Source organism: Zonotrichia leucophrys, chromosome 29 (genome assembly GCF_028769735.1).
Source record: "Zonotrichia leucophrys gambelii isolate GWCS_2022_RI chromosome 29, RI_Zleu_2.0, whole genome shotgun sequence".
Taxonomy (NCBI): domain Eukaryota; kingdom Metazoa; phylum Chordata; class Aves; order Passeriformes; family Passerellidae; genus Zonotrichia; species Zonotrichia leucophrys.
This window is the reverse complement of record NC_088198.1, coordinates 781,014-1,040,702: the sequence shown is the minus strand read 5'-3', so window position 1 is coordinate 1,040,702 and position 259,689 is coordinate 781,014. Positions and strand designations below refer to the sequence as shown.

The window sequence follows — 259,689 nt, the reverse complement described above, 5'->3', positions numbered from 1 at the left end:
GTGTTTTTTTTTTTTGTTTTTTTTTGTTTGTTTTTTTTTTGGGGTTTTTTTTTTGGTTTGGTTTGGTTTGGTTTTTTTTTTTTTTTTTTTTTGTGGTTTTTTTTGTTTTGTTTTATTTTATTTTTTGTTTTTTGGGGTTATTTTGTTTTTTTTAGCGGGTTTTTCCCCTCATCAAAAACATCCCCAAATCCCCATCCCCACTTTGGCCCCATCCACCCTCACCCAATCCCGACCCCTCCTTTCCTCCCCAGGCGCCTCCGAGGGCGACAAAAAAGCCGAGAAAAGCCCGGCGGACGAGAAGGTACCCAAAAACCCCCCCTGCACCCCAGAAACCCCAAAAACCCCAAATCCAAACCTCCCCCTGCACCCCAAAAACTCCAAATCCACCTTTGGGGTGCCCCTGAGACCCTCAGGTACCCCAAAAACCCCAAAAACCCCAAATCCACCCTTTGGGGTCCCCTGGACCCTCAGGGCTCCCCAAACCCCCCCTGCACCCCAAAAACCCCAAATCCACCCTGGAGACCCTCAGGTACCCCAAAATCCCCCTGCACCCCAAAAACCCCAAATCCAAACCCCTCCCTGCACCCCAAAAACCCCAAAAACCCCAAATTCACCTTTGGGGTCCCCCTTCAGGTACCCCCAAACCCCCCCTGCACCCCAAAACCCCAAATCCACCCTTGGGGTGCCCCTGGAGACCCTCAGGGCTCCCCAAAACCCCTCTGCACCCCAAAAAACCCCAAATTCAACCTTTGGGGCGCCCCTGGAGGCCCTCAGGTACCCCCAAACCCAAATCCACCTTTGGGGTCCCCTGAGACCCTCAGGTACCCCAAACCTCCCCTGCACCCCAAAAACCCCAAACCCACCCTGGAGACCCTCAGGTACCCCCAAACCCCAAATCCACCCTGGAGACCTCTCAGGTACCCCAAACCTCCCCTGCACCCAAAAACCCAAATCCAAACTTTGGGGTGCCCCTGAGACCCTCAGGGCTCCCCAAACCCCCCCTGCACCCCAAAAACCCCAAAAACCCCAAATCCACCTTTGGGGTCCCCCTGAGACCCTCAGGTACCCCCAAACCTCCCCTGCACCCAAAAACCCCAAATCCACCCTTTGGGGTGCCCCTGAGACCCTCAGGGCTCCCCAAAACCCCCAGAGCAAGAAGCCGCAGCCGGGGGGGTTCCTGCAATCCATTATTTCGTGGCCTTTATCGATTCAAAGCCCTGGAGAAGGACGACCTGGACTTCCCGTGAGTGCCCCCTTGGTTTGGGGTTTTTTGTTTTGGAGTTTTGGGTTTTATGGGGTTTTGGGGGGGTTTTGGGGTTTTTATGGGGTTTTTTTTTGGTTTTTTGGGGTTTTTTTTTGGGGTTTTTTGGGGTTTTTTGGGGTTTTTTGGGGGTTTTTTGGGGGTTTTTTGGTGTTTTTTGTGGGATTTTGGGGGGTTTGGTGGTTTTATTTGGGGTCTTTCTTGGGGTTTTTTTGGGGGTTTTGGGGGTTTTTTTGGGGGGGGGGTTTAGGGTTTTTATGGGGTTTTTGTAGGTTTTATGGGTTTTTTTGGGGGTTTTTTTTGGGTTTTTTTGTGGGTTTTTTTGTGGTGTTTTGGGGGTTTTGGTGGTTTTATTTGGGGTCTTTCTTGGGTTTTTTTGGGGGGGGTTTAGGGTTTTTATGGGGTTTTTGTGGGTTTTTTGGGTTTTTTTTGGGGTTTTTTTTGGGGTTTTTTTTGGTTTTTTGGGGGATTTTGTGGGGTTTGGTTGGTTTTATTTTGGGGTCTTTTTGGGGTTTTTTGAGGGGGGTTGGGGTTTTTTTTGGGGGGGTTTTTTGGGGTTTTTTTGGGGGGGTTTTAGGGTTTTTATGGGGTTTTTGTAGGTTTTATGGGGTTTTTTTGGGGGTTTTTTTGGGGTTTTTTTTGTGGGTTTTTTTGTGGGATTTTGGGGGGTTTGGTGGTTTTATTTGGGGTCTTTCTTGGGGGTTTTTTGGGGGGGTTTTGGGGTTTTTTTTTTGGAGTTTTGGGGTTTTATTGTTTTTTTGGGGGGTTTAGGGTTTTTATGGGGTTTTTATGGGGTTTTTTTGGGGTTTTTTGGGTTTTTTTTGGGTTTTTTTGTGGGGTTTTGGGGGGTTTGGTGGTTTTATTTGGGGTCTTTCTTGGGGTTTTTTTTGGGGGGTTTTGGGGTTTTGGGGTTTTTTTTGGGGGGGGTTTGGAGGTTTTTTAGGGGTTTTTTTGGGGGTTTTGCGGTTTTTGGGGGGTACCTGGGGTTTTGGGGGTGGGGTTGGGGGGTGTTTTGGGTTTTTTGGGGGATTTTATGGGTTTTGGGGTTTTATGGGTTTTTTTGGGGGGTTTTAGGTTTTTTATAGGGTTTTTGTGGGGTTGTTTTTGGGGGTTTTTTTGGGGTTTTTTGGGGTTTTTTTGGGGGGTTTTTTTGGGTTTTTTTTGTGGGTTTTTGGGGGGTTTGGTGGTTTTATTTGGGGTCTTTCTTGGGGTTTTTTTGGGGGGGGTTGGGGTTTTTTGGGGGGTTTTAGGGTTTTTATGGGGTTTTTTTTGGGGTTTTTTTTGGGGTTTTTTTTGGTGTTTTTTTTTTGTGGGATTTTGGGGGGTTTGGTGGTTTTATTTGGGGTCTTTCTTGGGGTTTTTTTGGGGGTTTTGGGGTTTTTTTTGGGGGGGGGTTGGGGTTTTTTGGGGGACTTTTAGGGTTTTTATGGGGTTTTTGTAGTTTTATGGGGGGTTTTTTTGGTTTTTTTGGGTTTTTTGTGGGATTTTGGGGGGTTTGGTGGTTTTATTTGGGGTCTTTCTTGGGGTTTTTTTTTGGGGGGGGTTCTTGGTTTTTTTGGGGCGGTTGGGTTTTTGGGGGTTTTTTGGGGGGTTTTGGGGTTTTTTTTGGGGGGGGTTTCTTGGTTTTTTTGGGTGGTTGGGGTTTTGGGGGAGTTTTTGGGGGGTTTTGAAGGTTTTTTTAGGGTTTTTTGGGGGGTTTTGGCGGTTTTTGGGGATTTCATGGGGTTTATGGGGAGTGGGGTTGGGGGGTGTTTTGGGTTTTTTGGGGGTTTTTTTTGGGGTTTTGGGGTTTTATGGGTTTTTTGGGGGGGCTTTTAGGGTTTTTATGGGGTTTTTGTAGGTTTTATGGGGTTTTTTTGGGGGTTTTTGGGATTTTTTTGTGGGTTTTTTTGTGGGATTTTGGGGGGTTTTGGTGGTTTTATTTGGGGTCTTTCTTGGGGTTTTTTTGGGGGGTTTTGGGGTTTTTTTGGGGGGGTTTTTGGGGGGTTTGGTGGTTTTATTTGGGGTCTTTCTTGGGGTTGTTTTGGGGTTTTTGGGGGGACTTTTAGGGTTTTTATGGGGTTTTTTTTGGGGGGGTTGGGGTTTTTTGGGGGCTTTTGGGTTTTTATGGGTTTTTGTAGGTTTTTTTTGGGTTTTTTTTGTGGGATTTTGGGGGTTTGATGGTTTTATTGGGGTCTTTCTTGGGGTTTTTTTGGGGGTTTTGGGGTTTTTTTTGAGGGGGTTTTGGGTTTTTTTGGGGGGACTTTTAGGGTTTTTATGGGGTTTTTGTAGGTTTTATGGGTTTTTTGGGGTTTTTTTGTGGGATTTTGGGGGTTTTGGTGGTTTTATTTGGGGTCTTTCTTGGGGGTTTTTTTTGGGGGGTTGGGGTTTTCTTGGGGGGTTCTTGGTTTTTTTGGGGCGGTTGGGGTTTTTGGGGGTTTTTTTTTGGGGTTTTTGGAGGTTTTTTGGGGGTTTTTTTGGGGGGTTTTGGGGGGTTCCTGGGGTTTTGGGGGGTGGGTTGGGGGTGTTTTGGGGTTTTGGGGTTTTATGGTTTTTTTGGGGGCTTTTAGGGTTTTTATGGGGTTTTTGTAGGTTTTATGGGGTTTTTTGGGGTTTTTTTGGGTTTTTTTGGGGTTTTGGGGTTTGGTGGTTTTTTTTGGGGTCTTTCTTGGGGTTTTTTGGGGGTTTTGGGTTTTTTGGGGGTTTTTTTGGGGGGTTTTTGGAGGTTTTTTAGGGGTTTTTTGGGGGGTTTTGGGGAGTTCCTGGCGTTTTGGGGGGTGGGGTTGGGGGGGTGTTTTGGGTTTTTTGGGGGGTTTTATGGGGTTTTGGGGTTTTATGGGTTTTTTTGGGGGGGGTTTTAGGGTTTTTATGGGGTTTTTGTGGTTTTTTGGGGTTTTTTTGGGGTTTTTTTGTGGTTTTGGGGGGTTTGGTGGTTTTATTTGGGGTCTTTCTTGGGGTTTTTGGGGTTTTTTTGGGGGGGGGTTTTAGGGTTTTTATGGGGTTTTTGTAGGTTTTATGGGGGTTTTTTGGGGTTTTTTTTGGGTTTTTTTTGTGGGTTTTTTGTGGGATTTTGGGGGGTTTGGTGGTTTTATTTGGGGTCTTTCTTGGGGTTTTTTTGGGGGGTTTTATGGGTTTTTTGGGGGACTTTTAGGGTTTTATGGGGTTTTTGTAGGTTTTATGGGGTTTTTTGGGTTTTTTTGGGGTTTTTTTTGTTTTTTGTGTGGGATTTTGGGGGGTTTGGTGGTTTTATTTGGGGTCTTTTTGGGGTTTTTTTGGGGGGGGTTTTGGGGTTTTTTTGGGGGGGTTTTGGGGTTTTTTGGGGGGGGTTTAGGGTTTTTATGGGGTTTTTGTAGGGTTTTTTGGGGTTTTTTTGGGGTTTTTTGGGTTTTTTTGGTTTTTTTAGTGGGATTTTGGGGGTTTTGGTGCTTTATTTGGGGTCTTTCTTGGGGTTTTTTGGGGGTTTTGGAGGTTTTTTAGGGTTTTTTGGGGGTTTTGGCGGTTTTTGGGAGTTCCTGGGGTTTTTGGGGTGGGGTTGGGGGGTTTTTGGGGTTTTGGGTTTTATGGGTTTTTTGGGGGACTTTTAGGGTTTTTATGGGGTTTTTGTAGGTTTTATGGGGTTTTTTGGTGTTTTTTTGTGGATTTTGGGGGGTTTGGTGGTTTTTTTGGGGTCTTTCTTGGGGTTTTTGGGGGGTTTTGGGGTTTTTTTTGGGGGGTTTTTAGGGTTTTTATGGGGTTTTTTTGGGGTTTTTTGGGGTTTTTTTTGGTTTTTTGTGGGATTTTGGGGTTTTGGTGGTTTTATTTGGGGTCTTTCTTGGGGTTTTTTGGGGGGGGTTTAGGGTTTTTATGGGGTTTTTGTAGGTTTTTTTGGGGTTTATTTGGGGTTTTTTTGTGGGATTGTGGGGGTTTTGGTGGTTTTATTTGGGGTCTTTCTTGGGGTTTTTTTGGGGGTTTTGGGGTTTTTTGGGGGGTTTTGGGTTTTTATGGGGTTTTTGTAGGTTTTATGGGGGTTTTTTGGGTTTTTTGGGGGTTTTTTTGGGTTTTTTTGTGGGATTTTGGGGGGTTTGGTGGTTTTATTTGGGGTCTTTCTTGGGGTTTTTTGGGGGGTTTTGGGGTTTTTTTTGGGGGGGTTTTGGGGTTTTTTGGGGACTTTTAGGTTTTTATGGGTTTTTGTAGGTTTTTTTGGGTTTTTTTTGTTTTTTTGTGGGATTTTGGGGGTTTGGTGGTTTTATTTGGGGTCTTTCTTGGGGTTTTTTGGGGGTTTTGGGGGTTTTTTTTGGGGTCTTTTTTGGGTTTTTTTGGGGTTTTGGGGTTTTTTGGGGGTTTTTGGGGGGTTTTGGAGTTTTTTAGTGGTTTTTTGGGGGGTTTTGGCGGTTTTTGGAGGGTTCCTAGGGTTTTGGGGGGTGGGGTTGGGGGGGTGTTTTGGGTTTTTTGGGGGGTTTTATGGGTTTTGGGTTTTTTTGGAGGGTTTTTTTTAGGTTTTGGGGGGTTTTGGGGGTGGTTTTTTTTGGTGGTTTTTGTGGGATTTTGGTGGTTTTTTTTTTGTTTTTTGGGGGGTTTTTTTGGGGGGGATTTTCTGAGGGGTTGGGTTTTTTTTTGTTTTTGGGGGTTTTTTGGTTTTTTTTGGGGGGGTTGGGTTTTTTGTGGTTTTTGAGGTTTTTTTTGGAGGATTTATTGGTGGTTTTGGGGGGTTTGGGGGTTTTTTTGGCGTTTTTTTTGGGGGTTTTCGGGGTTTGGCTCCACGTGGTTCTGTGGATTTCCCAACTTTGTACTGAGCTCATTCCTGAGGTGTTTTGGGGTTTTTTGGTGTTTGGCTTCACGTGCTCCTGTAGATTTTCCAGCCTTTCCTTGGGCTCTTTCCTGAGGCTTTTTGGGGTTTGGCTCCACGTGGTTCTCTGGATTTCCCAGCTTTGTACTGAGCTCTTTCCTGTGGTTTTTTGGGGGTTTTTTTGTGTGTGTGTGTGTGTGGTTTTGGGGTTTTTTTTGAGGTTTTTTAGGGATTTTTGGGGTTTGGCTCCACGTGGTTCCGTGATTTCCCAAAGCTGAGCTGCTCTGTGCCATGCCAAACTCGGGGCTGGAGGAGCTGATTCTGAAGGAAAATGAGATTTTTCCTGACTGGTTTTCCCAGCTGCTTTTCCTGACTGATTTCCCTGACATTTTTCCTGCCTGCTTTCCCCCATTGGTTTCCCTGACGATTCTGAAGGAAAATGAGATTTTTCTTGGGTGGAAAACCCACCCAATAATGGGCTGGGAGTCCTTCCCTCCCTCAGAGATCCCCTCCTTCCCTTCCAGGCCGGGGGAGAAGATCACGGTGGTTGACGACTCCAACGAGGAGTGGTGGCGGGTGAGGATGGGGAAACGCTTTGGGGGGACCCCCAAACCTGCTGTGACCCCTTATCCTGATGGGGAGGGGAGTTTGGGACCCCCAAATCCTCCTCAAATCCTCCTTTGCAGCCTCGTCCCGCCCGGTCACTGGCGGGAAAACGAGGGACGAACAACTCAGGAACAAACCATTATGAGGGGACAACATGGGGGGGACCGAGGGTCAAACCATAATCTTAATTTATACAGGTTTTGTTGTAAAGTTGGTTATTTTTTACAAAACACACAATGCCTATCCTGGCACTACCTATCCTGGCAGGAAAGGGGAGTTTGGGACCCCCAAATCGGCCTCAACCTCCCCCCTTGCAGTCTGGTCCCGCCCGGCCACTGGCGGGAAAACGAGGGACAAACAACTCAGGAACAAACCATTATGAGGGGAGACCATGGGGGAACGGAGGGTCAAACCATAAACTTAATTTATATAAAATAATAAATTTTACAACAAAACCTGTATAAAACACACAATGCCTATTCTGACACTCCCTATCCTGGCGGGAAGGGGGTTCGGGACCCCCAAATCGGCCTCAACCTCCCCCCTTGCAGTCTGGTCCCGCCCGGTCACTGGCGGGAAAACGAAGGGCAAACAACTCAGGAACAAACCATTATGAGGGGACAACATGGGGGGGAACCGAGGGTCAAACCATAATCTTAATTTATATAAAATAATCAACTTTACAACAAAACCTGTATAAAACACACAATGCTACACTCCTTGAACTCCTTGCAGGGCAAAATCGGGGAGAAAGTTGGGTTTTTCCCTCCTAATTTCATCATCCGGGTGCGGGCGGGCGAGCGGGTGCACAAAGTGACGCGTTCCTTCGTTGGAAACCGGGAAATCGGGCAAATCACGCTGAAAAAGGATCAGGTGAGATGAAACCCCCTCCCCAAAATTACCCGGGGACCCCCCGCCCTGGCCCTCTTCAAGCCCCCCAAAAACAGCTGGAACCCCATGAACTGCATCATCATCATCGTCATCCTTATCCCAGTGGATATTTGCTCTGTGCCGACCCCTCCTCATTTGCTCTGGGGGGTTCCTGGGGGTCTCTCTCTCTCCTGTCCTGGGGGGTCCCGGGGGGTCTCCCCTGCTCTGAGGGGTTCCTGGGGGTCCCTCCTGTCCTGAGGGGGGTCTCGGGGGTCTCCCCTGATGTGAGGGGTTCCTGGGGGTCCTCCCTGTCCTGGGGGGGGTCTCGGGGGTCTCCCCTGTCTTGGGGGGATCCTGGGGATCCCCTTGCTCTGGGGGGGTCCTGGGGGGTCCCCCTGATCTGGGGGTTTCATGGGGGTCTCCCCTGTCTTGGGGGGATCCCTCCTGTCCTGGGGGGTCTCCCCTGATCTGGGGGTGGGGGGTCCCTGGGGGGGGTCTTCCCTGTCCTGGGGGGGGTCCTGGGGGTCTCCCCTGTCGTGGGGGGATCCCTCCTTTTCTGGGGAGTTCCTGGGGGTCTCCCCTGATTTGGGGGAGTCTCCCATGTACTGGGCGGGGGGGTCTCGGGGGTCCCCCTTGTCCTGGGGGGGTTCTCTCCTGATCTGGAGGGTTTCTGGGGGCCCCCTTTGCTCTGGGGGAGTTCCTGGGGGTCTCCCCTGCTCTGAGGGGGTCTCGGGGGTCTCACCCCCCCCCTGTCCCCCCCCAGATCGTGGTGCAGAAGGGGGAGGAGGTGAACGGATACGTCAAAGTGTTCACGGGCCGCAAAGTGGGGCTGTTCCCCGTGGACTTCCTGGAGGAAATCTGAGGAGGGGGCTACGACCTCCGGCACTGGGGGGCGGGGCTGAGATCCCCGAGATTGAGGGCAGAGACCCCCCCCGGGATAGGGGTGCAGGGCAGGGATGGGATTGGGGCACCCTGGGGATGGGAAATGGGGAAAAAACCCCAAAAACACCCCAAAAAAACCCTGAGATTGAGGGGGCTGAGAGCCCCGAGATTGGGGCACTCTGGGGATGGGAAATGGGGAAAAAAACCCCGGGATTGGGATTGGGATTGGGATGGGGGGGCCCTGGCTGCGGGACAGGTTTGGGGTCGGGGGGGGGCACCCCCATTTCTGCTGGTGCCTGGGGGGGTCTCTGGGGGGGTCTCTGGGTGTCCTTGGGGGTCCCTGAGGGTTCCTGGGGGTCCTTGGGGTCCCTCGGGGTTCCTTGGAGGTCCCTGGGGGTCTCTAGGGGTTCCTGAGGGTCCCTGGGGGTCCCTCGGGGTTCCTTGGGGGTCCCTGGGGGTCTGTGGGGGGCTCCTGGGGGTTCCTGAGGGTCCCAGGGGGTTTCCTTGGGGTCTCTGAGGGTCCTTGGGGGTCTCTGGGGGTCGGGGGGGGTCGTGCCCCGCTGCTCCTGGTGCCCCCCGGTGTTGGCAATACACGGCTGTGCCCACCCCCCGCTCTCGGTGTGGATTTAATGGGGAGGGGGCGCGGGGGGGGGGGGCAGTGACGCCTTGGGGGGTGGCACTGCTGGGGTGGCAGTGGCACACTGGGGAGGGGTCACTGGTCACTCTGGAGGTCACTCACTGGTCACTTTTGGGGCTGCTGCTGTCCCCCAGTGAAAGGGTCACTCACTGGTCACTGTGGGGGTGGCCATGGCCCCAGTGAAGGGGTCGGTGGTCACCATGGGGGTCATTCACCGGTCACTCTGGGGTGCCACTGTCCCCAATGGAGGGGTCATTCTGGGGGTCACTCTGGAGTCACTCATGGTCACTTTTGGGGCTGCTGCTGTCCCCCAATGAAAGGGTCACTCACTGGTCACTCTGGGGGTCACTGTGGGGGTCACTCACTGGTCACTGTAGGGTGCTGCTGTCCCCAGTGAAGGGGTCACGAGTCACTCTGGGGGTGGCTCAGTGGTCACTGTGGGCATCACTGTGAGGGTCACTCACAGTCATTCACTGGTCACTCTGCGGGTCACCCCCGGTCACTCTGGGGTGACGCTATCCCCCAATGAAAGGGTCACTCACTGGTCACTTCAGGGGTCGCTGGTCGCTCTGGGAGTGCCGCTGTCCCCAGTGGAGGGGTCACTGGTTACTGGTCACTCTGGAGGTCACCGGTCACTCTGGGAGTGGGTCAGTGTGTCTCTGGGGGTCACTGGTCACTCCAGGGGTCACTGGTCACTCTGGAGGTGCCGCTGTCCCCAGCGGAGTGGTCACTCACTGGTCACTGTGGGGGTGGCAGTGGCCCCAGTGAAGGAGTCAGTGGTCACTGTGGGAGTGCCTCACTGGTCACTCTGGGGGTGCCAATGTCCCCAATGGAGGGGTCACTCTGGGGGTCACTCTAGAATCACTCATGGTCACTCTGGGGGTGCTGGTGTTCCCAATGAAGGGGTCACTCACTGATCACTCTGGGGGTCACTCACGGTCACTCTGGGGGTCACTCACGGTCACTCTGGGGGTCACTCACGGTCACTCTGGGGGTCACTCATGGTCACTCTGGGGGTCACTCATGGTCACTCTGGGGTCACTCACGGTGACTCTGGGGGTGCCGCTGTCCCCCCGCAGGTTCCCCCGGCCCCAGGCCCGCTCTGAGGGTCAGGGTCAGTCCTGGCCCTCCCCCCCCTTGCGGTGAAGGGTGACGGTGATGGTGTCAGTGACAGGTGACAGTGATAAGTGATGGGTGACGGTGATAGTGACATGTGTGACAGTGACAGGTGTGACAGTGATAAGTGATGGGTGACAGTGACAGGTGATGGGTGACAGTGACGGTGACAGGTGTGACAGTGACAGGTGACAGTGATAATGACATGTGTGACGGTGACAGGTGATGGGTGGCAATGACAGGTAGCAGTGACAGGTGTGACAGTGACAGGTGACAGTGACAGGTGTGACAGTGATAAGTGATGGGTGACAGTGATAGTGACATGTGTGACAGTGACAGGTGACAATGACAGGTGATGGGTGACAGTGACAGGTGTGACAGTGACAGGGGATGGGTGACAGTGACAGGTGTGACAGTGATAAGTGATGGGTGACAGTGACGGGATGGGTGACAGTGACAGGCGTGACAGTGACAGGTGACAGTGACAGGTGTGACAGTAACGGGGGATGGGTGACAGTGACAGGTGATGGTGACAGGTGACAGGTGTGACAGTGACAGGTGTGACAGATGACAGGTGTGACAGGTGACAGTGACAGGGGATGGGTGACAGTGACAGGTGACAGTGACAGGTGTGACAGTGACAGGTGTGACAGTGCCTGGTGCCGGTGCCGGGGACACGGCGGGGCCTTGGCAGCTGCCCGCGGACGCCCGTGACGTCATCGGTAACCAGGGCAGCGGGGCGGGGCTTGGCGGGGTGGGCGTGGCCGCGCTTTGCCCGGTTCCGCCGCCAGGGGGCGCTGTGGGCACGCGGCTCGGCAGAGCCGTATGCAAAAATATGCAAATGAGGCTGGGAGGCAGCGGCGCCTCCTGGTGAGATGTGGGACCCCCACACTGGGGTCTCCCCCTTTCCCAGCAGCCCAATTAGAGGAGGGGTCCCCGTGTTCCCCCTCCCTCCATGGGGCTGGGGCCCCTGGGGGGTTCCAGGGGGTACAGAGATCCCCTGGGGAGGGGGAAGGAGGTGCCCCTCTAATTGGGGTGTCCCCAATTCCCAACACCCCAATTAGAGGTGCTGGGAATGGGGGACAACCCAGTGTGGGGTGACACCTTCCAGCTCCTCACAGATCCCCCAATTCCCCCCAGCTCCTCAGAGCCCCCAAAACCTCTGCTGTGTGTCCTGTCCCGTTGTGTGTCTCCTCCTTTCCTTTCCTTTCCTTTCCTTTCCTTTCCTTTCCTTTCCTTTCCTTTCCTTTCCTTTCCTTTCCTTTCCTTTCCTTTCCTTTCCTTTCTTCCTTTCCTTTTTTCCTTTCCTTCCTCCTTCCTTCCCTTTCCCTTTTCCTTTCCTTTCCTTCCTTCCTCCTTCCCTTTCCTTCCTTCCCTTTCCTTCCTTCCCTTCCCTTCCCTTCCCTTCCTTCTTCCTTCCCTTCCTTCCCTTCCCTTCCTTCCTTCTCTTCTTCTCTTCTCAGTTATTTTAACTTTCTTTTCTCACCTATTCAAACTTTTTCATATGTTTTCCATCTGTCTATAAAATAAAGGATTTTCCTATTAATGTTTCTCCTGCAAACCTTCGAGGGAATTTCTGGCTCGAGGGTGGCACAGGGGTCAGTGGGGGATTTCTCTTACAGAGCCCTGGCTGTATTTTGGGATTCCAACGAGGGCACAGCTCTTTAACCCTTTAATTCGGGGCTCTGCCCGCCCCCCGTACCCCCAGGTTTGCCCTCAGGGCTGTGGGTGCTGCATGAGGAGCCGGAATTGGGGTGGGGGCTCGGGGAGCGGCCAAAGGGCTGAGGGTGCTCCTGGGGGCTGGACAGAGAGCAGGACACACACAGGGCAGGACACACTGTGGGACACAGAGCAGGACACACAGGGCAGGACAGACGCAGAGCAGGACACACAGGGCAGGACAGAGGGCAGGACACACACAGGGCAGGACACACAGGGGGGGACACACTGTGGGACACAGAGCAGGACACACAGGGCAGGACAGAGGGCAGGACAGAGGGGACAATACACAGAGGGCAGGACACAGGGCAGGACATACAGGGTAGGACAGAAGGCAGGACACACACAGAGCAGGACACACACAGGGCAGGACAGAGAGCAGGACACGGGAGGACACACTGTGGGACACAGAGCAGGACACAGTAGGACACACAGGGCAGGTCAGAGGGCAGGACACGACACACTGTGGGACACAGGGGAGGACACAGCGTGGGACACAGGGGAGGACACAGCGTGGGACACAGGGGAGGACACAGCGTGGGACACACCACAGGGCAGGACAAAGGGCAGGACAGAGGGGACAACACACAGAGGGCAGGACACAGAGAGAGCAGGATATGGCACAGGACAGAGGGCAGGACACAGGGTAGGACACACACAGGGCAGGACAAGGGGACAACACAGAGTAGGACAGAGAGCAGGACACGCAGAGGGCAGGACACAGGGCTGGACATGGATCAGGGCACAGGGCAGGGCACACCGTGGGACACAGAGCAGGGCACAAGGTAGGACACATGGGGCAGGACACACACAGGGCAGGACACGGGGCAGGACACACATGGGACAGGACAGAGGGGACGACACAGGGCAGGACACGGGGCAGGACAGAGGGCAGGACACACATAGGGCAGGACAGAGGGCAGGACACACAGAGGGTAGGACACGGCACGGGACAAAGGGCAGGACACAGGGCAGGGCACACCGTGGGACACAGAGCAGGACGTGGGTAGGACACACAGGGCAGGACAGACGGCAGGACACAGAGTAGGACACAGGGCAGGACAGAGGGCGGGACACGGGACACACACAGGGCACACACAGGGCACACACACAGGGCACACACAGGGCACACACAGGGCACACACACAGGGCACACACAGGGCACACACACAGGGCACACACACAGGACACACACAGGGCACACACAGGGTACACACACAGGGCACACACAGTAGGGCACACATAGGGCACACACAGGGCACACACACAGGACACACAGGGCACACACACAGGGCACACACACAGTAGGACACACACAGGGCACACACAGGGCACACACAGGGCACACACACAGGACACACACAGGGCACACACAGGGCACACACACAGGGCACACACAGGGCAGGACACACAGTAGGACACACACAGGGCACACACAGGGCACACACAGGGCACACACACAGGACACAGGGCAGGACATCGCCTTTGGGGCTGCTGCCGCTGCCCCTGCCCCGCTCCGGTCCCCGGCACCCCCGGGCACCATCCCCGGTACGGCCCCGCCAGCCCCGGCCCCTCCGCGCTGCTCTCCCCTTCTCCCTTCCCGTCTCTCTGCGCTCCTGCCCTTCCTCAGCCCGCGCTCTCCCTCCCGGGGCTCGGCGGGAGCGCTCCGGTGATGCCGCGGCCCCCATCTCCCCAGCCCGGTGCCGCCGCTCCGCCGAGCCCGACAAGGCACCAAGGAGCCCGTTTGGCCACCGGGCGAGCGAATGCGAGCGAATGCGAGCGAATGCGAGCGAATGCGAGCGAATGCCCGTCCCGGGAGCCGCCCGCGAGCCCCCCGCCCCAAACGGCGGCGCCCCCCGCGCGCCCCGGGTTCCGCCGCGCCCCCGGTTCCGCCGGGCCAGCGGCCGCTGCTGCCCTCGGGCCGCTCCTCTCCCTCCCTCCCCGCCTCTCTCCTGGCCCCAAACACAGCCCGGATTGGCAGCCCGGAGCCCGAACCAGCGCCGCATCCCCGGAGCTCCCCGCAGGCTGAAGGTGCCGCCGGGCTTGGGGTCCCTCCCTGCCGCGGGTTGGTTTTGGGGAGCGGGGAAGGGAGAGATGGCAAAGAAACGGCATCAAAGGGGGGAAATCGGTGGCAGGGACGGGATAGGAGGATGGAGGAGTTTTTAGGGTCTTTAGGGTGGAGGTGTTGGACTCTCCTGCGACCCATGAGGAACAGCCTCGCTCGGCGGGATGCAGGACTGAATTTGTGTTGATGAAGGGCAGGGAGGGGGTGCTGATTTTATCCTGCCAAAACCTCTCTGGGCAGTGCCAGCCCGGCGGGTTTCGAGGGAATTTCCCGAGGTTCAGGGCTGTAAAACCCTCCAGGGCAGGCAGGGGGCTCCGCGTCACCCACAGGTGTCACTCAGAGGTGTCACCCACAGGTGTCACCCACAGGTGTCACCCAGGCAGCTCCAGGGGTTCCGGCAACGCCTGTTGGGTGCCAGGCAGCGGCTGCGCCTCGCAGAACCTCAACCCTCTTAAAGTGATATACAGAATAAATAGAGTCCGCTGATTTATTGAAAATATGGATATTGATCTAGTACCGATATCCAAAAACTCTCTAACAGGTTAAAGTTAGCAAGTGGATCCTTACTGTGGGATAATTCCCAAATACACACTGCAGTTCACAGGTGATTACAGAGCCCTTTTATCTGTACAAACATTGAATATCTAAAATGCTAATGCATATTCATGACTTTGGTGCATCCCATTCCCAATATGGATATTGATCTGGTACCAATATCCAAAAACTCTCTAACAGTTCAAAGTTAGAAAGTGGATGTTTATTGTGGGATAACTCCCAAATGCACACTGCAATTTACAGGTGATTACAAATCTATATCTATATAATATATAATCGATATCTTTTATTTATACAAGTATATCTTTTATCTATACAAGTATTGAATACCCAAAATACAAGCACATATTGATAACTTTGGTGCTTCCCATTCCCAACATGGATATTGATTTATGGATTTTGATATCCATAGATATCAATTCAACACAAGTATTGAATACCCAAAATACAAATACATATTGATGACTTTGGTACATCCCATTCCCAACATGGATATTGATTTATGGATTTTGATATCCATAGATATCAATTCAACACAAGTATTGAATACCCAAATTACAAATACATATTGATGACTTTGGTACATCTCATTCCCAATATGGATATTGATCTGGTACCAATATCCAAAAACTCTCTAACAGTTTAGAGTTAGCAAGTGGATCCTTATTGTGGGATAATTCCCAAATACACACTGCAATTCACAGGTGATTACAAATCTATATCTATATAATATATAATCTATATCTTTTATTTATACAAGTATATCTTTTATCTATACAAGTATTGAATACCCAAAATTCAAACACATATTGATAACTTTGGTACATCTCATTCCCAGTATGGATATTGCTTTACGGATTTTGATATTCATAGATATCAATTCAACACAAGTAGTGAATACCCAAAATACAAAATACATATTGATGACTTTGGTACATCCCATTCCCAATATGGATATTGATCTGGTACCAATATCCAAAAACTCTCTAACAGTTCAAAGTTAGAAAGTGGATGTTTATTACAGGATAACTCCCAAATACACACTGCAATTTACAGGTGATTACAAATCTATATCTATATAATACACAATCTATATATTTTATCTATACAAGTGTATTTTTTATCTATACAAGTATTGAATACCCAAAATACAAAATATATATTGATAACTTTGGTGCTTCCCATTCCCAACATGGATATTGATTTATGGATTTTGATATCCATAGATATCAATTGAATACAAGTATTGAATACCCAAATTACAAATACATATTGATGACTTTGGTACATCCCATTCCCAATATGGATATTGATCTGGTACCAATATCCAAAAACTCTCTAACAGTTCAAAGTTAGAAAGTGGATGTTTATTACAGGATAATTCCCAAATACACACTGCAATTTATGGTGATTACAAATCTATATTTATATAATATATAATCTATATCTTTTATCTATAGGAGTATTGAATACCCAAAATGCAAACATATATTGATAACTTTCGTATATCTAATTCCCAACATGGATATTGATCTATGGATTTTGATATCCATAGATATCAATTCAACACAAGTATTGAATACCCAAAATACAATACATATTGATGACTTTGGTACATCCCATTCCCAATACGGATATTGATCTGGTACCAATATCCAAAACCTCTCTAACAGTTCAAAGTTAGAAAGTGGATGTTTATTGTGGGATAACTCCCAAACACACACTGCAATTTACAGGTGATTCCAGGGTCCTTTTATCCATACAAGTACTGAATACCCAAAATGCAAATCCATATTCATAAATCCTAAAGAAAGAATTTTTTCACAAAAGATGTCTGGGACAAAAAATCTCTTATTTCACGGTGCCCTTTGCCTCCTGCAGCCTCCCCTGACCATGGTGTGCTCCAGCCCCGTGCCCCGATCGCCGGGCTCCGGCCAGGGCAGTGCCCAGCCCGACCTGCTGTGGCTGGCCGAGCTGACGGGCGCCCACCTGGGCTTGGCCCCCATCTCGCAGGACCCCGAGGATCGCTGCAGCATCTGGGAGAACCTGGTGAGCCTGGTGGACTTCCAGAGCCCCGGATTCCCCCTGACCTCCGAGGAGCTCGGCCACTACATGGACATCCCGCGCTCGGCCGCGTCCTCGCCGGGCACCGCCAGCGTGGGCCGGGCTGTGACCCCGCCGGGACACCCGGGGGACATCGACTACAGGACAAACGGCCACGTCAAACCGCCCTACTCGTATGCCACGCTGATCTGCATGGCCATGGAGGCCAGCCAGCAGCCCAAGCTCACCCTGGCTGCCATCTGCAAGTGGATCAGCGACAATTTCTGCTATTTCCGCCGTGCCCACCCCAGCTGGCAGGTAGGGGAGGGTGTGTGGGTTTGGGAAGTGGCTGCTGAGGAAGGGCAGGAGCCTCCCATGAAATGGAGAATTTAAATCCCCTCCCTCCAAATATAAATTTTATATTAAGGGCTCTCAGTCAAAAAATATGGGAGCAGAAAATAACAGTTTGTCTCGGGTTGGAAGGACAGGTGTGTGCTAAGGAAGGCAGGAACTTCCCCTGAAATGGAGAATATAAACCCCCTCCCTCCAAATTGGTATAAATTTTATATTAAGGGCTCTCAGGCAAAAAATATGGGAGCAGGAAATAACAGTTTGTCTTGGTTTGGAAAGCCAGGTGTGTGCTAAGGAAAGCAGGAGCTTATCCTGAAATGGAAAATGCAAACCCTCCCCTCATCAGAATTGCTATAAATTTTTTATTAAAAATATGAGAGCAGGAATAACAGTTTGGCTTGGTTTGGAAAGACAGGAGTCTGCTAAGGAAGGCAGGAGCCACCCCTGAAATGGAAAATGTAAACCCTCCCCACCTCTCCGAATTGCTAGGAATTTTAAATTAAGGGGCTCTGAGGCAAAAATATGGGAGCAGGAATAAGAGTTTGTTTTGGTTTGGAAAGCCAGGTGTGTGCTAAGGAAGGCAGGAGCTTATCCTGAAATGGAAAATGCAAACCCTCCCCTCATCAGAATTGCTATAAATTTTTTATTAAAAATATGAGAGCAGGAATAACAGATTGTCTCAATAGGTTGGAAGGACAGGTGTGTGCTAAGGAAGGCAGGACCCACCCCTGAAATGGAGAATATAAATTGGTATAAATTTTATATTAAGGGCTCTCAGGCAAAAAATATGGGAGCAGGAATAACAGTTCTTTAATAGGGAAGAAAATAAAAGGATAAAATAAACAATGCAATGAACTAAAACCAACACTGACAGAGTCAGAACCCAACCTGGCACCCTGTGGGTCGGGGTGTTGGCAGCAGTGCCATTGGAATTGTGGCTCAGCCCTCCTGCAGTGTCAGGGGTGGTTCTGCTGGAGCAGGGATCCTGTAGAGAAGGATTTATTCTTCCTCTGAAGATCCAGTGGGAGAGGCAGCTGCTGCTCCTCTGGGGAATCCAGTGGAGAAGCCGTGCTGGTGTCTCAAAACCTCTGGATTATATCTGGGTAGCAATGTTTGAAACCTCAGATTGTATCCAGGTAGGAATGTTTGAAATCTCAGATTATATCCAGGTAGGAATGTTTGAAATCTCAGATTATATCCGGGTAGGAATGTTTGAAATCCCAGATCATATCCAGGCAGGAATGTTTGAAATCCCAGATTATATCCAGGCAGGAATGTTTGAAATCTCAATTGTATCCAGGTAGGAATGTTTGAAATCTCAGATTATATCCAGGTAGGAATGTTTGAAATCTCAGATTGTATCCAGGTAGGAATGTTTGAAATCTCAGATTGTATCCAGGCAGGAATGTTTGAAATCTCAGATTGTATCCAGGCAGGAATGTTTGAAATCTCAGATTGTATCCAGGTAGGAATGTTTGAAATCTCAGATTGTATCCAGGCAGGAATGTTTCAAATGAATATTATGTTATGTTAGAAAGTTGTGTTGTATTAATTTCCTTAAGTATTGTGTTAAATATTTAAGCACGTTTTATGATTGGCTTTTTGCAAATATTCAACTTATTATTATATGTGTTATGTTAGAAATTTGTGCTGCAATAATTTTCTTAAATAGTGTGTTAAATATTGTTCTAGGCTATAACAAAATGTTAAAATAGAAACTATGCTATGTAAGATGCATTTTTTGGGAGGATTCACGGCAATATAGAAGCCACAGGACACCTGAATCTTTCAAAAAAAAAGATAATTTATTGCTTTTTTATGGAGTTCTTCCCACCTTGGCCATCAGGATTAAGAGGAAGAAGCCGACAGTGCCCAGACAGAATCCTGTGTTTGGATGGAATTTATGCATCATGCATGAGGTGTATGAATATGCAACAGGCTGTTGCTTTTAAGGGTTAATCCTCTGTTATGTGGGTCCTTTTTCAGATTTATTTTGCCCAGAAAACGGTACCTGGACTGTCTGTTTGATTGTCTCATATTGTCCTAAATCCTAATTGTCCAAATTTTTGTTACTCTAATTATATTGCTATTTTTATAACTATTTTATTACTATTAAGGTCTTCAAATTTTAAAAAGAAATGATTGGCATTTTTCACATTCCCACCTTGCTCAGGACTGAAGAGCCATCAGAATTCAGAGGAAGAAGTTGACGCAGAATCCTGTGTTTGAGTGGAATTATGAATCATTCATGAGGTGTATGAATATGCAACAGGCTGTTGCTTTTGAGGGTTAATCCTCTGTTTTCTGGGCTTATTTTGCCCAGAAAAAGGCACCAAAACCATCCACAACTCTTTGTTTTTATTGTCTCATATTGTCCTAAATCCTAATTGTCCAAATTTTTATTACTCTAATTATATTGCTATTCTTACAACCATTAATTTAACGGCTGTAATTTAATTTTATTACTCTTAAACCTTTAAAATTTTAAAAGCTTGTTTTCTTTTCTGCCGGCAGAGCTCCATCAGGCACAACCTGTGCGTCATTTTATTACTATTAAACTTTGAAAAATTTTAAAAATTTATTCTTTTTTTCCTTTGCCTGCAGAGCTCCATCAGGCACAACCCGTGCATCATTTTATTACTATTAAACTTTGAAAAATTTAAAATTTTTTTTTCTTTGCCTGCAGAGCTCCATCAGGCACAACCTGTGCATCGTTTTATTACTATTAAACTTTGAAAAAATTTAAAAATTTCTCCTTTTTTCCTTTGCCTGCAGACTCCATCAGGCACAACCTGTGCAATATTTTATTACTACTAAACTTTGAAAAATTTTTAAAAAATATTCTTTTTTTTCTTTGCCTGCAGAGCTCCATCAGGCACAACCTGTGCGTCATTTTATTACTATTAAACTTTGAAAAATTTTAACAATTTATTCTTTTTTTTTCTTTGCCTGCAGAGCTCCATCAGGCACAACCTGTGTGTCATTTTATTACTATTAAACTTTGAAAAATTTAAAAAAAATATTCTTTTTTTCCTTTGCCTGCAGAGCTCCATCAGGCACAACCCGTGCATCATTTTATTACTATTAAACTTTGAAAAATTTTAAAAATTTATTTTTTCTTTGCCTGCAGAGCTCCATCAGGCACAACCCGTGCGTCGTTTTATTACTACTAAACTTTCATAAATTTTAACAATTTATTCTTTTTTTTCTTTGCCTGCAGAGCTCCATCAGGCACAACCTGTGCGTCGTTTTATTGCTATTAAATTTTGCAAAATTTAAATTTTTTTTTCCTTTGCCTGCAGAGCTCCATCAGGCACAACCTGTGCGATATTTTATTACTATTAAACTTTGAAAAATTTTAAAAATTTCTTCTTTTTTCCTTTGCCTGCAGAGCTCCATCAGGCACAACCTGTGCGATATTTTATTACTAATAAACTTTGAAAAATTTTAAAAAATTATTCTTTTTTTTCCTTTGCCTGCAGAGCTCCATCAGGCACAACCCGTGCATCATTTTATTACTATTTAACTTTGCAAAATTTAAATTTTTTTTTCCTTTGCCTGCAGAGCTCCATCAGGCACAACCTGTGCATCAACAAGCGCTTTGTGAAGGTGCCCCGCGAGAAGGGGGAGCCGGGCAGAGGAGCCTTCTGGAAGCTTCACCCCCAGTACGCCCAATGGCTCAGGAGCAGCACCCTCAAGGGACACAGGTGATCCTCAGGAAAACCCAAATCCACTGAGATACGGCTCTCCTCGAGCCAGATTTTATAAGATTTTGGTGATTTTTGTCATGTTTGGGATAGCTGAGCTATTTCAGATGGATAAAATCAGCAGGATGGGTTCTGTGGGAGTGTTGGAAACAGAAAAGTTTTAATAAAAGACAAAATAACAAAATTCTATAGAGTACACCAAACTAGGTGCAAGAGGGAAAAAACCCCAAAATTCCACTGTTACAAGGGTCTCTTTGAGCTAGATTTTATAATATTTTGGTGATTTTTGTCATGTTTGGGATAGCTGAGCTATTTGGTTAAAATCAGCAGGATGGCTTTTGTGGGAGTGTTGGAAACAAAAATTTTAATAAAAGACAAAATAACAAAATTCTATAGACTACACCAAACTAGGTGCAAGAGGTATAAAACCAAATCCACTGCTCTAAGGGTCTCCTCAAGCTTGGTCTTATAATATTTTGGTGATTTATATCATGTTTGAAATAGCTGAGCTACTTCAGATGGTTAAAATCAGCAGGATGGGTTCTGTGGCAGTGTCAGAAACAGGAAAGTTTTAATAAAAAGTTTTGATAAAAAGTAAAATAACAAAACTTTATAGAGTAAATCGAGCTAGGTTCAAGAGGGCAAAAAACCAAACTCCACTGATATAAGGGTGTCTTTGAGCCAGATTTTATAATATTTTGGTGATTTTTGTCATGTTTGGGATAGCTGAGTTATTTCAGATGGATAAAATCAGCAGGACGGGTTCTGTGGGAGTGTTGGAAACAGAAACGTTTTAATAAAAGACAAAATAACAAAACATCATAGAGTACACCAAACTAGGTGCAAGAGGGAAAAAAACCAAAATTCTGCTGTTACAAGGGTGTCTTTGAGCTAGATTTTATAAGATTTTGGTGATTTTTGTCATGTTTGGGATAGCTGAGCTATTTCAGATGGATAAAATCAGCAGGATGGGTTCTGTGGGAGTGTTAGAAACAGAAAAGTTTTAATAAAAGACAAAATAACAAAATTCTATAGACTACACCAAACTAGGTACAAGAGGGAAAAAACCCCAAAATTCCACTGTTACAAGGGTCTCTTTGAGCTAGATTTTATAAGATTTTGGTGATTTTTGTCATTTTTTTGGTGATTTTTGTTTGGGATAGCTGAGCTATTTCAGATGGATAAAATCAGCAGGATGCCTTTTGTGGGAGTGTTGGAAACAGAAAAGTTTTAATAAAAGACAAAATAACAAAACATCATAGAGTACACCAAACTAAGTGCAAGAGGGAAAAAAACCCAAAACTCCACTGATATAAGGGTGTCTTTGAGCTAGATTTTATAAGATTTTGGTGATTTTTGTCATGTTTGGGATAGCTGAGCTATTTGGTTAAAATCAGCAGGATGGCTTTTGTGGGAGTGTTAGAAACAGAAAAGTTTTAATAAAAAAAACAAAATAAAACTCTATAGACTACACCAAACTAGGTGCAAGAGGGAAAAAAAACCAAATCCACTGCTATAAGGGTCTCCTCAAGCTTGGTCTTATATTATTTTGGTGATTTATATCATGTTTGAAATAGCTGAGCTACTTCAGATGGAAAAAATCAGCAGGATGGGTGCTGAGGGAGTGTTGGAAACAGGAAAGTTTTAATAAAAAGTTTTGATTAAAAATAAAATAACAAAACATTATAGAGTAAATCGAGCTAGGTTCAAGAGGGAAAAAAACCAAACTCCACTGATATAAGGGTGTCTTTGAGCGAGATTTTAAAATATTTTGGTGATTTTTGTCATGTTTGGGATAGCTGAGTTATTTCAGATGGATAAAATCAGCAGGATGGGTTCTGTGGTAGTGTTAGAAACAGAAAAGTTTAAATAAAAGACAAAATAACAAAATTCTATAGACTACACCAAACTAGATGCAAGAGGTATAAAACCAAATCCACTGCTATAAGGGTCTCCTCAAGCTTGGTCTTATATTATTTTGGTGATTTATATCATGTTTGAAATAGCTGAGCTACTTCAGATGGATAAAATCAGCAGGATGGGTTCTGTGGCAGTGTCAGAAACAGGAAAGTTTTAATAAAAAACAAAATAAAACATCATAGAGTACACCAAACTAAGTGCAAGAGGGAAAAAAACCCAAAATTCCACTGTTATAAGGGTGTCTTTGAGCTAGATTTTATAAGATTTTGGTGATTTTTGTCATGTTTGGGATAGCTGAGTTATTTCAGATGGATAAAATCAGCAGGATGGGTTCTGTGGTAGTGTTAGAAACAGAAAAGTTTTAATAAAAGACAAAATAACAAAATTCTATAGCGTACACCAAACTAGGTGCAAGAGGGGAAAAAAACCAAACTCCACTGATATAAGGGTGTCTTTGAGCTAGATTTTATAATATTTTGGTGATTTTTGTCATGTTTGGGATAGCTGAGCTATTTCAGATGGATAAAATCAGCAGGACAGGTTCTGTGGGAGTGTTGGAAACAGAAACGTTTTAATAAAAGACAAAATAACAAAACATCATAGAGTACACCAAACTAGGTGCAAGAGGGAAAAAAACCAAAATTCTGCTGTTACAAGGGTGTCTTTGAGCTAGATTTTATAATATTTTGGTGATTTTTGTCATTTTTTGGTGATTTTTGTTTGGGATAGCTGAGCTGTTTCAGATGGATAAAATCAGCAGGATGGGTTCTGTGGCAGTGTTGGAAACAAGTTTTAATAAAAGACAAAATAACAAAACTCTATAGAGTACACCAAACTAGGTGCAAGAGGGAAAAAACCCCAAAATTCCACTGTTACAAGGGTCTCTTGTAACAGTGTTGGAAACAGGAAAGTTTTAATAAAAAGTTTTGATTAAAAGTAAAATAACAAATCTTTATAGAGTAAATCGAGCTAGGTTCAAGAGGGCAAAAAACCAAACTCCACTGATATAAGGGTGACTTTGAGCTAGATTTTATAAGATTTTGGTGATTTTTGTCATGTTTGGGATAGCTGAGCTATTTCAGATGGATAAAATCAGCAGGATGGGTGCTGAGGGAGTGTTGGAAACAGGAAAGTTTTAATAAAAAGCAAAATAACAAAACTCTTTACAGAGAAAAATTTAGTTAGGGCAAGAGGTCCTTGCTCCTGGTAAAACACCCCCCAGTGGGGCTCTGGGGCTGAGGCAAGGAAAGAAAAAAGTCATTATTAGGAAAGAAATCATTTATTAGGAAAGAAATCATTATTAGGTGTGGTATTTTCTGGGGTTCCCCATGGCAGGAAGGAATGAATCTGACTTTAGAAGGCTGATATATTATATTATATTATATTATATTATATTATATTATATTATATTATATTATATTATATTATATTATATTATATTATATTATATTATATTATATTATATTATATTATATTATATTAATATAATTATATTGTATTTATATTTCTATAATATAAATAAAATATATATTTAAATATATATTTATATATAAAATATATAAAATTTATATATTTAAATAATATATTTGTTTATTATATAAAATTATAATTATATATTATAAATATATATAATTATATTACATTACATTATATAACATTACATTATATTATATTATTATTTACTATAATATAATATAATATAATATAATATAATATAATATAATATAATATAATATAATATAATAATATATAATAATAAATAAAAATATATAATACTATATATATTATATATATATATATATAGTGTGTATTTTTTTTTTTAAAGAATGCTATACTAAACTATACTAAAGAATAAAGAAAGGATACAGACAGAAGGCTTAACAAGATAATAATGAATCTTGTGACTCCTTCCAGAGCCTTGACACATCTTGGCCCTAATTGGCCATTAATTCATTAATTCCAAACAATTCACAGCAGAAACCAATGAAACAATTACCGGGGTTAACAATGTCCAACCACACAGGAGAAGCAAATGACAAAGGAATTGTTTTCATTTTCCCCTGAGCGTTCTCAGCTCCCCATGAGAAGCGCCCTGGGCCAGGATGATTTTTCAGAGCCCACCACAATGGTGACCCCTCTCTGTCCCCCAGGGCCCTGGCAGAGCCCGTGCCACCCTCCAGGCGTGCCCAGCAGTGTCCCCGCCGTGCCCCCAGCCCGGCTGGCACCGCCACCCGCGGGGGGCTCGAGGTGGGCGCGGAGCTGCAGCGGCTGCTGCGCGAGTTCGAGGAGTTTGAGAGCAGCCAGCGGTGGAGCCCCGCGGAGCAGCGCGGGGCCCAGCAGAGCCAGCAGCCCTGGGCAGAGGCGCCCTGGGTGCCCGGCTGTGCCCAGGCGTGCCAGGAGGCGCCGGGCGAGCTGACGGAGCTGAAGGGCAGCACGGAGTGGGAGGCGCTGCTGGATGCGGAGCCGGGCGAGCTCTGTGCTCTGGGCCAGCCCGGAGCCTTCCCCCTGCCCCCCGGCCGGGCCCGCGGCTGCCCCCAGGCCCTGCCCGAGCCCGGCCCTGCCAAGCCGGGCCTGGATGAAACCCTGATGGCCACGGCCTTCCTGGAGGCCGCGTGGCACGACGAGATGAGGGGCAGCGTGCCAGGCTGCGTGCCCGGGGAACAGGGCGCTGCCAACCTCCAGGGCACCAGGGAGATCATGGACTGGGACTCGCTGGCACATTTAAGGCTCTATTAGACATGGGAGATTAGATTAGATTAGATTAGATTAGATTAGATTAGATTAGATTAGATTAGATAGATTAATTAGACTAGAAACAATGTAGATTAGATTGTTTAGATTAATTAGACTAGACTATAGTAGATTAGATTATACTATGTTAGATTAGATTAGATTATAGATTAGATTCCATTCCATTCATTAGATTCGATTAGATTATAGATTAGATTAGGTTAAAATTAGATTAGATTAGATTAGATTGGATTAGATTACATTAGATTCAATTCAATTCAATCCAATTCAATTAATCCAATGAAATCCAATGAAATCCAATCCAATCCAATTCAATTAATCCAATCCAATTCCAATCCAATCCAATTAATCCAATCCATTTAATCTAATCCAATCCAATCCAATCCGATCCAATCCAATCCCATCCAATCCAATTAATCCAATCCAATCCAATCCAATCCAATCCAATTAATCCAATCCAATCCAATCCAATCCAATCCAATCCAATCCAATCCAATTAATCCAATTAATCCAATCCAATCCAATCCAATTAAATTAAATTTTATTGATTTAGGAGAGGTTTAGGGATGGGTGTAGGTGGTTTTGTGGATGAGGGATTTTTTTTTTCCTTTCTGTTCTTTCTGCTGCTTTCGGTTCTGTTTTTTGCTTGGGGGATGGTGCTGAAGATATTTGGGGATATTGAATTTTTTAATTGAATTGGGGATATTTGAATTTTTAACGTTTTATTGGCAGTTTTTAAGAGATAGAATAAAGAGAGCAAAGCAAAGAAAGAAAAGAATTCCTGTTTTACTTTCTGGTTTCCCTCCAGCGCCTTTGGCTCTGCCCTGGATGCCAAGGACTGTCCCTGTGCCACCCATTGGGGCTGGCACTGTCCCTGTGCCATCACCCAGGCCTGGCACTGTCCCTGTGCCACCCTCAAGGGCTGGCACTGTCCGTGTCACTGCCCAGGGCTGGCACTGTCCCTGCGCCACTCAAGGGCTGGCACTGTCCCTTTGTCACTGCCCAGGAGTGACACAGGGGTGAGGGGTGACAAAGAGCTGGGAGGTGCCGTGGGGCTCAGAGGTGACAGAACTGAGAGCTGACACGGGGGTGACACAGGGGTGACACGGGGGTGACACAGGGGTGACACAGGAGTGACACAAGGCTGGGAGGTGACAAAGGACTGACACAGGGCTGGGAGGTGACAGAACTGATGGGTGACACAGGACTGAGGGGTCCCACGGGGCACAGAGGTGACACAGGGGTGAGAATGACCCAGAGGTGACACAGAACTTACAGGTGACACGGCTGGGAGGGGACACAGGACTGAGGGGTGACAGAACTGAGGGGTGACAGGGTGACACAGAACTCAGAAGTGACAGAGCTGAGAGGTCACACAGGACTGAGAGGTGACAAATGGGTGACACAGGGCTCAGAGGTGACACGGGGCTGAGGGGTGACAAAGAGCTCAGAGAGGTGACACAGGAGTGACACAGGGCTCAGAAGTGACACGGGGCTGAGGGGTGACAGGGTTGGGAGGTGACAAACGGGTGACACAGGACTGAGGGTGACAACCCCAATTTTCCCGAATTTTTGATCCCCACGGATCCCCTGCTCCCCCCCCTGTCCTGGGGGTGACCCCAGATGTGTCCCCAGCTGTGACCCCAAATCTGACCCCAAATCTGACCCCAGATGTGTCCCCAGATGTGTCCCCAGATGTGTCCCCAGATGTGTCCCCCCAGCATTCATTCCCTTTTACCAGATTTCACTCATTTCAAGGACATTTTTCCATTTTTAAATAATTTTTATTTGACTTAATCCACCGGATCCTCTCCTTGGGTCCCCCCTGCCCCCCAAAATCCAGAGGTCCCCTCAAATTCCTCCAACCCCCATTCATTTTTCATTTTTCATTTTTCATTTTTCATTTTTCGCTTTTTTCACTTTTCATTTTTATTTTTCCAAATTCTGTGAATACAAAGCTTCTCTTCAATATTTTACAATTTATTTTTTTCCCAACCATATCCACAAATAATGGGCAATTTAACAATGGGCTCCTTTTTCCTGAAAAATGCTGAATTTAAGGGGAATATTTAAGTGGAAAAACATTTTAAAAAGGTAAAATTAGATGTGAATTGTGGCTGAAAAGTGAATTTATCAAGGGGGGGGGCTCTGAAATTCACAAAAATTCTGTATTTAAGGGAAATATCTAAGTGGAAAAATGAAAAGAATGGTTAAATTAGATTGAATTTTGGCTGAAAATGGTGAATTCAAGGGGGGCTCTGAAATTCATAAAAATGTGGAATTCAAGGGGAATATTTAAGTGGAAAAACTAAAAAATTGGTAAAATTAGACGTGAATTGTGGCTGAAATGTGAATTCGTTAAAGGGGGTTCTGAAATTCACAAAAATGTGGAATTTAAGGAGAATATTTAAGTGGAAAAACAAAAAAAAAAAAAAAGGTTAAATGAAATTGAATTGTGGCGAAAAATTGTGAATTTCTCAAGGTGGGGGTGCGAAATTCCCAAAAATGATGAATTTAAGGGGAATATTTAGGTGGAAAACCAAAAGGACCTCAAGAAACCCCAAGAAGTTCTCAGGAGATCCCAAAAGGCCCTCAGGAAACCCAAAAAGTTCTCAGGAGACCCCAAAAAGTTCTCCGGAAACCCAAAAAGTTCTTAGGAGACCCCAAAAGTTTCTCAGGAAATCCCAAAAGGTTCTCAGGAAATCCCAAAAGGCCCCCAGGAAATCCCAAAAAGATCTCAGGAGACCCCAAAAGGATCTCAGGAAACCCCAAAAGGCCTCCAGGAAATCCCAAAAGTTTCTCAGGAAACCCCAAAAAGTTCTCAGGAAACCCCACAAGGATCTTAAGGAACCCCAAAAAGTTCTCAGGAGACCCCAAAAAGTTCTCAGGAAACCCCAAAAGGATCTCAGGGAACCCCAAAAGCATCTCAGAAAACACCAAATTCTCTCAGGGAACCCCAAAAGGCTCCCAGGAGATGCCACAAGGTCGGTGGGAATCCCAGGGCGCTGCTGAGGGAGGGCTGGGACAGCTGAGCCTGCTCAGAGGAGAAAAGCAACAGGAGAAGTGTCCAGGAGGGAGCCAGGGCCACCAGATCCCAGGGGAACATCCTGAGATCCCACAGGAACATCCAGCAGATCCCACAGGAACCTCCAGCAGATCCCACAGGAACCTCCAGCAGATCCAACAAGAACATCCAGGAGATCCCATGGGAAGCATCCACCAAATTCCATGGAAAGCTCCAGAAGATCCCACAGGAACATCCGATAGAGCCCAGGGGAAGCATCCAGCAGATCTCAGAGGAGTCTCCAACAGATCCCATAGGAACACCCGCCAGATCCCACACGGACCTCCAGCAGATCCCATGGGAACCTCCACCAAATTCCATGGAAAGCTCCAGAAGATCTCACAGGAACACCTACCAGATCCCACAGGAACCTCCAGCAGATCCCATGGGAATCCACCAAATTCCACGTAAACATCCAGAATATCCCACAGGAACATCCAAAAGATCTCACGGGAGCATCCCGAAGATCCCATGGGAAGCATCCACCAAATCCCATGGAAAGCTCCAGAAGATCTCACAGGAACAACCAACAGATCCCACAGGAACCTCCAGCAGATCCCATGGAAAGCATCCACCAAATCCCAGGGGAATGTCCAGAAGAACCCATGACAACACCCAGCAGGTCCCATGGGAATATCCAGAAGATCCCACAGGAACAACCAACAGATTCCATGGGAACCTCTACCAAATTCCATGGAAAGCTCCAGAAGATCTCACAGGAACACCTACCAGATCCCACAGGAACCTCCAGCAGATCCCACAGGAAGCCCCAGCAGATCCCACAGGAACACCATCAGGTCCCAGAGGAAGCCCCAGCTCCGGGAGCCGCTCTCTCTCCCCACAATTAACGAGACACAGTTAATTACTGACCAGCACAGCCACCGCCTGTGCCAGCTGTGCCAGCTGTGCCAGGGGGGGCACAGCCTGGGCTAGGGGGGGGACACACAGGTGCCACCTGTCACCCCCAGGTCATACGGGGCTCTGTCACAGCACCAGCTGGGGGGGGACACACAGAGGTGCCACCTGTCACCACTCAGGTCACCATGGCAGTACCAGCTGGGGGGGGGACACGCAGGTGCCACCCAGTCACTCCTGGGTCACTGGCACTGCACCAGCCGTGGGGGGGACAGGCAGGTGCCACCTGTCAGCCCCGGGGCACCGGGGGCACCGTGGGGCACAGTCTGGGGGGGGGACAGGCAGGTGCCACCCGTCACCCTCCGGTCACGCAGGGCGGTCCCTCGGGGGCTGGCACGGCTCCAGGGCCAGCAGCACCATGCTGTGTGCCAGCAGAGAGGCCTCCGAGGCTGCGGGGGCACAGGGGCACCGTGAGGGACTGGCATGGGGGCGCACTGGGGGGGGCATGGGATGGGGTGGGAGTGGCACTGGGGGCACTGGGAGAGACTGGCATGGGCACTGGGAGCACTGGGAGAGACTGGCACGGGCACTGGGGGCACTGGGAGAGACTGGCATGGGCACTGGGGGCACTGGGAGAGACTGGCATGGGCACTGGGGGCACTGGGAGAGCTGGGGCTGGCACTGGGGGCACTGGGAGAGACTGGCATGGGCACTGGGGGCACGGGGAGAGACTGGCACGGGCACTGGGAGCACTGGGAGAGTGGCATGGGCACTGGGGGCACTGGGAGAGCTGGGGCTGGCACTGGGGGCACTGGGAGAGACTGGCACGGGCACTGGGAGCACTGGGAGAGCTGGGGCTGGGGCAGGAGTGGCACTGGGGGACATTGGGGGGTCTGGGGTGGGCACAGGATGGAGGCACTGGGGGCACTGGGGGGGCTGGGACTGGTATGGGAGTGGCACTGGGGGACACTGGGGGTGCTGGAGTGGCATGGAGGGGGTTCTGAGTGGTCTGGGCAGCACTGGGGGGGCACTGGGAGAGCTGGGGCTGGCACTGGGGGCACTGGAGGGGCTGGGACTGGGGTGGGAATGGTGCTGGGAGAGCGGGGACTGGCATGGGAGTGGCGCTGGGGGGCACTGGGCAGACTGAGAGAGCTGGGTCTGGGGTGGGAGTGGCACTGGGGGCACTGGGAGATCTGGGGCTGGCACTGGGAGCACCATGAGAGACTGGCATGGACACCAGGGGCACTGGGAGAGCTGGGGCTGGCACTGGGGGCACCATGAGAGACTGGCATGGACACCGGGGGCACTGGGAGAGACTGGCACGGGCACTGGGAGCACGGGAGAGCTGGGGCTGGGGCAGGAGTGGCACTGGGGGACATTGGGGGGTCGGGGGTAGGCACAGGATGGAGGCACTGGGAGAGCTGGGGCTGGCACTGGGGGCACTGTCAGAGACTGGCACGAGCACTGGGGGGGCTGGGACTGGTATGGGAGTGGCACTGGGGGACATTGGGGGGCCTGGGGTGGGCACTGGGGGGGTTCAGGGTGGTCTGGGCAGCACTGAGATAGGAACCTGGCAGACTGGGAGCACTGGGATGGGCACAGGGGGCCACTGGGATGGGCACAGAGATGGGCATTGGGGAGCACTGGGATGGGCACTTGGGGCACTGGGCTGGGCATGGAAGGAGCAATGGGATGGGCATGGCCAGCACTGGGATGGGCACAGGGGGCCACTGGGATGGGCATGGGGAGCACTGGGATGGGCACAGGGATGGGCATTGGGGAGCACTGGGGGCAATGAGATGGGCATTGGGGAGCACTGGGGCTGGCACTGGGATGGGCACTGGGGAGCACTGGGCTGGGCATGGGGGGAGCACTGGGATAGAAATGCAGGAGCACTGGGATTGGCACTGGGATGGGCACTGGGATGGGCATGGGGGAGAACTGGGATTGGCACTGGGATGAGTATAGGGAGGCACTGGGGAGCACTGGGATGGGCACTGGGATGGGCACTGGGATGGGCACAGGGGTGGGCACGGGCACAGTCTCTGCACAGGTGACAGGGCTGAGCCCCGATGGTGACAGTGCCACCCCCGCAGTGCCACCCCCGTGCCCAGGGAAGGCTTTGGGTACCTTGGAGCTGGCAGGAGAGCCTGAGCCACTGCTCCAGCCACGCCTGGCACTGCGCCCGGCCCAGGTGGGTGGAGTTCAGCCCACGCAGGTAACAGGCCTGGGGACAGACGGACACCGTCAGGACGGACACACGGACATGGTGAGGGATGGACACACGGACACATCAGGGATGGACACACGGACACATCAGGGATGGACACACGGACACCGTCAGGGATGGACACACGGACACATCAGGGATGGACACACGGACATGGTCAGGGATGGACACACGGACACGGACAGGGATGGACACACGGACACGGTCAGGGATGGACACACGGACACGGTCAGGGATGGACACACAGACACATCAGGGATGGACACACGGACACGGTCAGGGATGGACACACGGACACGGGCAGGGACGGACACACAGACACCCAGCACCCACCAGGACCCCCTCAAGGACAGGGAGATGTGGAAACAGCCCTGCAGGTGCCACCCGCGGTGCCCCATGAAGTGCCCCAGGCTGGCACAGCCACGCTCACCACCCGCAGCTCCTCCTTGGACAGCTGCCCCAGCCCCAGGTGCCCCAATGCCCCGCAGGTGCCCCCCCAGGTGCCCCAGGCTGGCACAGGTGTGCTGGGCCGTGCTCACCGCCCGCAGCTCCTCCTCGGAGAGCTGCCCCAGCCCCAGGCGCAGCAGGGCATGGTCCAGGTGCCCTGTGAGGTGCCCCAATGCCCCGTAGGTGCCCCCAGGTGCCCCCCCAGGTGCCCCCTGTAGGTGCCCCCTGAGGTGCCCCATGAGGTGCCCCAGGCTGGCACAGCCGCGCTCACCGCCCGCAGCTCCTCCTCGGAGAGCTGCCCCAGCCCCAGGTGCCCCAATGCCCCGCAGGTGCCCCCAGGTGCCCCATGAGGTGCCCCAGGCTGGCACAGCCATGCTCACCGCCCGCAGCTCCTCCTCAGACAGCTGCCCCAGCCCCAGGTGCCCCAATGCCCCCCAGGTGCCCCCCAGGTGCCCCAGGCTGGCACAGCCGCGCTCACCGCCCGCAGCTCCTCCTCGGAGAGCTGCCCCAGCCCCAGGCGCAGCAGGGCCCCGTCCAGCTGCCGGATCTCCAGGACGTGGCTGCGCAGGCGGCGCCGCAGGACGAAGGCCGGCAGGTGAGGGGTCAGGAACAGCACCCGGCTCAGGGCTCTCTGCGGGCGAGGGGGCACCTTGGGGGGCTGCAGCTCCCCCTGCCCACCCTCCCACCCCGGAACCTTCGGCTCCTCCCCCTGGGCACAGCACCTCCCAGCGGGATGAGGTTTCAAACATTTCAAACATTCCTGCCTGGATACAATCTGGGATTTCAAACATTCCTACCTGGATACAATCTGAGATTTCAAACATTCCTACCTGGATATAATCTGAGATTTCAAACATTCCTACCGAGATACAATCTGAGCTTTTGGGACACCATTTTGAGTTCATTTTTTGAACCATTTTAGCTCATCTTGGGTTCATTTTGTGACCCTTTTGGGTACATTTGGTGACCATTTTGGTTTATCTCAGGTTCATTTTGTGACCATTTGGGATCATCTTGGGCTCATTTTGTGACCATTTTGGGTTAATTTTTGACTATTTTATCTCATCTTGGGTTCAATTTGTGACCATTTTGGTTCATTTGGGTTCATTTTGTGACCCTTTTGGGTCCATTTTGTCACCATTTTGGGTCTATCTCAGGTTCATTTTTTGACCATTTTGGTTCATCTTGTGACCATTTTGGTTCATTTCAGTTTCATTTTTTGACCCTTTTGGGTCTATTTTGTGACCATTTTGGTTCATTTCAGGTTCATTTTTTGACCATTTTGGGTTCATTTTTTGACCATTTTGGGTACATTTTGTGACCATTTTGGGTCTATCTCAGGTTCATTTTTTGACCATTTTAGCTCCTCTCAGGTTCATTTTGTGACCATTTTGGTTCATCTTGTGACCATTTTGGTTCATTTCAGTTTCATTTTTTGACCATTTTGGGTTCATCTCGAGTTCATTTTTTGACCATTTTGGGTCATCTTGGGTTAATTTTTTGACCATTTTTTGACCGTGCTGCTCTATTGTTCGATGGAAGCTTCTGGAAGCTGACTGACCACCTGAAGCCCACTCGGACAATCCCCCTGAATTCCCATTCAGCCACTTCCACCCGCCCACCTGGCCCCAACCCATCCCAGAACACCTCCATGGATGGGGAAATCCCTCCCAGTTCCTCCCCACCTCCACAGGGAGGAAATTCCATCCCCAAATCCCCTCTGGATTCATTCCCAGCAGCTCCACATCCTCCTAACGCTGGTGGGACCCCCCCAGTGCAGGTGGGGTCTCACCTGAGCCCCCCACACTGCAGCCACAGTGCCCAGGACCCCAAAGACCCCCAGGGATGGAGATCTCAACCCAGGGATGGGGATCCCAAACCAGAGATGGGGATCCCAACCCAGGGATGGGGATCCCAAACCAGGGATGGGGATCCCAAACCAGGGATGGGGATCCCAAACCAGGGATGGGGATCCCAAACCAGGGATGGGGATCCCAAACCAGGGATGGGGATCCCAAATCAGGGATGGGGATCCCAACCCAGAGATGGAGATCCCAACCCAGGGATGGGATCCCAACCTGGGGATGGGGATTCCAAACCAGAGATGGGGATCCCAACCAGGGATGAGGATCCCACACAGAGATCGGGATCCCAAACCAGAGATAAAGATCCCAACCCGGGGATGGGGATCTCAAACCAGGAATGGAGATCTCAAACCAGGGATGGGGATCCCAAATCCCAACCAGGGATGGGGATCCCAACCCAGAGATGGGGATCCCAACCCAGGGATGGGGATCCCAATCTGGGGATGGGGATCCCAAACCAGGGATGGAGATCTCAAACCAGGGTTGGGGATCTCAAATCCCAACCCAGGGATGGAGATTTCAAACCAGGGATGGGGATCCCAAACCAGGGATGGGGATCCCAAACCAGGGATGGGGATCCCAAAACAGGAATGGGGATCCCAGCCCAGGGATGGGGATCCCAACCAGAGATGGGGATCCCAACCAGGGATGGGGATCCCAAACCAGGGATGGGGATCCCAACCAGGGATGGGGATCCCAACCCAGGGATGGGGATCCCAACCAGGAATGGGGATCCCAAACCAGGGATGGGGATCCCAAACCAGGGATGGGGATCCCAACCCAGGGATGGGGATCCCAACCAGGAATGAGGATCCCAAACCAGGGATGGGGATCCCAAACCAGGGATGGGGATCCCAACCCAGGGATGGGGATCTCAAACCAGGAATGGGGATCCCAACCAGGGATGGGGATCCCAAACCAGAGATGGAGATCTCAACCCAGGGATGGGGATCTCAAATCCCAACCAGGGATGGGGATCCCAAACCAGGGATGGGGATCCCAAACCAGGGATGGGGATCCCAAACCAGAGATGGGGATCCCAACCAGGGATGGGGATCCCAAACCAGGAATGGGGATCCCAGCCCAGAGATGGAGATCTCAAACCAGGAATGGGGATCTCAAATCCCAAATCAGGAATGGGGATCCCACCCAGGGATGGGGATCCCAAACCAGAGATGGAGATCCCAAACCAGAGATGAGGATCCCAAACCAAGGATGGAGATCCCAATTCAGGGATGAGGATCCCAACCTGGGGATGGGGATCCCAACCCAGGGATGGGGATCCCAACCCAGGGATGGGGATCCCAACCCAGGGATGGGGATCCCAAACCAGGGATGGAGATCCCAAACCAGGGCTGGGGATCCCAACCCAGAAATGGAGATCTGAAACCAGGGCTGGGGATCCCAAAACAGGAATGGGGATCCTGACCAGGAATGGGGATCCCAAACCAGGGATGGGGATCCCAACCCAGACCCCCAGGGATGGAGATCCCAAACCAGGGATGGGATCCCGACCAGGGATGGGAATCCCAAACGAGGAACGGGGATCCCAACCCAGGAATGGGGATCCCAACCCAGAAATGGAGATCCCAATCAGGGATGGGGATCCCAACCAGGAATGAGGATCCCAAACCAGGGATGGGATCCCAACCTGGGGATGGGGATTCCAAACCAGAGATGGGGATCCCAACCAGGGATGAGGATCCCACACAGAGATCAGGATCCCAAATCAGGAATGGGGATCCCACCCAGGGATGGGGATCCCCCCCTGCCCAGCCCAGGCCACCTCTGCAGCTTTCCCTGGGCTGTTTTGGGGCACCCCTGGGCAGGTGAACCCCTGAACTCACCACGTGATCCACCTGGAGCCTGTTGAGGAGCAGCAGAGAGCCCGAGAACAAACTCCTGAGAGCCAGGAGCTGCGCCAGCTGGGGCCGGGCCCCTCCCTGCACCTGCAAGAGCCCAGCAGAGCACAGGTGACACCTCAGACACGACAAAGCCTCGGGTTTGAGGCGTTTTTCACATTTTGTGTTGCTTTAGTGGGTGTGGGTTTCATCTTATGGGATGGGGAGCTCTGTTCGTAGTAGGGAGACAAAACAATTCCTGCTCTAGCTGGGGACCAAGGAGAAATAATCCAAATTTCAGGCCCAAGAGCATAAATAATGGTGAATTGAGGAGAGAAAAACAAGAATGGGAATTCATAACCTAAAGCTGCAATTGGATAATTAACTCCAACATGCAAATGGAACAGAACTTATAAAAGTGAGAGACCCCGTGAGAGGTCGGGCATTTTGTGACCATTTGGGTTCATCTTGGGTTCGTTTTGTGACCATCTTTGTTCATCTCAGGTTCATTTTTTGACCATATTGGGTTCATTTTGTGACCATTTTGGGTTCATTTTGGTTCATCTTAGGATCATTTTGTGAACCTTTGGGTTCATTTTTTTAACATTTTGGGCTCATCATGGTTCAGTTTTTTTACCATATTGGGTTCATTTTGTGACCATTTTGGGTTCATTTTGTGACCATTTTGGGTTCATCTTGGGTGTAACTAACTCTATCAGTAGTTTTTCTTATGTGACTAATTTTGGGTTTCATTTTGTGACCATTTTGGGATCACCTTGGGTTCATTTTGTGACCATTTTGGATTCATTTTGTGACCATTTTTGTTCATCTCAGGTTCATTTTTTGACCATATTGGGTTCATTTTGTGACATTTTGGGTTTATTTTGTGACCATTTTGGGTTCATTTTGTGACCATTTTGGGTTCATTTTGTGACCATTTTGGGTTCATCTCGGGTTCATTTTTGGCCATTTTGGTTCATCTTGGGTGTAACTAACTCTGTCAGTAGTTTTTCTTTTGTGACCATTTTGGGTTCATCTCAGGTTCATTTTTTGACCATATTGGGTTCATTTTGTGACCATTTTGGGTTCATTTTTTGACCATTTTGGGCTCATCATGGTTCAGTTTTTTACCATATTGGGTTCATTTTGTGACCATTTTGGTTCATCTTGGGTGTAATTAACCCTGTCAGTAGTTTTTCTTTTGTGACCTTTTTGGGCTCATTTTTTGACCATTTTGGGTCCATCTTGTGACCATTTTGATTAATCTCGTGACAATTTTGGGTTCATCTTGGGCGTAACTAACTCTGTCAGTAGTTTTTCTTTTGTGACTATTTTGGCTTTCATCTTGGGTTCATTTTGTGACCATTTTGGTTCATCTCAGGTTCATTTTTTGACCATATTGGCATCATTTTGTGTTCATTTTGTGACCATTTTGGGATCACCTTGGGTTCATTTTGTGACCATTTTGTGTTCATTTTGTGACCATTTTGGGTTCATCTTGGGCGTAACTAACTCTATCAGTAGTTTTTCTTTTGTGACCATTTTGGGTTTCATCTTGGGTTCATTTTGTGACCATTTTGGATTCATTTTCTGACCATTTTGGTTCATCTCAGGTTCATTTTTTGACCATATTGGCATCATTTTGTGTTCATTTTGTGACCATTTTGGGTTCATTTTGTGAACATTGCGTTCATCTTGGGCTCATTTTGCAACCATTTTGGTTCATCTCAGGTTCATTTTTTGACCATATTGGCATCGTTTTGTGTTCATTTTGTGACCATTTTGGGTTCATCTTGGGTGTAACTAACTCTATCAGTAGTTTTTCTTTTGTGACTATTTTTGGGTTTCATTTTGTGTTCATTTTGTGACCATTTTGAGTTCATTTTGTGAACATTGGGTTCATCTTGGGTTCATTTTGTGACCATTTTGGTTCATCTCAGGTTCATTTTTTGACCATATTGGCATCATTTTGTGTTCATTTTGTGACCATTTTGGGATCATCTTGGGTTCATTTTGTGACCATTTTGGGTTCATCTTGGGTGTAACTAACTCTATCAGTAGTTTTTCTTTTGTGACTATTTTTGGGTTTCATTTTGTGTTCATTTTGTGACCATTTTGGGATCACCTTGGGTTCATTTTGTGACCATTTTGGTTCATCTTGGGCGTAACTAACTCTATCACTAGTTTTTCTTTTGTGACTATTTTGGGTTTCATCTTGGGTTCATTTTGTGACCATTTTGGATTCATTTTGCAACCATTTTGGTTCATCTCAGGTTCATTTTTTGACCATATTGGCATCCTTCTGGGATCACCTTGGGTTCATTTTGTGACCATTTTGGGTTCACCTTGGGCATAACTAACTCTGTCAGTGGCTCTTCTTTTCCATTATCGCACACATTTTGATTTTTTTCCCCTTTCCTAATAAACCCTATTTCTGACTCGCAGCCTCCCAGTGATTTTCCCTTCAAACCAGACCACAGAGTGACCCAGAGTGGCAGTGGTGGGCACAGACCTGCTGGCAGAGCTGCAGCAGGAGCTGCCGGGGCCGCGCCTCGGGCAGGGAGCGCGCTGCCCGCGCCAGCGCCCGCAGCACGGCCGCGTGCGAGGCCCTGCGCCGGCGGTCGTACGCGTCCAGGAACTCCAGCCGCTGCCTGGGCGTCCAGAAGTGCCGGATCAGGAGCTGCCGGGGGAAGAAATACCTGGGGAGAGGCAGGAGAGGGGGTTCAGGGAGGGAAATGCAGAGCAGGGGGTTCCCTGTTTCTTTTTTTGGAGCTATTTGAACATTCACTGCCCTCCCAGAATCTGCATTAATCCAGGAGAAGTTTTCCTCATGACATGAGGCTGGATGTGAGCTGGGAGTGGCAGCGACTGGAGCTGCCACAGGAATTAGAGTGAAATTATTTCCTTGGAGTTCTCAGACTCTCCTAAATCTCCTCCTCAGGCATCCAGAAGTGCCTGATCAGGAGCTGCTGAGGGAAGAAATACCTGGGGAAAGGCAGGAGAGGGGGTTCAGGGAGGGAAGAGCAGAGCAGGGGGTTCCCTGTTTCTTTTTTTGGAGGTATTTGAATATTCACTGCCCTCCCAGAATCTGTATTAATCGCGGAGAAGTTTTCCTCATGAAAAGAGGCTGGATGTGGGCTGGGAGTGGCACTGAGTGGAGCTGCCACAGGAATTAGAGTGAAATTATTTCCTTGGAGTTTTCAGACTCTCCTGAATCTCCTCCTCAGGCATCCAGAAGTGCCTGATCAGGAGCTGCTGAGGGAAGAAATACCTGGGGAGAGGCAGGAGAGGGGGTTCAGGGAGGGAAGAGCAGAGCAGGGGGTTCCAGGGGGCTCCAGGGGGTTCCCTCTTTCTTTTTTGGAGATATTTCTGCCCTTCTTGAATCTGCATTAATCCAGAAATTTTCCTCATGAAATGAGGCTGGATGTGGGCTGGGAGTGCCACAGGTATTACAGTGTCCTTTATTTCCTTGAAGTTCTCAGACTCTCCTAAATCTCCTTCTCAGGCATCCAGAAGTGCCTGATCAGGAGCTGCCGGGGGAAGAAATACCTGGGGAGAGGCAGGGAGAAGAAATACCAAGGAGAGGGGGTTCCCAAGAAATACCTGGAGAGGGGGTTCAGGGAGGGAAATGCAGAGCAGGGGGTTCCAGGGGGCTCCCTGTTTCTACTTGGAAGATATTGGAATATTCAGTGCCCTCCCTGAACCTGCAGGAGAAGTTTCCCTCATGAGATGAGGCTGGATGTGGGCTGGGAGTGGCACTGAGTGGAGCTGCCACAGGAATTAGAGTGCCCTTGATTTCCTTGGAGTTCTCAGACCCTCCTGAATCTCCTCCTCAGGCATCCAGAAGTGCCTGATCAGGAGCGGCCAAGGGAAGAAATACCTGGGAGAGGCAGGAGAGGGGGTTCAGTGAGGGAAATGCAGAGCAGGGGGTTCCAGGGAGTTCCCTCTTTCTTTTTTGGAGATATTTCTGCCCTTCTTGAATCTGCATTAATCCAGAAATTTTCCTCATGAGATGAGGCTGGATGTGGGCTGGGAGTGCCACAGGAATTAGAGTGTCCTTTATTTCCTTGGAGTTCTCAGACCCTCCTGAATCTCCTTCTCAGGCATCCAGAAGCTCCACCTGGGCATCCAGAAGTGCCTGATCAGGAGCTGCTGTGGGAAGAAATACCTGGGAAAGGCAGGAGAGGGGGTTCAGGGAGGGATGGGCAGAGCAGGGGGTTCCAGGAGTTTCCCTGTTTCTTTTTCAGATGTATTTGAATATTCACTGCCCTCCCAGAATCTGCATTAATCCAGGAGAAGTTTTTCTCATGAAATGAGGCTGGATGTGGGCTGGGAGTGCCACAGGTATTACAGTGTCCTCGATTTAATTGGAGTTCTTAGACCTTCCTGAATCTCCTTCTCAGGCATCCAGGAACTTCACCTGGGCATCCAGAAGTGCCTGATCAGGAGCTGCTGAGGGAAGAAATACCTGGGGAGAGGCAGGAGAGGGGGTTCAGGGAGGGATGGGCAGAGCAGGGGGTTCCAGGGGGCTCCCTGTTTCTACTTGGAAGATATTGGAATATTCAGTGCTCTCCCTGAACCTGCAGGAGAAGTTTCCCTCATGAAATGAGGCTGGATGTGGGCTGGGAGTGGCAGCGACTGGAGCTGCCAGAGGAATTAGAGTGAAATTATTTCCTTGGAGTTCTCAGACTCTCCTGAATCTCCTTCTCAGGCATCCAGAAGCTCCACCTGGGCATCCAGAAGTGCCTGATCAGGAGCTGCTGTGGGAAGAAATACCTGGGAAAGGCAGGAGAAGAGATTCAGTGAAAGAAAGGCGGAGCAGGGGGTTCCAGGAGTTTCCCTGTTTCTTTTTCAGATGTATTTGAACATTCACTGCCCTCCCTGAATCTGCATTAATCCAGGAGAAGTTTTTCTCATGAAAAGAGGCTGGATGTGGGCTGGGAGTGCCATAGGAATTAGAGTGTCCTTGATTTTCTTGCAGTTCTCAAACCCTCCTGAATCTCCTCCTCAGGCATCCAGAAGTGCCTGATCAGGAGCTACTGTGGGAAGAAATACCTGGGAAAGGCAGGAGAGGGGATTCAGCAAGGGAAGAGCAGAGCAGGGGGCTCCAGAGGGTTCCCTCTTTCTTTTTTGGAGATATTTGAATATTCACTGCCCTCCCTGAACCTGCAGGAAAAGCTTCCTCATGAAACGAGGCTGCATGTGAGCTGGGAGTGCCACAGGAATTAGAGTGTCCTCGATTTAATTGGAGTTCTTGGACCTTCCTGAATCTCCTGCACAGGAATCCAGGAACTCCACCTGGGCATCCAGAAGTGCCTGATCAGGAGCTGCTGTGGGAAGAAATATCTGGGAAAAGGCAGGAGAGGGGTTCAGGGAGGGAAATGCAGAGCAGGGGGCTCCAGGGGGCTCCCTCTTTCTTTTTTGGAGATATTTCTGCCCTTCTTGAATCTGCATTAATCCAGAAATTTTCCTCATGAGATGAGGCTGGATGTGGGCTGGGAGTGGCAGTGACTGGAGCTGCCACAGGAATTAGAGTGTCCTTGATTTTTCTGGAGTTGTTAAACCCTCCTGAATCTCCTGCACAGGCATCCAGAAGTGCCGGATCAGGAGCTGCCGGGGGAAGAAATACCTGGGAAAGGCAGGAGAGGGGGTTCAGGGAGGGAAATGCAGAGCAGGGGGCTCCAGGGGGCTCCAGGGGGCTCCCTGTTCCTTTTCTGGAGATATTTCTGCTCTCTCTGAATCTGCATTAATCCAGGAGAAGTTTTTCTCATGAAATGAGGCTGGATGTGGGCTGGGAGTGGCAGTGACTGGAGCTGCCACAGGAATTAGAGTGAAATTATTTCCTTGGAGTTCTCAGACCCTCCTGAATCTCCTCCTCAGGCATCCAGAAGTGCCTGATCAGGAGCTGCTGTGGAAAGAAAAACCTGGGAAAAGGCAGGAGAGGGGGTTCAGGCAGGGAAGAGCAGAGCAGGGGGTTCCAGGGGGCTCCCTCTTTCTTTTTTGGAGATTTTTCTGCCCTTCTTGAATCTGCATTAATCCAGAAATTTTCCTCATGAGATGAGGCTGGATGTGGGCTGGGAGTGGCACTGAGTGGAGCTGCCACAGGAATTAGAGTGTCCTTGATTTTTCTGGAGTTGTTAAACCCTCCTGAATCTCCTCCTCAGGCATCCAGGAACTCCACCTGGGCATCCAGAAGTGCCTGATCAGGAGCTGCCGGGGGAAGAAATACCTGGGGAGAGGCAGGAGAGGGGGTTCAGCAAGGGAAGAGCAGAGCAGGGGCTCCAGGGGGTTCCCTCTTTCTTTTTTGGAGATATTTGAATATGCACTGCCCTCCCTGAACCTGCAGGAAAAGCTTCCTCATGAAACGAGGCTGCATGTGAGCTGGGAGTGCCACAGGAATTAGAGTGTCCTCGATTTAATTGGAGTTCTTGGACCTTCCTGAATCTCCTCCTCAGGCATCCAGGAGCTCCACCTGGGCATCCAGAAGTGCCTGATCAGGAGCTGCTGTGGGAAGAAATACCTGGGAAAGGCAGGAGAGGGGGTTCAGGGAGGGAAGTGCAGAGCAGGGGGCTCCAGGGGGGTCCAGGGGGTTCCAGGGGGCTCCCTGTTTCTACTTGGAAGATATTGGAATATTCAGTGCCCTCCCTGAACCTGCAGGAGAAGTTTCCCTCGTGAGATGAGGTTGGATGTGGGCTGGGAGTGGAGCTGCCACAGGAATTAGAGTGAAATTATTTCCTTGGAGTTCTCAGACTCTCCTAAATCTCCTTCTCAGGCATCCAGGAACTTCACCTGGGCATCCAGAAGTGCCTGATCAGGAGCTGCTGTGGGAAGAAATATCTGGGAAAAGGCAGGAGAGGGGGTTCAGGGAGGGAAGAGCAGAGCAGGGGGTTCCCTGTTTCTTTTTTCGGATGTATTTGAATATTCACTGCCCTCCCAGAATCTGCATTAATCCAGGAGAAGTTTTTCTCATGAAATGAGGTTGGATGTGAGCTGGGAGAGCCATAGGAATTAGAGTGTCCTTGATTTTCTTGCAGTTCTCAAACCCTCCTGAATCTCCTCCTCAGGCATGCAAAAGTGCCTGATCAGGAGCTGCTGTGGAAAGAAATATCTGGAAAAAGGCAGGAGAGGGGATTCAGGGAGGGATGGGCAGAGCAGGGGGTTCTAGGGGGCTCCAGGGGGCTCCCTGTTTCTTTTTTGGAGATATTTCTGCCCTTCTTGAATCTGCATTAATCCAGAAATTTTCCTCATGAGATGAGGCTGGATGTGGGCTGGGAGTGGCACTGAGTGGAGCTGCCACAGGAATTAGAGTGAAATTATTTCCTTGGAGTTCTCAGACCCTGCTGATTCCAGAACTCAGAACTGGCACTGCCAATCCAGCACTCAGAACTGGCATTGCCAATCCAGCACTCAGAGCTGGCACTGCCAACCCAGCACTCAGAGCTGGCATTGCCAACCCAGCACTCAGAACTGGCATTGCCAATCCAGCACTCAGAGCTGGCACTGCCAACCCAGCACTCAGAGCTGGCACTGCCAACCCAGCACTCAGAACTGGCATTGCCAACCCAGCACTCAGAGCTGGCACTGCCAACCCAGCACTCAGAGCTGGCACTGCCAATCCAGCACTCAGAGCTGGCACTGCCAACCCAGCACTCAGAACTGGCACTGCCAACCCAGCACTCAGAACTGGCACTGCCAACCCAGCACTCAGAACTGGCACTGCCAACCCAGCACTCAGAGCTGGCACTGCCAACCCAGCACTCAGAACTGGCACTGCCAACCCAGCACTCAGAACTGGCAGTGCCAACCCTGCACTCAGAACTGGCACTGCCAACCCAGCACTCAGAGCTGGCACTGCCAACCCAGCACTCAGCTCATCAAGGCCGTTGGAACATAATTTTTGCTGAATTATGAAAGAAGAGCCTGAGAAACTGAATGCCAACCTGCAAGAACTGGATAACAGAAATATTAAAATATTAAGATATTAAAATATTAAGATATTAAAATATTAAGAATATAAACTTTGATCAATTAAGAAAGAAGATGTTGAGAACCTGAATACCAAGAGCACCAGAACTGGATAACAGAGATATTAAGAACACAAATGGTTCTAAATTAAAAAGAAGAGGCTGAGAAACTGAATATCGTGACAGAAAGAACTGGATAACAGAAATATTAAAATATTAAGATTTAGGACTCAAGGTGCCCTAAATCTCACACCAGGACAGGTTTTTTGCCCCTAAAAACCCAAAATTCAGGGAATTTGAAGCTCAGGAAGGGCTGGGTACTCACAGCAGGACAATTCCTGCCCCTAAAAACCCAAACTGGAGGGAATTTAGGAATTAGGACACCCTAAATCTCACACCAGAACAATTTTTTGCCCCTAAAAGCCCAAATTTCAGAGGATTTGGGGCTCAGGGGAGCCGGGTACTCACATGAGCAGCAGCACCAGGAAGTTGGCGAAGGGGGGGATGGCGATGATCCCGATGGGAATGGCCTTGAGCACGTCCCTGCGGAACTGCCCCGGGACAGGGGGACAGCGTCAGCACCCGCCTCCAAAAAACCCCAAAAATACCCAAAATTCCCCAAATTCCCCCCTGCCCGAGCTGGCTGCAGCTGCCAGGGCCTGGGGGTGGCAGGGAAGGGGGCCCAGAGGGGCAGAGATGGGGCAAAAGGGGGAAAAAGGGGAAAAAAGGGGGAAAAAGGGGGGAAAATGGGGGGAAAAAGGGGAGAAAATGGGGGGGAAGGGAAAGGGGGGAAAAAGGGAAAAAGGGGAAAAAGGGGAAAAGAAAGGGGGGAAAAAAAAAGGGGAAAAAAGGGGAAAAAAGGGAAAAAAGGGGAAAAAAGGAAAAAAGGGAAAAAGGGAAAGAAGGGGGGAAAGGGGGGGGGAAAGGGGGAAAAGGGGAAAAACGGGGAAAAATGGGGAAAAAGGGGGAAAAGGGGGAGGGAAAAAGGGGGGAAAAGGGGGGAAAATGGGGGAAAGGGGGAAAATGGGGGAAAAGGGGGGGAGAGGGGGGGAAGAAAGGGGGAAAAAAGGAGGAGAAAAAGGGGGGAAAAAGGGGGAAAAAGGGGGAAAAAGGGGGAAAAAGGGGGAAAAAAAGGGGAAAAAGGGGAAAAAGGGGAAAAAGGGGAAAAAGGGGGAAAAAGGGGGGAAAGGGGGAAAGGGGGAAAATGGGGAAAAAGGGGGAAGAAAGGGGGGGAAAGAGGGAAAAAAGGGGGGAAAAGGGGGGAAAAGGGAGGAAAAAAGGGGGGGAAAGGGGGAAAAACAGGGCGGGAAAGGGGGGAAGAAAGGAGGAGAAAAACAGGGAAAAAAAGGGGGGAAAAGGGAGAAAAAAAGGGGGAAAAAGGGGGGGAAAAGGGGAAAAAAGGGGAAAAAAGGGGGGGGGGGGGAAAAACGGGGAAAATGGAGGGGAAAAAGGAGGGAAAATGGGGCAGAAAGGGGGAAAAAAGGGGAAAAAGGGGGAAATGGGGGGAAAAGGGGGAAAAGTGGGGGAAAAAGGGGGGCAGAGATGGGGCAGAAAGGGGGCAGAGATGGGGCAGAGATGAGGCTGAGGGCAGCCAGAAGGGAGATGAGGCTGAGATAAAGCAGAAGGAAAGCAAAAGGGGGGCAGAAGGGAGGCAGAGGAGAACCAGAGGGGGGATGAAGCAAAGATGGCACTGAGAGGAGGCTGAGGTGCCACAGACGTGAGGCAGAGGGGAGGCAGGGTGAGAAAAGGCAGAGATGGGGCAGAGATGGGGCTCAGGAGAGGCAGAGATGGGGCAGAGATGAGGCAGAAGGGAGGCAGAGGGGATATAAGGCAGAGATGGGGCAGAGATGGCACTGAGAGGAGGCTGAGGTGCCACAGGTGACACAGAGATGAGGCACAGGCAAGGATGAGGCTGAGGGGAGATGAGGCAGAGACAAGGCTGAAGTGAGGCAGAGATGAGACAGAAACGAGGCTGAGGGGAGGCAGAGGGGAGGCAGGGGTGAGGCTGAGGTGGGGCAGAGGGAAGACGAGGCTGAGGGGAGGGGAGGCAGGAGGGAGGCAGGGTGAGGCTGAGGTGGGGCAGAGGGAAGACGAGGCTGAGGGGAGGGGAGGCAGGAGGGAGGCAGGGGTGAGGCTGAGGTGGGGCAGAAATGGGGCAAAGGGAAGGCAGAGGGGAGGTGGGGCAGAAATGGGGCAGAGAGGAGGCAGAGAGGAGGCTGAAGGGAGGCACAGGTGATGCCGGGGTGAGGCAGAAAGAAGGTGAGGCAGAGATGAGGCACAGGGGAGGCAGAGATGAGGCTGAGGAGAGGGCACAGGCGGGGCAGAGGGAAGGCAGAGGGAAGGCTGAGATGAGGCTGAGATGAGGGGAGGCTGAGATGAGGCTGAGGGGAGGTGAGGCTGAGGGGAGGTGAGGCTGAGGGGAGGTGAGGCTGAGGGGAACCAGAGGGGAGATGAGGCAAAGATGCGCAGAGATGAGGCTGAGTGACACAGGTGACACAGAGGTGAGGCAGAGGGGAGGCAGCGGTGAGATAAGGCTGAGGGAGGCAGAGGGGAAGGCAGAGATGAGGCTGAGGAGAGAGCACAGGTGAGGCAGAGGGGAAGTGAGGCAGAGATGAGGCAGAATGGGGCAGGGACGAGCTGAGGGGAAGCAGAGGGGAGATGAGGCTGAGGTGATGCACAGGTGAGGCACAGGTGGCACAGGTGACACACAGGTGACACAGGTGACACACAGGTGACACACAGGTGACACACAGGTGACACAGAGGTGACACACAGGTGACACAGGTGACACAGGTGACACACAGGTGACACAGATGACACACAGGTGACACACAGGTGACACACAGGTGACACAGATGACACACAGGTGACACAGGTGACACACAGGTGACACAGAGATGACACACAGGTGACACAGGTGACACACAGGTGACACAGGTGACACAGGGAGGTAACACAGGTGATACAGATGACACACAGGTGACACACAGGTAACATAGGTAACACAGGTAACACAGGTGACAGGGGTGACACACAGGTGACACAGGTGACACACAGGTGACACAGGTGACACACAGGTGACACAGAGATGACACACAGGTGACACCCAGGTGACACAGGTGCCACAGCTCCCCGCTGACCTGCCGCAGCCGCTCCATGTCCCGGTACGGGAGCTGCTGAGGGCTCAGCCGCTGCTCGGCCATCCTGGCCCGGATCCTGCGGATCTCCTGCACCTCCAGCACCAGGGCCTGCACCCCTGCGGGAGCGGGGCGGCCTCAGGGGCACGGCCGGGCTGGCACGGCTGCTGCCCTCCAGAACGGGCCCTTCTGAGAGCTGGGGCTCTTTGGGACACAGATGTTTGGGCTCCCCCTTTTCAGCACCCACCTCTTGGGACACCCCTTTTGGGAACATCTCAGAAATAGTGGGGTTTTTTCAGATTCCCTTTTTCAGGACCCACCCCTTGGGACCCCCCATTTAGGACCCAGATATTTGGACTCCCCTTTTTCAGCACCCACCTCTTGGGACACCCATTTTTAGAACATCCCACTCTCTTCCAGACCCCCTTTTTTTGGGATACATCTGTTGGGACCCCCATTTTGGACCCACCTCTTGGGACCCCCCATTTGGGACCCCCTATTTGGGCTCCCCCATTAACACCCACCTCCTGGGACACCCCTTTTGGGAACACCTCAGAAATAGTGGGGTTTTTTTCAGACTCCCTTTTTCAGGACCCACCCCCTGGGACCCCCATTTTGGGACCCAGACATTCAGACTCCCCTAATGAGCGCCCCTTTTTCTTGGGACACCCCATCTCCTTTTCAGCCCCCCCACATTTTTGGGAACCCCCATTTGGGACCCAGATATTTGGACTCCCCTTTTTCAGCACCCACCTCTTGGGACACCCATTTTTAGAACATCCCACCCTCTTCCAGACCCCCTTTTTTTGGGACCCATCTGTTGGGACCCCCATTTGGGACCCAGAAATTCACACTCCCCCATCAGTCCCCCTTTTTCTTGGAACACCCCAAAAAATGTGGCTTTTTCAGACCCCCTGTTTTGGACCCCCCATTTGGGCTCCCCCATTAACACCCACCTCCTGGGACACCCCTTTTGGGAACACCTCAGAAATAGTGGGGTTTTTTCAGGACCCACCCCCTGGGACCCCCATTTTGGGACCCAGACATTCAGACTCCCTAATGAGCCCCCCTTTTTCTTGGGACACCCCATCTCCTTTTCAGCCCCCCACATTTTTGGGACCCAGATATTTGGACTCCCCTTTTTCAGCACCCACCTCTTGGGACACCCATTTTTAGAACATCCCACCCTCTTCCAGACCCCCTTTTTTTGGGACACATCTGTTGGGACCCCCATTTTGGACCCACCTCTTGGGACCCCCCCATTTGGGACCCTCCTTTTGGGACCCAGAAATTCACACTCCCCCATCAGTCCCCCTTTTTCTTGGAACACCCCAAAAAATGCAGGCTTTTTCAGACCCCCATTTTTAGACCCACATGCTGGGACCCCCCATTTGGGACCCACCATATTTGGCTCCCCCTTTACACACCCACCTCTTGGGACACCCATTTTTGACATCACTCTCTCAGACACTGTGGTTTTTCAGGATCTCTGTTAGGACCCCCCCATGGGACCCCATTTTGGGACCCAGAAATTCACACTCCCCCATCAGTCCCCCTTTTTCTTGGGGACACCCCTTCCTTTTCAGCACCCCACATTTTCGGACCCCCATTTTGGACCCAGATATTTGGACTCCCCTTTTTCACACCCTTTTCAGCACCATCTCTTGGGACACCCATTTTTAGAACATCCCACCCTCTTCCAGACCCCCTTTTTTTGGGACCCATCTGTTGGGACCCCCATTTGGGACCCCTTTGGGACCCAGGGTCCTAACACCCCCCTTCAGCCCCCTTTTTTGGAACACCCAAAAATAGCAGGCTTTTTCAGACCCCTTTTTAGACCACCCCTGGGACCTCCCATTTGAGACCCAGACATTCAGACTCCCTAATGAGCCCCCCCTTTTCTTGGACACCCCATCACTTTTTCAGCCCCCTCCCATTTTTGGGACCCCCATTTGGGACCCAAAATTGACTCCTCTCTTTTTCAGCACCCACCTCTTGGGCCCCATTTTTGGACCCCAACCCTACTCCTGGACCCCCTTTTTCTGGATCACATCTTTGGGACCCCCATTTTGAACCCACCTCTTGAGACCCCCTTTTTGGACCCCCCCATTTGGGCTCCCATTAACACCCCCTCAGGTCACCCCTTTTTGGAACACCCAGAAATAGTGGGTTTTTCAGACCCTTTTTCGGGACCCACCAGCTGGGACCCCCATTTGGGACCCAAATTACACACTCCCCCTTCAGTCCCCTTTTTTTGGAACACCCAAAATATGTGGTTTTCAGACCCCTTTTTCAGACCCACATGTGGACCCCCATTTGGGACCCAGACATTCAGACTCCCTAATGAGCCCCCCTTTTTCTTGGGACACCCCATCTCCTTTTCAGCCCCCCCCCACATTTTTGGGAACCCCAATTTAGGACCCAGATATTTGGACTCCCCTTTTCAGCACCCACCTCTTGGGACACAAAAACTCCCAACCATTTTTTGACCACTTGACCCCAAAACACACTCCCCATCGTCTTTCTTGAACACCCATGTTTTTTGTTTAGACCCACATGCTGGGACCCCCCATTTGGGACCCAGACATTCACACAGCTCCCCCTCCCTTTTTTGGGGCCCCTCTTTTTGTTCCCGCCATTTTCAGCCCCCCGTTTAGGCACGGACCGTTTTTGAAGGTGCTGTGCAGGAGGAAGAAGCGGGGCCAGCTCCTCTCCAGGTACCGCTCGTACCGAGCGCTCACCCGCCGGGCAGCGCCGGCCACGGCGGCCACGAGGGCGCGGGAGGCGGCGCGGGAGGAGAGCGAACGAACCGGGGACCTGCGGGGACAGCCCCGGCTCAGCTCCGGACACACCGGGAACCGAAAGCCTCGAACACACCGGGGACCGGCCGCAGCACCGAACACACCGGGAACCGGTGCCCGCAGCTCCGCACATACCGGGCACCGGTAGCCCCAACCCCGAACCCACCGGGCACCGGCAGCCCCACACACTCCGGGGACCTGCGGTGGCAGCCTCGGGTCAGCACCGGACACACCGGGAACGGGCAGCCCTGAGTCAGCTCCGGACACACCGGGGACCGGAGACCGCACCGGGGAGCTGCAGCCCCAGCGCCGCGTCGGCACCGAACCCACCGGGCACCGGCAGCCCCGAGCACACCGGGGAGCGGCGGGCACACACCGGGGAGCGGCATACCCGACTCCGAACCCACGGGGCACCGGCAGCCCTGAGTCAGCCCCGCACACACCGGGGACCGGCGGCCGCAGCTCCGAATCCACCGGGAACCGACAGCCCCGCACAACGCACCGGCAGGGACTCGCCCATGCCCAGCTCGAACCCACCGGGCAGGCACAGCGGACCACCGGCACCGCATCGCGCCCGCACACACTGGGCACCGGCAGCCCCGCATCAGTGCCGAATACACCGGGGAGCTGCAGCCCCGGCTCCGAACCCACCGGGCACCGGCAGCCCTGAGTCAGCCCCGGCCACTTTCGGTGCTCCCGGAGAGGGTGAACGGAAGCTGGGAACGCCCCGGGGAAGGGCTGGGGTGGGATTGAGGAGCTCCGGGGGATTGAGGAGCCCCGGGTGGTTCCGGAGTTCCCGTGCTGGGCTCGGCTGCGCGGCACCGGCGGTACCGGGAAGGAACAGCGGCGCGGTAACGGGGAGGGGGTGCGATAACGGGGGGCACCGAGGGCCCGGTAACAGCGCGGGGGGACACGGAGGGGACCGGAGAGGACGAGGGGGGTAAAGGAGAGCGGTGTTGGGCGGGGGATCACGACAGCGCTCGGTTTCGGTCGGTGTTTAACGGGGGTGCCGCCGGTGTTTGGGGCGCCCTGAGAGCAGCGGGTCCCGGCCGGTCCCGCGGGGGTCCCCGCTCACCTGGACACGGCCGGAGCGAGCGGCGGCGGGATCCGGCCCCGGGCGGGGCTCAGGGCGGCGGGGCCGAGGCGCCAGAGCGGGCCCCGGGCTGCGGCCATGGGCAGCGCCATCTTGGGCCGGCGGTCACGTGAGGTGCTGAGCGCTGATTGGCTGCCGCGCCGGAAGTGCTCCTTGCTGGCAGCTCCGGGCGCGCCCCGAGCCCCCATACTTCCGTTCCGCGCGGCCCAAGAGGGCCCTCCCCGGTCCAACCGGGCCCGGCCCGGTTCGGCCCGGCTCTGTCCCAGCTGCCCGGCCCGGTGAGCCGGGAGCCTCCTCCTGCTTCCCTGGCGTTTGAACCTATGAAAAACGCCAATCACTTGTTTTTTTTAGAATTTTCAAACTTTAATAGTAATAAAATGGTTATAAAAATAACAATAAAATTAAAGTAATAAAAATTTGGACAATTGAGATTTAGGACAATATAAGACAATAAGAACAAAGAGTTATGGACGGTCTCGGTACGTTTTCCTGGGTAAAATAAGCCCAAAAAGGCCCCACATTAACAGAGGATTAACCCTTAAAGCAACAGCCTGTTGCATATTCATACCACTCATCCGTGATGTATAAATTCCATCCAAACACAGGATTCTGTCTGGGCAGTGTCAGCTTCTTTCCCTGGATCCTCACAGCATCTTCAGGGCTGAGCAAGGTGGGAAAAAATTCATTTCTTCTGATAAGGGGGCAATAAATTCTCTTTCTCTGAAAGATTCAGCTGTCCTGTGGCTGCTATCTCAGTGCGAGTACCTCATTCCTCTCTTTAAAAAAACATCTTACATAGCATAGTTTCTATTTTAACATTTTGTTATAACCTAAAACAATATTTAACACACTACTTTAAAAAATTAATACAACCTATAACTTTCTAACATAGCACATATAATATTCATTTGAATATTTGCCAAAAGCCAATCATAAAATACGCATTTTCACAAAACCTAAAACTGTATTTAACACACTACTTTAAAAAATTAATACAGCACAACTTTCTAACACAACACATATAACATTCATTTGAATATTTGTGAAAAGCCAAGCATAAAATATGCATTTTTCACAGAACCTACAATTATATTTACCACACTAAAGAAAATAAACACAGCACAGCTTTCTAACAAAACACATATAATATTAATTTTAATATTTGCTAAAAGCCAATCATAAAATACACATTTTTCACAGAACCTAAAACTTTATTTAACTATACAGAACCTAAAACTATATTGAACACTACTTTATATTTACTACTATATTTAACACTACTTTAAAAATGAATACAACACAACTTTCTAACACAACACATATAATATTAATTTTAATATTTGCTAAAAGCCAAGTATAAAATACACCTTTTTAACAATATTTAACACACTACTTAAAAAAATAATACAGCACAACTGTCTCACATAACATATATAATATTAATTTTAATATTTGCCAAAAGCCAAGCATAAAATGCACATTTTTCACAATAGTTAACACACTACTTAAGAAAATTAATACAGCACAGCTTTCTAAAATAACACAGATAATATTAATAATAACTATACAGAACCTAAAACTATATTGAACACTACTTTATATTTACTACTATATTTAACACTACTTTAAAAATGAATACAGCACAACTTTCTAACACAACACATATAATATTAATTTTAATATTTGCTAAAAGCCAATTATAAAATACATATATTTCACAATATTTAACACATTACTTAAGAAAATTAATACAGCACAGCTTTCTAAAGTAACACAGATAATATTAATTTTAATATTTGCCAAAAGCCAAGCATAAAATGCACATTTTTCACAATAGTTAACACACTACTTAAGAAAATTAATACAGCATAACTTTCTAACACAACACATATAATATTAATTTGAATATTTGTGAAAAGCCAAGAATAAAATACACATATTTCACAATATTTAACACATTACTTAAGGAAATTAATACAGCACAGCTTTCTAAAATAACACAGATAATATTAATTTGAATATTTGCCAGAAGCCAAGAATAAAATGCACATTTTTCGCAGGGCATGACCCTCTGTGTGTGCGGCTCCTCCCTCCCAGCCGTGCCCTATGCGGGTCACGTTTCTTTTCCTCCTTCCAGCTGTCAAACCAAACGATTTTTCAGGGAAAGCCCCGCAGGAATTCCCGTGCCCAGGTGCCACCCCCGGTGCCATCCGGGGACCCCCGGGGCCGCTCTGGGTGCCCCGGGCCGTGCCCGGGCTCGCTCAGCCCCGTGCCCTCCTTACCTGTGCCCAGGTGTTGCTGACTCAGCGGTTCCCTTATCGCTGCCCGTTCTTTAGCGCGGCTCGGGACGGTCCGGCCCGCACGTCCCGGGGCTGCCCGAGCAGAGTCCGGCCCGGATCAGCGGAGCCGCCGGCCCGGCCCGTGAGCGGCATCAAAGCGGCTTAATGGGCTCATCAAAGCGCCTTAATGAGCAGTTAATTAATGATCGGCAGCCTTTGAGGAGCCTCGGAGCTTCCTCGGAACTCTGCTCGGGGCAGGGAGGGGACAGGGAGGGGACAGCGCTTAAATAGGGAGGGGACAGTGCCCGGACAGCCTTGGGGACAGTGCCCGGACAGTGCCAGGACAGTGCCAGGACAGGGCTTGGACAGAGCCGGGACAGTGCCGGGACAGTGCCAGGACAGTGCCAGGACAGAGCCGGGACAGTGCCCGGACAGAGCCAGGACAGTGCCAGGACAGTGCCAGGAGAGAGCCAGGACAGTGCCAGGACAGTGCCGGGACAGTGCCAGGACAGAGCCGGACAGTGCCAGGACAGTGCCAGGACAGTGCCCGGACAGTGCCGGGACAGTGCCAGGACAGTGCCAGGACAGTGCCCGGACAGTGCCAGGAGACGACAGTGCCAGGACAGTGCCAGACAGTGCCGGACAGAGCCACGGCCAGACGGCCCAGGACAGTGCCAGGACAGTGCCGGATCGGAGGGCAGCGGGACGATGGCACCAGCCAGCCTGCGAGCGGGTGAGTACCCCCCTACCTGCTCCCAGCCGGAGCAGTTGGGCACTTTGGACGTTTGGACACTTTAGGAAGTTGGGCACTTTCCTATCCCAGCACAGCTGGGCTTTGAGGACTTTGGAGCAGTTTGGGCAGTATTGCGGCAGTTGGGGAGTTACCCACCCAACCAGCTGGGTTTTCAGCAGCTGGGCAGTTTGGGAACTTTGGGCAGTTTCCAGCAAACCCAGCAGTTTGGGAGTTTGAGCATTTCCAGCTCAAACAGCGGGATTTGGAGAAATGTGACTTTGGCAGATCAGCCAGCGGATTTGGACAGTTTGGGGCATTTGGGGTATTTTGGGGCATTTTCCCATCCCAAAGCAGCCGGGATTTGGGGATTTTGGGGCAGTTTCCCAGCCCAGCCCAGCCGGGATTTGAGGATTTTGAGCGATTTCCCAGGGCAAACCACCCAGGAATTTGGCACTTTGGGGCAGTTTGGGGCCCAAACCCGCCGGAATTTGGGGGATTTGGGGCACTTTGGGGCAGATTCCCAGCCCAAACCAGGTGGAATTTGGGGATTTTGGGCGTTTCCGCAGCCCAGTCCTTGGGCATTTGGGCATTTTGGGAGCGATTTCCCAGGGCAAACCCGGGATTGGGATTTTGGGCAGTTTGGGGCCCAAACCCGCCGGAATTTGGGGGATTTGGGGCACTTTGGAGCAGTTTGGGGCAGATTCCCAGCCCAAACCAGCTGGAATTTGGGGATTTTGTGCCGTTTCCCAGCTCCAGGCTGCCTGTGGGGTCAGTCCCACTTGGTTCCAGGTGGGGAGCGAGGCCTCCAGTTGGGTAATTCCCATTTTCAGGAATATTTTTTTTGGGTTATTCCTGCCCTGTCAGGTCAGGGCTGGGGCTGGTGGAGTCTCACACCTCCTGGATTTTATCATTTTCCCAGGATTTGGCCGTTTTGGCAGCACCATTAATGATGCCAGGCTGCTGCTGCCCATTGCTGGCCCTGCACAGACACCCCAAAATCCCACCCTGAGCACCCCAAAATCCCAGCCCAGGCATCCCTGGAGCGCTGTCCAAGCACTCGTGGCAGCCTCGGGGCTGTGCCCATGCCCTGGGCAGTGCCAGCACCCTCAGGGGGCAGATCCTAAACCTCTCCTGGGTGTGGGGACCCTCCTGGGGCCTCACTGGGGCTCAAATCCCCCTTTAGGGGCTGCACTGGGGTCCGTGAGCCCTGTACTGAGGGACTGAGACCCCAAACTGGGACCTGGAGCCCCAAACTGGGAGCTGGGACATCAAACTGGGACCTGGGGGCCCTGGCTGCCATCCTGGTGCCCCAAACTGGGACCTGAGACCCCAAATTGCGACCTAGGGCCCCAAACTGGGAGCTAGGAACCCAGACTGGAACCTGAAATCCCAAACTGGGACCTGGGGGCTCTGGCTGCTATCCTGGTGCTCTAAACTGGGGCCTGAGACCCCAAACTTGGACATGGAGCCCTGGCTGCTATCCTGGTGCCCCAACCTGTGATCTGGGACCTCAGACCCTAAACTGGGACCTGGGACCCCAAATTGCGGCCTGGTGCCCCAAACTGGGACCTAGGCCCCCACATTGGGATCTAGGACCCCAAACTGGGACCTGGGATGCTGTTTGCCCTCCTGGGACCCGAAACTGGGAGCTGGGACCCCAAACTAGGAGCTGGGACCCCAAACTGGGACCTCAGACCCTAAACTGGGACCTGAGACCCCAAATTGTGGCCTGGTGCTCCAAACTGGGACCTGGGACCTGTCTGCCATCCTGGTGCCCCAAACTGGGACATGGGCCCCCAAACTGGGATCTAGGACCCCAAACTGGGACCTGGTGCCCCAAACTGGGAGCTGGGACCCAAACTGGGACCTGGGACGCTGTTTGCCATCCTGGGACCCCAAACTGGGAGCTGGGACCCAAACTGGGAGCTGGGGTGCAAAACCGGGACCTCGGACCCCAAACTGGGACCCGGCTGCCACGCTGAGGGCTCAGCCCCCAGCCCGGGACCCACAGTCGGGCTCAGGCCCCACCCCGGGATCCCGGTGCCGCCCCCGGTGCCGCCCCCCGTGACGCGCTCGCTGCGCCGGGACGCGGCCCGGGCCGGGCATGTGGCGGCGGCGGGGCCGGGGGCGGCCGGGGCCGGTGAGCGATGGGGGGGACCCTCGGTGGGCGGTACCGGGCGGGTCCCGGCGGGGTCCCGGCTGTGCTGCGGGGGGCTCCGGTACCGGGGGTACCGGGGGGCTCCGATCTCGGTGTCCGGGGGGCTCCGGTACCGGGGGTGCCGGTGGCTTTGCGGGGCGCTCCGGTCTCAAGGATCGCGGGGGCTCCGGCTCCGGAAGTACCAGGGGGCTCCGGGAGTAGTGGGAGGCTCCGGTACCGGGAGTACCGGGGGACTCCGGCCTCGAGGTCCCGGGGGTCTCCGGTACCGGGGATCCCGGTGGGTTTGCGGGGGGCTCCAGTCTCAGGGGTACCGGAGAGTTCCGGTGCCATGGGTATGGGGCGGCTCCGGTCCTGGGGGTACCGGCGGCTCCGGTCCGGGGGTCCCGGGGGATTCCGGTGCCGGGGGTGCCCGGGGGTCCCCTGGAAGTGCTGCGGGACCCCCGGGTGCGGGTCGGGAGGGGGTCCCGGAGCCGCCGCCCATCGCCCCCCGGCACTGCCCGCGGGGGTTCGGGGTCCCCCCGGTGACCTTGGGGTGTCCCGGGGTCCCCGCCGGGGGTGGCGGCACCGGGTCCGGCCCGCTGCGCTCCGCCGGGGTTTGGGGGACCCCAGGCTCGTCCCTCCCTCGGGCTGGGGGTGCCGGGGCTCTGTGCGGAGCCCCGGGGCGATCGAACTGCCCGGGACGGTGTAGCCGTGTCCCCGGTGCCAGCTCCGGTTCCGTCCCGGTACCAGCTCTGGTTTGTCCCTGGTGTGAGCTCCGGTTCCGTTGTCAGCTCCGTTCCCGTCCCGGTGTGAGCTCCGGTTCGGTCCCGGTGTCACCTCCGGTTCCATCCCCGGTGCCAGCTCCGGTTCCGTCCAGGTGCCAGCTCCGGTCTGTCCCCGGTGCCAGCTCCGGTTCGCTCCCGGTGCGGAGGACGAGCCCGGCCGGTGCCGCAGCGCGGTGTCCCCAGGCCCGGGAGTGTCGCTGTCACCGGGCAGGGCTCCGGGTTCCGCCTGGCCCCGGGCAAGGTCCACGGGCGGGCTCAGAGCGGGCTCCGGTTCCCCCGCGGCGCCGGTAACGGGAGGAGCTGCGGAGGGGGCGGTGACGGTAACGGCGCCGTGGCTGCGTGGGTTTGGTTCAGCCCCGGCGATGGAAACGCGCAGGTGCGCGGCAGCTGCCCCGTCCCACGATGGGAGGAACGGGCTGGATCCTGAACATGGGAGATGGATCCTGAGTATGGGGGCTGGTTCCTAAACCTGGGGCTGGCTCCTAAATCTGGGGCTGATCCTAAATCTGGGGCTGGATCCTGAATCTGGGGCTGATCCTGAATCTGGGCCTGGATCCTAAATCTGGGGGCTGGATCCTGAATCTGGGGTCTGGATCCTGAATCTGGGGCTGGCTTCTAAATCTGGGACCTGGATCCTAAATCTGGGGCTGGATCCTAAATCTGGGGCTGGATCCTAAATCTGGGGCTGATCCTGAATCTGGGCCTGGATCCTAAATCTGGGGCTGATCCTAAATCTGGGACTGGATCCTAAATCTGGGGCTGGATCCTGAATCTGGGCCTGGATCCTGAATCTGGGCCTGGATCCTAAATTTTGGGGCTGGATCCTGATTTTGAGGGCCGGATCCTTAATCCGGGGCTCCTAAATATCTGGGGGCTGGCTCTTAAATCTGGGGGGTGGATCCTGAATCATGTGCTGGCTCCTAAACCTGGGGCTGATCCTGAATTTGAGGGCTGGCTTCTAAATCTAGGGGCTGGATCCTGAATCTGGGCCTGGATCCTAAATCACGTGCTGGCTCCTGAACCTGGAGCTGATCCTGAATTTGAGGGCTGGTTTCTAAATCTAGGGGCTGGCTTCTAAATGTTGTGGGGCTGAGCAGGGCGGGAGCAGAGCTGCTCCTCCCTGCAGGTGTTGTTGGTTTCGGGGTGTGGAGTAACCGGGTCACCCTCGTGGTGAGAGGAGGGCACCAGGGCACCCCGGGGTCAGCAGGGCAGGCTCGGTGCCCCGTGCTCTGCTGGGGCCAGGGCAGGTCCCATCCCTGTGCCCAGGGCAGGCTCGGTGCCCCTCCTGTGCCAGGGCAGATCCCAGCTCAGTGCCCAGGACAGGCTCAGTGCCCTGCTGTGCCAGGGCAGGTCCCATACCTGTGCCCAGGGCAGGCTCAGTGCCCTGCTGTGCCCAGGACAGGCTCAGTGCCCTGCTGTGCCAGGGCAGGTCCCATACCTGTGCCCAGGGCAGGCTCAGTGCCCCTCCTGTGCCCAGAGCAGGTTCTGGCTCGGTGCCCCTGCAGAGCCCAGGGCAGGCTCAGTGCCCCTCCTGCACCCAGGACAGGCTCAGTGCCCTGCTGTGCCAGGGCAGATCCCAGCTCAGTGCCCAGGACAGGCTCGGTGCCCCTACTGTGCCCAGAGCAGGCTCAGTGCCCTGCTGAGGCCATGACAGATCCCAGCTCCGTGCCCAGGGCAGTCTCGGTGCCCCTCCTGTGCCCAGAGCAGGTTCTGGCTCGGTGCCCCTGCTGTGCCCAGAGCAGGCTCAGTGCCCTGCTGAGGCCATGACAGATCCCAGCTCAGTGCCCTGCTGTGCCCAGGACAGGCTCAGTGCCCCTCCTGTGCCCAGAGCAGGTTCTGGCTCGGTGCCCCTGCTGTGCCCAGGGCAGGCTCAGTGCCCCTCCTGTGCCCAGGACAGGCTCGGTGCCCCTCCTGTGCCCAGGACAGGCTCGGTGCCCTGCTGTGCCAGGGCAGATCCCATCCCTGTGCCCAGGACAGGCTCAGTGCCCCTCCTGTGCCCAGGACAGGCTCGGTGCCCTGCTGTGCCAGGGCAGATCCCAGCTCAGTGCCCTATGCCCTGTTCTGCCCTGCTGACCCCAGGGTGGGCCTGGTGCCCCTGCAGAGCCCAGGGTAAGCTCAGTGCCCTGTGTCCTGCTGTGCCCAGGGCAGATCCCATCCTTGTGCCCAGGGCAGGCTCAGTGCCCTGCTATGCCCAGGGCAGATCCCATCCTTGTGCCCAGGGCAGGCTCAGTGCCCTGCTATGCCCAGGGCAGATCCCAGCTCGGTGCCCAGGGTGGGCTCGGTGCCCTGCTGAGGACAAGGTGGGCTCAGTACCCTGTGCCCTGCTGTGCCCAGAGCAGGCTTGGTGCCCTTTCTATGCCTAGGGCAGGCTTGGTGCCCCATGCCCTGCTGTGCCCAGGGCAGATGCCAGCCCCAGAGCGTGGGATGGGGGCAGGACCTGACTGGTCCGACCTGCCCAGGGTGGGGGTGAGACAGGAGCAGAGCCCAGGTCAGCCCTGCCTGCATCTGATCCTGCCCTGGGCAGCAGCGGGGCAGGGAGGGAGGGAGCCCAGAGGGATGGGATCCTATAGGGCTGGATCCTACAGGGATGGAGCCCATAGGGATGGGATCCTATAGGGATGGGATCCTATAAGGATGGATCCTACAGGGATGGAGCCACCACAGGGATGGATCCCAAAGGGGTGATCCTACAGGGATGGAGCCCATAGGGATGGGATCCTATAGGGATGGATCCCAAAGGGGTGGATCCTACAGGGATGGAGCCCATAGGGATGGGATCCTATAGGGATGGATCCCAGAGGGGTGGATCCTACAGGGATGGATCCCAGAGGGGTGATCCTACAGGGATGGATCCCAAAGGGGTGATCCTACAGGGATGGAGCCCATAGGGATGGGATCCTATAGGGCTGGATCCTACAGGGATGGATCCTACAGGGATGGAGCCCATAGGGATGGGATCCTATAGGGATGGATCCCAAAGGGGTGGATCCTACAGGGATGGACCCCATAAGGATGGAATCCTATAAGGATGGATCCCAAAGGGGTGGATCCTACAGGGATGGAGCCCATAGGGATGGGATCCTACAGGGATGGATCCCAAATGGGGTGATCCTACAGGGATGGAGCCCATAAGGATGGGATCCTATAGGGATGGATCCCAGAGGGGTGGATCCTACAGGGATGGAGCCCATAGGGGTGGGATCCTATAAGGATGGATCCCAAAGGGGTGGATCCTACAGGGATGGAGCCCATAGGGATGGGATCCTATAGGGATGGATCCCAGAGGGGTGATCCTACAGGGATGGAGCCCATAGGGATGGGATCCTATAGGGATGGATCCCAAAGGGGTGGATCCTACAGGGATGGAGCCCATAGGGATGGGATTCTGCGGGGATGGAGTCCGCAGGGGTGATGCTGCAGGATGGGATCTCACAGGGATGATCCCACAAGGATGGATCCTGCAGGGATGGGATCCCACAGGGATGATTCCAAAGGGATGGGATCCCACGGAGTTGGATCCTGTATGGATGGTCCTGCAGGGATGGATCAGGCAGGGATGATCTCACAGGGATGGATCCTACAGTGGTGATCCCACAGAGATGGACCCCATAGGGATGGGATCCTATAAGGATGGATCCCAGAGGGGTGGATCCCACAGAGATGGAGCCCATAGGGATGGGATCCTATAAGGATGGATCCCAGAGGGGTGGATTCCACAGGGATGGAGCCCATAGGGATGGGATTCTGCTGGGATGGATCCCAGAGGGGTGGATCCTACAGGGATGGGATCTCCATAGGATGGAATGTCCCAGGGATGATCCCACGGGGGAGGGATCCTATAGGGATGGGTCCCACAGGGGTGATCCCACACGGGTGGGCTCCTATGGGGATGGATCCCACAGGGATAGATCCCACAGGGATGGAATCCCACAGGGATGGTCCCAAGGGCTGATCCCCCCGTGCTGTCCCAGGGTGACCCCACAGGTCCATCCATGCACAGGCCGAGGTTTGCCAGGTCCTTGACCCAGCAGAGGAGCAGGGCTGTGTGGGGTCAGCAGCTGGAATCGGTGCAGGGCTGTGTGGGGTCAGCAGCTGGAATCAGCAGGGCTGTGTGGGGTCAGCAGCTGGAATGGGGCAGGGCTGTGTGGGGTCAGCAGCTGGAATCAGAGCAGGGCTGTGTGGGGTCAGCAGCTGGAATCAGCAGGGCTGTGTGGGGTCAGCAGCTGGAATCAGCAGGGCTGTGTGGGGTCAGCAGCTGGAATGGGGCAGGGCTGTGTGGGGTCAGCAGCTGGAATCAGAGCAGTGTGGGGTCAGCAGCTGGAATCAGAGCAGTGTGGGGTCAGCAGCTGGAATCAACAGGGTGTGTGGGGTCAGCAGCTGGAATCAGAGCAGGGCTGTGTGGGGTCAGCAGCTGGAATGGGGCAGGGCTGTGTGGGGTCAGCAGCTGGAATCAGAGCAGGGCTGTGTGGGGTCAGCAGCTGGAATCAGAGCAGGGCTGTGTGGGGTCAGCAGCTGGAATCAGGGCAGGAATGTTGGGAAATCTCCCTGGGATCAGCCAGGCTGGCATTGCAGCAGCTGGCACCACCCAGCTCACCTGGGCTGAGTGCCCAGTGCCCACCTGGGCTCTGCCCATGGCTCCCAGCCAGACCTCACCTGGAAGGGCTGGCCTGAGGCTCAGAGGGCAGCTGAGGGGCTCCCAGTGCCACCAGTGCCACCAGTAAGGAGCTCCCAGTGCCACCAGTGAGGGGTTCCCAGTGCCACCAGTGAGGAGCTCCCAGTGCCACCAGTGAGGGGCTCCCAGTGCCACCAGTGAGGGGTTCCCAGTGCCACCAGTGAGGGGCTCCCAGTGCCACCAGTGAGGGGCTCCCAGTGCCACCAGTGCCACCAGTGAGGGGCTCCCAGTGCCACCAGTGAGGGGTCCCCAGTGCCACCAGTGAGGGGCTCCCAGTGCCAATAGTGTGACCAGTGAGGGGCTCCCAGTGCCACCAGTGCCACCAGTAAGGAGCTCCCAGTGCCACCAGTGAGGGGTTCCCAGTGCTCCCAGTGCCACCAGTGAGGGGTTCCCAGTGCCTCCAGTAAGGAGCTCCCAGTGCCACCAGTATCACCAGTAAGGAGCTCCCCAGCCTGCAGGGTGTCTGTGCATGGATCAAACCGAGCTGTGAGCCCCAAACCAGCCCAGGAGGATCCGTCAGGGCCCTGCGGGACCCAGCCCTGCTCAGAGCCCACATCAAAGGGCCGAGCTCAATGGCAGGAACTGCTCCCAGCACGGGGCCAGGCTGGCCCGGGAGGAGCAGGAGCAGGAGCAGGAGCAGGATGGGCCCAGGGTGAGGAGAAACAGGAGCAGGATGGGTCTGGGGTGAGGAGGAGCAGGAGCAGGATGGGTCTGGGGTGAGGAGGAACAGGAGCAGGATGGGCCCAGGGTGAGGAGAAACAGGAGCAGGATGGGTCTGGGGTGAGGAGGAACAGGAGCAGGATGGGCCCAGGGTGAGGAGAAACAGGAGCAGGATGGGCCCGGGGTGTGGAAGGAGCAGGAGCAGGATGAGCCCAGGGCTGTTGAGAGGAACAGGGTGGGCCCAGGGTGAGCAGGAGCAGGATGTGCCCAGGATGAGCCCAGGGTAGGGGGGAACAGGAGCAGGATGAGCCCGGGGCTGTTGGAAGGAACAGGATGAGCCCAGGGTTCTTGGAAGGAGCCAGATGAGCCCAGGCTGAGGAGGAACAGGAGCAGGATGAGCCCGGGGCTGTTGGAAGGAACAGGATGAGCCCAGAGTGAGCAGGAACAGGATAAGCCCAGGGTTGTTGGGAGGAGCAGGATGAGCCCAGGATGAGCTCTGGACTGTTGGAGGAACAGGAGCAGGATGAGCCCAGGGCTACAGAAGGAGCAGGGAGCAGGAACAGGATGAGCCCAGGATGAGCCCAGGACTGTGGGGAGGATCAGGATGAGCCTGGGGCTGTTGGGAGGAGCAGGATGAGCCCAGGATGAGTCCAGGGCTGTGGAAGGAGCAGGGGAGCAGGAACAGGATGAGCCCAGGACTGTGGGGAGGATCAGGATGAGCCTGGGGCTGTTGAGAGGAACAGGATGAGCCCAGGGTGAGCAGGAACAGAATGAGCCCAGGATGAGCCCGGGGTAGGGGGGAACAGGAGCAGGATGAGCCCGGGGCTGTTGAGAGGAACAGGATGAGCCCAGGACTGTGGGGAGGATCAGGATGAGCCTGGGGCTGTTGAGAGGAACAGGATGAGCCCAGGGTGAGCCCGGGGCTGTGGAAGGAACAGGATGAGCAGGAACACTTTGAGCCCAGGGTGAGCCCAAGGCTGTGGAAGATCTCGTGGCACAGCAGGGTGGGGGCAGAACAAGGAGCCCTTTGTTCACTGCTGGCTGCACACGTGGGCACAGCGGCAGCAGCCATGGCTGCAGGGGGGGCACAGGCACCCTGTGGTGCCCAGGTTTGGGTGGGCACAGGGACCCCGTGGTGCCCTGCCCAGGTTTGGGTGGGCACAGGGACCTCGTGGTGCCCAGGTTTGGGTGGGCACAGGGACCCTGTGGTGCCCAGGTTTGGGTGGGCACGGGGACCCTGTGGTGCCCTGCCCAGGTTTGGGTGGGCACAGGGACCCCGTGGTGCCCAGGTTTGGGTGGGCACAGGGACCCCGTGGTGCCCAGGTTTGGGTGGGCACAGGGACCTCGTGGTGCCCGGGTTTGGGTGGGCACAGGGACCTCGTGGTGTCTTGCCCAGGGCTGGGTGGGCACAGGGACCTCGTGGTGCCCTGCTCAGGTTTGGGTGGGCACAGGGACCCCGTGGTGCCCAGGTTTGGGTGGGCACAGGCACCCCGTGGTGCCCAGGTTTGGGTGGGCACACGGACCTCGTGATGCCCAAGTTTGGATGGGCACAGGGACCTCGTGGTGCCCAGGTTTGGGTGGGCACAGGGACCTCGTGGTGCCCAGGTTTGGGTGGGCACAGGCACCTCGTGGTGCCCGGGTTTGGGTGGGCACAGGGACCTCGTGGTGTCCTGCCCAGGGCTGGAGGGGCACAGGGAGCTCGTGGTGCCCAGGGCAGGGCTGGGTGGGCACAGGGAATGTTCCCTGTTCTGGGTGAGGTGGGCACAGGAACCTCGTAGTGCCCTGCTCAGGGCTGGGTGGGCACAGGGAGCTTGTGGTGCCCAGGTTTGGATGGGCACAGGGACCTCGTGGTGCCCAGGGCAGGGCTGGGTGGGCACAGGGAACGTTCCCTGGGCACCCTGCAGTGCCCACTGTGGTGCCAGGCTCAGCCAGGGGGCACAGCCTGAGTCCTGGGATCAGCTTTGGCTCCCCAGGGCAGGACAGGAGGATCTGGGAGAGGCTGAGGGGCCTGGGGGGGCTCAGCCTGGACAAAAGGGGGCTCAGGAGGGACCTTGTGGCTCCCCAGCACAGGAGGGGACACCGGTGGGGTCGGGCTCTGCTCCCAGGTGAGAGGATGAAACAAAAAGGCATCCAGGGCAGGTTTGGGATGGATTTTAGGGAAAATTCCTGCATGGAAAAGCTGCTCAGGTGCAGGGGTGGAGTCCCCACAAGTCCCTGACAGCCACATGGGGTCAGGCTCTGCTTCCAAATTACAGGAGGAGACAAAAACACATCCAGGGGAGGTTTAGGTTGGATTTTAAGGAGAATTCCCTGATTTCCTGCATGGAAAAGATGCTCAGGCTGAGGGTGGAGTCCCCACCACAGGAGGGGACAGCCAGGTAGGGTTTGGGCTCTGCTCCCAGGTGAGAGGAGAAGACAAAATTCTCTCTCCCAGGGCAGGTTTGGGTTGGATTTTAGGGTTGGATTTTAGGTTTAGGGTGGATTTTAGGGCAGGATTTTAGCTTTAAAATTAATTTTAGGGTTGGATTTTAGGTTGAGGTTGGATTTTAGGTTGAGGTTGGATTTTAGGGCTGGATTGTAGCTTTAGAATGAATTTTAGGGTTGGATTTTAGGTTTAGGTTGGATTTTCAGTTTAGTTTGGATTTTAGGTTTAGGTTGGATTTTAGGACTGGATTTTAGTTTGAGGCTGGATTTTAGGTTGAGGATGGATTTTAGGGCTGGATTTTAGGTTTAGGCTGGATTTCAGGCTGGATTTCAGGCTGGATTTTGGGGTGAATCCCCCTGGCCAGGGCTGCCCTGCCGTCTCTCTCTCTGTGCCTGCCCTGGGCCCTTCCCTGGGCCGGGGGCGCTCCCAGCCCGGCCCTGGGGCTGCGGGGGCCGATAAAGGGGCCCCGTCCTGCCCCTCCCAGCCTGGGGCCGATACCGGGCTGGGTGCACAACGAACATTTCCCCAACATCTCCCTCCTCATCCTCCCGGGGTGCAGCTCTGGGTCACCTTTTGGAGAAAAATTGGCTTTTTGGTAAACTTTTCTGGGGTTTTTCTTGGGTTTTTTGGGTATTTTTTTAGGTTGCTTTTTTATTATTATTTTTAATTTTTTTTTTTTTGGTGTTTTTTTTTTTTTTTTTTTTTTGTTGGTTGGGGTTTGGGGTTTTTTTAACGGAAGCTGTGAGGTTTGGTGCTTAGAAAAGAAGGAAAAGTTTGTGTGTGAGGGATCAGAGCTGGAGTTCATTTGAGTCCCTGGCTGATGATTTCCTGTTGCATCCTCCCTGCACCAATATTCCTTTGTTTTTATGGAAATCTCCCTTTCCAATCTGATGGGGTTTGACAGAGGATTTGGTGCTTTGTTGGTCCTGGGGGTTTGAGCTCCTGGATCCTTCCCAGCCCCATTCCAGGTCCTGCCTCATTCCTGTGTGGGTTTAATTTAAAGCCATACATTAAAAATGTATTTATTTTAATAAAACCCCCGGTGCTGAAGGAGTTAAAGCTGCCCTTGAGCCACTTCCCGGTGCCGGGGCTGGGAGGGTTTGGGGTGCAGGGAGGGTTCAATGGATCCCCACTCGGTTCCGCTTGTTTCACATGCCAGGTGACTCAATTCCTTCCTATCTTTCTGTCTTTCACTCGGTCCTCGCTGTCCCCTGCTCCGATTCCTTTCTTCTTTTCTTTTTCTTCTTTCCCTCTTCTCTCTTCTCTTTTTCTTCTCTTTCTTCTTCTTCTCTTTCCTTCTTTCCTTCCTTTTCTTTTCTTTCTTTCTTTCCTTCTTTCCTTCTTTCTTTCCTTCTCTTTTCTCTTCTTTCTTTTCTTTCTCTTTCTTTTCCTTTCTTTCCTTCCTTCTCTTTCTCTTTCTTTCTTTCTTTTCTTTTCTTTCTTTCTTTCTTCTTCTTTCTTTTCTTTCTTTTCTTTCTTTCTTTTCTTTCTTTTCTTTCTTTTTTCTTTTCTTTTCTTTTCTTTTCTTTTCTTTCTTCCTTTTCCTCTTCTTTCTTCCTTTCTTTTCTTTCTTTCTTTCTTTTCTTTTTCCTTCCCCTTCCTTCTTTCTTTCTTTCTTTTTTTTCTCTTTCTTTTCTTTCTTTTCTTTCTTTCTTCTTTCTTTCTTTCTTCTTCTTTCTTTTTCTTCTTTCTTTCTTTCTTTTCTTTCTTCTTTCTTTCTTTCTTTCTTTCTTTCTTTCTTTTCTCTTTCTTTCTTTCTTTCTTTCTTCCTTCTTTCTTTCTTCTTTCCTTCTTTCCTTCTTTCTTCTTTCTTTCCTTCCTTCTTTCCTTCCTTCCTTCTTTCTTTCCTTCTTTTCTTTCTTTCTCTCTTTCTCCCTTTCTTTCTTTCTCCCTTTCTTTTCCTTTCTTTGCCTTCCTTCCTCTTTTTATCTCTCTTTCTTTCTCTTCTTCCTCCTTTCCTTTCCTTTCCTTTCCTTTCCTTTCCTTTCCTTCTTTCCTTTCCTTTCCTTTCCTTTCCTTTCCTTTCCTTTCCTTTCCTTTCCTTTCCTTTCCTTTCCTTTCCTTTCCTTTCCTTTCCTTTCCTTTCCTTTCCTTTCCTTTCCTTTCCTTTCCTTTCCTTTCCTTTCCTTTCCTTTCCTTTCTTTCCTTTCCTTTCCTTTCCTTTCCTTTCCTTTCCTTTCCTTTCCTTTCCTTTCCTTTCCTTCCTTTCCTTTTTCCTTCCTTTCCTTTTTCCTTCCTTTCTTTCTCCCTTGCTTTTCCTTCCTGCTTTCTTTCCTTCCTTCCTTTGGTTAACTGTCTTTTGTTATGAGGTCTTTTAAGGTTAAATTATTTAATTAAGGAATGATACCTAAATTATTTCCTTTTTGAACTAAATACTCTAAGTCTGCACTGTGGACTTTTTTGATTAATTACAAAATACTGCTTAAACTTAGGGAGAAGAAGGAAAAGAAGAACAATTTGTTTCTGCCTTAAAACTTTTCATATTTATTACTACACTTTAAATTTCTACTTTGTGATAGTCCAGACTTTTAACTAGCTACACACTTGTGATCTTAGTGCTGTTCATTAATTTTAGAATTTCTCCACAGCCTCAGTGGGGTGTTTATTGTGAGTCTGTGCCTTTCAGCACAGAAAGTTAAAAATTCTTAACACCTTAAAATTTTTCATATTTATTACTATACTTTAAAACTCTAAACTCGTAAGTTTTCTACTTTGTGATATTCCACACTTTTACCTGACTACACACTTGTGATCTTCGTGCTGTTCATTAATTTTGGAATTTCTCCACAGCCTCAGTGGGGTGTTTATTGTGAGTCTCTGCCTTTCAGCACAGACAGTGAGGAATTTTTGCCGTGCAGGTTTCTGACCCACCCTGACAGGATTTTCCCCTTTTTTTCCCCAGCCGATGTGTCCGGAGTGAAGCAGCTGCCAGAGCAGGGCAAGGCCTCCCCCATGGGCACCTCAGACATGGAGAGGAAAACGTCCTATGGTGAGGGGGCACGGGGGGCACCCCCTTTGCTCAGGCATCCCTGGGCTTTTGGGGTGCTGGGGCTGAATTCCCTTCCCTTCCCTTCCCTTCCCTTCCCTTCCCTTCCCTTCCCTTCCCTTCCCTTCCCTTCCCTTCCCTTCCCTTCCCTTCCCTTCCCTTCCCTTCCCTTCCCTTCCCTTCCCTTCCCTTCCCTTCCCTTCCCTTCCCTTCCTTCCCTTCCCTTCCCTTCCCTTCCCTTCCCTTCCCTTCCCTTCCCTTCCCTTCCCTTCCCTTCCCTTCCCTTCCCTTCCCTTCCCTTCCTTTTGGGGTGCTGGGGCTGAGCCCTCATCCCCCCCTTCCCTTTCTTTCAGCCATCCCTGGGTTTTTTGGGGTGTTCCCTTCAGCCCCATCGCTGCTTTTTGTGCTTTTTGGGGTTCAGGGCTGAGCCCCTGCAGCACCCTGAGCTCCCCCAGCCCAGCCTGGGCAGGGATGTCCTGGGGGAGAGCTGGGACAGGAAACCCTGCACACCTGGGCAATTCCAGCACACCTGGGCAGCCCTGACAGGGATCCCTGCACACCTGGGCAGTTCCAGCACACCTGGGCAGTTCTGACAGGGTTCCCAGCACACCTGGGCAGTTCCAGCACACCTGGGCAGTTCCCTGCACACCTGGGCAGCTCTGACAGAGATCCCTGCACACCTGGGCAGTTCTAGCAGGGATCCCTGCACACCTGGGCAGTTCTGACAGGATTCCCAGCACACCTGGGCAGTTCCCTGCACATCTGGGCAGTCCTGACAGGGATCCCTGCACACCTGGGCAATTCCCTGCACACCTGGGCAGTTCCAGCACACCTGGGCAGCTCTGACAGGGTTCCCAGCACACCTGGGCAGTCTGACAGGGATCCCTGCACACCTGGGCAGTTCCAGCACACCTGGGCAGCTCTGACAGGGTTCCCAGCACACCTGGGCAGCTCTGACAGGGTTCCCAGCACACCTGGGCAGTTCCAGCACACCTGGGCAGTTCTGACAGGGTTCCCAGCACACCTGGGCAGTTCCAGCACACCTGGGCAGCCCTGACAGGGTTCCCAGCACACCTGGGCAGTTCCAGAACGGAGCTCTGAAGGTCCCTGCACCTGACACCTGACAGGAGATCAGGGTTCCAGCACACTGGGCAGTTTCCAGCACACCTGGGCAGTTCCCAGCAGGGCTCCCCTGTCCGAGGAGGCCCCGGCCGGGCGGGAGCGGGGGAGGAGGAGGAGGAGGAGCCGGGCCCCGGTGATGCAATGGCAGCTCTGCCCTGCCCGGCCCGGCCCTGCCCGGCTCAGAGCGCGGCGGCTGCGGAGGGGAGGGGATGGCACCGGGGGAGAAAGGCAGTGAGTGCGGCTCGGGGGTGTATGGGAGTGTGGGGGGCTCTGGGGGGCTGTGTGGGGTTTTATAGGATTGGGAGAGAGTGTGGGATTTGGAGAGAGTATAGGGTTGAGTATGGGATCGAGTATGGGATTGTGAGGGACTGGAGAGAATATGGGATCAAGTATGGGGTTAGGAGACAGTGTGGGATTGTGAGGGATTGGGAAAGTGTGGGATTTTGTGGGACTGGGAGGGTGTGGGATTTGGAGAGAGTATGGGATCGAGTATGGGATTGGGAGAGAATGTGGGGTTGAGTTTGGGACTGGGAGTGTGGGATTGTGTGGGATTGTGAGGGATTGGGAGAGAATGTGGGATTGTGTGGGATTGGGAGAGAATGTGGGGTTGTGTGGGATTGTGTGGGATTGTGAGGGATTGGGAGAGAATGTGGGATTGTGTGGGACTGGGAGTGAGTGTGGTGTTGTGTGGGGCTGGGAGAGAATATGGGATCAAGTATGGGATTAGGAGACAGTATGGGATTGTGTGTGATTGGGAAAGTGTGGGATTGTAAAGGATTGGGAGAGAATGTGGGATTGTGTGGGACTGGGAGAGAGTGTGGAGGTGTGTGGGACTGGGAGGGTGTGGGATTTGGAGAGAGTATGGGATTGTGAGGGATTGGGAGAGAATGTGGGATTGTGTGTGGAGAGAGTGTGGGGTTTTATAGGATTGGGAGAGAGTGTGGGATTGAGAGTGAGTGTGGGATTTTGTGGGGTTGGGGGAGAGTATGGGATTGGGAGAGAGCGTGGAATTGTGTGGGGCTGTATGGGATTGGGAGTGAGTGGAAGGTTGTGTGGGGTCGAGTATGGGATTGTGGGGGATTTGGAGAGAGTGTGGGGTTTTATGGGGTTGGGAGAGAGTGTGGGGCTGTGTGGGATTGTACAGGTTTGGGGGAGAGTGTGGGGCTGTGTGGGATTGGGAGAGAATGTGGGGTTGAGTATGGGACTGGGAGAGAGTGTGGGATTATGTGGGATTTGGGGGACAGTGTGGGATTGTAAAGGATTGGGAGTGAGTGTGGGGTTGGGAGGGTGTGTGGGATTGGTGTGGGATAGTATAGGATTGGAAGAGATTGTGGGGTTGTTTAGGATTGGAAGAGACTGGGATTATGTGGAATTGTGTGAGATTGTATAGGATTGGGAGAGAATGTGGGGTCGAGTATGGACTGGGATCAAGTGTGGGATTGTGTGGGATTTGGAGAGAGGATGGGATTGTGTGGGGAGAGAGTGTGGGGTTGTATAGGGTTGGGAGAGAGTGTGGGGTTCTGTGGGGTTGTGAGGGACTGGGAGAGAGCACAGGATGGAGATTTTGCTGCTGGTGTTGGGGCAGAAGGTGGGGATATGGGAATTGGGGATGTGGGAAATGGGGATGTGGGAATTGGGAATATGGGGATGTGGGAATTGGGGATGTGGGAAATGGGAATATGGGGATGTGGGAATATATTTTAAATTCCCTGGAATAAATAAATAAATCCCAGCCTGGAACCAGGAGGGAGAGGGGATTCTGAGAGGTGCAGGGTGGGGTATTTTAATTCAATTACCCCTTTATCACTTAATTAGTGATCAATTAATTATCAGCTGTGCTGCCTTGTGGGGCTCCTGTCAGATCTCCTGTCCCTGCAGGGCTGCTCAGTGCTCCTGTCCCTCTGTTTATGTTCAGGAACACAAAATCACAGAATGATTATTGGTTGATTGATATTGATTATTAATTATGATTGATTATTATTGATTTTGATTCTTGATTCTAATTATATAACACCAGCAGTGCTTTTATTGAGGAGCTCAGGGTGTCAGGGGTACAGACCCAAATCTGACCTGACACTTTGACCTGAACATGTTTTATATTCTATCATTACATAATTTAAATATTAATTGTTAAACTGACATTGTTCTATTGTATACATTGATTTCATCCAGGCAGGGATTTCTCATGATCCTCCTCAAACCCCTAACGTAGTTCCTCATGATTTTTTAAACAATTATATCTAATAATTACATGGTTTATCATACACTGATTACACAGGTGCAGTTTTATATTCTATCATTATATAATTCAAATATTAATTATTAAACTGACATTGTTTTGTAGACATTGATTTCATCCAAGCAGAGATTTCTCATGATCCCCTCAAACCCCTGACATAGTTTCTCATGATTCCTCTTACAGTTGAACAATAATTATATCTAACAATTACATTATTTATCATACACTGATTACACAGGTGTAGTTTTATATTCTATCATTATATAATTTACCTATTAATGATTAAACTGACATTGTTCTGTTGTAGACATTGATTTCATCCAAGCAGAGATTTCTCATGGTCCCCCTCAAACCTCAACATAGTTTCTCATTATTCTTTAAACAATAATTATGTCTAATAATATTATTTATCATATACTGATTACACAGGTGCAGATTTATATTCTATTCTATCAATCTATAATGTAAATATTAATTATTGAACTGACATTGTTCTATTGTATCCATTGATTTCATCCAAGCACGGATTTCTTGTGATCCCCCTCAAACCCCTAACATAATTTCTCATGGTTCTGGTTATGATTAAACAATAATTATATCTAATAATGATATTATTTATCATACACTGATTACACAGGTGTAGTTTTATATTCTATCATTATATAATTTACCTATTAATGATTGAACTTACATTGTTCTGTTGTATCCAATGATTTCATCCAAGCACGGATTTCTTGTGATCCCCCTCAAACCCCTGACATAGTTTCTCATGATTCTGGTTATGGTTAAACAATAATTATTTCTAATAATTATATTATTTATCATACACTGCTTACACAGGTGCAGATTTATATTCTATTCTATCAATATATAATTTAAATATTAATTATTGAACTTACATTGTTCTATTGTATCCAATGATTTCATCCAAGCACGGATTTCTCGTGATCCCCCTCAAACCCCTAACACAGTTTCTCACGATTCTTTAAACAATAATAATATTTACCAATTATTTATCACCAATATTAATTATTTATCAATAAATATTTATCATACACCGATGCAATTTCACCTGATCCAGCACGCACAAGGCCTGACATTCCCAGGGCTGACCTTTACCATTCCCCAGGCTTTGCCAAGCCTGAATTCCTTTCTAACTGCCCAGATTTCTGTGATTTTAAGCCCATTTTCTGTGTCCCTGCAGAGGATGTCTCTGGGGAGCCCGGGGGGCTCGGGGGGGTGCTCAGCACCATCTCCAGCAGCAGGAGCCCCCTGCAGCCCCCCGAGGCTGAGGATGAGGAGCCCTTCAGCACCTACTTCGACAGCAAGATCCCCATCCCCGAGGATGAGACGGTGAGTGGGGAAAAACTGCTGGAAAAATCAGCCCCAGACACCCCTGAGTCACTGCCAGGGCTCCAGTTCCCCTCCAGCCTGTACTGGGACCACTGGGAGGGGTCTGCTGTGGTTTGGGGGGTGTTAGGGATGGATCCCAGGATTGGATCTGCTTGAGCAGCAAAGACAGAAAGCTGGGCAGAGTGGGGGATCGTCATGGGATCTCCATCCCTGAGGGGACATTGGATGTCCCATCCTGTGGGACATTTGGGATCTCCATCCTGTGGGGACAATTGTTATGTCCATCCCGTGCTCATGGGGGGGTTTCAGGCTCTCCTGGTGCCCTGGTTTGGGTAGCACAAGGAAGGGCAGGGGATGTTGCATTTCCAATGTTGGCATTTCCAAGGTTGGCATTCCCAATGTTGAATTCCAGTCAGGATGAATCTGGGATTTCAGCTCCTGCCAGCTCAGCAATGATGAAAAATCACAAGGAATTGTGAGGAGACAGTTTTTAGGTCAAAACCTGGTTGAGGTTGGGTCATTTCCTACTGGAAAAATCAGCCCCAGACATCCCTGAGTCACTGCCAGGCTCCAGTTCCCCTCCAGCCTGCACTGGGAGGGGTCTGCCATGGTTTGGGGATGTTAATGATGGATCCCAGGGATTTGGATCCTGCTTGGAGCAGCCAAAGAGCAGGAAAAGGCCTGGGCAGAGTGGGGGGCTCGTCATGGGATGTCCCATCCCTGTGGGGACATTTGGGATCTCCCAGATCTGCCATCCCTGTGACTTTGGGGACATTGGGATCTCCCATCCCTGTGGGGACATGGGGGGTGTCCCATCCCTGTGGCTTTGGGGATATTTTGGATCTCCCAGATCTCCCATCCCTGTGACTTTGGGGACATTGGGATCTCCCATCCCTGTGGGGACATTTGGGATCTCCCATCCCTGTGCTCCTGGGGGGTTTCAGGCTCTCCTGGTGCCCCCCTGGTTTGGGCAGCACAAGGAGGGAGCAGGGGCATGTTGGCATTTCCCAATGTTGGCATTTCCCAAGGTTGGCATTTCCCAATGTTGGAATTTCCCAGTCAGGAATAAAATCTGGGATTTCAGCTCCTGCCAGCTCAGCAATGATGAAAAATCACAAGAAATTATGAGGAAACAGTTTTTGGGTCAAAACCTGGTTTATGTTTGGGTCATTTCCTGCTGGAAAATCGGCCTCAGAGCCCCCTGAGTCACTGCCAGGGCTCCAGTTCCCCTCCAGCCTGTACTGGGAGTGACTGGGACCACTGAGAGGGGTCTGCCGTGGTTTGGGGGGTGTTAGGGATGGATCCCGGGGATTTGGATCCTGCTTGGAGCAGCCAAAGAGCAGGAAAAGGCCTGGGCATGGCGGGGGGCTCGTCATGGGATGTCCCATCCCTGAGGGGACATTTGGGATCTCCAGATATGCATCCTGTGACTTTGGGGACATTTGGGTGTCCATCCCGTGGGGACATGGGGGGTGTCCCATCCGTGGACATGGGGGTGTCCCATCCCTGTGGCTTGGGGATATTTTGGATCTCCAGATCTGCCATCCCTGTGACTTTGGGGACATTGGATGTCCCATCCTGTGGGGACATTTGGATCTCCCAGATCTCCATCCCTGTGCTCCTGGGGGGTTTCGGGCTCTCCTGGTGCCCCCCTGGTTTGGGCAGCACAAGGAGGGAGCAGGGGGATGTTGGCATTTCCCAAGGTTGGCATTTCCCAAGGTTGGCATTTCCCAGTCAGGAATAAAATCTGGGATTTCAGCTCCTGCCAGCTCAGCAATGATGAAAAATCACAAGAAATTATGAGGAAACAGTTTTTGGGTCCAAACCTGGTTGAGGTTGGGTCATTTCCTGCTGGAAAATCGGCCTCAGAGCCCCCTGAGTCACTGTCAGGCCCCAGTTCCCTTCCAGCCTGTACTGGGAGTGACTGGGACAGGGGGAGGGGAGGGAGGGGGGAGGGCTGTGCCGTGCTTTGGGGGATTTGTGAGGCCCCAGGTGTGTTAATGATTGATCCCAGGGGATTTGGAGCAGCCAGAGGGCAGGGAAGGGCCTTGGCTGGGCTCAGGGAGGGACCCTGAGGGGCCTTTGTGTCCCTTATCAGGGAGGGGGAGCTGTGGCTGCCCTCGTGACACGGCCCCCTGTCCCCATTGTCCCCTCTGTCCCCTGGCCACCAGTGCCCCCTGCCCTTGGGGAGGGTCCTGCCTCCCCCTGGGCTCCCATGGGTGCCACCTTGGCTGGCCCAGAGCCCGGGGACAGCTCACACTGGGCCCGGCAATCCCAGCTTCGGGCTGGGCTCAGGAGCAGGCTGGGTTTGGGAGCAGGCTGGGTTTGGGGTCAGGCCGGGTTTAGGACACAGGCTTGGGTAGGTGGTTGGATCAGCTGGGTTTGGGAGATCAGGCGCTCGGGGTTTGGGATCAGGCCGGGTTTAGGAGCGGGCTGGGTTTAGGGTCAGGCTGGGTTTGGTCAGTGGGTTTCAGGCTGGGTTTGGGTCAGGCCGGGTTTGGGTCAGGCTGGGTTTGGGTCAGGCGGGTTTGGATCAGGCCGGGTTTGGGGTCAGGCTGGGTTTGGGATCAGGCTGGGTTTTGGGCGGCTGGGTTTGGGTCAGGCTGGGTTTGGGTCAGGCTGGGTTTGGGATCAGGCTGGGTTTAGGGTCAGGCCTGGGTTTGGGTCAGGCGTTGGGTTTGGGATCAGGCCGGGTTTAGGGTCAGGCCGGGTTTAGGGTCAGGCTGGGTTTGGGATCAGGCTGGGTTTGGGATCAGGCTGGGTTTAGGGTCAGGCTGGGTTTAGGGTCGGGCTGGGTTTGGGATCAGGCTGGGTTTGGGATCGGGCTGGGTTTAGGGTCAGGCCGGGTTTGGGATCAGGCTGGGTTTGGGATCAGGCTGGGTTTAGGGTCGGGCCGGGTTTAGGGTTGGATGCGGTTGGGGTCAGCTGGGTTTGGGATCGGGCCGGGTTTAGGATCAGGCCGGTTTAGGTAGGCTGGTTGAGTGGTTGGGATCAGGCCTGGTTTGCTTTCACAGCCCTGCGTTTGGGTGGTGGGTTTAGGGTCGGGCTGGGTTTAGGGTCAGGCTGGGTTTAGGGTCAGGCCGGGTTTAGGGTCAGGCCGGGTTTAGGGTGAGATCAGGGCCGGGTTTGCTTTCACAGCCCTGCAGTTTGGGGTGGGTTTAGGATCAGGCTGAGCTGGGGTGACACAGCAATGAGCCTCTTGTTGAGAGTGACCAAACTGTCCTTTGTCACTTTAAAAAGGAAATAACCCCAGAAGCAAAAACCTCTTGCCCTAACTCAGTTTTTCCTCTATAAGGAGATTTGTTATTTTGCCTTTTATTAAAACTTTTTTATTTCTAACACTACCACAAAAGCCATTGTGCTGATTTTATGCCTTCAAAGGTAGCTGAGCTATCTTGGGTGTACAAATCCCCAAGAGTTTATGAGACCTGGCTGGAGGAGACCCTTACAGCAGTGGAGTTGGGTTATTTCCATCTTGCTCTAACACAGTTTTTCTGTATAAAGAGTTTTGTTATTTTGCCTTTTATTAAAACCTTTTTGTTTCCAACACCACCACAGAAGCCACCCAGCTGATTTTATGCCATCTAAGGTAGCTGAGCTACCTTGGGTGTGAAATAGATCTCAAAAGCTTAAGAGACCAGGCTTGAAGGGATCCGTACATCAGTGGAGTTCATTTTTTCCCCTCTTGCACCTAGCTCAGGTTTTCTCTATAAGGAGATTTGTCATTTTGCCTTTATTTAATTTTTTTTTTTGTTGTTTCCAACACCACCACTGCTGATTTTATCCATCTGAAGTAGCTGAGCTGTCTTGGGTGTGATATAAATCTCCAAAGTCTTATGAGACCTGGCTGGAGGAGACCCTTACAGCAGTGGAGTTTGGGTTTTTTTCCATCTTGCCCAAACTCAGTTTTTCTCTATAAAGAGTTTTGTTATTTTGCCTTTTCTTAAAACCTTTTTGTTTCTAACATCACCACAGAAGCTACCCAGCTGATTTTATGCCTTCTTAGGTAGTTAAGCTCTCTCAAATGTGATATAAATCTCCAAAATCTTATGAGACCTGGCTCGAAGAGACCCCTATATCAGTGGAGTGGGGTTCTTTTCCGTCTTGCCCTAACTGGGTTTTTCTCTATAAAGAGTTTTGTTATTTTGCCTTTTCTTAAAACCTTTTTGTTTCTAACACCACCACAGAAGCCACCCAGCTGATTTTATGCCATCTAAGGCAGCTGAGCTACCTTGGGTGTGAAATAGATCTCAAAAGCTTAAGAGACCAGGCTTGAAGAGATCTGTACATCAGTGGAGTTCATTTTTTCCCCTCTTGCACCTAGCTCAGGTTTTCTCTATAAGGAGATTTGTCATTTTGCCTTTATTTAATTTTTTTTTTTTTGTTTCCAACACCACCACTGCTGATTTTATCCATCTGAAGTAGCTGAGCTGTCTTGGGTGTGATATAAATCTCCAAAGTCTTATGAGACCTGGCTGGAGGAGACCCTTACAGCAGTGGAGTTTGGCTTTTTTCCATCTTGCTCTAACACAGTTTTTCTGTATAAAGAGTTTTGTTATTTTGCCTTTTATTAAAACCTTTTTGTTTCTAACATCACCACAGAAGCTACCCAGCTGATTTTATGCCTTCTTAGGTAGTTAAGCTCTCTCAAATGTGATATAAATCTCCAAAATCTTATGAGACCTGGCTCGAGGAGACCCTTACATCAGTGGAGTTTGGGTTTTTTTCCATCTTGCCCAAACTCAGTTTTTCTCTATAAACAGTTTTGTTATTTTGCCTTTTATTAAAACCTTTTTGTTTCCAACACCACCACAGAAGCCATCCTGCTGATTTTGTGCAGTCTAAGGTAGCTGAGCTCTCTTGGGTGTGAAATAAATCCCCAAGATCTTATGAGACCTGGGCTCAGGGAGACCCCTGTTGGGTGTCAATGAGGGAATTAATTAATTAAGGAACGGGTTAATTGGTGTCCCTCCTGCAGCATTCCTGCTTCAGCTTCCGCAAGCTGTGGGCGTTCACGGGCCCGGGGTTCCTGATGAGCATCGCGTACCTGGACCCCGGGAACATCGAGTCCGACCTGCAGTCGGGGGCTGTGGCCGGCTTCAAGGTGGGCAGGGACCCCAAAATGTCCCCAGCAATGTCACTGGGGGGCTGGGGGCGCCCAGAGAGTGGGGGGTCATCCCTGGGGCTGGGGGGACAGTGGGGATGTCCCATTGGGGATCTCCATTCCTGTGGCTGTGGGGATATTTGGGATGTCCCATTGGGGATGTCCCTTTTCGGATGTCCCATCCCTGTGGGGACATTGGGGATGTGGCTGTGGGGACATTGGAGATGTCCCATCCCTGTGGCTGTGGGGACATTGGGGATGTCCCATTTGGGATGTCCCATCCCTGGGGCTGTGGGGACATTGGGGATGTCCCATTTGGGATGTCCCTTTTGGGATGTCCCATCCCTGTGGGGACATTGGGGATGTCCCATTGGGGATGTCCCATCCCTGTGGCTGTAGGGACATTGGGGATGTCCCTTTTGGGATGTCCCATTGGGGATGTCCCATCCCTGTGGCTGTAGGGACATTGGGGATGTCCCATTTGGGATGTCCCATCCCTGTGGGGACATTGGGGATATTTGGGATGTCCCATTGGGGATGACCCATTGGGGACGTCCCATCCCTGTGGGGACATTGGGGGTGTGGCTGTAGGGACATTGGGGATGTCCCTTTTGGAATGTCCCATCCCTGTGGGGACAGTGGGGATATTTGGGATCTCCCATTTGGGACGTCCCATCCCTGGGGCTGGGGGGACATTGGGGATGTCCCTTTTGGGATGTCCCATTTGGGATGTCCCATCCCTGTGGGGACATTGGGGATGTCCCATTTGGGATGTCCCATCCCTGGGGCTTTGGGGACAGTGGGGATGTCCCATTTGTGATGTCCCATTGGGGATGTCCCATCCCTGTGGCTGTAGGAACATTGGGGATGTCCCTTTTGGAATGTCCCATCCCTGTGGGGACAGTGGGGATATTTGGGATGTCCCATTGGGGATGTCCTATCCCTGTGGGGACATTGGGGATGTGGCTGTGGGGATATTTGGGATGTCCCATTTGGGATGTCCCATCCCTGGGGCTTTGGGGACAGTGGGGATGTCCCATTTGTGATGTCCCTTTTGGGATGTCCTATCCCTGGGGCTGTAGGGACATTTGGGATGTCCCATTTGGGATGTCCCATCCCTGTGGGGACATTGGGGATGTGGCTGTGGGGACATTTGGGATCTCCCATTTGGGATGTCCCATCCCTGTGGGGACATTGGGGGTCTCCCATCCCTATGGTTGTGGGGACATTTGGCATGTCCCATGTGCACTGGGAAGGGCTGTGGGGACATTGGGGATGTCTCATTTGGGATGCCACATTCCTGTGGTCGTGGGGACATTTGGGATGTCCCATCCCTATGCTCTGGGAAGGGCTGTGGGGAAAATGTCCCATCCCTGGGGTTGAGGGGACATTTGAGATCTCCCATTTGGGATGTCCCATCCCTGTAGGGACATTTGGGATGTCCCATGTGCACTGTGAAAGGGCTGTGGGGACATTGGGGATGTCCCATTTGGGATGTCCTGTCCCTGTGTGTGGGGACATTTGGGATGTCCCTGTGTCTGGGGACACTGGGGCTGTCCCCGAGAGGAGGGGGAGCAGGATCCTGGCCTGGTGTCCCTTTGGATCCGCCCCACTCCAGCTCTGGGGTCAGAACTGCTCAAAATCCTCAGCACTGGGGGTTTGGAGCAGCCCAGCATGGTGGGGTCTGGGGGCACTGGGGCTGCCGTGTCCCCTGTGTGTGTCCCTGTGTCCCCTCACCCACTGATGTCCCCCTGTCCCCCATGTGTGTCCCTGTGTCCCCTCACCCACTGATGTCCCCCTGTCCCCCATGTGTGTCCCTGTGTCCCCCCACCCACTGATGTCCCCTGTGTCCCCATGTGTGTCCCTGTGTCCCCCCATGCACTGGTGTCCCCTGTGTCCCCATGTGTGTCCTTGTGTCCCCCCACACTGATGTCCTCCTGTGTGTCCCCCCCACACTGATGTCCCCCTGTGTGTCCCCCCCACACTGATGTCCTCCTGTCCCCTGTGTGTCCCTGTGTTCCCCCACACTGATGTCCCCCTGTGTCCCAGTGTGTGTCCCCTGTACCCCTGTGTCCCCCCCATGCACTGATGACCCTTGTGTCCCCATGTGTGTCCTTGTGTCCCCCCACACTGATGTCCCCCTGTCCTGTGTCCCCATGTGTGTCCCCCCAGGCACTGATGTCCCCTGTGTCCTTGTGTGTGTCCCTGTGTCCCCCCACCCACTGATGTCCCCCCATGCACTGATGTCCCCTGTGTCCCCCCACACTGATGTCCCCCTGTGTGTCCCCCCCACACTGATGTCCCCCTGTCCCCCGTATGTCCCTGTGTGTCCCCCCCCACACTGATGTCCCCCTGTGTGTCCCCCCCACACTGATGTCCCCATGTGTGTCCCCCCACACTGATGTCCCCTGTGTGTCCCTGTGTCCCCCTCCCCACACTGATGTCCCCTGTGTGTCCCTGTGTCCCCCCCCACTGATGTCCCCCTGTGTCCCCCCACACTGATGTCCCCCTGTCCCCCGTGTGTGTCCCTGTGTGTCCCCCCACACTGATGTCCTCCTGTCCCCCGTGTGTCCCCCCCCACACTGATGTCCCCTGTGTGTGTCCCTGTGTCCCCCCACACTGATGTCCCCTGTGTGTGTCCCCAGCTGCTGTGGGTGCTGCTGCTGGCCACCATCATCGGGCTGCTGCTGCAGCGGCTGGCGGCCAGGCTGGGCGTGGTGACAGGGCTGCACCTGGCCGAGGTGTGCCACCGCCAGTACCACAAGGTGGGTGCCAGGGCCATGGGGAGGGGGCTGGGACACTGCCCTGGGTGCTCAGAGGGGCTGGCCTGGGTGGGTGACACTGCCCTGGGTCCTCAGGGGGCTGGGATGGGGGGGTGACACTACCCCAGGTCCTCATGGGGGTGGGTGACACTGCCCTGGGTCCTCATGGGGGTGGGTGACACTGCCCTGGGTCCTCAGGAGGGGTGGGTGACACTCCCCCAGGTCCTTGGGGGGCTAGGGTGGATGAGGGACACTCAGGGTGGGTGCATGTCACTCCCCCAGGTCCTCAGAGGGGTGGGTGAGCAATCCTCCCCCAGGTCCTTGGGGTTGGTGGGTGTCACTCCCTAGGTCCTTTGGGGTGCTGGGTAGGTTTTATGACACTCCCCCCAATCCTCAGGATGGGTGGGTGACACTTCCCAGGGTCCTTAGGGGGACTGGGATGGGGGGGTGTCACTCCCCAGGGTCCTCAGGGGGTGTGGGGTGGGTGGGTGACACTGCCCCAGTGTCTTTAGGGGGGTTTGGCTGGGTGGGTGACACTGTCTCCAATCCCCAGGAGGGGTGGGTGACACTGCCCAAGGTCCTCAGGGTGGGTGGGTGACACCACACCAGGTATTTAGGGGTGCCACAGGGGGCTGGGGTCAGTCCTGGGGGATTGGGGAGGATGGGGGTGGGGGGCAGAAGGCAGGGGACCCCCCCAGTGTCCCTGGTGGTGCCAGGGCATCCCTGAGGCCCATGGGATGGCCAATCCCTGTGTGCTGGGAAGGGCTGTGGGGACATTTGGGACATCCCAGCCCTCTGACTGTGAGGACATTTGGGATGTCCTGTTTGGGATGCCCATCCCTCTGTCTGGGGACATTGGGATGCCATCCCTGTGGCTGTGGGGACATTTGGGGGTGTCCCATCCCTGTGGCTGTGGGGACATTTGGGATCTCCCACATCTCCCATCTCCGTGGCTGTGGGGACATTTTGGATGCCATCTCTGTCTCTTTGGGGACATTGGGATGCCATCCCTGTGGCTGTGGGGACATTTGGGGGTGTCCCATTTGGGATGTCCCATCCCTATGTCCATGGGGACATTTGGGATCTCCCATCTCTGTTTCTGTGAGGACATTTGGGATGTCCCATTTGGAGTGCCATGCCTGTGTCTGGGAACCTTTGGGGTGCCATCCCTGTCTCTGTGGGGACATTTGGGTGTCCCATCCCTGTGTCTGGGGACATTTTGGATGCCATCCCTGTCTCTTAGGGGACACTGGGTGTCCCATCCCTGTGTCTCTGGGGACATTTCGGATGCCATCCCTGTGTCTGGGGACATTTTGGATGCCATCCCTGTCTCTGTGGGGACATTTGGGTGTCCCATCCCTGTGTCTGGGGACATTTCGGATGCCATCCCTGTGTCTCTGGGGACATTTTGGATGCCATCCCTGTGTCTGTGGGGACATTTGGGTGTCCCATCCCTGTGTCTCTGGGGACATTTTGGATGCCATCCCTGTCTCTGTGGGGACATTTGGGTGTCCCATCCCTGCTCCCTTGGGTGTTCCCAGCCCGGCAGTGTCCCTGCCCTGCCCTGGAATGTCTCCCCACGCTCACTCCCGGTTTCCCCACAGCTGCAGCTCCCACATTTCCCTCTGCCAGCTGGGCAGGGGCTGGGCTGGTCCCGGTGCCCTGGATCCTCCTGGCATTGCCACAGGAGCTGGGCTGGGTGCCCTGGCATTGCCACAGGAGCTGGGATGGCCCTGGATCCTCCTGGCATTGCCACAGGAGCTGGGCTGGGTGCCCTGGCAGTGCCACAGGAGCTGGGATGGCCCTGGTGCCCTGGCATTCCCACAGGAGCTGGGCTGGGTGCCCTGGATCCTCCTGGCATTGCCACAGGAGCTGGTCCCAGTGCCCTGGCATTGCCACAGGAGCTGGGATGGCCCTGGATCCTCCTGGCATTGCCACAGGAGCTGGGATGGCCCTGGATCTTCCTGGCATTGCCACAGGAGCTGGTCCCAGTGCCCTGGCATTGCCACAGGAGCTGGGATGGCCCTGGATCCTCCTGGCATTGCCACAGGAGCTGGTCCCAGTGCCCTGGCATTGCCACAGGAGCTGGGCTGGGTGCCCTGGCATTGCCACAGGAGCTGGGATGGCCCTGGATCCTCCTGGCATTGCCACAGGAGCTGGGCTGGGTGCCCTGGCATTGCCACAGGAGCTGGGCTGGGTGCCCTGGCATTGCCACAGGAGCTGGGCTGGGTGCCCTGGCATTGCCCAGGACAGGCTGGCACCTCCCAGCTGCGGTTTCAGCTCCACAGCAGCCCCGAGTGCCTCCGACCCCAGGGCAGGGCGGTGACCCCGTTCCTGCCCACGGGGTTACCACAGGCTGATGTTTGTCCCTGCTTTTCCCTGGCATTTCCCTGGTTTTTTCTGGTTTTCCCTGGTTTTAGCCCATTTTCCCCCATTTCTCCCTGGTTTTCCCTATTTTTTGCAATTTTCCCTGGTTTTTCCCCCCCCCCCCGATTTTTCCCTTCATTTTTTCCCCCCCATTTCCCCCCTTCCCCCCTTTTTTTTCTCCTTTTTCCCCATTTTTTCCTGTATTTTCCCATTTTTCCCATTTTTTTCCTATTTTTCCCATTTCCATGTCCCTGGTTTTTATCCCCTCAATTCCCTCGGATCCTGTGGCTGATGGTGGAGCTGCCCATCATCGGCTTTTCCCCATTTTTTCCCATTTTTTCCCTTGTTTTTTACCCTTGTTTTTTACCCGTTTTTTTCCCCGTTTTTTCCTGTATTTTCCCATTTTCCCCCTTTTTTTCCCATTTTTCCCCATTTCCCATTCCTGTTTTTTCCCCCCCCAGGTGCCCCGGATCATCCTGTGGCTCATCATTAGCTTTTTCTCATTTTTTCCCTTGTTTTTTACCCATTTTTTACCCGTGTTTTGGCCCGTTTTTTCCTGTATTTTCCCATTTTTCCCCCTTTTCCCCATTTTTCCCCATTTCCCCATTTTCCCATCCCTGTTTCTCCCTCCCAGGTGCCCCGGATCATCCTGTGGCTCATGGTGGAGCTGCCCATCATCGGCTTTTCCCCATTTTCTTCCCATTTTTCCCATTTTTTCCCTTGTTTTTTACCCGTTTTTTCCCCGTTTTTTTCCCCATTTTTCCCATTTTTTTCCCATTTTTCCCTGTTTTTCCCCATTTCCATGTCCCTGTTTCTCCCCCCAGGTGCCCCGGATCATCCTGTGGCTCATGGTGGAGCTGCCCATCATCGGCTTTGCCCCATTTTTTCCCGTTTTTCCCATTTTTTCCCTTGTTTTTTACCCGTTTTTTTCCCCGTTTTTTTCCTGTATTTTCCCATTTTTCCCCATTTCCCATCCCTGTTTTTTCCCCCCAGGTGCCCCGGATCATCCTGTGGCTCATGGTGGAGCTGCCCATCATCGGCTTTTCCCCATTTTCTTCCCGTTTTTTCCCATTTTTTCCCTTGTTTTTTACCCGTTTTTTTCCCGTATTTTCCCATTTTTTTCCCCCTTTTTTTTCCCATTTTTCCCCATTTCCCATCCCTGTTTTCCCCCCCAGGTGCCCCGGATCATCCTGTGGCTCATGGTGGAGCTGCCCATCATCGGCTTTTCCCCCTGTTTTTTCCCATTTTTTCCCTTGTTTTTTACCCGTTTTTTTCCCCGTTTTTTCCCGATTTTTTCCCATTTTTCCCATTTTTCCCCATTTCCCATCCCTGTTTTTTACCCCCCAGGTGCCCCGGATCATCCTGTGGCTCATGGTGGAGCTGCCCATCATTGGCTTTTCCCCATTTTCTTCGCATTTTTTCCCATTTTTTCCGTTGTTTTTTACCCGTTTCTTTCCCGTTTTTTTCCCCATTTTTTCCTGTATTTTCCCATTTTTCCCCATTTCCCATCCCTGTTTTCCCCCCAGGTGCCCCGGATCATCCTGTGGCTCATGGTGGAGTTGGCCATCATTGGCTTTTCCCCATTTTTTCCCTTGTTTTTAACCCGTTTTTTGCCCCGTTTTTTTCCCATTCCCATTTTTTTCCCATTTTCCCATTTTTCCATTTCCATCCCAGGTGCCCATCACCAGTGGCTCATGGTCACCTGTCCCTATCCATTGCTTTTTCCCATTTACCCCTTTATCCCATTTTTTCCCTTGTTTTTTACCCTTGTTTTTTACCCTTTTTTTTTCCTGTTTTTTCTTGTATTTCCCCATTTTTCCCATTTTTCCCCATTTCCCATCCCTGTTTTCCCCCCAGGTGCCCCGGATCATCCTGTGGCTGATGGTGGAGCTGCCCATCATTGGCTTTTCCCCATTTTTTCCCTTGTTTTTTACCCGTTTTTTTCCCGTTTTTTACCCGTTTTTTTCCCCGTTTTTTCCTGTATTTCCCATTTTCCCATTTTTTCCCCATTTCCCATCCCTGTTTTCCCCCAGGTGCCCCGGATCATCCTGTGGCTCATGGTGGAGCTGCCCATCATCGGCTTTTCCCATTTTTCCCATTTTTTCCCTGTTTTTTCCCCGTTTTTTTCCCCGTTTTTTCCCGTATTTTCCCATTTTTCCCATTTTTTCCCATTTCCCATCCCTGTTTTCCCCCCAGGTGCCCCGGATCATCCTGTGGCTCATGGTGGAGTTGGCCATCATTGGCTTTTCCCCATTTTCTCCCTTGTTTTTTCCCCGTTTTTTTCCCTTGTTTTTTACCCCTTTTTTCCTGGTTTTTGCCCCATTTTTTCCCATTTTTCCCCATTTCCCATCCCTGTTTTTTTCCCCCCAGGTGTCCCGGATCATCCTGTGGCTGATGGTGGAGTTGGCCATCATTGGCTTTTCTCCATATTTTTCCTTGTTTTTTACCCATTTTTTCCCCATTTTTCCCCCCATTTTTTTCCCGTTTTTTCCCATGTTTTCCCCCTTTTTTTTCCCATTTTTCCCCATTTCCCATCCCTGTTTCTCCCCAGGTGCCCCGGATCATCCTGTGGCTCATGGTGGAGCTGCCCATCATCAGCTTTTCCCCTGTTTTTTCCCATTTTTTCCCTTGTTTTTTACCCGTTTTTTGCCCTGTTTTTTGCCCCGTTTTTTCCCATATTTTACCTGTATTTTCCCCATTTCCCATCCCTGTTTTCCCCCCAGGTGCCCCGGATCATCCTGTGGCTCATGGTGGAGTTGGCCATCATCGGCTCGGACATGCAGGAGGTGATCGGCTCTGCCATCGCCATCAACCTGCTCTCGGTGGGCAAGTGAGTGTGGGCACAGACTCCCATCTGATTTTCCATTTTACCTTGCATTTCATTCGTTTTACCTTTATTTGGGCTTTTGGTTTTGATTTGGTTTCGTTTATCTTTGATTGTGTCTTTGATTTCATTTATTTTACCTTTTTTTGTACCTCTGATTTCATTTCTTTTACCTTTGTTTACACCTTTGATTGATTTGTTTTACCATTGAATTTCTGATTTGATTTCTTTTACCTTTGATCTCATTTATTTTACTTTTGTTTATACCTCTGATTTAATTTCTTTTACGTTTGATTGTATCTTTGATTTTGTTTATTTTACCTTTGTTTGTACCCCTGGTTTGATTTACCTTTGTATCCTTGATTTTATTTGTTTTATCTTTGATTTTATTTTTTTACCTTTGTTTGTACCTCTGTTTTGATTTCTTTTACCATTGTATCTTTGATTTTATTTCTTTTTCTTTTGTTTATACCTTTGATTTAATTTGTTTTACCTTTGTTTGTCCCTTTGATTTCATTTGTTTTATCTTTGTCTCTTTGATTTGATGTGATTTCTTTGACGTTTGTTTATACCTTTGATTTGATTTATTTACCTTTGATTTGATTTCCTTTATCTTTGATTGTGTCTTTGATTTTATTTCTTTACCTTGGTTTGTACCTATATTTTGATTTCTTTTATCTTTGTATCTTTGATTTCATTTGTTTTCCCTTTGTTTGTCCCTTTGATTTCATTTGTTTTACCATTGTACCTTTGATTTAATTTCTTTTACCTTTTTATCTTTGATTTCATTTGTTTTACCTTTGATAGTACCTTTGATTTGATTTGTTTTATCTTTGTATCTTTGATTTGATTTCTTTGACATTTGTTTATACCTTTGATTTCATTTGTTTTATCTTTGATTGTGTCTTTGATTTTATTTCTTTACCTTGGTTTGTACCTCTGTTTTGATTTCTTTTACCTTTGTATCTTTGATTTCATCTGTTTTACCATTGTACCTTTGATTTAATTTCTTTTACCTTTTTATATTTGATTCCATTTATTTTACCTTTGATTTCATTTGTTTTACCTTTGATTGTGTCTTTGATTTGATTTCTTTTACCTTTTTATATTTGATTCCATTTATTTTACCTTTGATTTTATTTGTTTTACCTTTGATTGTGTCTTTGATTTAATTTCTTTTACCATTGTATCTTTGATTTGATTTTTCTTTTGTTTGTACCTTTGATTTCATTTGTTTTATCTTTGTCTCTTTGATTTGATTTCTTTGACGTTTGTTTATACCTTTGATTTGATTTATTTACCTTTGATTTGATTTCCTTTATCTTTGATTGTGTCTTTGATTTTATTTCTTTACCTCGGTTTGTACCTCTTTTGATTTCTTTTACCTTTTTATATTTGATTCCATTTATTTTACCTTTGATTTAATTTGTTTTACCTTTGATAGTACCTTTAATTTCATTTGTTTTATCTTTGTCTCTTTGATTTGATTTCTTTGACGTTTGTTTATACCTTTGATTTTATTTATTTACCTTTGATTTGATTTGTTTTACCTTTTTATCTTTGATTCCATTTATTTTACCTTTGATTTCATTTGTTTTATCTTTGTATCTTTGATTTGATTTCTTTTTCTTTTGTTTATACCTTTGATTTCATTTGTTTTACCTTTGTTTGTACCTTTGATTTCATTTGTTTTACCTTTGATAATACCTTTGATTTTATTTCTTTTACCTTTTTATCTTTGATTTGGCTTAACTCTTGTTTTTCCTACCATTGATTTCATTTCTTTTTCCTTTTTTGTACCTTTTTGTCATAAAATGTGGGTGCAGCTCCCATGCAGGGCTCCAGGGAGAGCAGGAATGGGACAATGCTCTGGTGCCTTAAATTTGCTTCAATATTTTAAATTTGGTGCAATATTTTAAATTTGGTGCAATGTTTTAAATCTGGTACAATATTTTAAATTTGCTGCAATGCTTTAAATTTTCTGCAATATTTTAAATGTGCTGCGATGTTTCAAATTTGGTGCAATGCCTTAAATTTGCTGCAATGCTTTAAATTGGGTGCAATATTTTAAATTTGCTGCAATGCTTAAATTTGAGGCAATATTTTACTTTTGATGCAATATTTTAAATTTGGTGCAATATTTTAAATTTGGTGCCATGTCTTAAATTTGCTGTAATATTTTAAATGTGGTGCAGCGTTTCAAATTTGCTGCAATATTTTAAATTGGGTGAAATGCTTTAAATTTGCTGCAGTGTTTTACATTTGGTACAACGCCTTAAATTTGGTGCAATCTTTTAAATCTGGTGCAATATTTTACATTTGCAGCAATATTTTAAATTTGGTGCAATATTTTACATTTGCAGCAATATTTTAAATCTGGTGCAATATTTTAAATTTGCAGCAATATTTTCAATTTGATGCAGTATTTTAAATCTGGTGCAGTATTTTAAATCTGGTGCAATATTTTACATTTGCAGCAATATTTTAAATCTGGTGCAATATTTTACATTTGCAGCAATATTTTAAATTTGGTGCAATATTTTAAATTTGGTGCAATATTTTAAATCTGGTGCAATATTTTAAATTTGCAGCAATATTTTAAATCTGGTGCAATATTTTACATTTGCAGCAATATTTTAAATTTGGTGCAATATTTTAAATTTGCTGCAGTATTTTACATTTGCAGCAATATTTTAAATTTGGTGCAGTATTTTAAATTTGGTGCAATATTTTAAATTTGGTGCAATATTTTAAATTTGCAGCAATATTTTACATTTGCAGCAATATTTTAAATCTGGTGCAATATTTTAAATTTGCAGCAATATTTTTACATTTGCAGCAATATTTTCAATTTGATGCAGTATTTTACATTTGCAGCAATATTTTACATTTGCAGCAATATTTTAAATTTGGTGCAATATTTTAAATTTGCAGCAATATTTTTACATTTGCAGCAATATTTTAAATCTGGTGCAATATTTTAAATTTGCTGCAATATTTTTACATTTGCAGCAATATTTTTGCATTTGCAGCAATATTTTTACATTTGCAGCAATATTTTTGCATTTGCAGCAATATTTTAAATTTGGTGCAATATTTTAAATCTGGTGCAATATTTTAAATTTGCTGCAATATTTTACATTTGCAGGAATATTTTTACATTTGCAGCAATATTTTAAATTTGGTGCAATATTTTAAATTTGGTGCAATATTTTACATTTGCAGCAATATTTTAAATTTGCAGCAATATTTTAAATTTGCTGCAATATTTTAACCCCTGATGAAGAAGCAGCTCAGTAATTTGTGGCCAGCACGTGCCCAATCTCATTCTGAATATTTTGTTTTCCTGGAGCAGAGCGTTGCTCTGTCTCTTCATCACTCTCCTCCATTCTCACTCTTTTCTTTTTCTTCTTTGGGCAAAACATTTTTGGGCCAAAAATAGGAATCTCATGAATGCCAGGGTGTTTTTGTGTGGAAATTCAGCACAAATTCAGTGTTTTGGGGGGACGCCCGGGGACAGATCCCACAGGGAAGGGCTGGGGGTGGCACCAGGCCATGAGGGACCCCCAGGCCGGCAGCTGCACCCCAAAAAGGCCCCAAAGAGAATTGGGGATTGGGGGATTTGGGGATTGGGGGATTGGGGGATTTGGGGATTTGGGGATTGGGGGATTGGGGGATTTGGGGATTGGGGATTTGGGATTGGGATTGGGGATTGGGGATTTGGGGATTTGGGATTGGGGATTGGGGATTGGGGATTGGGGATTTGGGGATTTGGGGATTTGGGAATGGGGGATTGGAGATTGGGATTTGGGAATGGGGATTGGGGATTGGGGATTTGGGGATTGGGAATTGGGGATTGGGGATTGGGGGATTGGGGATTGGGGATTTGGGATTTGGGGATTGGGGATTGGGGATTGGGAATTGGGATTGGAATGGGAATGGGAATTGGGGACTGGGGATTGAGAATGGGGAATTGGGGATTTGGGATTGGGGATTATGGGATTGGGGATTGGAGGATTTGGGGATTTGGGGATTGGGGGATTGGGGATTTGGGGATTGGGGGATTGGGGATTGGGGATTGGGGTTTGGGGATTGGGGATTGGGGATTTGGGATTGGGGATTGGGGATTGGGGATTGGGGATTGGGGATTTGGGATTGGGGATTGGGGATTGGGGGTTGGGGATTGGGGGATTGGGGGATTGGGATGGGGATTGGGGATTGGGGATTTGGGATTGGGGATTGGGATTGGGGATTTGGGGATTGGGGATTTGGGGATTGGGGGATTGGGGGTTGGGGGGATTGGGGGATTTGGGGATTGGGGATTGGGGATTGGGGGGATTGGGGGATTTGGGGATTTGGGGATGGGGGATTTTGGGGATTGGGGATTTGGGGATTGGGGGATTTGGGTTGTGGATTGGGGATTGGGTGGGGATTTGGGGATTGGGGGATTTGGGTGGGATTGGGGATTTGGGGATTGGGGGATTGGGGATTGGGGGATTGGGGGATTTGGGGATTTGGGGATTTGGGGATTGGGGGATTTGGGGATTGGGGGATTGGGGGATTTGGGGATTTGGGGATTGGGGGATTTGGGGATTGGGGGATTGGGGGATTGGGGGATTTGGGGTTTGGGGATTGGGGGATTTGGGGATTGGGGGATTGGGGGATTGGGGGATTTGGGGATTGGGGGATTTGGGGATTGGGGGATTGGGGGATTGGGGGATTGGGGGATTTGGGGATTTGGGGATTGGGGGATTGGGGATTTGGGGATTTGGGGATTTGGGATTGGGGATTTGGGGATTGGGGATTTGGGGATTGGGGATTGGGGGATTGGGGATTTGGGGATTGGGGGATTGGGGGATTTGGGGTTTGGGGATTGGGGATTTGGGGATTGGGGGATTTGGGGATTGGGGGATTTGGGATTGGGGGATTGGGGATTGGGGATTTGGGGATTGGGGGATTGGGGGATTGGGGGATTGGGGATTGGGGGATTTGGGATTGGGGGATTGGGGATTGGGGATTTGGGGATTGGGGATTGGGGATTTGGGGATTGGGGGATTTGGGGATTGGGATTTGGGGATTGGGGATTGGGGGGTTTGGGGATTGGGGATTTGGGGATTGGGGGATTGGGGGATTTGGGGATTTGGGGATTGGGGATTTGGGGATTGGGGGATTGGGGATTGGGGATTGGGGGATTGGGGATTGGGGGATTGGGGGATTTGGGGATTGGGGATTGGGGGATTTGGGGATTGGGATTTGGGGATTGGGGATTTGGGGATTGGGGGATTGGGGGATTTGGGGATTGGGGGATTTGGGGATTGGGGGATTTGGGGATTGGGGGATTGGGGGATTGGGGATTGGGGATTGGGGGATTTGGGGATTGGGGATTGGGGATTGGGGATTTGGGATTGGGGATTGGGGGTTGGGGATTGGGGGATTGGGGATTGGGGATTTGGGGATTGGGGATTTGGGGATTGGGGGATTGGGGGATTGTGGGATTGGGGATTGGGGGATTTGGGATTTGGGGATTGGGGGTTGGGGATTTGGGGATTGGGGATTGGGGATTTGGGGATTTGGGGATGGGGGATTGGGGATTGGGGATGGGGGATTTGGGGATTGGGGATTGGGGGATTTGGGGATTTGGGGATGGGGATTGGGGTTGGGGATTTGGGGATTTGGGGATTTGGGGATTGGGGGATTGGGGGATTGGGGGATTGGGGGATTGGGGATTGGGGGATTGGGGGATTTGGGGATTGGGGGATTTGGGGATTGGGGGATTGGGGGATTTGGGGATTTGGGGATTGGGGGATTTGGGGATTGGGGGTTGGGGATTGGGATTGGTTTGGGGATTTGGGATTGGGATTTGGGAATTGGGATTTGGGGATTGGGGATTGGGGATTTTGGGGATTTGGGGATTTGGGGATTTGGGGATTGGGGATTTGGGGATTGGGGGATTTGGGATTGGGGATTGGGGATTGGGATTGGGGGATTGGGATTGGGATTGGGGATTGGGGGATTGGGATTGGGGGATTGGGGGATTGGGGATTGGGCGGGTATTGGGATTCGGGGGTGGGGATTGGGATTGGGTGGATTTGTTGAGATTGGCGGGATGGGGTTGGGGTTGGGGGATTGGGATTTGGGATTGGGATTGGGGGATTTGGGGATTGGGGATTGGGAATTGGGGATGGGATTGGGATGGGGGATTGGGTGGATTGGGATTGGATGGGATGGGATTTGGGATGGGGTTGGGGATTTGGTTTGATTGGAGGATTGGGATTGGGGGATTGGGATTGGGGGATTGGGGAGATTGGGTGAGGGGATTGGGTTGGGATTGATGGGATTGGGATTTGGGATTGGGATTGGGGATTGGATGGATGGGTTGGGATTGGGTTGGGGGATTTGGGATTGGATGGGATTTGGGGATTGGGATTTGGGATTGGTTGGATTGGGATTGTGGGGATTGGGGTTGGGGTTGTGGATTGGGATTGGGTGGGATTGGGTTGGGATTGGGAGATGGGGATTGGGATGGGATTGGGATTGGGGATGGGATTGGGATTGGGGATTGGGATTGGGGATTGGGTTGGTGGGATGGGATTGGGATTGGGATGGGGTTGGGATTTGGGATTGGAGATTTGGATTGGATTGGGATTGGGATTGGGATTGGGATTGGGGATTTGGGATTGGGATTGGGGATTGGGATTGGGGATTTGGGATTGGGATTGGAGGGTTGGATTGTTCGAGATTTGGGGTGGGGGTTGAGATTGGGATTGGTTGGGTTTCGATGAATGGGATGGGATGGGAGGATTGGGGATTGGGATTGGATTGGTGGGATTGGGATGGGGTGGTTTAGGATTGGTTTGGATTGGATTGGGATTGGGATGTGGATTGGGATGGTTTGGGATTGGGATGGGTGGAGTTTGGGATGGGTTGGGTTGGATTGGATTGGATTGGATGGGGGATTGGGATGGGATGGGTATTGGAGTGGGTTTGGGTTTGGGATTGGGATGGGTTTGAGATTAGGATTTGGATTGGGATTGGGGTTGGAATTGGGATGGGTTTGGAATTGGGATTGGAGTTGGGATTGGTTCGAGTTTGGGATTGGGATTGGTTTGGGATGGGATTGGGATTAGGTTTGAGGTTGGGATTGGGATGGGGTGAGTTTAGGATTGAGTTTGGGATTTGGATTGGGGTTGGGTTTGGGGTTGGGATTGGTTTGGGATTGGAATGGGATTGAGATTGGGATTGGGTTTGGTGTTGGGATTGGGGTGGGTTTGGGATGGGATTAGGATGGGTTTGAGATTAGGATTTGGATTGGGATTGGAATTGGGATGGGATTGGGGTTGGGATTGAGTTTGGGATTGAGATTGGGATGGGGTTGGGGTTGGGTTTCAGATTGAGATGGGATTGAGATTGGGATTGGGATGAGATTGGGTTTGGGGTGGGATTGGAATTGGAATTGGGATGGGTTTGGATTTAGGTTTGAGATTGAGATGGGGTTGGGGTTGGGATTGGGACGGGTTTGGGATTGAGATGGGATCAGGACGGGATTGGGGTTGGGATGGGATTGGGATTTTGTTTGGGATTGGGGTTGGGCTCTTCTCACCTTGGTGACAAAGGGACTTTTCCTTACAGGCCTGAGGAAACTCGAGGCGTTTTTTGGGCTCCTCATCACCATCATGGCCCTGACCTTTGGATATGAGGTACCCCCTCTCTGGAGCACCCCAAAACTGCCTGTTTCTGTTTCCTTGACCCCAAAACTCCTTTTTTCCCTATCCCTGACCCCAAAACTCCTTTTTTCCCTATCCCTGATCCCGAAGCTCTGTTTCTGTTTCCCTGACCCCAAAAATCCCTATTTCCATTTCCCTGACCCCAAAACTCCGTTTCTGTTTCCCCAACCCCAAAACTCCGTTACCCTGTGTCTGACCCCAAAACTCCCCATTTCCCTATCCCTGACCCCAAAACTCCCTATTTCCATTTCCCTGACCCCAAAACTGCCTGTTTCTGTTTCCCTGACCCCAAAACTCCCTGTTTCCCTGTCCCTGACCCCAAAACTCCGTTACTCTGTGTCTGACCCCAAAACTGCCTGTTTCTGTTTCCCTAACCCCAAAACTCTGTTTCCCTGTCCCTAAACCCAAAACTCTCTGCTTCTGTTTCCCTAACCCCAAAAATCCCTTTTTACTTGTGTTCAACCCCAAAACTCCCTGCTTCCCTATCCCTGACCCCAAAACTCCCTGTTACCCTGTGTCTGACCCCAAAACTGCCTGTTTCTGTTTCCCTGACCCCAAAACTCTGTGTTTCCCCATCCCTAACCCCAAAACTCCCTGTTTCTGTTTCCCTAACCCCAAAACCCTGCATTTTCCCCATCCCTAACCCCAAAACTCCCCATTTCCCTATCCCTGACCCCAAAACTGCCTGTTTCTGTTTCCCTGACCCCAAAACTCCATTACCCTGTGTCTGACCCCAAAACTCTGTATTTCCCCATCCCTAACCCCAAAACTCCCTGTTTCCCTATCCCTGACCCCAGAACTCCCTGTTACCCTGTGTCTGACCCCAAAACTGCCTGTTTCTGTTTCCCTGACCCCAAAACTCCCCATTTCCCCATACCTGACCCCAAAACTCCCTGTTTCTGTTTCCCCAACCCCAAAACCCCGCGTTTTCCCCACCCCTGACCCCAAAACTCCCCATGTTTCCCTGTGCCCAGTACATCACGGTGAAGCCCAACCAGCAGAAGCTGCTGCAGGGTCTGTTCATCCCCTACTGCCAGGACTGCGGCACCGCGCAGCTGGAGCAGGCCGTGGGCATCGTGGGCGCCGTCATCATGCCCCACAACATGTACCTGCACTCCGCCCTGGTCAAGGTGAGCGTGCCAGGGGCGCCCGCGGGCACCGGGGCACTGTGGGGCCAGGGCTTGGTGGGAAAAGGCAGGGGTGGGCTGAGGGAGCCTGCCCTGAAATGGGAAATGGAAATCCTTTCCCTCTGAATTATTATAAATCTGAAATGAAGGAGGTCTCAAGGCAAAAATATGGGAAGAGGAATAACAGATTGTCTTGGTTTGGAAAGCCAGGTGTGTGCTAAAGAAAGCAGGAGCCCCCTCTGAAATGGGAAATGGAAATCCTCTCCCTATAAATTGTTGTAAATTTGAAATTAAGGGGGTCTCAGGCAAAAATATGGGAGCAGGAAGAACAGTTTGCCTTGGTGTGAAAAGCCAGGTTTGGGCTGAGGAAGGCAGGAGCCTCCCCTGAAATGGAAAATGCAAACCCTCCCCTCATCTGAATTGCTATAAATTTTATATTAAAAGTGTGAGAGCAGGAATAACAGATTGTCTTGGTTTGGAAAGCCAGGTGTGTGCTAAAGAAGGCAGGAGCCACCCCTGAAATGGAAAATACAAACCCCTTCCCTCTGAATTACTATAAATTTTAAATTAAATTAAATTTAAATTAAGTTCTCTCAGGCAGAAATGTGGGAGCAGGAATGAGAGTTTTTATTGGTTTGGATATGAGGTACCCCCTCTCAGGTGTGTGCTGAGGAAGGCAGGAGCCATCCCTGAAATGCAGAATGTAAACCCTCCCCTCATCCAAATTGCTATAAATTTTATATTAAAAATGTGGGAGCAGGAATAACAGATTGTCTTGGTTTGGAAAGAGGTGTGTGCTAAAGAAAGCAGGAGCCCCCTCTGAAATGGAAAATGGAAATCCCTTCCCTCTGAATTATTATAAATCTGAAATGAAGGAGGTCTCAAGGCAAAAATATGGGAACAGGAAGAGCAGTTTGTCTTGGTTTGGAAAGCCAGGTGTGTGCTAAAGAAGGCAGGAGCCTGCCCTGAAATGGAGAATGTAAACCCTCCCCTCATCCAAATTGCTATAAATTTATATTAAAAATATGGGAGCAGGAATAACAGATTGTCTTGGTTTGGAAAGCCAGGTGTGTGCTAAGGAAGGCAGGAGCCACCCCTGAAATGGAAAATACAAACCCCTTCCCTCTGAATTACTGTAAATTTTAAATTAAGTTCTCTCAGGCAAAAATGTGGGAGCAGGAATGAGAGTTTGTCTTGGTTTGGAAAGCCAGGTGTGTGCTGAGGAAGGCAGGAGCCATCCCTGAAATGGAGAATGCAAACCCTCCCCTCATCCAAATTGCTATAAATTTTATATTAAAAATATGGGAGCAGGAATAACAGTTTGTCTTGGTTTGGAAAGAGGTGTGTGCTGAGGAAGGCAGGAGCCACCCCTGAAATGGAGAATGTAAACCCTCCCCTCATCCAAATTGCTATAAATTTTATATTAAAAATGTGGGAGCAGGAATAACAGATTGTCTTGGTTTGGAAAGAGGTGTGTGCTAAAGAAAGCAGGAGCCCCCTCTGAAATGGAGAATGTAACCCCCTCCCTATAAATGGTTGTAAATTTGAAATTAAGGGGGTCTCAGGCAAAAATGTGGGAGCAGGAATGAGAGTTTGTCTTGGTTTGGAAAGAGGTGTGTGCTGAGGAAGGCAGGAGCCACCCCTGAAATGCAGAATGTAAACCCTCCCCTCATCCAAATTGCTATAAATTTTATATTAAAAATGTGGGAGCAGGAAATAACAGTTTGTCTTGGTGTGAAAAGCCAGGTTTGGGCTGAGGAAGGCAGGAGCCATCCCTGAAATGGAGAATGTAAACCCCCCCCTCATCCAAATTGCTATAAATTTATATTAAAAATATGGGAGCAGGAAATAACAGTTTGGCTTGGTTTGGAAAGACAGGTGTGTGCTCAGGAGGGCAGGACCCACCCCTGAAATGGGAAATGTAAACCTTCTCCCTCTGAATTGTTGTAAATTTGAAATTAAGGAGGTCTCAAGGCAAAAATATGGGAGCAGGAAGAACAGTTTGCCTTGGTTTGGAAAGAGGTGTGTGCTGAGGAAGGCAGGAGCCACCTCTGAAATGGAGAAAGTAAACCCTCCCCTCATCCAAATTGCTATAAATTTTATATTAAAAATGTGGGAGCAGGAATAACAGTTTGCCTTGGTTTGGAAAGCCAGGTGTGTGCTGAGGAAGGCAGGAGCCACCCCTGAAATGGAAAATAAAAACCCCTTCCCTCTGAATTACTATAAATTTTAAATTAAGAGCTCTCAGGCAAAAATGTGGGAGCAGGAATGACAGTTTGCCTTGGTTTGGAAAGAGGTGTGTGCTGAGGAAGGCAGGAGCCACCTCTGAAATGGAGAATGCAAACCCTCCCCTCATCAGAATTGCTATAAATTTTATATTAAAAATGTGGGAGCAGGAATAACAGATTGTCTTGGTTTGGAAAGCCAGGTGTGTGCTAAAGAAGGCAGGAGCCATCCCTGAAATGGAAAATGCAAATCCTCCCCTCATCCAAATTGCTATAAATTTTATATTAAAAATGTGGGAGCAGGAATAACAGATTGTCTTGGTTTGGAAAGCCAGGTGTGTGCTAAAGAAAGTGGGAGCCCCCTCTGAAATGGGAAATGGAAATCCTCTCCCTCTGAATTATTATAAATCTGAAATGAAGGAGGTCTCAAGGCAAAAATATGGGAACAGGAAGAACAGTTTGTCTTGGTTTGGAAAGAGGTGTGTGCTAAGGAGGGCAGGACCCACCCCTGAAATGGGAAATGGAAATCCTTTCCCTATAAATGGTTGTAAATTTGAAATGAAGGGGGTCTCAGGCAAAAATGTGGGAGCAGGAATGAGAGTTTGTCTTGGTGTGAAAAGCCAGGTGTGTGCTGAGGAAAGCAGGAGCCTCCCCTGAAATGGAAAATGTAAACCCCCTCCTCATCTGAATTGCTATAAATTTATATTAAAAATATGGGAGCAGGAATTACAGTTTGGCTTGGTTTGGAAAGAGGTGTGTGCTAAAGAAAGCAGGAGCCCCCTCTGAAATGGGAAATGGAAATCCTCTCCCTCTGAATTATTATAAATCTGAAATGAAGGAGGTCTCAAGGCAAAAATAGGGGAGCAGGAATAACAGTTTGTCTTGGTTTGCAAAGTCAGGTGTGTGCTGAGGAAGGCAGGATCCTGCCCTGAAATGGAAAATAAAAACCCCTTCCCTCTGAATTGTTATAATTTGAAATTAAGGGGCTCTCAGGTGTGCTGGTGCTCACAGGGGTCCCAGGAGGAGGGAAGAGATGAGAATCTTGACTCCATGTTTCAGAAGGTTGATGTATTATTTTATGATATAGATTATATTTTATGATATAGATTATATTCAAAGAAAACGATCTATTAAACCATGCTAAAAGAACAAAAACAAAATTAAAAGAACCCACAAACAAACAAAAATAAAATAAACAATGCAGAGATACAACCCAACCCTGCCTTCTAAGGTGCCTGAGCTGTCTTGGGTGTGAAATGAATCTCCAAGAGTTTATAAGACCTAGCTTGAAGAGACCCTTATAGCAGTGGAATTTGGTTTTTTCCCCTCTTGCACCTAGCTATAAGGAGCTTTGGTTTTTGCCTTTTAATAAAACTTTTTTGTTTCCAACACCTCCACTGCTGATTTTCTGCCATCTAAGGTAGCTGAGCTCTTTTGGGTGTGAAATAAATCTCCAAAAGGCTGAGAGACCTGGCTTGAACCTTGTATAAGTGGAGTTCATTTTTTTCCCCTCTTGCACCTGGCTCAGATTTTCTCTATAAGGAGCTTCGTTATTTGGCATTTTCTTAAACCTTTTCTGTTTCCAACACCACCACAGAAGCCACCCAGCTGATTTTGTGCCTTTTAATGTATCTGAGCTATCTTGGGTGTGAAATAAATCTCCAAAAGCTTACAAGACGTGGTTGGAGGAGACCCTTATATCAGTGGAATTTGGTTTTTCCCCCTCTTGCACGTGGCTCAGGTTTTCTCTATAAAGAGCTTTGTTATTTTGCCTTTTATTAAAACTCTGCTGTTTCCAGCACCACCACAGAAGCCATTGTGCTGATTTTATCCATCTGAGCTATCTTGGGTGTGGAATAGATCTCCAAGAGTTTGAGACCTGGCTCAAGCAGACCCTTACAGCAGTGGAGTTTCTTTTTTCCCCTCTTGCTCTAACTCAGTTTTTCTCTATAAGGAGCTTTGTTATTTTGGCTTTTCTTAAAACTTTCCTGTTTCCAGCACTACCACAGAAGCCACCCAGCTGATTTTGTGCCTTTTAATGTATCTGAGCTATCTTGGGTGTGAAATAAATCCCCAAGAGTTTATGAGACCTGGCTGGAGGAGACCCTTACAGCAGTGGAGTTGGGTTATTTCCCCTCTTGCTCTAACACAGTTTTTCTGTATAAAGAGTTTTGTTATTTTGCCTTTTATTAAAACCTTTTTGTTTCTAACACCACCACAGAAGCCACCCAGCTGATTTTATGCCTTCTTAGGTAGTTAAGCTCTCTCAAATGTGATATAAATCTCCAAAATCTTATGAGACCTGGCTGGAGGAGACCCTTACATCAGTGGAGTTTGGGTTTTTTTCCATCTTGCCCAAACTCAGTTTTTCTCTAGAAACAGTTTTGTTATTTTGCCTTTTATTAAAACCTTTTTGTTTCCAACACCACCACAGAAGCCATCCTGCTGATTTTGTGCAGTCTAAGGTAGCTGAGCTACCTTGATCTCCAAGAGCTTGTGAGACCTGGCTGGAGAGCCAGGTGTCGCTGTCCCTGTCCCCTCCTCACGTCCCTGTCCCCTCCTCATGTCCTGTCCCTGTCCCCTCCTCACGTCCCTGTCCCCTCCTCCATCCCTGTCCCTGTCCCCTCCTCATGTCGCTGTCCCTGTCCCCTCCTCATGTCCCTGTCCCTGTCCCTGTCCCCTCCTCACATCCCTGTCCCTGTCCCCTCCTCATGTCCCTGTCCCTGTCCCCTCCTCACGTCCCTGTCCCTGTCCCCTCCTCACATCCCTGTCCCTGTCCCCTCCTCATGTCCTGTCCCTGTCCCCTCCTCATGTCCCTGTCCCCTCCTCATGTCCCTGTCCCTGTCCCCTCCTCATGTCCCTGTCCCCTCCTCATGTCCCTGTCCCTGTCCCTCCTCATGTCCCTGTCCCCTCCTCATGTCCTGTCCCTGTCCCCTCCTCATGTCCCTGTCCCCTCCTCCTGTCCCTGTCCCCTCCTCATGTCCCTGTCCCTGTCCCTTCATGTCCCTGTCCCTCCTCATGGTCACTGTCCCTGTCCCTGTCCCTGTCCCTCCTCACATCCCTGTCCCCTCCTCACGTCCCTGTCCCCTCCTCATGTCCTGTCCCTGTCCCCTCCTCACGTCCCTGTCCCCTCCTCATGTCACTGTCCCTGTCCCCTCCTCATGTCCTGTCCCTGTCCCCTCCTCATGTCCCTGTCCCCTCCTCACGTCCCTGTCCCCTCCTCATGTCCCTGTCCCCTCATGTCCTGTCCCTGTCCCCTCCTCACGTCCCTGTCCCTGTCCCTGTCCCCTCCTCACGTCCTGTCCCTGTCCCAGTCCCGGCAGGTGAACCGCGCCGACAAGAGGGAGGTCAGGGAGGCCAACAAGTATTTCTTCATCGAGTCCTGCATCGCGCTCTTCGTCTCCTTCATCATCAACATCTTCGTGGTCACCGTCTTCGCCGAGGCCTTCTTCGACAAGACCAACGCCAACGTGGTGGGTGGCACTGGGAGGGACTGGGACGGACTGGGAGGGAGTGGGAGGGACTGGGATGGATTGGGAGGGAGTGGGATGGACTGGCATGGATTGGGACAGACTGGGATGGACTGGCATGGACTGAGAGGGATGGGACAGACTGGGACGGACTGGCATGGATTGGCATGGACTGGGACAGACTGGGACGGACTGGGAGGGACTGGGATGGACTGGGATGGACTGGGATGGACTGGGAGGGACTGGGAGTGGGCTGAGATGGACTGGGACAGACTGGCATGGATTGGCATGGACTGGGAGGGACTGGGATGGACTGGGACAGACTGGGATGGACTGGGATGGATTGGGATGGACTGGGAGTGGGCTGAGATGGACTGGGACAGACTGGCATGGATTGGCATGGACTGGGAAGGACTGGGAGGGACTGGCATGAATTGGGATGGACTGGGAGGGACTGGCATGGACTGGGATGGATTGGCATGGACTGGGATGGACTGGGAGGGACTGGGATGGACTGGCATGGATTGGGATGGACTGGGAGGGACTGGCATGGACTGGGATGGATTAGCATGGACTGGGGTGGACTGGGACGGACTGGGATGGACTGGGAGCTGCTATGGGATAGACTGGCATGGATTGGGATGGATTGGCATGGATTGGGACAGACTGGCATGGACTGGCATGGATTGGCGTGGGTTTAGCAGCTGTGCGGAGGTGGCACTTGGGGACATGGTCAGTGGTGGCCTTGGCAGGGCTGAGATCGCTGCTGGCCCAGCGGTCCCAGGGGGTTTCCCGGGTTTCCATGCCAGCCCTGTCCCTCATGCCACCCCCTGTGCCCCTCAGAGCCAGGTCTGTGCCAACTCCAGCAGCCCCCACTCCTCGCTGTTCCCCAACAACACCGACGCCCTGGAGGTGGACATCTACAAAGGGGTGAGTGTCCCTGGGGACAGCCTGGGGACAGCCCTGGGACCCTGGGGACAGCCCTGGGACCCTGGGGACAGCCTGGGGACAGCCCTGGGGCCCTGGGGACAGCTTGGGGACAGCCTGGGACCCTGGGGGACAGATTGGGGACAGCCCTGGGGACAGCTTGGGGACAGCCCTGGGACCCTGGGGACAGCCCTGGGACCCTGGGGACAGCCTGGGGACAGCCCTGGGACCCTGGGGACAGCCTGGGGACAGCCCTGGGACCCTGGGGACAGCTTGGGGACAGCCCTGGGACCCTGGGGACAGCCTGGGGACAGCCCTGGGACCCTGGCTGGTGTCCCTGTGGGGCACAGTGACCCTGTACGGTGTCCCTAGGGTGGGGACAGCTTAGTGACCCTGCCTGGTGTCCCCATGGGGTGACACCATGTCCAGGACAGCCCAGTGACCCTGCCTGGTGTCCCTGGAGGGTGACACAATGGCCAGGACAGCCCTGGGACCCTGCCTGGTGTCCCCAGGGTGTCCCCAGTGACCCTGTCTGGTGTCCCCAGGGTGTCCCCAATGTCCCTGTCTGGTATCCCCAGGGTGTCCCTGTCTGGTGTCCCCAGGGTGTCCCCAGTGACCCTGCCTGGTGTCCCCAGGGTGTCCCATTCTGGTGTCCCCTGGTATCCCCAGTGACCCTGTCTGGTGTCCCCTGGTATCCCCAGTGTCCCTGCCTGGTGTCCCAGTGACCCTGCCTGGTGTCCCAGGGTGTCCCCAGTGTCCCCTTCTGGTGTCCCCAACGTCCCTGTCTGGTGTCCCAGGGTCTCCCATTCTGGTATCCCCTGGTGTCCCCAATGTCCCTGCCTGGTGTCCCCAGGGTGTCCCCAATGTCCCTGTCTGGTGTCCCCTGGTATCCCCAGTATCCCTGCCTGGTGTCCCCAGGGTGTCCCAGTGTCCCATTCTGGTGTCCCCAGGTATCCCCAGTTACCCTGTCTGATGTCCCCAGGGTGTCCCCAATGTCCCTGTCTGGTGTCCCCAACGTCCCTGCCTGGTGTCCCCAGGGTGTCCCCAATGTCCCTGTCTGGTGTCCCCCAGTGTCCCCTTCTGGTGTCCCTAGGGTGTCCCCAGTGTCCCCTTCTGGTGTCCCCAACGTCCCTGTCTGGTGTCCCAGGGTGTCCCATTCTGGTGTCCCCAGGGTGTCCCAGTGTCCCTGTCTGGTGTCCCCAGTGTCCCATTCTGGTGTCCCCTGGTGTCCCAGTGACCATGTCTGGTGTCCCTTGTGGGGCACAGTGTCCCCTTCTGGTGTCCCCAGTGTCCCTGTCTGGTGTCCCCTGGTGTCACAGTGTCCCATTCTGGTGTCCCCAGGGTGTCCCCAATGTCCCTGCCTGGTGTCCCCAGGGTGTCCCAGTGTCCCTGTCTGGTGTCCCCTGGTGTCCCAGTGACCATGTCTGGTGCCCCTTGTGGGGCACAGTGTCCCTGTCTGGTGTCCCCAGGGTGTCCCCAGTGTCCCTGTCTGGTGTCCCCAATGTCCCTGTTGGTGTCCCACTGACCCTGCCTGATGTCCCCAGGTATCCCCAGTTACCCTGTCTGATGTCCCCAGGGTGTCCCCAGTGTCCCATTCTGGTGTCCCCAGGGTGTCCCATTCTGGTGTCCCCAGGGTGTCCCAGTGTCCCTGTCTGGTGTCCCCTGGTATCCCCAGTGACCTTGTCTGGTGTCCCCAGGATGTCCCCAATGTCCCTGTCTGGTGTTCCCTAGGGGCACAGTGACCCTGTCTGGTGTCCCAGGGTGTCCCCAATGTCCCTGTCTGGTGTCCCTGGTGTCCCAGTGACCGTGTCTGGTGCCCCTTGGGGGGCACAGTGACCCTGTCTGGTGTCCCCAGGGTGTTCCCAGTGTCCCTGCCTGGTGTCCCAGTGACCCTACCTGGTGTCCCAGGGTGTCCTCAGTGTCCCCTTCTGGTGTCCCCAACGTCCCTGTCTGGTGTCTCAGGGTGTCCCATTCTGGTGTCCTCAGGATGTCCCAGTGTCCCTGTCTGGTGTCCCAAATGTCCCTGTCTGGTGTCTCAGGATGTCCCCAATGTCCCTGTCTGGTGTCCCCTGGTGTCCCCAGTGTCCCTGTCTGGTGTCCCCAGGTGTCCCCAATGTCCCATTCTGGTGTCCCCAGGGTGTCCCAGTGTCCCTGCCTGGTGTCCCCTGCAGCTCCTGCACCGGGAGCCCTGGCACCCTCACCGGGCTCCCCAAGGGCAGGGTGGGGCTGAGGAGCCCCCAGGTGTGATAAACCACACAGGGGCTCCCCGGATTTACTCCTGGGTGTAAGTGCCCCCCCCCGGGGTTCCCCGGTTTTACTCCTGGGTGTAAGTGCCCCCCCCAGGGGTTCCCTGGTTTTACTCCTGGGTGTAAGTGCCCCCCCCAGGGGTTCCCCGGTTTTACTCCTGGGTGTAAGTGCCCCCCCCGGGGTTCCCCAGTTTTACTCCTTGGTGTAAGTGCCCCCCCCAGGGGTTCCCCAGTTTTACTCCTGGGTGTAAGTGCCCCCCCCAGGGGTTCCCCGGTTTTACTCCTGCGTGTAAGTGTCCCCCCTGGGGTTCCCCGGTTTTACTCCTGGGTGTAAGTGCCCCCCCCCCGGGGTTCCCTGGTTTTACTCCTGGGTGTAAGTGCCCCCCCCAGGGGTTCCCTGGTTTTACTCCTGGGTGTAAGTGCCCCCCCCAGGGGTTCCCCGGTTTTACTCCTGGGTGTAAGTGCCCCCCCTGCCCCCCCCAGGGGTTCCCCGGTTTTACTCCTGGGTGTAAGTGCCCCCCCGGGGTTCCCTGGTTTTACTCCTGGGTGTAAGTGCCCCCCCCGGGGTTCCCTGGTTTTACTCCTGGGTGTAAGTGTCCCCCCTGGGGTTCCCCGGTTTTACTCCTGGGTGTAAGTGCCCCCCCCGGGGTTCCCCGGTTTTACTCCTGGGTGTAAGTGCCCCCCCCTGGGGTTCCCTGGTTTTACTCCTGGGTGTAAGTGCCCCCCCCAGGGGTTCCCCGGTTTTACTCCTGGGTGTAAGTGCCCCCCCCGGGCTGACAGAGCTCCCCCCCCGCAGGGCGTGGTCCTGGGCTGCTACTTCGGCCCGGCCGCGCTCTACATCTGGGCCATCGGCATCCTGGCGGCCGGGCAGAGCTCCACCATGACGGGCACCTACTCGGGCCAGTTCGTCATGGAGGTAACGCGCTACTCGCTCTTTACTCCTGCCTTACTCGCTCTGTATGCGCTCCTCGCTTCTTACTCCGTACTCACTCCTTACTCTGGGTTCCCTACTCCTTGCTCCTTGTCGTCCTTATTCGGTACTCCATAGTCCTTACTCACTCCTTACTCTGGGTTCCCTACTCCTTGCTCCTTGTCGTCCTTATTCGGTACTCCATAGTCCTTACTCACTCCTTACTCTGGGTTCCATGCTCCTTACTTCCTGTTGTCCTTATTCCTTACTCCATGCTCCCTACTCCCTCCTTAGGAGGTAACACAGCTCCTCCTCCCTCCTTACTCCCTCCTTCTCTCTGGGTCCTACTCCTTTGCCTCCCTGCACCTCTTCCTTCCCTTACCCATGCTCGTTCCTCCACTGCCATCCTTTGAAGGATCGCAGCTCCTCCTCCCTCCTTACTCACTCCTTACTCCCTCCTTGCTCCTCTGCAGGGGTTCCTGACCCTGCGCTGGTCCTGCACTACTCACACCCTACTCACTCCTTACTCCCTGGTTACTCCTCGCAGGGGCTCCTCAACCTGCGCTAGTCGCGCTTTGCGCGGGTGCTGCTCACACCTTACACCTTACTCACACCTTACTCTTTCCTTACTCCTCCCCAGGGGTTCCTGAATCTGTGCTGATCCTGCACTACTCACACCTTACTCATTCCTCACTCACACCTTGCTCACACCTTACTCCCACCTTACTCTCCCCCAGGGGTTCCTGAATCTGTGCTGGTCCTGTACTACTCACACCTTGCTCACAGTTTACTCACACCTTGCTCACTCCTTACTGACACCCTACTCACTCCTTGTTCACACTTTACTCACACCTTACTCCCTGGTTACTCTCCCCCAGGGGTTCCTGAACCTGCGCTGGTCGCGCTTTGCGCGGGTGCTGCTCACACCTTACTCTCACCTTACTCACACCTTACTCACACCTTACTCACACCTTACTCTCTCCTTACTCCTCCGCAGGGGTTCCTGAACCTGCGCTGGTCGCGCTTTGCGCGGGTGCTGCTCACGCGCTCCATCGCCATCACCCCCACGCTGTTCGTGGCCATCTTCCAGGACGTGGAGCACCTGACGGGCATGAACGACTTCCTCAACGTCCTCATGAGCCTGCAGGTGAGCAAACTTGGGGTTCAGGGGTTCCTCAACGTCCTCATGAGCCTCCAGGTGAGCAAACTTGGGGTTCAGGGGTTCTAGATGAGCAAACTTGGGGTTCCTCAATGTCCTCAGGAGCCTCCAGGTGAGCAAAGTTGGGGTTCCTGAGCCTCCAGGTGAGCGGGCTTGGGGTTCAGGAGTTCCAGGTGAGCAGGGTCAGGGCTCCTGAGCCTCCAGGTGAGCAGGGTTGGGAATCAGGAGCCTCAGGAACCTCCAGGTGAGCAGGGTCAGGGTTCAGGGTCTCCAGGTGAGCAAACTTGGGGTTCCTCAATGTCCTCAGGAGTCTCCAGGTGAGCAAAGTTGGGGTTCAGGGGTTCTAGATGAGCAAACTTGGGGTTCCTCAATGTCCTCAGGAGCCTCCAGGTGAGCGGGCTTGGGGTTCAGGAGTTCCAGGTGAGCAGGGTTGGGGTTCCTGAGCCTTCAGGTGAGCAGGGTCAGAGTTCCTCAACGTCCTCAGGAGCCTCCAGGTGAGCAGGGTCAGGGTTCAGGGGCTCCAGGTGAGCAGAGTTGGGGTTCCTGAGCCTTCAGGTGAACGGGAATTGGGGTTCATCAGCCTCAGGAGCTCCAGGTGAGCAGAGTTGGGGTTCAGGAGCTCCAGGTGAGCAGGGCCCATGGGTGGGCTGGGGTGGGTGCTGGGTTGGGTGTTGAGATGGATGTTGGGCTGGGTGTTGGGGTGTTGGGTGGGTGTCGGGGGTGTTGGGGTGTCAGGTGGGTGTCGGGTGGGTTGGGGTGTCAGGTGGGTGTTGGGTGGGTGTCGGGGTGGTTGTTGGTGTGTTGGTGGTGTTGGGTGTCGGTGGGTTCAGGTGGGTTGGTGTCAGGGCCGTTGGGTTTGGTGTCAGGTGGTGTCGGTGGTGTCGGTGGTTTGGGTGTCAGGTGGTGTCAGGTGCCGTTGGTGTTGTGGGTGTCGGGCGTTGGGTCCCCCCCCAGCCCGGCCCCAGCCGGCTCAGCTCCATCCCCTCCCTGCCCGCTCCGTTCCCAGCTCCCGTTCGCGCTGATCCCGGTGCTCACCTTCACCAGCCTGCCCAGCGTCATGCACGACTTCGCCAACGGCCTGTGAGTACCTGGGGGCTCACCTGGCACACCTGGGCACGCCTGGGCACACCTGGGCACACCTGCCACTCACCTGGGCATGCTTGGGCATTCCTGTCCCTCATCTGGGCACACCTGGGCACACCTGGGCACACCTGCCCCTCACCTGGGCACACCTGCCCCTCACCTGGGCATGCCTGGGCACACCTGCCCTTCACCTGGGCATGCTTGGGCATTCCTGTCCCTCACGCAGGCCCAGCTGGCTCACCATGGCCTCTCCCTCCCGCTCGTCCATGCCCTTCGGCTGATCCTGTCCCTATCAGCCAGCCTGCCAGCGTCTTGCACGACTTGCCAATGCCTGTCCTCCACCTGGGCACACCTGGGCATACCTGCCACTCACCTGGGCATGCTTGGGCATTCCTGTCCCTAATCTGAGCATACCTGGCACACCGCATGCTGGCCAGCGACATTCCTGGCACACCTAGGCACCCTGGGCATACCTGCCACTCCCTGCGCTGGGCATTCCTGTCCCTCACCTGGGCACTGCCTGGGCACACCTGGGCAATCTGTCCCTCACCTGGGCATACCTGCCACTCACACCTGGGCATTCCTGTCCCTCATCTGGCACACTGCCACTGGGCACACCTGGGCATGCCTTCCCTTCACCTGGGCACGCTTGGGCATTCCTGTCCCTATCTGAGCAACCCTGCACATGCTGGGACACCTGGGCACCTCCCCTTCACCTGGGCACACCCTGCTCCTTTATCTGGACACACTGGCACCCCTGCCTCTTCACTTGGGCACGCCTGGGCACACCTGCCCTTCACCTGAGCACACTTGGGCACGCCTGGGCACACCTGGACATGCCCTCCTCACACCTGGGCACACTTGGGCATGTCTCCCCCTCACCTGGGCACCCCTGGGCACCCCTGTCCTCACCTGGACACACCTGGCACACCTGGGCTCACCCTCCCCTCACCTGGACACACCTGAGCACACTTGCCCCTCACCTGGTGCATCCCTCACCTGGTCATTAGCTGCTTCCCCTCACCTGGCACCCTGGCATGCTGCCCTTCCCTTACCTGTGCCCCCCCGTGCCCCCTGCTGACCCCGGTGCCCCGTCCAGGTTCTGGCGCGTGGCCGGGGGGCTGCTGATCCTGCTCATCTGCAGCATCAACATGTACTTCGTGGTGGCGTACGTGATGGCGCTGCACAGCCTGGCGCTCTACATCGGGGCCGCCCTGCTCAGCCTCGTCTACCTGGCCTTCGTCGCCTACCTGGTGAGTCCCGGCCTGGGCACGGCCTGGGCACCCCCTGGGCACCCCCTGGGAACAACCTGGGAGCAACCTGGGCACCCCTGGGCTTCACCTGGGGACAGCTGGGAACAACCTGGGCTTCACCTGGGTGCCTTCTGGGCATTGCCTGGGCACCTCCTGGGTACCCCCTAGGCACCACCTGGGCACCACCTGGGAACAACCTGGGCACCCCTGGGCTTCACCTGGGTACCTTCTGGGGACAGCCTGGGCATGGCCTGGGCACCACCTGGGGACAGCCTGGGTACAGCTGGGTACACCTGGGCACCCCTGGGCACCACCTGGGCACATCTGGGAACAACCTGGGCACCCACTGGGCTTCATCTGGGCACCTCCTGGGTACCCCCTGGGCACCACCCAGGCACCGCCGGGGAACCACCTGGGCCCCCCCTGGGCACCACCAGGCACACCCTGGGCACCCACCTGGGGACAACCTGGGCATGGCCTGGGCACAGCTGGGTACACCTGGGCACCCCCTGGGCTTCAGCTGGGCACCCCTGGGAACCCCTGGGCACCCTCTGGGCACCTCCTGGGCACCGCCTGGGCACCACCTGTGTGTGACCCTTGGGACTGTCCCCATCTCACTCGGCTCTGTGTGTGATCCTTGGGACTGTCCCCTCATCTCCATGTCACTGTCACCTGTGTGTTACCCCTGGATTGTCCCCATCTCACTCAGCTCTGTGTGTGACACCTGGGATTGTCCCCTCATCTCCATGTCACTGTCACTTGTTTGTGACCCTTTTGAATGTCCCCTCATCTCCATGTCACTTTTGAGTGACTCCTGGGCTGTCCCCTCCTTCTCAGCTCTGTCACCTGTGTGTGACCCTTGGGACTGTCCCCTCCTCACTGACCTCTGTGTGTGACCCCTGGGACTGTCCCCTCCCTGCTCAGCTCCATGTCACTGTCACCTGTGTTACTCTTGGGACTGTCCCCTCATCTCCATGTCCCTTGTGTGTGACCCTTGGGACTGTCCCCTGCCTTCTCAGCTCTGTCATGTGTGTGTGACCCCTGGGATTGTCCCCTCCCCACTCAGTTCCATGTCACTGTCACCTGTGTGTGACACCTGGGACTGTCCCCTCATCTCCATGTCACCTTTGAGTGACTACTGGGTCTGTCCCCTCCCCTTCATCTCCATGTCACTGTCACCTGTGTGTGACCCCTGGATTGTCCCCATCTCACTCGGCTCTGTGTGTGACCCCTGGGACTGTCCCCTCATCTCCATCACCATGTCACCTCTGTGTGACCCTTTTGAATGTCCCCTCAGCTCATGTCACCTTTGAGTGACTCCTGGGTCTGTCCCCTCCCCTCTCAGCTCTGTCACCTGTGTGTGACCCTTGGGACTGTCCCCTCCCCACTCAGTTCCATGTCACTGTCACCTGTGTGTGACACCTGGGACTGTCCCCTCATCTCCATGTCACCTTTGAGTGACTACTGGTCTGGGTCTGTCCCCTCCCCACTCAGTTCCATGTCACTGTCACCTGTGTGTGACCCCTGCATTGTCCCCTCCTCACTCAGCTCTGTGTGTGACACCTGGCACTGTCCCCTTGTCTCCATGTCACCTGTGTGTGACACCTGGGATTGTCCCCTCATCTCCATGTCACTTTTGTGTGACTCCTGGGTCTGTCCCCTCCCCTCTCAGCTCTGTCACCTGTGTGTGACCCTTTGGACTGTCCCCATCTCACTCAGCTCTGTGTGTGACCCTTGGGACTGTCCCCTCATCTCCGTGTCACCTGTGTGTGACCCTTTTGAATGTCCCCTCAGCTCATGTCACCTTTGAGTGACTCCTGGGTCTGTCCCCTCCCCTCTCAGCTCTGTCACCTGTGTGTGACCTTTGGGACTGTCCCTTCCCTGCTCAGCTCTGTCACCTGTGTGTGACCCCTGGGATTGTCCCCTCCCCGCTCATCTCTATGTCACTGTCACCTGTGTGTGACCCTTGGGACTGTCCCCTCCCCACTCATCTCCATGTCACTGTCACCTGTGTGTGACCCTTTTGAATGTCCCCTCATCTCCATGTCACCTGTGTGTGACACCTGGGACTGTCCCCTCCTCACTCACCTCTGTCATGTGTGTGTGACCCTTGGGACTGTCCCCTCATCTCCATGTCACCTGTGTGTGACCCCTGGGATTGTCCCCTCCCCGCTCATCTCCATGTCACTGTCACCTGTGTGTGACCCCTGGATTGTCCCCATCTCACTCAGCTCTGTGTGTGACACCTGGCACTGTCCCCTCCTCTCCATGTCACTGTCACTTGTTTGTGACCCTTTTGAATGTCCCTCAGCTCCATGTCACTTTTGAGTGACTCCTGGGTCTGTCCCTTCCCTGCTCAGCTCTGTCACCTGTGTGTGACCCTTGGGACTGTCCCCTCATCTCCATCACCATGTCACCTCTGTGTGACCCCTGGATTGTCCCCATCTCACTCAGCTGTGTGTGTGACCCTTTTGAATGTCTCCTCATCTCCATGTCACCTCTGTGTGACACCTGGGATTGTCCCCTCAGCTCATGTCACCTTTGAGTGACTCCTGGGGCTGTCCCCTCCCCTCTTATCTCCATGTCACCTGTGTGTGACACCTGGGACTGTCCCCTCCTCACTCACCTCTGTCATGTGTGTGTGACCCTTGGGACTGTCCCCTCCCCACTCAGTTCCATGTCACTGTCACCTGTGTGTGACCTTTGGGACTGTCCCCATCTCACTCGGCTCTGTGTGTGACCCCTGGGACTGTCCCCTCATCTCCATGTCACTGTCACCTGTGTGTGACCCTTGGGACTGTCCCTTCCCTGCTCAGCTCTGTCATGTGTGTGTGACCCTTGGATTGTCCCCTCCCCACTCAGTTCCATGTCACTGTCACCTATGTGTGACACCTGGCACTGTCCCCTCCTCACTCACCTCTGTGTGTGACACCTGGCACTGTCCCCTGCCACCCTGCCCTTTGCCCTCAGCTCCTTGGGTGGCACCTCGGGGCTGATCCCTCTAATGCACCTTTTCATTTTTAATTAAACCCTCCCTTTTCATTTTGAATTCTTAGGGAATTTGGGGACTTTTCCCCATTTCTGAGAGGTTCAGACTCCCCAGAACTCCTGATCCCAAAGATTCCCCTCTAATGTATAACCCTCCCTTTTCATTTTTCATTCTTATGGAATTTAGGGGGTTTTCCCCATTTCTGAGGTGCTTGAGAGGTTCAGACTCCCCAAAATACCTGATACCAAAGATTCCCCTCTAATGTATAACCCTGCCCTTTAAATTTTAATTCTTATGGGATTTAGGGGTTTTTTTCCCATTTCTGAGGTGCTTGAGAGGTTCAGACTCCCTGATACCAAAGACTCCCCTCTAATGTACAACCCTCTCTTTAAATTTTTAATTCTTATGGAATTTGGGTTTTTTTCTTCCCCGCTGTTTCTGTCATCTCTCAATGTCTAATTTCCTTTATCAGACATTTTATTTCAACGTGAAATTTTCATTTATCAGCAAACCTAAAGTTTATTTATAAAAGCAATATATTTATATTTATTTTCCCATTCATCAATCAGTGCAATCCTTCCCATGGTTTCTTTCATCTCCCAGTTTTATCCCCCATCAGACCCAGAGCTGGTTTGGAAACACAAATCTGATATTTCTCTCAGTCCCTCCTGTGGTGGGTTCACAGGAGGAGGGAAGAGATGAGAATCTTGATTCCATGTCTCAAAAGGCTGATTTATTAATTTATGATATATATAAAAATATAAAATATTGTATTATATATAATTATTCTATATAAAAATGATATATTAAAACTATACTAAAAGAATAGAGAAAGGATTTCATCAGAAGGCATGAAAGGAAAGGAAAGGAAAGGAAAGGAAAGGAAAGGAAAGGAAAGGAAAGGAAAGGAAAGGAAAGGAAAGGAAAGGAAAGGAAAGGAAAGGAAAGGAAAGGAAAGGAAAGGAAAGGAAAGGAAAGGAAAGGAAAGGAAAGGAAAGGAAAGGAATAAAATAAAATAAAATAAAATAAAATAAAATAAAATCTTGTGACTGACCAGAGAGTCCAAGCCAGCTGACTGTGATTGGCCATTAATTAAAAACAATTAACATGAGCCAATCACAGATTCCCGTTGCATTCCACAGCAGCAGAGAATCAATGTTCGCATTTTGTTCCTGAGGCCTCTCAGGAGGAAAATCCTAAGGAAAGGAATTTTCATAAAATGTGTCTGTGACACCCCCCTGCTGTCCCCTCCTGTCCCTCCCGTCCCCTCCCGTCCCTGCTGTCCCTGACTGTCCCTCCTGTCCCTCGTGTCCCTCCTGTCTCTGACTGTCCCTGAGTGTCCCCTCCCGTCCCCTCCTGTCCCTGCTGTCCCTGCTGTCCCTGCTGTCCCTGAGTGTCCCCTCCTGTCCCTGCTGTCCCTGCTGTCCCTGCTGTCTCTGCTGTCCCTGCTGTTCCTCCTGTCCCTTCTGTCCCTGCTGTCCCTGCTGTTCCTCCTGTCCCGTCTCCTCATGTCCGTTCCTGTCCCTGCTGTCCCTCCTGTCCCCTCACTGTCCCCTCACTGTCCCCAGTGTCCCTGTTGTCCCTCACTGTCCCCTCCTGTCCCTGCTGTCCCTCCTGTCCCCTCACTGTCCCCTCCTGTCCCTGCTGTCCCCTCCTGTCCCTCCTGTCCCTGCTGTCCCTGCTGTCCCTGCTGTTCCTCCTGTCCCGTCTCCTCATGTCCCCGCTGTTCCCTCCTGCCCCCTGTCCGTTCCTGTCCGTTCCTGTCCCTGCTGTCCGTCACTGTCCCCTCGTGTCCCCTCCTGTCCCTCCCGACCCCTCCCGTCCCTCCTGTCCCTGACTGTCCCCTGCTGTCCTCTCCTGTCCCCTCACTGTCCCCAGTGTCCCTGCTGTCCCTCACTGTCCCCTCCTGTCCCTGCTGTCTCTGCTGTCCCCTCCGACCCCTCCCATCCCCTCCTGTCCCTGACTGTCCCTCACTGTCCCCTCCTGTCCCCTCCTGTCCGTTCCTGTCCCTCCTGTCCCTCCTGTCCCTGCTGTCCCTGCTGTCCCCTCCCGACCCCTCCCATCCCCTCCTGTCCCTGCTGTCCGTTCCTGTCCCTCGTGTCCCTCCTGTCTCTGACTGTCCCTGAGTGTCCCTCCTGTCCCTGCTGTCCCTGCTGTTCCTCCTGTCCCATCTCATGTCCCCGCTGTCCCCTCCTGCCCCCTGTCCGTTCCTGTCCCTGCTGTCCCTCACTGTCCCCTCGTGTCCCCTTCTGTCCCTCCCGACCCCTCCCGTCCCCTCCTGTCCGTTCCTGTCCCTGCTGTCCCCTCCTGCCCCCTCACTGTCCCCAGTGTCCCTGTTGTCCCTCACTGTCCCCTCCTGTCCCTCCTGTCCCTGCTGTCTCTGCTGTCCCCTCCCGACCCCTCCCATCCCCTCCTGTCCCCTCCTGTCCCCTCCTGTCCCTCCTGTCCCTCCTGTGCCTCGTGTCCCTCGTGTCCCTCCTGTCCCTGACTGTCCCTGAGTGTCCCTCCTGTCCCTGCTGTTCCTCCTGTCCTGTCTCCTCATGTCCCCGCTGTCCCCTCCTGCCTCCTCGTGTCCCCTCCTGTCCCCTCCTATCCCTCCTGTCCCTCCTGTCCCTGCTGTCCCCTCCTGTCCCTCACTATCCCCTTCTGTCCCTCCCGACCCCTCCCATCCCCGCTGTCCCCTCCTGCCCCCTCCTGTCCCTCCTGTCCCTCCTGTCCCCTCACTGTCCCCTCCTGTCCCTGCTATCTCTGCTGTCCCCTCCCAAGCCCTCCCATTCCCTCCTGTCCCCCCTGTCCCCTCCCGTCCCATCCCCTGCTGTCCCTGCTGTCCCCCGCTGTCCATTCCTGTCCCTCGTGTCCCTGCTGTCCCTCGTGTCCGTTCCTGTCCCTGCTGTCCGTTCCTGTCCCTGAGTGTCCCCTGGTGTCCCCGCAGAGCTGGCTGTGCCTGGTGGCCCTGGGCGCCTCCTTCCTGGCCTGTGGCAGCACGGTAAGCGTCACCCGGACCCTGCACCTGGAGCAGCCGCCCTGCCACCCCCCCAAGTAGCCAAAGCGGGGGGGCCTGGACCCCCAGAGCCACCCTGGGGACACGGACGGCGCCGCTTGGGGACATTGGGGGCATCGGGGACACGGCCGCGAGGACACGGAGCACACGGAGCCCTCGGGGCAGGGCTGGGCCTGCTGCACCCCAAAACCCACCTGGGGGGGACAGGAGCAACCTGGGTCACACCTGGGGGGACACACCTGGGTGGGGACACATCTGGGGGTGACACACCTGGGTGGGGACACATCTGGGGGTGACACACCTGGGTGGGGACACATCTGGGGGTGACACAGGAGCAACCTGAGCTACACCTGGGTGGGGACACACCTGGGGTGACACAGGGGACAGCCTGGGCCCCAGATGGGAGCCACACCTGGGGGGACACATCTGGGGGTGACAGGAGCAGCCTGGGTCACACCTGGGGGGGACACAACCAGCCTGAGCCCCCCCTGGATGGGACACAGGAGCAGCCTGAGCCCCCCCAGATGGGAGCCACACCTGGGGGGACACACCTGGGGGGGTGGGGACACACCTGGGGGGGACAGGAGCAGCCTGAGCCCCCCCTCATTGTCCCTGGACCCCCAAATTCCTCCTCGCAGAGCCCCTGACCCCCCCTGTAGCACAAACCCTGAACTCCAGGAACTCAATAAGCTAAAAAACCCCAAAATCCCCTTCTGGTGGCACTTGGGGACACTGCTGGCACTGGGCATGGGGTGGCACCACGGCTGGGCTGCCCCGGGCTGAGCAGATCTGGTACTTTCCACTGGTATTAATTATTTTATTAATTAATTCTGGTATCACTACTGGCTTTAAAACACTTCCCATTGCCATGAGGAAGGGAAAGCTGAAAACGAATTAATTAATCAATTATTTAATTAATTCTGGTATCACTACTGGCTTTTAAAACACTTCCCACTCCCATGAGGATGGGAAAACTGAGCATTAATTATTTAATTAATTAATTAATTCTGGTATCACTACTGATTCTAAAACTCTTCCCATTGCCATGAGCATGGGAAAGCTGAAAGCTAATGAATTAATTAAATAAATAATTATTTATTTAATTAATTCTGGTATCACTACTGGCTTTTAAAACACTTCCCACTCCCATGAGCATGGAAAAACTGAGCATTAATTATTTTATTTATTAATTCTGGTATCACTAGTGGCTTTAAAACGCTTCCCACTGCCATGAGCATGGGAAAACGAAAAACTAATTAATTAATTAATTGATTCTGGTATCACTGCCGCCTTTTAAAATACTTCCCATTGCCGTGAGAATGTGAAAGCTGAGCATTAATTATGTAATTAATGAATTCTGTTGTCACTACTGGCTTTTAAAACATTTCCCACTCTCATGAGGATGGGAAAAGGTGAGCATTAATTATTTTATTAATTAATTCTGTTAGCAGTGCTGACTTTAAACCACTTCCCATTGCCACGAGGAAGGGAAAACTGAGCATTAATTATTTTATTAATTCATTCTGATATCATGACTGACTTTAAAACGCTTCCCATTCCAATGAGCATGGGAGGGCTGAGCATTAATTATTTAATTAACTCTGGTATCACTCCTGACTTGCCTGGCCCCGTGTGGGATTTTGGGGCTCACAAATGGTTATTTATGATTTTGTGATCGATTCTCTGTGATCCATGGAAATGCTCTGGGAGCTCTCAGAGATAACCCAGATTGGGCTCTGAGGGTTTTTCCTTTTCCAGGTTTTTCTTTGCTGCTCCCTCCTGTCCTGGCTTTCATTCCCTCCTTTTTTGTGGCTTTGGGAAGGGGCTGGGCCAGGAGTGGGGCCAGGGCACCCCTTGGGTCCCCCAGGGCTGTTTTGGGGTCCCACCCTCCCTCTGGGGGTGCATTTGGATCTCTGAATCCTGGAAATTGGGTGGGGAAAGCTCAGATTGGGGATTCTTGAGGGGAAATTCTCTTTTCTGCCCAGCTGGGGCTGCAGCAGAGCTCAGTGGGGTCAGAGCCCAAAGGGCTTCATGGACCTGCAGGATGGGACCCCAAAACCCCTCCTGGGGCCCCAAAACCCCTCCTGGGCCCCAAAACCTCTCCTGGGGCCCCAAAACCCCTCCTGGGGCCCCAAAACCCCTCCTGGGCCCCAAAACCCCTCCTGGGGCCCCAAAACCCCTCCCGGCTCCAATCCCAAACACACCCAGCCCTTTCTCCTGGCTCCATCCCAATCCTGCTTTATTTGGGATTCCTGGCTCCACCCCAGTCCTATTTTATTTGGGATTCCTGAGTCCATCCCTGTTTTATTTGGGATTCCTGAGTCCATCCCTGGTTTATTTGGGATTCCTGAGTCCATTTCTGGTTTATTTGGGATTCCTGAGTGCATCCCTGCTTTATTTGGGATTCTTGAGTCCATTTCTGGTTTATTTGGGATTCCCAAGTCCAGTTTTGGTTTATTTGGGATTCCTGAGTCCATCCCTGCTTTATTTGGGATTCCTGGCTCCATCCCATCCCTGGTTTATTTGAGATTGCTGTCTCCATCCCAGTCCTATTTTATTTGGGATTCCTGACTCCATCCCTGGTTTATTTGGGATTCCTGAGTCCATTTTTGGTTTATTTGGGATTCCTGGCTCCATCCCAGCCCTGGTTTATTTGGGATTCCTGGCTCCATCCCTGCTTTATTTGGGATTCCTGGCTCCATCCCTGCTTTATTTGGGATAATAAAATGGATCCATCCCTCACTGCCCGCTGACATTTCCCTGTTCTCCCAGCTCCAGGCAGGGAATTCTCTCTGAAATAAAAATCCCTGCAGTGCCCAGCTCTGGGCGATGTTTGGGATCTGATTTGGGATCTGGTTTGGGATCTGGTGAGGTTTTACCCATCCCCACCAGCTCTAGGGGATGTTTAGGATCAGGTTTGGGATCTGGTTTGGGATCTCCTGGGGTTTATTCATCCCCACCCACTCTGGGGGATGTTTGGGATCTGGTTTAGGGTCTGGTGAGGTTTATCCATCCCCACCAGCCCTGGGCAATGTTTGGGATCTGGTTTGGGATCTGCTGGGGGTTTATCCATCCCCAGTCTGGTTTAGGGTCTGGTGAGGTTTTACCCATCCCCACCAGTTCTGGGGGATGTTTGGGACCTGATTTGGGATCTGCTGGGGTTTACCCATCCTCACCCACTCTGGGCAATGTTTGGGATCTGATTTGGGATCTGGTTTGGGATCTCCTGGGGTTTATCCATCCCTTATCCATCCCCACCAGCTCTGGGCAATGTTTGGGATCTGGTTTGGGATCTGGTGAGGTTTATCCACCCCCAGTCTGGTTTAGGATCTGCTGGGGTTTATCCATCCCCACCAGCTCTGGGAGATGTTTGGGATCAGGTTTAGGATCTGCTGGGGTTTATCCATCCTCACCCACTCTGGGCAATGTTTGGGATCAGGTTTAGGATCAGGTTTGGGATCTGCTGGGGTTTATCCATCCCCACCAGCTCTGGGCGATGTTTGGGATCTGATTTGGGATCTGGGGAGGTTTTATCCATCCCTTATCCATCCCCACCAGCTCCGGGGACTCTTTGGGATCAGGTTTAGGATCTGCTGGGGTTTATCCATCCCCACCAGCTCTGGGCAATGTTTGGGATCAGGTTTGGGATCTGATTTAGGATCTGCTGGGGTTTCTCCATCCCCACCAGCTCTGGGCAATGTTTGGGATCTGGTTTGGGATCTGGTGAGGTTTTACCCATCCCCACCAGCCCTGGGCAATGTTTGGGATCTGGTTTGGGATCTGGTGAGGTTTATCCATCCCCACCAGTTCTGGGTAATGTTTGGGATCTGGTTTAGGATCTGCTGGGGGTTTATCCATGCCCACCAGCTCTGGGGAATGTTTAGGATCAGGTTTAGGATCTGCTGGGGGTTTATCCATCCCCACCACCTCTGGGGACTCTTTGGGATCTGGTGAGGTTCATCCATCCCCAGTCTGGTTTAGGGTCTGGTGAGGTTTTACCCATCCCCACCAGCTCTGGGCAATGTTTGGGATCAGGTTTGGGATCTGGTTTAGGATCAGGTTTGGGATCTGCTGGGGTTTCTCCATCCCCACCAGCTCTGGGCAATGTTTGGGATCTGGTTTAGGATCAGGTTTGGGATCTGGTTCAGGATCAGATTTAGGATCAGGTTTAGGATCTGGTTTGGGATCTGGTTTGGGATCTGGTTCGGGATCAGATTTAGGATCTGGTTTAGGATCAGGTTTAGGATCTGGTTTGGGATCTGGTTTGGGATCTGGTTTGGGATCAGGTTTAGGATCAGGTTCAGGATCTGGTTCAGGATCTGGTTTAGGATCAGGTTTGGGATCTGGTTTGGGATCAGGTTTGGGATCAGGTTTGGGATCAGGTTTAGGATCAGGTTTGGGATCAGGTTTGGGATCTGGTTTAGGATCAGGTTTGGGATCTGCTGGGGTTTCTCCATCCCCGCCAGCTCTGGGTCCTTCCCCGGTGCCCAGGGGTGAAGGTGCCAACTCTCAGAGCCCGGCAGGAAAATTCCCCTTGAATGTGGGGCAGGATCAGATCCCTCCTCCCCCCTTTCCCAAACCCACAGCACTCCCTGACCATAATTCTCATTTTTCCCGCTGTTATCCCAGAACTCCAGCAGGACTTAACCCTTTAATGGACATTTGTGGGTTTTATCCCATTCCCACTCCACGAGCTCTGGGATTTGTGGCCTGGGGGGGACGAGGGGCTGGACCAGAGGTGGATTTGGGCTTTGGGATTCTGCTGTACCCAGGATTGGGAATTCTGTCTCAGCTGAGCCCTGGCTGTGAGTGGAGCCTCCCCTCTGCACTAATTTGGGATTTTTGGTTGTACAAACCCCATTAAAATGTGGAGACTTTTCCAACTCGGCTTCCTGGGTCATTTTTTTGGGGCTGGTGCTGGGACAGAGCCCCCCAAGCTCTGGAGCTCTGGGGTTGTTCCCTTTTCCCAACCTGGGAATGAAACTCGAGATCATTTTAGGTCTGACTTCAAATAAAAATGGATTTTACTTCAAATAAAAGTGGATTTTACTTCAAGGCCGTTGGGGGCAGTAATGGAAAGGTGCCCACAAAACTCCGCCCCCACAGGGGTGAGGACATTTTTATTGATTTTAGAAATGAAATAATTAATAAAAGCACAATTAGGAGGAGAGGCGGTGATGGAATTCTCTCACCTTTGGAATCCTCCCTTGGCTCCTCCAGGAGCTGATCCTGGGCCTTGGAGCTCTGGGATTTTTGTGTTTCTGCCCAGGGAAAGGCCATGGAAAAAAAACACTGGAAAATTAATTATTGATGCAGCAGGCCAATAACACAGAGCCACAAACACACCTGCAAAAAATACAGGAGGGAAAAATACAAAAAGAGGGGAAAAAAGGGAAAATTCAGAATGGATCAGGGTGAGCTGGGGCTCGTCCCTGTCCCCTGAACGGGCTCAGGGGTCCCTCACATCCCTTCCCATGGGAATTCCTTCTGTGGGATCGGGGCTCGGCTCCTTCAGCCCGCCCTGCCCAGGCCAGACCCACCAAAAAACCCCAAATTCCCCATTTTTTCCTGCTTTTGCCCCTTTTTTTCCTGCTTTTGCCCCTTTTTTCCTGCTTCTGCCGCTGCAGAGCCTCGCCTGTGGCTCAGCCCGGTTCAGCACCGTCCCGAGGGGTTCGTTGTGTCATCACTGCTAATTAAGGCTCAGCCACGCCCCGAAGTTAATTAAGCTCGCTCGGTTAATTGGGGAATGCAGAGGGCGGGGCCGTTCGGAGCCCTGGGCGGGGCTGGGCCGAGATCTGCCCCAATTAACGGCGGGATCGGCCCCAATTAGCGCCGTTCCTGCTGCTCTCTGCTAATTAATGAGCGTGGGTGAGCCTGGGGCCGCCTCGGCTCCTGCCCTGGTTTGGTTAACCAGGCCCGGGTTAACCAGGCCCGGGTTAAACTGGGCCTGGTTAACCCGGCCTGGTTAACCCGGGCCTGGTTAACCCGGCCTGGTTAAACTGGGCCTGGTTAACCCGGGCCTGGTTAAACCCGGGCTTGGTAAAACCCGGCCTGGTTAAACCGGGCCTGGTTAAACCGGGCTTGGTTAAACCGGGCCTGGTTAAACCGGGCCTGGTTAAACTGGGCCTAACTGGGGCTTCCTTAAACCGGGATCATTTAAAGCCTGCCCTGCTCAGGCTCATTAAATTGGGCTCAACATCGGCTTCATTAAACCAGGCTTAATTCAGGCTTTGTTGAACTGTCCTCAATTGGAGCTTCATTAAACCCATCTGAACTTGGGCTTTGTTAAACCAGGCTCAGTTCGGGCTTCATTAAATCGTGGCTTTGTTAAACCAGGCTCAGTTCGGGCTTTATTAAATCGTGGCTCTGTTAACCCGGCCTCCATTCTGTCTTCCTTACCTGGCCTTCACTTGGGCTTTGTTAGACCGGGCTGAGCTCAGGCTTCCTTCAACCACCTCGGGCTTCCTTCTGCTCTCTTTGGCTCTTCCTTAAGCCAGGCTCAGTTAAACCCCCGGCATTAATTGTTGCCTTCCCCAATTAAGCCCCGGCATTAATTGTTGCCCTCCCCAATTAAGCCCCGGCATTAATTGTTGCCTTCCCCCCCCAGGGCCGCCTGGGCTTTGCCGCCCGCCCCGAGCTCTTCCTCCTCGGCCACGTCGGTTCCGACCCATCCGTGCCCAGGTGACCCCGGAGCCCGCGGACCCCCGGGACCCCCAGGACCCCCGGTGTGGGGGAATGGACCCCCGGGACCCCCCCGAGCCCCGGGTGGGCAGCAGGAGCAGAGTGGGACACTGGGAGCAGGAGGACACCTGGGGACACCCGAGCCAGCTTTGGGGACACCCAGGACAGACTTGGGGACACCCGGGCCGGCTTTGGGGACACCTCAGCCAGACTTGGGGACACTCAGACCAGCTCTGGGGACATCTGAGCCAGCCTTGAGGACAACTGGGCCACTCCTGGGGACACCTGGGACAGCCCTCGGGACACCGGGCCAGCTTTGGGGACACCTGGGATGGTCTTGGGGACACCGGGCCAGCCATGGGGACATGTGGGACAGCCTTGGGGACACTCAGACCGGCCTTGGGGACACCCAGGACATCCCTGGGGACACCTGGGCCAGCTTTGGGGACAGTCAAGGCCACCCTGGGGACACCCAGTCCAGGCTTGGGGACACTTGGCCCAGCTCTGGGGACACTGGGCTGGTCTTGGGGACACCCAGGCCAGTCCTGGGGGTTTTCCCTAATTCAGGAATTTTCCATTTGGGATTTCTCAGATTTTCACTCAGGTCACTCCGGCAGGATTTTGCTCCTCGGGGTTTTTTCCCTAACTGGGGAATGTTCCAGTTGGGATTTCCCAAGAAAATGAAAGCCAGGTTTAATTCCCAAGAAAATGAAAGCCAGATTTAGTTCCCAAGAAAAGCCAGGACTTTGCTCCTTGGGTTAATTCGGGAATGTTCCATTCGGGATTTCCTGGATTTCCACTCCAGTCATTTCAGCAGGACTTTGCTCTTTGGGGTTTTCCCTAATTGGGGAATGTTCCATTTGGGATTTCCCAATAAAATTAAAGCCAGGTCTGCTGCCAGGCTCAGCTTTGGGGACAGAGCATTTCCCAGCATTTCCAGCATTTCTGGGGTTTTCCAGAACCCCAAATCCCCCCTCAGGGAGGTTTGAGGGCAGCAGCTCCCATAAAACCCAGCAGGATTCCCACCGGGAATTTCCCTCTCTGCAGCTTTCAGATTTAGAAATTAAAAATCGAGAAATAAAAATGGTTTTAGAAATAAAACTTTGGCTGCTCAGGAATTTCCCTTTTCCCAGGAATTCCATCAATTCCCGGTTCCCCATCCCCTACACACCGGGGGCGGCTCCAGGGTGGGGCCGGGTCCGTTTGGGGGGGACCCCAAAACCCCGATTTGGGAGGGGGGTCATGGGAATGGGGGCTGGGGGGTTTGGGCTCACGGTACTGGGGATTTGGGGTTGTGGCACTGGGGGTTTGGGGTCACAGCACTCAGGGAGGATTTAGGGTCACGGCACTGGGAGATTTGGGGTCACACACGGTGGGGGGGGCTCTGGGGTAGCCCCACTGGGGGGGTTTGGGGGATTTGAGGTGGTGGTCCCACTGATGTGGGGAGGCTGGGGTGGTGACACTGAGGGGTTTGGGATCGTGCCCCTAACGGGGTTTGAGGTCACAGCACTGGGAGATTTGGTGTTGTGGCACTGGGGGTGCCCCCAGTGGAGGGTTTGGGGTCACAGCACAGGCAGGGTCTGGGGTTGTGGCACTGGGGATCTGGGGTTGTGGCACTGAGGGGTTTGGGGTCGCCTCACTGGGGGGTTTGGGGTCACAGAACTGCAGGATTTGGAGCGGTGGCATGGGTGGGTTTGCCGGCACTGCGGGGTTTGGGGTCACACACTGGGGGATCTGGGGTGCCAGCACTGGGGGATTTGGGGTTGTGGCACTGGGAGGTTTAGGTGGTGCCACTGGGGGGTTTGGGGTCACGGTACTTGGGGGGCTGGGGTCATGGCGCTGGAGGATTTGGGATCATGGCACATGGGGGTCTGGGGTGGTGGCACTGGGGGGGATTTGAGGTCACAGCACCGGGGGTTTTGGGTCTGGGCCCCCCGAGCACGGACACGCTGTTCAGCCCCTGGCGCTGCCGGGATCCGCTCTGGGGGGGCCCAGGTGAGGGTGAGGGGGAATTTTGGGATCCCTGGAAGTCGCTGCACCCCCCCCACCCCATCCCCGCCTTCACCACGTCCACCTATGACGTCATGCACCAGCAGCCAATGGTGAGGCAGAGGGGGTGGGTGGGGCTGCGGCTTGAGGTGCCCGGATGTTGGTGGGGGCGGGGCCTCGTCCGACGTCAGTCCGGTCCCAGTCCGATCCCAATCCAGTCCCAGTTCAATCCCAGTCCGGTCCCAGTCCAATCCCAGTCCGGTCCCAGTCCGATCCCAATCCGGTCCCAGTCCAATCCCAGTCCGGCTCCAGTCCAGTCCTGCCCTGTCCCAGTCCGGTCCCTCTCCGCCCCCAGTCCAGTTCCAGTCCTCTCCCAGTCCAGTTTTGTCCAGTTCCAGTCCTGTCCAATCGCAGCCCAGTTCCAGTTTGATCCCAGCCCAGCACTCCCAGTCCAGTTCCAGTCCCTCCCAGTCTGCCCCAGTTTCCCGCTGGCCGCTCCCAGTCCAGTTCTGTCCAGTTTCAATCCGCCCCCAGTCCACTCCCAGTCTGATCCCAGTCCGCCCCCAGTCTGGTCCGAGTCCGCTCCCAGTCCCTCCCAGTCCGCCCCAGTTTCCCTCTGGCTGCTCCCAGTCCCTCCCAGTCCATTCCAGTCCGCCCCAGTTTCCCGCTGCCAACGCCCGGACGCCGCCGCTCCCCGCAACCAATTCCCAGTTTGTCCCAGTTTGCCCCAGTTTATCCCAGTTTATGCCAGTTTGTCCCAGTTATCTCCGGAACTGGGGCTGACGCCGCCCCAGGACCAGTTTGGTTCCGTAATGGAAAAGGAATTAAAAACACCCCAGAACTGGGCGGGGATTCCTCTTTTTTTCTACAGATTTTCCTTTAAATTAACCCCAAAACCCATTAAAAAAAAAAATTCCTATGTGGAAAAGTGAGGGAAAAAAGGAGGAATTTGGGTGAAGAAAGAGGAAATTGGGGTGAAAGATGAGGAGTTTTGAGGTGAAATAGGCGGGATTTATTTGGGGGAAAATGGGAATTTTGGGGAAACCAAAGGGATTTGGAAGTGGGTGGGATTTGAGGTGAATTAGGTGGAAATGAGGTGAAAAAAGAAGGAATTGTGGGTGGAAACGGGAGAAATTTGGGTTAGGGTTCGAAATTTGAGGTGAAATAGGTGGAAATGGGATGAAAAAGAAGAAATTTGGGGTGATTTAGGTGGAAATGTGATAAAAAATAAGGAATTTGGGTTAGAGTTAGGAAATTGAGGTGAAATAGGTGGAAACAATTAAAAAATAAGAAATTTGGGTTAGGGTTTGGAATTTGAGGTGAATCAGGTGGAAATGCGATTAAAAAAGAAGAAATTGTGGTTGCAAAGGAAGAAATTTGGGTTCGGGTTAGGAAATTGAGGTGAAATAGGTGGAAACACAAAAAGGAAGAAATTTTGGTTAGGGTTAGGAATTAAGGGTGAATTGGGTGGAAATGAGATGAAAAAGAAGGAATCTGGGTTAGGGTTAGGAATTAGGGGTGAATTAGGTGGAGCTGTGATAAAAAAGTAGGAATTTGGGGTTAGTGTTAGGAATTTAAGGTGAATTAGGTGGAAATGGAATGAAAAATAAGGAATTTGGAGTGGAAACGGGAGGAATTTGGGGTTCCTGCTCATAAATCCTGGGGGAAAAGGGATTATTTTTCTAATTTAACCAAATTAATTTCACAACATTTAGCGTGCAAAAGCGGCTGCAGAGAGCCCCGCCCACTCACAACGCATAGGCGTGGTTTGTCAAAGCCCCGCCCATTTCGGTGTAAGGGGCGTGGCTTTTCCTGTCCCTCCCCTCACGGAGCTCCGCGCGAAGTAAACACAACCGCGCCCCGCCCCTTTCCCCGCCCATCCAATCCGCGCCCTCCGTCCGTTTCAAGTCCCCCCTAGCCCCGCCCCCTCTCCGCGCCTGTCCCACAGCGCGGCCCCGGCCCCGCCCCGGGGGCGCCTGGAAACCGCCGCGGCCCCGCGCGCTCCGGTGGGCGCGCGCCCCCGCCCCCCCCGCCCCTCCCCCCCACCGGACGCGGCGGGAGCGGCAGGTACCGGGGGGGGGAGGGGCGGGGCTGACCCCGGGATGGGGGGGGATGGGGTGAGGGGGGTGGGGTCAGCCCCGTGTCCCCCCCTGTCCCCCGGTCGCTGTCACCCTCCTGTTGATGCCCCCCCCCCCCGGGACGCCTCCGCCGTTCCCGCCGCTCCCGGGGGCGCTGCCGGGGGAACGGAGCGGAGCGGGGACGGGGAGAGCGCGGCGGTGCCAGCGGGAGCGGCCGGGGACGGTGCCGGGGGGTGCGGCGGCCGCGGCCCGGTTCAAGTAATCCAGGATAGGCTGTTCCAGCCCGGCCTGTTCCCGGTTACTTGTCCCGGGAGGCGGCCGGTGACGTCACGGAGCGGGGGGACCGGAGCGGCTGCCCTCGGGGGGTGTCGGTGCTCGGCTTCGTCACCCCAACTGCTGCCACCCCCTGATCCCCCCCAGACACCTGTGCCTGTCCCCACCTGCCCCGTGTCTCACCTGTTCCTTCGTCCTCCTATCCCCGTCCCCCCACCTGTCCCCCCCCGTCCTCACCTGCCCCTTGTCCCCCACCTGTCCCCCTGTCCTTACCTGCCCCATGTCCCACCTGTCCCACCTGCTCCCTGTCCCGCCTCCACCTGTCCCTTGTCCCCCTGTCCCCTGCCCTATGTCCCCACTGGGGCGCCCCCTGTCCCCACCTGTCCCATGTCCCACCCCATCCCCCTGTCCCCAACTGCTCCCTATCCCCCTGTCCCCCCACCTGTTCCCTGTCCCCACTTGTCCCTCTCTGTTCCCCTGTCCCCACCTGTCCTCCCGTCCTCCTCCCTGTTCCCTTGTCCTCACCTGTCCCCCTTTTCCCCCACCTGCCCCCTGTCCCCCCACCCGTCCCCCTGTCCCCACCTGCTCCCGTCCCCACCTGTCCCCCTGTCCCCAGGTGCCCCCTATTCCCCCCACTTCCCACCCCCTGCCACTGCCCCCGCCAGTCCCCCCACCTGTCCCCCTGTCCCACCCATCCCCCTGTCCCCAACTGCTCCCTAGTCCCCCTGTCCCCCCATCACTGTCGCCTGTCCCCCCACCTGCCCCATGTCCCACCCCATCCCCCTGTCCCCATGTCCTGCCCCTGTCCCCCACCTGCCCCTGTCGCCACTCGTCCCTCTGTTCCCACCTGTCCCCCATTCCCCTGTCCCCATCTGCCCATGTCCTCAACCCCCTACCTGTCCCACCCATCTGTTGTCCCCAACTCCCCTGTCCATCCGCTCTGTCAACCCTCTCTTACCCCAACCCACTGGTTCAGGCAATGGGGGGTCATGGCAGGATGGGGGTGTCAGGGACACAATGGGGGTCTCAGGATGGGATGGTGGTGCCCCCCCAGCTGTGCCCCCCCCCATTGCTGCCCCCATATTGGGGTTGGGCTCTTTGGGGTCTGAGCCCCTTTTTGTGTGGATTTCCCATTCAAACCCTGCGGGGGGGGGTCCCTGGGGGAGCTCGGGGGGGCAGGAGGGGTTTGGGGGTGCAGGGGGGGGGTTGGGGAGCGGGGTCCCCCACAAAACACCCGGCCTGGATTCTGCACCTTTATTCAGCCTCACCCCACACTGGGGGGGCTCTCGCTGCCCCAGCCTGGCATGGGGGGCACAGTGGGGGTGGGGGGGGGGTCTGTGTGTGAACCCAGGGGGTTCAGCCGCCCCCCTCAGCCCGGGGGGGCTCCTGGGGGGGCTCCTCCCCGCACTGGAAGCGCAGGAAGTCGCACACCCGGAGGCCGCCCCTGTCGCGCAGGTACCGCCCCAGGGGCACGCCCGGCTCCATCAGCGCCCCCTGTGCCAGCAGCCGCGTCTCGCTGTCCCCCCCCAGCTCGTCCTCGGGGGTGCCCAGGGCGGTGGGCGCCATGCCCACCACGTGCTGCGCCACCCTGCGCCCCAATTCGCGCAGCTCGGCCGGGGGGGGCCCCGGGCCCGGCCCCCCGCACGCCACCAGCGCCCCGTAGGTGCCCATGGCCACGGCGGGCCCGGCGGGCACCCAGCCGTGGGCATAGGTGGCAACGAAACCGCCGGGGGGGGCACACAGCCAGCCGGCCCGGCGCAGTGCCAGGCGCTCGCCCAGGCGGCCTGGGGGGGACAGAGGGGGGGGGAATGTCAGCACCCCCAAAAATGGGGGGGGGGAGGGCACGGAGAGAGAGCAGAGAGCAGGACCCCCCCCCCCCAAAAAGGGTCCTGGAGCAGCCAGAGCCCAGCCCAGGGTGTGCCCTGCACAGAGAGAGGCTGGCACAGGCTGGGGGCACTGGGGAGGGCACTGGGGAAACTGGAGAGGAGCACTGGGGGCACTTGGGAGTGTCAGGTTCTGGGGGAACTGGGGGCACTGGGGAGGGGCATTGGGGACACTGGGGGGCACTGGTGAGGAGCACTGGGAGCATTGGGGGCACTGGGGAGGGCATTGGGACTGTCAGGCTCACGGGACACTGGGGACACTGGGAGTGTCAGGTTCTGGGGGAACTGGGGGCACTGCGGGGGGGCATTGGGGGCACTGGGACTGGCAGGCTCTGGGGGCACTGGGGGGGTTGTCTGGCATCACTGGGGGTTGGGGTTCAGCAGACTTGGGACATAAAAGGACAAGGAGGAAAACGGGGATTGCATAGAAAGGGCACTGGGATGTACTGGGAGGGGCACTGGGCACACTGGGATGTACTGTGATGGGCACTGGGCACACTGGGATGGGCACTGGGCACACTGGGATGTCCTGGGGGCACTGGGAGGGGCACTGGGCACACTGGGATGTACTGGGAGGGGCACTGGGCACACTGGGATGTACTGGGGGCACTGGGATGGGCACTGGGCACACTGGGATGGGCACTGGGCACACTGGGATGTACTGGGGGCACTGGGATGGGCACTGGGATGTACTGGGATGGGCACTCACCCATGGCATGTGCCAGGTGCTCGCTCAGCAGGTCCCCCCCGTTCTCTGCCCGCACCTGGGCCAGCTCCTCCTCTGGCAGCAGGAGCTGGGGAGAGGGGTCACAGAGGGCCCTGGCACCCCCAAACCCTGCCCAGCACCCCCAAAACATCCCCCAACACCCCCAAACATTGCCCCAACCCCCCTGGGACCCTCAAACCCTGCCCAGCAACCCTGGCACCCCCAAACACTGCCCAAACATCCCCAAACCCTGCCCCAAGAGCCCTGGCACCCCCAAACCGTGCCCAACATCCCCTGGCACCTCCAAACCCTGCCCAGCACCCCTAAAACCCCCAAACTCTGCCCCAACACCCCCAGCACCCCCAAACCCTTCCCAACACCCCCTGGGACCCCCAAACCCTGCCCCAACACCCCTGGTAGCCCAAACACTGCCCCAACACCCCCAAAACCTCCCCTAACCCCCCTGGCATCCCCCAAGAACCCAACACCGTCTGTGCAAGCCCAACTTCCCCAAGACCCCCGACACCCCCAAACTCCCTGGCACCCCAATGCCCCCCCTGGCACCCCAGTGCCCCCCTCACAGCCCACCTTGGTGCCCGAGGCCCCCTGGCAGTGCCCCAGGACCCCCCTGGCCGCCATCTCCACCAGCTGCTGGAAGTCGGGGGTCCGCGCCACGAAATCCGTCTCACAGTTCACCTGGGAGGGAAGGACACGGTGACCCTGGGGACACTGAGACCCCCCAGGAGGGACACAGGGACCCCCACCCCCCCCCCTCTCACTCACCTCCACCATGACGGCGGCCGAGCCCTCGCTCAGCACCCCCACGAGCCCCTGGCGGGCCCGGGCAGCCCCGGGGGCAGCGGCCCTGGCCCAGCCCCGGCGGCGCGACTCGGCCTCCAGCCAGGCCTCGGCCTGGGGGGGACACACGGGGGGACAGGGTCACCTCAGGGTCCCTGGCACTGCCAGGGTCACCCCAGCACTGACAGGGTCACCCCAATGTCCCCCAGCACTGCCAGGGTCCCCCAGTACTGCCAGGGTCACCCCAGTGTCCCCAGCACTGACAGGGTCACCTCAGCACTGATAGGGTCACCCCAGTGTCCCCAGCACTGCCCCTCAGCCTGGGGGCACACATGGGAGGGGACAGGGCCATCCCAGCACTGACAGGGTCACCCCAATGTCCCCAGCACTGACAGGGTCACCCCAATGTCCCCCAGTACTGACAGGGCCATCCCAGCACTGACAGGGTCACTCCAATGTCCCTCAGTACTGCCAGGGTCACCCCAATGTCCCCCAGCACTGACAGGGTCACCCCAATGTCCCCAGCACTGATAGGGTCACCCCAGTGTCCCCAGCACTGCCAGGGTCACCTCAGTGTCCCCAGCACTGACAGGGTCACCCCAATGTCCCCCAGCAGTGACAGGGTCACCCCAATGTCTCCCAGCAGTGATAGGGTCACCCCAGTGTCCCCAGCACTGCCAGGGTCACCCCAGCCCTGACAGGGTCACCTCAGTGTCCCCATCCCCACCCCTCAGCCTGAGGGGGACACGGGCGGGGGGGGCACAGACCAGACCCAACCCCACTGCCCTCCCACCCCCCAGGGGCTGGGCCTGCTCTGGTCCTGGTGCCCCCAAAGACCCCCTGTCCCAGGGACCCCCTGCCCCATGGACCCCCTGTCCCAAGGACCCCTCCCCCAAAGACCCCCTGTCCCAGAGCCCCCTTTCCCAAGGACCCCCCTGTCCCAAGGACTCCCTGCCCCGTGGACTCCCTTGTCCCAAAGACCCCTTGTTCCAAAGACCCCCCCCCATCCCAAAGCCCCTCTGCCCCAAATAGCCCCTGCCCAAAGCCCCCCTCCCCCAAAGACCCCTTGCCCCAGAGTTCACCTGTCCCAGAACCCCCCTGCCCCAAAGACCCCCTGTCCCAAACAGCCCCTGCCTCAAGCCTGTCCCAAAGACCCCCTCCCCCCAAAACCCCCCTGCCCCAGAGTCCCCCTTCCCAAGGACCCCCTGTCCCAAAGACCCCAGGCCTCAAAGGCCCCCTGTCCCAACGACCCCCCTTTCCCACAGTCCCCCTGCCCCAGGGACCCCCTTCCCCAAAGACCCCCAGGTCCCAAAGCCCCCCTGTCCCAAACACCCCCTGCTCCAAAGACCTTCTACCCCAAAGACCCCTTGCCCCAAGCCCCCTGTCTCAAAGACACCCTGCCCCAGGGACCCCCTTCTCAAAGCCCCCCTGCCCCAAAGACCCCCGGTCCAAACAGTCCCTGCCCCAAGCCTGTCCCAATGAACCCCTCCCTTCAAAGCCCCAAAGTCCCCCTCCTCCTAAGACCCCCTGCGACCCCCAGAGTCCCCCCCACTCATCCCCCCTCCCAGCTCCCCTGGTCCCCGTTCTCCTCCCGGTTTCTGTGTCCCCCCCGGTGCCCCCCGTTCCCCCCCGTTTCCGCACCTGCCGCAGGTCGCCCCCCGCCCGCTCCAGCGCCTCCCGGCAGCGCAGCACGGGCTGCCCGGTGCGCGCCCGCAGCTCCCGCAGCTCCCGCAGCGCCGGCGGGGCCGCGCTCAGCCAGCGGCACGGGGCGGCCTGCGGGGCACGGGGGGTCACGGACGGGCCTGGGGGGGCCCGAGGGGTGCGGGATGGGTACGGGGAGGGCTCGGTATGGGGGGCACCGGGGGTACCGGAGGGGGGGGAAAAGCGCAGAATGGGGGCGGGGGGCGCCCGAGGATAGCCGGGGGTCACGGGAATGGGGGGACCCGAGGTTGGGGGTCCCGGAGATCCCGGGGCTCGGGGGTCACGGGTGTCCCGGAGCTGGGGGTCCCAGGGTTCCCGGCAGTTCCGGTACTGGGGATCACAGGGCTGGGGGGTCCCGGTGGTCCCGGGGTTAGGGAATCACGGGGTTCCCGGTGGTCCGGGGCTGGGTGTTCCGATGGTCCCGGGGCTGGGGGTCCGGGTGATCCCGGGGCTGGGGTTCTGGGGGTCCCACGGCTGGGATTCCCGGTGGTCCCGGGGCTCGGGGGTCCCAGGGGTCTCGGAGTTGTGAGGTCACGGGGCTGGGAGGGTCCCAGGGCTGCGGGTTCCCGGCGGTCCCGGGGTTCCCAGTGCTAGGGGGTCCCAGGGCTCAGGTTCTGGGGGTCCCGGGGCTGGGGGGTCCCGGCGTTCCCGGTGGTCACGGGGCTGGGGGCCCGGGATCCCGGGGATCCAGGAGCTGAGGGTCCCGGGGCTGGGGTTCTGGGGGTCCCGGTTTCCCGGTGGTCCCGGTCTCACCCGCGCCGCCGCCCCGAGCGCGCCCAGCGCCGCGCGCTGCATCCCGGCCTGCCCGCGGCGCGCCGCGTGACGTCACGGCCCGGTGAAGGATCGGGGAGCGGAGCCGCGATTGGCTGCGCGCGCGTGTGTGTGACGTCACGCGGGCGCCACGGAGGCGCGGGATTGGCTGAGGGGGAATTGGGGGGGGAGAGGAGGGGCTCGAAACGCCCGGCCCGAACCCCCCCCCGCACCCGAGAGACCCCCGGACCTCAGAGACCCCAGACCCTCACAAACCCCCCACAGCCTCACAGACCCCTCCCTCCCGACCCTCACAGACCACAGACCCTCACAAACCCCCCACAGCCTCACAGACCACAGACCCTCAGAGACCCTCCCCGCAACCGAGAGACCCTCGGCCCTCACAAAGCTACCAGACCCTCATCGGCCCCCCTCCAGCCTCAGAGACCCCCGACCCTCACAGACCTCCCCTGACCCTCACAGACCCCCCCAGCCTCAAAAAACACTCTGACCCTCACAGATCCCCCTCCCACCCTAATAGACTCCTGACCCTCACAGAGCCCCCTGAACCCGAGAGACCCCCGACCCCCCTAGCCCTCACAGACCCCCCGGGACCCTCAAAGCTCCCTGACCCTCAGAGACCCCAGACCCTCAGAGACCCCAGACTTTCACAGATCCACCCCGCACCCAAGAGACCCCCAGCCCTCACAGAGCCCAGACCCTCACAGACCTTCCCCCCCCACCTCACAGACCCTCTCAGACCCTTTCTGGTTCTCACAGCCCCCCCCCCCCGACCCTCACAGAGCCCCCCCCACTCTCATAGAGCCCCCAGCCTCACAAAGCCCCCCGGGCCCTCACAGACCCCCGACCCTCACAGATTCCTCCCACTCTCACAGAACCCCCGATTCTCACAGACCCCCCCGACTCTCAAACCCCACCTGACCCTCACAGACCCCCTCCGGCCTGTCCCCTTCCCCAAACCCCCTCCAGCCCTCCCAAATCACACACAACACCTGAACTGCGACCCTCGGCACCATTTAATCCCCAGTAAGGGACCCCAGCCCGGGCCTGTCCCGCTCCGAGGTTCCATCCCACGGTGTGAGGGACCCCAGCCCGGGCTTTCCCTGCTCCAAGGCTCCGTCCCGCGGTGTGAGGGACCCCAGCCCGGGCCCGCTCCGCTCCAGGGCTCCGTCCCGCGGTGTGAGGGACCCCAGCCCGGGCCTGTCCCGCTCCGGGGCTCCGTCCCGCGGTGTGAGGGAGCCCAGCCCGGGGCTGTCCCGCTCCGGGGCTCCGTCCCGCGGGGTGACCGCGTAGATCTCGATGTCCCGCTCGGGCTCCCGCCGCAGCAGCCGCACCCCGAAGAAAGGCGGCAGCAGCTGCCGGAAGAAGCGGGCGGCCCCGGCCTCGCCGCCGCGCAGGCGGGCGCTGAGCAGCGCCTGGGCCGGCGGCACCAGCAGGTGCCGGAGGGTGCTCAGCAGCGGGGCGAAGGAGCGGGGGTCGTACACGATGTCGGAGCCCAGGATGAGGTGGAATTTGGGAGGGAAGCGGCGCTGGTCGCGGCCCCAGCGCAGCGCCCGCACCCGCGGCCCCGCCGCGCTCCCCGGGAAGTTGAGCCGCGCGTTCTCCCGGAGCTGCGGCAGCGCCGGCGGCCGGTCCGTGAGCGTCACCTCGGCCCCTGCGGGGCAGCGCGGCCGTCAGCGGGGCACACACCCCCGGTGACCCCTCAGAGACCAGTTAACAGTGAGTCAGCGGGTGGGTCACCCCTGGGACCCCCACCCCAAAATCACAGTAAAACCCCTGAGCCAGAGTGAGGAACACCCCCTTGGAACGCCATCCCAAAATCCCAGTAAAACCCCCTGAGCCACAGAGAGGAAAAAACCCTCGGAGCTCCCACCCCAAAACCCCCCTACATCCCAACAATCCCCGAGGCAGAGTGAGAAACACCCCCACTGGATCTCCCCAAACCCTCCCTGACCCCAACAGACCCCAAATCCAAGAGGGGGAGAGGGGTAACCACCCATGGCCCCACCAGATCCCAATAAGCCCCAGGGCTGCTCACACCAGTTTCCAGTTCTGTACTGGGGGGGAGAATGGGGATCCCACCCAGCCCAGGTGCCCCCCACAGGTGTCCCCACCCTTTCCCCAGGTGTCCCCCCACCCACGGTGCCCCCGTACCCAGCATGGCAGCGAAGATGCCCACGATGCCGGTACCGGCGCCCAGCTCCAGCACCCGCCGCCCCGCCAGCTCCAGGTTCTGCTCGCCCAGGAAGCGGCACAGGGACAGGGCCTGGGGGGCACAGAGGGGACACTGGGGGGACCCGGCCCATGGGAGAGCCCCCGAAACCCAAAGCCCCCCAAGCGCTGCTTCTTGTGCCCCCAGGGTCCTCCCGGTTCTCCCACGGCCACCCGGTGCCCCCCGGAGTGGCCACCACGGTCCGGGATGCCCAGGACCCCTCACCCCCGGTCAGGGTGCCCGTTCCCGGTGTCCCCTCCGGTGTTCCCCGTTCCCCCCATGACTCGGTAGCCCCTTCCCAATCACTCATCCCTCCCAGTGCCCACCACGATGTCACTCCCGGTACCCCCGTACTCTCGGAGTCCCTCATTGCCCATCCCTCCTGCCACCCCCGGCATGTCGCGTGTGTCCCCTCCGCCACCCCATCACTCCCGGTACGCCCGGGATGTCACCTCCCCCCTCCCGGTGTCCCCGACAGCCCCGTACCCGCGGGCTCCCCCGGCTTTCCCATCACCCGCTGTCACCCGGGATGTCACCCACAGCCCCGGGATATCCCCCGGTGCCGCTCACCGCCTCCCAGACGGCCCCGGCGAGCCCGAGCCGCGGCCCGTGGTGCTCCGCGATGTGCAGGACGCGCCCGCACAGCCGGAACCGGCGCCGCTCCGGGAAGGACTCGGCGAAGAGCTCGGGGTCCCGGGGGAACACGGCCCGCAGCGCCGCTTCTGCTTCCTCTTCTTGCTCCTCTTCCTCTTCCTCTTCCTCTTCCTCTTCCTCTTCCTCTTCCTCTTCCTCTTCCTCTTCCTCTTCCTCTTCCTCTTCCTCTTCCTCCCCCTCCCGCTCCCCCCCGGTCCCCACGTGGCACCCGGGCGCCGCCATCCTGGAAAGGGGCGGGGATGGGTCGAGCCCCCGAATCTGATTGGTCGATCCAATTAAGCCACGCCCCTCCGCGGCTGATAGGGCTCCGCCCACGGCGCGCGCTCTGTCCCGGTCCCCGCGGTCCCGGGGTGGGTTCGGTGTCCCCCGGTGCCACCGCACGGGTGTCACAGTCCTGTCCCCAGTACCATTGTGCGAGTGTCACACACCCGTCCCCGGTGCCACCGTGCGGAGTGTCACAGTTCTGTCCCTGGTGCCACCGTGCGGGTGTCACGTACCCGCCCCCGATGTCACCGCTCGGGTGTCACAGTCCCACCCCCGGTGCCACCGTGCGGAATGTCACACACCTGTCCCCAGTGCCACCGGGCGGGTCTCACAGTCCCGTCCCTGGTGCCACTGACAGGAGTGTCACAGACCCGTCCCGGTGTCACCGTGCAGGTGTCACGGACCCGTCCCCAGTGCCATCGTGCAGGTGTCACATACTCGTCCCCGGTGCCACCTGAGCCGGGCTCCCTGAGCTCTCGGTGAGCGGGGGGTGGGGGGTGTCATGTTCTGTCCTTACGAACGGAGTTCGTGATGGTTCGTGGATTGATCTGAGTGCAAAAAGAACTGACATGGTACAAGGGGGTTTGCAATGATAATCAAAACAAATGCACCTTTATTGAATGACCACAGCAAAATGCGATAGAGGGGTTAAGGGAGAGAAAAAGATAGAGAAAGAAAGAGAAAAAGAAAAAAGAGACGGGGGGGGGATATAGCTACCAAACGTAGAGACGAAGTCCTTTGGTCCAATCCAGCCGAGGATCTGCCTGTTCCCTCAGGGACATCTCAAAATCTCCACCTAACTCAGAGGTTTTTATTATGATAACTCTATTGGAAATTGTGAGGGGAGGGGAAACAGATGCAATAAGGAATAGATGTAACAGGTAGTCCATGTTCTCAACAGTAAATGAAATCCATTGTTTTTGTGGTCCAGTGGTCACAACCTGCAGGCAAACATCTCTCTTTGGTCGGCTTTGTCCCCCACACACCTCCCCGGGCTGGGGGTTTCAGTCCCAGTCCTCGGAAGGAGCAGAGGGGCCTTTTCACATGGGGGTTTCAGTCCCAGTCCTTGATGGAGAGGCTCCTTACATCCCAGTCTGTCTGTCCCGGTGGTTGTAAAACAGGTGAGGGTCTTCTGTGGGAGACCACCTGAACTCAGGAGAAGCCCAGCCATGGCGAGAGGTGGGACAGCTCCCAAGGCTGTTGTTACACACAGGGCACTGTGCCCCCTTCTTTGGGCTCAGTGTAGCACACAGCGAACAACACCTGTGGAAACAACACCTGAGCACTGCGCTCTCAGGTGTCGGGCACACGACTTTCCCCTACAGGATCATCAGATAGAGGGGGTCTTGTTTCCTCGGTGGTCTCCCCAATGCCGATCGTGAGGCAGGTGAGGGATATTTCGGACAGACTCTCACAGGGGGTGACCCCGGGGTAATGAACAACCCGCCCGACCCCTCCGTGTCCCCTCCGTGTCCCCCCGGGACCCCCCGCGCAGCCGCGTCACCGCCTGCGTCACCGGGTTAATGTGGCACGGGGGACACCGGGGGGGCGGCGCTGGGGCAGAGCGACCCGGGGGGGGCACAGGGACCGGGAGGGTCAGAGTGACCCGGGGGGGGTCACAGGGACCCGGGGGATGACAAGGACCCGGGGGGTCACAGCGACCTGGGGGGTCACAGAGACCGGGAGGGTCACAGGGACCAGGGGAGGTGACAGCGATCGGGGGGGTCACAGAGACCGGGGGGTCACAGGGACATGAGGGGTGTCACCGGGACTGGGGGGGGTCACAGGGGCTCGGGGGGGGTCACAGGGACAGGGGGAGTCACAGGGACGGGAAGGGATCACAGGGACCCGGGGGGGTCCCAGCGCTGGAGGAGGGGTCGGCCCGCCCGTCCCGCCGTGCCCCGGCCCGGGACCCCCGGCCAGAGCAGTTCCGGGCAGCCCCGGAGGGACCGGCCTGGACGGCAAGGGACGGGAGGGGAATGGACCAGACGGGAAGGGACCGGCCGGGAAGGGCCGGGCAACTCCGGCCCCACATTGCTCAACCCCCCCCCGACACCCCCGGGGGTTCCCAGAACTCGCCCCCGGTCTGGCCGCAGCCGAATTCCCCAAACGGCCCCGAGCGGGAAGAGCCCGAGGAGGGGGGGGACTGGGAGCACTGGGGGGACTGGGGGGATGCTGGGGGGCACCACGGGGCGCTGGAAGTGCTGGGACCACTGTGAGGAACTGGGAGCACTGGGGAGGGGCACTGGGGGGACGGGGGGAACTGGGGAGGGCGCTGGGAGCACTGGGGGTACTGGGGGGCAGTGGGCATACTGGGGGCACTGGGAGCACTGGGAGCGCTGGGGGGAGCAGTGTGAGCACTGGGAGCACTGGGGAGAGGCAGTGTGAGCACTGGGGGGGCACTGGGAACGCTGGTTGTACTGGGAGCACTGGGGGGGCACTGAGAGCAACGAGGGGACTGGGAGCACTGGGGGGGCAGTGTGGGCGTCTAGGGGCACTAGAAGCACTGGGAGCACTGGTTGTACTGGGAGCACTGGGAGGGCACTGGAGGGGCACTGGAAGCACTGGGGGAGCACTGGTTATACTGGTTATACTGGTTGTACTGGGCCGCCAGGGGGCGCTGTCACCTCCAGACCGGGCTCGCCCCTCAGACATGTCGCACGTGACGTCACAATCCCGCGCCGCTCCGTGACGTCACTGAAACGCGCCGCGCGCTGCCGGCATGGCGGCGGCCGAGGAGAAGGAGGAGGAGGCGGCGGTGCCGCCACAGAAACGCTTCTACCGCCAGCGCGCGCACTCGAACCCGCTGGCCGACCACACCCTGTGCTAGTGAGTGCGGGGACCCCCGGGAACCCCCCCGGAACCTCCCCCGGTAACGCCCGCACCGGGTCCCGGGACCGCCCCAGAGCCCGCGGCGGGATCCTCCAGCCCGGGACCTCCGTGATGGCCCCGCCGGTCACCTGGCCGCCCCCAGGAGCGCCGGGCTGGATCCCCCTCCTTCCACATCCCCGCCCTTGTGTCGCCTCCTGTTCCCGGGCAGTGCCAGCCCCGGTGCCCGTTCCGGTTCCCGGGCAGTCTCGGTTCCCCGGTGCCCGTTCCGGTTCCCGGGCAGTCACGGTCCCGGTTCCCGGCAGTGACGGTGCCCCGGTGCCCGCAGCCCGTCCCGCCCTCAGGACATGGACTGGGCCTCGCTGTTCCCGAGTTTTTTCCCACCCGAGGCCCCTCCCGGGACCCCCCCGGCCCGCGTGGAGTTCGCAGATGTGGGGTGCGGCTACGGGGGGCTGCTCGGTGAGACCGGGGGGCACTGGGGTGGGCACGGGGGGCATCGGGGGCTGCTCGGTGAGCCCGGGCACCGGGGGGCACTGTGGATGGGCACGAGGGACTGCGGGTGGGCAGTCTGGGGGTTTGGGGGGCTGCTGGGTGAGCGCGGGGGCTTCGGGTGGGCACGGGGATTGCGGGTGAGGGGGCACCGGGGATCAGCATGGGGGGGTCTGAGGGTGATCCCGGGAGCTGGGGGTGGGCACGGGGTGTTGCGGTTGAAGGGGCACCGGGGGTGAGCACTGGAGGTCTCAGGGTGGGCACAGGAGCAAGGGGTGAGGGGGCACCAAGGGCTGGGAGGGGCACGGGGGGACTGGGGGGGTTGTGGGTGAGGGGGCACCCACGGGAGTGGGCACGGGGGTACGGAGGGCTGGGATTGAGCATGAGGGGCTGGGGGTGAGCGTGGGGGGTTTTGAGGGTGGGCACGGGGCATGGGGGTGAGCATGGCAGCAGGGGTGGGGGGCACCAGGGGCTGGGGGTGAGCATGAGGGCACCGGGGGTGTGCACGGGGGTTGTGGGTGAGGGGGCACCCACGGGAGTGGGCACGGGGGGGCTGCTGGGTGAGGCTGGGGGCATGGGGGCCTGCTGGGTGGGCATGAGCATTGGGGGGTGGGCACGGGGCATGGGGGGCTGCGGGTGAGCACGGGGGCAGAGGGGTGAGGGGCACGGGGGGCACGGCAGGGCCGGGGGAGCTCTGCCCCGGGGCTCTCTCTCTACCCCGGCTCTTTCTCTCTCTCCCTCTCCTCGGTGTTCTCCCGGTGCTGTCTGTCTGTCTGTCTGTCTCTCTCAGGGCGCTCTCTGTCTGTCTGTCTCTCTCAGGGTGCTCTCTGTCTGTCTGTCTGTCTGTCTGTCTCAGGGTGCTGTCTGTCTGTCTGTCTGTCTGTCTGTCTGTCTGTCTGTCTCTCTCAGGGTGCTCTCTGTCTGTCTGTCTGTCTGTCTCTCTCAGGGTGCTCTCTGTCTGTCTGTCTGTCTGTCTGTCTCTCTCAGGGTGCTCTCTGTCTCTCTGTCTGTCTCTCTCACTGTGGCTCTCCCTCTCTGACCAGGTTTTTCTCTCTCCCCCTCTCTCTCCCGCCCCCAGTGGCTCTCTCGGAGCTGTTCCCGATCTCTCTCTCTCACACCGGATTTTTCTCTCTCTCTCTCCCTTTCTGACCCGGTTTCTCTCCCTCCCGGTCTCTCTCTCCCCGGGTTTTTGTCTCTCTCTTTCCCTCTCTCCCTGGTCTCTCTCTCTCTCTGACCGCGTTTCTCCCTCTCTCCCGCTCCCCGTGGCTCTCTCGGAGCTGTTCCCGATCTCTCCCTCTCTCTCTGACCGCGTTTCTCCCTCTCTGCCGCCCCCAGTGGCTCTCTCGGAGCTGTTCCCTGGTGTCTCTCTCCCTCTCTCTCCCTTTCTGACCCGGTTTCTCTCCCTCCCGGTCTCTCTCTCTCCCCGGGTTTTTGTCTCTCTCTTTCCCTCTCTCCCTGGTCTCTCTCTGACCGTGTTTCTCCCTCTCTGCGCCCCCAGTGGCTCTCTCGGAGCTCTTTCCCCGCTCCCTGGCGCTGGGGTTGGAGCTCCGGGCCAAGGTGGCCGCGTTCACCCGCGCCAGGATCCGGGCGCTGCGGGCGGCGCAGCCCGGCCGCTTCGGCAACGTGGCGTGTGTGAGGGGCAACGCCATGAAACACCTGCCCCACTTCTTCCTGCGGGGCCAGGTGGGTGCTGGGGGGCTCAGAACACACCGTGCTGGGGTTCCTGTGTGCTCTGAACCCACAGACCCAACAGTGCTGGGGTTCCTGTGTGCTCTGAACCCACAGACCCAACAGTGCTGGGGTTCCTGTGTGCTCTGAACCCACCCTGAGAGCCCCCAAACCCACAGCACCTCCAGCCGTCCCTGGGGTTCCTGTGTGCTCTGAACCCACAAACCAACAATCCTGGGGTTCCTGTGTGCTCTGAACCCACCCCAAGAGCCCCAAACCCCCAACAGTGCTGGGATTTCTGTCCTCTGAACCCACCCTGAGAGACCCCAAATCCCCTAAACAGTCCCTGGAATTTCTGTGTGCTCTGACCCACCCCAAGAGCCCACAACCCAACAATGCTGGGATTTCTGTGTGCTCTGAACCCACCTGAGAGACCCCAAACCCACAGCAACCCCAAACACTGCTGGAAATTTCTGTGTGCTCTGACCCCACCCCAAGAGCCCCAAACCCGACAGTCCTGGGAATTTCTGTCTTCTGAACCCACCCTGGGAGCCACAAACCCAAAAGTCCTTGGGATTTCTGTCCTCTGACCTGCCCTGAGAGACCCCAAACCCAACTGTCCCTGGGATTTCTGTGTCCTCTGAACCCACCCTGGGAGCCACAAACCTCCTGAACAGTCCCTGGAATTTCTGTGTGCTCTGACCCACCCTGAGACCCCCCCCCAAAACTCACAGGATGCCCCCCAAACACTGCAGGAAATTTCTGTGTCCTCTGACCCCACCCCAAGAGCCCAAACCCAAAAGTCCTTGGGATTTCTGTGCTCTGACCTGCCCTGAGAGACCCCAAACCCAACAATCCTGGGATTTCTGTGTGTTCTGAGACCCCCAAAAACCCACAGCAACCCCCAAACTCTCCCTGAATCCACCCCGAGACCCCCCCCAAAACCCACTGAGGGTTATGGGGTGGTACTGGGATTTTTTGGGGTGATACTGGGGGTTGTGGGGTGGCACTGGAGGTGGCACTGGAGGTTATAGGGTGACTCTGGGAGTTGTGGGGTGGCACTGGGGGTTTAAGGGGGCACTGGAGGTGGCACTGGGGATTATGGGGTGACACTGGAGGTTTTGGTGTGGCACTGTGGTATGGCACTGAGGGATTTGGGGTGGTGACACTGGAGGTTATAGGGTGGCACTGGGGGATTTGGGGTGGCATTGGGGGCTTTTGGGGTGACACTGGGGGGTTTGGATGGCACTGGAGGTTATAGGGTGGCACTGGGGGTTGTGGGGTGGCACTGGGGGTTTAAGGGGGCACTGGAGGTGGCACTGGGGATTATGGGGTGACACTGGAGGTTTTGGTGTGGCACTGGGGGATTTGGGGTGGCACTGGGAGTTGTGGGGTGGCACTGGGGGTTTAAGGGGGCACTGGAGTGGCACTGGGGATTATGGGGTGACACTGGAGGTTATAGGGTGGCACTGGGAGTTGTGGGGTGGCACTGGGAGTTGTGGGGTGGCACTGGGGGATTTGGGGTGGCACTGGGTGTTGTGGGTGGCACTGGGGGTTGTAGGGTGGCATGGAGTTGTGGGTGGCACTGGGGGCTTTTGGGGTGGCACTGGGGATTTGGGATGGCATTGGAGATTATAGGGTGATACTGGGTGTTGGGTAGCACTGGAGGTGGCACTGGGGATTATTGGGGTGGCACTGGAGGTTATAGGGTGGCACTGGGGGATGTGGGGTGGCACTGGGGTTGTAGGGTGGCGCTGGGGTTGTAGGGTGGCGCTGGGGGTTGTAGGGTGGCACTGGAGGTGGAACTGGGGATTATGGGGTGACACTGGAGGTTATAGGGTGGCACTGGGGATTGTAGGGTGGCACTGGGGGGTTTTGGATGGCACTGGAAGTTATAGGGTGGCACTGGGGCACAGATCCTCCACAAAACCCCCTGAGCCCCCCTTGGGACCCCCTCAGGACCCCCCCTCCCCGTTCCCCTGCGCTCACTGGGGGGTTTGGGGGTTTGGGGGGTTTGGGGGGCAGTGCCAGGGGTGCTGCCCCCCCCCTGACGCTGCCCCCCCCATTGGTGCCCCCCCAGCTCTCCAAGCTGTTTTTCCTCTTCCCTGACCCCCATTTCAAACGCACCAAGCACAAGTGGAGAATCATCAGCCCGGCCATGCTGGCAGAGTACGGCTTCGTGCTGCGCCCTGGGGTGAGCCCAAAACCCTGAGACACCCCCAAAACCCCTGGGACCCCCAAAACCCCTTAGACACCCTCTAAAACTCCTGAGACCCCCTGAAACCCCAAACCTGGCTGAGACCCCCTGAGACCCCCCTGAGACCCCCTGAGACCCCTCTAAAACCACCTGAGACCCCCAAAATCCCCTGAGACACCCTGAGACCCCAAACCTGGCTGAGACCCTCCTGAAACCCCCCTGACCCCCCACAAATCTCCTGAAACCTCCTGAGACCCTCTGAAATCCCTCAAGACCCCCTGAGACCCCCAGAACCTCCTGAAACCCCCTGAGCCCCCTGAAAACCCCAAAAACCCCTGGGCCCCTCTGAGCCCCCAACTCTGAGCCCCCCAAAACCTCCTGAGCCCCCCTGAAACCCCCAAAACCCCTGAGACCCCTCCCCAAAACCCCCTAAAAGCCCTGGGTCCCTCTGAGACCCCAACCTTGAGACCCCCCTGAACCTCCTGAAACCCTCTGACCCCCCCGAGCCCCCCAAAACCCCTGAGCCCCCTCCCAGAACCACCCCAAAACCCTCTGAAAACCTCCTGAGCCCCCCAAAACCCCTCCGGTGTCCCTGATCCTGGAGCCCCCCCAGGGCCCAGGGGGGATATTGGGGTGTCACTGTGCCTTTGGGGTGCCAGGGCCGGGTGCACAGGGGGATTTTGGGGTTCACTCTGGTTTTTGGGGTGCAGGGCCTGGTGTACCCGGTGTTTTTGGGGTGTCATGCTGTTTTTGGTGTACATTCTGGTTTTGGGGTACACTGTGTTTTTGGGGTGCAGTGCCTGGTGTACACGGTGTTTTTGGGGTACACTGTGGTTTTGGGGTCCCCAGGGCCTGGTGTACCCGGTGTTTTTGGGGTACACTGTATTTTTGGGGTGCAGGGCCTGGTGTACCCGATGTTTTTGGGGTGTCACAGTGGTTTTTGGGGTGCCCAGGGCCTGGTGTACACGGTGTTTTTGGGGTACACTGTATTTTCGGGGTGCAGGGCCTGGTGTGCCAGGTGGTTTTGGGGTGTCACTGTGGTTTTTGGGGTACACTCTGGTTTTTGGGGTACCCAGGGCCTGGTGCACACAGTGTTTGGTTTTGGGGGACACTCTGGTTTTTGGGGTGCAATGCCTGGTGTACACGGTGGTTTTGGGGTACATTGTGGTTTTTGGGATACATTATGGTTTTCGGGGTGCAGGGCCTGGTGTACCTGGTGTTTTTGGGGTACATTCTGGTTTTGGTGTACACGGTGTTTTTGGGGTACACGGTGGTTTTGGTGTGCATTCTGGTTTTGGTGTACACTGTGTTTTTGGGGTACACCATGGTTTTGGGGTCCCCAGGGCCTGGTGTACCCTGTGGTTTTTGGGGTACATTGTGGTTTTCGGGGTGCAATGCCTGGTGTACATGGTGTTTTTGGGGTACACTGTGGTTTTTGGGGTACATTGTGGTTTTCGGGGTGCAATGCCTGGTGTACACGGTGTTTTTGGGGTACATTGTGGTTTTGGGGTCCCCAGGGCCTGGTGTACACGGTGTTTTTGGGGTACACTGTGGTTTTGGGGTACACTGTGGTTTTGGGGTGCCCAGGGCCTGGTGTACACGGTGACGGACGTGCCCGAGCTGCACCAGTGGATGCTGCAGCATTTTGGGGAGCACCCCCTGTTCGAGCCCGTGCCCCCCGCCCAGCTGGTGAGGGCAGCTGGGGAAACTGGGGGGGACTGGGGGGAATTGGGGGGCACTGGAGGAACTCGGGAACTGGGGGGGAATTGGGGGGCACTGGGGGAACTGGGGAGGATTTGGGGGAACTGGGAGAACTGAACTGGGGGACCTGGAAGGAACTCGGGGCACTGGGGGATGGGGGGTGCTGGGGGGGCACTGGGGAAATGGAGGAATTGGGGGGCACTGGGGGAACTGGGAGAACTGAACTGGGAGGCCTTGGGGGAATGGGGTACACTGGGAGAAATTGGGGGGCACTGGGGACACTGAACTGGGGGGCACTTGGGGAAGCTGGGGGTACTGGAGGAGCTGGGGGCACCGGGGGAACTGAACTGGGGGGCACTGGGGGGAATTGGGGGGCACTGGGGGCACTGAACTGGGGGGCACTGGGGCAATTGGGAGGAATTAGGGGAACTGGGGGCACTGGGAGGAACTGGGGGAAATTGGGGGAACTGAACTGGGGGGCACTGAACTGGGAGACAGTGGGAGAACTGGAGGGACCTGAGGTGTCGCTGGGGGTGGCATGGGGGTTGTGGGGTGGCACTGGAGATTACGGGGTGGCACAGGGAATTTTGGGGTGGCACTGGAGGTTATCGGGTGCCATGGGGGCACAGCGGGCACTCACACAGGGGCAGTGTGGGGCTCACTGGGGAGGTACCCGGTGTCCCTGACCCTGTCCCTCTGTCCCCCCGCTGTCCCCTCGCTGTCCGTCTGTCCGTGTCCAGGCCGCGGACCCGCTGCTGCCGCTGCTGCCGGCGGTGACCGAGGAGGGGCAGCGGGCGCAGCGGGCCGGGCGCCCCCCCAGCACCGCCGTGTTCCGCCGCCGCCCCGACCCGTGACCCCCCCCGCGCCCCCTCCCCGTTTTGTAATAAAGTCACAAAATGTCCCCAAGGCTGCTCGGGGCGGGGGAGGGGTCCCGGTGCCGGGAACGGGGCGTGGCGCCGGTTGCTGCCTCAGTTTCCCCATCGCAGAAAGCCCCGGGATGGCGGTGCCGCCCCCCCCCCCCCCGCCCCCGCGCACACCGGGGGCTTCCCGGGGGTTCCCGGTGAGGCCGGGCGGGAATTACCGGGACTGGGGGAGGGGGAGGCGTGAGTGCCCCCCCGGGACCGGACTGGTGTTACTGGGGATACTGGTGGGACTGGGAGCGGGGGGCACCGGGCGGGTCCCTTGCACCGGCGGGAACCGGCACCCCCAAAACATCCCGGGGTGTCACCGGGGGGGTTCTGGGGGTGTCACCGGGGTTTTGGGCTGCCAGGGATGTCCCTGGGGCACGCCAGGGGTGTCACCTGGTGGGGTTTGGGGTGCCGGCCGTGTCACCGGGGGGATTTTGGAGTTCTGGGGGTGTCACCGAGAGGGTTTGGGGGTGTCGCTGGCCGAGTTTGGGGTGCCAGGGGCATCAGCTGGGGGTGCTGGGGGTGTCCCCGGGGGGGTTCTGGGGGTGTCCCCGGGGAATTCGGGGTCGCGGGGGTGTCACTGCAGGGTCGGGGATGACACCGGGGGTTGTGGGGTTCTCGGGGTGTCACCGGGTGGGGTTTAGGGGTGTCGCCGAGGGTGTCACCGGAGCGATTTTGGGGTTCTGGGAGTGTCACCGAAAGGGTTTGGGGGTGTCACTGGCCGAGTTTGGGATGCCAGGGGCGTCACCGGAGGATTTTAGGGGTCTAGGGGTGTCACCGAGAGGGTTTAGGGTGCCAGGCTCATCACTGGGGGTGTCCCCGGAGGGGGCTCTGGGGGTGTCACCGGGGAGATTTTTTGGGTTCCGAGGGTGTCACCGGGGTTGCTGGGGGTGTCACTGAGGGTTGGTTTGGGGTTCTGGGGGGGTCCCGGGGGTGTCACAGGGGAATCTGGGGGTATCACCGAGGGGATTTTGGGGTTGTGACCGGGGTTGCAGGGGGTGTCACAGGGGATTTTGGGGGGCTGGGGGTGTTTACAGGGGTTTGGGGTGCCGGGGATCACCGGAGGTTTGGGGTTCTGGGGGTGTCACAGGGGATTTTGGGTTCTGGGGGTGTCACCGACGTTTTGGGGTTTCGGGTCCGTGCGCGCCCCCGGTTCTGCCCTCGCGTGTGCGCGCCTTGGGGGCGGGGCCACGGAACCACCCCCGCCGCGCGCTGATTGGCCAGAAGGCCGCGGTATGCAAATCAGCCAGCTGGGGGGCGTGGCTTAGCTATTTAGGGCGGGGCGTGAATCCCAATTTGGTGTTGTGGGCGTGGTTTATGCTCGGGGGCGTGGCTGCCGCGGAGGGGGCGGGGCCTGCCCCGCTGCACGTGGGCGCTATAAAACCCCGGCCCGGGGCCCCCCCCGCAGTCGAGGCTCGGCCCCGCGGCCCCCCCGAACCCCGCTGTGATCCCCCGGTCCCTCCGAGTCCCCCCGGTCCCTCCGAGCCCTCCCGGATCCCTCCCGGTTCCCCCCGAGCCCCGCCGGGTCCAGCAGCGCCCTCCCGCCTCCCCCGGTGTCCCCGGTGCCCCCCGACCCCGGTGCCCCCGCCATGTCCCCCGGGCTCCGCCTGCCCGCCCGGGCCGCGCTCCTGTCCCGCTCCCCGCCCGAGCCGGGGCTCCCCCACCGGGTCCCCCCGGTCCCCGCCGCCCCCTCCCCGCCGTCCCGGAGCCCCCCGGAGCCCTCCCGGCCTCGGGGCCTGGCCGAGATGCCCGGACCGAGCTCCGCCGCCTTCATCTTCGAGCTGCTCTGCCGGGGCGGCGTGCGGAGGCTGCACGAGATGCAGGTAAATGGGCTGGGGGCTCCCCCGAGATCCCCGGGGGAGGACGAGGCCGGGGGGGCCGCATTGCCGCTGCTCCGGAGCCCGGGGGGGCCCCGCTCCCCTGTCCTGGGGGGGACAGAGCCCCCCAGATTGGGGACAGGGGTTGGAGGAGATGGGGGGACCCAGCGGGACCCGGGGACAGCAGCCTGGTGACACCGTCCCGGCTGGAGGGACCTCAGAGCCACCACCGCGAGTGTCCGAGGGGACAGGAGGGACCGCGGTCCTCCCACCCGGGGGGGACACGGGACAGGGGACACAGGACACCGATCTCTGTCCCCGGGGCTGGGTGGGGTCGGGACACCCCGAGGTGCCCCCGGGACTCGCGGGGGTGGCGCTGGGACCCCGAGCTGGGCACGGCCAGAGCAGCCCCGGCTCGGGGAGGACAGCGGGGATGGGGACGGGGCCACCCCCGGGTGGGCAGCGGCACCGAGGCCAGGGACAGTGTGACAGCAGGGCCGGGAGGGCAGGGACACCAGGAGCTGCCCCTGTCCCGCGTCCCCCTGAGCAGCCCCGGGCACCGCCCGCGCCCGGTGCGACCCCCGGTGTCCCCCGTTGTGACCCTCGGTGTGACCCCCAGTGACGCTCGGTGACACCGATCCCCCCCTTAGCGGTTCATACCCGGTCCTGTTCCATACCCGGTCCCGGTTCGGCCCGGTGTGACCCCCGCACTGTGTCCCCACCTGGTACCTGCCCGGTCCCGGTTTGATCCGGTGTGAACGCCCCGGTCCCAGTCCCGGTTCGGTCGCGGTGTGACTCCTCCATGTCTTCCCCGCCTCCGGTTCATGCCCGGTCCCGGTCCATACCCGGTGTAACCCCCCGTGTCCCCGCAGGTTCACGGCCGGGCCCGGTTCGGCCCGGTGTGGCGGGCCCGCTTCGGGCCGGTGCTCACGGTTCACGTGGCCGAGCCCGCGCTCGTGGCCCAGGTGCTGCGGCAGGAGGGCCCCGAGCCCCGGCGCGCCCTCAGCTGCCCCTGGAAACAGCACCGGGAGCTGCGGGGGGCACCGGGGGGGCTCCTGACCCTGTGAGTGCCGCGACGGGGGCAAATTCGGGGGAAAATTGGGGTGGATTTGGGAAAAATTTGGGGGAAACTCAGCGGGGATTTGGGAATTTGTCCTTGTCCTGGGGGGGCTCTGGGGGCTTTGGGCTGGGTTGGGGGTCGGGGCTCCCTGTGGGATTTGGCGAGGGGGAAGCGTTGGGAGCTCCCTGTGGAATTTGGGGGGCCCGAGGGCTCCCTGTGGGATTTACGGGGGGTCAGGGGCTGCCTGTAGGATTTTGGGGGGTCGAGGGCTCCCTGTGGGAATTGCGGGGGTCAGGGGTTCCCTGTGGGATTTGGGGGGCCCGAGGGCTCCCTGTGCGATTTGGGGAGGGGGGCGTTGGGAGCTCCCTGTGGGATTTGGGGGGTCTCCCCGGGCTCTCCGGGCCTGGGGGTGTCCGTGCCCCCACCGGGGCTCCCCCCCCGCCCGTTCCGGGAAGGGCCCGTGGGGTGCGGGGGGGCCCGGGGGTGACTCAGGCGTGATTCAGCCCCCCCTGCCCCCCCCCGGATGTGAGTAACTGCCCGGGGGGGGCCCAGCCCCGCGTGGGCCGGGGGAGGGACCCCGAACCCCCCAAACCCCCCCGGCCGTCCCCAGCACGGGAACGGGGCCCGGGGGCTCTCACGGGTGCCCCGGTGACACCTGGGGGCCCTGGCACTGCCCGGGGGGGGGCTGTGTCCTCTGTGTCACCTGTGTGTCCCTCTTGTGTCCCACCCGTGTCCCACCTTTGTCCCCTCTGTGTCCCATTTGTGCCCCATCTGTGTCCCTTGTGCGCTTCGTGTCCCACCTGTGTTCCCCGCGTGGTCCCTGTGTCCTGCCCATGTCCCACCTGTGTCCCCGTTCTCTGTCCCTGCCATCTCCCTGTCCTTCACCCCCGTCCCCATCCACATCCCCCGTGTCCCTGTCCCCCTCTTCCCGCGTGTTCCCATGTCCCCGTGTCCCCTCCGTGCCCGGTGTCACCTGTGTCCCTATGCCCCAGCCGTGTCCTCTGTGTCCCCATGTCCCCCACAGGTCCTCATGTCCCCCATGTCCCCTCCTGTGCCATGTCCCTTGTCTCTTATGTCCCACCCTATGCCATGCCCTCTGTCCCCCTTGTCCCCCACACATCCTCATGTCTCCCATGCCCCCATTCTGTCCCCCGTGTCCCCGTGACTCTGTCCCTTGTCCTTCATGTCCCCATCCTCTGCTGGGTCACTTGTCCCTTATGTCCCCTGCACACGTCCTCATGTCCCCCATGTCTCCATCCTGTCCCTGTCCCCCCGTCCCCCCTGTCCCCATCTCCCCATGATGCTGTCTCTGTCCCCCTGTCCCCCATGTCCTCATTCTGTCCCCCCTGTCCTCTGTGTCCCCATCCTGTCCCCCGTCTCTGCGACGCTGTCCCTGTCCCCTGTGCTCCCCTGTCTCCGTGTCCCCCTCTGTCCCTTGTCCCCCATGTCCCCTCCTGTTCCATGTCCCTTATGTCCCCATCCTGTCCCTGTCCTCCCCGTCCCCCTTGTCCCCGTGGTGCTGTCTCTGTCCCCTTGTCCCCCTGTCCCCCCTGTCCCTGTGACTCTGTCCTTGTCTCCCTGTCCCCATGCCCCCATGACACTGTCCCTGTCCCCCGTGTCCCCCCGTCCCCCTATCCCCCTGTCGCCGTCCCTGTCCCCCCTGTCCCCCGTGTCCTCCGCTGTCGCTGTCCCCCATGACTTTGTCCCTGTCCCCATCCTGTCCTTGTCTCCCTGTCCCCCATGTCCCCATCCTGTCCCCGTCTCTGCGACGCTGTCCCTGTCCCCTGTGCCCCCCTGTCTCCGTGTCCCCCTCTGTCCCGCTGTCCCCCATGTCCCCATGACTCTGTCCCTGTGTCCCCGTGTCCCCCTGACTGTCCCCAATGTCCCCAGGGAGGGCGATGCGTGGCGCAGCTCCCGGCGGCTCCTGGCCCGGGCCCTGCTCCGCCCGGGCGCTGCCGAGGCCTTCGCGCTCCCGGTGGCCGCGGCCGTGACCGAGCTCGTGGCGCGGCTGCGGCGGCTGCGGCGGCGCCACCCCCGGGGGCTCGTGCGCGACATCGGCACCGAATTCAACCGGTTCGGGCTCGAGGGTGAGCGGGACCCCGAAACGGGGAGGGGGGACCCGAAATGGGGAGGGGGGAACCAGAAATGGGGAGGGGGGAACGCGAAATGGGGAGAGAGACCCCAAATGGGGAGGGGAAACCCCGAAATGGAGAGGGGGGAATGCAAAATGGGGAGGGGAACACCAAATGGGGATGGGGGACCCCAAATGGGGAGAGGGGAGCCCGAAATGGGGAGGGGGAAGCCCAAAATGGGGATGGGGAGCCCGAAACGGGAGGGGGACCCCGAAATGGGGATGAGGAACCCCAAATGGGGATGGGGAACCCCAAAAAGGGAAGGGGGCACCCTACACGGGGATGGAGAATTCCGAAAGGGACGGGGAATCCTGAAAAGACTGGGGAACCCCAAAAGAGGGATGGGACACTGAAATGGGAGGGGGCACCCAAAAAAGGAGATGGGGAACCCTGAAAGGGGCTTTGGGAACCCTGAAAGGGATGGGGAACTCCAAACAGGGATGGGGAACCTCAAAAGGGGATGGGAACCCCAAAGGGCTGTCCCAGTGTCCCATGTCCCCAATGTCCCCTGTCCCACAGCCATCTCCTGGGTGCTGTTCTCCTCCCGCCTGGGCTGCCTTGGGGACCCTGGGGACAGCGGGGACAGCGGTGACACCGAGGCCGTGCTGCAGAGCGTGGGGGCGGTGCTGGCGCTGACCCTGGTGACAATGGCACTGCCACGTCCCCTCCTGCGCCTCGTCCCCGCGCCCTGGGACGCCTTCTGCCACGCCTGGGACCAGCTCTTCGCCTTCGGTGAGGGACAGGGGACACGGGGACAGGGGGACATTGTGGTGACCTCCCATGGGAACATGGGGACACCATGGTGACCTCACATGAGGACACAGGGACATCCCATGGGGACAAGGGGACACTGTGGTGACGTCCCATGAGAACATGGGGCCATCCCATGGGGACACCAGATCATCCCATGGGGACATGGGGACATCGTATGGGGACACAGGGACATCCCAGAGGGATATGGAGATGTCCCACAGCCATGGGGACATGGGGACAGGGGGGACACCATGGTGACCTCCCATGGGGACATGGGGACATCCCAGTGGGATTTGGGGATGTCCCATGGCCATGGGAACATGGGGACATTCCTGCTGGCCTTCAGCTGAGGGGACATGGGGACACAGCGGGTCATCCCAGGGCTGTGGTGAGGGGACACAGGGGACATGGGGACATCCAAGGGACACAGAGACACGCCATGGAGTCACAGGGATGTCCCATGACCGTGACAGTCCCCTGCCATGTCCCACGCTGATGGCACGTGGCCCTGGTGACACCGACAGGGACTTGGTGACAACGCAAGGCCATGGTGGCACTGATGGCACTGACGGCCGTTGTTGTCCCCAGCCAAGGGACACGTGGACCGGCGCGTGGCCGCGGTGGCAGCGCGGGGGCCGCTGGCCGAGGGGGACACGTGTGTCACCGACCTGCTGGTCCGGGAGCGCGTCCCTGTCACCAGCATCTATGGGAACGTCACCGAGCTGCTGCTGGCCGGGGTGGACACGGTGAGGAGGTGGCACCGCGGTGTCCCCGCTGTCACTGCGGGCCCCGCTGATGTCACCGTGTGTCCCCAGGTGGCCAGCACGCTGGCATGGAGCCTGTACGAGCTGGCACGGAACCCGGGGGCGCAGGCGGCCCTGCACCGCCAGCTGCTCGCTGCCACTGCCACCAACAGCGGTGACAGTGACAGTGCCAGTGCCACCACCGAGCGTGCCACTGCTGCTGCCACCGCTGCCGCGCTGGGACGGCTGCCACTGCTGCGGGCGGTGGTGAAGGAGACCCTCAGGTGACAGGGACACGGGGACATGGAGACAGTGATGGGACATGGGGACAGGAACATGGCCACAGGGACACAGGGATGGGGACACGGGGACAGTGATGGGACATGGGGACAGTGATGGGATATGGGGATGGGGACATGGGGACAGGGATTGGGATATGGAGACAGTGATGGGACATGGAGACAATGGGAATGGGGACATGGGGACAGGGATTGGGATATGGGGACAGGAACAAGGACAGACACAGGGATGGGGACACAGAAATGAGGACACAGAGACATAGGGACAATGGGAATGGGGACATGGGGACAGGAACATGGACACAGGGACATGGGGATACAGAAATGGGGACAATGGGAATGGGGACATGGGGAGACAGATTGGGATATGGGGACGGGAACACAGAGGGACACAGGGATGGGGACATGGGGACAGTGATGGGACATGGAAAGGACTTGGGACATGGGGAGAGGGACACGGGGAAAGGGATTGGGGGACAGGAACACAGAGGGACACAGGGATGGGGACACCGGGACATGGGGACAGTGGGAATGGGGACATGGGGACAGGGGGAGAGGGATTGCGATATGGGGACAGGGACATGGGGACATGGGGATGGGGACATGGCCAGGGGTGAGGGACACAGATGGGAATAGGACAGGGATGTGGATAAAGATGGGGACAGGGACAGGACAGGGATGGGGATGGGACAGGATGGGTTTGGGGACAAAATGGGGACAGGGATGGGGACAAGGAGGAGGACAGGGCGGGGATGAGGATGGGACAATGAAGGGATGAAGACAAGGATGAGGATGAGGATGGGGATGAGGATGAAGGGGAGGACAGGACGGGGTCAGGGATGGGGACAGGGACAGGGAGGTGACACCGGCTGTCCCCCCCCTAGGCTGTACCCCGTCATCCCGGCCAATGCCCGCGTTGTCCCCGAGTGTGACATCCGCGTCGGTGACTACCTGGTGCCACGCCAGGTGAGCCGGGGGGACACCCCGCAGCCCGGGGCTCCCGGTGTCCCCAGGGTGTCCCCACTGACGCCGTGTCCCCGCAGACCCTCATCACCCTGTGCCATTACGCCACATCCCGTGACAGCCGCTACTTCCCCGCGCCTGACACCTTCTGCCCGGAGCGCTGGCTGCGCCACGGGGACACCGGGGACAGCGGGGACACCCCTGGGGACACTGCTGGGGACACCCCCGGGGACATCCCCGGTCCCAGGCACCCCTTTGCCTCCCTGCCCTTCGGCCTCGGCCCTCGCAGCTGCGTCGGGCGCCGCCTGGCCGAGCTGCAGCTGCACATGGCGCTGGCACAGGTGGGTGTCCCCTGTCCCCACGGTGTCCCCACGGTGTCCCCACGGTGTCCCCACGGTGTCACTCACTGTTCCTGTCCCCCAGATCCTGCTGCGCTTTGAGGTGCGGCCGGAGCCCGGGGGGGGCCGCGTGCGCCCCATGACCCGAACCCTGCTGGCCCCCGGGGCCCCCATCAGCCTGCGCTTCCTCGAGAGGTGACACCGGGGACATGGGGACATTGAGGACACGGGGACATGGGGACACTGGGGACACTGCAGATACATAGGGACAGCGGGGACACTGGGGACGTGGGGACACCAGGGACATGGGGACATGAGGACACTGGAGACACCAGGGACTCTGGAGATACATGGGGACACTGAGGACACTGGGGACACTGGGGACACCAGAGACTCTGGAGACACCAGGGACAGATGACACCGCAGACCCTAGAGACATTGAGACACCAGGGACACCGGGACATTGGGGACACCAAAGACTCTGGAGATACATGGGGACACTGGGGACACCAGGGAGACCTTGACCCCAGCGGTGACCTCACCCCCAGTGATGGCACCGACCCCAGTGGTTGCCTTGACCCCTCAGTGTGTCCCCAGTGTCCTCCCGGCCCTGTCCCTGTGGGTGACCCCAGCCCCCCAGAGGTGGCCCTGACCCCTCGGTGACATTGGCTGTGGTGGCAGCAGCCCATGGCGCTGCTGGCTCTGGCAGTGTCACACACCCTGTGCTGGCCTTGTCCCCACTGTGTCCCCAACCCCGTGGGAACCTCAGCCTTGGTGGTGGCCGTGACTCCCTGCTGGTGGCCTTGTCCCCAGGGTGTCCCCGACCCCATGGGGGTGACTCTGTGGTGTCCCCAACCCTATGGGGGTGACTCCCTGCTGGTGGCCTTGTCCCCAAGTGCCCCCTGGCGGGTCAGGTTTATTTATTAGCAAATAAAGCAATTTTGGGATTTTGGGGTTTTGGCATTTTGGGATTTTGGGGTTTTGGGGTTTTGCAGCTCCGCTCTCCCCTCCCCTCCCCCACCCCGTGACTCAGCCCCTCCCCCCCATGCCCCGCCCTGCCCAGGTGTGCCCGGGGGTGAGGTGGCACCGCGGGGGGGGCACAGAGGGACCCCCGGACACGTCACGGTGCCCACGGGGGGTGTTGGGGGTGTCGGGACCCCCCGCGGGGTTTAACCCGGTCGGTGCCACCCTCGCTGGGGACTGGGGGGGGTCAATGTCGCAGGTGGGGGGGGCGCTGACGTCAGCACAGGGGACTCTGGACCCTCGAGGGGACCCTGGGGCAGCCGAGCGTGGTGACCCCCCCGGGCCGGGACACCCCTCCCCCCGTGCGGGGGGGATCCCGCGGGCTGGAGATTGGCACGGGGCTCACCTGGGCACCCCCCGAGGTGACCTGGGCACGCTGAGCTCACCTGGGCACCCCTGAGCTCACTGGGGCACCCCGATCTCACCTGGGCACCCTCAAGCTCACCTGGGCACCCCGATCTCACCTGGGCAGCACTGAGCTCACCTGGGCACCACTCCTGAGCTCACCTGGGCAGCACTGAGCTCACCTGGGCACCCCCAAGCTCACCCTGGCAGTGCTGAGCTCGCCTGGGCACCCCGATCTCACCTGGGCACCCTCCCCCAAGCTCACCTGGGCACCATGCCTGAGCTCACCTGGGCACCCTGAGTTCATCTAAGCAGCGCTGCGCTCACTTGGGCACTCCCCGAGGTCACCTGGGCACCCCAAATCACCTGGGCACCCCCCTGAGCTCACCTGGGCACTGGGGATCACCGGCGTGGGCATCGAGGAGAGAGGGGGAATTCGGGGGGCTGGGCTGGGCGCTGGGGGGCACTGGGATGCCCGGAGCTAGGGAGGGGGCACTGGGGCTCCGTGCCCCCCCAGGGTGGCACAGCACCAGCCCGTGGCCAAGCTGGGCACAGGCAGCTCCCGCGAGCGGCTCCGCGGGCACCGCGTGGCACCGGGAACGGGCGGTGCCACCGGGAACGGGCGGTGCCCACGGAGGGGCCGGGCTGCTCGGGCACCCCAACATCGGCTGGTGAGAGCCCGGACTGCCCCGGGGCACTGCGAACGGGGTGCCAGGGATGGGGGGGTGGTCCCAGAGCAGTTTTGCGGTGCCAGGGAAATTTTGGGGTCCTAGAGCAGGGATGAGCACGGGGGGCACTGGGGGTCCTGATGGGGCAGCTGCGGGGACACACGAGGGCACCAAGGGAGGGGACACACGGGTTGGCACTGGGGACACTTGGGGGCACCAGGGGAAGGGACACAAAAGTTGGCACTGGGGACACTCCGGGGGACGCTCTGTGTGTGACCATCGGGGACACCAGGGGGGGACAGGGTGGCACCTTCCCATGGCCCCCCGAGCTCTGCACCCTCCTGGGGAGGGGTCACAGCGGTGCCACCCCCCAACATGTCCCTGAGTGTCCTGCCCTGTCCCCTCCCTGTCCCCTCCCTGTCCCTGCTGACCCCCAGCCCGTCCCTTGGGGCACCGGTACCTGTGTGTCCATATCCCCCTGAACATCCGCCAGGACCCTCAGAGCTCTGCTGCAATCGTGGGGTGACACCCCCCAAAACTGCCCCCCAAAAACGCCCCCCCATTGGTACTTGTGGGGGGGTCTGAGGGGTGCCCCCCACCCCAAACACCCTGAACCCCCCCAGGGACTGCATTGGGGGGGGGGTGTCAGTTTTTAAGGTTCCCCATTTCCCTACCAATAACGGGGGGTGGGCAGTGCCCCCCTCACCCTGAGTTACTGGGGGGGCACCCCCAGAATGAGCCCAAGCCGAGGTCAGTGGTGTGTGTTTATTGGGGGGGGGGAGGTGTCCCCCTGCCCCCCAAAATGGGTCTGGGGGGGGGTGACACACATTGGGGGGGTCACCGGTGTAAACCAGTCCAGACCAGTTTAGGGGTGCTGGGATGGGGGGGTGCTGATGGATTTGGGGAGTTTGTGACCCCCCCCCCCAGCCCCCAAGGGGGGGGTAGTGTGTGGGGAAGGGGGGGGGGTCGCTTTGGGGGGGTCCTGCCCCTTGTGCCCCCCCCACAGTGTGGGGGTGCCTGTGACCCCCCAAGGTGGGGGGGGGGTAAATGACCAGTACAAACCAGTTTGGAGAGCTCAGACTGAGATGGATTTGTGTGGGGGGGGGGCTCTGCCCCGGGCCCCTCCCGCCGCGGGGGGGTCACAGCCCTCCCGGGGGGGTCACCCCATGATTTTGGGGGGGGGGGGTGTCCTTGTCCCCAGTGCTTCATGCGGCTGCGGGGGGGCAGCTGGTCAGCACTGGGGGGTTCAGGACCCCCCCCAGGTTCAGGACCCCCCCCCATTGCAGCTGTGCCCCCCCAGGGCCCCCCCGCTATAGGAAGGCTCCGGGGTTGGCGCGGGGGTCGCGCTGGTTCCGGAAGCGCAGGGCGAGCCAGACCCCCAGAACCTGCAACAAACGGGGGGTTGGGGGTGGGGGGAGGCTGCTGGACCCCCCCCCAGGGCCCTGAGACCCCCCCGCCCCCCCCCGGCCCCCCCGTACCTCGGTGAAGCTGAAGAACAGCCCGACCCCCCCCAGGATCCTCAGCGCCTGCTCCGAGTGCTGCAGCAGCTGGGGGGCGCAGGGGGGGCACGGCGGGGCCCCCCCCGGGGGGAACTGGCACCTCTGGGGGCACACGGGGGGCTCAGGGGGGTCCCCGACACCCCCCGGCCACGGTGGGGGTATGGGGGGGGCAGGGCAGGCCCCTCCTGGGGGGCTCAGCACAGCCCGGGGGTCCCCAAACCCCATTTCCCCCCAAAACCCAACCAGCCCCGTCCCCCAGAGTCCCCCTCCAGCCCCCCCGGTCACCCCCAAATTCCCCTGAGCCCCCCAACACCCCAGGAGGAATCCCCAAACCCCCCCACAAACTCAGTGACCCTTGAACCCCCCCAACTGCCCCCTAAACCCCCCCAAACCCCCCAGACTCCCCAAATCCCCCATCTATCCCCTCAACACCCCTGACCCGCCAATCACCCCCAAAGCCTCCCCCAAACCCCCCAACTCCCCATTTACCCCCAAACCTCCTCCAAACTGCCCCCCAAACCCCCAGACTCCCAATCCCCCATCTATCCCCCTCAACACCCCTGACCCGCCAATCACCCCAAACCCCACCCCCCCAAACCCCCCCAACTCCCCATTTACCCCCAAACCTCCCCCAAATTGCCCCCCCAAACCCCCAGACTCCCCAAATCCCCCATCTATCCCCCTCAACACCCCTGACCCGCCAATCACCCCCAAAGCCTCCCCAAACCCCCCAACTCCCCATTTACCCCCAAACCTCCCCCAAACCCCAGACTCCCCAGTCACCCCCAAACCTCCAGGCACTCCTAAACCCCCCAACTGCCCCCCAAACTCCCCTGTCACCCCAAACCCCCCAAATTCCCCCAACCTCCCTCCCAAGCCCCCCAGACTCCCCAATCCCCCCCAACCTTTCCCCAAGCCCCCCAAACTCCCCCACCACCCCTACCCCCCCTCAACTGCCCCCCAAACCCCCAGACTCCCAAGTCACCCCCAACCCCCCAAACCCTCCCGACTCCCAAACCCCCCCAAATTCCCCCCAACTCCCCTTTTACCCCCCGAACCCCCCCAACTGCCCCCCAAATCCCCCATTTCCCCCCAACCTTTCCCACAAACCCCCCCAAACCCCCCAGACTCCCCAATTACCTCAAAACCCCCCAACCAACTCCCAAGTCACCCCTAAACCCCCCTGACTCCCCAATTCTCCCCCAAGCCCCCCATTCCACCCCCAGCCTCCCCAATCACCCCCAAATCACCCCCAAACCCCTCCATTCCCCCCCCCAGCCCCCCAAATCCCCCAAACTCACCAATCACCCCCAAATCACCCTCAAATCCCTCAAACCCTCCATTCCCCCCCAGCCCCCCAATCCCCCCCAAATCCCCCCAAACTCCCCAATCCCCCAGAAACCCCCCCAAACTCCCAATCACCCCCAAATCACCCCCAAACTCCCCAATCCTCCCCAACCCCCCATTCCCCCCCGACTCCCCGATCACCCCCAAATCCCCCTCAAACCCCTCCATTCCCCACCCCCAGCCCCCCAATCCCCCAATGCCCCCCCATTCCCCCCGGCCCCCCCAGACTCACAGCGGGGCAGTTCGGGGGTCCCCAGGGGGGCTCCAGGTCGGGGGGGCTCCCTGGGGGGGCGCTGCCCGGGGTGGGGGTCCCGGGGGGCTCCCCCAAACCGCAGCAGCCGAGCCGGAGCTGCAGCTCCCCCCGCGCCCCCCCGCTCAGCAGCGGCCAGGCCGAGCGCAGCAGCCGCTCCTGGGGGGCACCCCGAAACCTCAGGGACCCCCACACTGACACAGGGCACCCCAAAACCGTCAGGGACCCCCATACTGATATAGGGCACCCCGAAACCGTCAGGGACCCCCATACTGACACAGGGCACCCCAAAACCGTCAGGGACCCCCACACTGACACAGGGCACCCCCACACTGATATAGGGCACCCCAAAACCGTCAGGGACCCCCACACTGACACAGGGCACCCCCACACTGACACAGGGACCCCCATACTGATATAGGGCACCCCCACACTGATATAGGGCACCCCGAAACCGTCAGGGACCCCCATATTGACACAGGGCACCCCCACACTGACACAGGGCACCCCCAAAACCGTCAGGGACCCTGAGACCCCCACACTGACACAGGGCACCCCAAAAACAGTCAGGGACCCCCAGGACCCCCCCAAGACTGTCACAGGGCACCCCAAAAACCGTCAGGCACCCCCACACTGACACAGGGCACCCCAAAACCCTCAGGGACCCCCATACTGATATAGGGCACCCCGAAATGGTCAGGGACCCCCACACTGACACAGGGCACCCCGAAACCGTCAGGGACCCCCACACTGACACAGGGCACCCCAAAACTGTCAGGGACCCCCATACTGACACAGGGCACCCCGAAACTGTCAGGGACCCCCAGGACCCCCCCAAGACTGTCACAGGGCACCCCAAAACCCTCAGGGACCCCCACACTGACACAGGGCACCCCAAAAACCGTCAGGGACCCCCACACTGACACAGGGCACCCCGAAACCGTCAGGGACCCCCATACTGATATAGGGCACCCCAAAACCGTCAGGGACCCCCAGGAACCCCCAAGACTGACACAGGGCACCCCAAAACCGTCAGGGACCCCCATATTGACACAGGGCACCCCGAAACCGTCAGGGACCCCCATATTGACACAGGGCACCCCGAAACTGTCAGGGACCCTCGGGACCCCCACACTGACACAGGGCACCCCAAAACCGTCAGGGACCCCCATATTGATATAGGGCATCCCCACACTGATATAGGGCACCCCAAAACCGTCAGGGACCCTCCCACACTGACACAGGGCACCCCAAAACCGTCAGGGACCCCTGGGACCCCCATATTGACACAAGGCACCCCAAAACTGTCAGGCACCCACACTGACACGGCACCCCGAAACCGTCAGGGACCCCCATACTGATATAGGGCACCCCAAAAAACGTCAGGGACCCACACTGACACAGGGCACCCCAAAACCGTCAGGGACCCCCACACTGATATAGAGCACCCCGAAAATGTCAGGGACCCCCATACTGACACCGGGCACCCCCACACTGACACAGGGCACCCCGAAACTGTCAGGGACCCTCGGGACCCCCACACTGACACAGGGCACCCCAAAAACCGTCAGGGACCCCCATATTGACACAGGGCACCCCGAAACCGTCAGGGACCCCCATATTGATATAGGGCATCCCCACACTGATATAGGGCACCCCAAAAACTGTCAGGGACCCTGGGACCCCCACACTGACACAGGGCACCCCAAAAACGGTCAGGGACCCCCAGGACCCCCCCAAGACTGTCACAGCGCACCCCAAGGGGTTTTTGGGGGGTCCGAGGGGGTTTTTGGGGGGCTGAGGGGGTTTTGAGAGTCCCGGGGGGGCTCCCTGGGGGTGTTGGGGGGTCCTGGGGGATTCTGGGTGTTCCCAGGGGTTTTGGGGGCCTGGGGAGCTCCAAAAGGATTTTGGGGGAGGGTCCTGGGGGTTTTGAGGGGGTTTGGACTACCAGAGTGTTTTGGGGGGTTCCCAGGGGTTTTGAGGGTCCCAGGGAGTTTTGGGGGGTCTGGGGAATTTTGGGGGTCCTAATGGGGGGGTCCCAGGGGGTTTTGGGGGTCCCAGGGGGTTTTGGGGGTCCCAGAGGGTTTTCAGGGATCCCAGGGATTTGGAGGTCTCAGGGATTTTTGGGGGGCCCGGGGAGGTTTTGGGGTATTTGGAAGTCCCAGGAAATTTTGGGGGACCCAAGGGGGGTCCTGGAGGTTTTAGGGGTCCCGGGGAGTTTAGAGGACCTGGGGGGTCCCAGGGGTTTTTAGGGGTTCCCAGTGGGTTCTGGGGGGTCCCAGTGGGTTGTGGGGGTCCCAGGGGGGTCCCATGGGGTTTTGAGGCGTCCCAGGGCATTTCGGGGGCTCCCAGGGTGTTTTGGGGGCCCCAATGGATTTTGAGGGGTCCTGTGGGATTTGGAGGGGCCCGGGAGGGTCCCAGGGGGTTTTGGGGGGTCCCAGGGGGTTCTGGGGGGTCCCGGGGGTCCCCGCACCCACCTGAGCGTCGCGGCCCAGGGCGAGGCAGGCGCAGGACACGCCGAGCTGGCACAGGAACACCAGGCCCAGGATCAGCACGTACTGGGGGGGGGTCAAGGGGGGCACACACACACAGAGACCCCCCCAAAATCCCCTCGGGATCCCCCCCAAATCCCCCTCGGGATCCCCCCTCAAATCCCCCTGAGCCCCCCACAGCCAGACCCCCTGCAGGTTTTGGGGTCCCCAGGTGGGGTTTGAGCCCCCCTGAAGGGTCTGAAGGGGGCTGAGCTGGGGGGGCCATAGGGGAGGGGGGTTGGGACATTGGGGGGCGTTTGGGGACACAGGAGGGGGGGGGGCAGCTGGGGAGGGGGCTGGGGACAACCAGGGGGTGTTGGGGACAGTGCCAGGTCCAGGGGATGCTGGGGACAGTGCCAGGGGTGCCAGGGACATCCAGAGGGTGCTGGGGACAGAGCAGGGACATCCAGAGGGGCTCAGGGACCCTGCCAAGGCTGCCAGGGACACCCAAGAGGGCATTGGGGATATCCAGGAGGCACTGAGGACAGTGCCAGGGGTGCCAGGGCCAACCAGAGGGGCACTGGGGACACTGCCAGGGGTTCCAGGGACACTGAAGGGGGCAGTGGAGACATCCAGGTGGTGCTTTTGACACTGCCAGAGGTGCCAGGGACATTCAGGGGGTGTTGGGGACACTGCCAGGGACATCCAGAGGGGTTTGGTGACACTCCTAGGGGTGCCAGGGACACCCAGGGAGGCATTGGGGACACTGCCAGAGGTGCCAGGAACAGTCAGGGGTGTCAGGGCCACCCAGAGGGGCACTGGGGACATGCAAAGGGACTTGGGGGAGACTACCAGGGGTGGCAGGGACACCCAGGGGAATTTGGGGACACTGCCAGGGGTGCCAGGGACACCCAAGGGGGCACTGGGGACATCCAGGGGATGCTGGGGACACTGCCAGGGGTGCCAGGTACATCCGGAGGGGCACTGGGGACACTGGCAGGGACACTCAGGACGACACTGGGGACATCCAGGGGGTGTTGGGGACACTGCCAGGGGTGCTGGAGACATCAAGGGTGTGTTGGGGACACTGCCAGGGACATCCAGAGGGGTTTGGGGACACTCCTAGGGGTGCCAGGGACACCCAGGGAGGCACTGGGGACACTGCCAGAGGTGCCAGGAACAGCCAGGGGTGTCAGGGCCACCCAGAGGGCACTGGGGACACTGGCAGGGACATCCAAAGGGACTTGGGGAGACTACCAGGGGTGCCAGGGACAGCCAGGGGAATCTGGGGACACTGCCAGGGGTGCCAGGGACACCCAAGGGGGCACTGGGGACATCCAGGGGATGCTGAGGACACTGCCAGGGGTGCCAGGTACATCCGGAGGGGCACTGGGGACACTGGCAGGGACACTCAGGACGACACTCAGGACGACATCCAGGGGGTGTTGGGGACACTGCCAGGGGTGCTGGAGACATCAAGGGTGTGTTGGGGACACTGCCAGGGACATCCAGAGGGGTTTGGGGACACTCCTAGGGGTGCCAGGGACACCCAGGGAGGCACTGGGGACACTGCCAGAGGTGCCAGGAACAGCCAGGGGTGTCAGGGCCACCCAGAGGGGCACTGGGGACACTGGCAGGGACATCCAAAGGGACTTGGGGGAGACTACCAGGGGTGCCAGGGACACCCAGGGGAATTTGGGGACACTGCCAGGGGTGCCAGGGACACCCAAGGGGCACTGGGGACATCCAGGGGATGCTGGGGACACTGCCAGGGGTGCCAGGTACATCCGGAGGGGCACTGGGGACACTGGCAGGGACACTCAGGACGACACTGGGACATCCAGGGGGTGTTGGGGACACTGCCAGGGGTGCCAGGGACACCTAGGGGTACTGGGGACATACAAGGAAATTTGGGGACACTGACAGCGGTGCCAGGGACAGCCAGGGGGTATTTGGGACAGCCAGAGGGGTGCCGGGGACATTGCCAGGGGTGCCAGGGACACCCAGGGGGTGCTGGGGACACTGCCAGGGGTGCCAGGGATGTCCAGGGGGGGCACTGGGGACACTGCTACGGGTGGTAGGGACATCCAGGGGTGTTTGGGACAGCCAGAGGGGTGTTGGGGACACTGGCAGGGGTGGAGGGCCAGCCAGGGGTGCTGGGGACCAAGGGGGGCTTTGGGCCGAGGGGGCAGAGCAGGGCAGGACGTGGTGCCCAAGTGGGCTGGGGGTTCACAGAGGGGCTGGGGGTGCCAGGACAGTCCCCTGGAGGGGTTGGAGGTGCCAGGAGGGTCCCCGAAAGTTCCCCCCCGCCCCAAAAGGATACGAAGAAGAGCAGGACCTGGTGGTGCCGCAGGGCCCCGAGCAGCCCCAGCGCCGCGATCAGCAGGAGGAAGACTCCGACGGCGAAGGCTCCTCCGAGCAGGGGGGGGCTGGAACCCCCGGCCAGGCCCCGCGCCCAGCCCGCCACGGCCACCAGCAGCACCCCCACCAGCTGGGGGGGCACGGGTCAGGGGGCACCGGGCGGGGGGCACCGACACCCCCAGAACCCCCCTGAACCGGGACTGTGCCCCCCCAAAACGGGACTGTGCCCTTGAACCGGGACTGTGCCCCCCGAACCAGGATTGTGCTCCCCGCCCCAAAACGGGACTGTGCCCTTGAACCGGGACTGAGCCCCAAACTGGGACTGAACCCCCAAAACGGGACTGTGCCCCCCGAACCGGGACTGTGCCCCCAAACTGGGACCGTGCCCCGGAACCGGGACTGTGCCCCCTGAACCGGGACTGTGCCCCCCCAAAACGGGACTGTGCCCTTGAACCGGGACTGTGCCCCCCGAACCAGGATTGTGCTCCCCGCCCCAAAACGGGACTGTGCCCCCCGAACCAGGACTGTGCCCCCAAACTGGGACCGTGCCCCGGAACCGGGACTGAGCCCCCCGAACCAGGATTGTGCCCTCCCCCCGAACCAGGACTGTGCCCCTCAAACCGGGACTGTGCCCCCCCAAAACGGGACTGTGCCCCCCGAACCGGGACTGAACCCCCTCCCGAACTGGGACTGAGCCCCCCCAGCATAACACCCCCTCCAAACCGGGACTGAGTCCCCCCAAATAGGGACTGAGCCCCCCGAACTGGGACTGTGCCGGGACCGTGCCCCGGAACCGGGACTGAGCCGCCCCCAAACCGGGACTGTGCCCCCCGAACCGGGACTGAGCCCCCGAACCGGGACTGAACCCCCAAACCGGGACCGTGCCCCGGAACTGGGACTGAGCCGCCCCAAACCGGGACTGTGCCCACCGAACCGGGACTGAACCCCCGAACCGGGACTGAACCCCCAAACCAGGACCGCGCCCCCCAACCAGGACTGTACCCTCGAACCGGGACTGAGCTCCCCAGCCCTGCCCAGCCCCACCCTACAGGGGCAGCCCCAGAGCCGCCCCCAGACCGCGGGACCCAGGAGCCCCCCCAGCTTTGGGGACCCCCAACTTCCCCACAGAACCCCAGAACCCCAAACTGATGGGGATCCCCCGCCCTGCAGACCTCCCCAGTCACCCCCAAGGCTGAGGGGTCTCCAATCTCCCCCAGAGCTCAGGGGTCTACAATGCCCTCAGAGTCCCCTCAGGGCAGAGGGGTCCCCAACCCCCGCCCAGAAGAGTTGAGGGGTCCCCAATCCCCTCACGGCCCCCCCAGACCCGAGGGGTCCCCAATCCCCCCCAGTGCTGAGACGTCCCCAAACCCCTCATAGCCCCCCAGAGCTCAGGGGTCCCCAATCCCCTCCCCAGACCTGAGGGTTCCCCATTCCCCTCACGGCTCCCCCAGAGGGGTCCCCAATTCCCTCAAAGCCTACTCCAGAGGGGTCCCCGATCCCTTCAGAGCCCCCCTAGACCCGAGGGGTCCCCATTCCCCTCACAGCCCCCACCCCGCTCACCACATAAACCACGTTGAGGGCGCAGAGCGCGTTGCGCGAACAGGCGAAGCCTCCGCAGACCATGGCGGGCTCGGAGGCTTCGCGGCAGTCCCGGGAGGATGCTGAGGGCCCCGGGGGGTCCCAGGGGTCCCGGGGGTCTCAGGATTCCCGGGGCTCCCGGGGGTTCCGGGGCGTTCCGGGCTACCCGCGCCGCGGCCCCTTTAAACCGCGGCCCCGCGCCCGGCGCGCCCGCCCGCACTGCGCCTGCGCAGGGGCCCCGCCCCGCCCACCGCGCCCTGTGTCTGCATAGCCCCGCCCGTAGACCCCGCCCAGCACCCGTGTTTAGGCCCCGCCTCGAGCACCGTATATGGATATCGCCACGCCTACATCATAATACGCTTTCTCCTTACTGCGCATGCGCACGGCTCGGCCGAGGCGGGGCGGAGCCTCCTGGGAGGGGGCGGGACGATTTTGGAGTTGCCCCGCCCCCAGAATCTCGCCCCTCCTCCGACCCCCCCTGGCCGCACAAATCCCGGCCCCGCCCAACCCCAGAACCCCCCAGGGACCCCCCATGGCACCCCAGGACTCCCGGAGCCCCCCAGGATCCCTCCAGGATCCCCCATGGCCCCCCAGGACCCCCCCATGGCACCCCAGGGACCCCTCATGGTCCCCAGAACGCCTCCAGAGCCCCCAGGAACCCCCCATGGCACCCCAAGGACCCCCAGAGCCCTCCAGGATCCCCCCATAGCCCCTGGGAAAATCCTGGGGGGCTCTGGCTGTGTCCTGGGGGCCCTGGGGGGTCCAGGGGGGCTCTGGGGGGTTCCCGGTGGGGGCTCTGGGCAATCATGGAGGGTTCATGGGGGGATTCTGAAGGCCATGGGGGATCCTGGGGGGCTATGATGGGGTTCTGAGTGGCTCTGGGCGGTCCAGGGTGGCTCTGGAGGGTCCAGGAGGGCCATGGGAGGTTCTGGGGGGCTCTGGAGGATCCTGGGGATCCCCAGCCCCCCCCCCGTGTACCCCAAACTCCCCCGGTGCCCCCCCGAGGCCGCGCCCTCCTGGGAAGTCCTTGAGGGGCCACATTTGCTCCCTTATCAACGCCCCAATGATTAATTCATTAATTAATCATTAAACAGCTCCGGGGAGGGCGGGGGGGCGCTTTGGGGGTCCCCGCACCCCGGGAGGGCGCAAATTTTGTGGGGGGGTCTAGTCCCCAAACCTGTCCTTGCGGTCACCAAGGGGGGGAACCGGGGGTGCAGCCGGCCCGGGGGGGGGGGGTCGGGGTGCCCCCCCCGGGGTCTGGCGAGGTCACGTCGCGACCTTGGCGCGTTATCGCGACAGCGATAGGGGCGATAGGGGCGGCTAAAAGCGACAGCGGGCCCGGGGTGGGGGCAGCGATGGCTCCGTGGCTGCTGTGGCTGCTGCTGGTGATCGGGACCGGGACCGGGACCGGGGGGGCCCCTCCTGAGCCCCGGGCGGTACCGGAGCCCCGGGCGGTGTCGGACGCGGAGCTCCGGGAGCTCTCGGAGCAGTTGCTCGCCGCGGACTCGAACCGGGCCGGGCCGGGGCAGCTGGAGCTGAACCTGGATGGCTCGGGCAGGTGGGTTCAGGGGGGGCAGGGCTGGAGGGTGGGGGGCACTCGGCGCCCTCCGTGTTCCCCTCATCCCCCTCCCCTCTGCCCTTCCCGCTCCCTGTCCCGCCTGGCTCTGTCCTCACCCCTTGATCCCACCTGTCCCCACCCCTGCCTTCCATCCCAATCCCATCCTACCCCAACCCCAATCCCAATCCATCCCAATCCCAACACCTAATGCCAATCTATCCACCCAATCCCACCCAACCAATCCAATCCAATCCCCAATCCCACCCAATCCACCAACCTAATCCAATCCTCAATCCCATCCCAATCCCAATTCCATCCCATCCCAACCCCAATCCCAATCCCAATCCCAATCCCAACTCCAATCCCAATCCCAATCCCAATCCCAATCCTAATCCCAACCCAACCATAATGCCAATCTCAATCCAATCCCAATCCCACCCCAATCCAATCTCACCCCAGTGCCATCCCATCCTAATCCCAATCCAATCGCATTCCCAGCCCCAGTCCCATCTCAATCCCACCCCAATCCCAATCCCATCCCAACCCTAATGTCAATCCCAATCCAATCCCAACTGCAATCTCATCCCATCACAACCCCAATCCTGATCCCAATCCCAACCCCAATCCCAATTTCAATCCAATCCCACCCCAATTCCACTCAAATCCCACCCCAATCCCAATCCCACCTCAATCCCACCCCAATCCCCATCCCACTCCAATCCCAATCTCATCCCAATCCCATCCCAATCCCACTCTAATCCCTCCCCAATCCCACCCCAATCCCACCCCAATCCCAATCCCAATCCCAATCCCATCCCATGGCTAATCCCATCCCGCCCCACTCCCTGTCCCGTGTCCCAGGCTGTTCTCGCGGGTGTCCCCGTCGCTCCTGGCTGTCCCCACGGTCTCGGCGCTGCTGGCCCTGCTGGACAATTACGAGCCGCAGACGGGCCGGGCTGAGGCGGAGCCGCCGGAGGAGCTGCGGGAGCAGCAGCGCTTCCTGGAGGCCGCGCTGGCCACGCCGGTGCTGGCGCTGCTCGAGCGCTTCGTGCTCGACAAAGGTGGGGACACGATGTCCCCGTTATGTCCCCCTGTCCCCACGATGTCCCCACGCTGTCCCCCTGTCCCCGTGGTGTCCCCATGGTATCTCCACAGTGTCCCCATGGTGTTCCCCCTGTCTCCATGGTGTCCCCATAATATCCCCATGGTGTTTCCCCTGTTCCTACAGTGTCCCCATGGTGTCCCCATGATGTCCCCCCTATCCCCATGGTGTCCCCACAGTGTCCCCCCTGTCCCCATAGTCTTCCCACCATGTCCCCACGGTGTCCCCACTATGTCCCCACAGTGTTCCCCCCTGTCCCCACCGTGTCCCCATGATGTCCCCGCGGTGTTCCCTCTGTCCCAGTGCTGTCCCCACGGTGTCCCCTATCCCCAAGATGTCCCCATGGAGTTCCCCCTAACCCCATGGTGACCCCTTGTCCTCCTGGTGTCCCCAGGGTGTTCCCCCTGTCCCTACAGTGTCCCCACAGCGTCCCCATGATGTCCCCACAGTGTTCCCCCATCCCTGTGGTGTCCCTCCAGTGTTCCCCCCATCCCCAAGGTGTCCCTGCGGTGTCCCCTCTGTCCCTGCAGTGTCCCCACGGTGATCTCTCTGTCCCCACGGTGATCTCTCTGTCCCCATGACATTCCCACAGTGTCCCCCCATTGTACCCCCTGTCCCTGCAGCACCCCCACAGTGTCCCTACAATGTTCCCCTTGTCCCCACGGTCTTCCCGCAGTGTCCCCATGGTGTTACCTCTGCCCCCAAAGTGTCCCCATAGTGTCCCTCCTGTCCTCCTGCCCTGTCCTTAGGGCAGGACCCCCCTGTCCACACGCCCCACCCTGCCACCAGGGCTGTGTTCCATGTCCCCGTGCTGTCCCCGTGCTGTCCCCAGGGCTGTACCCCCTGTCCCCACACTGTCCCCATGCTGTCCCCACACTGTCCCCAGGGCTGTCCCCCCTGTCCCCACCCTGTCCCCGTGCTGTCCCCAGGGCTGTACCCCCTGTCCCCACACTGTCCCCATGCTGTCCCCACACTGTCCCCGTGCTGTCCCTAGGGCTGTACCCCCTGTCCCCACACTGTCCCCACACTGTCCCCGTACTGTCCCCGTGCTGTCCCCAGGGCTGTACCCCCTGTCCCCACACTGTCCCCACACTGTCCCCATACTGTCCCCGTGCTGTCCCCACGGCTGTACCCCCTGTCCCCACACTGTCCCCACACTGTCCCCGCACTGTCCCCAGGGCTGTACCCCCCGTCCCCACACTGTCCCCACACTGTCCCCACACTGTCCCTGTGCTGTCCCTACGGCTGTACCCCCTGTCCCCACACTGTCCCCACACTGTCCCCGTGCAGTCCCTACGGCTGTCCCAGGGCTGTACCCCCTGTCCCCACACTGTCCCCGTGCTGTCCCTACGGCTGTACCCCCTGTCCCCATACTGTCCCCACACTGTCCCCGTGCTGTCCCCAGGGCTGTACCCCCTGTCCCCACACGGTCCCCACACTGTCCCCACACTGTCCCCACACTGTCCCCATGCTGTCCCCAGGGCTGTACCCCCTGTCCCCACACTGTCCCCACACTGTCCCTGTGCTGTCCCTACGGCTGTACCCCCTGTCCCCACACTGTCCCCGTGCTGTCCCTAGGGCTGTACCCCCTGTCCCCACACTGTCCCCGTGCTGTCCCCAGGGCTGTACCCCTCGGCTGAGGCGTTCCGGACCGATCTCCACTCCATGTGGTTCGGGCTCTACTCGCGCTCCAAAGGACAAGCGCTGGACTCGTCCGGCTTCGAGCACGTCTTTGTGGGTGAGGGGACATTGGGGGACATGGGGGGACACGGGGGGACATGGGGGGACACTAGAGACATTGGGGAGGGGGGGGACACTGTGGGGATTGGAGGGAGCAGGGACAGGGGTTGAACAGGGGGACACCGAGGTGATGGGGGACACCAAGGGGGTGAGGGGACACCAAGGCAATAGGGGGGACACCAAAGGGATGGGGAGACACTGGGGAGGGGGGGGGACACCAAGGGCATGGGGGGACACCAAGGGAATGGGCGGGGACACTGTGGGATGGGGGGGGGACACCAAGGGCATGGGGGACACCAAGAGGGTGGGGGGACACTGTGGGATAGAGCTGTGGAGACTTGGGGGGGCAATGCCGGGGGTTGGGGGGGCCCTGAGGGGTCCCTGGGGGGTGGCAGCTGTGGTCACCTGCTCTCTGTGTCACCCGTGTCCCCAGGGGAGGTGAAGAAGGACGCGGTGTCCGGGTGTCACAACTGGGTACAGCTGCAGGCGCTGGAGAGCGCGGGGAGGCTGCAGTACCTGGGCTACACCTGGGACGGACCCGTGAGTGGGGACATGGGGGGACAGGGGGGACATGGGGACACAGAGGGGACACAGGGACATGGGGGAGGCTGCAGTACCTGGGCTGCACCTGGGATGGACCTGTGAGTGGGGACAGGGGACAGGAGGGGACACGGGGGGGACACAGGGACATGGGGGAGGCTGCAGTACCTGGGCTACACCTGGGACGGACCCGTGAGTGGGGACAGGGGGGGACGGGGGGACATGGGGACACAGAGGGGACACAGGGACATGGGAGTGGCTGCAGTACCTGGGCTACACCTGGGATGGACCCATGAGTTGGGACAGGGGGACAGGGGGGACATGGGGACACAGAGGGAACACAGGAACATGGGGGAGGCTGCAGTACCTGGGCCACACCTGGAACAGGCCTGTGAGTGGGGACAGGGAACACAGGGGGACACAGGGACATGGGGACATGGGGGGACACAGGGGGACATGTGAGCAGCTGGAGTACCTGGGCTACACCTGGGATGGACCCGTGAGGGGACATGGGGGGACACGGCAACATGGGGATGTGAGGACATGGGGACAGCTGGAGTACCTGGGCTGCACCTGGGATGGGCCTGTGAGGGGACAGGGGACACGGGGGACACGGGGGACATGGGGACACAGGGAGGGATTCCCTGAGTCAGGGATGGGGACAACACTGAGGGATATGGAGACCCAGAGGACAGGGGGATAAGGGGACATGGAGCACATGGGGATATGGGGACAGGGGGACACGGGGACACGGGATTCATGGGGACACAGGGACAGGGGGACACAGGGGACATGGGGACACGGGGAAGGATCCCCTGAGCAGGACATGGGGACACAAAGGGGGCACCCACTGCAGCACCCTGGGCTCCCCCTCCTGCCCCATCCCCCTCAGTGTCCCCAGCCAAGCTCTCTGTCCCCAAGGATGTCCCCAGGGTCGCTGTCACTGTGTCCCCGCAGTGCCCTGAGATCCCACCCCCCACATTGCCCCCGAACCTCGCGGTCCCCTGGGTTGTCCCCACTGGTTGTCCCCTGGAGCATCCCCGGTGTCCCTGTCCCCAGAGGCCACACCCGCGGTCCCCCTGAGGCTGTACCCGCGTGTCCCTGTGCCCTCATGGCCTGGGTACCCCCGTGCCCACCCTCGTGCCCCTCCCTGTGCCCCCCTTGAGCCCCCCTGGCTGCGCTGTGGCTGCGGATGGGCACCCACGGCACCGTGTCCCCCTGTCTGTCCGTCCGTCTGTCTGTGTGTGTGTCTGTCCCCGCCGTCTCCCCCTGTCCGTCTGTCTGTCCGTCTCCCCCGGCAGTGGGCGGCATTCCCGGACGTGCTGTCGCTGCGGTTCCGCTGGGACGGGCACCTCAAATCGCGGGGGTCGCTCCTGGTGGGCTCCAGCCCCGAGTTCGACCTGGCGCTGTTCACGCTCTGCTTCCTGGCACGGCCCGACAGCCAGTGAGTGCGGGCACCGCGGGCAGGGGCTGGCACTGCCACAGGGGGCACCTGGCACCGAGGGGAGGGGGCTGGCACCGCCCGAGGGTCTGGCACTGAGAGGAGGGGGCTGGCACTGACGGAAGGGGGCTGACCCTGTGAGGAGGGGGCTGGCACTGACGGAAGGGGGCTGGCACCGAGGGGAGGGGGCTGGCACTGCCCCAGGGGGCTGGCCCTGTGAGGAGGGGGCTGGCACTGATGGAAGGGGCTGGCACTGCGGAGAGGGGGCTGGCACCGTGGGGAGGGGGCTGGCACCGTCCCAGGGGGCTGGCACTGATGGGAGGGGGCTGGCATTGCCCCAGGGGGCTGGCACCGAAGGCAGGGGACCGGCACCGAGGGCAGGGGGCTGGTACCGAGGGCAGGGGGCTGGCACTACCCCAGGGGGGACCTGGCACCCACCCGGGGGCTGTGGTGCCCACCTGGGGGCTGTGGTGCCCACCCGGGGGTTTGGTGCCCACCCGGGGGTCCCGGCCCCGGGCTCACCCTCACCTGTGCCCGCAGGTGCCACGTCAGCCTGGGGGGCCAGGCCGCCACCATCCAGACCTACAGCTGGGACAAGCAGCGCCTGGTGGCATCGGCGTACCCCCTGACCCCCCAATGAACCCCCCAGGACCCCCCTGCCCCCCCTGACTCCCCCATAACCCCCCAGACCCCTCAATAAACCCCCCTGACCCCATTCCCGCCTCTGCCTTGGACGGTGCAGGGGATGGGGACACCGGGACCCCCAAAGAGTGCTGGGACCCCCCCAGTGGATGTTGGGACCCCACAGTGACCGCTGGGACCCCTTGAGGGTGTTGGGACCCCTCAATGACCATTGGGACCCCACAGTGGATGTTGGGACCCCACAGTGACCACTGGAACCCCACAGGCACTGATGGGACCCCCCCAGTGGATGTTGGGACCCCACAATGACTGCTGTCACCCCACAATGGCCACTGGGAGCCAACAGTGATCCCTTGTACCCTGCAGGGACCCCTGGGACCCCCCAATGGATGTTGGGACCCCACAGTAACCACTGGGACCCCTTGGGGGTGCTGAGACCCCACAGTGACCACTGGGACCCCACAGTGGATGTTGGGACCCCACAGTGACCACTGGGACCCCTTGAGGGTGTTGGGACCCCACAATGGATGTTGGGACCCCACAGTGCCCGCTGTCACCCCCACAGGTGGTGGCACCGCCCCAGGTCCTGGGACCCCCTGTGGGCACTGGGGGGGGTGGGCAGGAGCCCAAGGCCGGGGGGGGACACGGGGACACCCCAAGGGCGCTGGGTGTGCCTGGGGTGACACGGGGACACGTGGGGGACACCTGGGGACATCTGGGGGGACACGGGGACATCCACAAGGGGCCTGGCTGTGCCTGGGGTGACATCTGGGGACACCTGGAGGGACGTTTGGGGGTGGGCCGTGTGTGCACGGGATGGCACATGTGTCCTTAGCGTGTCCATGTGTCACTGCCGTGTCCCCAATGTGTCCGTGTGTCACTTCACATGTCCTTAGCATGTCCATGTGTCACTGCAGTGTCCGTGTGTCACTGCAGTGTCCGTGTGTCACTGCACATGCCCGTGTGTCACTGCAGTGTCCTTAGTGTGTCCGTGTGGCACTTCACATGTCCTTAGCGTGTCCATGTGTCACTGCACACATCCCCAGTGTGTCTGCGTGTCACTGCACGTGTCCTTAGTGTCACTCCACATGTCATTGGCATGTCCATGTGTCACTGCACCTGTCCTTAGTGTGTCGCTATCGCTCTGCACATTGTTGGCAAGTCCGTGTGTCACTACACGTGTCCTTAGCGTGTCCGTGTGTCATTGCACATGTCATTGGCGTGTCCATGTGTCACTGCACATGTCCCCAGCCTGTGTGCCCATGCATGTCCCCAGTGTGTCACCACTGTGTCTGTCACCACACCCGTGTCCCAGCATGCCCATGTGTCACTGCACACATGTCCCCAGGGTGCCCGTGTGTCCCCAGCATGTCACTGCTGTGTCCCTGTCACTACACACGTGTCACAGCCTGCCTGTGTGTCCCCAGCATGTGCCCGATGTGTCCCCAGCTTGTGTACACAGCCCCCCGTGGGTGTCCCCTTGAGCCCCCAGGGTGTCCCCACACACACCGTGGTGTCCCCGGGGTGTCCCCCCATCTTCCACCCTTGTGTGTGCCTGTGTCCCCACGTGTCCTCCCGTGTGTCACTCGTGTGTGTGTCCCCACGTGTGTGTCCCCTGTGCCTGTCACTGCCGTGCCCGTGTGTCCCCAGCATTTCACTGCTGTGTCCCTGTCACTGCACCCATGTCCCCAGCGTGTCACCCGTGTGTCACTGCACATGTCCCCAGCGTGTCACTGCTGTGTCCGTGTCCCCAGCATGCCCATGTGTCCCCAACGTGTGTACACAGCCCCCCGTGGGTGTCCCCTTGAGCCCCCAGGGTGTCCCCGCACACATCGTGGTGTCCTCGGAGTGTCCTCGGGATGTGGCCCCATCTCCCACCCGTGTGTGTGTTTGTCCCCACGTGTGTGTCCCCTGTGCCTGTCACTGCCGTGCCCGTGGCGTGGCGTCGGGCGTGCCGGGCCGTGCCGGTGTCCCGGCGTGTCCCAGCGTGTCCCAGCGTGTCCCGGCTGTCCCGGCTGTCCCGGTGCACCGGGGCCGGGCCGTGCCAGCCCCGCCCGTGACGTGTCCCCGCGGGTGGCGCCGCGGCCCCGGCAGGAAGCGAGCGCGGAGCACGAACCGGGGGTGCCATGGGGGCCCCCCGAGAGCGGCGCGAGGCTCTGGCCGCCATCCGGGCCGAGGTGGCCCGGCACGAGGCGGCCAAGGGCCACCTGAACCGCCTGGTGCGGCTCGTGGAGAGCGTGGCCGAGCCCCGGCTGAGAGCCAGCCTGAGCAGCGCCCTCCTCGCCCTCCGAGGTACCGGGGGGACAGCAGGGGGACACCGGGGCTGGGGACACCGGGGAGGCAATGAGGGGACACCGAGGGGCGCAGGCAGGGGGACAGCAGCGCCCTCCGTGCCCTCCGAGGTACCGGGGGCACCACCGGGACTGGGGGACACCGGGGGGACACTGAGGGGACACTGGAGGGGACACTAAGGGGCACAGGCAGGGGGACAGATGGATGGAGAGTGGATGGAGAGAGGATGGACAGATGGATGGACAGGTGAATGGACAGGAGGATGGACAGATGGATGGAGAGTGGATGGAGAGAGGATGGACAATGGACAGATAGTGGATGGACAGTGGATGGAGAGTGATGGACAGATGGATGGAGACGGGAGGCGAGATGGGATGTGGAAATGGACAGAGATGGATGGACAGTGGATGGACAGCCTGTGGGTGGATGTGTGAGTGGGTGGAGGGATGAGGCGTGGGCAGATTTGTGAAGGAACAAGGGGAGGGATTGAGGGATGGACAGACAGACAGGGAGCTGGCTGGAGGCATGGATGGATAGATGGACAGCAGGGCAGGGGGAAGGGAGGGAGGGAGGGATGGATGGATGGATGGATGGATGGATGGATGGATGGATAGGGATGGATGATGGATGGATAGACAGGTGGATGCAGGGATGGACAGATGGACGGGGATGTATGGACAGATGAATGGATGGATGGATGATGGACGGATGGATGATGGTTGGCTGGAGGGGTGGATGGATGCGTGGATGGACACATGGATGGATGGATGGATGGATGGATGGATGGATGGATGGATGGATGGATGGAGGGGTAGATGGACAGACAGATGGACGGACAGATGGACAGATGTGACCCTGGTGTCCCCCCAGCCCCACACTGGTCCTGCCCCCGCTCAGGGGGTCCCTGCCCCCTATTCCATGCCCCCCCATTCCATGCCCTGGTGTCCCCCCAGTATCACAGGGGGGGTTTGGCAGTGCCCGCCCCCCATGGGGACCCTCCAGGGGGTGCACGGGGGGTGCAGGCCCGCGGGGGGTTGGGGCCCCCCCATTTCCGTGTGGGGCCCTGGGGTGGTTTCCGGGCCCGGCAGTGGGAACGGGGCCATGGGGCCACTTCCTCCTGTCTGCGTCTGCGGGGGGGGCGGGGGGAGATTGGGGGGGCACTGGGAGGATTGGGGGGGCCTGGAGGGATTGGGGGGCTCTGGGAGGGCTCTGGGGGGATTGGGGGGCCCTGGGAGGATTGGGGTCCCTGGGAGGGCTCTGGGGGGATTGGGGGGCCCTGATGGGACTGTGGGGGCCTGGTGGGATTGGGGTCCCTGGGGGATTGGGGGGCCCGGTTAGGACTGGGGGGTCTCGAAATGGAGCCGTGGGACTTGGGAGGCCCTGGGGGGACTGGGGGGGCCCTGGCGGGATTGGGGGGACCCTGCTGGAGGATTCCGAGGGGCTGCTGGGGGGTTGGGGGGAAGCTGCTGTGTGGGAGGGGCTCTGATGCTGGGGGGGCCCTGGGGGGGGCACTGGTTGCTGGGGGGGTCCCCTGATGGGGGAGGGGCTGCGGGGGTTTGGGGTCTCCTCCCCCCGAGGGCCCCGCCCCCACGCGGGGGTGTCCGGTGACGTCACTGGGGGCGGGGCTCCGTTGCCGCCCCCCGCCCGTTCCGAGCCCCCACATCCCTGAGCTCCCCCCCAGCTCTGACATCTCCCGCGCTGTTGCCATGGCAACGGGAAGCCGGGGGATGCCGCGTTGCCAAGCGCCCGCTGTGGTACCCACGGAGCGCTGGGGGGGCCCAGAGCTCCCCCCGAGCCCCCTCCCACCCCCGGGGGGGCCCAGGGCGCTGCCCCGCCCCCCTTTAACCCCCCCGGCCCCACCATGGGGGCAGCGGCTCTGGGGACAGAGATGGGGATGGGGACAGGGATGGGACAGGGATGGGACAGGGATGGGGACAGGGATGGGGACAGGAATGTTCTGGCAGTGGGGTCGGACCCGCCGTGACCCCGTGTCGTCGTCGCCCCCACTCAGCGTGGGACATCTGAGCAATAGGGAGGGGTGGCCCTTTCTTGGGGACACCGGGGGGCTCTGGCGGGGACAGGGGGACACTGGAGGGGACAGCGCTGTCCGCACGGGGTGTGAGGGCAGATCCCGCAGCCCCACGGTCACAGCCCCGGGGCGGCAGCACGGACACATCTGGGGCCAGATCCAGGGAACCCCGCTCGTGGGGGGCACACAGAGCCCTGCAGGGCCCGGACCCCCGGGGGCCAAGGGGGCTGAGGGGTCCGGCCGGGCCCCGACCCCCCTGTCCCCCCCAGGCTGTGACAATGCAGAGCCGGGGGGGTCACGCTGGCGTGGGGACCCCAATGGCCCCCGGTGACACCTGGCCCGGGTCGGCGAGGGGGACACGCGAGTGACGAGAGTGACACTGGGGGGGTCCGCGGCTGCTCGCAGCGCCATCCCCGCCGTTGCCGTGGTAACGGGATGCGCAGGGATGCTGCGCCGCTGCTAAAAAACGCCAGAAAAGGGGTGGATGAGCCTGCCCCGAGCCCCGCAAGACCCCCCAAAAAACCCCAAAGCCGCCCCCACATCCCCCCCCCAGCCCGCGGGACCCCTCCCGACCCAGCGTTGGTGCCCCGGGAAGGGGAGGGAGGGAATTTAGGAGCGCGGGATGGACAGAGGGACGGATGGATGGATGGATGGATGGATGGATGGATGGATGGATGGATGGATGGATGCATCGGCGGTGCAGGGGGGTGTCGGGGCGGGGGGTTCCCGGCAGCCCAGCAGGTGCCGGTGCCGGGGGCTCGGGGGGGGCGCCCGGGAGTGCTCGCGCCTGCCCGGTAGCGGCGGGGCCGCCGCCCGCCCCCGCCCCAGCCCGGCCCTGGGAGCGGCGCATGGCGGAGAGCGGCGGCCCCGGCCCCCCCCGGCCGCTCAGGCCCCCCCCCGCCGGGCCCCGGCCCCCCCCGGCCGCTCAGGGCCCCCCCCGCCGGACCCCGGCCCCCGCCCGCGCCGCCGCCGCCGCCGCCAAGGACGAGCCCGTCGGGCGCTGCCGTGAGCGCCGCTCCCGGGGGGCGCGGGCATGACCCCCCCCGCCCCGTGACCCCCCCATCCCTCCGCTTCCCCCTCCCCCGAGCCCCCGCGCCCCCTCCCCATCACCGCCCCTTTGCCCCCTGCCCTTCACCCCCCACCTCCCCTCCCATCCCCCCCGCACCTGTAACCCCCCCTTTCCGCCCCCCCCAGACCCCCGGGTCCCCACACCCCCCCTCCCCCCGCCCTGACCCCCCCCCGCTCCCCCCCCGCCCCCCAAAGCCCCCCAAAGCCCCCGGCCCCTCCCGTGGTCGCCCCCAGCCCGGGGGGTTCCCCCGCGATGCCCCCCGGCCGCTGACCCGGGCTGGGGGGGTGGCCCCGATCCCGGGGGGGTGCCGGTGCTCGGCGGGGGGGGCGGCGGCGGTTCCAACCCCTCCGGGGGCGGGCGAGCGGCGAAGGCTTCGGGGAGGCAGGGCCGGGGGTGGGACCGGAGCATCGGCGGCACCGGCGGCCGCGGCGCCGCGCGGGGATCCAGGGGGGCCGGGGGGGCGGCCCGGGGGGGCCCTGCCCGCACCCATGAGCAGGAGCACCGGCCTCCAGCGCAGGACCACCTACCTCATCTCGCTCACGCTGGTCAAGCTCGAGTCGGTGGGCGCCGCGGGGGAGGCGGAGGAGGCGGGGGGCGGCGGCGGCGATGGAGCCCCTGGCCCCGGGGGGGCCGCGGCCGCCCCCCGCACCCCCGAGCCCGGCCGAGCCCGGCGGCCCGAGCGGCTCTTCCAGCGGCAGGACGCGCTCCGGATAAGTACGGCCGGTCCCGGCCCCCCCGGCCCCGACGCCCCCCGCCCCCGCTCGCCCGCCTCGCCCCCGGCCGTGCCCCCCAAACCCGACCCGGCCATGCTGCCCCCCCCGCCCCCGGCCGTGCCCCCCAAACCCGACCCGGCGCTGTTGCCGCCCCCGGCGGTGCCCCCCAAACCCCCCCCGCCCCCCGCCGTGCCCCCCAAACCCGACCCTTCCTTGCTGCCCCCCCCTCTGCAGGCCGTGCCCCCCAAACCCGACCCCCGTGGGGCCAAGGGCACCTTGGAGGGGCCGGGACAGCGCTCTCTGGCCGCCCTGGACATCCCGCAGCCCGCCGGGACCCCCCGGCGCCCCCTCCTCAGCCAGGCCACCTGGGGGGGCCCCGAGGGTCCCCTGGAGGCCGCCAGGGTCCCCCCGCCGCCCCCGGACCCCCCCACGGGCTCCCCGCACCCCTCGGCCGGCGCCCGCCGCCTCCGCCTGGCCGGCCCCAAGCCCCCCAAAGCGGGGGGCGGCGGGGGGAGCCGCGGGACCCCCGAGCCCCGAGCGGGCAAAGCCCCCGGCAAAGGCGCCGGCAGCCGCCTGTCGTGGCCCGAGGGAGAGGGGAAGGGGCGCCCCAAGGCGGGGGGCAAGAGCGAGGGGCCCCCCCGGGCCCGGCTGTCCCCCAGCAAGGGCAAGAGCAAGACCCTGGACTACAGCGACCTCCAGCCGGGGGTCCTGGTGGCCGCCCCCGCCCCCGAGACCGGGCTCAAGCGGGGACGCGAGGGGGGTCGCGCCTCCACCCGCGACCGAAAGATGCTCAAGTTCATCAGCGGCATCTTCACCAAGAGCCCTGCGGCGACCCCCACCCACCCCGCGCCCCCCTGGGCTCCCCCCGGTGCAGAGCCGGCCGGGGGCACCCCGCACAGTGAGTACCGGCCCGGGACAGCCCCGGCCGTGCTCGGTGTCCCCGCGGGCCCCGGGGAGCCGGGGCAGGGCTGGCGGTGCCCGCTGCGGCCACGGGGCTGTGCCTCAGTTTACCTGATAGGAGGAGGAGGCGCCCGGACCCCCGGGGCCCGTGGGGGGCAGCAGGACCCGTCTGGGCATGTGGGGTACGGGGAGCGTGTGGGGTTCAGGGGGCTGTGACCCCCAGGTGGGGTTCAGGGACGCTGTGGGGTGGGGGCTGTGGGGTACGGAGGAGCTGTAGGGTTCAGGGGGCTGTAATCCCCGGGCTGGGCTGTGGGGTTTTAGGGGGGCTGTGGGGTTTTAGGTGGGCTGTGTATTTCAGAGGGGCTGTGACCCCCAGGCTGTTCTGTGGGGTTCAGGGGGGGCTGTGAGGTACAGAGGGGCTGGGGGTTTTAGGGGCGCTGTGGGGTACAGGGGTCTGTGACCCACGGGCTGGGCTGTGAAGTTCAGGGGGGCTTTGGGGTTCAGGGGGGGCTGTGGGATTCAGGGGGCTGTGGGGTTCAACGGGGCTGTGAACCCCAGGCTGTTCTGTGGGGGGGGGGGGGGGGGGGGGGGGGGGGGGGGGGGGGGGGGGTTTTAGAGGCGCTGTGGGGTTTTAGAGGCGCTGTGGGGTTTTAGGGGACTGTGGGGTTTTAGAGGCGCTGTGGGGTTTTAGGGGACTGTGGGGTTTTAGAGGGGCTGGGTTAGGGCTGTGGGTTTTGGGGACTGTGGGGTTTTAGGGCCTGTGGGTTTTGGGGGACTGTGGGTTTTAGAGGCGCTGTGGGGTTTTAGGGGGGCTGTGGGGTTTTGGGGGACTGTGGGGTTTTAGGGGGGCTGTGGGGTTTTGGGGGACTGTGGGGTTTTGGGGGACTGTGGGGTTTTAGGGTGTCTGTGGGGTTCAGGGGGTTTGTGGGGAGGGGGCTGTGGGGTTCAGGGGGGCTGTGACCCCCGGGCTGTGCCGCGTTTGGTGTTTGTGCCCTGGGGCGATGTGACCTCCCCACTTTGGCGGGTCCGGTGCTGGCCGTGGGGGGATCCCATGGTGGGGATCCCGTGCCTCAGTTTCCCCACTGGGGGAACTCCACGGGGGTCAGACGCGACCCCCACCTCCGTCGTTCTGTCCCGCCATCCATCCGTCCGTCCGTCTGCGCTCGCCTCCATCCGTGCGTCACACCCGTGCATCCTGTCCCCCATCTGTCCTGTCCCCCCGCGTCCTTCTGTCCCCCCCCGGCACCCCCCGTGTGCCTGCGCGCACCTTGGCACCGCGGGGTGCGTGGGCAGCACCTGCGGGCCCGGGGGTGGCACTCGGTGACAATGCGAGGGGTGACAGGCGGCGGCGTTAACCCTTTCCCGGCCGGCCCGCGCCTGGCACGGATCCGGCTCCGCGCTGGGGGCACAAACTGAGGCACAGAGAGGGGGGGGCACCCTGGCCGTGTCCTGCCTCAGCTCCCCCTTGGTGGTGCCACCAATGCCCACAGGGGCTGGGGATGCCAGGTAGGAGGTGTGGGGGGCACCGGGCATGGCCCAGTGCCACGCCAGGTGCTTGTGCCACGGCGTGCCCCTGTGCCATGTCCTGTCCTCATGCAACACCATGTCCCCATGCCATGCCAGGTGTTTGTGCCACACGCACTGCGCTCTAGTGCCACCAAACTTGTGCCCGTTGTGTGCCACGTCATGTCCTCGTACCATGTCCTGTCCTTGTGCCACACCATGACCCAGTGCCATGCCTTGTCCTTGTGCCACATACACCAAGCTCTGGTGCCACTGGGCTTGTGCCCATCGTGTGCTGTGCTGTGTCCTAGAGCCTTGTCCTGTCCTTGTGCCACACCGTGTCCTCGTGTCATGTCCTGTCCTCATGTCACACCATGTGAAGTATGTTCCCAGTGACACGCTGCCATGCTGTGTCCCAGTGCCATGCTGTGTCCTCCTCATGCCATGCCTCGTTCTTGTGCCACACCATATCCCAGTGCTACACCATGTCCTCGTGCCATGTCCTGTCCTTGTGCCACACCACGTCCCAGTGCCACACCATGTCCCAGTGCCACACCGTGTCCTCATGCCATGCCTTGTCCTTGTGCCACATGCGCAGCATTCTGGTGCCACTGGACTTGTGCCCGTTGTGTGCCACACCATGTCCTCATGCCATGTCCTGTCCTTGTGCCACGCCATGTCGCAGTGCCACGCTACATCCTCCTTGTGCCATGTATCGTCCTCGTGCCACACCATGTCCCTGTGCCACGCTGCCACGCCATGTCCTGGCATCCATCGTGTCCCCATGCCACACCCTGTGCTCACACCACGCTGCATCCTCAGGCCTGAGGCTGTCAGGCACCGCTGGCATCGTGTCCCCGTGCCCATGTGTGCTGGAATCCGTGGTGTCCTTGTGCCACCCCACATCCCCCTGCCGTGCTGTGTCCTGGTGCCCGTCGTGTCCTCATGTCACATCCTTGTGCAACACCTGGGGGTTGCCCAGGTGCCTGTCACGGCCTGGTGGCTCCGATTGTGTCCCCATGCCACACCACGTCCTGATGACACCCAGTGCCCTCACGGTTGTCATGTGCTGGTGCCCGTCATGTCCCCATGCCACACCATGATGCCACGCTGTGCCCTCACGGCTGTCACATCCTGGAATCCATTGTGTCCCCATGCCACACCACATCCTTGTGCCACCCGATGCCCGTTGTTGTTCCCATCGTGTCCCCGTGCCGTGCCGTGCTCTCCATCCCTGTTCCCACCCCGTCCCCATGCCCTCTGCCTCCTCATGCCTTGGCACACGACGCCTCGTGCTGCCACGTCCCCGTCCGTGCCACGTGGCATCTCCACGTCCTCGCGCCGCCCCCGCGGGCCCGGCGCCGTTGCTGGGTGACAGCTGGTGGCCGCCCACGCGGGAGCTGCTGCTGCGCTGCGGGGTGGGGGCACCCCGGCATTGGGGGTGCCAGGGGCTCCTGGGGGTGCCCGGGGCTGCTGGGGATGCCAGGGATTCCTGGGGGTTGCCCGGGATTCCTGGAGGTGCCTGGGGTTCCTGGAGGTGCCCAGGGCGCTGAGGGTGCCCGGGGTTCCTGGGGGTTCCTGGGGGTGCCCGGGGTTCCTGGGCTCTCTCTCACCCGTCTCCCTCCGCAGAGGCCTTGGTGAACAGCCAGGAATGGACCCTGGGCCGCTCTATCCCCGAGATCCGCCTGGTGGGTGCCGTGTCCTTGTGTCCCCATGTCCCCATGTCCCTGTATCCCCGTGTCCCCTGAGGACTGACCGTGTCCCTGAGTCCCCATGTCCCCATGTCCCCATGTCCCCATGTTCCCATGTCCTCGTGTGCCCATGTCCCCATGTCCTCGTGTGCCCATGTCCCCATGTCCCCACATCTCCATGTCTGCATGTCCCCATGTCCTCGTGTGCCCATGTCCCCTGAGGACCATGTCCCTGTGTCCCCATGCCCCTGTGTCCTCGTGTCCCCTGAGGACTGTGTCCCGTGTCACCATGTCCCCTGAGGACCGTGTCCCCAGTCATCCTGACATCCCTGTGCCCACCCAGGGTGTCCTGGGCAGCAGCAAGAGTGGGAAGTCGGCGCTCGTCCATCGGTTCCTCACCGGCTCCTACGTGGGCTTGGAGCCCACTGAGAGTGAGTGGCCATGGGGAGGGCATGGGTGTGGGATGGACGTGACCATGGGCATGGCATGGACAAACCATGGGCATGGGATGGATGTGACCATGGGATGGACGTGGCCATGGACATGGGATGGACACAACCACAACCATGGGATGGTCACAGCCATGGGCAGGGGATGGACATGACCATGGGCATGAGATGGACAATGTCCATGGGCAGGGGGATGGTTGTGACCATGGTCAGGGGATGGACACACCATGGGCATGGCATGGATGTGACCATGGGCATGGGATGGACAAAACCATGGGCAGGGGATGGATGTGACCATGGGATGGACATGACCATGGGCAGGGGATGGACATGAGCATGGGATGGACACGATCATGGGCATGGCATGGATGTGACCATGGGATGGACGTGACCATGGACATGGGATGGATGTGACCATGGACATATCATGGAGATGGGTTCAGTGATGGAGTGTCCATGGGGATGGAGATGCAGGAGTGGACATATCCATGGAGCTGGGCATGAGATGGATATGTGGTGGGGCTGGGCATGACCAGGGGATGAACACGGTCATGGAATGGGCAAGGTCATGATGCTGGGCATGGATGGGTGTGGAGATGGTGAAGGGGATGGACGTGGCCACAGAACAGGCAAGGTCATGGTGCTGGGCATGGCTGAGGGACATTTGGGGTCAAAGCACTGGTCACACCTGGTGCTGGGCATGGCCATGGGAGGTTCCATCCATGTGGGCAGAGCACACCTGCAGGGTCTCCCCCTTCCCCTCCCCACTGCAGGTGGCCAGTTTAAGCGTGAGGTGACAGTTGATGGCCAAAGCCACCTCCTGCTCATCCGGGAGGAGGCCGGTGCCCCGGACGCACAGGTACGAGGGGACGGGGGCCCGGGGGGGCCACGCTGGCCAGAGCCGAGCCCTGACCCCCCCCGTGGCCCCCCAGTTTGCCAGCTGGGCGGACGCCGTCATCTTCGTCTTCAGCCTGGAGAGCGAGAGCAGCTTCGAGGAGGTGACGCAGCTGCACGCGCTGCTCAGCGACCTGCGCGGCACCAGCGACGTGGCCCTGGCGCTGGTGGGCACCCAGGGTGAGCCAGGGGGGCACGGGGGGGCTGTGGGGCTGGGAGGGGCACGGGGCACCCCCAGTGACCGCCCCTGGCTCCCCAGACAAGATCAGCTCGTCCAGCCCGCGGGCCGTGGAGGACGCGCGCGCCCGGGCGCTCTGCGGGGACGCGCGGCGCTGCCTCTACTACGAGACCTGCGCCACCTATGGCCTCAACGTGGACAGGGTCTTCACTGAGGGTGGGTGACCACACCCTGAGGGGTGGGGAGGGGGCTGATGATGTGGTGAGGGGGGGACAGTGACCAGAGTGTGATGGGGACCGTGTCCAGGTGGGATGGGGACAGTGACCTGGTCAGACAGGGATGGTGGTCAGTGTGGGATCACATCTGGGTCCCCACAAAGGGAGGGGTGGCCACCATGTCTAGGTGAGACAGGGACCATGTCTAGGTGGGATGGGGACAGTGTCCAGGTGGGATGGGCGCAGTGACCATCCATGGTCAGACAGGGATGGTGGCCAGAGTGGGATCACATCTGGGTCCCCACAAGGGGAGTGGTGGCCACAGGGCCATGTCTAGGTGAGACAGGGACCATGGCCAGGTGGGATGGGGACAGTGGACAGGGCAGTGCAGGGGACCTTGTTCAGGTGGGGTGGAGCCACAGCTGGGTAGGTCAGGGACCATGTCCACACCTGTGGGATGGGGACATCCAGGTGGGATGTGGACAATGTCTGAGTGGGATGAGGATGGGTACCATGTCCAGGTGGGATGGGGATGGGGACCATGTCCAACCCTGTGGGATGGGGGCCACATCCAGGTGAGATGGGGACAGTGTCCAGCAGCTGGGTGGAATGGGGACAGTGTCTGAGTGGGATGAGGATGGGGCCCGTGTCCACATGGGATGGGAACAGTGTCCACGTGGGATGGCAATGAGTACCACGGCCAGGTGGGATGAGGATGAGGACCATGTCCAGGTGGGATGGGGACAGTGTCCAGCTGGCATGGCTATGAAGACCTTGTCCAAGTGTGGGTATCCAGGTGCGGGTACCCAGGTGTGGGTACCCAGGTGTGGGTACCCAGGTGTGGGTACCCAGGTGTGGGAATCCAGGTGTGGGTACCCAGGTGTGGGTACCCAGGCCGGTGCCAGGCCAGGTTTATGGCCCGGCCCTCCTGACCCAGTCTCCTGCAGTGGCCCAGAGGGCCGTGGCGCTCAAGAAGCAGCAGCAGCTGATGGCATCCTGCAAGTCCCTGCCCAGCTCCCCGAGCCACTCGGCCGCCTCCACCCCCGTGGGGGGGGTCCACCCCAGCCAGGTACCCCCAGGTAACCCCCGAGCCCCTCCCCAGCGCCGGGCACAGCCCAGGCTGACCCCGTGTCCCCCCAGACCAGCAATGGTGGCCACACCAGCGACTACTCGTCCTCGCTGCCCTCCACGCCCAACGTGAGCCACCGGGAGCTGCGCAGCGAGACCCCGGCCCCGCTGGGCACCCCCAGCTCGCTGCACCGCGGGGCCAAGCGCCGCACCAGCCTCTTCGCTGTGAGTGCACGGGGGCACCGCGGGCACCGGGGGCACCGGGGGCACCAGGCACCCTGGCACAGCATGGTGACACGTGGGGTGTGACATGCTGGGTGTCCCCTTGGTGGTGTTATCCAGAACGTCATCCTGACAGGGTGGTGGCAGCAAGGGACATGTGGCAGCCCAGGTGTCCTCTGGCAGGGTGGTGACATTGAGGGGCACGTGGCACCTCAGTTGTCCCCATGGCATGGGGGTGGTGGCGCTGAGGGACATGTGGGTATGTCCCACATGTGGGATGGGGGACATGTGGGCAGCCAGGGTGTCCCCACCATGGAGCTTCTGATGTGTCCTTTAGCGGGGTGGTGGGGACACATGGCATCCCTGGTGCCTCTGTGGGACATGGTGGTCATGGCACTGAGGGATGCATGGACACCATCATGGAGCTTCTCATGTGTCCTCCAGCAGGGTGGTGGGGACATATGGCACCCATAGCACGCCTCTGGGACATGGTGATGGTGGCACTGAGGGATGCTTGGGCACCCAGGATGTCCCCATCATGCAGCTTCTGATGTGTCCTCTAGCAGGGTGGTGGGGACACATGGCATCCACAGCGCCCCTGTGACGTGGTGGTGGTGGCAGTGATGGACATGTGGGCATCCAGTGTGGGGATGGGGGGCATGCAGGGCACCCAGGATGTCCCCACCATGGGGCTTCTGATGCATCCTCTAGCAGGGTGGTGGGGACACATGGCATCCATAGCGCCCATGTGACGTGGTGGTGGTGGCACTGAGGGACACGTGGGCACCCAGGGTGTCCCCACCGTGTGGCTGCAGTGCTGGGGTCTGTGGCACCCCAATGTCCCCACCACCAGGCTGCAGCAGTGGGGGACATGTGGGCACACCAGTGTCCCCAGCTGTGCCCTGAGTGCCACCCCCTGTCCCACCCCGTGCCCGCAGACGCGCCGTGGCAGCGACTCCGAGAAGCGCAGCCTGGACAGCCGAGGCGAGGGCGCCGGCAGCGGCCGCGCCATCCCCATCAAGCAGGTGGGTGGTGGCGGTGGCAGGAGGATGTGGCTGTGTCCCAGAGTCCCCAGTGTCCCCTCACTGCTCCCTGTCCCCAGAGCTTCCTGCTGAAGCGCAGCGGCAACTCCCTGAACAAGGAGTGGAAGAAGAAATACGTGACCCTGTCCAGCAACGGCCTCCTCTTCTACCACCCCAGCATCAACGTGAGTGCCCCCGTCCCCCCGTGTCCCCAGAGGGTGGCAGAGCCCGGTGTCACCCTCGCTGTCCCCGCAGGACTACATCCACAGCACGCACGGCAAGGAGATGGACCTGCTGCGCACCACGGTCAAGGTGCCGGGCAAGCGCCCGCCCCGCGCCATCTCCGCCTGCGGGCCCTCAGCCAGCATCAACGGGCTGCTGCGGGACCCCGAGCCCGCCGGTGAGCCCCGGGGCACCGGGGATGGGGGGACACCACGGGGGTGGCACCGCGGTGACACCGTTCCTCCCCTTGCAGCCGCCGTCCCCTCGGTGGGGCTGAGCCTGCCCCCAGAGCCGGGGCTGAAGGTGGTGGGCAAGGGGTCCCTGCAGCGCTGCGCCTCCGCCTCCAGCGCCAAGCTGGCCTCAGGTGAGTGACACGGCACGGGCAGGGACACGGCCACCTCCCGGGCCACCCACAGGGACATCCCCGTGGTGGCCTCACTGAGCATGGTGGCTTCTGAGCAGCTGGTGGCCCTTGGTGGCACTGGTGACCACAGTGAGCTCAGGGACCTGGTGGCCCTTGGTGGCCCTGGTGGCTCTGGAGGCCACGGTAAACCTGGTGGATTTGGTCCAGCTCAGGGACCAGGTGGCCTTTGCTGACCCCCGTGATGGCCACAATAACCCTGGTGGTCCTGGTGACCTCAGAGACCAGGTGGTCCTTGGTTGGCCCTGGTGGTTCTGGTGACCACAATAACCCTGGTGAACTTGGTGAGTCCAGGGACCAGGTGGCCTTTGATGGCCCCGGTGACCACAATAACCATTGTGGATCTGGTCAGCCCAGGGACCAGGTGACCTTTGCTGACTCCAATGACCACAATAACCCTGGTAGTCCTGGTGAGCCCAGGGATCTGGTGGCCCTTTGGTGGTGCTGGTGGCCACAGTGAAACTGCTGGCCGTGGTGAGCACGTGGACCTGGGAGTCCCAGAAGCCACAATGAACCTGGTGAGCCTGGTGAGCCCAGTGGCCCTGGTGACCTCCATGACTCTGGTGAGCCAAGAGGCTCTTGTGACCCTGGTGGCCTCAGGGATTTTGGTAAGACCAATGAACTTGGTGGCCTTGGTACTGGGTCCTGGTGGTCACAGTGAGATCAGTGACCCTGGTGAGCTCTGATGGCCCCAGTATGCCCAGCACCTCTGGGGGACTTGACCCTGCTGACCCAGTGAGTCCAGTGGCCCTGGTGGCCCAAGTGGACTTGGTGACCCTGCTATCCCTGGGTGTTTCTGATGGACTTGGTGACCCTGCTAGCCCTGGGTGGTTCTGATGGACTTGGTGACCCTGATAGCCCTGAGTGGTTCTGATGGATTTGGTGACCTTGATAGCCCTGGGTGGTTCTGATGGACTTGGTGACCCTGCTAGCCCTGACCTGAGGGTTTTGATGGACTTGGTGACCCTGATAGCCCTGAGTGGTTCTGATGGACTTGGTGACCCTGATAGCCTTGGGTGGTTCTGATGGACTTGGTGACCCTGGTGGCCTCGGTGCTCCTGCTTCGCTCCCTGCTCCTCAGGCGCCTGGTGGCCCCGGTGGCCCCGGTGTCCGTGGTGTCCCCAGCGTCCCCCGCGTGGTGTCTTGGCAGAGTCCCCGCTGTCCTTCGAGGCCGTGTCGAGCCCCGGCAGCGCTGGCAGGGACCCCCCGCCCTCGCCCCTGGTGGACAGGAAGAAGCACCGCAGGAAGAAGCTGATGACGCCGTCCAAGACCGAGGGCTCGGGTGGGCAGGCAGAAGGTGGGTGCCACAGCCATGTGTCCCCAGCCCCAGGCCCCCACGGTGGCACTATGGGGACAAGGCCACCATCCTCCACGGCAAGGACGCCCCGGAACTCGGGGGGATCTGGGCCGATGCTGCCCCTCACCCCCGGCCACGCTCAGCCACGCTGTCCACGCACCCCCCTCGCTCTGCCACCTTCTGCCTGCCACCTTCTGCACCGTCCCCAGGGCTTCGTGGGCCCCCCTGACTCTGTCCCCGTTTCCTCTCTCCACTCCTGCTGCCCGGACCCTCCGCAGCCAAGCGCAAAATGTGGAAATTAAAAAGTTTTGGTAGTTTAAGAAATATTTATAAAACAGGTAACGTGGCGTGAGCGGTGCCTCCCGTGCATGTGGCTGTGCCCCCCTTGCCTGCTGCCAGCACACCCCAGCCGGGGTGGGCACCTCTGGGGAGGGGATTGGGGTGCCAGGGGTGGGTTTGGGGGGCTGGGACAGCGGTGGGTGTTGGACCCCCATCCCAGCGCCCCCCCGGGGGTCTCTGGTCCCGCAGAGGAGGAGAACTTTGAGTTCCTGATCGTGTCGAGCACGGGGCAGACGTGGCACTTCGAGGCCGGCAGCTTCGAGGAGCGCGACGCGTGGGTGCAGGCCATCGAGAGCCAGATCCTGGCCAGCCTGCAGTGCTGCGAGAGCAGCAAGAACAAGGTGGGAGCTCGGCTGGGGGGCTGGCAGGGCGCCCGTGCCACCCCCGTGCCCCTCTCACCCCCTGTGCCACCCCCGTGCCCCTCTCACCCCGTGTGCCACCCCCGTGCCCCTCTCACCCCGTGTGACACCCCTGTGCCCCTCTCACTCCCTGTGCCACCCCCGTGCCCCTCTCACCCCCCTGTGTGCCACCCCCGTGCCCCTCTCACCCCCTGTGTCACCCCCGTGCCCCTCTCACCCCCCTGTGCCACCCCGTGCCCCTCTCACCCCCCTGTGTCACCCCCGTGCCCCTCTCACCCCGTGTGCCACCCCCGTGCCCCTCTCACCCCCTGTGCCACCCCCGTGCCCCTCTCACCCCCTGTGTCACCCCCGTGCCCCTCTCACCCCCTGTGTCACCCCCGTGCCCCTCTCACCTCCTGTGCCACCCCCGTGCCCCTCTCACCCCCTGTGTTACCCCCGTGCCCCTCTCACCCCCTGTGCCACCCCTGTGCCATTCTCACCCCCTGTGCCCCCTCCAGGCACGCATGGACAGCCAGAGCGAGGCCGTGGCCATCCAGGCCATCCGCAACGCCCGAGGGAACTCGCTCTGCGTGGACTGCGGGGCACCCAGTGAGTGCCAGGGGACAGTGGGGGACAGAGGGGGGCATGGGTGGGTGTGGGACATGGAGGGACATCCATTCATGGGACAATGGGACAGCAATGCCCGTGGGAACTCACTCTGTGTGGACTGCGGGGCGCCCAGTGAGTCTGGGAGACAACGGGGGATAATGGGGGACAATGGGGGACAATGGGGGGCACAGGTGGGCGTGGAACATGAGGGGACATCTGTTCATGGGTCATGGGGGGACATCCATTCATGGGACATGGTGACCCCGGGAACTCACTCTGCGTGGACTGCGGGGCACCCAGTGAGTGCCAGGGGCCCTGGGGGACAATGGGGGACAACGGCGGGCACAGGTGGGCATGAGACATGAGGGGACGTCCATTCATGGGACAATGGGACATGGCGTCCATGGGAACTCACTCTGCGTGGACTGCGGGGCACCCAGTGAGTCTGGGGAACAACGGGGGCCACAGGGGAACAGGGGACATGGGGGGACATCAGTTCATGGGACAGGGGTGCCCTGCAGAGCCCTGAATCCAGCTGGTGGTGCCACGGGGTGACATTGTGCCAGGGGCCATGGGCCACCTGGCAACTGGGGCGAGGGAGGGCTGTGGGCCACGCAATGGCACGTGTCACACAGTTCTGTGGGTCACATGATGGCCTGGGCTGTATATTGGCATGGGTCACATGGTGCCATGGGTCACACAATGGATGGCACAGGTCACATAGTGCCATGGGTCACATGGTGGATGGCACAGGCCACATGGTACCATAGGCCGCATGATGGGTGGCAAAGGCCACAAGGTGCCATGGGTCACACCATGCCAGGGTCACAAAATGCCATGGGACATGATGCCATGGGTGACCCGATGCCACATGGTACCATAGGCCACACGATGGGTGGCACAGGCCACAAGGTGCCATGGGTCACACCATACTAGGGTTACACAATACCATAGGACATGTGATGCCATGGGTGACACAATGCCACATGGTGACACAATGTCACACTATGCCATAAGCCACACAATGCTGTGGGACATGATGCCATGGGTGACACCATGCCACACAGTGCCACGAGCCACACCGTGCCAGGGTCACACAATTCCATAAGCCACATAATGCCGTGGGTGACATGATGCCATGGGACATGGGATGCCACACGGTGCCATGAGCCGCACCATGCTGTGGCTCACCACCACCACATGCCACGCCATGTGTCACACTGTGTCACACTGTGTCCCACCATGGGGACCCCAGGGGTGCCACAGCTCACCCACCGCCCCTGCTCACCCTGCAGACCCCACATGGTGCCATGAGCCACACCGTGCCAGGGTCACACAATGCCATGGGTGACACAATGCCACATGGTGCCGCGGCTCACCGCCACCACGTGCCACGCCATGTGTCACACTGTGTCACACTGTGTCCCACCATGGGGACCCCAGGGGTGCCACAGCTCACCCACCGCCCCCGCTCACCCCGCAGACCCCACGTGGGCCAGCCTGAACCTGGGCGCCCTGATCTGCATCGAGTGCTCGGGCATCCACCGCAACCTGGGCACGCACGTGTCGCGCGTGCGCTCGCTGGACCTGGACGATTGGCCCCGCGAGCTGACCCTGGTGCTCTCGGCCATCGGCAACGCCACCGCCAACAGCATCTGGGAGCAGAACCCGCGCGGGCGCTGCAAACCCACGCACGAGTCCTCCCGGTGGGTGAGCCCTGCCCCGTGTGCCCGCGTGTCACCCTATGTGCCCCCGTGTCACTCTGCGTGCCCCCAGTGTCACCCCCTGTGCCTGTGTGCCCCCAGTGTCACCCCTGTGTGCTCCCGTGTCACTCTGTGTGCCCCCAGTGTCACCCTGTGTGCCCCCTGTGTCACCCTGTGTGCCCCCGGTGTCACCCCCTGTGTGCCTCCAGTGTCACCCTTGTGCCTGTGCCACCACATGGCCCTGTGCTCTGGCCTGGCATGATGCCACCCTGCCATTCCTGATACAGCCACATGTCCCTGTCCCCAATGCCACCGTGATGGCACCCTGCCATTCCTGATGCTGCCATATGTCCCTGTCCTCTATGCCACCGTGATGCCACCACAAGTTCCTGTCCCTTATGCCACCATAATACCACCCTGCCATCCTTGATGCCACCACATGTTCCTGTCCTCTATGCCACCGTGATGCCACTCAGCCATCCCTGGTGCCACCACAAGTTCCTTCGTCACCAAGTTCCTGTACTCTATGCCACCACAATGCCACCCTGCCATTCCTGATACTGCCACACGTCCCTGTCTTCTATGCCACCATAATGCTGCCCTGCCATTCCTGTTGTCACCCCATGTCCCTGTCCCCTACGCCACCATGATGCCACCCTTCCCTCCCTGGTGCCCTGTGTCCCCAGCCCGCGTGTCACCGCTGTGCCATCCCACAGACTCTGATGCCCCTTCTCCTCATGTCCCCAGTGCCCCCGTGTCCCCACCCCTGTCCCTTGTGACCCCACAACCCAGCAATGCCCCACTGACACCCCTGCCCTTCCTGTGTGGCACCTCTCGTGCCACCCTGCTGCCATGTGGCCCTCATGTGTCCCCCCCGTTTTCACCCTATCTGTCCCTGCAATGCCACCACGCACCACTGCCACCTTTGTGTCCCCACTGCCACACCCCTGTGTCCCCATGCCCCCTCTGTGCCCAGGGTGTGGCAGGAGCTGTGGCTCTGCGTCCCCGTGGTGCCACCCTGCCGTCCCTGACACCCTGTGTCCCCCATGTCCCCTGTGTCCTCCGTGTCCCCTGTGTCCCCATACCCAGGGAGGAGAGGGAATCATGGATGTGTTCCTAACACCCCGTGTCCCCTGTGTCCCCATGCCCCCTCTGTGCCCAGGGAGCAGCAGGAACTGTGGCTCTGCATCCCTGTGGTGCCACCCTGCTGTCCCTAACACCCTGTGTCCCTGTGTCCCCCATGTCCCCTGTGTCCCACATGTCCCCCTGTGTCCTCTGTGTCCCCCCTGGCCCCGTGACCAGAGAGGAGAGGGAATTGTGGATTTGCCCCCAACTCCCCATGTCCCCTGTGTCCCCCATGTCCCCATGCCCCTCTATTTTGGGAGGAACAGGAACTGCGTCTCTGTGTCCCCATGATGCCACCCTTCCGTCCCTTGTCCCCTGTGTCCCCTATGTCCCCTGTGTCCCCATGCCCAGGGAGGAGAGGGAATTGTTGATTTGTCCCGAACTCCCCATGTCCCCCGTGTCCCCTGTGTCCCCATGCCCAGTGCCCAGGGAGGAGCGGGAGTTGTGGATGTGTCCCTAACTCCCCATGTCTCTCTCTGTCTTCCTGTGTCCCCTGTGTGTCCCCATGCCCAGAGAGGAGCAGGAATCATGGACTAATCCCTAACTCCCCATGTCCTCTGTGTCCCCTGTGTCCCCATACCCAGGGAGGAGAGGGAATTATTGATTTGTCCCTAACACTCCGTGTCCCCCTGTGTCCCCATGTCCGCCGTGTGTCCCTTCTGTGCCCAGGGAGGAGCGGGAGTCATGGATGTGTCCCTAACTCCCCATGTCCCCCATGTCCCATGTCCCCTGTGTGCCCAGGGAGGAGCGGGAGTCGTGGATCCATCCCTAACTCCCCATGTCCTCTGTGTGTCCCCATGCCCAGGGAGGAGCGGGAGTTGTGGATTCATCCCTAACACCCCATGTCCCTCTCTGTTCCCCATGTCCCCATGGCCAGGGAGGAGCAGGAGTCATGGATCTGTCCCTAACTCCCCATGTCCCCCATGTCCCATGTCCCCCGTGTGCCCAGGGAGGAGCGGGAGTCGTGGATGTGTCCCTAACTCCCCATGTCCCTCTCTGTCCCCCTGTGTCCCCTGTGTGTCCCCATGCCCAGGGACGAGCAGGCATCATGGATTCATCCCTAACACCCCATGTCCCCTGTGTCCCCCATGTCCCCCGTGTGTCCCCGTGCCCAGGGAGGAGCGGGAGTTGTGGATTCCTTCCTAACACCCCATGTCCCCCATGTCCCCTGTGTCCCCCATGTCCCCATGCCAGGGAGGAGCGGGAGTCGTGGATCCATCCCTAACTCTCCATGTCCCTCTCTGTCCCCCATGTCCCCCGTGTGTCCCCATGCCAGGGAGGAGCGGGAGTCGTGGGTTTGTCCCTAACACCCCTTGTCCCCCGTGTGTCCTCATGGCCAGGTAGGAGCGGGAGTCATGGATCCATCCCTAACACCCCGTGTCCCCTGTGTCCCCCATGTCCCCCGTGTGTCCCCGTGCCCAGGGAGGAGCGGGAGTTGTGGATTCCTTCCTAACACCCCATGTCCCCCGTGTCCCCGTGCCCAGAGAGGAGCAGGAATCATGGACTAATCCCTAACTCTCCATGTCCCTCTCTGTCCCCCATGTCCCCCGTGTGTCCCCATGCCAGGGAGGAGCGGGAGTCGTGGATCCGTGCCAAGTACGAGCAGCGCCTGTTCCTGGCGCCGCTGCCCGCGGCCGAGGCGCCCTTGGCCGAGCGGCTGCTGGTGGCCGTGGGCCAGCAGGACCTGCCCGCGGTGCTGCTGCTGCTGGCCCACAGCCACAAGGAGCAGCTCAACGTGCCCACGGCCGACGCCGAGCGGCGCACGGCGCTGCACCTGGCCTGCGACAGCGCCCAGGTGGTGATCACCCAGCTGCTGGTGTGGGTACGTGGGCACTGCTGGGTGGGTGGGCAGCACGGTGGGCATGAGGGGTGGCGGGGTCTTGGGAGGGCTGTGGGGGATGTGGGGTCACCATGGGTGGTGTGGCGTGGCCATGAGGGGGATGGTGTGGTTGTGGGGACTGTGGGGTGGGTGTGGGGGATGTTGTGTGGTCATGGGGACCACGGGGTGGTCATCGGGCTTGTGGTGTGGCCTTGAGGGATGGGGGGTGGTCATGGGGACATGAGGTGGTCATGGGGACCATAGGGTGGTCATCAGGGATGTGATGTGGTCTTGAGGGATGTGGTGTGGTCATGGGGGCTATGGGGTGGTGACTGGGGACCGTGGTATGGTCTTGAGGGACCATGGTGTGGTCAGTGGGGACATGGGGTGGTCTTGAGGGCTGGGGGATGGTCATGGGGATCATGGGGTGGTCATTGGGGACTGTGGGATGGTCTTGGGAACTGTGGCATGGCCAGGAGTTGAGTGACATGGCCATGAGGACCGTGGGGTGGCTTTGAGGGACTGTGGTGCGGTCATTGAGGATGTGGTGTGGTCACGAGGACATGGGGTGGTCAGTGGGGACTCTGGAGTGGTTATCAGGGACATGGTATGGCCTTGAGGGACCATGGTGTGGTCACTGGGGACATGGGGTGGTCTTGAGGGCTGGTCATGGGGACCGTGAGGTGGTCTTGGGAACTGTGGTGTGGTCTTGAGGGATGGGGGGTGGCCTTGGGAACCGTGGCATGGCCAGAAGTTGAGTGATGTGGCCATGAGGACCATGGAGTGGCTTTTGGGGACATGGTGTGGTCATGGGGGACATGGTGCAGTCACGGGGGATGTGGTGTGGTGATGGGGACATGGGGAGGGTCATGGGGGATGTGGTGTGGCCTTGAGGGATGGGGTGCGGTCTTGGGGACCATGGGGTGGTCACTGGGGATGTGGTGTGGCCCTGAAGGACACGGTATGGTCATGGGGGACACAGTGCGGTCCTGGGGACAATGGTGTGACCACGGGGGATGTGAAGTGTCCGTGGCCATCCTGGGATGTGCCAGGACACCCTGGGGTGACACCGGGGACGTGCCCCATCCCCGTGGGACCCCGCACGGCCTCTGGGGCCGTTCCCGGGTGACACGCGGCGGCCCCGTGGGTGACACCCGGCCGTGCCCGCAGTACGGGGCCGACGTGCGGGCCCGGGACGCTCACGGCCGCACCGCGCTGTTCTACGCCCGCCGCGCCGGCAGCCGCGAGTGCTCGGACATCCTGCTGCAGCACGGCTGTCCCGGCGAGGGGCCCGGCAGCCCCCCGACCCCCGGCAGCCCCCCGACCCCCGGCCCCCCGACCCCCGGCGGGCCCCCGACCCCCGGGCCCCGCCGCCGCAGCAGCTGCGCCAGCGTGGGGCCGTGCGAGCCCCGCTCTGCCCTGGTATAGCCCCGAGGGGCCCGGAGCCCCCGGTGCCATCCCCGGTGCCACCCCCGGCTGGGCGTGCCCGCGGCCCGGGGCCATCCCGGTGCCACCGCCGGGCTCGCCCCGTGCCCACGGTTTGTACTTTTGATGCTCTATTTATTATCCTTTATTATCCTTTCCATGTCGGGGTCTCCGCTGGTCCTGCCCCCCCCTCTCCGTGCCAGGGACCCCCACGCCAGGGTCACAGTGATGCCACTGCCACCTTCCTGTCCCCTGCCCGGGGTATTGTGCCCCAGCGTGGGGTGGGGGCACTGAGGGCGGGGTAACCCCTGTCCCTGTCCCTCCTTGCCGGTGCCACCCCCTGTCCCTGTCACCCTCAGCCCTCATTGTCCCCTGCTCACATCACTCTGTCCCCGTTCCCGCGTGCTGTGTCCCCCTCCCCTTGTCGCCTGCCCAGGTCACCCTCGCCACCCCCTCTGTCCCCCTGTCCCCGTGTCCCCCCCGGCCGTGCCCCCCGCCCTGGCACAGCCCCGCTCTGTGGCAGGAGCAGAGCAGACCCCGACCCCCCCCCTCCTTTTCTACAACAACCTTTTGTACGCCCCCTCCCCATTCCGTGCCCTGCCGCCCCCCCTTCGTAGCCCGACCCCCCGCCCGCCCCCGTTTCTCGGTCTCCCCTCGGGATCCCCGTTAATTTGTTAATTTATTGCTTTGTTCAGCGATAGGATAGAGCCAGCCCCTCCTCCCGCGGGGGGGCACGGCCGGCGGGACCCCCGAGCCCCTCCCGCCGGCCTGGGGGGGCCCCGCGCCCCCCTCCCGGGACCCTCCCATGAATGTAGGGGCGCCCCGGCTGTGACGCCCCCGAGACGCCCCCGCGGGGCCGAGCCGGGGAGCCCGGGGGGGGGCCGGGGGGCGGGAGGGGTCGGTGGGGGGGGCCCAGGCCCGGGGGGGGCCCGGGGGGTCCGGGGGGGCCCGGGGGGCCGGGCCGTGTACAGCGATTTCATCTCTCGGGTGTGACTGTAAGTACGTGACAATGTCGGACACTGGTGCTGTGACACGGCTCGTCCTTCACGGGGCACGGGGGGCACGGGGGGCACAGCAACACAGCATGCGGGGGCACGGAGGCACAGGGTGGCACGGGAGACATGAAGGGCACGGGGACACAGCGGTGGCAGGACGCGGGCGGACACGGGACACGGGCAGCACGAGGGACGTGGAGAGAGGCACAGGGGACACGGGGAGGACACAGGGGACACGGAGGGGAACAGGGGCGGCAGGAACGTGGGGGGACACAGGGGACACGGAGGACACCGAGAGCACAGGGGACATAGAGGGCAGGGGGGACACAGGGGCGGCAGGAACGTGGAGGAGCACAGGGGACACAGAGGACATGGGGGACACGAGGGGGCACAGAGGACATGGAGGGCACAGGGGACACGGGGGTGGCAGGAAAGCGGGGGCACAGCATGGGGGGACACGGGAAGACACAGGGGACACGAGGGACATGGTGGGCCCACGGAACATGGAGGGTACAAGGGACACTGAGGACACGGGGGCACAGGGCACACGATGGGGGGAGAAACACGGAGGGACACAGGGGACACGGAGAGGACACAGGGGACATGGAGGGCACAGGGGACACGGAGAGGACACAGGGGACATGGAGGGCACAGGGGACACGGGGGTGGCACAGGGGACACGAGAGGGGCAGGAACGCGAGGGGGCACTGGGGACACAGGGGCACAGGGGACATGGAGGGCACGGGGGACACGGGAGGGCACAGGGGACATAGAGGAGGCACAGGGGACATGGAAGGCAGGGGGGACACTGCGCGGGGGACACGGGGGGACACAGGGGACACAGAGGGCACAAGGGACATGGGGATGGCAGGAACGCGGGGGAGCACGGGGGACATGGCACAGGGGGGCGCAGGGAGCACGGGGGACACGGGGGTGACAGGAATGCGAGGGCACAGCATGCGGGGGACACTGGGAGGGCACAGGGCACATGGAGAGGGCACAGGGGACATGAAGGGCACGGAGGACACGAGGGACACAGCGTGCAAGGGACACGGGGGGACACAGGGGACATGGAGATGGCAGGAACGCGGGGGGACACGGGACACAGCATACGGGGGACACGGAGGGGCACAGGGGACATGGAGGGGCGGGGGGGGGCACGGGACATGGAGTGGGCACAGGGGACATGGAGGGCACAGGGGACACGGGGCGGCCCTAGAGGACGTGGAGGGCACAGGGGACACTGCACGCGGCGGGTGAGTGACACGGTCACACCGGGAATGGGTGACAGAGCGGCGGGCACACTCGGTGGGTGACACAGGTGGCACCTGGGGGCAGGAATGACCCGAGGTAGGGGCATCACGGGCGGTGGCACACAGTGACAGGGGGTGGGTGACAGTGAGGGGCATCAGGGCGAGGGGGTCCGGCCTGTGTGCGCGGCTGGGGGGGCACTGGAAGGCACTGGGGGGCACTGGGAGCACTGGGGGGCACTGAGGGGCACAGGAAGTATTGGGGGGCACTGGAAGTATTGGGGCGCACTGGGAGCACTGGAGGGCACTGGAGGGCATTGGGGTACACGAGGGGGGACAGTGGGGGGCACTGGAGGGCACTGGGGGCGCTGGGGGGGCACTGAGGAGTCCCCGGGACACTGGGAACACTGGGGGCACTGGGGGGGCACTGGAGGGCACTGGGGGACACGAGGGGGACACCAAGGAGCACTGGAAGCACTGAGGGGTTACTGAGGGGGCACTGGGGGGGCACTGGGGGGGCACTGGAGGGTCACTGGGGGCACAGCAGAGCACTGGGGTGTGCCCGGGGCACTGGAAGCACTGAGGGGCGCTGGGGGGCACTGAGGGGTCCTTGGGACACTGGGAACACTGGGGACACTGGGGGCACTGAGGGCACTGGCGGGCACTGGGGGCGCTGGAGGCGCTGGGGTCACTGGGGACACTGGGAACACTGGGGGGCACTGGGGGCACTGGGAGCACTGGGGGGGCACTGGGGGGGCACTGGGGGACACCGGGGGGCACGGGGGAGGGGTCGCTGCCCCGGCCCGTGCCCCGCCCGTCACCGACGCCCCCGCCCTGACCGGAGCTGAGCGGCGGGGCGGGGCCTGGGGGGGGCGTCCTGCAATGGGCGTGGTCATCTGATCTGGGGCGGGGCTTACATAGTAATGAGATGGGCGGGGCCCGAGGGCGGTGAGTTGATGTACGACCGCTCGTATGTAAATAAGGAGGCGTGGTCAGCCGACATATTATGATCCGAAAGGGCGGGGTTTGATAGGTAGGCATGGTTGGTATGCAAATAAGGTGGGCGTGGCTAAGATTGCGAGCGCATGGGCGGTGCCTGATGGGTGGGCGGTGCTTCGTGAGGTGTGGTCATGTGTGGGCGTGGCCGGTGGGACTGGGTGGGGCCAACCCCGCCCCGCTGCAGCCGCTGGAGATGGGGAGGGGACACGGGGGGGCCTGGGGGGCTGTGCGGGGACACAGGGACACGGGGACACCAAAATGGGACACGGGGACACCAAAATCGGGCATGGAGACACCAAAATCGGACACGGGGACGGCTCCAGGGCGGGCTCAGGGACACGAGGACACCAAAATCCCACACGGGGACACCAAAATCGGACACGGGGACACCAAAATCGGACACCAGAATTGGACACGGGGACACCAAAATCGGATACGAGACACCAAAATAGTACACGGGGGTACCAAAATCGGACACCAGAATTGGACATGGGGACACCAAAATCGGCCACCCCGTCCTGTACCGCGCCCCAGCCTTGAGCAACCCCCACCCCAATGTCCCCTCCTCGTCCCAAGCCGCTGCTCCCGTCACCCCCCGGACGGTCCCCGAGGCGTCACCTGCCACCCCCCAGCACCGCTGTCCTTCACAGCTGCAGGGTCCGTCCGTGTCCCCAGCTCCGACCGTGTCCCCTGTCTGTCTGTCCCCCTGTCCGTCTGTCCCCGGCTCTCCCCCCACCGTGGGGTCCCACACACCCCCCCCAGCCTGACAGTGGGACCCTCCCCCCCGCTCTGTGTCCTGCTGAGACCCCCGGGCCCCCCCTCAATCCCTCAGCCCCGCTTTGCCCCCCCACGCCCCGGATCAAGGCCACCACATCCCCGCAAAGCTCATTAACAGCCGCTAATTGGGGCCGCGAGGGTCTGCCTGGGGGGCGCGGGAGATGAGGGGGGGGAGTCTCAGGGTATTTGGGGTCCTCAAGCAGGAATGAGGGGCGGCTCCCCCAAACACGGAGCCTCCTTCACCCCCCAGCTTGGGGGGGCACCGTCCCCTCTCGCGACCCCCCAAATTCCCGCTCTGGCCGCCCCCAGGAGCTGGGGGGTCACTTGGGGGGGTCCAGGGACTCGGGGGGGATCCGTGGGGGGCGAGGGGACAACACGGGGGGACCACGGGGACATCACGGACTTGGGGGTGTCACTGTCACCATGCGGGGTCATCCTGAGGGGGGGCACGGCCACGTCAGCCGCGGAGGTGGGGACGGGAAGGGACAGGAGGGGACAGGAGGGGACCGTGCCCACATCGGGGCTTGGCTTTGTCCCCTCCTTGGGTCCTATCGGGGTCCCATCACCCAGACCCCCCCCCATGGGACCCTTCCCCCCTCCCCCAGCCCCGTGTCCTCCTCAAACCCCTCCGGACCCTCCCCGGTGCCCCCAAATCCCCCCCAGGCTCCGTCCCGCGGCACCCCCGGCTCGGGGCCACCAATCCCCTCAGCAAAGCTCATTAACAGCCGCTAATTACGGCCTCATTAGGGCCACGCTGGGGTGGGCGCAGGACACGCGGGGGGGCTCGGGGCATTTGGGGTCCCGGGGCAGGAATGGGGCCATGAAGTGGGGGGGAACCCCCAAATTTGGGGCCACTTCAGCGCGGGGGGATCCGGTAGGGCTCGGAGGCTATGGGGGCTTGGGGACCCGGATGGCTCCGGGTGGCGTTGGGGGTCCCGGGGGTCCCGGTGGCGTTGGGGGTCCCGGGGGGGCTCAGGGGCGGGCGGTAGCGGGCTCTGTAGCCGTAGGGCCGCAGCCGCTGGCTCAGGTACTCCAGCTCGTACATCTCCTCCCCGGACACGTAGTGGAAGGACACGGCCAGGTCCGAGCAGCACTGCGGGCCCTGCGGGGACACGGGGGGGACACAGGGGGTGGCACCGGGCACCCAGAGCCCCCTCACACCCCTTGGTGGCACGGGCAGGGTGGGGAGGGGCAGCAGAACTGAGCAGTGCGGGGGCAGCGCCAGCACAGAAGGCACAGGGACACGGAGGGGACATTGGTGACAGCGGGGACACCGCGGATGGAGCTCGGGCCCCAAGGAGGGGGGACACGCTGGGGGCCACGGCCATGGCAGGGGGGTCAGGGATGGGCAGGGGCACCAAGGCCACCAGGGTCACACTGGGGGAGCTGTGGCCACGTGTGAGGGGGGACACGGTGGTCACACATGGGGGACACGATGATCACACACAGCTCCACAGTGCAGGGACATCCTGGCATGGCAGGGGACATGGCAGGGATTTGGTGGCGATGCCACAGCCCCCCCACGGCTCCTCCAAGAAATGCCAGCTGGGCACGGGGGAGGCTCTGGCTGCACCCCGAGGGTGTCACGGCCACGGGAGGTGGCCAGGGACACGCGGGGAGGTGTTGGGGACACCAGAGCCACACAAGGGGTTTGTGGCTGTGTGACAGCCAGGCACGGTGGGCACAGATGCCACCCGAGGTGAGCTGTGCCACTCCCAGGGACACAGCACCTACTGAGGGCACACATGGGGGGTTCTGGCCGTGCTTGGGGGGCACAGCCACTTGTGGGGGGCCACAACCACCTCCCCCCCCCCAGTGCCAGGCTGTGCCAGTGACCCGGGCCGGGCTGTGACCCACCTCCACCACGGGGTACCAGCTGTAGCGCGGGTACCAGAAGCCGCGGGCGAAGCGGTGCGTGAGGTGGATCTCGGGCGGGAAGGGGTGGAAGGTTTCCCGTCCCCGCGTGTCCCGCGAGTCCCCCACGGGCACGCCGAGCCGCTCCAGGCACTGTCCCAGCGCCACGTCCTCCTCGGGGCCGCCGCGGCCGCAGGAGCCGCGGGCCAGGGCGGGGGCCAGGCGGCTCAGAGCCCCCCGGCTGAGCACGTAGCCCGCCCCGCCGCTCATGTAGCCCTGGCGGGCGAAGGGACGGAAGCGTTTGCCGAGGTAGAGCGGCCGCTGCGGCGGGAGCGGCGCCAGCAGCCAGCGCAGGTTGTCCAGCAGCACGAAGGTGTCGTCGTCGGCCTTGAGGAACCACTCGGCGCTGGCGCGGAGGTGCCGGTGCACGAAGAGCAGGGCCCGGGCGGTTTTGCGGTAGAGCTGCCCCCGGCCCTCGGGCACCCCCAGCCCCAGCGCCGGGAATTGCGGGGCGGGCTCGGAGCTGACGAACAGCGCCACGTTGCAGTGTCGCGCCCAGGTGTCCCGCACGTGGCGGGCTCGGCTCTCCAGGGTTTGGGGCGCTGTCAGCACCCAGCACAGCACCCGCACCCGCCGGAACAGCGCCCGCGCCACCGCCGCGTCCTCGCCTGCGGGACCGGGGCAGAGACGGCGATGTGCCCGCTGTCAGGGCATTGTCACCGTCCCCAACCCGCGGGGCAGAGACAGCGATGTGCCCGCTGTCAGGGCATTGTCAGTCCCCCATACCCCCAGCCCTGCGGTCAGTTCCCCCCCCGGCGGCCCCGACCCCATTGCCCGGCAGCCATGTCCCCTCCCCAGCGCCACCTGCCGTGCCCTTGTCACCGTCCCCACCCGGGGGGGCGAGACCCGTTCAGGTCAGTGTCCCCACAGCCCCATCCCACTCGGCCTCACCGCCCTTGCCCCCTGCAACTCCCCCCCTGCCGTGCCTCAGTTTCCCCCCCCCTCAGCCGTGTCCCCAGCACCATCCATTCGCCTCCGGCCGAGCCTCAGCTGTGCCCCCTCCCTCAGCTGCCACTCTCAGGGCATTGTCACCGTCCCCAACCCTGGAGCAGAGGGGGTGAGAACCTCCAGGTCCCCCTGCCAGCCCCATCCCACCAGAGTCCTCCCCCCTTGTCCCCACCTGCAACGCTCCCCCCGCACCTCAGCGCCCCTCATCCCGCCAACGCCCCCTTCCCTCTGTGCCCCCCTCACCTCACTGCCCCCCCGTACCCCACTTTTCCCTCCTCAGCTCCCCCCGCCTGTGTCCTGCCCCCACCCTCTCCACCTCAATGTATCTCCCCGTGCCTCAGTTTCCCCCGTTCCTCAGTGACGCCCCCCCCACTCCCCAGCCCTGCCGTGCCTCAGTTTCCCCCACCTCAGCCGTGTCCCTGCTTTCCCCCAACACCCTCAGCTCCCTCAGCTGTCACTCTCAGGGCGTTGCCACTGTCCCCAACCCACGGAGCAGAGAGGGTGAAGCCCCCCCCAAGTCCCCCTGCCAGTCCCACCCCCCCCGTGTCCCCTCCCTGTGCCACGCAGTGCCCACCTGCAGCGTCCGACGGGGCCGCGCCGTAGAGCGCGGGGTACGGGGGGGTCCCGGGGGGGCCATGGGGTACCCGGGGGTCCCGGCTGGGGGCGGGCACCGGCGGGGGCAGCAGGAGGCCGCGGAGGAGGAGGAAGGTGCTGATGAAGCCCACCAGGAGACCCCCGGGGAAGGACAGGCGGGGGCTCTGCAGGCCCAGGAGCAGCATGGGGACACCTGGGGGGGGGACATGGGACCCTCTGTCAGCGTGGGGACACCTGGCTTGTGGGGGGGGAATCATTGGGGACCCCTCTGTCACACCATGGGGACACCTGGGGGTGTCAGTGGGGACCCCCTGTCAGTATGGGGACACGTGGGGAGGGGCAGTGGGGACCCCCCGTCAGCGTGGGGACACCTGGGGTAGCCATGAGACCCTCTGTCAGCGTGGGGACACCTGTGAGGGGGACATGGGGACCCCCTGTCACCATGGGGACACCTGGGGGGTCAGTGGGAACCCCCCTCTCAGCGTGGGGACACTGGAGGGGATCATGGGGACCCCCTGTCAGCGTGGGACACTTGGGGGGGGTCAGTGGGGATCTCTTGTCACCATGGGGACACCTGGGGGGTTTATCGGGACCCCCCCATCAGCATGGGAACACCTTGGGGGGGTCAGTGGGAACCCCCCCCGTCAGCGTGGGGACACCTGCCTTGTGCTTGGGGGGGTCACTGGGGATCCCCCTGTCACCCCCCAGCGCTGCAGCTTCCACGGGTGGGGCAGCCCCGGGGTGGAGCCCGTGGGAGGAGGGGGACAGGGCACAGGAGCCACGGAGGGGACAGGGTGACACCCACGGACAGGGTGGCACCCACGGGGCAGTAACGGCACCACCCCGCGCCGGGCACCCCAAATCCAGATGGGGACAGGGGGTGACACTGAACTCTGCTCTCAGTTAAGGGGGAACAGGGGGAGCTGTGGAACGGGGGACGCCGGCTGTGGCCTCACCTGGTGCCGCGGCTCGGGGGTCTCGGCCCAGCCCAGGGGTCCCACGGTCGATTCCTGTGTCCTGGTTGGTCTGGGGGCCCTGCTGGGTCCCGGGGGTACCGGCGGATCCGGGGGCTCCGCGGGTTCCTGGGGGTCCCGGTGGTGCCCGGGGCACCGCTGTGCCCAAGGCTGGGGCGGTCCCGGTCCGTCCGGGTGCACCGGGGGCTGGGGCGGTCCCAGACCCTCCGGGGGTCCCGGTGTCCCCGCTGTCCCCGAGGTTGGGGCTGTCCCGGTGGTCCCGGTGGCACCGCTGTCTCCGCCCCCCCGCGCTCCCATTGGCCGAGGCCGGGCGAGCCCCCTGGCCACGCCCCAATTCTGATTGGCTGTTGCAGCCATGGTCCCGCCCCTCCCGCAATTTTGGTCGAGGCGGGGAGGAACGGAGACCCCCGGGACAGTGGGGGGGGGACACTGCCCGGGGGGGGGACACAGACAGAGCCCGGGGCGACCTCGGTTTATTGATAAAAGGGGGGGGGGGGGCAAACGCGACATCTCATTATGAGAGAGAGACCCCCCCGGGCCGGGGGCGGCACCGACGGCTCCAGCGGCAACAGGACCCCCCCCAATTACCCCAATTACACACAACCCCTCCCCAAAATCACGGGCACTCCTCCCCCCTGCCCCCCCCCCAGTTCGTCCGTGTCACAAATGCCCGCGGTGACAGCACAGGGTCCCCTGGGGGGGCACAGTGATGCCCCCTAAACAGGGCAGGGTCCCCCGGGGTGTCCTTGGGGTGCCCCCTGTGCCCGGTGCCAGGGCAGGGCAGGGATGAAGCCACAGTTCCGGGGGGCCCGTTCAGGATTGAAGGGCTCAGCTTTGGGGGGTCAGAAGTCCTGGTCCTCGGAGTCGGCGGGCGGGGGGGGCTCCTGGCGGCCCCCCCAGACGAAGCGGTAATTGTCCTGCAGCGCCTGCAGGCGGCGCCGCTCCTTCTGCGCCTCCTCCGTGCCCTGCACCTGCGGAGAGGGGCAGTCAGTGCCCACCTGGCATCGGTGCCCCTTCACCTCTGTGCCCACCTCACCTCTGTGCTCCCCACACCTCCGTGCCCTGCACCTGGGGCAAAGGGGGAATCAGTGCCCACCTGTACTCACTGACATCTGTGCCCCTTCACCTCTGTGCCCACCTCACCTCTGTGCCCTGCACCTGGGCAGGGAGGAATCAGTGCCCACCTGGCATCTGTGCCCACTCCAATCCCCTCAGTGCCCACAGACATCTGTGCCCACTCGGATCTCTGTGCCCACCTCACCTCTGTGCTCTGCACCTGGGGTAAAGGGGCAAATCAGTGCCCACCTGGCATCTATGCCCCTTCCCCTCTGTGCCCACCTCACCTCTGTGCTCCCCACACCTCTGTGCCCTGCACCTGCGGAGAGGGGCAATCAGTGCCCACCTGGCATCTGTGCCCACCTCACCTCTGTGCCCTGCACCTGGGGAGACGGGCAAATCAGTGCCCACCTGGCATCTGTGCCCACTCCAATCCCCTCAGTGCCCACAGACATCTGTGCCCACTCAGACCTCTGTGCTCTGCACCTGGGGTAAAGGGGCAAATCAGTGCCCACCTGGCATCTGTGCCCCTTCACCTCTGTGCCCACCTCACCTCTGTGCTCCCCACACCTCCGTGCCCTGCACCTGGGGCAAAGCGGGAATCAGTGCCCAGCTGTGCCCACCAACATCTGTGTCCCCTGTCACCCCAGTGCCCACCTCACCTCCGTGCCCTGCACCTGGGGAGACGGGCAAATCAGTGCCCACCTGGCATCTGTGCCCACTCCAATCCCCTCAGTGCCCACAGACATCTGTGCCCACTCGGACCTCTGTGCCCACCTCACCTCTGTGCTCTGCACCTGGGGTAAAGGGGCAAATCAGCGCCCAGCTGCCATCCGTGCCCACCTCATCTCTATGCCCACCTGATCTCAGTGCCCCCCTCACCTCTGTGCCCTGCACCTGGAGGGGAGGGAATCAGTGCCCACCTGTGCCCACTGATATCTGTGCCCCCTGTCACCTCTGTGCCCACCTCACCTCTGTGCCCTGCACCTGGGGAGGGAGGAATCAGTGCCCACCTGGCATCTGTGCCCACCCTGATCTCAGTGCCTCTCTCATCTCAGTGGCCCCCCTGACCTCAGTGCCTTGCACCTGGGGGAAATCAGTGCCCACCTGATTTCAGCGCCCACCTGACATCTGTGCCCCTCCCTTCACCTCGTGCCCCGGCCTTCACCTCGTGCCCACCCTGACTCAGTGCCCACCCTACCTCTGTGGCCCCTCCTCCAATCAGTGCCCACTGGGCATCTCTTCCTCCCTCCTCTCTGTGCCCACCCCACCTCAGTGCCCACCCCAACCTCTGTGCCCTGCACCTGGGGGAGGGGGGGGCAAATCAGTTCCCCCCCACCTCTGTGCCCCCCTCGACCTCAGTGCCACCCCCTTCACCTCGGTGCCCCCCAATCTCAGTGCCCACCTCATCTCAGTACCCCCCCTTCACTTCAGTGCCCCCCTACACCTCAGTGCCCACCCCTCTGTGCCCCCCTCGACCTCAGTGCCACCCCCTTCACCTCGGTGCCCCCCCTTCACCTCAGTGCCCTCCTCACCTCACTGCCCCCCCGTACCCCACTTTTCCCTCCTCAGCCCCCCCGCCTGTGTCCTGCCCCCACCCTCTCCACCTCAATGTGTCCCCCCGTGCCTCAGTTTCCCCCCGTCCCTCAACGACGCCCCCCCATTCCCCAACCCTGCCGTGCCTCAGTTTCCCCCACCTCAGCCGTGTCCCTGCTTTCCCCCAACACCACGAATTCCCCTCCTGCCCACCCTCAGCTGTGCCCCCTCCCCCGCCCCCCCGCACCAGGATGCTGAGGAAAATCTCCTTGAGGCTCCGCGAATCCTCCTCCGACAGCCACTGCGCCCCCTCCTCCTCCTCGCCGCCCGCCGCCGCCGTCACGATCTTGATCTCGATTTTCCCTGCCGGGGGGGGAGGGGGGCCCGGGGGGGTTCATTTGGGGCTGGGGGGGCTCTCCCCGTGCCGCCCCCCACCCCAGCCCCCCCCGGTACCTTCAGCGCGCAGCCCCTCCTTGGCCAGCAGCTCCCGCACCTCGTTCTCCACCTGCGGGGGGCTCTGCTTGTCCCGGGGGGGCTCCTGCTTCTCCCGGGGGGGTTCCGGATCCTTGGGGGTGTCCCGGCTCCCGGCCCTGCCCATCCGCACCCGCACCCGCCCGTCCTTGGCCGGCCGGGGGCTGCTGCCCTTCCTCGCGGCTCCTTCCTCCTCTTCCTCCTCCTGCTCCTCTTCCTCCCTGCGGGCCCCGGGGGGGTCGCGGCGGGGCTCGGGCCGGTCCAGCCGCTCCATCAGGCGGCTCAGGGTGCTCGCCAGGGTCCGCGTGGCGCGGCTCCGGTCGAACTCGCCCTTGAGCCCCTCGGTCTCCAGCTCCTCCTCCACCTGCACCGGGAGGGTTTGGGGCCGGTTCGGCGGCCGGGCCAGCACGGACCGGAGCAGCGGGGCCACACCGGCTGTCCCCGGGCTGTCCCCAGCTCTGCTGGGCACCCCTGGCCATCCCATAGGGTCCCCAGCCCTCCCAGGGCCTCCCCGTGCAGTCAGGGGGTCCCAACCCTCCCAGGGGGTCTCCAGCAGTTTAGAGGGGGTCCCAGCATGCTCAGGGGGTGTCCCTGGTGTGGGCAGGGTGGCCCCACAGCCATGAGGGGCTCCCCATTTTGGGGGGGGGGGGAGGCAGCCAACCCAGCTGGGGCTCCCCCAGTGCAGCCTGGGTGGGTGGGCCCAGCTTGGCCAGGGGGTCCCATCCCTGCCAGGGACCTCCATGTCCCAGTGCCCCTGTGGGGGTCCCAACCCAGCCAGGGGGTCCCAGTGCCCCTGTGGGGGTCCCAGTGCCCCTGTGGGGGTCCCAACCCAATCAGGGGGTCCCAGGGCTACTGTGAGGGTCCTATTGCCCCTCTGAGGGTCCCAGCCCAGCCAGGGGGAGGTCTTAGTGTCCCTGTGGGGGTCCCAGTCCCATCAGGGTGGTCCCAGTGCCCCTGTGGGGGTCCCAGTGCCCCTGTGGGGGTCCCAGACCAAGGAGGAGTCCCAGTGTCCCTCTGGGGGTCTTGCCCCAGCCAGGGGGTCCCAGTGCCCCTCAGGGGGTCCCCAATGGGGGTCCCCACCTCGCTGATGATGCTGTCGAACTCCTGCTCCATCTGGTTCTTCACCTCCTCCTTCAGCCTCGCCACCTGCTCCCGCGGCAGCAGCTCCAGCCCCGCCAGCAGCGGCCCCGCCTCCTCCTCCTCCTCCTCATCTTCATCCTCACCCTCCTCCTCCTCCTCCGCCGCGGGCGGGGCCTCGGGGCCGGGCAGGGCCTCGGGGCTGGGGGGCTCTGCAGGGCCCGGCGGGGCTGGGGCAGCCTTGGCTGCTTCCTCCTCCTCCCCCTCTTCCTCCTCCTCCTCGCTGGCCTTCTCCCTGGCCTGGGGCAGCGGGAGGGGGCTCAGGGGGAAACTGAGGCACGGGGGGGCCCGAGGGGGGGCACGGGCACGGGCATGGGGGGGTGCCCACCTTCCTGGTGGTCTCCTTGAGCTCCTCGAGGAACTGCAGCAGGTCCCCGGGGCTGCGGATCACCTTGAAGTGGATCCTCCTGCGGGGGTCTGGGAGGGGGCAACGGGGGTGGCAGTGCCAGGGGGCATTGGGGGCATGGGGGGCACCGGGGGCACAGGGGGCACGGGGTGGGCAATGAGGATGGCAGTGCCAGGGGGCACCGGGGGCATGGGGGACATGGCATGGGAGTGACATAGGAGACATGGGGAGGGCAACGGGGATGGCAGTGCCAGGGGGCATCGGGGGCATGGGGGGCACAGGGGAACATGGGGGGCACGGGGTGGGCAACGGGGATGGCAGTGCCAAGGGGCACAGGGGGCACGGGGTGGGCAACGGGGATGGCAGTGCCAGGGGGCATCGGGGGCATGGGGGGCACAAGGGGGACACAGGGGACACGAGGTGGGCATGGGGGTGGCAGTGCCAGGGGGAACGGGGGGGGCACCGGGGGGCATGGGGGACAGAGAGTGGGCATAGAGGGGGCAAGGGGGACACAGGGTGGGCATGGGGGTGACACGGGGGGCATGGGGTGGGCATGGGGGACACAGGATGGAGGTGACATGGGGGACGTGGTGGGCATGGGGGACACAGGATGGCGGTGACATGGGGGACACAGGGTGGGCACAGAGGTGACACAAGGGACACAAGGTGGGCATGGAAGTGACATGGGGGACACAGGGGTGGCACGGAGGTGGCACAGGGAGGACACCCAGGACTCACCAGCTGCCCGACCGCCGGCTGCCCTCGGGGATGGCTCCTGCAGGGAGGACACCGGGCATGGAGCAGGGCTCAAACCCCAAAGTGACACCAGAGTGTCCCCAGGGCCACTGGCACTCACCCTGGCGCTGTCCTGCTGGGCACCGGCTGTGGCTGGCACCTCGTGCTCCCCGGCTGGCACATCCTGCGCTGGCTCTGCCTGGGTCCCTGGCACAGAGGGGACAGGGCTGGCACAGCTGGCACAGGGGACAGTGGCAGCGCTGTCACAGCGGGGAGGGGACAGGGCCGTACCCTCCGGGGTGTCCCTGGGTGCCCCTGGCGATGGCACCTCGCTGTCCCTGTCACTCCAGAGCCGCGTGTCCAGCGAGCGCAGCTCCTCCGAGATCTCCTCCACCTTGCGCTTGGTGTCAGCTGGGGACACACGGACAGCTGGGGACAGCTGGGGACACAGGGACAGCTGGGGACAGCTGGGGACACAGGGACAGCTGGGGGACACAGGGACAGCTGGGGACACAGGGACACAGGGACAGCTGGGGACACAGGGACAGCTGGGGGACACAGGGACAGCTGGGGACAGCTGGGGACACAGGGACAGCTGGGACAGCTGGGGGACACAGGGACAGCTGGGGACACAGGGACAGCTGGGGACACAGGGACAGCTGGGGACACAGGGACAGCTGGGGACAGCTGGGGACACAGGGACAGCTGGGGACACACGGACAGCTGGGGACAGCTGGGGGACACAGGGACAGCTGGGGACAGCTGGGGACAGCTGGGGACACAGGGACAGCTGGGACAGCTGGGGACACAGGGACAGCTGGGACAGCTGGGGACACACGGACAGCTGGGGACAGCTGGGGACACAGGGACAGCTGGGACAGCTGGGGACACACGGACAGCTGGGGACAGCTGGGGACACAGGGACAGCTGGGGACAGCTGGGGGACACAAGGACAGCTGGGGACACAGGGACAGCTGGGGACACACGGACAGGTTGGGGACAGCCCCAGCTCCACACTGCAGGGCACCAGGGCAGCCCTGGCACAGAGGGGACAGTGCCAGTCCAGGACAGAGGGGACAGGACCAGGAAGGTGACAGTGACAGCTCCAGGATGGAGGGGACAGGCCAAGACTGGAGGGGACAGTGCCAGCCCTGGCATGGAGGGGACAGTGCCAGCTCTAGAATGGAGGGGACAGAGCCAGCCTTGGGGTGGAGGGGACAGTGCCAGGCTGGAAAGGACAGTGCCAGTCCCAGGCTAAGGGGACAGTGCCATCTCTAGGCTGGAGAGAACAGTGCCAACTCCAGAATGGAGGGGACAGTGCCAGTCTGGAGGAGACAAGGCCAGTGCCAGCATGGAGGGGACAATGCCAGCTTTGGGGTGGAAGGGACAGGCCCAGGCTGGAGGGGACAGTGCCAACTCTAGGACCAAGGCAGAATGCCAGCCTTGGGATAGATGGGACAGGGCCAGGCTGGAGAGAACAGTGCCAGCCCTGGGCTGGGGTGACAGTGCCACCTCTAGGCTGGGGTGACAGTGCCAGCCCCATGCTGAAAGGGGCCAGTGCCAGCTCTAGGATGGGGTGACAGTGCCAGCCCCAGGCTGGGGTGACAGTGCCACCTCTAGGCTGGGGTGACAGTGCCAGCCCCAGGCTGGGGTGACAGTGCCAGTTCTAGGATGAAGGTGCCAGCCCCAGGCTGGGGGGCAGTGCCAGCCCCGCAGCTGAGCTCAGTGCCAGCCCCAGGGTGGGCAGCCCCAGCCCCATACCCACTCCCCATGCCCCCTGGTACTCACAGACTTGGGCACGCACGTACTGCACGTACTGGGCGGGCGAGAGGGCAGGCTGGCAGCGGATGGGCAGCGGTGCCAGCCCCGGGGCAGGGCGCAGGAACGGGTGGTGGCAGATGCGCGTGGTGTGCACGGTCAGCACGTACTGGCACGACTGCGGCTCGTCCACGCGGGCAATGTAATCGCCCGTGCCCTCCTCGCACAGGAACTGCGGGCACAGCCCCGTGAGGGCCTGCCATGGCCAGGGTGCCCCCCTATGCCCCTCAGTGCCCTCCTCGCACAGGAACTGCGGGCACAGCCCCGTGAGGGCCTGCCGTGCCCAGGGTGCCCCCCTATGCCCCTCAGTGCTCCCCTATGCCCCTCTGTGCCCCCTGTGCCCCTCAGTGCCCTCCTCGCACAGGAACTGCGGGCACAGCCCCGTGAGGGCCTGCCGTGCCCAGGGTGCCCCCCTATGCCCCTCTGTGCCCCTCTGTGCCCTCCTCGCACAGGAACTGCGGGCACAGCCCCATGAGGGCCTGCCGTGCCCAGGGTGCTCCTCAGTGCCCCCTGTGCCTCCCGTGCTCCCCCCATGCTCCCTGTGCCCCCTGTGCCCCTTAGTGCCCACCTTGCTCAGGCAGGGTGCACTGCCCCCTCTGTGCCCCCCATGCTGCCCACCTTGCTCAGGCAGGGTGCTGTGACCCCCTGGCATCCCTGGTGCCCCCCCATGCCACCCCATGCCCACCTGGATCAGGCAGGGTGCTGTGCTCCCTGGCACCCCCTTTGGTAAAGCAGAGTGCTGTGCCCCCTCCATTCCCCCTGGCACCCCCAGTGCCTACCTTGATCAGGCAGGGTGCTGTGCCCCTCGTGTGCCCCCCATGCCCACCTTGCTCAGGCATGCTGCTGCGCCCCCCTGGCACCCCTGTGCCCACCTTGATCAGGTAGGGTGTGGTGCCCTCCCTGTGCCCCCCATGCCCATTTGATCAGGCACGGTGCTGTGGCCATCCTGTGCCCCTCATGGCCACCTTGACCAGGCACAGTGCTGTGCTCCCTGGCACCGCCTGTGCCCCCCATGCCCTCTGGCACCCCCCACACCCACTTTGATCAGGCAGGGCATGGTGCCCCCCCCGTGCCCCCATGCCCACCTTGCTCAGGCAGGGTGCTGTGCCCCCCCAGTGCCCAGGGTGCTCCTCAATGCCCCCCTGGCACTCCCTGTGCCACCCTTACCCGGACCTCGGCCTCGCGGGCACGCCCGGTCAGGTCGCAGCGGGAGCCGTTGACGTAGCTCTGGCTGTGGTAGCGCCTCAGCTGGTGCTGCTTGGAGGCCTGCGGGCACAGGTGGGCACAGGGTGGGCACAAGTGGGCACGGGACAGCCCTGCTGTGCCCAGGGCGGGGGGCACACCCACCTTGGCAGCCTCGTCGTCCCAGTCGAAGGCAGACTGGTAATAGCCCAGCACCAGCACATCGCCCTTGATCTCCGACTCTGGGGGGGTGGGCACACAGTGGGCACAGATTGAGGGGGAGGGGTCCTCAGGGCCGCCCCGTGCCCGCCCCGTGCCCGCCCTGTGCCCAGCGTCACCTTCCAGGTGGTACTGCTGGATGTGGCGCCCGTAGCAGAACTCGTACGTCCACCAGTCCTTGGTCTGGGAGAGGGCAGGGGGTGAGGATGGGGCATGGCAGTGCCCCCTGGCACCCAACAGCACCCCCTGTGCCTCCCTGGCACCCCCTGTGTCCTTCCCATGCCCACCTTGAGCAGGCAGGGCGCAATGCCCCCCATGCCCCCTTAGTGCCCACCTTGAGCAGGCAGGGCGCAGTGCTCCCCATGCCCCCAGTGATGCCCATCTTGAGCAGGCAGGGCACTGTACCCTCCCCCGTGCCCCCTGATGCCCACCTTGATCAGGCAGGGCGTGGTGCCCATGCCCCCTGATGCCCACCCTGACCAGGCAGGGCGCGGTGCCCATGCCCCCCATGCCCCCCTGATGCCCACCTTGAGCAGGCACGGGGCGGTGCCCATGGTCCCCATGCCCCCTGTGATGCCCACCTTGACCAGGCAGGGCGCGGTCCCCATGCCCCCCATGCCCCCCTGATGCCCCCCTTGACCAGGCAGGCTGCAGTGCCCATGCCCCCCATGCCCCAGTGATGCCCACCTTGACCAGGCAGGGCACTGTACTCTCCCTCATGCCCCCCTGATGCCCACCTTGACCAGGCAGGGCGCGGTGCCCATGGTGCCCATGGCCCCATGCCCCATTGATGCCCACCTTGACGAGGCATGGGGCAGTGCCCATGGTGCCCCATCACTCCCCATGTTCCATTGATGCCCACCTTGACCAGGCAGGGCATGGTGCCCATGCCCCCCATGCCCCCCTGATGCCCACCTTGACCAGGCAGGGCGCGGTGCCCATGCCCCCCATGCCCCAGTGATGCCCACCTTGACCAGGCAGGGCGCGGTGCCCATGCCCCCCATGCCCCAGTGATGCCCACCTTGACCAGGCAGGGTGCGGTGCCCATGGTGCCCATGCCCCCCTGATGCCCACCTTGACCAGGCAGGGCGCGGTGCCCATGGTGCCCATGCCCCCCATGCCCCCCTGATGCCCACCTTGACCAGGCAGGGCGCGGTGCCCATGGGCCGCAGCAGCTCGGCCACGCCGGAGCCGTTGTACCCGCGGGGGTCCCGGGGGGGTCCCGGGGGCGGTGCCACGGCCGCGGGGGGCAGGTGGCACTCGTACAGCTGCTTGAACCGCGATGCCACCGTCACCACGTCCTGCCGCTGTGGGCACGGGGGGCACCGGGTCAGGGCATGGCACCCTTGAACAGACCCTGGCACTCCTAAAGAGTCCCCCTGGCACCCCAGGGCCCTGGCACCCCTAAAGAGCCTCTGCAGAGCCCCCCCTGGCACCCCAAAACACCCCCTGGCACCTTAAAGAGCCCCTAAAACACCCCCTGGCACCTTAAAGAGCCCCTCCATGGCACCCCAGAGCCCCCCCCGGCACCCCTAAAGAGCCCCCCTAAACACGAACCCCTGGCACCCTAAAGAGCCCCTGGCACCCCAAAACACCCCCTGGCACCCCAAAACACCCCCCAGGGCTCTGCCCCCCTGGTATCCCCAAACAGCCCCTCCTGGCACCACTAAAGAGCCCCCCCAGCATCCCTAAATACCCCCTGGCACCCCCTGGCACCTCAGAGCCCCCCCCAGAACCCCTAAAGAGCCCCCCCAAAGCCTCCCCTGGCACCTCAGAGTCCCCCTGGCACCCCTAAACACCCCCCGGGGCTCTGCCCCCCTTGGGGAGCCCCCTCTGAGGACCCCACAGACACCCCCGGGACCCCACAGACACCCCCATAACCCCACAGACACCCCTGAGATCCCACAGACACCCCTGAGACCCCACAGACACCCCCATAACCCCACAGACACCCCTGGGACCCCACAGACACCCCTGAGACCCCACAGACACCCCGGGACCCCACAGACACCCCATAACCCCACAGACACCCCCATAACCCCACAGACACCCCCATAACCCCACAGACACCCCCGAAACCCCACAGACACCCCATAACCCCACAGACACCCCCATAACCCCACAGACACCCCTGAGACCCCACAGACACCCCCATAACCCAACAGACACCCCTGAGACCCCACAGACACCCCATAACCCCACAGACACCCCTGAGACCCCACAGACACCCCGGGACCCCACAGCACCCATAACCCCACAGACACCCCCATAACCCCACAGACACCCCGGGACCCCACAGACACCCCCGGGACCCACAGACACCCTAGATTCCCCCAGTGATCCCATAGCCCCAGAGAGACCCCACAGACTCCCCAGAGACCCCAAGGCCCCCCTGGTGACCCCACAGCCCCTCCGATGACCCCACAGAGACCCCAAAGCCCCCGAGACCCTGCAGCCCCCACAGTGACCCCACAGATTCAACCAGAGACCCAAAGTGCCCCCAAAGCCCCCCAGTGACCCCACAGACTCCCCCTGTGACCCTGCAGGCCCCCATGACCCCACAGACACCCCAGAGACCCCAAGTGCCCCCATATTTCCCCCAGAGACCCTGCAGCCCCCCCAGTGACCCCCAAAGACCCCCAGTGACTCTGTAGCACCCCCATGACCCCACAGCCCCCCTGGTGACCCCACAGATTCAACCAGAGACCCCAAGTGCCCCAAAGCCCCCCAGTGACCCTATAGCCACCCCTGGCAATCCCAAAGTCCCCCCAGAGACCCCAAAGCCCCACAGTGACCCCAAAGCCCCCCAGTGACGCCAAGAGTCCCTCATTGACCCCAAAGTCCCCCTGGTGACCCCACAGAGACCCCAAAGCCCCCCAGGAACCCCACAAACTCCCCTGTGACCCTGTAGCACCCCCATGACCCCACAGACACCCCAGTGACCCTACAGCCACCCCTGGCAATCCCAAATTTCCCCCAAGGACCCCAAAGCCGCCCAGTGACCCCAAGAGTCCCTCACTGACCCCAAAGCCCCCCTGGTGACCCCACAGTGACCCCAAAGCCCCCGAGACTCTGCAGCCCCCACAGTGACCCCAAAGCCCCCCAGTGACCCTGTAGCACCCCCATGACCCCACAGAGTCAACCAGAGACCCAAAAGTGCCCCCAAAGCCCCCCAAGTGACCCTACAGCCACCCCTGGCAATCCCAAATTTCCCCCAGAGACCCCAAAGCCCCCCAGTGACCCCAAAGCCCCCCGAGAGACCCCACGGAGACCCCAAAGCCCCCCGAGACCCTGCAGCCCCCCAGTGACCCCACAGACACCCCCGGTGACCCCACATCCCCTCAGTCCCCCCCCCGCCCTTCCCGCCAAAACAAAACAACCGCATCCGGCCCGGCCCCGCCCCGTCCCTGTTCCTGTCACACGGGGGGGGGGGGCACAGGACGGGGCTCTGGACCCCCCCTAAATCCTCTGGACCCCCAAATCAGCTGGAGGAGCCCCGGGGCCGTCCCGGGACAAACCGGGACAAACGGGGGCACCGGGTGTGACCGCCCCGGATTGGGGAACCGAAAGTGAAATCCCCGCTCCGTCCCTGCCCCCCCCGCACATCCGGAACATGTGCGGGCGGCACCGGGGGGGAAACGGAACTCACCCCCCCCCCCCCCAGGCACGGAGCGGCACCGCACAGCGCAGGTACGGACAGACCGGGACACCGGGACCGACCGGGAACCCCCCCGGGACACCGGGACCGACCGGGAACTCCCCCCGGGACACCGGGACTGACCGGGAACCCCCCCGGGACACCGGGACCGACCGGGAACTCCCCCCCGGGACACCGGGACTGACCAGGAACTCCCCCCGGGACACCGGGATCGATCGGGAACCCCCACCGGGACACCGGGATCGATCGGAAACCCTCCCCGGGACACCGGGATCGATGAGCCCCGGCTGGGCTGAGCCCCTAACCGGGACCTTGAGCCCCGCGAGCCGCTGAGCCCCGGCCCAGGAACCTTGCCCGGGACTCCCGAGCCCATCCGGGGACCCCTGAGCCCCTCTCGAGCCACCGGAGCCGCTGAGCCCTGGCCCGGGACCTCAAGCCCGGCCCGGGACCTCTCGGAGCCGCTGTCCCGGCTGGGCTCAGACTTTGCCCGGGGCGCCGACCCTGCCCGGAACCCTCCCCGAGCCCCCGGAGCCGCTAAACCCCGACCCGGGACCCCAGCCCGGGATCTCGAGCCCTGCCCGGGACCCCCCGAGCCCCGGGAGCCGCTGTTCCCCGTCCCTGTCCGGGACCCCGAGCCCAGCCCGGGACATCTCCGACCTCGGCCCAGCGCCCCCGGCCCCGTTCCCGCCCCGAACGGGCGCTCCCGGCCCCTGCAGAGACCCCCGGCCGTGTTCCACTGCCCAGCGGCTGCCGCCGGCCCCGGAATGAGCCCCGGTGAGGAGCTCAGCCGGGGGCACGGGCCCGGTACAGCCCTGACCGGTGCCCCGGCCCAGGTTCAGCCCTAGCCGGTATCCCGGGCTCGGCTCAGCCCCTGAGCAGTTCCCCCGGTCTCGGTACAGGATCAGACCGGTGCCCCGGGGCGGTTCACCCCCTGAACGATGCCCCGGCCCCGGTTCACCCCAGCCCGGAGCCCCGCCCCGCTCCGCCCCCGGACAGGTGCTCCCGGTCCCCCCCCACCGCGGGCGGCCCTCCTGACCCGCAGCCGGTGCCCCGCTCCTCAGCACCCCCATGGCCAGTCCGCCGCTCCCGGTAGAGCCCCCCGGACGCCACCCGCCTCCCCCTCCCCCAGCCGTTGGCTCCGGTACCGCGGCGCACCTGCCCGGCCAGCACCGGCTCGGCCAGGATCTCGAGGCCGTACTTCAGCTCGCTGAGCTCCTGCAGGTTGAGCGTGGCCCGGGCCCCGCGGAGGGGCCACCCCGGGCCGAGCAGCGCCAGCAGCGCCAGCGCCGCCACCGGCCCCGGGCCCCGCCGCGCCGCCATCTTCCCCCGTCGCCGCCGCTTCCGCTTCCGCCCGCACCTCCTCGCTCCCGCCCCGGCCCCGCTGCTCCGGGCCGCGATTGGTCCCAATCCCTGCCTGTCAAAGGCAAGAGCGGCTCTGATTGGTCAACGGGCGGGGATGACGCCACCCGTTGTGAGGCCGCGGGGGCGAGGTGGTTGCGAGGCCGCGGCCAGCGGCGATTGGCCGGAGCCCGCGCGGGCGGCAGCCAATGGCGAGGCGGGGCGCGGCCGGCCGCGATGACGTAAGGTCTGGCGGATTCCCATTGGCCGAGCGGGATGCAGGCGATCCCTGCACGCTGATTGGCTGAGAGCACCGAGCATCCCGGGGGGATCACGTGATTACCGGAGCCGGGAGGGGCGGGCGGGGACCCCGAGCGAGCGGGGCCGGCCCCGGCGCCATCTCCCGGCCCTGGAGCCCCTCTGCTGCCCGGTCTGCTCCTGACCGCGCCCAAACCCCTCCGAGCGCCCCGGGATTCCAGAGACCCTCGGGACCCCTGAGTCCCCCGGAACCCCTGAGCTTTTAGGACCCCTAGGCCCCCCACGACCCCTCAGCCCCATCAGGTCCCCTGAGCCCCCAGGACCCCTCAGCCCTTTAGGACTCCTCAGCCCCCCGGGACCCTTCAGTCCCCCAGGATCCCTGAGACCCCCGGGACCCCTGAGACCCTCAGGATCCCTGAACTCCCCTGGACCCCTGAGCCTCCCAAGACGCCTCATCCCCCCAGGACCCCTCAGCCCTTTAGGAACCCTGAGCCCCCCGGGACCCCCTCCGCGCTCCTTCCCCCCCCGGCAGCCCCCCGAGTCTCCCCATCCCCCCAGCTCCGAGTCCCGCCCCCTCCCGGTGCCGGCCGAGCCCGGGCCGGGCCCCCCCGCGCCCCCGGTCAATGGGGCCGTTGTGCGCCCCGCGCGTGGGCACAAAGCTCGGCCTGAGGCCGCCGCACCGAGGGGGCTGATCCCGGCCCGACCCCCCCCCCCGCCCCCCCCCCCCTGTCCGCCGCCTCCCCCCCCCCCCCAGCCTCGCCCCGCCCCTCCCGGGGCTGCGGCGGTGCCGTTCCACACCGGGGCCGCCGGGGGCGCCCTCGCCGCCCGCTCCGGTGCCGGTGCCGCTTGCGGCCGCGGAGCGCCGGGATCCGCCAGCGGAGCCAGGTAGGGCCGGGGCCGCTCCTGTCGCGACGTGTCGCGATGGGGGTGGATGGATGGCACCTGCCGTGGCCCTGTCGCGGCTGCGACATCGCCGCTTCTCCCCCCAGACACCCCCAGACTTTGCATCCCCCCCGGCATCCCCCGCATCCCCCGAACAGCCCCAGCCCCCCCTGAGCCCCGCATCCCCCGAGCCCCCCCCGGTACCCCCAGGCCCCTCCCTGCCCCCCCCCGAGCCCCCCCTGGCACCCCCAGCCCCTCCCACGTCACGGCTGCCCCGGCCCTGCCTTTGGGGGAGCCCCGGGGGGGGCGGGGGCGGCCCCGGTGCGGCCACGCCCGGGGGGGGCCGGGGGCGATCCCGGGCTGTGCCCCCCCCGCCCCGACACCGTGCCCGTGTCCCCAGGCCGGAGCTGCGGGGGCAGAGCCATGAGGGAGGGCTGAGCCCCCCGGAGCTGCGCCCACCCCCAGGTGAGGGCACGGGGGCACTGGGGGAACTGGGGGGACTGGGAGGACTGGGGCCACTGGGGGAATTGGGGGCACTTGGAGAATTGGGGGCACTGGGAGGACTGGGAAAACTGGGAGATATTGGGAACACTGGGAGAACTGGGAGCACTGGGAGAATTGGGGGCACTGGTTTGCACTGGGAGAACTGGGAGAATTGAGAGCACTGGGAGCACTGGGAGAACTGGGAAGGGATGGGGGGGTCCGAGCACAGCAGAAAGGGGACACTGGGGGGGCACTGGGATAAACTGGGAGCACTGGGAAACGCTGGAGGCAGAGCAGGGACTGAGGGATGGTGCACGGCACTGGCGGCACTGGTTTGTACTGGGAATCACTGGGAGGTGCTGTGGGCACTGGTTTGTACTGGGAGTTCCTGGGGAGCTCTGTGGGCACTGGTTTGTACTGGGAATCACTGGGAGGTGCTGTGGGCACTGGTTTGTACTGGAAATCACTGGGAGGTGCTGTGGGCACTGGTTTGTACTGGGAGTTCCTGGGGAGTTCTGTGGGCACTGGTTTATACTGGGAATCACTGGGAGGTGCCGTGGGCACTGGTTTGTACTGGGAGGAGTTGGGCTGTACTGGGGGCACTGGGGGGGACTGGGCTGTACTGGGGGCACTGGGGGGGACTGGGCTGTACTGGGGGCACTGGGGGGGACTGGGCTGTACTTGGGGGGGGGCACTGGGGGCACTGGATAAACTGGGAGCACTGGGAAACGCTGGAGGCAGAGCAGGGACTGAGGGATGGTGCACGGCACTGGCGGCACTGGTTTGTACTGGGAATCACTGGGAGGTGCTGTGGGCACTGGTTTGTACTGGGAGGAGTTGGGCTGTACTGGGGGCACTGGGGGGGGCTGGGCTGTACTGGGGGGCACTGGGAGGGACTGGGCTGTACTGGGGGCACTGGGGGGGACTGGGCTGTACTGGGGGGGACTGGGATAAACTGGGAGCACTGGGAAACGCTGGAGGCAGAGCAGGGACTGAGGGATGGTGCACGGCACTGGCGGCACTGGTTTGTACTGGGAATCACTGGGAAGTGCTGTGGGCACTGGTTTGTACTGGGAGGAGTTGGGTTGTACTGGGGGGCACTGGGTGGGGGCTGGGCTGTACTGGGGGGCACTGGGGGGGACTGGGCTGTACTGGGGGGCACTGGGGGGCACTGGGAGGGACTGGGGGACACTGGTGACGCTGCTGTCACTGGGAGGGGCTGGGTTGTGGTGGGCTGTACTGGGGGCACTGGGAGGGGCTGGTTTGTACTGGGGGCACTGGGGGGGACTGGGCTGTACTGGGAGGGGCTGGGTTGTGCTGGGGGGCACTGGGGGGGGCTGGGCTGTACTGGGGGGCACTGGGGGGGGCTGGGCTGTACTGGGGGCACTGGGGGGGGCTGGGTTGTGGTGGGGGGGGCTGGGCTGTACTGGGGGGCACTGGGAGGGACTGGGCTGTACTGGGGCCACTGGTGACGCTGCTGTCACTGGGAGGCTCCGGGCGTCACTGGGAGGAGCTGGGAGGGGCTGGGTTGCCCTGGTGACACTGGGGACACTGAGAGGAGCTGGCCTGCCCTGGGGGCACTGGTGACACTGGGGGCCCCGGGGGGCACTGGGGGCACTGGGAGGGGCTGGCTCAGCCCGGGGGCACCGGGGGGGCACCGGGGGGGCACTGGGAGGGGTTGGGTTGTACTGGGGGTCACTGGGAGGGTCTGGCTCGCCCCGCGGGGGGCCTGGTGACCCTATCCCTGTCCCCAGGAAGGATGTGGGGGTCCCTGCAGTGACACTGGGGGGCACTGGGGGTCCCTGTGGTGACACTGGTGACACTGGGTGTCCCTGCAGTGACCCCGGTGTCCCCCTGTCCCCAGGCAGGATGTGGAGGTCCCTGCAGTGCCCCTGGTGACACTGGTGTCCCCGTCCCTGTCCCCAGGCAGGATGCGGGGGGCGCAGCGGTGACACTGGGTGTTATTGGGGGTCCTCCTGTCCCAGTGCCCCTGGTGACCCCGGTGTCCCTGTCCCCCTCAGACAGGATGCTGGGGGCGCAGCAGTGACACTGGTGACACTGGGGGTCTCTGTGGGTCCCTGCAGTGACCCTGGTATCCCCCTGTCCCCAGGCAGGATGCGGGGGGCGCAGCAGTGCCCCTGGTGACACCGGTGTCCCTGTCCCCCTCAGGCAGGATGCAGGGGGCGCAGCGGTGACACTGGCTGTTATTGGGGGTCCCTGTCCCAGTGACACTGGTAACCCCGGTGTCCCTGTCCCCAGGCAGGATGTGGGGGTCCCTGCAGTGACACTGGGGGGCACTGGGGGTCCCTGTGGTGACACTGGGTGTCCCTGCAGTGACCCTGGTGTCCCCCTGTCCCCAGGCAGGATGCGGGGGACGCAGCGGTGACACTGGCTGCTATTGGGGGTCCCTGTCCCAATGCCCCTGGTGACCCCGGTGTCCCTGTCCCCAGGCAGGATGTGGAGGTCCCTGCAGTGCCCCGGGTGACACCGGTGTCCCCCTGTCCCCAGGCAGGATGCGGAGGGCGCAGCGGGGACACTGGGTGTTATTGGGGGGTCCCTGTCCCGGTGACACCGGTGACCCTGCAGTGCCCCTGGTGACCCTGGTGTCCCTGTCCCCCTCAGGCAGGATGCGGGGGGCACAGAGGTGACACTGGTGACACTGGGTGTCCCTGCAGTGACCCTGGTGTCCCCCTGTCCCCAGGCAGGATGCGGGGGGCACAGTGGTGACACTGGTGACACTGGGTGTCCCTGCAGTGACCCCGGTGTCCCTGTCCCCCCCAGGCAGGATGCGGGGGGCGCAGCGGTGACACTGGTGACACTGGTGGCACTGGTGACACTGGGTGTCCCCGTCCCTGTCCCCAGGCAGGATGCGGGGGGCGCAGCGGGCTCTGTGCCTGCTGCTGCTGGCCTCGGCCTCGCTGGCCGCGCTGCTCCTGCACCTCTGGGCCCCCAAGGGCCCCCCCAGCGTGGATCTGCGCCGCCCCCCCCCCGAGCGGCTGCCGCCCCCCCCGGGGCCCCCCGGCCGCGCCTACCCCCACGTGCCCTTCCGGGTCAAGGAGGAGGTCATGGAGTAAGGAGGGGCACCCAAGGGTGGGGGGCACCCAGGGGTGGGGGGGGCAGTGGGGGGTACACAAGGGTGGGGGGCACTGGGAGGGTGGCACTTGCAGGGTGGGGGTATCCAAGGATGGGGGCACCGGGAGGGCACTCGAGGGTGGGGGCACGCAAGGGTACCCAAGAGTGGGGGGCACCCAGGGGTGGGGTGCACCGGGAGGTTGGGGGGCACCGGGGGAGCACTCAAGGGTGGGGGCACTCAAAGATGGGGGGCACCGAGAGGGTGGGGGGCACCGGGGAGGTACCCAAGGGTGGGGGCACCGAGAGGGTGGCACCTGCGGGGTGGGGGCACCCAAGGGTGGAGGCATCGGGGGCATGGGGCCTGGGAACCCCGGGGCTGGGGCATGGCAGCGAGGGGGGTACCCAAGGGTGGGGGTACCCAAGGGTGGGGGCACCGAGAGGATGGCACCTGCAGGCTGGAGGTACTCAAGGGTGGGGGGCACCCAAGGGTGGGGGGCACCCATGGTTTGGGGCCTGGGAACCCCTGGGCTGGGGCATGGTTGGGGAGGGGTACCCAAGGATGGGGGTACCCAAGGATGGGGGTACCCAAGGATGGCGTACTCGGGGCTGAGGGCACCCCAGGACGGGGCTGTGGCTCCCAGGGGGCACCCGTGGGTGGGGGCACCTAAAAATGGGAGCACCCCGGGGTGGGTGTTGGGGGCACCTGGGGAAGGGCGATGGGCGGTGCCAAAGGCGGTGCCAGGGGGGTCAGGGCTGGGGGGGGCGGCAGGGGGTGCCAGGGCGGTGCCATGCAGGGGACGGGAGGTGCCAGGGTGGTGCCAGGGCGGTGCCATGCAGGGACAAGGAGGGACAGGACGTTCCAGGGCCATGACACGCGGGAACGAGAGGTGCCAGGGCAGTGACACACAGCGACAGGCAGGGACAGGAGGTGCCAGGGCGGTGCCAGGGCGGTGCCAGGGCAGTGACACGTGGGGACAGGCAGGGACAGGAGGTGCCAGGGCAGTGCCCCATGGGGACAGGAGGTGCCAAGGCAGTGCCAGGGCGGTGCCACGCAGAGATAGGCAGTGACAGGAGGTGCCAGGGTGGCACCAGGGCGGTGCCAGCGGGGACAGGGATGGATAGGAGGTGCCAGGGCGGTGCCAGGGCGGTGCCCCATGGGGACAGGAGGTGCCAGGGCGGTGCCGCTCCCCGTGTCGCGGCTCTGTCGCCGCTGCTGTCGGTGCCAGCGGCCCTGTCGCGACAGGCTGCTGCCCAGGAACGGCTGCTCGTGCGAGGCGGAGGCCGAGGCGGGGCTGGCGCTGCCGCTGCACCGGCGCCTCTTCGGGCCCGGCCCGGCGGGGCTCGACTTCGCCAGCGCCTTCAGCCCCGGGGAGCGGCCGCGGCAGCTGCGGGAGCGGGAGCGCGAGTACCGCAACTACCGGAACCGGTGAGCGCAACCGGGAGCGGCCCCCGGGCATCAGAGAGCGGGAGGGACCCCCGAGACTCAACGCGGGAGAAACCCCCAGGAATCAGAGCGGGAGGGACCCCTGGGATTCAGCCCAGGAGCGACCACCGAGACTCAACCCGGGAGCGACCCCCGGGGCTCAAAACCGGAGCGACCCCCGGGGCTGAGAGCGGGAGAGACCCCCAGGATTCAGCCCAAGAGCGACCCCCGGGGCTCAGCTCGGGAGGGACCCCCGGGCTCAGAGCAGGAGAGACCCCCGGGACCCAGAGGGGAGGGACCCCTGGGATTCAGCCCAGGACCGATCCCCGGGACTCAGAACGGGAGCGACCCCCGGGGCTGAGAGCGGGAGGGACCCCCGGGACTCAACCCAGAAGCGACCCCCGGGGCACCGCGGGACCCCTCGCCCAGCACGGGGCGAGGCTGGGACCCCTTGTCTGGGTGTGGGACCCCCCGGGACCCTCTGGCTGGGTGTGGGACCCCGGGGACCCCCCGTTTGAAGCTCCGGTGCCCCCCCCGCAGGGTGCAGACCCCCGCGGACCGGCTGCTGATCGTCCCGGCCAACTCCCCGCTGGAGTACCCGGCGCAGGGGGTGGAGGTGCGGCCGCTGCAGACGGTGCTGGTGCCCGGTGAGGGTCAAGGAGGGGGGCACGGGGATGGGCACGGGGCTGGGGGCACCGGGTCAGGGAGGGGGGCACGGGGAGGGCACAGGATGGGGAAACCGGGGGGTGTGGGAGCTCCTCCCCGTGCCCCCCAGTTCCCCCAGTAGAATAGCACAGGGTTGGGGGGACACGGGGATGGGGGGCACCGGGTCAAGGAGGGGGGCATGAGGGTGGTGGGCACAGGATGGGGGAACCGTGGGGGGTGTGGGAGCTCCTCCCAGTGTCCCCAGTGCCTCCCAGTTCCCCCAGTGTCCCTTGGTGCCCCCCAGTACAACAGCACAGGGTCGGGGAGGGGCATGGGGATGGGGGGGGGGGACACGGGGTAGGGGGGACCCCCGGGTGGCTCTGAGGGGGGGTCACGGTCAGGGGGTCCCTGCGGGGTCTCCCGGCCTCACCCCCGTTTCCCGCCCTCCCCCCCAGGGCTCAGCCTGCAGGCGCCGGCCAGGAACAGGTACCAGGTGAGGGCGGGGGGGGGCACGGGGAGGGCGGGGAGGGGCGGGGCTTGACTGGAATGGGCGTGGCTTGACTGGAAACGGGCGGGGCGTGCTGGAAACAGGCGTGGCCTGGCCGCTCTGTGGGCGTGGCCTGCCCCCTCTATGGGCGTGGCTATGGGGTGGGCGGGGCCGTGGAGGGGCCGGGCCGGGTTTGTCGCGCACCCCTTCCCCACCGTGCGCCCCCTCCCCGTTTTTGGGGGTCCCTGCCGGGCCCCCCCCGTGACGTACCGCCCCCAGGTGAACCTGACGGCCTCGCTGGGGACGCTGGCGGTGGCGGCCGAGGTGGAGGGCGTGGCGCTGCGGGGGGAGGGGCAGCCGCACCTGTCCTTGGCCGCCGCCCACCTGGACCACCTGAACCGGCAGCTGCAGTTCGTGACCTACACCAACACCCAGTTCCACCCCGACACCGCCGACATCGGTGCGTACGGGGGGCTCGGCCCGGGGGCACCGGCACCCCCAGAACCTTGGGACCCCCCGGACCCCGGCGCTCTTGGCACCCCCAACGACCCCCGGACCCCCGAGCCCCTCTGGTTGCCCTGGATGCCCAATTCCCCCCGTCACCCCCGGCTCCCCGATGCCCACAGGGACACTCGTGGGATCCCTGATACCCACAGGGACACTCGGGGTATCCCCAATGACCACAGGGACACCCCCGAATCCACAATGCCCACAGGGACACGCGTGTGACCCTCAATGACACCCCCGGAGCCCTGATACCCACAGGGACACTCGGGGTACCCTCAATGCCCTCAGGGACACTCGGGGGATCCCTGGGACACTCGGGGTACCCCCAATGGCACAGGGACACCCCGGGATCCCCAATGCCCACGGGGACACTCGTGGGACCCCCCAACACCCACAGGGACACTCGGGGTACACCCACTGCCCACAAGGACACTCGCGGTACCCCCGATGCCCCTGTCGTTCCCCGTGTCCCTCGGTGTCCCCCGCACCCGGCAATCCCCGCCTGCCCCCGTGCTCCCGATGCCCCCCAGTGCCCCCCATACCCCCTCGCCCCCCGTGCCCCCCGCTCCCCTGATGCCCCTGATGCCCCCCGTGCCCCCGGTGCCCCGTGCCCAGCCGCCGCTCCCCCTGCAGTGCAGTTCTCCACCGACGGTCACTCCGCCGCCTTCGCCATCCGCATCCGGCACCCGCCCACGCCCCGCCTGTACGGCCCGGGCAGCGCCGGCGACAGCGACGGCGACGGGGACGGGGACAGCGACAGCGGGGACGGGGGTGAGCACCGATACCGGCCTGGCCTGGCCCAGTGCTCCCAGCGCTCCCAGTGCCAGATTCTCAGTGCCCCCAGTGTTCCCAGTGCTCCCAGTGATCTCACAGCTTCCTCCCAGTGCCCCCAGTGCCAGATTCTCAGTGCTCCCAGTGCTCCCAGTGCTCCCATCCCGGCTCCTTGGGACAGTCCCAGTGCTCTCCGTGGGGATGTTCAGTGCTCCCAGTGCCCCCAGTGCCAGGATCCCAGTGTTCCCAATGCTCCCCAGTCCCCCCAGTCCCAGTGCTCCCAGTGGCAGAATCCCAGTGTTCCCTGTGCTCCCAGTTCCCCCAGTGCCAGGATCCCAGTGCTCCCAGTGCCCCCAGTGCCCTCAGTGCTCCCAGTGTTCCCAGTGCCAGGATCCCAGTGCTCCCAGTGCCCCCAGTGCCCTCAGTGCTCCCAGTGTTCCCAGAGGCAGAATCCCAGTGTTCCCAGTGCTCCCAGTGCCCCCAGTGCCAGGATCCCAGTGCTCCCAGTGCTCCCAGTGCTCCCAGTGCCAGGATCCCAGTGCTCCCAGTGCCCCCAGTGCTCCCAGTGTTCCCAGAGGCAGAATCCCAGTGTTCCCAGTGCTCCCAGTGCCCCCAGTGCCAGACTCCCAGTGCTCCCAGTGCTTCCATTGTTCCCAGTGTTCCCAGTGCCCCCAGTGCCAGGATCCCAGTGTTCCCAGTGCCCCCAGTGCCAGGATCCCAGTGCTCCCAGTGCTCCCAGTGCTGCAGACAGCTGGTTCTGCCGGTATCAGTGCCCCAGCCCTACCAGTGTTCCCAGTCCCAGTGTGGGAGCCCAGTCCTGCCAATGTGGGTGCTCAGTGCTCCCAGTTCAGGCTCCCAGTTCGGGCTTCCAGCCCCCCCCGTTCAGATCCCAGCCCCCCAGTTTAACTCCCAGCACTCCCAGTTCAGGCTCCCAGCACTCCCAGTGCTCTCAATTTGGCTCCCAGCATTCCCAGTTCGGGCTCCTAGCACTCCCAGCACTCCCAGTTCAGCTCCCAGCGCTCCCAGTCCCCCCAGTTCAGGTTCCCAGCACCCCCAGCCCCCCCAGCCCAGCTCCCAGTGCTCCCAGCGCTCCCAGTTCAGGCTCCCAGTCCCCCCAGTTCAGCTCCCAGTGCTCCCAGTTCAGGCTCCCAGCACTCCCCGCTCCCCCAGTTCGGGCTTCCAGCACTCCCAGTTCAGCTCCCAGCGCTCCCAGTCCCCCCAGTTCAGCTCCCAGTGCTCCCCACTCCTCCAAGTTCAGCTCCCAGCACCCCCAGCACTCCCAGTTCAGGCTGCCAGCGTTCCCAGTGCTCCCAGTTCAGGCTCCCAGCACTCCCAGCCCCCCCAGTTCAGGCTCCCAGCCCCCCCAGTTCAGGCTCCCAGTCCCCCCAGTTCAGCTCCCAGTGCTCCCAGTTCAGGTTCCCAGTGCTCCCAGTTCAGGCTCCCAGCACTCCCAGGCCCCCCAGTTCAGCTCCCAGTGCTCCCATTTCAGCTCCCAGTGCTCCCAGTTCAGGCCCAGTTCAGCTCCCCCCCCCCCCCCCCAGGGTACAACATCTCGGCGCTGGTGACCGTGGCCACCAAGACGTTCCTGCGCTATGACAAACTGCGCGGCCTCATCGCCAGCATCCGCCGCTTCTACCCCTCGGTCACCATCGTGGTGGCCGACGACAGCCAGAGACCCGAGCCCCTGGCAGGGCCACACCTGGAGCACTACCTCATGCCCTTCGGCAAGGTGCCACCCCCGCGGGGACACCGACAGGGACAGGGACAGGGGACACCCACAGGGGACAGTGGCAGGGACACCCGCAGGGGACAGGACAGAGGCAGGGGACAGGGGAGGGGGCACGGGAGGGGCAGGGACACCCCCAGGGGACAGGGGACACGGGAGGGTAGCAGGGACACGGCAGGGGACACCGGATGGGTAGGGACCCCCGCAGGGGACAGGGACACAGACAGGGGACAGGGGAGAGGACAGAGGAGGGGACAGGGACGCAGACAGCGGACACGGCAGGGGACAGAGGAGGGGGTGAGGAACCAGACAGGGGACATGGGACAGGCAGGGACCCCCGCAGGGGACAGGGGAGGGTGGCAGGGACCCAGACAGGGGACACGGCATGGTGGCAGGGCTGTGGGGACCCCAGACAGGGGACACAGCACGGGGCAGGGGAGGGGACACAGGATGGGCAGGGACACGGCAGGGGCAGAGACACCAGACAGGGGTTGTGGGATGGTGGCAGGGATGCCCACAGGGGACACGGGGGCTGGCAGAGCCATGTGGGACATGAGATGGTGGCAGGGACCCCAGACAGGTGACACAGGAGGGTGGCAGGACTGTGGGGACAGGGGACCCCCCCAGGGGACCCGGCAGGGCAGGGATCCAGACAGGGAACACAGGATGGTGGCAAGGGACACGGGAGGGTGGCAGGGCTGTGTGGGACATGGGAGGGTGGCAGGAGACACAGCAGGGGCAGGGACCCAGACTGGGGACAGGGGACATGCTGGGACAGCAGACAGGGGACGTGGGAGGGTGGCAGGGACACAGACAGGGGACACAGGAAGATGGCAGAGCCATGTGGGACACGAGAGAGTGGCAGGGACCTCAGACAGGGGACAGGGGATGGGCAGGGACCCCCACAGGGGACACGGGAGGGTGGCAGAGACCCACAGGGGACATGGGAGGGTGGCAGGGCTGTGGGGGCCCTGCAGGGGACACGGGGGCTGGCAGAGCCGTGTGGGACACGGGAGGGTGGCAGGGCTGTGTGGGACATGGAAGGGTGGGAGGGTCCCCAGACAGGGGACAGGGGATGGTGGCAGGGCTGCGGGGACCCCAGGGGCACAGAATGGTGGCAGGGACCCCAGACAGGGGACACGGGGGGCTGGCAAAGCCAAATGGGGCACATGAGAGGCTGGCATGAGTTGAGGTCCCCAAAAGGAGGGGACATGGAGGTCTGGGATGGCAGAGAGGGGGACACCAGGGACTGATGGGGCTGTGGCTCCCTGGGCGTGCCAGGGGGGGCTGGCAGGGTGGAGACCCCCAGGGAGGGGTGCCAGGGCAGGGTTGGCAGGGCGGGGGTCCCTGGGCATGGGGACAATGGGGAAGGGGGACATGGGAACCCTGTCAGAGCAGGGACACCCCAGAGAGATGGGGGGGACACATGAGGGGATGACAAAGTGACAGAACCCGGGGGGCTCGTGGGGGGTTGGCAGGGCTCGAGGGGCACGGGGGACAGGAGGGGACCCCGGGCATGGGGACATGGGGGGATCTTGGTGTTGGGCACAGGGGATCTGTTGGGGCTGGGGTCCCCAGGGAAGGACACACGGGCTCTGTCAGGCTCAGGGTGGCACCGTGGGCACACACGGGCTCTGTGAGGGCTCAGGGTGGCACCACGGACACACGGGCTCTGTCAGGGCTGTGGTACCCGGGCATGGGGCACACGGGGTCTGTCAGGCTCAGGGTGGCACCGCGGGCACGGGCTCTGTGAGGGCTCAGGGGGGCACACGGGCTCTGTCAGGGCTGTGGTACCCGGGCATGGGGCACACGGGCTCTGTCAGGGCTCAGGCTGGCACCGCGGGCACTGCGGCCGTGCCCGAGGCTCCGCGTTGCCCCCTGGCAGGGCTGGTTCGCCGGGAGGAACCTGGCGGTGTCGCAGGTGACCACCAAGTACGTGCTGTGGGTGGACGATGATTTCATCTTCACGGCCCGCACGCGGCTGGAGAAGCTCGTGGATGTGCTGGAGAGAACCAGCCTGGACCTGGTGCGGGCACGGCGGGCACTGGGGGGGTACAGGGGGCACGGGGATGGAAGGTACAGGGCACCAGGGGACATGGGGGGCACCAGGGAGGCTGCAGGGGGCACAGGGGGTGAGGGCACGAGGGGGTGCAGAGGGCACAGGGGGTGGAGAGTACGGGGGGGAGCTGCAGGGGCACGGGGGGCACCGGGGCTGGGGGCCACGGGAGGGCTGCAGGGGGCACGGGGGGTGAGGGGGCACCGGGAGCCACGGGGACACGAGGGCTGCACCGGGCACAGGGGAGGGCACGGGGGTACCACAGGCAGGTCCCTGTGGTCTGAGGGAGGGTCCTGTTTCCTGTGCCCGGCGGGGGTGGCAATGCCCAGGTTGGGGGTGGCAGTGGGGGTCTCAGTGCCCGGGTGGGGTTCGGGGGCTCTGGGTGCTCAGGTGCTGGCACAGCCCCAGCACAGCAGCCCCATCCCATCCCATCCCATCCCATCCCATCCCATCCCATCCCATCCCATCCCATCCCATCCCATCCCATCCCATCCCATCCCATCCCATCCATCCCATCCCATCCCATCCCATCCCACTGGTGGGCGATTCCAGGGGGTCCCTGCGTGTCCCGGGTGGTCCTGGGGGTCCCAGGTGCTCGCGGGCGCTCCCATGGGTCCCGGGCTGTCCCCGGTAGATCCCGGTGCTCCCGGGCTGTCCCGGGCAGTCCTGGTCGATCCCGGCGGTCCCGGGCGCTCCCGTGGGTCCCGGTGGTCCCTGGGGGTTCTGGGTGCCCACGGGCGGTCCGGGCGGTCCCAGGTGCTCCCGTAGATCCCGGGCTGTCCCGGGCATCCCTGGGGGTCCCCGTGGGTCCCGGGCGCTCCCGTGGGTCCCGGCCGATCTCGGTGGTCCCTGGGGGTCCCCGTGGGTCCCGAGCTGTACCGGGCGATCCCTGGGGTGTCCCGGGCAGTCCGGGTTGTCCCGGTGCTCCCGTGGGTCCCAGGCTGTCCCGGCCGCTCCCGGTCGATCCCGGTGCTCCCGTAGATCCCGGGTTGTCCCGGTGCTCCCGGTGCCCCCTCCCCAGCTCAGCCCCGCTCCCGCAGGTGGGCGGCGCGGTGCGGGAGATCACCGGTTACACCACCACGTACCGGCAGCGGCTGAGCGTGCGCGGCGGCGGCGCGGGCGGGGACTGCCTGCGGACCCGGCCCGGCTTCCACCACCGCCTCGCGGGCTTCCCGGCCTGCGTGGTCACCGACGGCGTGGTCAACTTCTTCCTGGCCCGCACCGACAAGGTGCGCCAGGTGGGCTTCGACCCCCGGCTGCGCCGCGTGGCGCACCTCGGTGAGCGCCGGGACACGGGGGACAGGGAGGGGCTGGGGGTGTCTGAGGGGGCTGGGGGTGTCTGAGGGGGCTGGGGGGTTTGGAGGGGCTGGGGGGGTCAATCTGAGGGGTGCCAGAGGGGTCTGGAGGTGTCCGAGGGGTCTGGGAGAGTCAATCTAAGGGAGTGCCTGAGGGGGCTGGGGGTGCCTGAGGGGGCTGGGGGTGTCTGAAGGGTTTGGGGGGTCTGGGGGTCAGTCTGAGGGGGTCCTGGAGGAGTCCTGGGGGTGCCCGAGGGGTCTGGGGATGCCTGAAGGGGCTGGGGGGTTTTGGGGGTCAGTCTAAGGGGGTCCCAGAGGAGTCTGGGGGTGCCCGAGGGGGCTGTGGGATCTGGGGGTCAGTCTAAGGGGATGCCAGGGGGGTCTCCGAGGGGGCTGGGGGTGTCTGAGGGGTCTGGTGGGTTTGGGGGGTCAATCAAAGAGAGTGCCTGAGGGGTCTGGGGGTCTCGAGGGGTCTGGGGGGTCTGGGGCTCAGTCTAAGGGGTCCCAGGGGGGTTCTGGGGGGCGCCAGGGTCCCAAGGAGTCTGGGGGGTCTGGGGCTCAGACTAACGGGGTCACTGGGGTACCCCCCAATTCAGGGGTCAGAGCTAAGCGGGGTGCTGGGGTCCCCCACGATGGGGTCAGGGGATCAGAGCTAAGGGGGGACAGTGGGATCCCCCCAAATCCAGGGGTCAGAGCTAAGAGGGGACAGTGGGATTCCCCACAATTTGGGGGGTCAGGGATAAGGGGCATGCTGGAGTCCCCCACAATTTGGGGGGTCAGAGCCAAGGGGGCGTCCCCCTCCATGTGTCCCCCCGGCATCAGGGTCAGCCCGGGGCACCCCAGGCCACCTCTGATCCCATTATTTTGGGGGTCCCCCCGTGCCCCCCTCCCCAGAATTCTTCATCGACGGCCTGGGGGTGCTGCACGTGGGCTCGTGCGAGGACGTGGTGGTGGATCACGCGTCCAAGCTGGCGCTGCCGTGGCGGCGCTCGGAGGGGGAGCGGCAGTACAACCGGTACCGGTACCCGGCCGCCCGCGACGACAGCGTGCGCCTCAAGCAGCGCCTCTTCTTCTTCAAGAACCGCTTCAAGTGCATGGCCGGCGACTAGCGGCGACACCGGGGCACCGGGACACCGGGCGGGGACACCGGGACACCGGGCGTGGTCACCAGGCGGGGACACCGGGGCCATCCCGGGGCTACCGGCGGGGACACCCTGAGGCCACCGGGGTTACCGGGCATGGTCACCAGGCGGGGCCACCCGGGAGTCACCCCGGAGCCACCGTGCAGGGACACCGGGCATGGTCACCAGGCGGGGCCACCGCTGACCAGCCCTGGGTGCCACCCCCGGGGAGGTGACAAGGAGGTGGCACCAGGTCACCACCCCCGGGGGGGTCACGGGACACGCCAAGGACATCGCTGACCCCCGGCCACCAGTCCTGGCCAACCCTGGGTGCCACCGGGCTGCTGGCACTGCGGTGGTGCCACCCCCAGAGGGGTGACAGGGGGGTGGCACAGAGTCACCACCCACAGGGGGGTCACGGGACACGCCAAGGACATCACTGACCCCCGGCCACCAGCGTGGGCCACATCGAGGGTCACTGCTGCTGGCCATGCCTGCGGTGTCCCCAGAGCTACCCCCAGGGCCACCAAGCCCAATGGGCCACCTCCTGTGGGCCACCCCTGGGGTGTCCCCAGAGCCACAAGCATGGCTGCTCCATGGTCACCCCCAGGGCCACCACTGCAATGTCCCCAGGGCCACAAGCGAGGGCCACTGGCCACATCTGGGTCACCCCCAGGGCCACCAAGCCCAATGGGCCACCTTCTATGGGCCACCCTGCGGTGTCCCCAGGGCCACAGCTGTGGGCCACCGGCCACAACCCCAGTGCCACTGACCCCAATGGGCCACCCCCAGGGCCACCAAGCCTGGGGCACCCCTGGGGTGGCTCTGCCCCCTTTGGCCACCCCACGGGCCACCACCCCCATCCCCGGCTGCCCTCGGGGTGCCCACAGGGCCACTGGGTGACACGGGGTGGCCACTGCCGCCATGGGCCTCCTCAAGGGTCACCCCCCATGGGCCACCACCTGTGGGACACCCCCAGGACACCCCCCCGCCCCGTGGCCACCCCCGGGGTCACCCCCAGGGCCACCACCGAGTGCCACCCCCCAGGGCCACTGCCATGGGCCACCCCCCAGTGCCACCACGCCGGTCCCCGTTGTCCCCCCGCCCCCCCGCGGTGTTTTTAGCTCTTTTGTACTTTGGGGAGGGGGGGTGATGGCGGGGTCGCACCGGGTCCCCTCCCCTCCCCCACCGTTGTCCCCTCTCCGTTTTCTACCGCCTGCCCCTCCCCCCGCTGCCGCCCGGGTTTTTGTGCCAAGTCTCGGCCCCTCCCCCCCCCCCGGGACCCCCGCGACCCCCGGGGTGGGTGGGGGAGGGGCTGGGGGAGGGGCTGCCCCCCCCCGCCCTTTTCTACCCAATGGATGGTGAGATTTTAACCAGTCCGAAACCGCCGGCCTCTGCTTGGGATGGGGGGAGGGGCTACGGGGTGGGAGGGGCTATGGGAGTGGAGGGAGGGGGCGGAGCTGTGTGATGGAGGCTATGGGATAGCAGGGTTTCAGTGGGAGGGCTATGGGTGGAGGACTTGAAAGGTGGGGGCTTTGAATGGGGCTGATTGGGCGGGGCTTTGGGGTGGGAGGGGCTATGGGGGTGGAAAGCTCTTTGGGTGGGAGGATTATTGAGGTAGGAGGGGCTTTGGGGATGGGAGGGGCTTTTGGCATGGGCGGGGCTATGAAGGTGGGAAGGGCTTTTTAGAGTGGGAGGGGCAGTGGGGTGGGAGGGGCAGTGGGGTGGGAGCTGGGATGGGAGGGCTTTGGTGGTGGGTAGTGCAGGCTATGATGAGTGGTATGAGGGGGGAGGTGCTTTAAGTGGGGGTTGGTGGCGGTTGTGTGAGGAGCTATGGGGTGGGAGGGCTATGAGTGGAGGGTAATAGAGTCTACATGGGGCTGGGGTATGTAGGCAGTGGGAGTGGCCAGGGTGTGCGATCAGTGGGTGTGGTCGGTGGGCGTGGCCAGTGGGTGCGGTTCCTCCTGGGCGTGGCCTTTGGTGAGGGGGGATTTTCACCAGGAATTCCCCTGGACCGCCCTCCCCCACCCAGCCCCCTCCAGGGTCCCTCCTGCCCTGGCAGGACACGGCAGGGACAGGGGACAGGGACAGGGACAGGGACAAGGGATAAGGACAGGGACAGAGCCACAGCAGGATGTGGGGACTGGTGGCACACAGAACAGGACATGGGAAGGGACACGCCACGGTCATGGACATGCCAGGGCCAAAGACAAGGGGACAATGGGACACATGGGGGACAAGGAGAGACCACTGACAGAGACATGGCATGGTGCACAGTGACAGAGCAGACAGGGATGTGACAGGGACAGACATGGGGTGGGCAGGGACACTCCAGGGACAGGGACACTGCTGGGACAGGGACATGCAGAGACAGGGACAGGAATAGGGACAGAGACAGGGCAGAGACAGGGACAGGGACACTCCAGGGCGCAGGCATGGACACACTGGGGACAAGGACGTGGCAGGAACATGGGCAGGGACAGGCAGGGACTGGGGCCACAGTGAAGGACAAGGACACGCCAGGACAGGGACAAGGACAAGGACACACAATGGACATGAGGCTGCGCACCCAGGGACAAGGACACAGCCCCTGAGGGAGCAAGGCCACAGCAGGGCTGCTGTTGGGCCACCCTGCAGCCACTCCTGAGTGACCCATGGGGCTGCCAAGGTGATGTCGCTGTCCCCCCTCCCAAACCTGTCCCTGGGGGCTCCTGGGACGTCACCCTGTGTCTCCCTGGCTGTGTCCCATCCAAGCCATTGCAATGTCCCCATTCTATGTCCTGGCCTGCCTTTGTCCCACCCCACTGTCCCAACCCCAGTGACCCATCCCTGGTGTCCCATACCAATGTCCCAGTGACCATCCTGGTGGTGACCACTTAATGTCTCTATCCTGTTGTCCCATCCCAGTGTCCCAACCCAAGTGACCACCCTGGTGTTCACCATCCCAGTGTCCCATCCCAATGTCCCAGTGACCATCCTGGTGGTGACCACCCCAACGCCCTGGTGTCTCATCCCAATGTCCCATCCTGGCGACCCATTCTGGCGTTCCATTTCAATGACCCATCCTGGGACATCCCATGGGAATGTGGCACCCCAGTGTCTCCGTTCACTGTCCAAGCCCGATGTCCCAAATCTGTCCCATCCCAATGTCCCAACCCCAGTGACCATCCTGGTGTTCATCATCTTTGGTGTCCCATCCCGATGTCCCAGTGACCATCCTGGTGCTGAGCACCTAAGTGTCTCTATCCTGGTGTCCCATCCCAATGTCCCAACCCCAGTGTCCCAATCCCAGTGACCCATCCTGGGACACCCCATGACAATGTTTCACCCCAATGTCTCAGTTCACTGTCCAAGCCCGATGTCCCAAATCTGTCCCATCCCAATGTCCCAGTGACCATCCTGGTGCTGACCATCTCAGTGACCATGCTGGTGTCCCATCCCGATGTCCCACCCCAGTATCCCAACCCCAGTGACCCATCCCTGGTGTCCATACCATGTCCAGTGACCATCTGGTGTGACCACTAATGTCTCTATCCTGTTGTCCATCCCAGTGTCCCAACCCAAGTGCCCACCCTGGTGTCACCATCAGTGTCCCATCCCAATGTCCCAGTGACCATCCTGGTGCTCACCATCCCTGTGTCCCATCCTCATGTCCCCATCCCTGTGTCCCATCCATCCCCATGTCCCCATCCCGCTTTCCCAGGGCAGTGTCCCCACCTCAGTGCCCCCATTTCAGTGTCCCCAGCCTCATCCCACTGTCACATCTCTGTGTCCCACCCCAGTGTCCCCAGCCAGGTGTCCCAGGTCAGGGCTCCACCCCAGGACAGGCTGGGGTGGTGGGAGCCCCAAGGATTCCAACACAGCCCAGTTCTGCACCCCGGTTATTTCTCCTGCACCTGGGCCAGGAGCAAAAACCCAACTGGGCTGGGAAGGGACTGGGAGCACCTGGGAGAAGGACTTGGGACATGGGTGACCCCATGGGGATGGATTTGAGGCCACATCCTGGGGCACCCAGGTGGGCTGAGGGCTGAGCCTCAGGGTGGGCAGAGGGAGGGGGGCTCTGTGCCCAGGTGAGACCCCAAGGGCGACTCCATTGAGAAGGATTTGAGGGTGCTGGACACATCCTGTCCACATCCCTGGGAACCCAGACACCCCCAAGCCTGGGCTGAGCCCCAGAGGGAGGGGTCTCTGCCTCTGTGCCCCTGTGCCCGGGTGAGACCCCAAGGGTGACCCCATGGGGAAGGATTTGAGGGTGCTGGTCACATCCTGGCCACATCCCTGGGCACTGAGGTGCCCCCCTGATCCTGGGCTGAGCCCCAGGGTGGGCAGAGAGAGGCATCTCTGCCCCTGTGCCCAGGTGAGACTCCAAGGGTGACCCAGGTACCCCCCCAGCCTGAGCAGAGCCCCAGAAGGACGGGTCTCTGCCCCTGTGCCCCTGTGCCCAGGTCAGACCCACGGGGAAGGATTTGAGGGTGTTGGACTCATCCTGGCCACATCCAGGTGTCCCCTGAGCTGGGTTGAGCCCCAGCGTGGGCAGAGGGAGGGAAGCTCTGCCCCTGTGCCCCTGTGCCCAGGTGAGACCCCACCTGCAGAGCTGCTCCAGCCCTGGGGTCCCGCACAGGGAGGATGAGGAGCTGCTGGAGAGAGCCCAGAGGAGGCCAGCAGCGGGTCCAGGTCACCAAGCAGGCCAATGGCTCCTGGCCTGGACCAGGAATGGTGTGGCCAGCAGGAGCAGGGAGATCTTCCTCTGTACTTTACATTAGTGAGGCTGCACCTTTCCCTTTTTTTAAGATGAAACAATTAAGGAACTGAGAATCACTCCTGGAATCCAGGTTTTTTTGTCTTGAGCCCCTGGGGTTTGTAATTCTGGGTAGAGGGGAGTGAGTTGTGTCAGAGGGGGAGCGGGTGCTGTGGGGGAATGCAGGACTCAGTTCTCCTGGGAACACAATTCCCAACACCCAGGGAGATTTCTGGGGATCTGATAGTGCAGCAGGACAGAGTGGCTGCACAGTGGCCTGGCTGAACATGAGCCAGAACATGAGCCCAGGTGGCCCTGGATCAGGAATGGTGTGGCCAGCAGGAGCAGGGAGACCATTCCTCTTCTCTACTTGGCACTGGTGAGGCTGCACCTTTCCCTTTTTTTACAATGAAACAATTAAGGAACTGAGAATCACTCCTGGAATCCAGGTTTATTTGTCTTGAGCCCCTGGGGTTTGTAATTCTGGGTAGAGGGGAGTGAGTTGTGTCAGAGGGGGAGCAGGCACTGTGGGGACTCAGTTCTCCTGGGAACACAATTCCCAACACCCAGGGAGATTTCTGGGGATCTGATAGTGCAGCAGGACAGAGTGGTGCACAGTGGCCTGGCTGAAGATGAGCCAGCACCATGCCCAGGTGGCCCTGGAGCAGGAATGGTGTGGCAGCAGGAGCAGGGACATCATTCTGTCCCTGCACTTGGCACTGGTGTGGTCACACCTTGAGTGCTGCGTCCAGTTCTGGGCTCTCAGTTTGGGAAGGATGTGGAGATGATGGTTTACGCAGTTTGGTGCTCTGCTTGTGTTCACTGATACATTATAACCCCATTTTTCAATTAATTTAAACTCCTCACTGAGTTGGGTTTAGTGGAATCAGGAGGTTGGATTGACTTTCCCCCTCCTCCCACACGTCCATCATCCAGTTTTGCCCAACACCCAAGAAGTTGTGCCCTCTTCATCCCAATTTAGTGCTGCAAACTGGGGGGTTTTTTTGGGATTGAGGTGTGGTTATTGTACTTTGGGATCTCAAGGTCTCTCTTGAGCGTGCCCAGCAAAGGCAATGAGGCTGGAGAGGGGCTGGGAGCACAAACGCTGTGAGGAACCATTGAGGGAGCGGGGGGTGCTCAGCCTGGAGGAAAGGAGACTCAGAGATGACCTTATCAATGTTACAGCTCCCTGAAAGGTGCCTGTGCCCAGCTGGGGCTGGGCTCTTTCTGCAGGAACGGGCAGAACCACAGGACACATCTCAATCTGTGCGAAGGGAAATTCAGGTTGGATATCAGGAAAAATTTTACAGAAAGGGTGGTAAAGTTCTGGAATGTTCTGCCCAGGGAGGTGGTGGAGTCCCCATCCCTGGGGGTGTTTAACAAAGCCTGGATGCAGGACTGGGTGCCAGGGTTTAGCTGAGGGGTTGGAGCTGGGTTGGACTCCATGGCCTTCAGGGTCTCTCCCAACGTGGTCATTCCGTGAATTCTGTGAATTTTGGGAATTCCCAGGGCAGAGGGAGGTGGTGGAGTCCCCATCCCTGGGGGTGTTTAACAAAGCCTGGAGGTGGCACTGGGTGCCAGGGTTTAGTTGAGGCGCTGGGGCTGGGTTGGACTCGATGGTCTTGAAGTTCTCTTCCAACCCAGGGATTCTGTGAATTCTGTGAGGCCCCGGAGCTGCTGCAGGGCTGGAGCCCCTCTGGGGCCAGGCTGGGAGAGCTGGGGGTGCTCACCCCGCTGCAGGGAGAGCTCAGAGCCCTGCAGGGCCCAAAGGGGCTCCAGGAGAGCTGGAGAGGGGCTGGGGACAGGGATGGAGGGACAGGACACAGGGAATGGCTCCCAGAGGGCAGGATGGATGGGATATTGGGAATTTCTCCCTGTGAGGGTGGGCAAGGGCTGGGATGGGTTTCCCAGAGCAGCTGGGGCTGCCCCTGGATCCCTGGCAGTGCCCAGGGCCAGGCTGGAGCACCTGGGACAGAGGGAGGTGACCCTGGGGAGGTGTCCCTGCCATGGCAGGGCTGGGTTTTAGGGTCCCTCCTAACCCAGTGCACTCCATGATTCTGTGTTTGTACCCCCCCAAAATCCCCCTGAGCTCAGAGCCCAGCCCACAAAATCCCAAAGTTTCCATCCTGGTTTCCCAGCCCAGTGCCCCCATCACACACCCCCATCCCAGTGTCCCACCCCAAAATCCCACCCACACATCCCCAACGTGCCCTCACTGTCCCATGCCCGTGTCCCCACCCCAATGTCTCCATCCTGCTGTCCCAGGCCAATGTCCCCATGTCCATCCCATTGTCCTGATGTCCCACCCCGATGTCCTCACCCCAACATCCCCGTGTCCCATCCCAAATCCCCATGTTCTCACCCCAATATCTCCATGTCCTATCCCAAAACCCCCATGTCCCATCCCAAAATCCCGTGTCTCCTGTCCCCATGCCAATGTCCCCAGCCCTGTGCCCCCATGTCCCCTCACCCACCCCCCCCAGGCTCACGGTGCCCCCCTCACTGCCCCAGGAATGGGGGGAGCCCCCCTCAATCCGTTGCATATTTTTATTGGATCAAAGTTACAGACCTGGGGGGGAAATACAAAATAAATAACCCCCCCCGAGGGTGGGACCCCCCCCCCGGGGCTGGGGGGGCGGGGATCCCCCGTCTGTCTGTCTGTCCTGGGGGTCAGGGCTATGTACAGGGGTCCGACAGGGGTCCGTCTGTCTGTCCGTGCTGCGGGGGCTGGGGGGCACCAACCCCTCTGGGGGGGTCTGGGCCCCTCCTTGTGCCCCCCCCATTGCCAGCCGGGGGGGCTGGGGAGGTCCCCAATTCAGGGGTGGTCCCGTTTTATGGGGGGATCCCCCTGCATGGGGGGGTCCCATTGGATGGGGGGGGTCCCATTTTATGGGGGACCCCCCGCATGGGGGGTTCTGTTGGATGGGGGGGGAACCCCCTGGATGGGGTCCCATTGAAGGGTGGATCCCCTGGCATGGGAGTCCGGTTTTATGGGGGGATCCCCCCGCATGGGGGGTCCCATTTTGTGGGGGATCCCCCTGCATGGGGGTCCTGTTGGATGGGAGGATCCCCCCACATGGGGGTCCCATTGAAGAGGGGATCCCCCTGCACGGGGGTCCCGTTGTGTGGGGGATCCCCTGCATGGGGGTCCCATTGAAGGGGGCTCCCTCTGCCTGGGGGGGCTCCTCCTGCCCCTGGGGGTGTCCCCTTGTTTGGGGGTCCCGCTGCCCAGGGGGGCTCTGGGGGGTCCTCGCTGCCCGGGGTGATCCTGGGGGGTCCCCGTGCCCGGGAGGGGTCCGTGCCCCCCGCTCAGTCCTCGGTGATGCCCTTGGCCCGCAGCTCCTCCTGCACCCGGGCGAGGTACGTGGGGTCGGGGTACCCGAACCTGGGGGCACAGGGCAGCGAGTCAGGCTGTGCCCCCTGCCCAGTGCCCACCCCTCACCATCCTCCCTCCTCCCATACCCTGGGTGCCCCCCAGTGCCCCCTCCCACAGTTGGTGCTGGATGTGGTGGATGCTGTTCCCCAACCCCCCAGGTGCCCCCCATGTGCACAGGTGCCCACCAGCCCACCCAGGTGCCCCCAGCCCCCCTGGCACAGCTGGGATCAGTCAATCTCATGGTGGGTGCTATCCCCCACCCCCCCAGGTGCCCCCCACATGCCCCCCGCACAGCCAAGGGCAGTCAGTCTCATGCTGGGCGCTGTCTCCCAACACCCCAGGGTGCCCCCCGTGCCCCCCATGCCCCCCGTGCCCCCCGCACAGCTGGGGCCCGCCGGTGCAGTTGGTCTTGTGGTGGATGTCGTTCCAGGTGATGACGTTGGCACGGCCCGTGGTCAGCGAGGTGCCCACGGTGAAGGTGAGGCGCTGGGCGAAGGCCTTGCGGAACAGCCCCAGCACCTTGTTCCCCTCGGGGCAGTCGGGCAGGTACGCCACGCGCGTGGTGCCCGGGTACCGCACGCCCGGGTTCGGGTGCTCCACCTGGGCATGGGGGGACAGGTGAGGGACAGGGGCACAGGTGTCAGTGCCCATGTGGTGCCCAGGTACCGCACGCCCGGGTTCGGGTGCTCCACCTGGGCATGGGGGGACAGGTGAGGGACAGGGGCACAGGTGAGGGCACAGGTGTCAGTGCCCATGTGGTGCCCGGGTAATGCACACCCGGGTTCGGGTGCTCCACCTGGGCATGGGGGGACAGGGGCACAGGTGAGGGGACAGGGACAGGGGCACAGGTGAGGGACAGGGGCACAGGTGAGGGACAGGGGCACAGGTGTCAGTGCCCATGTGGTGCCCGGGTACCACATGCCCGGGTTCGGGTGCTCCACCTGCATGGGGGGACAGGGGCACAGGTGAGGGACAGGGGCAGGGGCACAGGTGTCAGTGCCCATGTGGTGCCCAGGTACCACAGCCACGGGGCATGGAGGGGACACACAGCAGGGAAGGACAGGGGGACAGGAGGACATGGGGATGGGGGGACAGGAGGACAGGGGATGGGGGAACACGAGGACAGAAGGACAGGGGGACAGAAGGACAGAAGGACAGGGGGACAGGGGGACAGAAGGACAGGAAGACAGGGGAAGGGCCAGGGATCCTTCACCTACCCAGGGGGTGGGGGGCAAGGGATGGGGGACAGAAGGAATGGGGGGGTGGGGATCAGGTTGGGGGCACCCAGCAGGTTTGGGGTACCCAGGGGTTCTGGCAGCACCCAGGGCTGTTGGGGACACGGGGGCATTTGGGGACACCAGGGCTGTCAGTAACAGCCAGAAGGATTTGGGAGCACCCAGGGACACGTGCCAGGATGGGTGGGTAGCCCAGGGACACTGGGGACACCCAGCAGGGTTTGGGGACAGCCAGGGACACAGAGCTGAACCCGGGGCACTGGGGGCACCCATCGGGGCATCGGGGACACCCAGCAGGGTTTGGGGGCACCCAGGGGCATTGGGGTACAGGATTGGGTGGGGGCTCCCACCACAGTTTTGGGGCACCCAGGGCTGCTGCATGCACTCATCGAGGTTTGGGGGCACCCAGGGGCATTGGGGGCACAGAGTTGGCTCAGGGGTATCTGGGGACACCCAGGGCCATCCATCAGGACCTGAGGGCACTGGGGACACTGCACCATGCCAGGCCACCCAACAGAATCTGGAGACACCCAGGGGTGCCAGGGCCACAGACTGTGGACTTGGGGGCACCCAGAGATGCTGGGGACCCCCAGCAGGATTTGGGGACAACCAGGGGCACAGAGTTGAACCAGGGGCATTGGGAGCACCCATGGGGGCGCTGGGGACACCCAGCAGGATTGGGGACAGCCAGGGGCACAGAGCTGGGTTGGGTCACCCATCCCCGTTTTGGGGCACCCAGGAATGCTGGGGATTTGGGGACAACCAGGGGCACAGGACTGGGTTGGGGCACCCATCATGGGTTTGGGGCACCCATGGGGGCACTGGGGACATCCAGCAGGATCTGGGGACAAGCACGGGCACAGAATTGGGTTGGGGCACCCATCACAGTTTAGGGGCACCCAGGAATGCTGGGGATTTGGGCACAGCCAGGGGCACTGGGGGCACAGGACTGGGTTGGGGCACCCACCACGGTTTAGAAGTACCCAGGAGTGATGGAGATTTGGGGTCAACCAGGGGCACTGGGGGCACAGAGCTGAACCCGGGGCGTTGTGGGCACCCATGGGGGCACTGGGGACATCCAGCAGGATCTGGGGACAAGCACGGGCACAGAATTGGGTTGGGGCACCCATCACAGTTTAGGGGCACCCAGGAATGCTGGGGATTTGGGCACAGCCAGGGGCACTGGGGGCACAGAGCTGAACCCGGGGCATTGGGGGCACCAATCGGGGCACTGGGGACCCCCAGCAGGATTTGGGGACAACCAGGGGCACAGAGCTGAGCCCGAGGCACTGGGGGCACCCATCGGGGCACTGGGGACCCCCAGCAGGATTTGGGGACAACCAGGGGCACAGAGCTGAGCCCGAGGCACTGGGGGCACCCATGGGGGCACTGGGAGCTCAGGGCCGGGCGGGGCCGCCCAAGGGGATTTCGGATCGCCCTCAGGCATCAGGAAACGCCTCCCCCTGCAGGCACTCACCCCCTGCACGCCGGGCGGGAAGACGTACTGGATGATGATGGTGCCGAAGGCCTCGTAGCCGGGCAGCGGCAGCGCGGCGTCGCGGGTGACCAGCATGCGGCCGTCGGGGGGCTGGTTGCCCACCAGCTGCCCGTAGAAGCGGCCGCAGACGGGGCAGGCGGAGCGCACCTGCAGCGCCCGCGCGATGCACTCCCCGCAGAACGAGTGGCGGCAGCGCTCCAGCGTGCGCGGCCCGCGCATCTCGCCCAGGCAGATCGGGCACTGCCGCTCCGGCTCCTCGTCCCGCGCCGCGCCCGCGCCGGGACAGCCCGCGGCGCCCGCGGGGGGCTCGGCCCGCGGCCCCAGCACCTCCCCGTGCCGCTGGCTGCGCTTCTTCAGCTCCTTCTCGGTCTCCTTGAGCAGCGCCTTGAGCGCCTTGCGGGCCGGGCAGAGCCCCGCGCCGCCGGGGGGCGCCGGGGGGGTCGCGCACAGCTGCAGCACGTACAGCTCGGGGGTCTCGCCGTCCACCAGGATCCGCACCCGCGCCTCCTGCGCCAGCAGCGCCAGGCGCGCCGCGCGCTCCCGCGTCACGAACTCCCACACGCGCTTGGGCACCGTCACCCGGCTCTTGGCACCGGGGGCACCGCAGCCCGACATCCTCGAGAGCACGAAGGACACTGCGGGACGGCCCGGGGGCGTCAGGGCTGGGCATGCAGGGCATCCCGAAACACCCAGGGACACCCCAGAACAGCCATGGGCAACCCGAAACACCCAGGGCTGGGCACATCCCCAGGGACAGGACCCTGCTGGCACCGTCACCCCACACCCCGACATCCTCGAGAGCACGAAGGACACTGCGGGATGGCCCGGGGGCGTCAGGGATGGGCACACGGGGCACCCCAAAACACCCAGGGACACCTCAAAACACCCACGGGCACCCGAAACACCCAGGAGACTGAGCAGGGACACCCCAAAACACCCACAGGCGCTCCAAAACATCAGGGGATTGATCAGGGACACCCTGAAACACCCAGGGGTGGGCACGGGCACCCCAAAACACCCAGAGATTGAGCACGGTACTGTGAAACACCCATGGACACCCCAAAACACCCAGAGATTACACACAGACCCCAAAAGAGCCATGGGCACCCCGAAACATCAGGGGATTGAGCACAGACACCCCAAAACACCCAGGGACACCCCAAAACACCCAGAGATTGAGCACAGACCCCAAAAGAGCCATGGGCACCCTGAAACACCCAGAGATTACACACGGAGCCCAAAACACCCACGGAAATCCCAAAACACTTTGGGACTGAGCATGGACCCCAAAACACCCATGGGCACCCCGAAACATCAGGGGATTGAGCACAGACACCCCAAAACACCCAGGGACACCCCAAAACAGCCATGGATACCCCAAAACACCCAGGGCTGGGCACATCCCCAGGGACAGCACCCTGCTGGCACTGGCACCCCACACCCCAACATCCTCGAGAGCACCAAGGACACTGTGGGACGGCCTGGGGGGCATCAGGGCTGGGCACACAGGGCACCCCGAAACGGGCACGGGCACCCCAAAACACCCATGAGCACCCCAAAACGGGCACGGGCACCCCGAAACGGGCACAGGCACCCCAAAACACCCATGAGCACCCCAAAACGGGCACGGGCACCCCAAAACGGGCACGGACACCCCAAAAGATTGAGCACGGACACCCCAAAACACCCATAGACACCCCAAAGCTGGGACTGGGCACAGACCCTCTGAAACACCCATAGACACCCCAAAACACCCAGAGATTGAGCACAGACACCCTGAAATACCCATGGACACCCCAAAACACCCAGAGATTGAGCACAGACACCCCGAAATACCCATGGACACCCCAAAACACCCACGGACACCCCAAACCAGCAGGAGATGGAGATGGACTCCCCAAAATCCTCTCAGAGCCTGGGCAGGGACCCCCAAAATCTTCTGAGACTGGATAGGAACCCCAAAATCCTCTCAGAGCCTGGGCAGGGACCCCCAAAATCCTCTGAGACTGGATATGGACCCCAAAATCCTCTCAAAGCCTGGGCAGGGACCCCCAAAATCCCCTGACCCTGGGCATGAAGACTCCAAGTCCCAGAGCCTGGGGACTGTGGATCACCCCAAAACCCAGCCAAATCCCAACATGACCCCCCAAAACCCCTCTGAGTGTGGGCATGGACCCCCCCAGAGCCCCCAGAGCCCGGCCATGGCACCCAGGGGGGTCCTGCGGGGGGGCACAGTGCCCCCCAAACCCGGCGGGGCGCTCACCCAGCCAAGGTGCCACCCAAGGGTTAAACCTGCCCTGTCCCCAAATTGGGGACACCCCGGGGGTGGCACCAGCCGTGAGTCCTGGAGGGAGGGGGGGTGAGGGTTGGGGTGTCCCCAGCAATGTCCCCCAACCCGTGGGGTGCCTGAGGGTGGTCCCAGAACCCGGAGGGTGCCCAAGGGGGGGGTTCCCAAAACTTGGGGAGTGCCCGAGGGGGGTCCCCAGAACCGGGGGGTGACTGAGGGGGGTCCCCAGAACCCGGGGGTGCTCCACGGCCAGGGGGTCCCACGGGTGCTCCAAAGGGGTCTCCCAAAGCCAGGGGGTCCCATAGGCGGGGGAAGGGTCCAAAGGGGGTCCCCAAAGCCAAGGGCCACGCACGAGGGGGGGTCCCAGCCTCGGGGGGTCCCCCACACCCACCTGGTGAGCCCATGGGGGACACGAGCGGAGCACGGAGGATCAGCAGAGCCACGAGCCCGGGGCTGGGGGGACACGGGGGGGTCACAGGCGGTCCCCACCACCCCCAGACCCAATCTGGGGGCTCATCAACCCCCCCGTGTCCCCCCCTCACCCAGGTGACCCCGCAATAACAACAGCACCGTCACCCCCCGTGTCCCCAGGGGACCCCACAGCCCTTCTGGGGGGGCAGCAGCTCTGGGGGTCCCCCAGACCCACCCGGCCCCCCCGGAGCGGCCCAGGGGTGTTTGCCCGGCCATGGCCCGCGGGGAGGGGGGACTGAACGCGCCGGTGTCCCCCGGTGTCCCCAACCCCCCCCGGGTGTCCCCAACCCCCCCGGTGTCCCCCGGTGTCCCCAACCCCCCCGGTGTCCCCAACCCCCCCCGGTGTCCCCATCCCCCCATCCCCGAGGGGCTCCATGCAGGGGGGGCAGGGTGGGGGATGGGGCCCGGAATGGGGGTGACGGGACAGGCCCGGGGGGGTCCCGGTGAGGCCCGGGCGGACGGACGGAGCCGCCGGTGACGGGACAGGCCCGGGGGTCCCGCTGAGGCTCGGGGCGGGGACAGGCCAGGCCCGGGGAGGGGCCCGGGGGTCCCGGTGAGACGCGAGGGGGGGCCCGTGAGTCCCGATAAGGCCCGGGGGGGTCCCGATAAGGCCCGAGGAGAGCGGACAGGCCCAGGGAGGGGCCCGGGGGGTCCCGCTAAGGCCCGAAGGCGTCCTGGGGGTCCCGATAAGGCCCGGGGAGAACGGACAGGCCCGGGGAGGGGTCCGGGAGGTCTCGGTGAGGCCCGGTAGGAACGGACAGGCCCGGAGGGTGCCGGTGAGACCCGAGGGGAGCGGACAGGCCCGGGGAGGGGCCCGGGAGGTCTCGGTGAGGCCCGGAGAGGGGGCCGGGGGTCCCGGTGAAGCCCGATAGGAGCGGACAGGCCCGGGGAGGGGCCCGGGGGGTCGCTGCGGTGCGGGCATCAGCAGGCCCGGGGCGGGGGCCGCGGGCAGGGCGGGATGCCGGGGGCAGGGCGGGATGCCGGGGCGGTTCCGGGGGGTTCCCGGGGGTCCCGCACGCACCGGGCCCGGGCGGGCGCAGCATCGCGGGCGCGTCCGGCGGCGGGGGGCGCCCTGCGCGCGGCCGCCTCACGTGACCGCGCGGGGCGGGGCCGCCATGGCAACGGGGGAGGGGCGGGGCCATGGCAACGGCGCGCGGGGCTGGCGGGGAGGGCGTCGCCATGGCAACGCGCCTGGGGGCGGGGCCTGAGCGGCGGGGGCGGGGCCATCGAGCCGGGAATTCGGGGGTCCCCGGGAATTTGAGGGGGTACCCGGGGGGTTTGAGGGGCGCAGGGGGGTCTGAGGGGCTCAGGGAACGGGACACACGCACGGCCGGTTCAATAATTTATTTCTCAGAACAGAGCGAGGGAAGGAGCCCCATAAATGGGGTGGGGGGGCACACAGGCCCCCACAAATGGGGAACAGGGGGGTCAGCCCAGCAGGCCCCGCCCCCCCGGGGGTCCCACCGGGCCGGGGTCCTCCCCTGCCCCCCGGGAATTGCAGTAAAGTGGGGGGAGCTGCAGCCCCCACAGGTCCCACATGGAGAAGGGCAGGGAGTGGCCCCCAGCCCCATTTGGAACAGGGGTGGGGGCTGCACCCCCAATCATGAGTGGGGGTCCCCTTTCCCTCCCCCATGGGGCAAGTAGTGTTTGACCCCTCCCAGCTTGGGGAGGGAGCAGAAGGGTCCCAGAGCCCCTTGTGCAGGATGGGGGGGCACCCCAGACCCCCCCCGTGCTGGGGCCGAGCCCCCCCAGACCCCTTTGGATAAAGTTAAGGCACTTGAGCAGTGGAGCCCCACTGCGGGGGGGGCTGTGGGGGTGTTGGGGGGGGGGGCAGCACCCCTTGGGGGGGGGGGTTTGGTCCCACGGGGGGGGCGCTGGGCCCCCCCTCAGGCGAAGATGTTGGTGATGAAGTCGAGGAAGCGCTTGGCGTATTGCTCGGGGTGCACCGTGGAGATCTCGGCTCCGGCCTGGGGGGGCAGCGGCTCAGAGACCCCCCAGGAACAGAGCCTGACCCTGGGAATGACCCCCAGCACCCCCAACACCCCCTGGGAACGACCCCCAGCACCCCCTGACACCCCCCAGAGCACTCCTGGGACCCCCAGCCCCTCCTGACACCCCCCCTTGGAACCCACCCCTCCCCCAGACTCCCCCACAGGACCCAACCCCCACCTGGGCACCCCCCCAGCTTCACCTGAGCCCCCCCAGTCCCAACCCCCCCACCCCCCCCCCCCTCCTGCCCCCCCCAGACCCTGCCAGGGGCTTTAACCCCCCCCCCAAATCCTGCTTGCAAGGTTTGGCCCAGGTCCCCCCAACCTTCAGCACCCCAAAAAAACCAGGGGGGAGCCAGCCCTGCCAGCTCCAGCTGGGAAATGCCACCCCCCAGTTTGGGGTACCCTCCCCCCAGTTCAGGATGCCCCCCCCCAGTCTGTGCCCCCCCCCCATTTCGGGGTGCCCCCTTCACCCCGTGTTTGTGGTGCTCCCCCACTTCAGGGTGCCCCCATTTCCTCACCCCATATTTGAGGTGCCCCCCATTTTTGGGGTGCCCCTATTTCCTCAGCCCGTATTTGAGGTGCCCCCCCCCATTTCAGGGTGCCCTCATTTCCTCACCCCATGTTTGTGGTGCCCCCCATTTTTGGGGCTCCCCTGTTTCCTCACCCCCTGTTTTAGGTGCCCTCCCAGTTTCGGGGTGCCCCCATTCCCTCAGCCCATGTTTGAGGTGCCCCCCGTGTTTGTGTTGCCCCCCATTTTTGGGGTGCCCTCATTCCCTTACCCCATGTTTTTGGTGCCCCCCATTTCGGGGTGCCCCCCCTGTTTGCGTTGTCCCCGCATTTTGGGGTGCCCCTGTTCCCTCACCCCGTGTTTGTCATGCCCCCCAGTTCAGGGTGCCCCCCATTTTTGGTGTACCCCATTCCCTCACCCCGTGTTTGAGGTGCCCCCCATTTTGGGGAGCCCCCATTTCCTCATCCCGCGTTTGTGTTGCCCCCCATTTTTGGGGTGCCCCCATTCCCTCACCCCCTGTGTTTGGTGTCCCCCATTTCGGGGTACCCCCCTCACCCCGTGTTTGTGTTGCCCATTTCGGGGTGCCCCCATTTCCTCACCCCCTGTGTTTGATGTCCCCCATTTAGGGGTACCCCCCTCACCCCCTGTGTTTGGTGCCCCCCATTTTTGGGGTCCCCCATTCCTCACCCCGTGTTTGGTGCCCCCCATGTTCAGGGTGCCCCCATCCCACCCCGTGTATGGTGCCCCCCATTTCGGGGTGCTCCCCATTTTTGGGTCCCCATTCCCTCACCCCCGTGTTTGATGTCCTTGGCGGTGTCGCCGCCTTCTTGTGGGCCCCTCTTTCTGGGTGGACCTCGATGGTCCCCATAATCCTCGCCCGGTTTGGGGCCCTCCTTTGGGGCCTCACGTGGGGTGGGTCGCCCTCCTTGCCCCCCAACCCCCGAGGGACCCCCCATTTCCGCCAACCCCCATGGGCCCCATTCCCTCACCCCGTGTTTGAGGTGCCCCCCATTTCGGGGCGCTCCCCATTTTTGGGGTACCACATTCCCTCACCCCGTGTTTGAGGTGCCCCCCATTTCGGGGTGCCCCCCATTTTTGGGGTCCCCCATTCCCTCACCCCGTGTTTGACGGTCTTGGCCGCGTGTGCCGCCTTCTTGCGGGCGTCGTACTGGGTGAGGACATCGATGAGCCCCATGAAATAAACCTCGCGCCGGGGGGCTCCTGGGGGGCACAGCGGGGGGGTCAGCGCTGCCTGCACCCCCAAACCCCCCCAGGACCCCCCCAATTCCCCCCAAATCCCCCCGGCTCACCCTCGGCCCCGCGCAGCGCGTACACGTCCACGCCGGGGTCGAACTCTCCGGGGCCCAGGGGCCGGTAGGAGTTGAGGAGCCCCCCCAGCCCCTCCGGGGAGGTGCCATAGGGACCCCCCAGCCCCCCCTCATCGCCCCCCCCGCCGAGCTCCTCTTCCTCCAGCTCCTCCTCCTCCTCCTGCTCGCCCCGCTCCACCTCGTGGATGCCCAGCAGCAGGCTGTAGTCCATCAGCTTCTGCTGCACCAGGAACTGGGGGGACACGGCGGGAATTAGGGGGTGGGGGGCACACGAAACCCTGGGGGGGGGCACCCCAAAATCTCCAGGGCCTGGGCAAAGGGGACCCTCACCCCAAAACCCTCAGAGCCTGAACACAGGGGACCCTCACCCCAAAACCCTCAGAGCCTGGGCACTGTGACCCCCACAGTAATCAAATACTGGACATGGTCACCAAAAACCCCCAGACTCTCAGGGCTGGGGGGACAACCAAGGGGTCATTTGAGGTGGGGGGAGACCCCCAGGGTACTGGGAGAGAGCCCCCAAATCCTCAGAGCCTGGGCACTGAGAAAGAGACCCCCACAACCCAAAACCCCCCAATTCTCAGGGCTGAGGGGACAACCAAGGGGTCATTAGGGGTGGGGGACACTCCCATGGTCATAGGGAGAACCCCCCAAACCCTCAGAGCCTGGGCATGGGGGACCCTCACCCCAAAACCCCCAGAGCCTGAACACAGGGGACCCTCACCCCAAAACCCCAGGCCTGGGCACAGGGGACCCTCACCCCAAAACCCCCACAGCCTGGGCACTGTGACCCCCACAGCCCAAAGCCCCCCAATTCTCAGGGCTGGAGGCAAAACCAAGGGGTCATTAGGGGTGGGGGGAGACCCCCACAGTACTGGGAGAGGGCCCCCAAACTCTCAGAGCCTGGGCACTGAGAAAGGGACCCCCAAAATCCAAATAAACTCTGATCTCAGGGCTGGGGGGACAACCAAGGGGTCATTAGGGGTGGGGGACACTCCCATGGTCATAGGAAGAACCCCCCAAACCCTCAGAGCCTGGGCATGGGGGACCCTCACCCCAAAATCCCCAGAGCCTGAACGTAGGGGACCCTCACCCCAAAACCCCCACAGCCTGGGCACTGTTACCCCCACAGCCCAAACCCCCCAGTTCTCAGGGCTGGGGGGACAACCAAGGGGTCATTAGGGGTGGGGGAGACCCCCATGGCCACAGGGAGAGCCCCCAAACCCCCAGAGCCTGGGCACTGTGACCCCCAGAGCCATCAAATGCTGGACATGGTCCCCAAAAACCCCCCGGACTCTCAGGGCTGAGGGGACAACCAAGGGGTCATTAGGGGTGGGGGAGACCCCCATGGCCACAGGGAGAGCCCCCCCAAACCCTCACAGCCTGGATGCTGAGAAAGGGACCCCCACAACCCAAAACCCCCCAATTCTCAGGGCTGAGGGGACAACCAAGGGGGCATTAGGGGTGGGGGAGAACCCCATAGCCATGGGGAGAGACCCCCCAAACCCTCAGAGCTTGGGCACAGGGGACCCTCACCCCAAAACCCTCAGAGCCTGGACACTGTGACCCCCACAGTAATCAAATACTGGACATGGTCCCCAAAAACCCCCCGGACTCTCAGGGCTGGGGGGACAACCAAGGGGTCATTAGGGGTGGGGGGAGACCCCCATGGCCACAGGGAGAGCCCCCCCCAAACCCTCAGAGCCTGGGCACTGAGAAAGGGACCCCCACAACCCAAAACCCCCCAATTCTCAGGGCTGAGGGGTCATTAGAGGTGGGGGACACCCCCATGGCTGCTGGGAGAGCCCCCCAAACCTCCAGAGCCCGGGCACTGGGAGGCCAAAGGGTCGCTTGGGGTGGGGATGGAGCCCCCCTCAATCCCCCCCTGGGGGTGCAGCCCCCCATTCCCACCTCCACGTCCCTCTTGAGCTTGTCCATGAACTCGCGCTGCTGCTCCTCCTCCACGAACACCTTCTCGTTCTTGTTGAGGAAATCCACGTCCTTCAGGGTGGGCAGCTCCTTGCCCTGGGGAGGGACGGGGGGAGCCCCTCAGGACACCCCACGGATGGAGGGGACACCCCACGGATGGAGGGGACACCCCACGGATGGGCCCCTGGGGAGGGGGGCAGGCAATGAGCTGCCATTATTGGGGAGGAAGGAAAACAAGGCCTGGAGACCCCCTCCCCCCCCCCGCCCCCAAATTTCTGGGGTTCACAGCATCCCCCCCTGCAGTACCTTCTCCTTGTCACTGGCCTCTCGGTCCACCAGGGAGCCCTGCAGGGAGCAGAGGTGACAGGAGGGGGTTTGGGGGTGTTGGGGGAGATGGAACAGGAAAGCCTCGTAAATATGATTGTCTGGCAAAAGATTTTGAGAATATGGAAACTATAAGTGAGATTGAAATGAAAGCAAGCTTTGAGATCCCTCAGTTACTGAACAACTGGAAAACAATGGTGTGGCCAGCTGAAGGTGATCCCCTTTTGATGGAACAACACCCTCTGCTTGCAGACAGCTCCAAGGCTCAGAGCAGACCCTACAGCTTGGCAGAAGGGGCCCAAAGAGGAGTTTTTAGGGTTTAAAACTACTCCAAAGAGGAGTTTTTTGGGTTTCCAAAGAGTAGTTTCTAGGTATAGCAGAAGGGGCCCAAAGAGGAGTTTTCAAAGTTTAAAATGTAGCACAGTGTGGTGATGTAATGATTCTTACAGGCTGTATGGAAATGCTGTAGGATTTGTGTATTGTTAGATGTAGATATAACCAATTTGTAGATTGGTTAGTGAGAATTAGAATATTCAACACAGAAGAAGATTTATTGTATTGGAACGGGAATTTTGCCCTCTTACGCTTTTACGCTCTTACCCCTCTCACCCTCTCACCCTCTCTCCCCTCTCTCCTCTCAGTCCTGCTCCAGCTGTCCCTGGCAGCTCCCAGCAGGGCCCTGCACTTGGCCCTTTGCAATAAACCCCAAATTCCACCACCAGAAGAAGATTTATTGTAACAGGAACCTCATCCTCTTTTACTCTTTTTATCCTCTTTACTCTTCCCCACTCTCTCATCTCTCTACCACGCTCTTGCCTTCTCTCCCTTTACCCCTCTCTCCTCTTTGGGCCTGTTCCAGCTGTGCCTGGCAGCTCCCAGCAGCTCCCTGCACTTGGCCCTTTGCAGTGAACCCCAAATTCCACGATCAGAAGAAGATTTATTGTATTGTAATGGGAACCTCGCTCTCTTATCCTCTATTTTACTCTCTCTCTTACCCTCTCGTCCTCTCTGCCCCTCTCTCCTCTCAGTCCTGCTCCAGCTGTGCCTGGCAGCTCCCAGCAGCTCCCTGCACTTGGCCCTTTGCAATAAACCCCAAATTCCACCACCAGAAGAAGATTTATTGTAACAGGAACTCTTCCCCACTCTCTCATCTCTTTACCACGCTCTTGCCTTCTCTCCCTTTACCCCTCTCTCCTCTCAGTCCTGCTCCAGCTGTGCCTGACAGCTCCCAGCAGGGCCCTGCCCTCGGCCCTTTGCAATAAACCCCAAATTCCAGATCTGGCTGCAGAGATCTCTCGTGTCCGTCTGTCCCCACTGTCCCAACGCTCCTTCGGGGGGAGGCAGCCCCACAGCAGCACTCGGGGGGCTCAGGGACACCCCAGTACCTTGAGGTCGTACTTCCTGTGCACGGGCAGGCGGTGGCTGAAGAGGTTCCTCATGACCAGCAGGTACGTGTCCTCGCTGTCCACGCTGACCCGGTACATGCCCAGGAACCGCGGCAGCAGCGTCTGCCCGTGGCACTGCACCACGTACTGCGGGGACACGGGGACATGGGGACACAGCCAGGGACATGGGGACACAGCAGGGACATGGGGACACAGCCAGGGACATGGGGACACAGCAGCGTCTGCCCGTGGCACTGCACCACGTACTGCGGGGACACGGGGACATGGGGACACAGTCAGGGACACAGCCAGGGACACAGCAGGGACATGGGGACACAGGCAGGGACACAGCAGCATCTGCCTGTGGCACTGCACCACGTACTGGGGGACACGGGGACATGGGGACTCAGCAGGGACACAGCAGGGACATGGGGACACAGCCAGGGACGTGGGGACACAGCCAGGGACACAGCAGTGTCTGCCCGTGGCATTGCACTATGTACTGCGGGGACACGGGGACATGGGGACATGGGGACACGGCCAGGGACATGGGGACACAGCAGGGACATGGGGACACAGCAGGGACATGGGGACACGGCCAGGGACATGGGGACACAGCAGGGACATGGGGACACGGGGACATGGGGACATGGGGACACAGCAGGGACATGGGGACACAGCAGCGTCTGCCCGTGGCACTGCACCACGTACTGCGGGGACACGGGGACATGGGGACACAGCCAGGGACACAGCAGGGACATGGGGGCACAGCAGGGACATGGGGACACGGCCAGGGACATGGGGACACAGTCAGGGACACAGCAGGGACATGGGGACACAGCAGGGACAAAGGGACACAGCAGTGTCTGCCCGTGGCACTGCACCATGTACTGCAGGTACACAGGGACATGGGGACACAGCAGGGACATGGGGACACAGCCAGGGACATGGGGACACAGCAGGGACACAGGCAGGGACATGGGGACACAGCCAGGGACACAGCAGGGACATGGGGACACAGCCAGGGACACAGGTCACACAGCCACACAGGGGACACAGCTGCCTGGGGGACACCAGTGACACAACCACCCTGGGGACACTGGTGGCACAGCTGGGGACAGAGGTGACACAGCCAGCCCCCCAGGGGACACAGGTGACACCCCCAGGGACACCAGGAACACAGCCACCTGGGGACATTGGTGACATAGGCACCTCCAGGGAACACAGGTGACACCTCTAGGTGACACAGCTGCCCCGGGGGGACACTGGTGACAACCCTGGGCACACAGGTGATACCCCGTACCCCTTGTGCCTGTACCTGGCGGCAGTGTGCCAGCAGCCTGTGCCCACCCTGTGCCCCCCATGCCCGTACCTGGTGCTAATGTGCCAGCAGCCCGTGCCCCCTGTGCCCCCCATGCCCACACCTGGTGGTAGTGTGCCAGCAGCCCGTGCCCCCTGTGCCCCTCGTGCCCACACCTGGTGCTAATGTGCCAGCAGCCCGTGCCCACCCCATGCCCACACCTGGTGGTATGTGTGTCAGCGGCCCATGCCCATCCCATGCCCGTACCTGGTGCTAATGTGCCAGCAGCCTGTGCCCCCTGTGCCCCCCGTGCCCACACCTGGTGGTAGTGTGCCAGCAGCCCGTGCCCACCCCGTGCCCACACCTGGTGGTAGTGTGCCAGCAGCCTGTGCCCCCTGTGCCCCCTGTGCCCACACCTGGCGGTAGTGTGCCAGCAGCCCGTGCCCCCTGTGCCCACACCTGGTGGTAGTGTGCCAGCAGCCTGTGCCCATCCCATGCCCGTACCTGGTGCTAATGTGCCAGCAGCCTGTGCCCCCTGTGCCCCCCGTGCCCACACCTGGTGGTAGTGTGCCAGCAGCCTGTGCCCACCCTGTGCCCCCCGTGCCCATACCTGGTGGTAATGTGCCAGCAGCCTGTGCCCCCCATGTCCACCCCATGCCCACACCTGGTGGTAGTGTGCCAGCAGCCCGTGCCCACCCCATGCCCACACCTGGTGGTAGTGTGCCAGCAGCCCGTGCCCCCTGTGCCCACACCTGGCGGTAATGTGCCAGCAGCCCGTGCCCCCTGTGCCCACACCTGGTGGTAGTGTGCCAGCAGCCTGTGCCCATCCCATGCCGGTACCTGGTGCTAGTGTGCCAGCAGCCCGTGCCCCTGTGCCCCCCATGCCCACACCTGGTGGTAGTGTGCCAGCAGCCTGTGCCCCCTGTGCCCCCTGTGCTCACACCTGGTGGTAGTGTGCCAGCAGCCCGTGCCCCCCATGTCCACCCCATGCCCACACCTGGTGGTAGTGTGCCAGCAGCCCGTGCCCCCTGTGCCCACACCTGGTGGTAGTGTGCCAGCAGCCCGTGCCCACCCCGTGCCCACACCTGGTGGTAGTGTGCCAGCAGCCCGTGCACGTCGGCCACGTCCTCGCTCGACAGCTCCTTCAGCACCAGCGTCCGGTCGGCCGAGAGCAGCAGGCGGTGCCCACTGCCCGCCCAGCGCGGGGGGCTGCGCGCCAGGGACACCTGGGGACACAGGGGACACAGGCACACAGGTCACACAGCCACCCCGGGGGGACACAGGTGACACAGGCACACTGAGAACACAGGTAACACAGCTGGGGACACAGGTGACACAGCCACGCCCGCAGGGGCTCCATGCCAGGGACACCTGGGGACATGGCATGGGGACACAGAGGACACAGCTGGGGACATTGGTGACACAGCCACACAGGTGACACCCCCAGGGGACAGGTGACACAGGTGACACAGCTGCCTCCCCTGGTGGTTCTGCGCCAGGGACACCTGGGGACACAGCCACACAGGTGACACAGCCACACAGGTGACACAGCTAGGGAAACTGGGGACACAGCCACCCTGGGGGACAGAGGTGACACAGCCGCCCTTGTGGGAGGCTCCGTGCCAGGGACACCTGGGGACACGGCATGGGGACAACGGTGACACAGCCACCCGTGGGACACCAGTGACACAGCCACTCAGGGGGACACCAGTGACACAGTGAGAGGCACAGGTGACACAGTCACCCAGGGACACAGGTGACACAGCCACCCGTGGGACACCAGTGACACAGCCACACAAGTGACACAGCCATCCAGGGGGACACAGGTGACACAGCCGCCCCCATGCCAGGGAAATCTGGGGGCACACTGCCATGGCACAGGTGACACAGCCAGGGGACAGGTGGCCAGGAGCCCGGGGACAGCCCGGGGTCCCCCCATGTGACACATGTGACAGTCTGGAGCTCCCCTCGTTTGCCCCACGGCTGTCCCCAGGCTGGACATGGGGACCCTGATGGAATTCTGCCTGCCTGAGGTGGATGAATGCCAGAAACCCTCAGGCCCCTGTGTCATATATCCCGAAATGTATTTCAGAACATTTTCTGAAAAAATATTCTGAATATATTCTGAATAGATTTTCATATTTTCTGAATAATCCCCTTCGCCAGGATTTCTTCTCCTGGGAAGCCTCAGAGAAAAATGAAAACAATAATTCCTCTGATTAATTCTTCTGTGTTTTGCTGCTCTGGAATGTGTTTGGAGATGGTTTACCAGCAGGTGAATTTTTCATGGGTTTCACCTGAATTGTTTTAATTTAATAACCAATCACAGCCAGCTGTGTCAGGGCTCTGGAAAGAGTCATGAGTTTTCATTATTATCTTTTAAACTCGTGTCTGCATCCTTTCTCTACTCTTTACTATAGTTTAATATAGTGTCACTGACATATTTTATGAAAATCCTTTTGCTAGGATTTTTCTCTGAGAAGCTGAGAGGCGTTAGAAACAAAATTAATAATTTTGTTAAATTATTTATACTATAATTTAGTATTTTAGTATATAAATATATTATTATTTATAATAATAAATATATTATACTATATATAATATAATAAATAAATTATACTAATAATAAATAAATTATACTATTTATTTAGTATAATTTACTAATTATTACTAAGTATTTAGTATAATTTAGTATATAAATTATACTATAATTTACTATTATATACACAAAATATATTAATTTTGTTAAATATTTATAAAAATAATTATCTGATTGCTGTGGAATGGGGTTTGGACATTGTTTAGCAACAGGTGAATGTTTGATTGGTTTCATGTGAATTGTTTTAACTTAATAACCAATCACAGCCAGCCGTGTCGAGGCTCTGGCAAAAGTAATGAGTTTTCATTATTATCTTTTTAGCTTTCTGTCTGTATCCTTTCTCTATTCTTTAATATAATATAGTATCATAAATTAATAAACTAGCCTTTTGAGAGCATGGAGTCAGACCCACCATCCCTCCCTTTGCCTGGGCACCCCACAAACCCCAGGCACCCCAAATCCCCCCTCACCTGGTAGTCCTGGTCGTCGACGCCGAAGCGCTCGCGCAGGTTGCGGAACACCTGCGGGCAGTACTCCTTGAACTTGAAGTGGCTGGGCAGGTTCTCCCTGAGGTTGGGGGGCTCACGTCAGTTTTGGGGTGTCCCCCAGCTGCAGGACACCCCCCCTGTGCCCCCCCCACCCACCCCGTGCCGCTCACCTGTTGAACAGGTGGTTGTTGACCTTGATTTTGGAGCTGGCTTTGAAATCATCGGGCAGCAGCATCACGGGCAGCGGCACCTGGCTCAGCTCGTTGATCTGGGGAGGGGGGGCAAGGTGGGACCCCCCGGGAAACACCCCCAAAAACCCCGGGACCACCAAGAAACACCCCCAGAAACCCCCTGGGGCCAGGGAGAGCCCCGGGAACCACCTTCAGGGACCCCCTGGGACCCCCGGGAAACACCCCCAGGTGTGGGGATGGGGACAGTGAGGATCCCAGGGGATGGAGACAGGGGATGGAGCCAAGGGAAGGGGATACGGGATGGGGACACGGGACGGGGATATGGGATGGGGACACAGGATGGGGATATGGGACAGGGATATGGGATGGGGACACGGGATGGGGGGCAATGGGGATCCTGGGGGAAGGGGACACAGGACGGGGACACGGGACGGGGATATGGGATGGGGACACAGGACGGGGACACGGGACGGGGATATGGGATGGGGACATGGAATGGGGACACAGGATGGGGAACAATGGGGATCCTGGGGGAAGGGGACATGGGATGGGGACACGGGACGGGGATATGGGATGGGGACACAAGTCAGGGATATGGGATGGGACACGGGATGGGGGCAATGGGATCCTGGGGGAAGGGGACACGGGATGGGGACACAGGATGGGGATATGGGATGGGGACACGGGATGGGGCCACGGGTCAGGGATATGGGATGGGGACATGGGAGGGGGATAGGGGTTGGGGACACGGGATGGGGGGCAATGGGGATCCTGGGGGAGGGGACACAGGACGGGGACATGGGACAGGGATATGGGATGGGGACATGGATGGGGACACAGGTCAGGGATATGGGATGGGGACACGGAATGGGGACATGGGACGGGATATGGGATGGGGACATGGGGTGGGGAACAATGGGGATCCTGGCAGAAGGGGACACGGGATGGGGACATGGGATGGGGACATGGGATGGGGACATGGGATGGGGACATGGGATGGGGAGGGGTTGGGGACATGGGATGGGGACACAGGACGGGGATATGGGATGGGGACATGGGATGGGGACACAGGATGGGGAACAATGGGGATCCCAGGGGATGGAGCCGAGGGATGGGGACAGTGGGGATCCCGGCGGAATGGGGACATGGGATACTGGGGATATGGAAGCCAAGGGACGCAGCCGAGGGATGAGGACACGGGATGGGGGGCAATGGGGTGGGATGAGATGGGGACACGGATGGCAATGGGATCCAGATGGGATGGGGACACGGGATCCCGGAGGATGGAGCTGAGGGATGGGGGCAATGGGAGTCCCGGGGCGATGGGGACAGTGAAGATCCAGGGGGATGGAGTCGAGGGGTGCAGGGCAATGGGGATCCCGGGGAAATGGGGATCCCAGGGCGATGGAGACATGGAGGGGACACAGGATGGGGAAAATGGGGGTCCCAGGGGACGGAGCCGAGGGATGAGGACAGTGGGGATCCTGGGGGATGGTGCTGAGGGATGGGGACACAGGAAGGGGGGCAATGGGGATCCCGGGGGATGGGGACATGGGATCCCGGGGGATGGAGCCAACGGGTGGGGACAGCGAGGACCCCGGGGGATGGAACCAAGGGACAGGGAGACGGGATGGGGGCAATGGGTATCCCGGGGAATGGGAACAAGGGGATGCTGGGGGATGGAGCCAAGGGATGCAGGGCAATGGGGATCCCGGGGAAATGGAGCCAGGGGATGGGGACATGGGATGGGGAACAATGGGGATCTCGGGGGATGGAGCTGAGGGAAGGGGACACGGGATGGGGGCAATGGGGACACCGAGGGCTCCGGGGGAAATGACGGTCCCAGGGAAGGGACATGCGGGGGTGCCGGAAACACAAGCGGGGGTCCCGGAGAGACGGGCACGGATATCCCGGGAGGGGACTGGGACCGGCACCGGGGACCGGGCATCTCAAGGGCCGCGGGATCCCGAGGAGGGGACACGGGGGTACCGGGCCGCGGAGCCGCGGGGTCCCGGGGAGGGGACACGGGGGTCCCGGGGGTGCCGGTGCCGGTGCTGACCTGGTGCGTGACCCCCCAGGCCAGCACGGCCAGCAGCGGGTCCGCGGCCCGCGGCAGCTTCACCCGCTGCGGCACGAAGCGCTTCTGCTTCTTCTTGGTGCGGGCGGCGCCGGGGCCGGGCCCGGGGCCGGGGCCGGGACACGGACCCGCCGCCGCCGCCGCCATGGCCGCCGCTGCCGCTTCCGCCGCCGCTTCCGCCGTTTCTGCCGCCGCTTCCGCCCGGCCCCGGCACCGGAACCCGGAAACGGCGCCAGGAGCGGGGCGGGGCTGGGACCGGGGACCGCCAGGGGGCGCCCTGCACCCACCGGGACACGTGACAGGGACACGTGACAGAGATAGGTGCGACAGGGACACGTGACATCTGCACAACACACGTGTGACACCCGGAGGATACACGTGACATGGCAGGTGTGACACCTGGAGGGAACACGTGACAGGGACACGTGATAAGGTTATGTGTGACACCTGCAGGACACAGGTGTGAGCACACAGGGACAGGTGTGACCCCCATGGGCACACGTGTGACACCTGGAGGGGACACGTGTGACACCTGCAGGACACAGGTGTGAGCACACAGGGGACTCGTGTGACACTGACAGGGGACACCTTTGATCGCCACAGAGGACATTTGTAATCTTGCAGGCGACAGGTGTGATCCCATGGGGACAGGTGTGATCACTACTGTGACATGTGTGACCCCACAGGGGACAGGTGTGACAGCTTTAGGGACAGGTGTGTGGCCCACATGGGGACAGGTGTGACCCCACAGGTGACACCGGCTGTCCCTGCGGGCACATGGGAACCGATGGGGGGCACCTGATCCCCACAGGGACAGGTGTGACACCTGCGGGGACATGTGGCACACCTGTGGGGACACGTGGGACACCTACAGGGACATGTGTGATCATCATAGGGACAGGCATGACACCTGTTGGGGACAGGTGTGATCACGATAGGGACAGGCGTGACACCTGTGGCGGCAGATGTGGTCACCACGGTGACAGGTGTGACACCTATAGGGACAGGTATGACACCTGTGGGGACAGGTGTGATACCTGTACGGACATATGTGATCACCACTGGGACATGTGTGACACCTGCAGGGACAGGTGTGACCCCATAGGGGTGGGAGCGTGGCCATGTGCCCTGGTGGCTCCAGGTGTGCCCTGGGTGTCCCCAAGCTCTCTGGGTGGGACAGGTGGAGCAGGAGGGGTGACAAAGGGACAGTGGGGCTCACGATGAAGGTGACAATGATGAAGGTGACGATGATAAAGGTGACAATGATGACAGTGATGATTAAGATGATGACGAAGGTGACAATAAGGAAGGTGATGATGAAGATGATGATGAATGTGACGATGATGAAGATGACAATAAAGGTGACGATGACGATGAAGATGGTGATGAAGGCGGCAGGGCCAGGTGCCCGTGGGCGGGGCCAGGGGCGGGGCCAGGGGCGGGGCCAGCAGCCCAGGTGTCCCAGGGTCTCTCCTGGCCCCTCCCAGGGCAGGGGTGGAGCTGTCCCATGGCCTCGGGCACCTGCGTGGCCTCACCTGGCCAGGTGCCACCGGGGCATTGACACCTGCAGGGACATGTGTCACACCTACAAGGGACACGTGTGACACCTGCAGGGACATTTGTGATCAGCACTGGGACAGGTGTGACACCTGCAGGGACAGGTGTGGTCACCACTGCAGGGGCATGTTTGACACCTGGGGACACATGTGACACCTGCGGGGAGTCGTGTGATGTGGGACAGGTGTGACAGCTGTAGGAACGTGTGTGATCACCACGGGGACAGGTGTGACACCTGCAGGGACAGGTGTGACCCCACAGGGACACGTGTGGCACCTGCAGAGTGCCCCGTGCAGGGGGGTCCCACTCCCCCTCCCCACCCCCCGTGCCCTCCCCGCTGTCCCCAATGCCCGCTGTGACCCCACCTGTGTGACGAACGCCCCAAAACCCCCCGAGTGACCCTGCACCCCCAAATCCGCAGTGTGCCCCCCTCCCCAAATCCCCTGTGTGACCCTCAAATCCCCCAGAGTGACACCAAAATCCCCCGTGTGACCCCAATACCCCCAAACAGCCCCCGTGTGCCCCCCTCCCCAAATCCCCTGTGCGACCCCCCCCCCAAATCTGTCAGTGTGACCCCCCCACTCCCCAAATCCCCCGTGTGACCTCAGTGCCCCCCGTGTCACCGCACTCCCC

At 59.9% G+C, this 259,689-nt stretch overlaps 16 protein-coding genes and 2 long non-coding RNA genes across 30 annotated transcripts in view; 9 read left to right on the top strand and 9 right to left on the bottom strand.

Moving 5' to 3' along the window:
* Positions 1-8,344, top strand: part of LOC135459033 (SH3 and cysteine-rich domain-containing protein 3-like) — a 21,497-nt gene extending 13,153 nt beyond the window's left edge. Inside the window, 6 exon segments of the mRNA XM_064734629.1 lie at positions 190-301; positions 1,151-1,185; positions 1,187-1,243; positions 6,530-6,581; positions 7,347-7,484; positions 8,245-8,344. Coding sequence (XP_064590699.1) covers positions 190-301; positions 1,151-1,185; positions 1,187-1,243; positions 6,530-6,581; positions 7,347-7,484; positions 8,245-8,343 — 493 coding nt within the window. The 3' untranslated portion in view covers position 8,344.
* Positions 8,345-13,608: 5,264 nt separating this feature from the next.
* Positions 13,609-25,212, top strand: LOC135459044 (forkhead box protein J1-like). The gene is made up of 4 exons (XM_064734647.1): positions 13,609-13,866; positions 16,337-16,816; positions 20,414-20,556; positions 24,627-25,212. Exons 1-4 carry the CDS (start codon positions 13,609-13,611, stop codon positions 25,210-25,212), a joined length of 1,467 nt encoding a protein of 488 aa, XP_064590717.1.
* Positions 25,213-27,066: 1,854 nt separating this feature from the next.
* On the bottom strand, positions 27,067-50,686 carry LETMD1 (LETM1 domain containing 1). 5 transcript variants are annotated; one of them, XM_064734627.1, is made up of 9 exons: positions 50,507-50,621; positions 49,296-49,447; positions 46,634-46,749; positions 43,962-44,044; positions 38,042-38,228; positions 35,536-35,637; positions 32,302-32,454; positions 31,277-31,373; positions 27,067-29,595 (listed from the first exon to the last, which is right to left on the bottom strand). In XM_064734627.1, the coding sequence occupies exons 1-9, from the start codon at positions 50,614-50,616 to the stop codon at positions 29,513-29,515; spliced, it is 1,083 nt and encodes a 360-aa protein (XP_064590697.1). In that variant the 5' UTR covers positions 50,617-50,621; the 3' UTR covers positions 27,067-29,512. The 5 variants fall into 5 exon arrangements, with proteins under 5 accessions (XP_064590697.1, XP_064590696.1, XP_064590695.1 ...); XM_064734626.1 differs by having other exon boundaries at positions 46,634-46,741; XM_064734625.1 differs by lacking the exon at positions 27,067-29,595 and having other exon boundaries at positions 29,605-31,373; positions 46,634-46,741; positions 50,507-50,686.
* Positions 50,687-55,621: 4,935 nt separating this feature from the next.
* LOC135459035 (natural resistance-associated macrophage protein 2-like) lies at positions 55,622-120,856 on the top strand. The gene is made up of 16 exons (XM_064734632.1): positions 55,622-55,676; positions 67,118-67,204; positions 71,767-71,915; positions 76,894-77,019; positions 79,665-79,784; positions 84,872-84,978; positions 92,510-92,669; positions 93,671-93,826; positions 99,363-99,521; positions 100,362-100,448; positions 103,488-103,607; positions 104,599-104,748; positions 105,767-105,840; positions 106,943-107,096; positions 113,018-113,071; positions 119,694-120,856. Exons 2-16 carry the CDS (start codon positions 67,168-67,170, stop codon positions 119,769-119,771), a joined length of 1,731 nt encoding a protein of 576 aa, XP_064590702.1. The 5' UTR covers positions 55,622-55,676; positions 67,118-67,167; the 3' UTR covers positions 119,772-120,856.
* LOC135459036 (uncharacterized) lies at positions 115,951-118,254 on the top strand. The gene is made up of 2 exons (XR_010442960.1): positions 115,951-116,537; positions 117,445-118,254. It is a non-coding gene; the product is annotated as an uncharacterized LOC135459036 (long non-coding RNA).
* Positions 120,857-125,346: 4,490 nt separating the features above from the next.
* Positions 125,347-129,990, bottom strand: TSFM (Ts translation elongation factor, mitochondrial). The gene is made up of 6 exons (XM_064734630.1): positions 129,949-129,990; positions 129,136-129,267; positions 127,480-127,608; positions 127,285-127,392; positions 126,700-126,784; positions 125,347-125,891 (listed from the first exon to the last, which is right to left on the bottom strand). The coding sequence occupies exons 1-6, from the start codon at positions 129,988-129,990 to the stop codon at positions 125,464-125,466; spliced, it is 924 nt and encodes a 307-aa protein (XP_064590700.1). The 3' UTR covers positions 125,347-125,463.
* Positions 129,991-130,964: 974 nt separating this feature from the next.
* EEF1AKMT3 (EEF1A lysine methyltransferase 3) lies at positions 130,965-133,054 on the bottom strand. Its single transcript, XM_064734628.1, has 3 exons — positions 132,749-133,054; positions 132,121-132,232; positions 130,965-131,620 (listed from the first exon to the last, which is right to left on the bottom strand). The coding sequence occupies exons 1-3, from the start codon at positions 133,052-133,054 to the stop codon at positions 130,983-130,985; spliced, it is 1,056 nt and encodes a 351-aa protein (XP_064590698.1). The 3' UTR covers positions 130,965-130,982.
* A 2,735-nt stretch (positions 133,055-135,789) lies between these two features.
* Positions 135,790-142,881, top strand: METTL1 (methyltransferase 1, tRNA methylguanosine). Its single transcript, XM_064734877.1, has 6 exons — positions 135,790-135,925; positions 136,254-136,384; positions 137,913-138,097; positions 140,163-140,276; positions 141,867-141,968; positions 142,721-142,881. Exons 1-6 carry the CDS (start codon positions 135,819-135,821, stop codon positions 142,832-142,834), a joined length of 753 nt encoding a protein of 250 aa, XP_064590947.1. The 5' UTR covers positions 135,790-135,818; the 3' UTR covers positions 142,835-142,881.
* A 1,168-nt stretch (positions 142,882-144,049) lies between these two features.
* LOC135459043 (25-hydroxyvitamin D-1 alpha hydroxylase, mitochondrial) lies at positions 144,050-151,881 on the top strand. Its single transcript, XM_064734646.1, has 9 exons — positions 144,050-144,711; positions 145,578-145,768; positions 147,656-147,852; positions 148,417-148,629; positions 149,239-149,396; positions 149,466-149,677; positions 150,577-150,658; positions 150,736-150,996; positions 151,079-151,881. The coding sequence occupies exons 1-9, from the start codon at positions 144,478-144,480 to the stop codon at positions 151,190-151,192; spliced, it is 1,662 nt and encodes a 553-aa protein (XP_064590716.1). The 5' UTR covers positions 144,050-144,477; the 3' UTR covers positions 151,193-151,881.
* A 1,924-nt stretch (positions 151,882-153,805) lies between these two features.
* TSPAN31 (tetraspanin 31) lies at positions 153,806-163,010 on the bottom strand. The gene is made up of 6 exons (XM_064734861.1): positions 162,518-163,010; positions 160,920-161,087; positions 158,603-158,683; positions 156,108-156,284; positions 154,508-154,630; positions 153,806-154,414 (listed from the first exon to the last, which is right to left on the bottom strand). Exons 1-6 carry the CDS (start codon positions 162,578-162,580, stop codon positions 154,340-154,342), a joined length of 687 nt encoding a protein of 228 aa, XP_064590931.1. The 5' UTR covers positions 162,581-163,010; the 3' UTR covers positions 153,806-154,339.
* A 383-nt stretch (positions 163,011-163,393) lies between these two features.
* Positions 163,394-170,145, top strand: LOC135459246 (uridylate-specific endoribonuclease A-like). Its single transcript, XM_064735017.1, has 6 exons — positions 163,394-164,093; positions 164,955-165,154; positions 166,817-166,933; positions 167,369-167,475; positions 168,777-168,919; positions 169,457-170,145. The coding sequence occupies exons 1-6, from the start codon at positions 163,891-163,893 to the stop codon at positions 169,554-169,556; spliced, it is 870 nt and encodes a 289-aa protein (XP_064591087.1). The 5' UTR covers positions 163,394-163,890; the 3' UTR covers positions 169,557-170,145.
* Positions 165,000-168,787, bottom strand: LOC135459247 (uncharacterized). The gene is made up of 3 exons (XR_010442991.1): positions 167,341-168,787; positions 166,825-166,925; positions 165,000-165,072 (listed from the first exon to the last, which is right to left on the bottom strand). It is a non-coding gene; the product is annotated as an uncharacterized LOC135459247 (long non-coding RNA).
* Positions 170,146-171,666: 1,521 nt separating the features above from the next.
* AGAP2 (ArfGAP with GTPase domain, ankyrin repeat and PH domain 2) lies at positions 171,667-194,120 on the top strand. Of its 4 annotated transcripts, none has more exons than XM_064735016.1 (19): positions 171,667-171,850; positions 179,694-179,752; positions 180,099-180,186; positions 180,978-181,063; positions 181,137-181,278; positions 181,358-181,492; positions 182,439-182,560; positions 182,632-182,784; positions 183,720-183,806; positions 183,884-183,988; positions 184,059-184,203; positions 184,279-184,389; positions 185,597-185,743; positions 186,022-186,081; positions 186,272-186,423; positions 186,939-187,029; positions 188,513-188,735; positions 191,424-191,679; positions 192,847-194,120. In XM_064735016.1, the coding sequence occupies exons 1-19, from the start codon at positions 171,685-171,687 to the stop codon at positions 193,102-193,104; spliced, it is 2,586 nt and encodes an 861-aa protein (XP_064591086.1). In that variant the 5' UTR covers positions 171,667-171,684; the 3' UTR covers positions 193,105-194,120. The 4 variants fall into 4 exon arrangements, with proteins under 4 accessions (XP_064591086.1, XP_064591084.1, XP_064591085.1 ...); XM_064735013.1 differs by lacking the exon at positions 171,667-171,850 and adding an exon at positions 175,156-176,559; XM_064735014.1 differs by lacking the exons at positions 171,667-171,850; positions 186,022-186,081 and adding an exon at positions 175,155-176,559.
* A 3,858-nt stretch (positions 194,121-197,978) lies between these two features.
* On the bottom strand, positions 197,979-201,909 carry LOC135459042 (glycoprotein-N-acetylgalactosamine 3-beta-galactosyltransferase 1-like). Its single transcript, XM_064734645.1, has 4 exons — positions 201,535-201,909; positions 200,559-200,742; positions 198,980-199,644; positions 197,979-198,224 (listed from the first exon to the last, which is right to left on the bottom strand). The coding sequence occupies exons 1-4, from the start codon at positions 201,907-201,909 to the stop codon at positions 197,979-197,981; spliced, it is 1,470 nt and encodes a 489-aa protein (XP_064590715.1).
* Positions 201,910-202,027: 118 nt separating this feature from the next.
* OS9 (OS9 endoplasmic reticulum lectin) lies at positions 202,028-215,050 on the bottom strand. Of its 5 annotated transcripts, XR_010442973.1 has the most exons (15): positions 214,866-215,050; positions 211,189-211,359; positions 210,172-210,235; positions 209,999-210,075; positions 209,819-209,917; positions 208,622-208,823; positions 207,125-207,262; positions 206,955-207,040; positions 206,837-206,873; positions 206,081-206,169; positions 205,696-205,992; positions 204,598-204,979; positions 204,392-204,507; positions 203,124-203,285; positions 202,593-202,954 (listed from the first exon to the last, which is right to left on the bottom strand). XR_010442973.1 is itself a non-coding variant. In XM_064734797.1 (14 exons), exons 1-14 carry the CDS (start codon positions 215,028-215,030, stop codon positions 202,395-202,397), a joined length of 2,046 nt encoding a protein of 681 aa, XP_064590867.1. In that variant the 5' UTR covers positions 215,031-215,050; the 3' UTR covers positions 202,028-202,394. The 5 variants fall into 5 exon arrangements, 4 of the variants coding, with proteins under 4 accessions (XP_064590867.1, XP_064590866.1, XP_064590868.1 ...); XM_064734797.1 differs by lacking the exons at positions 202,593-202,954; positions 203,124-203,285 and adding an exon at positions 202,028-202,517; XM_064734796.1 differs by lacking the exons at positions 202,593-202,954; positions 203,124-203,285 and adding an exon at positions 202,029-202,523 and having other exon boundaries at positions 214,866-215,049.
* Positions 215,051-216,067: 1,017 nt separating this feature from the next.
* Positions 216,068-231,119, top strand: B4GALNT1 (beta-1,4-N-acetyl-galactosaminyltransferase 1). Of its 2 annotated transcripts, XM_064734895.1 has the most exons (13): positions 216,068-216,191; positions 216,589-216,653; positions 219,534-219,741; positions 220,987-221,169; positions 221,707-221,813; positions 222,267-222,304; positions 222,578-222,758; positions 223,439-223,576; positions 225,118-225,305; positions 227,188-227,328; positions 228,399-228,636; positions 229,548-229,790; positions 229,825-231,119. In XM_064734895.1, the coding sequence occupies exons 3-12, from the start codon at positions 219,539-219,541 to the stop codon at positions 229,760-229,762; spliced, it is 1,632 nt and encodes a 543-aa protein (XP_064590965.1). In that variant the 5' UTR covers positions 216,068-216,191; positions 216,589-216,653; positions 219,534-219,538; the 3' UTR covers positions 229,763-229,790; positions 229,825-231,119. The 2 variants fall into 2 exon arrangements, with proteins under 2 accessions (XP_064590965.1, XP_064590964.1); XM_064734894.1 differs by having other exon boundaries at positions 229,548-231,118.
* Positions 231,120-237,045: 5,926 nt separating this feature from the next.
* On the bottom strand, positions 237,046-244,481 carry DTX3 (deltex E3 ubiquitin ligase 3). The gene is made up of 5 exons (XM_064734929.1): positions 244,401-244,481; positions 243,300-243,361; positions 240,601-241,256; positions 238,271-238,488; positions 237,046-237,897 (listed from the first exon to the last, which is right to left on the bottom strand). Exons 2-5 carry the CDS (start codon positions 243,310-243,312, stop codon positions 237,822-237,824), a joined length of 963 nt encoding a protein of 320 aa, XP_064590999.1. The 5' UTR covers positions 243,313-243,361; positions 244,401-244,481; the 3' UTR covers positions 237,046-237,821.
* Positions 244,482-244,708: 227 nt separating this feature from the next.
* PIP4K2C (phosphatidylinositol-5-phosphate 4-kinase type 2 gamma) lies at positions 244,709-257,660 on the bottom strand. The gene is made up of 10 exons (XM_064734992.1): positions 257,482-257,660; positions 255,402-255,499; positions 255,214-255,310; positions 253,230-253,370; positions 250,845-250,991; positions 249,442-249,480; positions 249,118-249,231; positions 247,189-247,438; positions 246,996-247,099; positions 244,709-245,346 (listed from the first exon to the last, which is right to left on the bottom strand). Exons 1-10 carry the CDS (start codon positions 257,644-257,646, stop codon positions 245,266-245,268), a joined length of 1,236 nt encoding a protein of 411 aa, XP_064591062.1. The 5' UTR covers positions 257,647-257,660; the 3' UTR covers positions 244,709-245,265.
* Between the last annotated feature and the right edge of the window lie 2,029 nt (positions 257,661-259,689).

Bases quoted from the DNA above. Each gene is read 5' to 3' on its own strand.
- LOC135459044 (XM_064734647.1), top strand. From the start codon at position 13,609: ATGCGAGCGAATGCGAGCGAATGCGAGCGAATGCCCGTCCCGGGAGCC. The intron at 16,817-20,413 runs GTAGGGGAGGGT...CTTTGCCTGCAG, and splicing joins GTGCCCACCCCAGCTGGCAG to AGCTCCATCAGGCACAACCT. The intron at 20,557-24,626 runs GTGATCCTCAGG...TCTGTCCCCCAG, and splicing joins AGCACCCTCAAGGGACACAG to GGCCCTGGCAGAGCCCGTGC.
- LETMD1 (XM_064734625.1), bottom strand. From the start codon at position 50,616: ATGGCGCTGCCCATGGCCGCAGCCCGGGGCCCGCTCTGGCGCCTCGGC. The intron at 46,742-49,295 runs GTCCGTGCCTAA...GCAGGGGTGCAG, and splicing joins GCACAGCACCTTCAAAAACG to GCCCTGGTGCTGGAGGTGCA. The intron at 44,045-46,633 runs GTCAGCGGGGAG...GTCCCGGGGCAG, and splicing joins ACATGGAGCGGCTGCGGCAG to TTCCGCAGGGACGTGCTCAA.
- LOC135459035 (XM_064734632.1), top strand. From the start codon at position 67,168: ATGGGCACCTCAGACATGGAGAGGAAAACGTCCTATG. The intron at 71,916-76,893 runs GTGAGTGGGGAA...TCCCTCCTGCAG, and splicing joins CCATCCCCGAGGATGAGACG to CATTCCTGCTTCAGCTTCCG. The intron at 93,827-99,362 runs GTGAGCGTGCCA...TCCCTGTCCCAG, and splicing joins TGCACTCCGCCCTGGTCAAG to TCCCGGCAGGTGAACCGCGC.
- TSFM (XM_064734630.1), bottom strand. From the start codon at position 129,990: ATGCAGCGCGCGGCGCTGGGCGCGCTCGGGGCGGCGGCGCGG. The intron at 126,785-127,284 runs GTGGGCTGTGAG...CCCTCTCCCCAG, and splicing joins AGGGGGCCTCGGGCACCAAG to CTCCTGCTGCCAGAGGAGGA. The intron at 125,892-126,699 runs GTGAGTGCCCAT...TGTCCCCCCCAG, and splicing joins GCACCTGGCACATGCCATGG to GCCGCCTGGGCGAGCGCCTG.
- EEF1AKMT3 (XM_064734628.1), bottom strand. From the start codon at position 133,054: ATGGCGGCGCCCGGGTGCCACGTGGGGACCGGGGGGGAGCGGGAGGGG. The intron at 132,233-132,748 runs GTGAGCGGCACC...TGTGCCCCCCAG, and splicing joins CCGGGGCCGTCTGGGAGGCG to GCCCTGTCCCTGTGCCGCTT. The intron at 131,621-132,120 runs GTACGGGGGCAC...GCTGCCCCGCAG, and splicing joins CATCTTCGCTGCCATGCTGG to GGGCCGAGGTGACGCTCACG.
- METTL1 (XM_064734877.1), top strand. From the start codon at position 135,819: ATGGCGGCGGCCGAGGAGAAGGAGGAGGAGGCGGCGGTGCCGCCACAG. The intron at 140,277-141,866 runs GTGAGCCCAAAA...TGGGGTGCCCAG, and splicing joins GCTTCGTGCTGCGCCCTGGG to GGCCTGGTGTACACGGTGAC. The intron at 141,969-142,720 runs GTGAGGGCAGCT...GTCCGTGTCCAG, and splicing joins CCGTGCCCCCCGCCCAGCTG to GCCGCGGACCCGCTGCTGCC.
- LOC135459043 (XM_064734646.1), top strand. From the start codon at position 144,478: ATGTCCCCCGGGCTCCGCCTGCCCGCCCGGGCCGCGCTCCTGTCCCGC. The intron at 148,630-149,238 runs GTGAGGGACAGG...TGTTGTCCCCAG, and splicing joins GGACCAGCTCTTCGCCTTCG to CCAAGGGACACGTGGACCGG. The intron at 149,397-149,465 runs GTGAGGAGGTGG...GTGTGTCCCCAG, and splicing joins TGCTGGCCGGGGTGGACACG to GTGGCCAGCACGCTGGCATG.
- TSPAN31 (XM_064734861.1), bottom strand. From the start codon at position 162,580: ATGGTCTGCGGAGGCTTCGCCTGTTCGCGCAACGCGCTCTGCGCCCTC. The intron at 161,088-162,517 runs GTGAGCGGGGTG...GTGCCCCCCCAG, and splicing joins CCCTCAACGTGGTTTATGTG to CTGGTGGGGGTGCTGCTGGT. The intron at 154,631-156,107 runs GTGAGTCTGGGG...GTGTGCCCCCAG, and splicing joins GACCCCCGAACTGCCCCGCT to AGGTGCCAGTTCCCCCCGGG.
- LOC135459246 (XM_064735017.1), top strand. From the start codon at position 163,891: ATGGCTCCGTGGCTGCTGTGGCTGCTGCTGGTGATCGGGACCGGGACC. The intron at 164,094-164,954 runs GTGGGTTCAGGG...CCCGTGTCCCAG, and splicing joins AACCTGGATGGCTCGGGCAG to GCTGTTCTCGCGGGTGTCCC. The intron at 167,476-168,776 runs GTGAGTGGGGAC...CTCCCCCGGCAG, and splicing joins GCTACACCTGGGACGGACCC to TGGGCGGCATTCCCGGACGT.
- AGAP2 (XM_064735013.1), top strand. From the start codon at position 175,437: ATGAGCAGGAGCACCGGCCTCCAGCGCAGGACCACCTACCTCATCTCG. The intron at 184,204-184,278 runs GTGAGCCCCGGG...CTCCCCTTGCAG, and splicing joins GCGGGACCCCGAGCCCGCCG to CCGCCGTCCCCTCGGTGGGG. The intron at 191,680-192,846 runs GTACGTGGGCAC...CCGTGCCCGCAG, and splicing joins TCACCCAGCTGCTGGTGTGG to TACGGGGCCGACGTGCGGGC.
- LOC135459042 (XM_064734645.1), bottom strand. From the start codon at position 201,909: ATGGCTGCAACAGCCAATCAGAATTGGGGCGTGGCCAGGGGGCTCGCC. The intron at 200,743-201,534 runs GTGAGGCCACAG...CTGGGCCTGCAG, and splicing joins CCCCCGAGCCGCGGCACCAG to AGCCCCCGCCTGTCCTTCCC. The intron at 199,645-200,558 runs GTGGGCACTGCG...CCGGTCCCGCAG, and splicing joins GGCCCCGTCGGACGCTGCAG to GCGAGGACGCGGCGGTGGCG.
- OS9 (XM_064734796.1), bottom strand. From the start codon at position 215,030: ATGGCGGCGCGGCGGGGCCCGGGGCCGGTGGCGGCGCTGGCGCTGCTG. The intron at 209,918-209,998 runs GTGGGTGTGCCC...CTGTGCCCGCAG, and splicing joins GGGACGACGAGGCTGCCAAG to GCCTCCAAGCAGCACCAGCT. The intron at 204,508-204,597 runs GTACCGGGGGGG...CCCCCCCGGCAG, and splicing joins GGAGGGGCTGCGCGCTGAAG to GGAAAATCGAGATCAAGATC.
- B4GALNT1 (XM_064734895.1), top strand. From the start codon at position 219,539: ATGCGGGGGGCGCAGCGGGCTCTGTGCCTGCTGCTGCTGGCCTCGGCC. The intron at 227,329-228,398 runs GTGCGGGCACGG...CCGCTCCCGCAG, and splicing joins AGAGAACCAGCCTGGACCTG to GTGGGCGGCGCGGTGCGGGA. The intron at 228,637-229,547 runs GTGAGCGCCGGG...CCCCCTCCCCAG, and splicing joins GCGCCGCGTGGCGCACCTCG to AATTCTTCATCGACGGCCTG.
- DTX3 (XM_064734929.1), bottom strand. The intron at 238,489-240,600 runs GTGAGTGCCTGC...CCCCATGCCCAG, and splicing joins TCCCGCCCGGCGTGCAGGGG to GTGGAGCACCCGAACCCGGG. The intron at 237,898-238,270 runs GTGCGGGGGGCA...CTGTGCCCCCAG, and splicing joins TGCACCGGCGGGCCCCAGCT to GTTCGGGTACCCCGACCCCA.
- PIP4K2C (XM_064734992.1), bottom strand. From the start codon at position 257,646: ATGGCGGCGGCGGCGGCGGGTCCGTGTCCCGGCCCCGGCCCCGGGCCC. The intron at 253,371-255,213 runs GTGAGGGGGGAT...CTGTGTCCCCAG, and splicing joins TCGACGACCAGGACTACCAG to GTGTCCCTGGCGCGCAGCCC. The intron at 247,100-247,188 runs GTGAGCCGGGGG...TGTGCCCCCCAG, and splicing joins CGCGCTGCGCGGGGCCGAGG to GAGCCCCCCGGCGCGAGGTT.